This window comes from Podarcis vaucheri (genome assembly GCF_965113315.1).
Source record: "Podarcis vaucheri genome assembly, chromosome: 8".
Lineage (NCBI taxonomy): Eukaryota > Metazoa > Chordata > Lepidosauria > Squamata > Lacertidae > Podarcis > Podarcis vaucheri.
Window position 1 is genome coordinate 66,269,527 of NC_138766.1, and position 288,358 is coordinate 66,557,884.

General features: G+C 42.4%; 2 protein-coding genes across 2 annotated transcripts; one reads left to right on the forward strand and one right to left on the reverse strand.

The window, feature by feature from the left end:
- Positions 1-9,504: 9,504 nt before the first annotated feature.
- On the forward strand, positions 9,505-150,756 carry CNBD1 (cyclic nucleotide binding domain containing 1). The gene is made up of 13 exons (XM_082233666.1): positions 9,505-9,597; positions 14,797-14,860; positions 18,720-18,833; positions 23,957-24,115; positions 81,743-81,888; positions 87,795-87,946; positions 90,982-91,116; positions 93,685-93,817; positions 119,149-119,258; positions 121,724-121,874; positions 136,078-136,145; positions 150,214-150,273; positions 150,554-150,756. Exons 1-13 carry the CDS (start codon positions 9,588-9,590, stop codon positions 150,686-150,688), a joined length of 1,437 nt encoding a protein of 478 aa, XP_082089792.1. The 5' UTR covers positions 9,505-9,587; the 3' UTR covers positions 150,689-150,756.
- Positions 104,061-109,460, reverse strand: LOC309539822 (integrase/recombinase xerD homolog). Its single transcript, XM_082236151.1, has 2 exons — positions 109,208-109,460; positions 104,061-106,828 (listed from the first exon to the last, which is right to left on the reverse strand). The coding sequence occupies exons 1-2, from the start codon at positions 109,443-109,445 to the stop codon at positions 105,858-105,860; spliced, it is 1,209 nt and encodes a 402-aa protein (XP_082092277.1). The 5' UTR covers positions 109,446-109,460; the 3' UTR covers positions 104,061-105,857.
- Positions 150,757-288,358: the final 137,602 nt, after the last annotated feature.

Genomic DNA, 288,358 nt, shown 5'->3' on the forward strand with positions numbered 1-288,358 from the left:
ACAATATTACACCATAATGTACCTCAAATTGGTTGTTAAGTTGCTAATGACTTCCCACAGGAATTATAGTTGAAAGTATAGCATGTATTCCATTTATGTCGCTAATATTCCAGTTCTTCAGTTGAAGCAATGCTGTCATTGCTAGTGAAGAAAAAGAGCTGCTTGGTGCATTAGTTGCCAGGTTGCCTGAAAAACAAGGGTGGTGAACCTGCGGCCCTCTGGATTTTGTTGGACTACAACTCCCATTATGCCTGACCACTGGCTGTGGTGGCAGGGGCTGGTGGGAGTTGGGATGCAACAAAATTTGAAGGGTCACCATTCCCTTACCCTTGCTTCAGAATATAGAAGGAGAAGCTGTTGCTGCTGCTGCACCTTCTGCTTCATCCTTTCCTGGGTACCATTACTCCTCTTCTCTTCCTTTCTCCCTTTCTGTTATAATGCACAACATATTACTTCAGCAAGAGTGGTAGGAGGGTGAGTACTTGGGAAGGAACGAAATGGGAGTTGCAGTAATTTCCTTTCCCATCGCACCAGTGAGTCGAGTCAAGTCATTTTATTACAGTCAATGACCAGTATCAAGACAAAGACACCAATTACAAAAATTAAAAACTCAAGACAAAATAAGATGATATGAAATCACATATACACAAAAAAGCAGTTCTAGATGGTCATCTATCTGTCAGAAAGGAAACTCTTCTGACCTAGGCATATCCATCATTGCACGAGTGATATGAATGAGGAATATACATTCTCCAGGAAGCAACGAGTCAGTCCTAAGCATTTCCTGCAGGAATCATTTAGCGTGAGTTATGCAGTTAAATAAGAACAAACAAACATCTGCACAGATAGACAGCCTTTGGGAGTGTGTCTTACAGTTGCTAGGCAACTTGTGAAATGTCTAGACAGGTTATTGGAGAATGGCTTGGAGTGGCTGTGAGAAGTAACAAAATGTGGTGTGGACCCAACAGGTCCCACCATCCTCACAGACATGCTTGGTGAGGGCATGAGAGAGGACCTTCTTGGTGGATGCTCCCAGATTATGGAACTCCCTACCCTGGGAGGCTAAACTGCCCCTTCCCCCCTCTACTTTCACTGGCAGGCATTGCACATCTATCTTCCTAGAAAACATTTCCATTTCCCCCTTAAAATAAAGCTTGGGAAAGCTTTTCTTCATTCATTCACAGCCATCTCCATGCATCACTGTTTGCAGCTGTCTTCATTTGATAACATAAAAAAACACAGGGGCGGGGAGAAACCCAAGCAATAAATTTAGCTTTTCTTCTAGTCATGCATTCTATCAAAACTCACCATCTAACTGCTTTTGCTTTCTCATCATTTTTCATTGTCCACCTGTCCTTCGGTAAAATGTCACAAACAGGAGAGGCAAACCAATAAACATAAGTCTACCCAAGGGTCCTCCTATGCCTTATAGTGAACCCGATGTCTCCAGTAGTGAACCATTGACTTAGTCAACTTGGCTGAGCCTGGCCAGGATAACAGGGCTGCCCTCACCAATGTCCGCCTGTAGGATTGGTGCTGTTCCTTAAAAGATAGAAGACGAGCAGAAACTAGGAGAGAGCTCAGTGAAACCTGCCTCTGGCCAAAGTCCGTTGCTGGAATCCATATTGCTGTTTAAAGGGGAAAAGGAACACCAACAGAATTATCCTTAACCTTTACTCTTTGAGAGATGGAAGCATCTGTCTATATTGATTTTCTCCAGTTCTTATTTTTCCAATGTGAAATCTAGTTCCCTGGATTTCTGCAGAAATTTGCAAAGGGTTTTGTTTTTTAAAAACACAATTCCTCACAAAAATTCTTCAGCAATTTTGTGCAAATCTTTCCTTTAAAAAATCATGCAGTTTTGACTAATTTATGCAGTTTAGCAAGTAAATGTCTTTTGTATGTTATTTTCACTAATATATTCCTTTTTTTACCCACATTCCCCCAAATATATGCACTTTTGCAATCTTGGTGTGGCTGGAGATATTAGTGGCAGTGGGGAGTAGGGCAGACTCAAATCTGATGTTCATCCCTGGTCCGGAAATATTGTACCTGAACTGACCTTTTGCGAAAGCAAGGCTTCCTGTTTCTTATGACCCACTTCCATTTCTTTCTACCTTACCTTTCAGTGAGGCATGATCCTCAGTTGGTATCTAAACAGCATTTTTATGCTCATCCTTAATTAAAGTTTTTGTTTTTGTTTTAACAAGGAAAGGGTAATATACACAGGATATAAACAGCTTGGGCGGATGGAAATCTAAGGCAGTTTAAATTCCCACCAATGACTGTACAGTTCAGAATTCCACAGAGCATACATTCTGAGAGGAAAAATGAATGTGAACTTTAAGGCAGAGCAGAGAATCTGCTCATTTCTTAAGTGGCATTACTAATTAACTCAAACCCCTCAGTGTGAGGAAGTGTGGCAGATGCTAGGTGCTATCGGAGAAAGGATCTTCCGGGTGGGATTTTAGAGAAAAAGAGTTGTTACGTTTTAATGTTTCTCAGTGCACACCTCCAAATGTTCTCAAAAGCTTTGAAAAAATTGTATTCAGGAAAATGTAAGTAGAGAAGGGAAATTGTGATCTTTATGCTTATAGCAACAAACTGCTCTCCCCCGCCTCTTTCTCTCGTTGAATTTTCATCCCCCCTCAAAGGAACGGGTAGAAAAACTGGGTGCCATATTCCTCTAAAACTATTCCCTTCAGGATTCTTTCAGGACTGGGCTTCTGAAAGGCTTCTGTTTTGGGAGGAGGTCTAACTATTAGACTCAGAAGAAAACTTGAGGGGCAGAACTGGAATCAGACTTTTTGTTATTTATTCTTTATGCTGCCATCTGGCTAGTAGGTTAGGCTGGTTTTACCAATCTCCCAGATTTCTGATGTGTGGGGGGAAGTCTCTACCTGAAAGAACAAAACAGCCAGCTTGCCAACTGCTTTTTGTGCAGATTTATGAACATACACAAGTTTGATTAGAATGGTTCAAGATGGAAGAGGTAGAAGACAGGATAGTGGAAGGGCAGGAATATTATCAACTACAGTGTTCTTTTTAAAAAGGATGTGTAAAATACATTAGTGTCACAATTACTTGCAAAAATATATGACTGACTACAAATACTGTATTTTCTAAGCATACTAATAATGCAGAACCTTGGATTAGTTTTATAGGTAGACTTTCCAATATTTCTTAACACTTTTTCTTACATCAATTCATTGATTAATACCTTAGCCAGGGACATGAAGCACTTCAATTTCTCTCTTCCCCCCCATTTTCTCAGATTCTATAGCCCAGTTTTCCCCAGCCACGTGTTATCCAGATGTTGATGGACTCCCATCAATCCCCAGCCAGCATGGTCAATGGTAAATGATGATGGGAACTGGAGTCCAACAGCACCCAGAGTCTAGCAATGTCAGGTGGGCACCAGATTGGCTACTCCTGAAATATGGTAATGCCACAAGCTATGGCATCCATAAACATTTTTCAAGAACTTGAATGGTCACCTCTTGGAGGTATTTAGAGAAGACATGTTTCCTCACCTCACAGTTGCCACATGATAAATTGGTTCTCTCAGAGTCCCTGTGTGTTGGTAGTTCTTCCACCTCAGAAATAGTCACAAATGGTTTGTGTGAAAGGCAGTAGTGGCTGTTGACATAAAATGGCCTCTCTCCTCTCTACCAACATTTTAGAGTGTTTTCTTTAGCACCCTGTAATTTTACAATATGTGCGCTGTTAAAACTTCAAGACTCCTGCTGTGACAAAGTGCTTAGAAGACCCGCCTCCTGATTTCATATCGGAGCTAAACCTACCGAAATGAACTGTGATGATACACTAATTAAAGGGTAGAGTCTTCAAGAGAAAAAAACAAAGGAGTTTCAGAGGGACAGTGAAGACAAATCATTTATATTTTCCCAGTAATGTAAGCGAATTACCAGATAAGAGACCAAAGACGGTCATTGTACACGCAGGTCCTGTAGGCATGGGGATTGAGTCGATGCTGTATTTCTACAGAACATGACTTTGTAAGATAGTATTAAAATGAACCGTACTCAGCAGTGATTTTGCTTTGTGCTGGCAGGAATGCTGCTACTGCCTTCTTGTTAAAAAAAAGAAAAGAAGAAAAGATAAGAGGAAAGACTCCCAAATTTACACGAAGAATAATGCAATAAAATGCATTGTTCAGCAATTTACAACAACAAGCAATGTGGCAGGATTTGCCTAGTCTTCAGTTATGCCCATAATTCTTTGTGGTAATGGGTGTTTCACATTTGCATGGTGAGAAGTATTGACATCTAAGCTGCCTTTTCTTTACATATGTTATCTAGCATTACAATGGGGACGGCTTACAACTTCTGCGCTGTGCTCACTCGTTGCCTGTTGTCAGAGCTGCCCTGGGTCCCAGCTCACAAAGGACCAACGCTGGTTCGTTGTTATATACAAAGGTCTTTATTGAAATTCAGTTCTGCTTACACAGCCGCAGCGTCCAGCTCTACGTCTTAAACTCTAGACCGCTGAAGCTCCGTCTGAGTCTCCTCCCCCCAGACACCAGTTTAAGACCCTAGCCTTGCTCCACCTCTTCCTCTGCTCTTTCCTCCTCTGGGTCCGCCTGTCAGCTGGGGTCTCGCCCTTCCTAGACTCTTCTGACGCTGAGTCCCCTGAGTCTTCCCCCTGCCTCCGGCGGGCTTTAGGACCTGGTTCCCAATCCGGGCTTTCTGCTGTCCCGCGCGCCTGTACATTTGAACTTGGCGCGCGCGCCCAGCCGGCAACCTTCCTCCTGACCGTTACACTGCTCCTGTCACTGCTTCCCCCACTCTCTGCTGGAGGTGTGGTTAGTCTCGACTCATCTTCTCTCCCTGCTGGAGGAGACGCTGGCCTTGACACCTGGGACTCCTCCCCTCCACTACGCTCTGGTGGGGAAGCTGGTCCTGATCTCCAGCTGCTGCTTTGGGAGTCCCCGCTGGCCCCCCTTGCCCTGACCATTGGCGCCTCCTTCTGGGAATCTTCTGATTCGCTGGAGAAGCTCATGGAATCTCTCGGGTCACTGCCATACTCCCCTACGCTGCCCTCAGATCCTTCCCCATCGCTCTCCATCTCCTCTCTCCCCTGTGCCTCTGCTCCCTGAGCCCCTGACACCTGTGAAAAGGGGGTCAGGCAAATGTGTATGCATGAATACTTTAGGGGTGGGATTGGTCACTTATACAGCTTCTCTGGTTAGATGAAACCGAAGGGGATAAAGAAGCAGATAGGCAATTCAGCTTTCAGGGCCAGAGACTGGTGGCTAAGGGGCAATGGGATTGCTAGACCCTGATAGGCTTGTCTGTACCTTTTAAAAATTACATAGGTGAGTTACTAGCCACCCAGAGTGGCTGAGGCAACCCAATCAGATGGATAGGGTACAAATAATAAATTTTATTGTTGTTGTTGTCATCATTCCAAACAATAAATTTTAACTTTATGTTCAACAAGCAAGCAAGCAAGCAAACAAATGGCTTGTTCCAAGGAATGAATACAGAAATCTTAAGGTGTATGCTTTCCATTTCTACCTACTTTGTAGATAAAGGTAAAGGGACCCCTGACCATTAGGTCCAGTCGTGACCGACTCTGGGGTTGCGGCACTCATCTCGCTTTATTGGCCGAGGGAACCGGATTACAGCTTCCGGGTCATGTGGCCAGCATGACTAAGCCGCTTCTGGCGAACCAGAGCAGCGCACGTAAACGCTGTTTACCTTCCCACCGGAGTGGTACCTATTTATCTACTTGCACTTTGATGTGCTTTCGAACTGCTAGGTTGGCAGGAGCAGGGACCGAGCAATGGGAGCTCACCCCGTCGTGGGGATTCGAACCGCCAACCTTCTGATCGGCAAGTCCTAGGCTCCATGGTTTAACCCACAGCACCACCAGTGTCCCCTACTTTGTATATAGGAAAAGGTAAAAGGACCCCTGACAATTAAGTCCAGTTGCAAATGACTCTGGGGTTGCAGTGCTCATCTTGCTTTATAGGCCGAGGGAGCTGGCATTCGTCTGCTGCCGCAGACAGTTTTTCTGGGTCATGCGACTAGCATGACTAAGCCATTTCTGGCGAAACCAGAGCAGTGCACAGAAATGCCATTTACCTTCCCGCCAGAGCGGTACCTATTTATCTATTTGCACTGCATGCTTTCGAACTGCTAGGTTGGCAGGAGCTGGGACCGAACAACGGGAGCTCACCCCGTCATGGGGATTCGAACCACGACCTTTGAATCCTGTGCTCATTTATTGGGAGTAAATCACATTGACTGAAGTCAGACTTATTTCTGACATATAGGATTGTCATGGCTGTGTACTTTTGTGTCTGTTATCACATTGGTCTATTGTACCAAGGCATCAAAGTCTATGTTTGGATTCCTGATTAGATTTCATTTCACCAGAGGATTGTTGTTCGTAGTTGTTTCCACTTTGCAGTTTAAGAAATGTGTACCATGATAGCTGGCTTAACTTTATGAGAAAAACCAGTTGGGATGGGAAGTATTAGCTGAGTGCAAGCCAGGAGTTGGCTGCCTATTTATGTGGGTTAAGTTAAAGGAAGATTTGGGAGGGGCAGGAAGGTCATTAAGATGAATATGGCTACTACATCATGCAGCAGATGTTGGGGCATCCCCAGTTGACTTGTAGCACAAACATCTGGAGGGTACCAGACTAGCGAAAGGTGGCTTAGATGTCTTCTTTTTCCAGAAGTACTTCACAGAATAAGATGGGTTGATGTCATCTTTATGATTGATGACTAGTATTTTTGTTTTAGGCAAAAAAAAAGGAAAGCTGTTTGTGTATGGGATGCACGTTGTTGAACTGAGATTGTGGTTTTTGAAGGGCTACTCATTGGTCATACTCATAGGAGATGTCCCTTCTTTCTTTGAAGATGGTGAGCAAGGGGTAATATCTGCCTCCCATTTCCAGAGGCACTTCCAGACAGTCATTATTTTGTAGGTCGGATTCAATTGCAAACTAGCAAATTGAAGTTGTACAATTAGAGTGGATTTGGTATTTTTACACAACAAACCTATTCCCCCCCCCATATACCCCCAACAGATGTTTTTCAGTAAGGAAAGTGACAGGGAAATGGTGGGATAAGCATTGCTTGATATCATGTAATCTCCCCATTAAAAAAATCAGAATAAACAACTGATTTTTGCATACCACACGTACCCCATTTCTTTTTTGGGAAACAAATCAGGATGAATAGTCAATAAACAGGTCGCCTAGGAATCTACAAAATTTGGGAGCTTCTTACATTTCTCTGAACTAGAAGGATAAAAATCTTACTTCATGCCTACTGGATATAAATGAAAATTGGCTGGGACTGTAGTGAGATGCAGGGCTACATCAGCTCCATATTGGTTAAAGCTGATGAAACAAGAAATCTGGAAATTTTATGAGAATGACGGGATAGCCTCATCTGCATTTTGGTGAATATTTATGCCCTCTTTTTGATAACATCTGGCCATTTTCTGAAGGTATCTGTCTGGGTGATTGCCCAGTGAGCACTACTGGAACATTTTCAAATAGTGCTATAATGTCGATCTCAGTCTTTTCCCAAGCTGAATTTGAAAGAAGCACAGCCTGTAATGATGGTATATGTATCATATCTGTCTTGTCACATAACTGGCAAGTGACAAATGATTTTATAGCCACTTCAGCTTGAGCAGCCATTCCCGGACACCAGTATAAATCTTGTAGGAGCAGTTATGTTCTGTAAGTCCCTTGCGTGCCAAGAACCAAATGCAGGAATTTTGTCTTCAGAGATATTTTAGCAAAAAGCAAAAGTGGCTTTCCTTCCATCACAAATCACTCTTTGAGGAGTTTTCTCTTTATAGTCCACAACAGAAGGTACCTGTAAGGGCCTATATGTTATAACATGGAACATAAGGCAGAGTTAACATAATATAAACCCAAGCAAGAAGGCTGCAGCAAGGGCAATCCATATTAAATCTATGAAATTTGTAAGGAGAACACAGCTCATATATGTCTTCCTAGAAAGCAGTAGATTTCCAGAAACAATGTCAGGGCAGGGTTCCAGAAGCTGGTAAACAGTTGGTATCAGGAACTTGAGGCTAATAGGCAACATCATGAAGTTGTATTAGAAGGGATTAAAAGGGGTTTGTACAAGGCAAGTAGCAATCATAAATAACTGAGTCAGACTATATAATGAGCAACTCCACATTAACTATCTGTTGCTGAGGTGCACCTCTTCAAATAGAAGGTGAAGGATGTTCAAATGCTATAATAGAACCATAGAACTGTAGAGTTGGAAGAGACCCTGAGGGTCATCTAGTCCAACCCCCAGCAATACAGGAATCTCAACTAAATCAAATCCCCCACCTCTATCCCTTGGTCTGGAACCTGAGACAGGATTGGAATTGGGGTCAGGAATACCTTGCCTCCATCCTTTAAAAGTGACTTGGAAACTGATCCCTTGGAGGCAGTATTTGAAAAGCCCAAATATTCCAAGGACTATAATCGTTCCATCTGTGGAAGATAGCCAACCGTTAGACCCAAACCTTGAACTCAGGAATGCAGGCTGCCTTCTTATTTACACATTTCACTGTGATCAGTCTGGATACAGGAGGCTAACCTTCCAGCGGGGGAGCAGTTTAGTTTTCCAGTACATTCATGTATTAGCATACCCAATATATATTAAAAAATTTGGACGGAGATTCCAACGTGAAGTCCTTGAATTCATAAGCAGAAGAGAAATGGTGAAATTTGGGTTGTTGTTGTTATTTGATTATGGTTTTATATTCTGATTTTATCCTATGAACTGCCCTGAGACCTGTGGGTATATGGCAGTATATAAATTCAGCAATCAATCAATAATTTGGACTCAAGAAACCATGGGCATTTCTAGTTCACCTGTGAAAATAACTGTACCCCTTTGGGCATTAATTTATACTCTTCTACTTCCTATCCCTATTAATCATCAGTTGTTGATAGACGGGATTGGTTCAGATGCATGCTGACTGGGTTTTGTTCATTTTATTGGATTCTGTATCCAGTTGTGCTCTGTAGATTACTGTGTCACCAACAGATATAGTTAGCAACAAAATCCTCTCCTCTTTTGTATTAATGGTGCATTTACATGACCAATTGCATAACCACTTAGATTATCTCTTGCATTTATTAATGTTGCTGTATATTACTTTGAGACATTGTAATTAAGCAGTATTAAAATGGTCAAAATAAGTAAATAAATAGACCACCTGGGTTATCATTTCATATATCTTATAAAGTGGACTCTGGTCCAGAAAAGCATTTGTCACAACCAATGTGTTACCCTTTAAGATGCAATGGGACTCTTAGTTGTGCATTAGCAAACTTGGAGACTGATCAGATCTCCAAAGAAGATGGATATGGGAATAGATGATTTCTTCACTGGCAATTCGCCAGCAATGGGACCAGCAATTGTCTTCAATATTCCAAATTGCCATGTTGGCCTTTTATCTTTATGACTTCATCAGAAAATATCCCAACCTTCTTAGAATTTGAACTAGGATTCTATTAGGACTCCTTCAGATAAAACAATGATAATGTAGGTCTCTATTTCCACAGAACCAAAAGGAATGCTAACAGGTAAGCATGTACGGTAAATCTTCAACAATTCTTTTGTTACTTAAACTTGAGTTTTATCCAGATGTAGATAAATGTCAGAGATAGTTATATTTTTAAATACATACTTTTTTAAAGGATATGTCCATTTAAATGGAGATATAATTTGAAACAAAGTAAGAACCAGAGCTAAATTGTTAAGTGTGTGGAATTCTTCCAGCTACCACACACTATTATTACATGTGGATTCTTGTAACAGATGCAGCAGATACAATGGCATCAGATGGTCTGAAAATTCCGTATGTGGTTGTGTGATCTTGACCACAGGAAATATGAGAGCAAAGACTAAAATAATTGTTCTGTAAACTAGACTAGACTTGTGGCCCATCAAAATGAATTCAGACCACCACTAGCACTTGGCAGGCTTAAAAATCCTGTTTTCTGGTCAAAAACTGGAGATTTATTGAGAACCTTGGTGAGCAAAAGTTCTGCTAGTCTGAAACAGAATGAAAGAGTGATTTTTAGCAAACAGTATGGATTGATATAAAGACCAAATACCAGCTTCTTTTCCTTTCAATGGTAGCAGGAGAATTTGGTTGGCATAATATTCCAGAGGTTCAGTCATAATTTTGACCTATCCCTGTGTGAAAGAATCAGAGTGAAACAAAGTCATAGTCTACAAAGAAATGTAGACTAAAAGAAAGTGCTCTACGTGGGTTTTCAATTGTTAAGCAATAATTGAGAAGATTTTGGGTGCTCCCAGGTGTGTGTGCATTGTGGGATCAGTGCTGCTTCTACAGCACTTGGGCACAGCTTCAGCCCAGTATACCACCCCCATCATTCAACCCAGACACTCAGGTCCAGCTCCGTGGGCCTTCTGGTGGTTCCCTCACTGCAAGAAGCAAAGCTACAGGGAACCAGGCAGAGGGTCTTCTCGGTAGTGGCGCCCGCCCTGTGGAACACCCTCCCACCAGATGTCAAGAAAATAAACAAATACCTGACGTTTAGAAGACATCTGAAGGCAGCCCTGTTTAGGGAAGTTTTTTTAATGCTTGAAGTTTTATTCTATTTAATATTTTGTTGGGAGCTGCCCAGAGTGGCTGGGGAAACCCAGCCAGATGGATGGGCTATAATTTATTTATTTATTTATTTATTTATTACATGCAGACTTTTTGCAGTGCCCACACAATATCATTGTCATAGAAATGCCAGCCCATACCCCCACTCCACCCCAATTTAATCTGGGTTTGCACTTTCCATGGAAAATCTGAAAAGTTAAAATAAAAACTGTGGTCAGTAACTTGTTTGTGATTTCCGAACAACCTAAGCCTCCATCTGGGAGCATTCCCATCAGGCTGTATCATGCAATGTCAAAGACTACAATATGGTCTCTGAGCCATATTTGCCTGCAGTTATGTGATGGGTGTATTGGTTGACCCAGCCCACACATGGATTCAACCATAGTGATCCATCAGGGATTTATACAGCATTATGATTCATGCTGCCACTTAAAGAGAATTGCTAATAAATTTCTGGGGCTATATTACTAGATCATTTCCTTGCTTATTTATACATTCTATGCCATCAATGTGTGTGGCGCCTTATATATATCTCTGAGCCCAGGAACCTTATAAATTTAATGAGCCATGTCATATTATATCATCTATGTATTTGTGCCCATGGGCACAAATTGGGACATATTATGTAGAGATGACCCTATGATCTTGCCCTTACATGGGAGAGGGTAGAACACATCATGTCTGTGGAGTCAAGATACAAAATCCTCTAGGGATCAGGTTGAAAATTCACTGATCTCAGTAAACATGAAAGCTGGACACATAATTATAAAATAAGATAAAAGTTGGCAATGACAGTTGCCAGGAACTACTCCTAGGAAATAATAATGAAATGCTTGTGCATGCAGTAAGGAACAATTGATCGGACAGCAGCATCTCCAAAGCAGGTGGCTAGAGGTTATAATGGATAAGATAAACTGAACATATGCCAATAGTGAAGTTGTAGCTCAAAGTATTAAAGCCAGTGGGAGCATTCCCCCCCCCCCAGCTTGGTGTCATCAGTAATCTTCACTGCCCAACATTAATTAAACTACTCCCACTACAGATCTTTAGGGACCTCCCCACTTCTTCTTTTTCTCTTTACTTTTATCCATTGTGAAAGTGGTCTACTAAATTGCATGTTCTGCTTTCTGTTTCCAAACTTGTTAACTTGTATATAAGCAGACCTCACCATTTATGCTGTGGCTTGTCAGTTTTCTTAGGTGTGTTTAGTGAGGGATTTTATCAAAGGTTTTTGAAAGTACATAACCTTCAACTGTACAAATATTCTATATCATACCTCTAGTGGAAATCGGCAAATTAGCTGCAAACATATCTGAAAGTTCAGGTCAGGTAGCCATTGATAATCAGCAGTTTGGACAGTACTGTGTTAAGTGGTTGTAGGCCTGAGCAGAAAGATGATACACCGCTTTGGAAGTGAGATGCAAAACCTCCAGCCCAAACCTATTTTTAGTATTTGACTTACATACTTATGTATTTCCTATAAGCTCTCTTCCCATTCTATCTGCCTGAGACCCACATTCAGAAAACATCTGAGACTTGCTGGAAGAAACTAGTGTTGCTAAAGTTTATGCATTTCCCATTCACTCTTTGGAAGTTACTCTTTGGAAGTTTTGGGGGGTGTTTCTTTTCTTCACTCTGATATAATTTCACTCAACCTTTACTTTTAGTCCTCGATGGTCATTTTTTTTGTCTCCTGCCACCCCTGGTTCCTCTTCTTGCTTCTCGTCTCTTTGTGGTTCCAGCTTCATTTCCCACAGTAGGTTCATCCCCTGCTCCAAAGATGTTATTTTGTACCATTTTCTTGCCCGTTGAAAATTCAGAGTTACTGGGTAAGTAATTTTGGCATTTTTCAATGCTTCAGTACAGGGTTTCACGCTCCTTCTCCACCTTATAGTTTCTAGGAATAAGTCATTGAACATTGAACTGGTACTGATTTGTACATCATCTGGTCGGTGATCTGTCTTGTTGCTCTCATAATTTCCCCCTCTTATAATAACTTGAAAATCTCATGAGTTATATTTCTTCTGTAGGTGACTGTGAATCCGTTCTATGGCCACTTCTTCCCATTGAGCTTCAGGAACTATCTCTTCCAAACACCTCATCATACTCTCACAAAGAGTTTTGGGGGTCTCACCTGATACTTCAACAAAGCCACGCAGGTGGACATTAACTCTGCGCTCCCGATCTTGGATATTGATCATTCTCTGATCCTATTGCTCAATTTTCACATTATGTTGCTTTATCTTTTCATCATTGTTTTCTACTTTCTCTTGGATTTGGTCCATCTTAGCTTCCACTCTATCTATTCTTACTTTGATCTCTGAAATTGCTTTGTCCATTTGAGTGGCAATGTCTGTCACTATCTGGTTTCTGAGATTCTTGTTACCTTTCTGCATCGTTTCTTGTGTTGTATCCAAGCTATCTACTGGTTCTTGATTCCTTTTTTCTTAGATTTCACCCCTAACTTCTCCACGCTCCTTCTCTGAGTTCCATTTCCATTTTTCCCATTTTTGTAAATTTAAAATGTATACCTAATTTTGGAGAGAGAGAAAGTCACAGTGTGCAAAGGGACTCATATATTTTTATATGTTCTCAGGACCACTCAGGATTGAGCCTTAATTGTGCCTGTTGGCAAACATCAGGAGAACTGCTCTTCTTTTTATATTCTTAAGTAGACCCAGTAGGCTCAGAGAAGAACCACATTTTTCTTTGTCAAGCATGAACTGAACAATTATCAAATTCACATTTATTCAGAAAGCTCTATGAAAACATTTTTAAAAAATCTCAGCTCAGATGCTGATAGCCTTCCATCTGTCACATGGAGCTGCTAAGAAGGATTAGGAAATAAAACTAATTTACTGGAATTAAAATGAATTTAATTCGTGCCTGGCAAGGAATTCTGAATGTGAACAGGAAACGTTGGTTTCAACGTCAGTAGAAAAAGCAGTAACTCTGAAATTGTAGATGCTATTGAACAAGGACTCTTAAAGGTATGGTTATGCTTCTTTTGTACTTCTTTCACCCGATGAAAATGCTTGTTTTCAATCGGGTACACCTTGAATGATACACATCTCTGGCAATTATTCTGTGTCATTTATAGTGATCCAGTTATTTTCAGCAATGATTTGGGGCTGCCAAACATGTTGCAAAAATTCAAAGGCTACGCTTGCCTTGCTTCATTAGATGCACGCTGCATGCCCAGAGCACCTGAGGCAATTAAGCATCTGTGCCCATTTATTCTTCCAGGCTTTCCAAAACTTTTCTTTGAACATTTTTACATTTCCCTCTCCTCCCAGTTCTGGTCTCAGAAGCATTCTGTCGTTAGTCCTCAAGTCCCTTAGCACAGAATAATGTTGCTCTGTTCACAGTGCGGAGGATTCCAAATGGTTCTTTGCAAATTGAGTGTAATACTGAAGGACAGGCTGCATTGGTTCCAAAAGACTTTTTTGTTCATCTGTGTGCTAAAGCCTCTGTTTGCAAATGGCACATTTTGTCAACAATGAAAACATTCACGGCGCAGAAGTACAGAGCTCCCAGATTACACGTCCATATCTACATGTGTGTATAATATTGTGAATTTCACTGGCCAGCATTTCACATGCTGATGCAATGAGATGATATTTTCAAACAATAAGATTTAGTATTTATATGGAGATTTAGAGTGCTGAAGGCATTTCACATCTCTAACAAGATCTGCAAAATAGGTCAGTAATGTTATTGCTGTATTGCAAAAGGAAAGACTATGGTGGAGAATGGGACAGGGCAAAGTCAAATGGATTTGGCTACAATTTTTAATCCAGTATAGGGAACACAGTCTGTTAGCCAGATGCTAGACTCAGGGCTGGCCCTACCATTAGGCAAAGTGAGGTGACTGCCTCAGGTCATAAATCCTGGGGGACAGCAGAAGGAACTCCTTGTCTGTTCTTCTTAAACTCATTGGCCATTCCTGTCTGTTGGAGGACCAAGCAGTTAATGCTACCCTATACTGCCCTGCTGCCCTAGGTCTACTCAAGCATGCTATCATGCCTCCAGTGTTTTGTACATTGTTTTGCACATTGTACATCTTTTGTACATTGTTCTGCATTTTATAAATGTTAAGCTATGTATACATTTTTCAAAATAAATATTTGTAACAATGTCGTAGGTCTTAAGAAAGTGAACTATGACCAGTTGGACGCGTTATTGAACATCAAGGGTCTTCAGAGATGGTAAGTTATCCGGTGAGTTTTGAGGAGGATGTTAACTGAAGCTCTTATTATGAAAGCAAAAATATAGTTTGATATGGAACGTCTGTATAAAAACAGAACTGTTAAAATGGGGTGGGAGAGAGATAATCGTGTATTTATAACTACATTCAGATATACATGAATTAATATAGCTTTTTCTTTTTACTTGGGTGATTTCCCCATCATACTGAGCACAATCTTGAAGCTATGTACTGTGGCCAGGCGGATGCTAGGGTCTTATCTGTATCTATGAACAGTGGCGTCGCAACGGTGGGGGGACGCGTGGTGCGCCCTGGGTTCCATGTCTGTGGGGGTGAGAAGAAGTCACCCCGTGGGGGCTCGTGGCGGCATGAGCAGCCATCGCGCCGCCACAGCTGCATATGGAGGATCCTCCATTTGCAGCTTCAGCTGTAAGTAGAAGATCCCGGCGTCGGCGGCAAACCACTAAGTACAGTGCATGTGTGGTGTCACACGCATGCACTGTACGTAGCAGTTTGCTGCTGGCGCCGCTCCAGCACCATACGGACAGTGCCGGGATCCTCTGCTTGCGGCTGCAGCCACGAACAGAGGACCCTCCTTTTGCGGCTGTAGTGGCAATGGAGGGATCCTGGCACTGTCCGTACGGCGCTGGAGCGGTGCCGGTGGCAAACCGCCGCACATGTGCCCTACGTAGCGATGCCCGCCCTGGGTGTCACGATGCCTTCCTTCGCCCCTGTCTATGAGGTCTTAGGCCTCAACTGCACTATACAGTCAAAGTAGTTTCATACCATTTTAAACAGTTATGGCTTCCCTTAAAGAATCCTGGGAAATGTCAATTATTAAGGGTGTTAAGAATTGTAGCCCCTCACAGAGCTACAGTCCCCACCCCCAGTGATTTAACAATCCATCCCTCTTCCCAGAGGACTCTGGGAATTGTGGCTCTGTTACATACACAGCATGCATCCATTTTAAATTTACAAAATGGCTAGAATGGAATATTGAAAGACAATATTCACTGGGGAAATGGCACCTTCCTCCACTGCTGTGATCTCAATCCAGTTTGGAGTTCTCTATGGCTGCTGTTTGTTAAAAAAAATTAAAGAACTCTCAATGTCTTCTCTAGTTTGGTCTTAGTCTGTTTTCTGGCCATTGGTTTAACAAGCAGCAGCGTCAACATGTGTTGAGTGTTTAAGTCAGCTGTAACTATGATGAGAGGCTTTCACAAATACGTCCGCTCTGTAATCATGTTAGTAAAAAAACTTGATTTCTGAGTTGACATGACCCTTTGATAAATCATTGCCTCAACAGAGCTACAAGGAATTACCTGTTGTGCAAATGTCTGTCTGTGGAGTTTGAATTTAAAAACTGACTTAAACATCACAGTGAGGTAGATGGGCTGAAGGATGTGAGCCTGAATAATTTATTGATGGCATAACCTTTGAATTCAGGACATTTCAGAACTGCATTTCTGCATAATTAAGGGCAATTTTCTTCAAGATAGAACATAATTAAAGAGGAAAATTCACTTGGGGTATATTTAGATGATGGTGACATTAGTTAGACGCATTTCAGACTGCACCTGCTGCCTTTTCTAATATGGAAGGCAGAGATTTACATTTTTCTCAGCCCCTAAGAGAAAGCTAAAACATTTAAAGGTGATAGAAGATATTGCCAACTTTTATTAATCCGAGAAACTGTACAAACAAAACGAAATGAACGAAAAATGTAAAGCCAGAACTCTTGCTTCAATTTCTCACGTCTGGCATGTTTCTGAAACATAACAACATTCTCTTTCTGTTTTGTATGGTAAGAGACATGTAACACCAAACCCAGATCATATATATAAATTAGACCAGGGATGGCGAATATTACTGAGACTGAGGGGCACTTTATCATGGGAATGTTCTCTCTCTGTGTGTGGCATTCCAGTTGCTGGAAGGGCAGAGGCAAAATTAGTCAAAATTGCTAACATAGGATTGCACTCTACCCACACGAAGCATTGGGAAAGGTTAATCGGTGTACCTACTTTACCTAAGTAGATCGGTGTAATCTACTTTAACCCCCTCAGTTTATGATTATGAAAAAGTACTCAAACTGACTAATCACTTGTTCCAAAGTGGAGGAGTGATTTGCAGGAGAATATGGCCCAATCTTTGTATGGGGTCTCAACGTTGAGCAGGTTGATGAATGGAGAAGCAGGGGGGCAGAGCCCTCCCAGTGTTACTAAATGAATTCACACACTCATAAAGTTTTGCTCTACTAATTTCTGAGCTAACCAAAAAGGCTCTGAACATTGCCCCAGCTGTTGTTAAATTTAGAACCACTAGATTGGGGAAATGACTAGTCATAATTCTTTTAGCTAATATGCTTCCATCACTCTGTTTTTTTGTTTTATTTAATACAGCTTCTCGTTTAAATGCTTCATTGTTTTTATTTTGACAGTGGTATTGCTTGGTATAAATTGTTTTATGTTTGTGATCTTTAAGATGTATCTAATTTGACAGGGGTATTGCCCTGGTTTTATGTTGATAGTTTTTAGGCTGTATCTAATCTTAGTTATTCTTGGTTGAGCGAAGCAAGGCCTTTCATTGAACTAGCCTGTCGTGATGCTGTTGTAATTGGATTGCAAACCAATAAGCAGTATGCACAACAGAATAGTTTAATAACTCCATTTAAATACAAGATATTGGAATGAAATGTGGCAATGCATTCAGGGTACAAATTCAAATGTCAGATTTCTTGCACACTCAATACCAGGTTGAGACTCATGCTCATTTTCAAAGTGAGGCAGGAGGAAAAATTGAAAGTGCAATGTGAGAGACTGAAGACCACAAGACAGCTGAATGAGACTCGCTGCTTATGCTCAGAACAACATGCTTTATTTTAAGCATGAACCTCAGCTCAACTTACACATCCATTTTCAAGGCTGACAAAAAAGGTGGAAAACACAATGCAGTGTGATGTGTCCCTTTGAAGATTGTGACACCGGAATGAAAGCTGGTGTGCATGTTCAAAGCAATTTTATTTTTCATAGAAGCCACACTCATTCTCAAGGAAGCTGAACACATGTGAAACACAGTGCAATGTAATTTGCTTGAAGACCGATACACTGGAGTGAAAAAATGGAATCTACATTCAGAACAGCATGGTGTAATTCAACCCCCTACATCCATTTTAAGAACAGTTTATGGAGAACTTTCCATATCAAAGAAAAACAAACCAAGAACCCTTTAGAACTTGGAACATATGCACCTATACATTTGGTTGCAGGAATCATAAGAGCAAAACAAGCAGACAACTGAAAGCAAATGTACAGTCCATAGCACACGGGTCCAAAAGAGATTGTAGCATGACATCTGAAGAACTGCCTTTCAAGTACTAGTCATTATTACACTATTATATGAAGCTTCATATAGATGGCTGGCCCTTTCATGAGGCAAATGGAGGCAATTGCTTCAGGTGGCAAGCATGGGGAGTGGAAATCTCCTTGTACTACCTGCCTTCACTAGCTGGTCCTGCTATTTCCCACCTGCTGCCCCCTAAAGTTTAGGCAGCATTTTTAGTCAAAGCAGCAAACCATGACAGTGGCTCAGACACTCTCATGAAGCCCACGGAACTCAGTGTGGCTTACTTCTGAGCAGGCAAGCATAGGATTGTGATTTTAGGCACTGCTGTATTTGCTTGTCATTGGTGTGGATGGCGGTTGACTCAATGACTAGCACAACCTTACACCACCTTCAGGTAGTAAGCAGGATGTTGGATTACGTCAGCTGAACCTTATACCAGCTGAAGTACAAGTAACAGCATTGCCTAGAACTTTACTACTGAACAAAATAACCACTGTTTCCCTATTTCTCTTTAGGGATAATCCTTATACCACTGAAGATGCTCATCGAAAGTTCTTGGAAACTTATCCCAAAATATTCATTAAAGAAAAGGCCATGTTGCCAGGGATTCCTGAAAAAAGAACAAAAGGGTAATTCATATTTTAAGCAATTCTGTATTTCATGTGAAAAAAAAGTGAAGGCTAGGTAAGCCGACGAGGATATGAGGTCAGTCATCGCCACCACATGCCACAGACTAGCTGTGGAACACAAAGATTAGTAGCTAGTGGTAAATTCATTTTCTGCTTGAGCAGAAACATCTGTTTGTTGCTTCAAAATGCATTTGTCCTGCCTTTCAGAAAGTGATTGGTTGCATGCACCCTGTTCATAGTCCAAGTGCGCTGCAATTTTCTGAAAAGGATAATGGTGGCAAATGTTTTTCTTCAGCGCTGGCTAAAATTCAATCCATGGATAGTGGTTGTTCTATAGCCATATGTACTTTTTGTTATCCAAATTAATGAAATCTTCCGTATTGCTGGCTTTTAGATTCTCCTGCAGTGCAACTGAGGGTAGGAGAAAACAAAAAGCTGAAGACAATATGCAATTTAGAAGGAGTCGATGTTCATGCCACTTCTAGAAGCTTATACAGGGTTTAGAGAGTGTCACTTTTTCCAACTAACTTTCTATGGGGGATGGGGGGGGAGGGGCATTGCCCAATGCAGAACATCTGCTCCACAAGCAACAGGTTCCAGGTTCAATCCCAGGCATCTCTAGGTACTGCTGGGAGTGCAGCCTGCCTGAAACCCCGGAGAGCCATTTCTAGTAGATGCCAGCAGTACAGAGCCAAATAGACCAATGGTCTGACTCAGTATAAAGCAGATTCCTGCGCTTCTAAATTTAATGTAAAGAAACATTCCATGTAAGGTTGGGGAAAACTTCTGAGGGAAAACAAAACACCTGAGGAATTTTGAGGGGACCCAAACATGTTTAAATCATGTAATTATTGAAGCTATTGCTGTACCTGGCCTGAAGTGAAAATGAGATGAGAATTTAGACATTCCTTCTCAAGTGAGGCAACTGAGCAATCTCAGGAGAACCCAGAAGAGTTCCTATGAGACTTCTTGCAGTGTGGTGTTGGGGATGCTGCAGCTGGGAATGAAGGATACAGAAAATGTGGACCAGAAATTGAGAGCAGAAATTGCTCAAGTTTTGGGCTTCTTTACTTTGGGGAGTTAATTCATGTTATTACATTTCATTAAATAGTTGTGTGATATTGAAGCATTAGACATGAATTAAACAACTGCACATCATAGTGAAGCGTTTCCAGGATTGCCAAGAGCTAATCTGCTCATTGAGACACTGCTTTCTTCCCCTTTCTTCTCATCACTTCTGGGCTCCTCTTTCTTTTGCCCCATTGAACCCACCAACAGCTTATCGTTTGCATCCAGCGACTGCCTACAGCAAGGATGGGGAACCTGTGCCCCTCCAGTTGCTGTTGGGCTAAATCTTCCACCATCCCTGACCATTAGGCATGCTGGTTGGAGCTAAGGGGAGGGAACCATAATATTTAGGGATTGACACATTTGGCTATCTCTGATCTAACTTCATGATAGAGCTAACTGAATATGCCAGGGAGTAAAGTTTGGCCCCTTTGCTTGCAGAAATTGTGCTCTGCCATGGTCCTCCCTGACTTTAGTCTACCCTGTGTAGCTACATCGTCAAGGAAATCTGCCTCCCATGTCCTTCTCCCATACTTCATCTCTATCCTGCTTATATCCTCTACATCAGGCATCCCCAACCTGCGACCCTCCAGATGTTTTGGCCTACAACTCCCATGATCCCTAGCTAACAGGACCAGTGGTCAGGGATGATGGGAATTGTAGTCCAACACATCTGGAGGGCCAAAGGTTGGGGATGCTTGCTCTACATTGACTGGTGGCAACCCATGTTATAAGCAGAGTGGAAAGCTGGTAGAGCTTGGGGGGAGTGATCATTCACACATGTCCTTTGTGATGTTAATGGATGGGAAGCCTGTGAGCCAGAAAGATTCAGAAGGAAAGAGGAAGAATGGGAAGCAGGATGTGGAAGATGTATTTTACATAATTTTGGTGTGTGCAGAGGTGGAACTTTAGCTTTGGCTGCATACTGCTAGTTTCCATTTAATCACTAAGCCTTGATAATATGAGGATTGCTGACTACTCTCTTTTACTTGGCAATTGTCTGGCTCATCTGGCAGAAGAACTTTGTCAAAACTAGGTGCTGATCTCAGGAAGTTATCTTTCACTTCCTTATAGACTCAGAACCCAGCTGTGATGGGTCATTAATAATAAAAATAAAAATAAAATAAGTGTCTGCTGCGTGCAATTGCAGGGGGAAAGCACCCATCCCTATGTGTGCGCATTCCTCACACATGACAATCTATACATGCCCTATGCTATAGAAGCTCTATTTGTCTAGGCAATTTTACAGTTGGCAGTCTTATAACACAAGATGAAATATGCCAGAAGGACAGCAAACTGCAACGAAAGAGCTCAGGTGCAACAGTGGTTAGGTTGCAGTTCAGATCTAATAGTGGTAAAATGCCTCCCAAAAGAGGTAGCTATGATAAATCTGGTGATGCCATTGTAAATTTCATTTTTACTTTCAGGTCCTTGGGGGGAAAATCAAGGAGGGTTATATATTTGCCACCACTCACATTGGTCAATGTTATTTAGCAAACAGGAATGCTTTGGAAGAAGATGATTACACAACAATATGACCTTTGTTTCCTGGGAATTTATCATTTAAAGTTTAATCTAGCCCAGTGTTTACAGAGATAGGATTTCTAGGTTACAGTGGACAGAAAGTCAATCTCTTTGCTTTCAGGAAAGCATTCAGTAAATTACGGCACTTAAAATTTTCTTCTCCTTATTTTTTAACAGAAAAGTAAGTTTTACAGATCAGCAAATTGCCCAATCTTTAAATGGGCGAAATATTTTAGCAGCTTAGACTTTCTTCCTTGCTGATGCACCAAAATTCTTATTTTAATAGATACTTTGAATTACTTTTAAGTACCGCTATGCACTCAGAGTAATTTTGCTTACAAGTGAGCTGAGGATCAATGCAATCAGCTAATAAGATTATGCACATATAACTGTAAAGCAATATGCTGTAAGGGAACAAGGCAGATGCATACAAGATTGAATTTATTGCCTGATTCACTGTTGCAGTAATGTTCTGTGGATTTTTAAAATTCTATTTTGCTGGAATTGTGTTTTTCTATATATATTTTTTGGGGGAGGAGAGAAATGAGACTACATGCACTGAAGGCAAACTGCAGCAGACCATCTGAGAAGAGTCATCTTAATAAACAAAATGTTATCGCATCACCAGTGCTACCCTTTTACAGAACTTTACAGTGAAGAAACAGTGCCCTAATGTAGTATTCTGCCCATCCTGGAATGCAGGAGTTTAGTTTGGTACCAAGTTGAGCAGCATGGTTTCTATCAAAGCAGAATGATGGGAAGGGGAGAGAAATACAGTGCTGACCCCAAAGGTTTGCCTCTGTAGTTAGTGCTCCTCTTCAGATTCAGTCAAATGAAACCTTGGTTATGTTGACCTACACACAGCAGTTGCCAATATGGTGCACATGGGCACCAGTGTGCCTCTTAGTACTTCCTATGACACACACAAAGACTCCGTAAATACCGCCTCAAAATTCTACAATGCTTGAGATACCTTTGAGTTGGCACACATGTCTTTTCCCTCTCACTATTATCCTTATCAGCTCTGTGAGGTAGGTTAGGCTGAGAGCTGCTGATTGGCCCAAGGTCCTCCAGCAAGTTTGATTAAACCTGGGCTACTCTTCCCATCATCAAGACCTGGGAAGGTGAGGTAGATAACTGCAAGGCTCACAAGCTGGGACTTGTGTTCTGTGATTTTATAGGCTGATGCCATTTTAATCCATACTAAAAGACCAAAGCAAAAGAGAAGCTCACTTTCAACTGGTGTATAATTATAATTAATGCTGTTCCAACATGTCCTTTTGACTTGAATTTGCTATTTGATTGTCTATGTGATATTGTATTCAAATGCTTTCTTTTTTAAAAAAATCCATCTGATAAATTTATCAGTGCTGCAATAGTAGCAAGAGTAATCTGCTAACTCAAAAGTCTACTGCAATAGCATAGCAGATACGAAGGAAACCTACACTTGAATTTTGTGAAATACGTAAATGTTTATGCTGGACCAAAGGAAGAGAAATTGGACTACTGTTAGATGAATTATAGAAAATTCTTAGAGATATAAACCTATAAGCCTGCCTTATATTGAGTCCATCTGCTGGTCCATCTAGCTCTGTTGTCTGCTCTGAGGTGCCATCTGCTTTTACATTCAAAGCAATATCATGGCACTTGAATTCTGGGAACTATAATTTGCTAAGGGTGCTGAGAGTTGTTATGAGAACCCTGTTCCCTTTACAGAACTATAATTCTCAGAGTTCCCTAGAAAGTGAGTGATTATTAAACTACTCTGATTTTTGTAGCATTGTGAGGGGAATGGGTGATCACCTGACAACTCTTAGCAACCTTAACAAATGACAGTTCCCAGGATCTGCTGAGGGATGGCACGACAGTTTGAAGTAGTGTGATACTGCTTTAAACATATAGTGAAGATGGAGTCAGACTAGCAGCAGATCTCCAAAAGGGCAGGGTTTCTCAGCTTTGCTACCTGAATTCATTTTCTTCTTCTTTTAATTGGAAATGCCAGGGAATGAATTTAGGACCTTGTGCACACAAAACACACACTCCACCACAGAGATATGGTTCATCCTCCAAAAGGCCAAGTTCCTGTTGGTGTTCCACCAGCCTGTGGGGAGTTGGAATGTGTGAAATGCCCCTGAAAAAAGGTTGCTAACCATGCCAACATTATTTTGGCTTCCCTCAAAATTCTTCAGATGATTTGCATAAGAAAGAAACACAACATTTGCTTCAGATTTTGCTTTGGGCAAAACCCAGTGATAATGGAGTGATGTGCAGAATGCCTGGAAAAGTTTTGTGTCTCTTACTTAAACTCTTCTGGCTTGCCTCAGAATCCCTCAGAAGTTTTGCCTGAGGAGGAACTCCCAATTTTGCTTTGAATGATTAGTAACATCTCTGTGGCAACCCTTGGTTCCTCACAAATGCTGTGGTATAAGCATGTGAACCTATTAACCTAATAGATCCTGCCCTATTTTCCTAGAAGTTACATGATGAGTTTGCTCTAAATCTAACATTCTGTTTCTCCTTTTTGTCCCTAGGTTACATTCCTGTGAGCTTGGCAAAGGCACTGTACCTAGCAAAGGTTCTCACAGCATATCCATCTATTTAGCTTTGATTAAAAAATGCCAGAAGGTACGTTCTGGTTCTCCAGAATTCGTAGAGAAGTTGAACATCCTAATAAAGATACTCAGGAAGATGTAAGTATTAAATTCATTCTTGGTCTTCTGCCCTTTCCAGCTCAGTTCTAAGGTCTTTCAAATATACATCATGAACTGGCCTGGAAAGTTAGCAATGAAACTTATATGGCAGGGATAGGGAAACTGTGGCCCACCAGATGTTGTTGGACTCCAATTCCCATCAGCCCTGGCCAGATTGCCAGTGGTCAGTTGTAGTCCAGAAACATCTGGAGGGCCAACCCTGTTGTAGGGGTATATTCTTGTGGATGCATCCTAATCACATTGCTTTGAATGAATTGCTTAGCCCATGCCATCTTCTAGATGGTTCGCCTTTAAATGGCGCTGTGCACTTTGAGGCAGGGATCTCAAGTGCTAAAGCTAGCAAATGCATTATCATTCCAGCAAAAGAGCTGTGTTTTGTTTTAGGTTAGATTTTAAGTATTAGTAGCTAACTCTAATCCTCTACCCAGGCAAAGTGCTTTTATACAAATTTCTACTTTGTCACCTTTGCTAATTTATGTCACTTTAAAGTTCCATGTACATTGAGGGCAATATGTTGTTATTTACAATCAGCCCTATGACTTGAGCAAGAGATGTTGAAAAATGCGTAGTTATAGTCTCAGCCGCAAGGCACTTGCTTGGGTGACACATATACTAAAATTGGAACGCTAGTGAGGAGATTAACTTGGTCCTGGTGCAAAGATGACACACAAATTCATGAAGCATCCTATATTTTTATACTGTCTGAGAAGAAAAGCAGTTACCCCAGTGTGTATGCCATGTTCCCATGAGCAATGTTGGTGTGAAGCAGAGCTATGTACCTCCCTTGTGGCTTTTTAGAAGGCTGATAGGGCAACCCTCACAGGAGAGGATCCAAAATTAGATCACCACTGTTTAATGAAGTTAAGCAGCCAAAGTGTGTGGAGACATCTGATCAGGATTGTGACACTGGATGATGGACAGTTACCCTTTCCCCCAAGATCATGGTCCCAAGGAAAGAGCACCCTGAAAGCTATTTGCCCTACAAGGGGGGGGGGGACCTGTAGATACAAGCATTGTCCTCCTTGTAGGGCAAATAGCAGTTTGGAGGGCGGTTTTAACCAGGAAAGTGACACAGGGGCATCAGGTGTTAAATCTCCCAAGTCCTGTTAGATCTCACCACTGCCACAGCTCCTTTTCCATTGTTAAAAAGTGGCAGGAGATTCAGTCACAGGTCTCAAGCCCCGAGAGACATTTTTTATTGTGCAAAGCCTTTGATGGGATGGCATGACTGCCAATAGGAAGTATCTGTGTGCTCTTGTTTGCTGGCTTTTTTGTGGCATTCATTGTCTCATTATAGCTGAGCAGTTTTCATGATTTTAGTTCAATGTTGTAGTAGGATGGTTTGAACAGTTTGCTTGCATTCTACTATGTTATGTGAGTTGCCTTTTGATATGTTGGGGTCTGAATGTGGGGTGGAAATATATAAGTAAAGAATAATGGTGAATACACAGTCATGATGGTTCCACCACTAGATCACACATCTATGCCGACTAGATGATCAACTTTGCCCTTAGATCTGATTCTGAATAGTACTATATCATGCCATAGCTCTGATGTCATTTCCTTTTATAGGTGTTTATTCTAACATTTGTCCTGTCCTGTATATGTTGTAGCATCACCAGGGCTGTCTTTAGCATATGCGGCACTGGGGTGGAAAGATCTGCCCACCCCCCACCCCCAGGTGCACAGGGGGGCAGATCCGGCCGACCACCTCAGCATCTCACTGGCTCGGTCGCCCCCAAACTCGTGGCGCAGAGCTGCCCGCAGCAGAAGAGCCCACTGCGGCACTCTGAGTGATGGGTGGGCTCTTCCCTGGACTCAACTCTCGGGCCCCAGACTCTCAGGCTGGCGCACCTGAGAGCCTGGCACCTGAGTGCCACGCACCCCTAGCGCCTATGGGTAAGACTAGTGAACATCACTACCTGTGATTCTTGAAGGTTTCTCTCTCTCAATATTCTCTCTCAACTGTAAATGACGGAGCAATCTCTATTTTCATGCTTGCAAGTCATGTTGTACTGTTTAATTTCCAAATGTTAATTAACCTGCCCTCCAGTAATGTCAGCTGCTGTTGCTGCCACCACTGCTGCAGCCAGCTTGTCTGTCTGCCTCGGTGCCAGCGGTGGGGGAATGCTGCATCAGTCTGTCAGCACTTGGGCACATATGTTGTCTCCATGCTGTGCATCAGGTTTAGGTGCCAAAATAAGGTGTTAACAGTTATTAGGTCTGAGTTTGAGATCGAGGGTTTGGGGGTGGGGGGCTTGCTGAATGGTGGCTATGATTATAGAGGCACATGACAAGCCAGAATGCATACTCCGCTTAATCTCAGAACTGTGCTACAGCTGTCAAAGGGAAGCCAGTTTGAGATTCCTATAATTCAGTTAAATGGGGATTCCTCCCCCCCAATGATAACATACCTAGCCTATTATATCTATTGGAATTGAAATTGGCATTCTCTTTACTTGCCCTTCCTTACCCTATTTCCCTGCTCACATTTTTTAAAATACTATTTTTCAGTAGGAAAACAATTTATTTTCTGCGCTCCTGAATTTATATTCTCATGAATTTAGATTCCGAATTTATATTATATCCTGAATTTAGATTCTGAATTTATATTCTCACAAGGTGCGGTGGAACCATAAAACCACAGATCTAAAACTCTGGGTTGGAACCAGACTTGTCTTTCCATGTGTTTCCATTTATGGAAGGAACCTTGATCCACTGGAGGAGACGTGAATAAGGCTCAGGCATAGGCAAACTTGGCCCTCCAGATGTTTTGGGACTACAACTCCCATCATCCCTGACCACTGGTCCTGTTAGCTAGGGATGATGGTAGTTGTAGTCCCATAACATCTGGAGGGCCAAGTTTGCCTATGCCTGATATAGCTGAGTGCCACCTTCTCCCTGCAGCAGTCATACTGTTGTGTGTGTGTGTGTGTGGGGGGGGTTCTTTGACCCTCTGAAGCAACCCTTGTGGGAGCAAAGGAGGCTAAAGGAATTGGCCAAATTTACTTCTCCTTTCCTATGGTGGAGAAACTTGTGGGTAGAGTTCACCACAGTCAGGATCCAACCCAATGGCTCAGAGACCGAGTACACATCATATGTTTAAAAGCATGTGTCCACTCCCTTTAATAATCCTTGAAAAGGTAGTTTACTCCCCACAGACCTACAGTTCTCAGCACCCTTAACATATTACAGTTCCCAGGAGTCTGGCAGAAGGTGCTTTAAAAAAGAAAGAAACAGATTTGGTCAAGTGAATTGCTTTTTTTAAAAAAAAATCCAGAAGTCGATTTGAATCCCCTCCCCCAACCATCTTCTCTACAGAGATGAACTCATAACTAGCTGTGAAGAAAATTCAGCTTGAGCTTTCAGCACATCTTGTGCTGCAAATTCCCTTGCCTCATCCATCTGCCAGAGAATTTCAGGCCCTCCAGAGAGTGATGCCTGGAACATGATTTCTTCCCTGCTCCCATCAATTAACAGGTTTCCCTCTGAGAGTATGGTGGAACTGAAGATAATTCTGCTTCTGTGCCATGTAGATGCAAAGTTTTTTCACACACACACACAAAAAAGACTTCAAGGAGTTTTTCCTTAAAAATAAGAATGCTGTAGCTTAAACTTGGATCAATTTTATTTTATTTTTTTTGCTGGAGTTATAGCATTTAAAGGAACAAGGTGTTCCACCAAGGAATCCTTTTTGTTTTAGGATTTTGGGATTGGGGTTTTTGAAAAATGCAGATAGCCCAAGGAATGGATGGTCTGTGGGTGGTATCCAATGACTTCCCCACCCTCACCCCAAATGCTCCCCATGCAGTGGCGTAGCGTGGGGGGTGCAGGGGGGGCTGGCCGCACTGGGCGCAACATTTGGGGGTTAGGGTTAGGGGCGCAAATCCACGGGTTAGGGGGCACAAATAACTTGCCTTGCCCCGGGTGCTGACAACCCACGCTACGCCACTGTCCCCATGCCCCCCATCTGCTCCAAATAATTGGGGGAAACCCCTGTGCAGAATTAGGTGGGGCACTGTTGAAGAGAAGGTGCTGCCCTTTGTCTTCCCCCCATCTGTTAATTCTCTCCCAGTTTATGCCTTAATCAGCAGGGGGGCTTAAAAACAAAATTCGTGTGAATTCACAAGTATTCTGGGTGTATTTTCTCACAACATGCATTTCTAACTATATATTTTTTTCACAGTTAGCATTTCTAGATACATTTTATCCCCAAATACACATTTTTATGTACATTTGGTATGTTTTTGAGCAGAGAGCTACATCACAAAATTTAGAGAAGGGCATATTCTGAAGGACAACCGTGTTCTGATTGGCACATCAAGTCAGGAGTAATAATAATAATAATAATAATAATAATAATAATAATAATAATAATATATTATTTATACCCCACCCATCTGGCTGGGTTTCCCCAGCCTCTCTGGGCAGCTTCCAACAAAATATTTAAATACAGTAGTCTCTGGGTCTTTTAGGTTTGTACTGGAGTTCACCAAAAAATGAATTCTTCAAGCATTATTTGATAGCCTTGAGAGGAATAGTGCAGGACCATGAACAGCATTCTGTGATTTCAAGGTTCTTGTATTTATTTATAAGACCTTTAACAACTTGGGTGCAGCCCTCAGGGACTGCCTGATTCTGTAGATCTGGGGCTTTTTTCAGCCAGAACCCACTGGAACTCAGTTCTGGCACCTCTCAGGTGGGCACCATTGCCATGATAAGAGAACAAGGGAGGAGTTCATGGAGAGTTCTGGCACTTCTTTGTCTAGAAAAATAACACTACTTATATCCCTGCTTAATCACTGAAGTTTTTTGGGGGAAGTCACTGTTAGTGGTCTTCCATGGCTCAGATGCATAGCTTGGAACCACAAGAAGCTATGCATTCGGAATTGTGGACCCAATCTTGTTGCCATACAATTGAGGTCCAGTAGGCCACCTCCCTGCAGAACCTCTGGTGCTTATTGAAGACTTCTTTAAAGCATTGCAACCAGATTATAGTTTTAATTCATTTTCAGTCTCACTGTATTGGGTTTCCTGTGCAGCACTTTAGAGACTACTGCGATTAAGCATATACAAACCTTTGAAATAAAGTAAGTAAATGATTTCACTGCATACCTGGAGAGAACTTTGGAAGCATCTCATATAGTTTTGGTCTCTGCTGAGCTCATTTATCTGGATTCTTTTTGGGTCATTGAAATGAATGGGAAGACAGTGGAAAACATTTCCTACATTGACACTTCTGGTTGCAGAATAGAACAAACACTAAGTTTTGTAATAGCAGAGACTGTGTGTGTGTGTGTGTGTGTGTGTACGTGTACAGTATTAGAGCAACACCAGTATGCAAACTATCTTACATACTAGTGCCAAACCAAGACAGCTTCCACCCAATTTATAGTAGAAATGGGAGTTGCGACAGAAAGCAGCAGAAGTAATGTAATTTTATGCATGCTTGCTTTACTTACTATCAGTGGCTTTCCACATTATTCTTTTCCTATTAAAATAAAAGCAACTCAAGAGTAACATGCCTCCAATTGGCAAGCAACTTTTGCGTCTCCAGTTGGCAAGAGCTTCTGAATAACAAAACAATGCTTTTTAAAAAGTGATTATTTCCAGCGGTAAGGTAGCAGACATGGATTGCTGGGTGAGGTGGAGTTGCTACACTAGTTTCCTGGGGGGCCATTTCCTTTCCCCTAAGCGTTTGTAACCCAGGACAACTTTGCTCTGCTCCCCCCAAAAGGAGGCCCTGTTTCTCACATTGTAATTCAGAGAGAACTGGCAGCCGAAGAACGTGGTCCTTGCATGAAAAAACACAAACAATGCTTTTTGTTTCATGACATTCCAGTGACTTTTGTTCCAGCCTTTCGTATGCAAAGAATTGACTTCAAAAGGAACCCATAATTACTATATTGTATGTCTTTAATCTACAGGATGAAAAAAAATAATACATGCCACCCACAAGATGCTGGCTAGGGGAAGCATTATTTTTTAATTCCTTTAGAATTTATTCCGTAATCAAAGGAGAGAGGTTTAAGAACAGCATGAGAAAGAGTCTTTCATATTTTATCCCTGCAACACTAACATTTTGTAGTCTATTATTCTGCAATGATAACAAGACCCTTTTGAATTGTTTAAAATTTAATTGGCCAAGTTATTAAGCTGTGAAAATCTTTCTCTCCATAGTGTGGGGCAAGTGAGAGTTGTAACTCTGGGTTCAGCCATTTGAAGCCAGCTGGAGAGGAAGATTAGTGCCATTAAAATAATCACTTTCTCACATTAAAAAAATCTTCTACGGGCCCTGTGTGTGTGTGTGAATAGAGCATAAGAAGAGTCCTGAGGAAACAGTCTAGGTGCCCATCAACATTAGTCCAGTTTCCTACAGTTATAGCTCCAACCTTAAGCTCAGAGTCAGAGGAGGAAAGGATGGACTTTGATAATCTTTGGTAACATGAAAGTCCTGAGCGAGGCCAAAATCTGGTGCCCTCAAATTGATCTTCTCAATTATGGATCTTCTCAGTTTTGCACACACACACACACCCCCGGCTCAACGTCCTATGCAGGAGACTGCCTTTATTCCCATTTTAAGGGATGGAGTAGGGAGTAAATAGAAACAGAGGAACATAGGAAGCTGCCTTATACCAAGTCAGGCCATTAGTCCATCTAGCACGGGTACTGGCTGCACTGACTGACAGCAGCTCTCCAGGATTTCAGACAAGGAGAAGAGTTTGGATTTGATATCATGCTTTATCACTACCCTAAGGAGTCTCAAAGCGGCTAACATTCTCCTTTCCCTTCCTCCCCCACAACAAACACTCTGTGAGGCGAGTGGGGCTGAGAGACTTCAAAGAAGTGTGACTGGCCCAAGGTCTCTCAGCAGCTGCATGTGGAGGAGCGGAGACGCGAACCCGGTTACCCAGATTACGAGTCCATTGCTCTTAACCACTACACCACACTGGCTCTCCCAGCCATACCTTAGAGATGCAAGGGGTTGGATCTGGGACCTTCTGCATGCAAAGCAGGGAGGTCTTTTAGGCAGCAGCTGTGTCAAAGTAGGGATGGGAGAGCAATTCCATTCCATTTGCATTCTGATGCAAAGTGACTCACTTCTCCCAAACAATACATGAACTGAAACACAGCTATCCTGTGAAATTCAGCTCCTCCAAATTTTGTGATGCAATTCTCCAACCCCCAAAACATGTACAGTGGTACCTCGGGTTACAGAGGCTTCAGGTTACAGACTCCACTAACCCAACCCAGAAATAGTACCTCTGGTTAAGAACTTTGCTTCTGGATGAGAACAATAATCGCGCAGCGGCAGCGGGAGGCCTCATTAGCTAAAGTGGTACCTCAGGTTAAGAACAGTTTCAGCTTAAGAATAGACCTCCAGAATGAATTAAGTTCTTAACCCGAGGTACCACTATACTGAATAAAAATCCACATGCTAGGATAAAATGCACACATTAGTGAATGCATATATCAGTGAAAGCAAGCATATAGAATTGCATCGTCTTAGGGGCAATTGCTTGAAAGAGTGTATATAAAAGATAAAATTTATTTTAAAAAATGCATATATTAGGGGAATTGTGCATTAAAATGCTGATGAATTTTTATGAGGACTTCTTTAAAAATTGTAAGCTCCTGCAGAAATGTGGAGAACTAAATTTAAGACTGGAGAGTTTTCAGGGGATACAATGGTTGTTGTAATAAGAATAATGAAGACTTTGGGTTGTATCTGTTATTCATCATACTCACTTATGGCTAACTTAAGTTCATTAATTTCAGTGGCTGAGTTGAACACAACCTTTAATAGCCAAAATTTGAATGTAACTTCAGCAGTGAAGTGGATAAAAGCTTTTCAGCTTAAAGCAAAACCATTCCTGACATTCAGGACTGCGCCACTGGTATCAATAACTATCAAAAATATATAAGAGCATTCACAGAGACAGACAAAAGTAGAATTGCAAAGATAAATCAAGATCTGACTTATCCAGAATGAATAATATCATGACAAACATAGTCAACTTCCAAAAATCATTCACCACAATTTGATATGCAGTGCCAATGAATCCATTCAGAGCAAAGTACGTACAGAATAATGCTTTGAGCTTCTACTGAAATAAGTCTCGTGTAGCAGAGTTTGAGCTTACAGTTTTCCATATAGAACTTTTACCTTGACTTTGGGGATTTGGATGATGATGTAACATTATTTCGACAGGGGCTTCTGAGAGGGGGAGGGAAAGTGATCTGTAGCTGCAGGCCACTAGAAGTAGCTCTGGCAGCAGTGGCAAGTTCCTTGAAACACATCTGCAACCTTCAAATCAACTTAAATCCTTCCCCCATTTTGCTGTCTGTGAATGTGGTGGTGAAAAGGAGGTTGTTTTATCTCAGCATCAACTTTAACAGATTAGCCCAGACATAATTCTAGTTAACACTAGATATTACAATATTGCAATACATAAGACTAAAGAAAACCCAGACCATAAGACTGAACCAATAAATAACGAAACCTAGATTATGTACTCAGTTTATTTAGTTAGTTCTTTAAGCAATTCGTATACTTCTTAGTCTCTAAGTGGTTTACAATACAAAGAAATAAAAATCAATTAAAACAACTAAATTAGCAATTAAATTGCCTATGGGAATAAAAAAAAGTACTCAGCAGCAGCTGGAAGTTCAGTAGGGAGCAAGGGTCTTGTTAATAAACCATTTCTGGAAAATCAAGACCGTTCTTTTAGTACTTCTCATAATATAAAATGCACAAGAATAGTTCTAGAGACTCTGAAATAATGTAAGCACCAACATTCCTATCAAATACAATTGAGAAGACCATAATCCTCTAGAATTGCCATGTAATCATGAAATTCCTAAACAGTGATTGACACTCTTTGCAGAAAGAGGCTTGGGATGGGAGATCCGGGTGTGAAGGCATCAGCAGTTTCTACGAAGGAAAAGGATAATGATGATGTCTCTAGAATTGCAACTATGAAGCTGTTGCCCTTGCTATGCAACTCCATCCTTTTCAAGCAGAAAGAAACCACACAGTACATTTTAAGCAGCCCTTATTATTGCTGCTTTTTTCATTTCATTTGCTTGCCTTTAATCACATTTCTCTTTCATCTTTCAAGCGGCGCACAGGACTGGCAGATTCTTATTAGTGATTTCACATGTTAACTGTTGTCAAGCGTGCAGCTTTTCTCTGAGAACTGGAGCAGATTATGCAGAGGGACTGCATCTAGCGGCCGGCACCTTGTAGGCACTGTGTCACATCCAGCCTGTGTGTGACCACCAGTTGACCCACCACTCAATCTTTCTTTTCTAGTTCATTTATTTAATGAACTGATGTGATTTCTTTTTTTATCCGCTGTTGCATTTAATACGGCTTTGCTTTTAGTGGCTTTTGTTGTAAACAGATTTTGAAATCTTTTAAATGTTTAATAGTAGAATATTTCTATTTAAAATTATCACCTCCATATCTCCTAAAGCTTACCTGCGGGGAGAAGCAGCACATTGGTATAGGGCAGGGGTCAGCAACCTTTTTCAGCAGGGGGCCAATCCACCGTCCCTCAGACCATGTGGTGGGCAGGACTATATTTTGAAAAAAATAAATGAACGAATTCCTATGCCCCACAAATAACCCAGAGATGCATTTTAAATAAAAAGACACATTCTACTCATGTAAAAACACGCTGATTCCCAGACCATCCACGGGCTGGATTGAGAAGGCGATTGGGCCGCATCCAGCCCCTGGGCCTTAGGTTGCCTACCCCTGGTATAGGGGGTTTAGATAGAGTCTGCTAGGCATACATTGGGAGAAGGAAGGCATTTCTGTTGTAGTTGGGCTGCTGTCAAGTCTTGCTGCAGGTTGAGGGTGGCCCATCCCATTTTGCTACCAGAGGCAAAATGAGAATTGCTGTCTCCTGGCCCTCCAAGTGTTGCTGACTAGCTTCCCCCCAGGAGCGCGGGGAAGTTGAGTAGCAATCGACAGATATGAATGCCCTGGCTCTTGCCAAACCTGGTTTAAAACTTGTTGGCCCCATGTTGGCTGAAATAAAGTCTGAGTGTAAGTCACTGATCAATACCTTCCTGATCTCTTCCTGTCTCTTGAATGTAAAAATCTTGCATTACAAACCCCAAATAAGTTTATAATCCAACTGGGATGTGTTCCAGCCCACAAGCATGTTTGAGAGCATTGGATGGGGTCATCCAACATGAAAAGAAAACCAAAGGAATTCCTCCTTTTAAGCTGATGCCTGCTGAACATATGCATCATCAAAAAATGGCTCCCCCCCCCTTTCAAATTTTTTTTTCCTCATATGCAGGCCTGGCATCAGGGTTAGGGGTCATTGGGCCCACACCCCTGTAGTGACCTACTGCTAACCCGTAGACTGCCCCTTCCCAAAGCCCATCCTTCTCTGCATACTTACTTCCTCTGCTGTCTAAACCTTTGACCATTTATGTTTGACTCTATTTGTGCATCTTATGAATAAGCTTTGTAGTCATTTGCATTTTTAGTGCTTCTTGAACAATAGTTTTCCATTGGAATGGTGCACTGAATCCATTTCTTGGCTCGGTAGTAGGTTAAGAAAATTGCATTCCATTTGATTTCTGATGAGGTGTGAACTTTGCTCTATCCTTAGGTGGTATCTCTTTATTTCCCCCTATTGATCAGTGCTATCTTCCCCAAATTGCTTTTGAACTCAGTGGTGTTTCATTATGTGTAAAGAAGCAGTTTTTATCAACATTTCCACGTCCATGTAAAAGACAAATATTCACTGTTCAGTTCATATAATCATTCTGTTCAGTTTGTCCTACAATTCTGTTGATGAGTCAATTTTGTTGTATTTATTTTTTTAAAAAATAATACTGCTAAAATAGCATGTTAAGTTATAATCAGACCCTTTTGATAACTTTGAAAAGCTCAGGGGCTGTTTGGTCATTTGAACCCCCCTCTTTACACTCTATCATGTGTCAATAACATTTTCCTCACCACCATCTCAACCAAAAACAACAACGTCAATAATAAATACACATATAATCATTTCGAAAGCTGCCTATATTTAATATCATAAGTACATGGGAAGTGTCTGCTGAATCAGGCCAACTGCCCATTATAGTACAGCATCTTGTTTCAACAGTGGCTAAGGAGATCCTTAAGGTCCACAACCTGAGCCCAATAGCTCCCTCCTTACTTATGTTCCTCAGCAACTGACATTGAGAGACCTGCTGCCTCAGACAGTGGAGGTAGAACATGGTCATCATGACGAGTAACCAATGACCAGTCAGAAGTAGCATGTTAAGATTTTACATGTCTAAAATTGAAAGACCAAAAAATTACTTGGTTGGCTTTTCTTGCAATGTGTCAAAAGGTAATCCAGCCAGGCTAGCTTCCTGATGCGGTAACAGCCTTGGGGTTGGGTCATTAATAGAACAAAGGAAAGGAAATGGGGCTTTGTGCAGGACAACAAATGGGTGGGGGCCCTCCTTCAGCTCTCAGATAGTAAGAAGGACAAAGCCTGGGTTTGAGGGCAGAGATTGTGGTTATGTGAGCTAGAATCTGGAGAAAAAACAGGCTCAGGTTGTATATAAGGTAAAGGTAACCATTAGGTCCAGTCGTGGCCGACTCTGGGGTTGCTTTATTGGCCGAGGGAGCCGGCGTACAGCTTCCAGGTCATGTGGCCAGCATGACTAAGCCACTTCTGGTGAACCAGAGCAGCACACAGAAATGCTGTTTACCTTCCCGCCAGAGCAGTACCTGTTTATCTACTTGCACTTTGACGTGCTTTCAAACTGCTAGGTTGGCAGGAGCAGGGACCGAGCAACGGGAGCTCACCCCGTTGTGGGGATTTGAACCGCTGACCTTCTGATCGGCAAGCCCTAGGCTCTGTTTTTTAACCCACAGCGCCGCCCACATCCCCAGGTTGTATATATGTGTAAATAAATGATATTTTGTAAAGACATCAGTCTCTGCTGTGCCTCATTCCCAAAAAGGAAACACAACCCTGGGTAAGCATGCCCAGAAGCCCTGGAATTTTGTACCACTTGGAGAGTGGGGTAGTGTGCAACAATATGTACAAAGGTTGCATTCAAATGTGACAATGCATGACTGATGTGGAGACAGTGGAGGAAGGTTAGATTTGTTGCTTGTGGAAATGCCAATTGTATTCTTCTCTTCATGCAGTGGTCTGGATTGGGTTGAATGGATAATGCATTCTGGCCCAGAGTCATGGGGAATAAACTGCAGAAGGGGCTTAATTTCCAAACTGCAGAACCACAAGATAACATAGCAATAGCAGCAGCCCCATGTCACCATGTTCTATAGCCTGCTTTGTACAGTGATTAATCCAGCCTTCCTGAAATTCTTAACAATTTTCAATGTTTATAAAAAGATAACCTTCCTTGATCTATACATAGGCAGCTTCCTATTTGTACTGTACCAGGATGGGGCTAGCTTCTAAGCATTTTGATTGTCACCTGTCAAAGTATAATTCTGGCACTTTGACAATGTTTCTGCATTACCTATCAGTGTGGGCTCTTGTAACTACTTACTTATGCAAATATACACTACTAAAAAGATAAATTTTGTTAGTCAAATTGTAGTTCCAGAATCAAATTAACATTTTAACCACCTTTTTATAGGCTGATGAATAACAAACAGTTTTAATCATGCAGCAAGTTGAAATTCATAACTACTGTTCTAATTAGTGAACATGTTTTCTTAATGTGGCTTGGTGTCTTAGGCGTCTTAGAAAAATCAAAGCAAATCTGTTTGATCACAGTCCTCTCTCTTGTTTGCTTTTCTCCATAGGCTGTAAGATTTAGTCAGTTGTCAAGTCAGAGTCACCATCATGCAAAACTTGCAGTCATGATGTCAATATTGTTTTCTTGGGAATCATTTCTCTTGGCCTGGTGTACAAGAAATAAAATAAACAAGTGGTAGCCCCCAGGAAAATGTGTGTGTGTGTTGGGGTTGCCATGTGTCCTCTTTTTCCAGGACACATCCTCTTTTTCAGGGATATGTAAAATGAGAGTCACCGTAGCGATGCATAGTTAAAAGTAGAAGTTGGCAAATGCGTCCTCTTTTTTGCTCTTCAAAATATGGCAACCCTAGTGTGTGTAGATGTTTCCATCCTCTGGATTTGCCCAGTGTGTGTAGATGTTTCTATCCTCTGGATTTGCCCAGGCAGGCACATTATGTGACCCATGATAGCAGCAAAATAACCAGACTGTACAATGGTGATGGGATAAAATCAGGCCAAATCTTTATTGACAGCAGCAGGCAGGGCAAGGGTTGGCATGGCATTGTGTCCCAGGAACATTTCATCATTCCACAAGCCTCATGTTGATGGAATGGATCCACTGGGTTTGGCTTGCTCCAAACCTGTATGATGGGAGTTGGCCAGTGTTGAACCTTGCCGTGGTGCAAACCAAGCAAGCAAGGTCTCACTGGGGGGGGGCAGGGAGCAGATTCCAACCAGGCAGATACTGAACCCACGCTTGGGTTTCCCTCAGGCCCCTTATGGAGGCCCCCTGTACTATGTTGATCCTGCCCAATGCCATTTTCGCCCACATACAAACCATGTTCCTCCACCTAACAAAGGAAAGTCATAATTTCACTTAGGTAAAGGCGAACCCCCCCCCAACCAAGTGCCAATTGGGTTAAGGGGGGGGGGATTCTTTTTGGCTGTCAACCAGCGACCCAAAATTGCTCAGTGTTAAGTTGTGGGTGAACATATCAGATGACACAGTGATTCTTCAGATAGCTCTTGTTTATTCACAGGCCAGAACAGAACTGAACTGAACTGAAGGGTTCAGCCAACCTGCTTATATAGAGCTCAACTACAAAGCAACAGTAACAACTTTCTGTAACTATCCAATCACTGAACGTCACTTTCAATTCCTTATTTGAATATTCAGACCTGAGTGAAAACTATCTACAGTATCCCCCTGCTGGCTCAGGGTGAGAACTTCAGTATACAACACTCAGTGAAGATTCTAACCCAAGGGTGGGTGTGCTGGAAGCTCGCAATGCAAAATGGCTGTGATCTCCATGTGAAGCAGATTTATATAGGCTTTCCCCTCCCCTCTGCAGCAAGGGCCCATGGGACAGCTTTTTCCCATGAGCCCATCACACAGAGAAGATACTGCCCAGTATTTTGGTACAATCTATGGGCCACAGTACCACTGGGCAAAGGCGTCCTGTGCTCATTTGGCACGAAACAGGGCTTACCCCAAGGGCTATTTCTCAGCCTTGGAAGGTATGGATTGTGGTGGCCTTCAGAGTTTTGCCTTCTCAGGTGGGGTGGCTGTTGAGAGCAGGAAAACCTTTCTGCCTGAGGAGGGCAGCTGGAAGCTCTCAAGGCTCTGGTTATCAGCTAGCTCAATCCATGCATTCAAACCATTGCTTTTTTGGGAAAGGTGGCTGCTGCAAGGGAAAACAGCCTCTTCATCTGAGAAGGGATGGTTAAAATGTGGTGATACTGAGCAATGGCAGCATGGCCGACCAGCTCCTTGCATTGATCTCTTTCTGCTATCTCACACTCTTTGTCTACACTGGAATGGAATTATTGTGCAGCTTTTGAGCACTGGATTGGAATCTTGCTCCCTGTTCACAGATCCCGTTTTCAAAATCCTTGCAGATTTTGTATACCATATTATGGTGTTTTTTAAAATATGTATTTTTGCCCAGGGGTTCCACTGTGAAGGAAAATCTTAATATTGAAATTATACCTCTAGCTAAAGAAACATTTCTTGCATTTGTATAGGACAGCTTTGAAGCACAGCACAACAGTGGGTCTGGCATTCCTTTTTTCTTCCATCTTCCGCCCTCAAGGCCATTTAAGCGCACACTCAAATCAGCATCTTTCTGATTAACCCAAGTTCTCAATATAGTATCTCTATATTTATCATCCCAGAATCACCATTAGTATTTTGATGGCAAGCTGAAATAAGTCATGATGGCACAGAACTATTATTAAGGTTTAATCTGATCCTTGAAACAGACCACAAGGAACATGCTGGCAGAATATGCAGCAATACTAATAATGAAAGAATACATGGTAGCATCCCCACTGAGGGATGGGTGGGGAAATGCTTATCTTCCTGCATAATTCTCCATATTTATTATCCATCTCCTCTTACATGAACCCGCCAATCCACTTGTGAGTCCTTCCACAACCTGAGGTTTGGTTGATGGGTGTGCCTAAAAGGTGGTTCTTCTGCACCTGAGGTTTGGAACTCTCTGCCCTGGGACCTCTGCATGTCTCCCTTCCTGATGACATTTTGTTGTCCTTTGGTATTCGGTATATTTGATCTCATTTTGCCTGGTTCCTTGGTTATGTTTTGTCAGCTGTTTTTTACTGGATTGGTTTTGGTTTCCCTTTTTTTATAAAATAAAAAATATGCACTCTTGTGCATCTTCAAACTGATGCTGAAATGTAGGATATAAAAATTTAACAACAATAACTATATACGGTAGTTTTTACTATGAGACAGAGTATTTCCAGTGCCTTTTTTGTTAAGTGATTGTTGTTAACTCTTTGCTAATATAAAGCATATATGAATGCAATACTCAAATCCCAATCTGCCTTCTTACATAGTAATGCTGTGGGACTCACCAGCATGCAGCTGAGCTTATAATGCGTAAAGCTTTTTCAAACCCCCTCTCCTCTTTTTGTCTCGACTTTGGAATAAAAGCTCGTTTAGGAACTGTACGTGAAGAAACTTGCATATTTGGGTAAAATGTTTGAATGTAATCCTGCATCAGATGTGAAATATAAGTGTGTTGCTTTAGAATACACATGAACGTGTGCTGGATCCTTTCAGTCAGATTAACCCTTAAGTCAGATCTGGTTCAGGGAAGCAGGCTTTGATGTCAATAAGGGCAGTTCGTATCTTAAAATTACAGAGTGTTTTAACAGTCAATTCCTCTTCCCAGGGAACTTTGGGAACTGTAGCTTTGTGAGGGGAATAAGAATCTCTTAACCCTCAGCACCCATAACATTCTACAGTTCCCAGAATCCTTGGTGTGTGTGTGTGTTTGTGTGTGTGCTTCAGATGTATGGTGTTGATGTACCCCAGAGACCGAGAACGCACAAGTGATTAACAACTTCTCTTTTCATGTTTCCAGGTCTTGTGTAAAGAGGGAAGCCACATATTACCCCTATAAGCCAAAGAAAAGCACACGCTGTTTTCACAATGGTAGTGCAGCAGTTTGGTCACAGACTTCTTTCTCTACACAAGACCTAGGACTTTGGCAAGAGCTTTCGGTGGGAAGCTGGGATATGAAAACAAGACATATGAAGAGAAGCCCTGTTCTGTGCCCAATAAGCAAGGGATGCCTTTGCCCAGCGGCACTGTAGCCTAAAGATTTCAGCAAAATACTGGGCAAGGTTTTGCCATGAACACATTTGCCATGAATGGTGACTATGGCTATTTTAGAAAACAATTGCATCCAGCCGTTCATTGCTGAGACCATATTCTCTGGGAAGTGAGGAATTCAGCTGTATGGCTCTCTGATCATCACATCTGCATGATTCCAAGCCTAAACTTTTGTCACAATTTCCCCATTCATTCACTGAAAAAAGAATATTGCAGATAGGGCTGCTGTTTATTAATTCACAAACAATAAAATAAAACATACATAATGTTATCTGAAAGCAGTGTGGCTCCAAAAAACATACATTAACATCTGCTGATCAATCTTGTTGCTCCATTAAGCAGGCTTAGCTTTGCCGCTGGCTAGTTACTGCGTGGCTGCATTGCTTTGCCATTAGAGGGATGGAAGTGGCTGACTTTTATGAATTCTAGTTCTTCTACAAACAAGAATAATGAAACTAAAAAACGAGCTCTTCCACAGTAGTGTTTCTGAAATAACAAATACTGTGGAGTGCTCATTATTATATATCAAGACGCACAATCATAGGCAGCTTCATATTTACATAATTCCAACAAATATTAAAATAGGGAGAAAGGTTTGGTGAAATATTGCACAGTACAAAATCCTTTGTGGCCTTGAGATATTGGGTAGAAATGATGAATCCTTTCAAAAACAAATGATACAGGCTGCAATCTGAGACATACATAATAACGAGTATACCCAAATGGGTAAAAGTGAGCTGGTTTGGATGAAATGGGAAACCATAGTTTATTGTAATGAGAATAAGCTGCTGTGAGGTGTGGGCTTATACACTCCCCTTCATCCTCTGGTACAGCTGTGAGAAGAATCTTGGAAGTCCTCTTTCTGTTTTAGATTATCTGTGATTGCAGCAGTTAAACTTCAATAATTTCGGGAGTAGGCTTGTTCCAACTAAATATTGTTCCAATTAACAACAGTTTAGTGTTCAGACAACACGCTAAACTGCAGTTAATTTAGAACTGAAGCCAAAGCTTCCAATGTCAGAAGATGCCTACTGTTCTAGGAAGGTAAAAGGGACGCAGGTGGTGCTGTGGTCTAAACCATTGAGCCTCTTGGGCTTGCCAATCAGAAGATCGACGGTTCAAATCCCCACAACAGGGTGAACTCCATTGCTCTGTCCCAGCTCCTGCCTAACCTAGCAGTTCAAAAGCACACCAGTGCAAGTAGATAAACAGGTACTGCTTTGGCAGGAAGGTAAACGGCCTTTCTGTGCGCTCTGGCTTCTGTCACATTGCACCAGAAGCAATTTAGTACCCATAGTCACCTTTGACTGGACTTAACTGTCCAGGGGTCCTTTACCTTCCACCCCTTTTTTACCGTTCTAGGAGACCTAGTGGCTCACAAAAGGCAAATAAATTGAACAATCAGGTTGAAACCTGGATTCTACCTGTACATTCAGGAGACAAGGCAGCAGCAATAGAGCATATCTTTTAATATTAAAATCATAGGACATATTTTGGACCAATACATTATTTTTCTTTACAACCAAACTGTTTTACCGTGTTATAGCCAGCTGATATAATGCGGTCTGTAGCCAGAAGCCTTACCATGCCATAGCTAAAATAGCTTTGTTGCCTTCTGCTCTCAATATAAAGGACCAATTCAATGTGTGAGTCTGCTTCTGCCCCTTGTGGAGACCTTGGATTCATATCATTCTACCTGTACTTCAGGTAGACACCCACCATCCTTTGTTAATTCTGGGAGCAGGATGAAAGCATCCCACTAGTACATTCACATGGAGCTCATTCTATACTTATAGTGATCTATCTATCTATTTTGTGTACTTTTTTTTAGACGTGATGACCCTCAAGATGGTGTATGACACAAACAATTTTAAAATCTCAAATAAAACAATTCATATCTAAAGCTGTGCCTTAAAAACCATTTGGCAAAAAGTATAACCAAATAACAGGAACAGAACCAAATAATAGGAACAGAACTAAATAATCTAGAACATGCCTAGTTCTGTAGAATTTTCACACCCCATTTGTCTGGCACTGTCCTCCAGGGACAGTCCTACCATTAGGTAGAGGGAGGCAGCCGCCTCAGATGGCAGGTGCTGAAAGGCAGTGATCTGTAGCATGGTGTTGGAAGGCAGTGTGTCTCACTTAACCTGCCCTGTGTTTCCTACCATTGTTGATTGAATTAATATTAAACTGCCGGTTTAGTTAGCTTTTGCACCCGGAATAGGATGTAGTGCCATCTTGTATTTTGACTCAGGCAGCCAAATGCCCGAGACTGGCTCTTTACCCCTTTCCCTAAAAGTCCTTCACTGTATTTCATTCTGCTCAAGGTTCAGGACCAATTAATTGTTTACTCCTGGTCAGAAATCCATAAATGCCTCATGGCCTGTAAGCACATGACGAAGCACCTGAAGAATACAGTGTGGAAGATGATGTGCAGTAGTTCCCCACCCACAAACATTCCATGCAGATAGAGGAAGAGGAGAGCAAAGATGACTCTCCATAAGAAACTCAGGTTCTACACTGGTCTTATCCTGGAAAGTATGTGCATATGAACTGCAAATGACTTGCTGTGTTTCCTTTCAACCTCAGGGACATGGAATCAACGGGTCACAAAGCATAAACAGAACTTTAGGTTCCGTTTGCATTTGTGTATGTGTGTGTTTCAAAGAAATAATTCTGAACAGTTCTTTGTTTTTTGAGTCCCTGTAGCTCCGTGATTGGTTTTTGTGCACTTCTTCACTAGATGTCACTAGAGCACATACACAAGAGGTGATGCACGACTAATGTGGCAGTTTGAATTCAGAGTGCTACATTCCGAGCAGAAATGCTTGAGATAAATAGGCTGCCATATTATTTAACACAGTCTGCAACAAAAGCCCCCTCTAGATTTTTCACTTACACCCTGATCCCTAACTTCACTTGAAAGTAAGTCTGCAAAGTTTTCAGGGAAACATTATTGCTATGCAGCTGTGCTTAAGACTGCAGACTCAGGTTGATCTAAATCTGATCACAAATAGGAAAAATTTCATAATCAACAATGAGACAAATATGCACCTTTTATACCAAGAAATTGCAGACAATGGGATAAATTACAGTAAGACTGCAGTCCTGGACCCACTTCCCAAGAAATAGGTCCCACTAAGGGCTTATCCACACTTTCCCTTGTTATGCTGCTTCCCCCCAGGGAAAATCTCTCTTTAGTGTTCTGTTGGAGCAAACAGCAATGGGGTTTTCTTTGGATTGCTGCTTGTTCCAGTTTAAAACTAAAGAGCAGGTCTTCCCTGAGAAAGCAGCAGGGCAGGGGGGAAACTCTTTGGACTCTTTGGACCAGTGCTTTTTAGGCATGGGGCAAGCAGAAGAGTTTACAAGCCCTAAACTTAATTTTAAACAGACATGTAAAATAAAAATAAAAATAAAAATAAATCTTTATTGCGGTCCAAAGACCCATTGAACAATTTCAGAACAAAATTCAGTTAAGACAGCCAACCACAAAAGAGAGAGAAACCGAGGCAGTCATTTTGTTTTGTCTCAAGCATGATGATCCTTGTTTCTTTTAACTTCCGAGAGAAACTTTGCCACGGCCAGTGTAATATCATTAGACCTGTCATCCAAAACATATTTAATATGGGAGGCTTCAGATTTTCCCAGCAGATATGCCAGTAGGGGTTTGATCAGTTGGTCCCTTTCTTGCGCATACTGCCCACAATGCAGTAAAATATGCTTCATGCAATCGACGTCCTGAGAACATAAAAAAATTTCCTTCCTGTAGCACCTTAAAGACCAACTAAGTTAGTTCTTGGTATAAGCTTTCGTGTGCATGCACACTTCTTCAGATACACTGAAACAGAAGTTGCCAGATCCTTCTATATATTGAGAAGGTGGGGAGGGGTATTACTCAGAAGGGTGGTGGGAATCGGAGATTGGCAGATAGCTGGGATGAGCCTGTTGATGACTCTTAACGACTGTAATAGGTCTTACAGGAAAAGGCAAGGGGTGAGAAGGTGAGAAATGGCTTAGTCATGTATAATGAGATAAGAATCCAATGTCTCTGTTCAGACCAGGTCTCTCCATTGTTTTAAGTTTGGTAATGAGTTGTAATTCAGCAGCTTCTCTTTCCAGTCTATTTCTGAAATTCCTTTGTAGTAAAACAGCTACTTTGAGATCTTGTATAGAATGTAAACGGACATAAATCTGACATCAAGAATCACAAAACAGAGAAACCAGTAGGAGAACACTTCAATCTCCCAGGACATTCTATACAAGAACTCAAAGTAGCTGTTTTACTACAAAGGAATTTCAGAAATAGACTGGAAAGAGAAGCTGCTGAATTACAACTCATTACCAAACTTAAAACAATGGAGAGACCTGGTCTGAACAGAGACATTGGATTCTTATCTCATTATACATGACTAAGCCATTTCTCACCTTCTCACCCCTTGCCTTTTCCTGTAAGACCTATTACAGTCGTTAAGAGTCATCAACAGGCTCATCCCAGCTATCTGCCAATCTCCGATTCCCACCACCCTTCTGAGTAATACCCCTCCCCACCTTCTCAATATATAGAAGGATCTGGCAACTTCTGTTTCAGTGTATCTGAAGAAGTGTGCATGCACACGAAAGCTTATACCAAGAACTAACTTAGTTGGTCTTTAAGGTGCTACAGGAAGGAAATTTTTTTATTTTGACTATGGCAGACCAACACGGCTACCCATCTGTAACTGAGAACATAAACAAAGCCTATTAAGGGATGTCTCTCAGTCTACCATTTAGCACTTCCAATGGAAAAACATTTAGTCTGGCTTTGGTAAATAAACGCCGATAGGTTGGTACAGACAGGTTCCTAAGATATGAAGGTATCTGAAAGTCGTACCCTGGATTCATGATCCAGCTATGGCTTCCCAATTTTTCAGTCATGTTATGTAAAGCATATATGATATGAAGAGAAACTGTGCCAGTTGGTGGTTCTGGTAAAATTGTGCAAAGACAGGATGGAGGGGGATAAGCAGGCCTTATGCTAGGATCCAACAGCTAAACCCCAATTTGGCTATTGCTGCCTCTGCCATCCTTTGAGATTATTTTCAGTTGCCAAATACCATCAGCAGTACCCACTGAACAAATTATATACATGGAACTTCAAGCATTTGCTTTGTAGCACTAACCTGCCCCCCTCTCCTGCCAAGAAAACCCCAGATAATTTAAGTTGTGATACAATTGTATCATCAAAGTATTGAAATGCTGCCCTTATCTACTTTTTTCTGGGCAGGGATCTACTTTCTGTTAGGTCTCAAAGATAATGTTAGCCTTTGAATGTATGCCAGAATGCACTGATGATGGGTGTGTGCCCAGGCTGACATTCAGGCGGGGAAGGAGACATGGAAGTGTCTGTTATAGAAACCACTTCCTCCCCAACCACATGTTCCCACAAGATTATCATGTTCTAACATATACCTCTGACCTGTGAAATGATTCATGAAAAGGATTACAGGAGGGCAAAGGCTGTTCTTTGTTGATGTTTACCATTTTCTTCATAGGAGAAACATGAGGCATTCAAACAGGAAGGCACCAAAGGAAGGCTTACATTGATTTAAGCGAGGAAATGCTGAGTAGGATTAATGGAGTTGCTTGTCTACATTTCTTTAAGGCCCTGAAAACAATTTCCTTTGGCTTCTTAGTTTGCCTGTTTTCCCTGATAAGTGACATTCTTCTACAGTATACAATATATAATTGTAGCATCGACCATTGAAATCCCATGGACATATTCTGGAATTAAATCTCACATTGACTCATATATAGCACACTGGTGAGAGACGGAAATTGCCTTAGTCTCCCATTCTCAGAAAAGAGACGGTGTGACTTTGTGTCACCTGGTCTTTTAACTGACTGAGGTCTTAGGTCTCACAGCATCTTTACTTGCACATGCTTTCTCAGGGCTCTAAACACCTTGTTTATTTCATTAGCAAATACTGCTTTTTATATCTGCAAATTTTAGTGTCACACAGGATGCTGCTGAAATTTGAGAGGTGGGATCATCTTAAAAGATGGTCCTGCCTGCGGGCAGGCCCTCAACCCAGTTCCCCCCACCCTGGCGTGGACGGAGTAATACCCTCACGCCTGGGTGGCACCATGATCACCCCAGGCCTACTGGCCAATCATTTTGAGTGAGGTGATCGTGGGGGGGGGGGATAAAAGTGACAAGTACCTGCTTCATGCTGCAAAACACCTGCCCAACCGCTCTTTAATTTAGGTGTCCTCTGGCTTTGCTTTGGACTTCGGTTGGTCGCCCGTCTTGGGACGGGGACTGGGTAGGAATTTTTCCATTTGGCAGATTGGCACTAGCCTTTTGGTTTTCGCCTACGTCTTAGCAATCCTCACAACTTTGTAAGGTTTGGTGGTTAGGCATTGGTTTATTGATGAGTGGGGGAGGGGAGGTCGGCCATCGCTTGCCCCTCCATTGTCCAAAGGTATTCTGTTAAAGGAATCTGGAGCCTGGATCCTGTCCAAAGTCCGGTTGAGGGGCTAGGGCCATGCCAGGCCTCTGGGAACACCGGGGGGGGGGGGAGATGCAGGTGGGTTCCCCCAAAGCAGCTCCCTCTTTTGGTGGTTTACCCTTACTGACTTCCTGCAAAGGGGGTAGGAGTCCGATATAGTCTTTTGCCAATGCCTAAGCCAATACCGCTCACATTTGCTGTAATCAATAAAGTTGTGGCCTAAATTTTGCCCATTAACCTTAAACCAAAATTCTGCTTTGGTGTGAATTTCTTTATTCTAACGGGGGGCTGGCTTAAGGGTCTTGACACACAATCCAAAGTCCACCACTGCATTGGCTCAGTTCAAACTTAACTGGTGGTCAGCCAACTTTCTTGGTAAAGACATCATCTGCCCCTCCTTTATGCCCTTAAAATAATGTGGCGCAGAAACCTCATGTGAAAATTGTGGCTGCATTTGGACAAAATGCTAAACTGTGATACAGCACCACACAAATGAGCTGCACAAGCACAGGAGACCCGCTCATCATGATAAATATAAATATATGAATTATACCACACCCTCCACACCCTGCCATCTATCTATCCTTTTAATTTTCTTTTCTAGAATGTGATGTACATCTCATTTTCTTTAAGACTTAACACTGCCATTTATTCTAAGAACATGCTGCTAATGAGTATTTAGCAAGTATATTTCTACTGCTCATTTGCTACACCACTGCTGTGTTTTATGGATCAGCACAGTTGGAAAGAACTTTGGTTACCTGGTGTTTACATTGATTGATTTCTTCCCGTTTTGTTTTCTATGCATCTAGGGTGCACATTTTAGAGGCTGATGGTTAAAAAATAGGAGCCATCACAGGGGTGACTTTGGGGAGTTTCAGCACACACACAGCCTCAGTTGATTGTCTGGTCCAATTTTCTTTAGCAAAGCTGCACCAATTTATATGAGAGGCTATGCTGTCACATTTTGAGGGATTTTTAAAATACTCCAGTTTCCATTGCTTTTCTGTTTGAAGCCACTATCTCATATTAGATGATTTTTTATTGATAATGGTAAGATATTCCACTGCAGCTTATTGATCTATTCTGTAAAGGCAGGAAACTCTGAAGTGGCATAAACTTTTCATATTAATGTTCATATTGATTTTGTTTGATTAATATTCTCTTCCTCTCCTTTTTCCTTCCTTCTCATCTCCACCAATTTCCTTACTTGTTGGAAAGTTTAACTGTGTTTGTAGAATATTAATGGGGCATAACCATCTGATTTCCATTTGCTTCATTCTCTTTTGTGGGGGTGGGTGGGTAGTATAGGAAAATATAACAATCTGAAACTTATATTCTCTCTCTTAAAAAAGTATGCTTTTCACCTTCATGCATTATTTTCTGAGAAGACTAATAATAATTTGCTCAGAGCTGCACACCATGTAGGAATCCACCTTCTTTTCTGCTATCTAATTTATCATCTTATGACAGTTATAGCACTTCTGTGACAGTGGTAGTTTGTAGGGGGACAATATTAAGACAAAGCACAGAAACAAATAAGTCAGAAAGGTAGTTTGCTTTCTCATTCGGCCCCAGAAAATGTATACAGATATTTGTATTTGGATTATAAGGGTGGGTGTTATTTACATTATCAAGTTTGTGAGAGAAATATGCATTTCAAATAGTGTGCTTTTCTTTACACTTCACACCTTTACTCAGAAGTAAGTACCACAGAGATATGTGGGTCTTACTCACATTTGAGTACTGATGGGATTACAACCTTAAATAGATCTCTAATGTAGCCTTGAAGTAGTAGTTTCTTTTCACCTGTTATCGAAAGGCTTAAATGGCTAATATGCTACAAAAGGAAAATGGGTTTGCTTTTAGCACCCAGTATAGGATATGTATTTCTTTTTAGAACCCAATTTGCAGGATATTCTCCTTCCCTTTTTCATCCCCCCTGTTCCTCTCTCTCTCACCCTCATCTCTGTCCACCCCTCTCTGTCCCTCTTCATTTCCCATGGCTCTTGGAATGTCAACAGGAGCCTTGGGAAAATTCTGTTTCCTAGTGCTTCAGAGTGACGGAAACAGAGGTCTCTCTTTTCTTCTCTGCCCCTATCATTGTCACCTTTGGATCAGCAGTAGCTGATGCTAAAGTGACAACTTATGATAGAACAAGAACCAAGTAAGTGGATTGGTAAGTGAGTGGGAGGGAGAGAGGAGTTATTTTCCAAGTATTCAGGGGTTCGTAATGTTTAACTTGGTGGTAGCTCACAGGGGAGAGATGGAAGTAGTGGCGTCCTTTGAGAGCCAGTGTGGTGTAGTGGTTAAGAGCGGTAGACTTGTAATCTGGTGAACCGGGTTCACTTCTCTGCTCCTCCACATGCAGCTGCTGGGTGACCTTGGGCTAGTCACACTTCTCTGAAGTCTCTCAGCCTCATTCACCTCACAGAGTGTTTGTTGTGGGGGAGGAAGGGAAAGGAGAATGTTAGCTGCTTTGAGACTCATTTGGGTAGTGATAAAGCGGGATATCAAATCCAAACCCTTCTTCTTCCTTCTTCTACTTGTATAGACAGGGTGAAATGGTGCTAAGGCCAGAGAAGCTCTGGGTTGATGGTAGTGGCTCTGTGGGCATACCTAGAGACCTGTCACTGTCAACCCAGAGCTCCCCTTGCCTCACTCCACCCCATCACTGCCACTAGGAGGACGCTTCTGGATCTGCCACCTGCACCCATGGCTTGCCTCATTTTTAAGGCAAGTATTATGACTCTCTTAGGTTCACACTCTACTTCCAGTTTCATACCCCTTGATTGCCATTGATTTTCAGGTGTCGCTATGGAGCTACCATGAGTGAACTGAATTCGCAGTATTGCAATATCCTGTCTCCCAAGGCAACATTTTGAAAAAGTATGTCACACATTTGCATGTTGGAAAAGAGTAGGCCTGCGAATTAGATTAATCTCCCATCTCCATTTTCTCCAGAGAACATTTCTCTGTTTCTCCTGCCTGATTATTTGATCGGCATCTATTTAAATTACAAGAAGAGCACATTGACGGATGGTAGTGACATTTCCACCCCTATCCCATAAAGACTGTGTAGCTATTGAGAGGATGCCAGTTGAGCTGGAAAGATTACTTTTAAAAATCATTTTGACTCTAAAACTAATGGGAAGCTTTCTTTGATAACTCTTTTATAGTTGGATGCAGCTGGGTGCCGACCATTCACAAAGGGAATCTAATTCTGCTTATCATTAAAGCTAACTTGATCAGACAACTTGTCTGCACAGCTGAAGCCTTCTTAATTTGACTCTGTAAATGCTGCAGTGAAACATACTTGGTTAATGAACTGTTTATATCCTTAATTTTGTTTCAAAAAGTTTTCTTTGTTATGTCATAAACTTTCGAACCTTTAAAACAAATACTTTAATTATGTCTATATATATTGAATCAAAACCCAGCAGATTAGACCTTTCAAGATGTTACTTTCAATGCAACTGTTACTGGCCTTACATTATGTATTCAAAGGTTTGGAGTGTTCTGAGAATATTTATGGGACGTTACAAAGAAATATGAACTGAGAAAGAAATGGAGCAATCTTTTAAACTTTAAAATGGAGGGGAAGAGGGACTTCCGGGGTTGACGCGATCTGGGAATGGCGGATTCCCTCCGAGCTCCGGAGGGAATCGGCTCAGCAGGGGATGGGTCTTTGCCGTGCCAGCGACACGGGGACCCTTAAAACTGCAGGCGCGGAGCCTGCGGACTGAAGACTCGGTGGGTGCCTTAAGCGCCCCCCCTGATTCGCGAAGAGCCTTTTTAAAGGCTGCGGAGGGGATACGGGGGGTGGCGTGGCACCGAGAGTCCATCGCTACCCCTGCTGAGCGAAGCCGCGAGCCATGACCGGAGAGCGCTGACTTCCTTCCTTGAAATTCGGCTGAGAAGAAGAACCCGTGAGTTAATTGAATTTGGACTTTAAGAATTTTACCCATTGAATTTGAGACGATCGGGGGATGTGTTAAAAGGAAGTCCGCACCCCCCCCTTGCAGACGATCCAGAGCAACGACAAAAGAACTAAGCTGGAGCGCCTACCCTGTAAAGGGTGAGTTTAAAAAGACAGTAACTTCCAAGATTTGGAAAAGAAATTTTTGAGCAGGAGAGAGGAGTGTTGGAAGGGGTATACTTTTGTTGTAAACAACCCCCCCTCCCGGGCCCGGGAGTGTCCTATTTTGGAGCTTGTATAAGAAGTGCAGAGTTTGACAGCTGTCAAAGCTGTCAAACGGACTGTTAATAGTAGAAAAATCGCTACTTAAGACCCCTCTGGATTAAAAGGAGTTACAATTGAACTAAAATTGTTGGAAACAAAGAAACAATAATAAGACAGAGGACTGTTGGAGAAAAGAACACTAAGTAACCAGATTCCCTCTAGGGGGAACTCTGTGGAATTACAATGGCTGTGGATGGAAAGATACTGGGAGAAATCGAAAGGATGTTTTATTTGGTAGGAATCTTACAGGAACAGACTACGGCTATGAGTGAACAATTGATGACCTTGACTTCTGAAACAAGTAGTTCTGCTGAATGTAATGAGAACCTGGCTGAGAAAGAATCCACAGCTGAACCGGAAATGATAACCAAAGAAGAGGACAAGACAAAACAAGAAAGAGAAGAATTGAAATGGGAAAACATTGTCCAGAAGCTGACACCTGTGGAATATAAACAAGGAGACTATTGGACTGAACCTACTATAAATCTACGAAAGATCCAGAAGATGAAAGTGGAGGCCCTGGGAATCTATGAAATTAAGGAATTTAAAATAAAGAAATATAATTGGGGCCTCCACATAGACTCTGACTTTGATTATGTTCAAAATTCATGCCTTGTGGAAATTCCTCAGCAGCCGCTTGCAAATATGGGAAGAGATTTTGGACTGACTGTGAAAGAACTCTTTCGAGACGTGACGACCGGCATAAAGGATTACCAACTAGGCCGGCGGAGAGGGACTGAAAGAGACTTGAGAGCCTCGGACGTGAGGAACCCGGGCTAAGAACTGTTATTTTGGACATGTTTTTGGAAGGGACGCAAACCGGGGAAGGGAGGGAGGGAAGAATCTAGTTTTAACAACACTCAAGACCATGGGATTTAGCTAACAAGATTATTACTTAAGACAAAATGGGAAATCGATGGAAGGGAACTGAGGTCCAACTTAGAAAAAATTTAATTTTGCTTCTTTTTATATAAAGGACTAATATTAAGATGGATAAGGAAATGCCAATTTGCTGATATAAATTTGGGAATAGGGATGCAAGGGAGGGGGTGGGGGGAAGTCAACGACCAGGGTTAGAAAATAACTTTTTTGGAAACTATATATGTTTGTTGTTTTATTTTTCTGTTTGTTTGCTTTTGTGTCTTTTGTGTTTTTGTCTCTGTCTATAAAAAATGTGAAAACCCAATAAAATTTTTTATAAAAATAAAATAAAATGGAGGGGAAGATTCCCCCAAAGTCCTTCTGGCTTCTAGTCATGGGAATTTATGCATAGATTATCTTCCATATTTTCAGGTACGTAGTGCACTTCATGATAGGCTGATTTAAATCAATACAATTTAAATAATGATTATAATTTTGATATTAATCATCAAGAAAAATACTTATTTGAATAATTGATATAAATCAACTTTAGTGCATTTCATCATCAAGAGTACATCATCTTTGGGTCCTATAGCAAATTAAAAATGTTGCTTTCAACTAAAGGGCTTTTGTCTACCTAAATTATACTTGGCATGGACCCAGAGAAATCACTAAAATGAATATAAGTAGGTCTGCTCTGAGTATGATTAGGTAGAATACAACTCAAAATATTTATACTACCTGGGACCATTTATCCAAAACTCTGGACATGCACCCCATTTAGCTTTCCTATTACACAATTGTAGCAGATTAGAAAATGGGCAAGGAGTGGGGCAGAGAATAATTGCAAAATCAATGGGTTCCTGATTGGCTCTCCATAGACATGTAAAGAGGTTTACATGTCTATGGTTTCCTTCTTCAAGGTGATCCAATACAGAGTCTACTAGACAGTGGCCCAAGTGTCTAGTTTTCTAGAAGTAATGCTATATGGTCAAAACAGTACTTCTCCAAGAGATACAATATAAATGTCCATGCTGTTTGGTATTCAAAATACACTGCTAAAGTACATGGTCACCCTTATCATATTTATAATGTTTGACCTCAGGAGTCAAACATTTTCTTAATTTTTAAATTTTATATAGTGGGGTATTTTTTTTGTTTGTTATTATTATGTTATGCATTTTTTTGTGTTTTTATACTGAAAACTGCCCTGTGATCCTTGGAGGAAGGGCGCTGAATAAATTAAATGAACGAACAAACGAATTGTTCTAATAATGAAAAAGCTTCTGGGTGTGATTAAGGAGGCAGAAAACCTATTTAGAACCTATTGATGTATGTAGAAACCTATTGATGTATGTAAGATCAGTTCTTCTCTGCACCCATGTAATACTTTCATGTATTAGAAAGTGCTGTGGAAGAACACTCTCACCCACCCCTCCTGTTTCTATCATACATCTTCATTAAACTTGTTGTCACGAGACAGAACATTATTTAATGAACTATATGCATCTCACTCTTTCTCTCAGTGTTTATAAGTAATTCCTTCGACACTGGATATTTGTGCTGGTAGCAGTTCCCTGCAGGATATTTTTATTACTTTTCATAAACTGTATATTTGTCTTGCAGTGTGATTGTTTCGCATTTTCTATCGAAGGCTTAGTGCAGTTCCTACCCCCACCAGTTACATTCTCTGTTTAGAAAGCATTTCCTCAACTTTCAGCTATTTTTTAATGGAGAAAAAAATCTGTTATGAGGAGATAATTAATCACAATATAATTTACCCATGTATCTCCCAAGCTGTTTCCTAGAGTCTGGTATTAAAGACAGAAAATGTTAGAAAAATGAAAACATCTCTAAGTACATATTAAAATTAAAAAAAACAATAAAATTTCTAAGCTGTCAACTGAACTTAAGTTAATAGAACATGACTGGTGAAATTCCCATAATATTCATGATTGAATCATGTAGGTGGGAATCTAACAAGGATGTAGAAGAGACAGACAATGTGGTCTGCCATATTGTTCATTTTCCAGCATCTCACAGTTGGAAATACTGTTGGCTCATGAGTTTCTTCCTTCTCCTTGCCTTCTCTTTCGCATCTGGATTCCTACCTCTCTTTATGGTTTTGCTTGGACTCTGATTTGCAATGATGCCTGAATCAGGTAAACTATGGTTTCCGCTAACCAGAATTCCAAACCATGTCTTAAACCATTGTTTTTCTGACTGCCTGATTAGCACTAACCACAGTTTGCCCAAAGACTGAGCAAACCATGGAAAAACGTGAGATCTTCTCATGAGCAGGGAGGACAGAGGAGAGATGGAGATGCACAGGAGCCGTCAAACATTCCTCCCCCCCCCCAATTGTGGGCTGTCATATCTCAACAAGACCAGTGTAGAGGGGCCCTGCAGTATCCTTGGTTTCCATTAAGGCATGCCATGAGACCACAAATTCCTTTTCTGTTTACGATGCACAATAACTCCAGTTTATCTTCTAGCTGTTGTTCTCACTAATGATTGCCTTTCAGCTCACAGCTATGTTATCAAAGTTTGTTAAATCATAGCTCTGTCTCATTCAGTGTTGACGTAATCCAGTAGATCATACATAAGAACACAGTAGGGAAAGTTAATGGCTAGTTCTAATTCAGGTACTATAGTATGTCTATAGTGTAGCATAGTATAGTATTATAGTGTAGCTTGTTTAGTTACTATAGTACATAATTCATTTTGTAACAAATTACAGATTTTTACATATTAAAATAGCACTACACTGCAAGCAGCCTATGTGGATCTGCGCTGCATCAGTTACACATCGGAAGTGTTCTTATTTGAAGCCAAGACATCTGAAATGTCCTGATTGTGGGGACAATTCCCATTGTCAACCAAATTCAGATACTCAGTCAGAACATGTTGGGGAGGAGTCCTGCTCCCAACATCCCCATCCCCCCCTCACTGATTTCATTCTCAATCCTTCATTGGTTGAGCAGGAAGGTCTGAATGTGGAATCTTCATTTGCTTGGCTAAAGTCACTTCCTTTCCTCAATGCAAGTGGATACCCAGATCAGTCCCAAAGCTAGAGAAGCAATGTATTAAACTTTCCCCTTATACTTAAGGTATGGGTCTTTTTTGGACCTCCTCCAATGTCCTTCCATGTTGGATTTGCAGGCATTTGTTAGAGCAAATACAATACCAGAGTGACTAACTATATACAGTGGTACCTCGGGTTACATAAGCTTCAGGTTACCTATGCTTCAGGTTACAGACTCCGCTAACCCAGAAATATTACCTCAGGTTAAGAACTTTGCTTCAGGATGAGAACAGAAATCGTGCAGCGGCAGCGCAGTGGCAGCAGGAGGCCCCATTAGCTAACATCGTGCTTCAGGTTAAGAACAGTTTCAGGTTAAGAACATACCTCCAGAACGAATTAAGTTCTTAACCCGAGGTACCACTGTACCTCATTTTCCAATAATTTATATGTGCACAACTCCAAGATGTATGTCTGCTTAATTTGAAAAAGCCATTCTGACCAAGCTTTTGGGCACCTTCTATTTTAAGAAAACCAGCAGAAATGGTTAATGCTTCATATTGTTGTTCTAGGGATATCTAGGGATTCCTATACTGCTGTCTTAGAAATATATCTTTTCCTACTTCATCTTATTTCCAAGTGAGGTTGCTTAGGACAGTGACAGTTGAGGTACTCTTTTTCTGAATTAAGATTTACCAGATCTGTCAGAATTTGATGCAAGGAACACTTTAACCTTATTGAGTTTCCAACAAATGCCCTTGGCAATTACAGATGGCTGGCATTGCAATGTCTCTTTTAATCTGCATTATTGTGTTTGTGGGGAAAAGGCAGAGGAAAGCATTCCTCTCCATATTTCCCCCTGTACCATTTATGAGAATGTCCAGAATACAGCTTCTTCAGTGAGATTAAAAACACTAGTCCCAACAGAAATGCAAGTTGGGGGTTGGACTCGATGGCCCTTGTGGTCTCTTCCAACTCTATGATTCTATGATTCTATGATTCCTGGCCAATAGCAACACTGTCATTTCTTGCAAGGTCGCTCCTTTTGCTTTGGTGAAAAAAAGCCCAAAATACTTTGCTTCACAGTTTGTAGATGGTAGTCACAATGTCTGCTCAGTTAGCATAGTTCTGCTATTTCATTGTGGTGCTCCATTTTGTGTGTGTGCGTGCGTGTGTGTGTATGTATATATATATATATAGAGAGAGAGAGAGAGAGAGTGTTTGCTGCCTGATTGGTTTGGTTTAATGTATTTTTGTTATTTTATTTTATTTTATGTTCTGTTATGGTCAAGGATAAACAAAGACTGTACTGAATTAGAATTGAACATACTTTACATTTCATTCCTGAGGAGAGGGACTGTTGTGGTTCGAGGACCCGACCCCGACGAAGTGAAATGAAGACACATGGACACGTGATATAAGGTTAATGGGCTAGAAAAGGCCACAACTTTATTGGTTACAGCAATTGAAAAGGTATTGGCTTAGGCATTGGATCGAAACAAGTGGGTTCTTTACCAGTAGGTGGAGCCTGTTGATGCTAATCCAACTATAGGCTCACCCCTGCTGTCACCGAGGGTCGTGCCATGGCCTCCCGCTAAGCAGGCATCGGACGGAATACACGACCCCCAGATTCCTTTAACGGAATACCCCTAAAAATTGAAGGCATAGGCGATGGCCACACCTAGCACTTCGACACACCACAACACATTATTCCAATGCCTAACCTACCCACCAATACCACAAAAGTTGTGACGATTGCTACGAGGTAGGCGAAAAAACCAAAAAGCCTAGTGCCAAATGGAAAAACTCCTACCAGGCCCCCCAGCCAACCAGCGCCAGCCAGGCGAGCGGGCGGCAGGGGGCCCCGCCCCCTGCTAGTTGGAGCTCAGGCCCCGACCACAACCCCTCCCCTCCCTTTCAGGGAGGAGAGTCTTTGCATTTTGGAACAATTGAAGTTTCAAAGTCAACCTCAAGGGCAGTCCCACATAGAGCACACTGCAGCAATCTAATCTGAAGCTGGCCACCTGACAGTGAGTGTTGAATTCAGGAGCAACCCCAAGCTGCAAACTCGCTCCTTTCGGGAGAGTGCAACCTTGTGCAGAACAACTCTTAGATATGAGAACACGGGACACATAATACTTCCTTTGTTCTCAGGCTTCAGCTTCCATTCATATGCCCACATCCAGGCCATCACTACATCCATGCACTGGTCCAACACCTTAACCACTTCTTCTGATTCAGATAGACAAGAGAGATAGAGCTTGGTGTCCTCTGCATATTGATGACACTTCACTCCAAAGCTCCTGCTGACAGCTCCCAGCAGTTTCATATTGATGTTAAATAGCACATCAGGCTGTAATCTTGTACACATTTACCTGGGAAGAAGCCCATTGAACTTAATAGGACATGCTTCTGGGTAGGAATGCATAAGATTACACTGTCAGGATTCCAGCCCTACTCCCTAATGTATGCACAAACTTAGTCTGATGTTTCTTATCTTCCTCAACTAAAATGAAATCTGTCACTTAATTTTCTAGCGTTTGAAAAGGTGATTTTGTGAGTCTGTGTAGTTTTCAAAGAAAGAGCCTGCTCCTAGATTGACATAGCACAGGCTTATCCAAATTTATCCCTCTTCTTTATCATTCAAACCCCCTGTGTTCTAATGGGTAAATCAATAATTGTATAGTGAATACTACAGTTCCTGTAATTTTTTTTACACAAACAATGGAAAACTGCCTCCACAGTTTCCCATTAAAATCTGTAAATGGGATAATTATAACAGAACTGCAAAGTACTTCTCATGCTGGGTAAAAAATGTTCATTCAAAAGTTTTAGATTATTTAAAATGACATGCAAAGCAACATTCATCCATATATTCTTGAATATTTATGGAAGCACAAGGGGGGGGGAATCAACCTCTCTAACACAATGAAGCATTTTTAAAAAATAATTATGATTAATTTCTATTGCCTGCTTTTGTTGATAAATGAATTTCTAGATATGGACCTTCTATCATAGTTTATCCTCCGGTTTGTAAATGGCCAAATTGCAGTCAATGCTAGGATGTTCTCAAGAGATAACAGAAAGTAATCATCATGTCAGGTCAAAACCAAAGTAGTAGGTTCTTTCAGCGCTAGAGTAGCCACAGTCAGTAGGTGTGTGTGGAGAAACCACAATGTTCCGAGGTTGAGTTTTATTGTAGGAATATTTTAATGATTTAAACACTGATCAGTATTGGATGTTTTTCAATGGGTGAATGGGGTGCTGCCCCACCAACCTCAGTCTGACCTGAGCCAGCCTTCACCTGCTTGCCTTCTTACATCAGGTCCAGGGTATGGCACGGGCTCTGTCCACCATTAGCTCTGGCTCCACCTACAGTTGACCTTCCCGACTTCTGCCATTCCAGTCCCAATATGCACCAACCACCACCGCTGATCAAATGTAAATAGTTAACTGTGAGAAGAAGAAAAACCTTGTGTTTCATACCTGGCTCAAACCAATACAAAGCAGACAAAGTCTGCTAGCTGTTGTCCTAGTGGCAGTTAAACCACCAGAGTTTCTCACTGTTGCTAAGATGATAACAGAAGTGTTCAAGCTGGGTTTCCATTTTTTATGTAAGAGCAGTAGCATCCCAAAGTGGTCAGTTTATGAATGGTTATTTGATGGACATTATATTCAAATAGATTGGTCCATAATTATAAGTCAGTGGGGGCTTGGAATTCCCACAGAAGCAAACTGAGCGACTAGAGGGTCCTAGCTGAAGGGAAAATAAATCTGGAAGTCTTTGATGGACTGTGAAGAGGTTTAGAGAGGGACTCCAGAAGAGGCTGTGAAGGAAGATGAGAAAGAGCGCACACCTGAAACAGCTGCAGAGGCTCAGCCGAGTCTATAGCTCACTGTGTTTCTCAAAAAACTGATGCAATTGTTTAAGGAAATTTAACAACAAAAGTATGATTGCTAAGCTGAAAGAGAAGGGAAAGTAACATGCATAACCACTAATTATCTCCAACAGCTGACTACAGGCAGGTTTGGCAGGAGAACACTTACCCCACCCATCTGGATGATTCAGAACTTTCCAGGACTGAACAGTTCCATCTGTCTTCTAATCAGATTCACTGACCAAATTGCTGACACAGACAACATCTACTAATCCCCATTACATAGCCAAAGTAAGCCTAGCTTTCCTTGAGGGTAAACCTGTGTTTGGGCTGTAATATATCAACATGCAGGTGATGGCTCACATGAGAATATCATTCCATACAATTATTTCCTTCCTTCTTTCTTTCATCTAAAAAACCTTCAACATTGAAAACTGGAAGTGGGAAGTAGGGTTATGACTCACTCTTCTTTCTTGCATGCTAGTCTTTTTGATGTAGGAATGTTTTTGAGGAGGTAGCATTAGAATAAGAACACAGAGCTGCCTTGTACTGTGTCAGACAGGTAGTCAATCAAGCTCAGTATTGTCCAGACTGATTGGCAAGAGCTCTCCATGTTTTCCAGTGGGGGCCTTTCCCAACTTTACCTGGTCTACCAGTGTGCTATGGCCCCTCACCTCATAAAGGCCTGCTTTGCTTCCTTGTGTTTGGCACAAACAACTGATAAAATGCAATACACCCCTCCCCATCATTCATTTGATTGGTAGAGCTGTGTTTTGAATTCTGTCTTCCTTTAAAGTATATGCTGCAGAAAATTTTGCTTCAGTTATCTCATCTTATTTACAGACAGGCAATGCCTGCTTTCTCAGACATAATGCCAACCATATTCAATGAGACTGCATAGGATTGAACTTTCTTGCTTGCAAGAACTCCTGCCATTTGTGTTCCTTTTTCTTTCTCCTTGCCATTATAGTGTCAGGGACTGGCCAGATGAGGAGGAATGGTGGAGACCACCAGTAAACTGTTGACAGCACCCCCCCAACACACAGGTGCAGCGCAGGGCAGACCAAGGAAATGAACACATGATATTGGCATTAGTGAAATTAGGCCCCAGCTTTACTGATTGCAGATGAGAGTAGGTTTGGCTTATGTACTGGGCATGTATCTGGCATCAGGGAGACCACATGTTGGCTGATAGGAGTCCAGTAAGTCACTCCCAACATGGACCAGGTGCCATGATCCCACACAGGCCACCTTGGGGAGAGGTGTTTTGGCCCAATGGTCCCCGTGTGGACTCCTGGACAGAGTCACCCCTCTTGAACCCCTTTAAAAGGGTACCTGCTTAACTAAGGATCCACCCTAGTGCCTTTATCTGCCATTCAAACTGGCCGCTGTCAGGGATGGCTCACTGCCAAACCACTCACACCTGCAAACATTCTGCAGCTCTGTCCTGCAACCAGAGTTTGTTGCCTGCAGCCAACAAGTACACTCCATCCAGTTCGAAAAGTGACTCATCAGAAAATTTTATGCTGGGATGTTGTGTCACCCTGCATTCACACTGTGCGGTTTCTGGGGCTCTTATTTTCTCTCTCCTTGTTTGGTGTTTGCTCAGTTTCCTATTGCTTTGTTCCACATCCCTGTTGAGATAATTAGGCTGCATTCCTAACCAGGTCTAGGTCTACTTATAAATAAGGATGGACAAATCTGTCAATTGTAGATTCTCTCCGTTTCTTACTTTCCATTTTCAAGTTCATTTTTCTACATTTCTACATCTCTCTGTGTGTGTGAAAATTTATAAGCATTTCAGTGTTAATTTTTCCCTAATATAATGCATTGTTGTGTGCTATTCTCACCAATATATGCATCTTTATGCATACCGTATTTTTCGTCACATAGGACGCTCCGTCCCATAGGATGCACCTAGTTTTTTTGGGGGGAAATAAAGGAATTCCCCCCTTTATTCCCCCCCCCAAACCAGGTCGGGGAAACCGAACCAGGTCGAGGAACAGCGGGATGGCGGCGCTGCGCCTCCCTGCTGTCCCCCGAGCTTGTGGGGCTGGCCGATGTCTGCCCGGTGCGAGGGGCGCTCTGCTTCAGTGCGTCCTGCCCGCCGGGCAGCAGGCTGATATCCACAGCATGGGGAGCCCTGCGGGGAACTTCTGCAGAACTCCCCACGCTGCGGATGTCTGCCTGGCGCGAGGGGCGCTCTGCTTCAGGGCGCCTCTTGCGCCTGGCGGCAGGCTATCCGCAGTGTGGAGAGCCCTGCGGGGAACTCCTGCAGGGCTCCCCACGCTGCGGATGTCTGCCCGGCGTGAGGGGCGCTCTGCTTCAGGGCGCCTCTTGCGCCTGGCGGCAGGCTATCCGCAGCGTGGAGAGCCCTGCGGGGAACTCCTGCAGGGCTCCCCACGCTGCGGATATCTGCCTGGCGCGAGGGGCGCTCTGCTTCAGGGCGCTTCTTGCGCCTGGCGGCAGGCTATCCGCAGCGTGGGGAGCCCTGCGGGGAACTCCCGCAGGGCTGCCTAGGCTGCGGATGCGTTCCCGAAGCGCTGGGCACTCTGCTTTCAGCGCACCCGGCGCTCCGGGAAGCAGGCTGCTATCCACAGCCTAGACAGCCCTGCGGGAAATCCCGCAGGGCTGCCTAGGCTGCGGAGGTCTTCCTGAAGCCTGGAGAGTGAGAGGGGTCGGTGCGCACTGACCCCTCTCACTCTCCAAGCTTCAGCGAAAGCCTGCATTTGCCCCATAGGACGCATCCAGATTTCCCCTTCATTTTTGGAGGGGAAAAAGTGAGTCCTATAGGGTGAAAAATACGGTACTTTACTCTATTAGATGCATTTTTGAATACATTTCTTGGCCAGAGAAGTGCAAATTTCAAATGATAGCTGTGTTTCAGTATGTGTATTTCTTCAGAAAATACAAATTAGGTAGGGTCTCCTTTAAATGTGACCTGAATCAAATTTCTCTACATTTAGATTTGATTAAATTCAATGGGGCTCCCACCTAAGTAAATGAGGTTAGGTTTGCAGCCTTAGGAAGTTTTCTTACCCTTTCCTGTTTTTTGGCTGTGTTCTTATTTTATTTATTTTAATATTTCTGATGGATGACCCTGTGTTAGATTCACTTAACGTGTGTGCATCATTTGCCATTTTGAAATCTGATGGCATTGCTTCTTTCCCCCCCAATTTCACCATTGTGCTCTGTAACTGTCAAAGGATGGCCTTCGAATGAATGAATCACAGCAAGATCCAGCATATTGCTGACAGTAACTTTCTGTCTTAATTCCAAAACTGTTCCGGATGATACAGTCTGATATTATCCAGTGCAATTTGTGAGACTGATTTACAGGGTGGAGAGGTCACAGCTATGCCACAGCAGTCAGGAAAAGCAGCTTAATCCTGGAGATATTTAATTGAACATATATGGAAGGATTAAAAATCCCATTTTTGTACTGTTAAAAAACAGCAACAAAGGAATCATCTATTGCAATATTTTTTAAAAAAGACTGAAATAGGATGAGTCTCAAATAGGATGATTAGGCAAGGAAACTATGTGGGGGAATAATATGTATATATATAATATATATATATATTAGTCCTGTATGTCCTCTTATGAAATCAAAGATTCTGTATAGTCTGTCTTAGATAACTGACTTTTGCAGTGTGAATAAAATGACAATTTGCAGGGTGCAAAGAAGTATATTTATACTTCTGCTAATTTTGCTCTATGTAGTTCCAGCTGCAGTATGACATAGATAATATGTCTGCATTGGGTCTACATTGTAAGTACAAGGCCAGAGGTACAGATGTTCAAGAACTCCTGCTTCTTGCCGCTATACTGGTCACTGTTACCTGTTTGAGTTAGTGGGTAAATATGGTGTATACATACTTGCATTTGGAAGGTAAAAGGTAAAATGTCAGTGCGGTGTGATGGAATTTCACTTCACCCAAATTCGGGAACGTGAGAGTGCTTTAATGACTGAAGCTCAGGATTTACACATAGCACACAGATGGAAAAGCAATTTTACCATAGTAAGTTCTTCCATCTTCCAGGCATCCAAATAATAAGACCTGTGGTTGCGTATTGAATTTCATCAAGTTCAACCACAGCAGTGTCGAAAGTCTGTTAGTGATGCAAATACCCAGCTTTCCTTGTTGGGTTGGGGTGCTACTCTCTGGAGTCTGTAAATCGAGATGAGCCCATCTTTATTGTTCCAGAACAACTTTCCTGGACCAAAGGTCACCCTAGCTCAGTATATCTTCACTAACAATGGCTGACGCCAGATGCTAGAGAGGGAGTGCATAAGACTCACAGTGCAATAATGGAATGATCTGTTCTCTCACATTTGCTCCAAGAACCCAGCAGCCAAAAATTTATGAGTGTGTGTCAATCAGGTGAGATGATCATAGTCAGCCTTTTTGGCCTTAACCTGGGAAAGTCTGAAACACTCAGGAAATGTTTTTTTTAAAAAAATTAAAAATTAGTGAGGCTTATGTTTTATTGACTGCATACCATATGGCGTCCTCACATTGTAAAAAAGTTGGCTGTCAGTACACAGGCGCACCTAAATGTTCTTTCTTTTTCTTCTTCTTCCCCTGGACATATGCTGTATCTCCCAAGGCATTCATGGTCTTAATTTAAATTCTCTTGTTTTGGCTCGTTCATACACTCCTATGGAAAGCCAAATGATGTCATTCCAGTTTTCATATACTTTCTGAAGTCTAGTTGGCATAGTGCAGCTTAGCACCACTTTATTATTAAACATTTTTTCTCCCTTCTATTAAATGATACACATGTATAACTCAAAATGCAATTTCTTTCCAGAACCAGACACAAGCATATTTTAATCATTACTCTATAGCATTCTCGTGTTCCAGGATTTGGGTGAATTAAAATTCCATCATACTGTACTGACATTTTACCTTAATAAAGTCATCAATTTTACGGTGTAGTGTGTTTTTATGTCATCATTGCAAACTGTATTCTGCTTTTCATTTTCAAACTATATCCTGTGAGATGAATCCTCACACTGCTTTGCCATAGTATGAGCCACAGGTACCTGTACGATGGACAAGGTACAAGCCAAGTGAGAAACTGAGCAGGCACTTCTATGTCATCAGGTTACGCAATACCAGAAGTTGTAATGTCAGAAGGGGCCAGGTTATACTAGAGTCTGTGACAAGGGCTAGGAAGCTACTCTTGGTAAGAATAATGATGGTGGATAAATTTCTTCAGTATACAATTTAATGCAAATCTACCAAATTCACAGTTCCAGAACCAATAGGTGAACCAAAATTCAACCCTCCATTGAAAGCCACACTTCTCTGAATTTTGCGATGCAGTTCGCCAACCAAAGAATGCATACAGAAATGTATGTTAGTAAAACACACAGAGAGACATGCATTCTATCAAAGGAAAATTGCTTCCAAAACGGCAGTATTTTGTAAAAATAAATGCATATATTAAAAGGTAAAGGGTAAAGGGACCCCTGACCATTAGGTCCAGTCGTGACCGACTCTGGGGTTGCGGTGCTCATTTCGCTCTACAGGCCAAGTGAGCCACCGTTTGTCTGCAGACAGCTTCCGGGTCATGTGGCCAGCATGACTAAGCCACTTCTGGCAAACCAGAGCAGCACACGGAAACGCTGTTTACCTTCCCACTGGAGCGGTACCTATTTATCTACTTGCAGTTTATGGTGTGCTTTCAAACTGCTAGGTTGGCAGGAGCAGGGACCGAGCAACGGGAGCTCACCCCGTCACAGGGATTCGAACTGCCAACCTTCTGATCAGCAAGTCCTAGACTCTGTGGTTTAAACCACAGCGCCACCCATGTCTCCCCAATGCATATATTAGAAATGTGCATAAAAGTGCATATGGATGTTCATGTGGAGTTAAAAACACACACACAATTAGATGTGGAAATGTAGTGAACTGAACTTCACACTGGAAAATAAGAAACAGAGAAATCATAATTGACAGATTCATCCACCCCCAATTAAGAACTAGAAAATGAGAGTAAGGGAGTGTTAAGAAAGCCTGGTGAAAAGGACGAAACAGCAATACGCGGAAGTAAGGCAAACAATAATTGTACTATCATGATTTTCTTTTTATAATAAAGTTAATTTTTGCTTACTTCCTGGAAGTGTCTGCATCCTTCACAATCACGGCACGTGCGGGTAGTAATAGCCGTGGGACAGCGTGTCCTTTTAAATCAGACACGGTGTCACGGAAGGGTCACACGAAATAGTTTCCTGGAAGGAAACTACAGTAGTAGGAATATATAGGCATTTATTTAGCAAACGTTTCCCCAGTGTCAATCAAATTATATGTGTTCTGCTACAGTTCCCTCTTCCTAAGCTAGTCATTACAGGCCACAGCTCACCCTCTGTGCCCCTTTCCCTCCAAATTCTCTCATTTGTCTATGTATTTTTGGAACTGTGGCTTGGAAATGAAGAATGCCTCCAGGACACGACTATGCTGAAGTTTATAGTACACAGCAAGTATTTCATTCTTGAGCTTTCGTGTGGCCTCAATTGAGGTTTTCAGAACAGATTGGCCTCATTTCCCTACCAATTTGCTTTTGAATTGGCTTGCTGCTTTACCAGAAGGCTTAAGCTAGGAGGAGGAGAACCAGTGAGTTAGCTGGGAAGAAGGAGCCACGTACAGTCCTGCTTTGAGCTGTTGCTGGAGAGAAGTAGGAGGCAAATGGGTGGATGCTGTGAGAATGGAAGGCTATAATGAGAAATCCCGAGAAAGAATGAGAAGAGAAAGAGCTTTCAAGCTTGTGCAGAGATAATTTACTCATCCCCATCTTGGAATCCCTGCCCTCATCCTCACTTGTCTACACCCATAAGTATCTATCTTTAATTCCTTCACTCCCACCAATTCCCTCAGAAGACTTTACAACCTGCTAGTAACATGCTTAGACTTGGATGTGAGATGGGCTCCCTCACCAGAGACAAGATAAATTTAAAGTGATTTATTGTGATGATTTTATACACATGGGGAGAACAGATACACATCGGCCAATAAAGCGAGATGAGCGCCGCAACCCCAGAGTCAGTCACAACTGGACCTAATGGTCAGGGGTCCCTTTACCTTTTCCTTTTATGGCAGTTTCCACAGACCCAAGAGCCATTGGTACTGACTCTAGCCACCATTTTTCCTAATATTCCTCCCCCGCACCAGCCAATTTCCTTCACATCTCCTCTTTCACTGACTATTGATCCCCTGCAACTGACTGTTAACTGTCCAGCTAACTAGAGCCTGCAGTCATTGTGAATGAAATCTGCCTGAGTCCCACCTACTAAGTCTCGAAGCAGTCACTCTCCTCCTTTGCAAGAACCTGTCACCTAGCAACCACTGCTAACAAGCTTGTAACCACCATGGATATAAGGCCTCATGGCAGTCACAGAGGTCACAGAATAGATATTCCGTTAAAACATTAACAGACATATGTACCGTATCCCTTTCTCCACAATCAGTTTCCTTTCCACTCCATTGTGTGGGTGTTGTGATAAGGATGCTACTGCTCTGTGAAAAAAATGATTCCACTTTTTGAGCCTCTCTGTTTCTCATTTTTTTAGTCTAAAAATTCAGTTCTCCCAAAATTCTGCAGCAACTTGTGAGCCCACTTAAAAAAATCCTGATGAAAATTCACCAGCATTTTTGTGCAATTTCCCCCTACTAAACACATTGTTGTGTGCTTTGCCTAATCTACACATTTATATAAAGAGTTATCTTGTAATATAATGCATTTTTGTATGTAATTTTCACTAGTACATGCACTTTTTATGCACATTTTACCTTAGCGTGTGCATTTTTGGCTAGAGAACTGAATTGCAACATTCAGAGATGCGTGGATTTTGAAGGATGGGTGTGCTGTGGTTTGTATATTGCTTTTGAAAGCATGGGTTATACTGTATTTAAATACAAATGTGTTCAACCTTATCCTCCATCCCAGATATGGGAGGGCATTAGAAACTTGAGAAAATTATGTCTTATCGCTCAGATTGCATGTCCCTTCTCTCAAGACCATCATGGCTTTTTAAAAAAATCAATATTATTTTTAAAATTAATATTAATACTGTGCACTGGTGGCAAATATTTTCCAAAATATTTTCTATCTCAGTCCAAAAATAATTTATTAGTTGGGCTAGTAGATGCCTATGCTCCCCACTGCCCCTTCCAGCTGTTTAACTGTCTCTTAGGTTACAGCGCTTGATACATTGATAATGGGGGAGTAAACCCCATTACACTCACTGTATACACACAGGACTGCACTACTCATGAAATACCAGTTTGAACCAATATTGCCTTCACTGAGCCTAAGGGTGGGCTCTGGGCTCTGCATTCAGAAATAATCAACACATTCTGTCAACTAAAAGATTGCTTTCCCCAGTATCAACCATCTTGGATTCCACAGTCTGCAGGTGAAGCCTTGTTGCTGGTGTCAGCACTGGGGGGATCTATGACAGGGCTTTTTCAGTGGTAGTTCCCCGTTTGTGGAATGCTGTTGATTTTCAGGAATAATTTGAATACATTTCTGTTCACACATGCATTTATTTGGTGGTTTTGGTGGTTCTTGGCAACCCTGATATCACCAAATGAATAATGTTTTTAACTTTAACTGTTTTTAGAATGCTTGAAAAATGTAGATGTGTTTGCTAACCTGGACTCATCTGGGAAAAGGGTGGAATATAAATTCAATAAAAAATAAAATAAAAAATAAGTTCCATTGAATTCAAAGGACTTAGGCATGTACAGGGCTGCCCTCTGAATTACTTCTTGTTTAATAAGTACACATGGGAACTACAGTGGTGCCCCGCAAGACGAATGCCTCGCAAGACGGAAAACTCGCTAGACGAAAGAGTTTTCCGTTTTGGAGGTGCTTCGCAAAACAAATCTCCTATGGGCTTGCTTCGCAAGACGAAAATGTCTTGCGAGTTCCTGCAGGTTTTTTTTCCCCTTCCCCCTTTTTCTAAGCCGCTAAGCCGCTTATCAGCTGATCCGATAAGACGATAAGCCGCTAAAAGCCGCTAATAGTGCTAATCCGCTAATCCATCAATGGGCTTACTTCGCAAGATGAAAAAACCGCTAGACGAAGAGAATCACAGAACGGATTCTTTTTGTCTTGCGAGGCACCACTGTATATGCAACTATATGCAGCCAGATGGATGGGGTATAAATAATAAAATTATTATCATTATGCATATTTAATCTTTTTAGGGTTAAAGAGCCCAGATATGGTCATTATGAGCTTCCCTTAAGCTGGGGAAAGTATTGCTGCACATTTAGATAATAAATAAAAGACTCCCTGTTGGAACCTTTTTCCTGTAGCGTTTGGGCCTCTGTTGTAAACTTGGATTATGTTTTAGATCTAAGCCATTATCCAAATCAATAACACATTACTTAGTCAGGTTTTGCTGCTAGCAAGTTCTTCTGCCCCCCCCTTTTTTGTTGGTATGTGGCCAGACTGTAGAATCTACACCCTCCTCAGTTTAAGTGGCATCTTTCGTGGGTTTGCTGTCTTCGTTTTGGAAGGTAGCAGTGATGTTCCTCGTAGGCCTTAGGGAGACAGCGTGTGGAAGTGTGCATGTCATTTCCATACAGACAATTTCTATATGAATTAGGAGTGTGGCGCATTGAAAAGTATGGTGTGAACAGAAAGGGAAAGCTTGAAAATGTGCCAGTATTTGATTTGCTTCTTTTATATCTCATATTTTATTTTATTGTATTAGAATTTGAATTCCATAGAATTATTTTCCTAAGTGTTTTCGCAGACATGCCAAGGACCACCTGAATGAAACTCATGGACCACTGATGGTCCCTGGACCATAGTTTGGGAACCACTATACTAAAGGGAATAGCAGACCTGTTGGAAGGAAGAACCTCTGGGAATCCATTGCCTAAACTTTAGATCAGAATGCTGGGTAGGAGGCATAATGCAGAGAATATAAGTTGGTGTAACTAGCCAGTCAATTACCTGAAAAGAGCCTGGGGAAAAGTGTGGTATTTAAGCTAGCTTTGATGGAAGATAGTGCATAGGAAATTGAAATGCTGGAATCATGGATGAATTAAGTGTTTAATACACATACACTCAAATGTTCTGTACAAATGATACTTACTAGATTGGCTAATATGCACGGCTCATGTTTGCTCTGGAAAAAGAAAAGAGATGAAAACATATATGGTGGTAATACATTTTACTGGGCCAAAGTATGATTATGTAAGAATTTGAAAGCTTTGATTCCCGTGGAATACTTACAGAGCAATCCAACTCATGTCTACTCATTTTGAGTTCAGTAGGTCTTGCAGCCCACATCAGGTAAAAGAAGCTACTTCTCAGCTATGGGAAGAGAACTATTAATTTAGTTGTGCATAAATTTAGAGGGCACAATTCACCCTGAAGTCCTCCTGTGCAGGTTTCACAGACATGAATAGAGGCTTCTGCATTCATTTCCAAAATGCTTCTCTTTGCAAACTTCCTGTATGCTTACAGCACAACGCTATACTCAGAAGTAAGCTCTTTTGAGTGCAGTAGGACTTACTTCCAGGTAAATGGATAAAAGACCTCAGCCTTAGTCACTAGAGATAAGCAGAGCTCATTGCAAATAATGGAAATGTGTATGGAAGTATATATGATTTTGTATAGGCTTTTCTTGCCCATTGTCTTATATATCTAATCCTCTTTCCCAAAACCATCATCTCCTCTATATGTTGAGACCCCACAGCTCTGCATTTCGGGGTGACTCTGTACATGTATGGAACAGGGTCCAACAGGTAGCATTTCTTTAAATACTACCTTGGAGGTTCTGAACTTTGCCTTATCAAGCAACTCCATTTTTTCTTTCAGGACCTCAATAATGTCTGTTGTGGTCTTGTGGGTTGTCAACATATACCACAGTCACTCACTCCTACTCTGCTTTTCTTATCAGGCCGTTCCCACTGCACATTATGTCCATATTCATTGAACACTAGACAGGCAAGTCACCACACCATCAGCGCACCCATAACACATCTATCTCTCCATGTTCCTTATGATTGCATTTCTATTACCAGAATCCCCATTGGCTATGCTGGAGGACAACACCATCTGGAGGGCCACAAGTTCCCCTCAAGGAAACTGTTTCAGTATGAAACCCTCCTGCCTCAAAACCTTCATTTTACATAACAACAAAGGAGCAACAATCGTAGGGCTTCAAATGGCTTCTCTACACACCTCTCTTCATCTCTCACTCTCTTTGGGCAAGCCACCTTATGGGAATGATTTTGATCCCTAAAATAGAAACTCATTTCACAGAGCACCCAGCCACAACTTCTGCCTAGTAAGCAGACAGCCATCATGTGAGTGCAAAATGCTGGATAGCCCCCAAGGCCCTTACAATCTAGCTTCATAATTATGATTGTCTTTAAAGATCTCTAAAATATGAGCTTGTTAGGCTGGTTTTTAGGCTTACCCTACTGGGGAATGGGACTTTTAAAGGCTTTTTTATGCTTAGTTCATTTTTTAGGCTTATCCTACTGGAGAATGGGACTTCAGTTCCTCAGAACCTTTGCCTTGTTGTCAGACTCTCCCAAAGTGCCTGTGGATAATTTATTTGGCTCTATATTATCTTCCTGCCCAACCTGCTTCATATGATTTGTGAGAGGCTACCATGCTACTCCCAGTCCCTTCATGGAAAGGTATATGTAATAAATTAAACACAGAATTCCTTACAGCTCATTTGAAGCCTTCAAACATTTTTTGAACCAGAGACTTCCCTGCTCGTTCAGTGCTTTCTGCACCAGCTCTGATCAACGATACATTTGTTCACGAGAATCTTAGCTTTCATGATCTTATATCCTAAAACAATAAGATATTGTAACTTCTGTTCATCTGCTCAAACAAAGCAAACACTAGCTTCAGATTTAAAATAGAAAACAACTAGGAGAAATGGGTTGGCTATTTATTTGTCATCTGAAGCAAAGAAAAAAAACATCAAGGAAGTTCTTTCAGGGCATTCTAAGATTTCTAGAATGGTGTGCAATTTTTTGTCCCAATGCAACACTAGAAAATGTGCCACAGAGGCTGACTCCAAAGCAAAAGAAGCTTTCCTGGTAGGGTAGAAGCACAATGCTAGATTCTCAGCAGAGGGTTCACTGCCATTTACTGGACAAGAGAGGGATTGGTAAGTGGCAGTGACCCCACTGCCAAGAAGCTAGTGTTGTGGCTCCATTCCAATAGGTAAGCCATTTCTGCTCCAGAGGATGGAGTAAGGTCGAGCATTTGCCAGATCACGAAAAGAAAAGTAGTGGGCCCACTGCCCTAACAGTGCTGCTATTTCCCTTTAGCAGAGTCTATTCAAGGAGATTAGATGCAAACTAAGAGCATTCTCAGTTAGTACACCCTGCCCCTTACAGGTTAAGGGACCCCATTGGGGGTGGGGAGACCAAGAGTTCAGAAAATCCTGGAGCCCAGCAGTCCAGCCAACAGATGCACAAAATATATAGACATCTGCCTTTGGGATGTTAGTTATCTAATGCTGCCTTGCAAAGCAAACAATGAAAAGTTTGTTGTGTTGGGGGGAGAAAACAGGAAACCTAAGTTGATAGAAGGAGTTCTGAAATGACATTGGAGCTGGAGCCATCTTTTCATATTTAAATTCTGCCAGCAAAAGGAGCAGAGGTGAGCCAGCAGGGGAAAGTTTACAGCCAGATGGGTTTCCCAGGTTTTATGAAACCATTCTCCAAATTATACACAAGACTGATGTTAAAAACATATGAGGAGAGAATTTCAAGCTCTGAGGGTTATAAAACTTTAAAGAGGAATATTTCTTATATGCCAAAAACATTAAAGTTAACCTAGAATCTACTGTGCATAAGGTCAGATGGAAATCTAGTCACAAATGTGACAGGGTGCTACAAGCATGACTAGAGTACCTTTGTAAATTAGTCCTAGTGCCTCCATTTACACTTATCATAATTGTACCTTTGCAACTTCTCACTGACGTGAAGCCTTGGTAGGCAGTTTACAGCAGCAGCGAGGCATTTCCAAATCATTATAATAGCATGCAGCGGTAATAATTTAGCTCATAAAACTGCAGATTAATAGAGCAAGTTTTTCCCCCTGATTAGAAATCTCTCGTTACCCTCGCTTAAAAACATACTAAACATTTAAATGTCAGCTAGTGGGAAATGATTTGCTTAGCTTCTTGGTTGTGAACTGTTTCTTTAGCAAGAGGTACATATTTGATATATGCACCAGAAATTGGTACATAAACTGAGCCCCAGTACAATGGCTATTTGAGCTCACTGGGTCAAAGCTGCTGTTACTGCCACTGAAGTGAATGAGGAATCCCATATATAGTGGAAGCTTATGTCTGCATAGCAATGCAGACTGTTCTTTGAATTAAGACAGGCTTCACCAGCCTGGAAGGGAGTTGTAATCCAAAGCATCTGGAAGAGGCACCAGGTTGGTGAAGAATGAAGACAGTACAGTAAAATGGCAGTATATTTTGTTCCCCTGGTCTCAGAATCAGATCTGCACCAAGCAACTTCCAATGAACCACCAAACCTGCTGAAATGCATTGTGCTTAATATTAGTTACATTGGCCCTGCCACCCATTTTGAATTAGTAACATAATTCATTCAGCCATACCTTTATAGTTTGCTTCCTTGAATATAAATCCAAGCTGATCATATATGTAGGTGTATTTATTTAGTAGAGAGAGAGAGAGAGAATGATTGTAGAGAGATTGCAGAGTTCAGCTCCCACCAGTTCCTCATTTCAGAGGAACCTAAACTGAGGTGCAAATCATACTTACTAATAGCAGGCCCTCTCAGAAGTTCAGAGAGGACTTGACCATGTCCAACCTTTGAGATCCCTACCTATAATAAAAATCACAAATGACAACAGAGGAAAACAGAAAAAGGTACTCCTTCAAATAAATGTTAATTTGTTTCTGTTTTTTAATTTAACAAAGACTTTTCTAGCTGATAGTGCATGTGCCACATTTTGGTCTGATGTTCATAAAGAATAACTTGCAAAATATATCAAACACTAAAAAATTCAGACATGTCTACATTTGAAGCCCCTTTTGAGCATGAGGCCTGGACTGAATGATGGCCCCAACCTCATACACACTCCCAGAATTGGCACTGACCAATAGGAAAGTCAGGTGCTGAGTTATGATGGCTATGTTATTGAGAAACAAGAAGGAGGTATCGGCATGCTCTGAGGGTTTGCAGAAGTAGAAAAATATTTGGGGGAAATTCCTAAATTCCACCATCAGGACTGAGCCTGCTTAGTGGTTTCAGCATGTTCTGTATCTAAGGGAGAGAAAACCAAGATGAGGTGGAATGAAATTAATACAAAGCAGGCTGGAGCAGGAGCTGTCTACACTGTAATATTTTGTTGCAGGTCCTCCCACTTGTCTATATTATTGGGTAACATGCCATCCTATACATGCAATCCTATGAATGCTTATTTGGGTTTAATTCTCCTTGGAGCATCCTTGCAGGCAAGCATTCATAGGATTGGGCTGCCTGAGTCTCTTTCCACAGCCAGGGGAAAAGCTTAAAATGTCATTACTGCATATTTATGAGTCAGGCCTAATACTGTTAGAACTGCCACTAATGTGTGAATAATGGTTGACAGTTTCCAAAGTATACTAGTCAAACACAATTTAGATCAGATGTTTAACATGGTTTTATGGCTCACCTCATATTCTATCACTGCAAAATTAGGCAGTGAGATTTTTACTAGATCTCCAACTATTTCAGCAGTACCTGTCGTAACACTTTGAGTCAAATGCAATCACATAATATTGCCCTGACAATGCATGCTGGGCTTTGTAAACCTTGTTCAAAGCTATTTGAATACATTACATTTGTTACAATAAAAAGGTTTAGTAACTATTAATATATATTTTCAACACGTTATATTGGCAAAAATGCTTATAAAATATGTCTGTTAGAATAAATGCAAACTAAAATGCTGACAAATTTCCAGATGGGCTTAAAAAAATTAAACTAGGTTTTACTCAGAGGGTAAATGCATTGAAATGAATGGACCTAAATTAGTATTTTTATTTTTATTAAATTCAGTGGGTCTATTGAAATTAGGATTAGCATTGGATAGAACCCAAGTTTGGGAACATAAAATTGGCAGATTTGCCCTGAATGAGTGGCTGGGCCAAAGTCATCCAATAAGCTTTAAGTCCTTATTGTATAACAGCTTTCAATCTTTCTTTAATATGTGTATGAATGATTTCCTACATCCCATACTGAAACGGAAGGCAAATACAATTTTATTTATCAAAAGTATTTTGTTTAGCCATGAAAATGCCTGATTTGGGTTCATGTAACTTGTATCATGAGAGATATGGTACAATCCCTTTGAGTTTGTATTATAGTGATTGTAATGTTTGTTAATTTTAATGCTGTTTTTATTGTGAGACAGTTTGAGTTCAACATCATTGTTGGAAAAGCAGAAAACAAATATCAAATCAAATCAAACCATGAAAATGTTGCTGTGCATGCAACTTATGTGCATAAAATTCAAGGTCATATTTAGGAAAAACAACCTTGCCTTGTTAATGTTATATTACTATCTGTTCCCTATTTGATACTATCTGCACTCCTCATCATTTAGCGTCCTTGAGCTATGCTCTTATCCCTTCTGTGTTGGTGTCATCCCTAACATTGATTGGAAAAGGGTGTTTTGCATATTGCAAATAATGCTGAAAAAGAGGTGACAAACTTATCTCATTCCTTTGTCTATAGTGTTTCCCCACTACTTTACAGTGTAGGCCTTTTTAGTTACAGGATATTGTGTTAATGTTTCAGCATTATAGTCTCCTTTGGGGGTTTCACCCTAACACAATTCTTCATGAAAGCAATAGTCCAGGCTAAACCATTTCCAATAAATAAAATATTGGACAGAGGCAAGAGAATTTCAAGAACTTGATATACGCAAGCTTTGTCTCAACAGTGATGTGTGACTATGCTAGGACCAGCAATTTTCTCTACTGTTACCATGGTGTGGAATTGTGCCTTCATTTATTCATATCTTATTTTATATATGGCTGGTTAGCTGCTCCACTCCTTTGTTGACAGCCCTGCTAAGTGTGGTTCCTAGTCAAAAGATAAAATGCCAAAAGGTTATGATGGCAAAATGCATTGCTATATTTCAGGGAAGAGAAAATTACTTACCTGTAATTGTTGCTTAGTTTTTTTAAAAATAGCAGGCTAGGAAGGCATTACTAAGTGCTTTTCCTGCAAAATTTGCAATCTGATGACACGGTGTCAAATGAAACAACACAATGGGCATTTTTTTGCCAAGCATTTGTCTTCTCTGCCCACATAATCTTTTAAACGCTAGCAGGTGAAAAATGGACTTTTCTGGACTCACAGGGGAGTAACAAAGTAGAAATGACCACAAGGGATTAAGAAATTGTTTAGGATGCGCAAGCCATGCTTGTGTTTTCTACTATGAACGTTCATGCTCACTAGGACCTACCAGTGCTGTTGACTATGTGATTCTATGTGTCAGAGGGTATTACATGTATTTGCACACTTTTCCATTTATAACACATACCAGCCTCCCTTTATTTCACAAGAGATAACATTTGGAAGTGTTTCTGTGTTTGAAACCTGGTTCCCAAAGCCTGGAGAAATTTCACTGAATTAGTTTGAAATCTCCTTTGGCCAGGCCAATTTTTGCCTTCGTCCAGTTGTCTGTCAAAGAGGAAAGTGTGTCTGTTATCCAAAGTTAGTCATATTCAGAGCAAACCTGTTGAAATCAATGGGCATAACTAGCTTAGGTACTGTACAACAGTTTTAGTGGGTCTACCTTAGACTGGACACACATGAGGTTCAGTTTAAAGACCAGCATCCTCAAACATGGGCCCATGACCCAGAAGCACCCATAAGAGATCAGAGCTCCCTGCTACTCTTCTTCACTGGTGACATGATCTGCTAGATGGAGAGGCAAGTGGCAACAGCAAGGGTCAACATTCACTGCTTGCTCACTTGCCCTTTCCTACCAGAAGCTGAGCCATTGACTGGTGCTCCTGATCACTACCATTGTTTTGCTTGGTTTCTCATCCACCAGCACTCTGGGTCAAGTAACAAACAGGAGGAGCTACCTTCACAGGTAATAGTTGCAAGAGCGCACTCCAGAAATGGTCCTATTGAAAATATCTTGTGGGAGGACTTCTCAGAAAACCCAAAGTGCTGGTACTGATAAACATCACCAAATTGAGACTTTGGGAGTTGCAGAGCAGGGCTGAATATTCCTGTTTTTGTGGAACTGTTCATCTATTGCAAAAGTATGGTGGATTTTTAGAACCTCTGGAGGGGTCCTTGTTGAAGTTACACCCTTTTACAAAAAAAAAAAGATTTGCTGCCACTTCAAGCAGCTGTGAAGCAGACCACCTGTGCTCCTTCTTAAAGCTGAAGAGAATAGCCCAGTGCGGATGACATGTGATGTAGTGTCATTCTGATGGGAATTGTTGGAAAGAAGATGGCTGCCCCCATTGGTCAAGGGGAAAAAATACATCCTTGTATCAGTACAGCAGTGGTTAGTCACACTTCCAAAATTTCGCTCTATACACATCATGCGTTTGAAGCGCATCATCCCCCAAAGATTCCTGGGAACTGTAGTTAACCCTTCACAGAGCTACAATTCCCAGCACTCTTAATAGTTCTCAGGATTCTTTGGGTGGGAGGGCGTGCTTCAGATGTTCTTTAAATGCATGGTGTATATGCAGTCAACAAGGAAACTGCATGCATACAGAAACAGTAGAAATGCCACACTGTATTAACCAAAAAGCTATCTAGGTCAGAATTGTGTTTCAAGCAGGTTGCAGCCAGATGCAGAGCTTTATTTATTGCAACATTATTATGCCCCCACCTTTCAGCTCCAAAGTCTTGCAACCATCAATTTTAAAACAACAACACAAAGAATCATGTCCCCCTTTGCCTCCAAAAATATTTAAAACAACAGCAATGAAGTAGCCAGCTGTCTCTTGTAATTTGTTGTGATGTCTTGCCATCAGGTGGGGTGGGGGATGTTTTCACTATGCTGAGCAGAGGGCACAGGGCATAGATTCCGTATTTCATCCTCCAGTATTTACTGATATACTCCTTCCAGAAATATGTATTGCAGATGGTCTGTTCCAAGAGCATAAGGGAAGCATATTATTATAGCTCACTTGATTCTGGTGTTGGTTTGTCTCAAGCTAGATCCTCTAAGGCTGCTGCCTGGTCTTTGAAGTGCTGCATAGTTGAACTTCCCTATAAGCAATTCCATTTCTTGCCATTTCACAGCCTTTCAGTCTATAGTCAGTGAGCAGCAGTTTAGCCTATGGCCTTCAGAGACTCCAGGGATGGACAGCACACACTCAGGGTACACATCCTATAATTGAAAAGCACTGCGGTGTTTCAAGGGCTTATCATTAAGGACGGCAAAAGTTGCCTTATTGGCAGCTGGGAACAGTACAAGCTGTTCCTCCGAATTCCTTGGGAAATGTCCAGTGTAGAGCCCTAAATACTATAATTTGGAGCATTAAATTGCTACATCTTACCTCTTGCTCATTTTGGTATTACTGCAGTTATTCTGCTTCGAGCTGCCTCTGTTAGCTGAGCTGGCAGAATTCTGCTGAAAAGTTGGTTCTACCCTCTGAAAACTCTTCAGACAGGACATCCATGGAAACCTTGACAGGGGTGAGGCAGTAGGTGGGCAGTGGGCAATAAATATGCCAAGAAAGCATTGTAAGAGGGATAAAAATGGACTAAATAAATTAAAGTCTGAATAGGGTGGTGGCATTGCTTCCAAACAGTCCTGCTGTGTCTATGAACACCAGAAGATCTTGCTGGGTCAGGGCAATGGTCTACCAATCTTGCTCTCACAACAGCCCACCAGCTGTCAATGGGGATCCCACAAGCAGGACCCCAGGGCAACAGCTCTCCCTATTGTGTCTCCCAGCAACTAGCATGTAGACATCTAAACCAATGAGCTTCTTGGGCTTGCCGCTCAGAAGGTTGGCAATTCGAATCCCCGTGATGGGGTGAGCTCCCATTGCTCTCTCCCAGCTCCTGCCAATCTAGCAGTTTGAAAGCACAACTAGTGGTGGGAAGGTAAATGATGTTTCCGTGTGCTCTGGCTTCCGTCACAGTGTTCCATTACACCAGAAGTGGTTTAGTCATGCTGGTCACATGGTCCGGAAAGCTGTCTTTGGACAAACCCTCGACCTGATAGTGAGATGAGTGCCGCAACCCCATAGTCACCTTTGACTGGACTTAACTGTCCAGGAGTCCTTTACTGTCTCCCTTTTGCCTTTTACCTTATTTAGAGGAATGCTGCCTCTGCAGTAAGTTGCCTCCAGTACACATATTGAAATTGTAAAACACACTGTCTCTTTGGAACAATTTATTTGCGATTTGTAATTTGTGTGACTTTTTGCGTGCTGAGGTCCCCCCAAAACCCCTACCCCAATAACTCAGACATCACACGTAATTTTTGTTTGAGGTTTTTGGCATAATTTTGGCCACAACTTTATTTTCAATACAAATTGAGAGTGGTTGCTTAGGCATTGGTTATGACTACCTGTCTCCCCCCCCCCCGCCTTGGGGGACAGCACTGACTCCCTAGTCAGTCCCGGAGGAAGCATGGTCAGAGTCAGATGGAGCTGCGTCACAGGCCCTCATCTACTCCGCGCATGTTCCTTGAAGCTTACCTGGCCCGCGCCCTGCCGTCAGGGTTTGGACGAAGGGGATGGTAAGCTTCAGAATTCCTTTAACGGAATACCCGTCAGCAGCAGCATTGGAGGGGCAGGCACAGCCAATCCATACCCCTCCACTAACCAATTTTAACCAATGCCTAACCGCCAACCTTACAAGTTGTGATGATTTGCTAAGCAGTAGGCAAAACCCAAAAGGCACACACTAATCAGCCAATTGGACAAATTCCTACTGGGCCCCCGCACCAATGCGAACGACCCCATGACAGGCAGAGCAAGGTCAAAGTGCAAGCCCAATCAAGGGAGGGCGGGCGGGAGATCCGATGTCCACAGCGAAAGAGAAAGAGAAAGCTGTGGACCCTGCTTATAAGAGGCTTTTAATCCCACCCCTAAATTGGCAACATCAAATTTACCCCAGTAACAACATCATCCAATCTGCTCCAGCCCATTGCCTTCAATGGCCCTAGACACTAACTGGGGGTTTTGTTCGGACCCATCCGCAACACGTGCTCTCTCTTTTATGAGAACACGCTTTGTCAGACAAAACAAGCCTTGGCAGTGAGTGCTCTCTTTCCCTCTCTTTGGGGAGAGTCCTTTTAAAGCAAGGGCTGGGGCTGGAAAGGAAGTGAGTGGTGCATAACACTCTTCCAGCCACCAAATACCCCTTCTGTTGGGTCTGTGATCAGGAAGCTGTTTAAGATGTTGCAGTTTGCTATCAGTGACTGGGTTATTTATCTGTATTCAGTGGTGGTGGCTGATGAGACTGGTAGGTCTGAAACCAGTCGTAGGTGGAGCCAGGTGGGGGCCGGCTGCGGACAGACTGAAATTGGTGGGGCCGTGCACCATTTGCTTCCACTGCCTCTGTCCCATTCCTATCTTGCCCTCTCCGGCCTTTCAGTAGCAGCTTTCAAGGCACCTAACTGCCCCAACTCCCTGCTTCCATGCTTTAATTTTTTTCTTCCTGCAGCCACAGTTTCTTTGTGATCTTCCAGGCTTAATCCGTGTGGTTAGATGCCCCCCCCATCACTATGACAGTATATCATTACAGTTAAAACCAGTTCATTAATAGATTGGCTGGTCTGCTTAATGGAATAAATCACCGGGCCACTGTGGCAGCCTCTTTGTGTACTATAACTCTGAGAAGGGGCAGGGATGATGAGGTATAAGGCTGTGCTTGACCGTGGCAGCAGCTGTGCTTCTCAGAAAGCAGTAACAGCACTGCAGAGCATAGCAGGGGTGGAGTGAAATCGGTTGTCATACTTACTTTCTGCCTCAGCCCAGAATTTGTCTGAACTCCCATTCTAGGAGGAATGGACAAATCTGTCCATTTTGGGTTCTCTTCATTTCTCATTTTTCTTATCTTAAGTTCCACATTTCCACATTGGTTTATGATTTATTTCTAAGTTCCTGTGACAATAACTAGAAACTTAGAACATGTAGAAAGTTGACATGTATTTTAATCTGGTTTTTAACATATATTACGATTTTAAAAGATGCTTTAAATAGTTGTTTTAACTGTTTTTTTATTGATAATGCTATTGTTATATTCTTTTTGTAAACCGCTTTGAGATTAATTTATTTTCACAATAAAGCAGCATATAGATTTTATGAGATTAATCAGATTTAAGTGCAAATTTCTCCCAATATGCACATTTTTGTATGCAGTTTTGCACAATGTAACATTTTTGCAATGACCGCTCCACGCTTAAAACGTGGAGCGCGCAGCCCCTGGATCTGGAGCGGCTCCATCAGCATAGGCTTGGCTTTGCCTTCCCTCAGGTGGGATACCTGGAGGTCTCCGCCTATCTTAGTCAGTTGTCCAATCCCACCTGGGGGAAGCGTTGCCAAGGAGACCAGGCCAGGTAGGGGAGGGATTACCTGCCCACACAATAGAGGGAGGATCTTACCTGGGAATCCTCACTTGGCTCCAGAGCTTCTCCCACCCTACCCACCCTCAGTTAATGTCTTATTTTGCAGGTTAACTTTCCTTCACAAGTTTTGCAGGTTAACTTTTCTTCACAGGTATGTGGGCGCCGCTACGTTAAGGTCGCTGTTAAAGGGCCGGAAATGAATTTCCCTGCATTGGCAGGTTTCGCCTTTCCCGTAGCAAAACGTCACAACCTTGGTGGTATCAGGCCTTGGGCGGAATCCTTTAGTCCATCTTCCTCTTTGCGGTGGTGATACCAGGGTTCCCCGTTAAAGGGGTTTATGAAGGGAGGCTTTGGCCGTACGCTGAAAGGTCGTCATTGCTCTCCCCTGCGGCGGCGGCGTAACGGGGGCGGCTATCTCTGCTTGAACATATGTTCTCCAGAGCTGGCCCATCCCCCCCCACACCTGATGCTCCCTAGGTCCCCGGCTGGGGACTGGGGAGGGAGAACGCCCAATGCCTGAGCCAAGGTCTACCCACATTTTAAATTTAGTAAAGTTGTGGCCAATTTAATCCCATAGCACGTTGTCATGAGTTGTTATTTCACATGACGGGGGGGGGGGACCGCTCGGGATCTGGGGACTCCGCCTGTCCATGCAAAGTAATGTTTTTGTGCTGTTTTCACTAATATATGCATTTTCATGCACAAGTTACCCTAGTGGATGTTAGGTTTTACACATTTCTTGGTTGGACAACTGCAGTGTGAAATTCAGAGAAGTGTGAATTTCAAAAGATGGCTGATTTTCAGTTTGTGTGTTGCTTCAACTAGTATGAATTTTGTAGGTTCACCTTTAAATGTGAACTAAATTACTACTACTACTACTACTACTACTACTACTACTACATTATTTATATCCCCACCCACCCCATCCCTACCTCATAGCATACCTGAATAGGTTAATCCAAATGAATTTGTGAATCACAGCACCTATACCCTACCCCCCAGCACACCACCTTGGGCTTCTCACAGCCTTTTTAAAAGTTCACAAGTTCAGACATCTGTACCTGATGAAATTCTCCCTTCTAGGCAACTGATGGATGGCAACATATGCAAAACTGGTGATATTCTCTCTTCCATGTAACTCTGTTTTTGCAGCCCTATTCGAAGGTCTTCAGAAGAACATGAGATCGTACACAAGACAATGAAAATAATTACTGGCATTAGTGATCAACTTTCTGATGCAGAGCTGAAGCAGCTTAGTAAAACTGTCACAAGGGAATACTGGTTGAAAGGAAGCACAGGTAGGATAAACACAGCCACTTACTGTAAATCTTTTTAAAGTCTTCTATCCAAATAGCTTGCTCCTTTGAAGGTTGAGCTGGATGTACATTTTATTTGTATCAGTAAGTTTTTGGTATTGTGATTTCAGAGCGCTTTTCCTGTGAACAGCAATTATAGGAAGAGCCCCTGACTTTCACTTCAGACTTCTAGATATGCCAGGTTCCTTTAGTCTAATGTTCTCTTGTAACATTGACTTAAATGTCTGCAGCAGTCTTTAAGTCCTCCTTCCTCCCCCAAATCTGAAGAGAATTGTCATTATTCTATGAGAAGGATGCATGTAAAAAACTGCTTACACATGCGAAAAACAGCTTAAAGGAAAGTTCAGATATCATATATATTCCTTTGTGATTAGATTCTGTAATTTTCTTTTACTTATGAGGTAATCTCTCCCTCTCCCATTATTAAAACATTTTCTTTCATATAAATTAACCACCTTTCTCTCTTCCTTCAGATTCCACTCCAAAACATTCCTTTTCTATGTGGCCTTTAATGTATGCCCTTAACCCTCATTTCCAACTGTATGTGAGTATAGGCATTTGCCCCGATTCCTCCCTCCTTCCTGTCCTTAGTCTGTCCTTTTCTCCCTTTCTTGCTTTTTTCCTGTCCATTTGATCTTGTAAGCTCATGGGAGGCAGGAATCTACATGTTTCTTATGGAACTCTGTAAGGCACCAGGTGCACTGATGGCATGGTAAGATCCACAACAAAAACATTCCTCCTCACTGAGGTACCATCACATGAAATGCCACTGTTGATTTTGAGTCCTGTTATAAAGCTCATCTTTCAGATTTTGGGCCTCCTCCAGAAATGCTTTCCATTGTGCGTTCATTTTGATTTGTGCTGTCATACATGATTCAAATTTCAATACTGTTTGCTCCTGCAAAAGATCTGGGGCACTCACACGGCATTCCGGAGGGGCCCTTTGTTATTATCAGAACTATGACTTTTTGCTTCTGTAGATAAAGGAAGATGGTGAAGGATGGCCAAGTGGAGAGTCTTGACTTTAGAAGCTGAAATATATGGGCAGGGATAGCTGCATCAGGATTCATTCGGCACCTTCTTGTCCCACTGCTGTTCCCCCACACTTTGTGGTCCTCCTCCTCCTCCTCTTTCTATTGTTGCCTGTTCATCTGCCCTCTGCAAGGAAGTCAGCAAGGAAAAGAAGCAATAACCTCATATACATTTTCTCTGTCTCTTGGAGGTGGTCTCACTGGGTCCAGAGGAGGAGGCACATGGATGGTCAGAGGCAGGAGGAGGAGATGGGTCCTCTGAGGGAAGGGAGACCAGTGAAAGCAGCTTTGTAATTTACTCATTTAAACAATTTATATATTGCTTATCTGCAATTATCTCTAAGCTGTTTACAAAGCTATAATACTTTTATAAAGTTAAAATCAGTTAGAACTATAAAATCAAACTTTGATTAAAATGCCTGTTAGAATTTTTTTAAAGTCTTCAGTAGTGTGATGGCTTGTGAATGCTCTTTGCAATAAGTACCTCTGCTCACTCAGAGATATAGACAGTTCTTTATTTTACATATGTACAAGCAGCACATTACAATCATGCATCTGAATCCTCCAGTTCGGATTCTGGGAGTGGCCTACGCCGGCTTCTTCTCCAACAGAAAAAGCGGGGAAGTTTCATGTGATGCCTCTCCCCCCTCCTCTTTAACTCTCTCCTCTCCTTGGCAGACGGTGCCACTATCGGTGCCAGAGCTTCCTGTGTGGTGCTGGGGCTCTGCTTCAGCATCTGAGGGTCTTCCCGCCTCCTGGCTTTCCTCTCTTTCCTCCATCGCCAATTCCTGCTCTTCCCCGGCATTCTCTGGCAGTACCATGACAAGTGGGCACCAAGAAGTTCCTTCCCTTTCCCACCAAACAGGCACCATGTAGGTGGAGTCTAAAGTCAGGTTTAAATTCAGTCAACTATGTCCACTTTTGTATTTATGTGCTTAAATTTATTCACATTGTGCAACTTTTCAGCTTCTTCAATTTAATGCCAGTACTCCCAGCTCATTTATAATCCTCCCCCAGCCTATCAAGGTCATTCAGAATTTTTCACCTGTCCTCTGTGGTCTCCTACTGTGTCACTGGAGTCTTGTACGCCATCCTTGTTAAGTTCAGGTGTTTATCATTCAGCAAGGATTACACAACAATGCTTCCACTAGTATCATTTCAGTTTGAATCCACCCAAAAATGTTGATTCGTAATGGCAAAGATTGTGCTGATCCTTTACCTTTATCAGAAACAGGTCACCTAAAGGGAATATAGCAACTGAAGGACATGTTATTAATAGACTGAATTGTAAGCTAAGCAGGCAAAGACTACATTAGCATAAATTAAGCTGAGATAATAAAAAGGACAATTTTAAGGTCAAAGCTTGTGCCTGATTTGATAGTGATGAATACTGGCATCTTGCTTGCACGGGTGTAAGTTTGGGAAAACAAAATTACTCCATCCAAATCTCCTTTGGTATCTTGGCCACTGGGACAGTCCTGTTCTGTTGGATTAGGTGCTCTGTTGATTTAATATACTTTTAGTTAAAAACACAGTATGGCAATGCAGAAAGAGGTCTAAAATTGCTGAGCGCCAATGTGTGCATGAGATAAAAGCTAATCTTAATGACTCAGTCTGTCACATCGTGCCTTTAAAGAAAAAGCTGCTTTGCATCAATGTGCAATCTTTTCCAGTTCTTTGAACCTGGTTAAGCAATATTTTCAATCTCATCTGATTCGGCAAGCTAAAAATAAACACAAAATTGATTTTTGACTAAGTAAAACTGACTTGATAAAAATAATACACGCCAGACAAGTCTTTAATCTCGCAAGTACGTTGTACAGGCACAGCTTCAGGAAAGCCAAAACGCATGAAAAATTGGGGCTGTGTTGTTGTAATAATGTTGTGTAATAAGGGTCCTCTCCCTAATTTGATATCTTTTTGAAATGTCGAGAGCAATAGTTTTCTGATTTGTTTTGCAATTGGCAGAAAGAAGGTCTTGCATACATTAAACCAAAGACACTTTAATGTCATGACAGGGAGTTCAAAACTGGCTCTAAACCAGATCTCATTTCACAGATGGAAATCAGGAAAATGCTTTTCACACCCTTCCTCTCCCCCTATTGCACATTGCTTCATGGATGCTGTGCTAACAGTATATTTACTTAACTCTGCAGTTCTCCATTGCTCAAGAGAGGTTTATTCTTTATATTAAAGACATTATAGAAAAAACAGAATTGTCATACAGTCTGTTATCAGCCATTCAAATGAACCTTACAAATGTGAAATGGCAGACTACTTGGTACAGCAGTGTTCACAGGTGTGCTTTTAAATGCACACATATTAGCGTCAAGATATATTTGCCTCCCCTTCTTGAAAAGATTTCATTTTTACTGACTTTGGGACTAAAGGAAGTTGATCTCTGAAGAAGGACACCTCCTGCAACTTGCACTAATGCAATTTTAACAAGGTGTCCTCAAAGGGGAGAAAGCATGGGGAGTAATTTTCTTCAAACATGTCCCATTTTTTCTTGTAAGAAACTATAGTCAAACTATATGCTAAACCATCATACCAATTTTTTTTTTGGTATTTCACTGACTCTCAGTTTTATTTTCTCCAAAGCTCTCTAAAATACAAATATATAATGTGTTTGGCTTTTATTTCATGCAGGATTTCATGCCTATCCTGCACTGTTTTTTTAAATCAAGGGACATGTTTGTTTAAAGATAGCTTAGAAAAACACAAGTGTACTCTGATCTGCTATTAATACTTCACAGTGAACCTCACTGGTGCATGATGGACCAGATTGTGTGCTGCATGATGCCTTAGTATACATGTGTATGCATTTAAATGTACGCATACTAGAGACAAGATGGATTCACCTCCACTGAAAAGTCTAATTTCTAGGAAACCCTGGAGGCAGAGCTGAACCCAGAATAATGACAACTCTAGTGGCTCACAGCAACAGGATTTTAACAGGGCTACCTTGGAGGACAAAAAGTGGGAGGGGCAAAAGAAGGACATAGAGTCAGCTGAAAGAGGTAAATTTTAAAAAAGGAGCTGTCCGTGGTAAACAGGGAGAGTTCAAACATAGATATGACTCTATGAACCTAGAAAGAAAGAAAAAGACACGAGGCAAGTAGATGGAGATTCTGAGCCCCATATACATGACATCCCAATACAGCCTTGAGGACTTCATGTCTTTTCCATTTAATCATTCACACCTGACAAACTATGGTTTTAAGATTCAAGTGCAACTTGAAGCTCAGTATGAGGAGTAGTTGAGTTGAAAAGGACACACAGTGTTTGGGTGCTGAATGGAAGCCAATATACCTTCACATTTGCACATGAATGAGCAAGGGATTTGCCCAAGCCCACCCAACTTGTGGCCCTCCAGGCCAAACACAACCTACCAATCATGTATTGTAGCCTAACAGCCCAGACAGGAAGCCCTGAGAATCTGGCCGGCAAGTAGACTATGGCAAGTAGACTACAGTCAGCTTGGGTCACATGATGTGTCAGTTTAGGCTAGACCTTTCCATACTGTGGATCATGAGAGCCAGTGTGGTGTAGTGGTTAAGAGTGGTAGTCTTGTAATCTGGGGAACTGGGTTCGCGTCTCCGCTCCTCCACATACAGCTGATGGGTGACCTTGGGCCAGTCACACTTCTTTGAAGTCTCTCAGCCCCACTCACCTCACAGAGTGTTTGTTGTGGGGGAGGAAGGTAAAGGAGAATGTTAGCCACTTTGAGACTCCTGAAGGGGAGTGAAAGGCGGGATATCAAATCCAAAATCCAAAACTCTTGTTGTTTAGTCATTTAGTCGTGTCCAACTCTTCGTGACCCCATGGATCAGAGCACGCCAGGCACTCCTGTCTTCCACTGCCTCCCACAGTTTGTTCAAACTCATGCTGGTATCTTCGAGAACACTATCCAACCATCTCGTCCTCTGTCGTCCCCTTCTCCTTGTGCCCTCCATCTTTCCCAACATCAGTGTCTTTTCCAGGGAGTCTTCTCTTCTCATGAGGTGGCCAAAGTATTGGAGCCTCAGCTTCAGGATTTGCCCTTCCAGTGAGCACTCAGGGCTGATTTCCTTCAGAATGGATAGGTTTTATCTTCTTGCAGTCCATGGGACTCTCAAGAGTCTCCTCCAGCACCATAATTCAAAAGCATCAATTCTTCGGCGATCAGCCTGCTTTATGGTCCAGCTGTCACTTCCATACATCACTACTGGGAAAACCATAGCTTTAACTATCCGGACCTCATACGGACCTATACGGAGCTTTAACTATGACTGTGGGTCATATATATCCTTAATTTAGATCAGGAGTTGGGAATCTCAGGCCCTAGGCTGAATGTGGCCCTCAGGCTGTCTAGCACTCAGGGCTCTTTCCAGGCAGTGCCATCCTCTCCAACCACAGTGCTTATCAACTTTGTTTTATGCCCCCCATCTGATTTTGCCTGGCAAGACTGAATCCTTGATATTTAGCTGGATGGAGGATGGATGAGAGAGAGAGTGTTTGTGTGTAAATCTCTGACTGTACAAACATAAGCATAATGGCTATTGCTCCTCCCTCTTTTGTCTCTGGCTACACCCAGCACTGGCATGCAGCCTCTGAAAGGTTGCCCATGGGGAAGCGTAGCTCTTGGGTTGAAAAAGGTTCCCCACCACTGATTTAGATGGCGGCGTCCCCAAATGATGCACATTTATGTTCTACTTTTGGCAGCAGGAAGATGAGTTGTACAAAAATGTTTAAGTACGTTTGCTAAACTGCAAATGTGATGAGTTGTGTTTGTATCATGTTGTGGGTATGCCAGTTTGTCTGCTTTTCTATACTAACCTGAGAAAATATTATTATTTTTAAAAAATTCCATTCTAGTGGATGCAAGCCAAGAGTTCTACACAGTACTCAGAGGCTCCTTTCGACCACTGACAAAGTATTACAAAAGAACAATTGCAGGCGATTTTGTTTCAGCTACTGCTGAGAGTGGTGGCTCAGCGAAAGTACCTCAATCAACATCCGAAACGTTGGTGAGTTATAACGGGGCATTGCCAGTAAGCAAGTGAAAGCAGTGGCAACTGAGAGAGCCTGTTTGACACTCACACTTTTCTGGCACAATTGTCCAGAAATGGTAAATAAATGCAGAACATGTTAAAAAGTCTAAAATGACTTTGTAGCTTACTAGTGGATTTTTTAAAATGTATGTTTTAGCTCTCATACACATGTGTGACTCTGGTAAAATATGAGAACTGCAGGTCTTGGGTTTGTACCCAATGTAGCGCTAAGTAATATTCTATCCATGCAAGCATTCATGCTTAAATAATGAAAAAATTTTCCCACTCCTCCCCTTGTGGACTCCTCAAACCTGTTCTGAGTTTCTCCCCAACCCTCTGAATCAGATTTTCTCTAAAAGGTAAAAAAGAAGAAGAGAAGATTAGTTGAAGGAGCTGACAGCCACTGTAGTACTGTACTTACATTTGGGGTCATGCAGTGCTATGGCCCTAGCAGCATTCCTGGTGGAATTGCAACTCCCATCATCCCTGGTTATTGGCTGAGGGTGGTGGAAGTCAGAGTCTACCAATATCTGGAGGGCTGCAGGTTCCTGATCAATCTCTTTAAAAACAATTGAGGAGAGCATGAAAGCCATACAGGAAACTGAGGGTTGTTGTTGTTGTTTTTGCACAAGACTTTTTTTTTTTTTAGTCATCTGGTATAATGTAGAAAGCTGTGAGCCTCTCTCCTGTCTTCTTTTGTGAGGTGAATTGCTCTGATTGGCATGAAGAGGTTAGAGGAAGTTGTTTGATTTTTGTGTGGTTGGTGTTGTCACTTACAATCACAGACAATAAGCTTACATCAGCCAGCTGGAATAGATGCCACCAGGCTTACCTTTGAAGCATTTAAAGCTATTGTGTCTCATGCAGGGTCTCATCCAAACAAACAATGAACAAATTTCAAATGCCTCAGGGATCCAGGAGCAAATGGCACACAAAAAGCGGGTCTTTGAGAATTCTTCCAGCTAGCTCACCAAAATAAGATAGCTGACCTTGGGCAAGAATGACAAGGAGAAAAGATTAATTCTCCTTTTATTCTTTCTGTCTAAATTGGATCTTTCTTACAGATTGCCAGAGGTGCGCCAGAGCTGTTTTCTAAGAACAGAAAGAAAATCCCATTTTTAATGTGTTTCTCGGTGACAGCTTTTGCTGAAGTTTTTGTTACTGTAGGCAAAGTATAATATTAGTTATCCAATCCCTCCAAAGTATACTGCATTTAATTGTCCAAATGAGTCTTTTTCTGGGCAACAATTTTATGCAGCCATATGAGACTGACAGAGCATGTTGAGATAAAATTATCCTAGATAAGCAGAGGAAGCAACACACACACACACACACAGAGAGAGAGAGAGAGAGAGAGAGAGAGAGAGAGAGAGAGATATGAGTTTCCTGGCATTTGCCTCGGCTTTCCTGTCTGAGCATAAGCAGATTTTTCATAATTAGCAATGTTTCAGTAATTTCTACTTCCTAGAAATGTTTAAGGAAAAAGACCAAAATGCACTCTCATGCTCTCAAGTTTTGCTTTGTCATGCTGTTCACTACCACATAAAAGAGTGGATTTTGTTTGATTAAAAAAAAGGCAGGGTGGCGGCTTAGGCCAAGATGGCTTGTATACTGTGTCTCAGCCTGCAGCAGTCTTCCAAACAACTTATTCCTTCAAAATTCAGACTTCTGTAATGAAAATGCTGAAAGGTACTTAATAGTGGGTTGATAAAGGTCATCTTAGATATGAAAGGATACTTAACTGAGCCCTTTTTAGATAACAAACCAATTCCTTTCCTTACTGTTTTCAGTAGACTCTTAACTATCATTTAATCTTTTAAGTTGAGAGTGGCTAACCTGTGGCCTATCCAGATGTTGTTGAAATACATATTCCACTATCCCTTGCTGTTGGCCATGCTGGTTGAGAGTGATGGAAGTTGTAGCTTAACAACATCTGAAGCTCCACTTGTTATCCACTTCTGCTTTAGGTATTCTATAGTAACTCCCTCTCTGTTGTCTACCTGATCCGGAAGTGGGGATTCGGCAAATGATTTTTGTGTCCTAAGTATCATTCCTTCAATTCAATACAGTGCTAGAGTCCAATCGAAAGAACTTTTTTAAAAAGCCCTCTGGCAAGTGTTGGTTTCAATGTTGGCAGGGTCAGTGTGGTGCAAATGCAGCAGCAGAAACACCAGGTTGGTTCTGTTAGGCCATTTGCACCAAAGCAACCTTGCCACTCCTCATTTCTATCCCAGTATACTGCAGCAACTTATTCGAACATAACTCAGGTGAGTGCTGCACTGTCCACTGCTGAGTAGTACTGCCACAGATGACAAGGGGTGGGGTGGGGCAAAATGTCAGTGACAGCTTTCTCCACAGAAGCAGTGTGTCTATGGGACTCTCTCCTAGGGAAGATCAGGCAATTCCCTTCCCTAGCATAGTTCAGATGGAAAAGATGCTTTCATTTGGCCTGACCTTTGGAAGGGGATAGGAACATTCAGGCTTGATATATTTTTAAACTGTCATTTTTAATTATTGCTTTTGGATATGATCTTATCGGATTTTAGGTTGTTTGGGGAAGAAGGGTGGGATATATGAATTTAATTTATATTTAATACATTTAATAAATGAATGAATATCTAAGGCTTCAGTATAAATATTCTCAGGTTTGTTTATACGATGAAAGATGCAAAAAGATATTGTAGCAAATAATGCTCATAATGGTATCGGTAGGTGTGATAGATGAATGATCATAAAACATATTCCATTTTCTGCTTCATTATCTTCACATCTCTAAGCCAAGTAATAATGCCATTCTGTGTTTTGTGCAAAATATACCTGTCATCCCTAGACATTATTATAAACTGAATTTTCAGGGAGTGTATAATTTTATTTTGCTTGTAATATAAAGCAACATGAAGGAAAATGCACTGGTGATATTTTATGTTGTATGATTTACCCAATTAAAAGAAACACAAAGGGGTGCTAGAATTTACTCCACTTCTTTTCTTCTCTTAAAAATGTTTTTGAAGTTTGGTATAGGAAGTTGCTTTGGGACTTTGGAACCTCTCCCGCCAAAGATGCAGCACAATGTGCTCACGGTTGTTACAGAAGAAAACTGCGACTTTCTCAAAATCTCATCAACAGATTACTTAAGAGTAAAAGAGGTAAGCAATCTTTTAAAAAATCTTAAGTGCACCTGGCCAGAACAAAAAAATGGCCATGCTTTTTTAAAAAACCATATTGTGCGTCTATGTGTAGAAGCTTCTGTCTTCTATAAGCTACTTGTCTTGTTTCAATGAGTTGCAGTAGGAAGTTGCTTTGAAGCTACATCTCTGGATAAAAGCTTGATTAAAACCTAGCAAGATGGACACTTCAGCAGCCATTTGCTGGCCTGTTAGGCACTGGACAGGCTCTCTTAATTTTTTCAGTCCCGGGCAGGTAGCGAAATTGGTGGGCTGAATTTGTGCCTAATGGGGTGTCAGGACAGGAGGACAGGCAGCTGCCTGATATCAAGTGAGACCATTGGCCCATGTACCTCAGTATTGTCTACTCATCGACTGGTAGTAGCTCTCCAGGGTTTCAGACAGGGGAGAATCCCAGCCCTCCCTGGAGATGCCAGGACTGAACCTGGGACCTTCTTCATGCACAGCAGATGCTCTACCACTGAGCTTCTCCCAAAGGATTGGGGACTCCGACGTTATGCAGACTACATCAAAGTTCTGATCTTCAAAACATTGCTTTGAGCTCATTGTAATTGCCAACATAAAGTGCCTAAAAATTGGAAAATGACATGAGCCCTGCCTGTAGGCTTACAATCTGTAAGACATGACATAAATGGGGGAAAGCTGTGGGGAGGAGCAAGAGGACAACAAGCAAATTGTCACCTACACATAAGTGAGCCTCATTGAGTTCAATGGGTTTTAGTCTAGAGCCCACAGTGGGTTTGTTTTGAAACAATCAATCCCTCTTCCCAGGGAACTCAGGGAACTGTAGCTCTGGAGCTGTGCTAAGTCAATTGTTCCATGAGCGCAAGTGTTTCTGTTTGCAGAATCTCCTTCACCTGCACACTGTTCTGAGAGCTCTCCCTATCTCCCCGAGCAAATATGAGAAGGGTGTTGGGGGAGTAGAGGGGAGGGTGCTGGCTTCCACTTAAATAATGGCTTGGTGGACTCTACTCACTGGTGGAGGAAGGGGTGTGTGGTGGGTGCACCTCGCCCCGGGTGTCATCTCTGGGGGTGTGTGACATTGCTGCCCCACCCCCTGGGATGCTCGCCATGGGCGGTGCCCCCATGGACAGCTAGCCCCACCCCTGGGTGCACAACATGTGCACTGCTCTGGGTGCCAGAACAGCTAGCTCCGCCTCTGACCCCATTCCCTAGGTTTTATGGGGGACCACAGTTTGTTAATATTGGTCAGACCAATAGTATGCTTTACTAGGTCTTTGTTTAGCCCCATATACTAAAAATCCTTTTTAAAAAGTTACAAGACTGAAGTGTTAAACTCTATAATGCCCAATAGCTAAATGCTCTCTTAAGTATACTTGATGTGTGTATTGTGTGAGCAGGAAGCAAATCCTGTTAATCTCAGATTGGAACCACATCTCCTTGAAGGGTTCTTCTTGTTGATTCACAACTCAGATGCTTTTGATTTTGCTAAGCAGCAGCTTACACTTCAAACAATCAGTACCGCTTTGTGGACACCAGCAGGATTGACTTTGAGTCTAATTTATGCTACAGACACAGTGTATTTTAGAAAAACAATTGAATGTGTTCTTTTTTTAAAAAAACAACACCTCAACCTAAACATTTTCTTTTTTAAAAAAAAAATTAGAATAAGAAAAAAATACAATGGGGGGGTACACAAATTCCTGAGATGCAGACAAAGAATCAAATAAATCTACTTGCATCCTTTAGTGGTGAGTGTAAGTTATCCAATTGATCATTCTAATGGCTTGCTGGAATGTTGACTGGCTCATAGATAGCCAACATGTGGCATGCAGTCGTACCTTTGAAGAACATGCACCCACTGGCATGTGGAGAAATGTGCAAGATCTAGGCAAATTTGCATTGAAATGTATGTATCGGGTGGGGAACCCATGGCCCCCCAGATGTTGCTGAACTCCTACCATCCCTGACCCCTGGCCATGTTGGCTGGGGCTGCTGAGAGCTGGAGTCCAAGAACATCTGGAGGGCTATGGGTTCCTCATCCTTGCTTTGGGCGATCAGTGGGAAGTCCTTGATAGATAGTTGGTATGAGTGACAAGAAGGGAAAGTTTGTGCAAAGCTTTTTAAAAAAAGTTAAAATATTAATCTAATGGTGTATTCCTGCACTTGTGTATTAAATTATTGAGTACAGGACTATGGTAAAAATAAACATGGATTGCCATCATGTCAATATACAGTCCAGGAGCTCTGTTAACATTTAGGTTATCAGACATGGAATTGATATTTCTGAATATAATGTTACAGCCATTCAGTGTTCATATTGAACGAATCTATCTTCCATTCATTCCAATTTGTTTCCAATTTGTTAATAAATTAGGTTCAAAGTGTACTGGCTGTATTGTGCTAAAATCTCTACTATTCATGAGCTACGTATTTCTGAGTATCTTATTCCATTTCTGCAACTTTCCTTTCCCTGCTCTTTATTTGTTTCTTTCCTTTTTAAAATACACACACACATATATGGTATACCTTTTCATCGCTACTTCTAAGCATGAAACTGTCTTTCAGGAAGTAGCAAAGCGTGAAAAGCTTGCCAAAGAAGAATTAATCCATGCCTGTCCGTGTTATCGACACTGGCCTACGGTATTTATATTTCAGCTGGCTGCTCACTTAAAATGGAGGAAATTTCCAGCAGACCATGGTGAGTGTCATTTCACTTTAAACTCCAACAATCATCTTCATGATCTGGGTTTTTATAGTTTGGAAAATAGGAAAAATCTAGCCTGGCCCAGCTCAGATCAATAATACCTGTGGATGGGTGAGTGTGTAACTAGACACATGAACATAATTGATCAGTAGGGGAGGTCCTGGTGGTAGTGTTACTGGTGGATTGGTGCTGACCAATGACAGAGCTTTCTTGGTGTCCATTGCCCATTTGTGGAATGCTCTCTCTGGTGAGATGCACCCATCACCCTCTGAATTAACATCCAGGAGAAATTAAAAGAAAACCCTGTTCACCCAGGCATTTGATGGCTGAAAGATACTGTTCCTGGCAAACTTGAAATTATTAGCTATGGGATATTTGACTGTGTTGACATGTTTTTAGTTTTTCCCTTACTGTTTTGCCGACTTTTTGTTTTGCTGCACTGGGCTCATGTGTGAGGGAGGATGGGATAGAAAATTAAATAAATAAATAAATAAATAAATAAATAAATAAATAAATAAATAAATAAAGGTTTGCTGGCAAATATGTGACCATGCAGGCATCCTGTCTCTCTTCATGTTCCTGTAACATTTAGCTCCTGAGATATGTGACATGCTGTCATAGCATAATGCATTTTCACGGGGTGCGAGGGTTGTTCATGTGGGGTTGTGACAGGGAAACACGCAATGTGATTACACCATGCCGTTCATTTCAGGAAGCAAACATTCCGGAGAAGAGAGGGGAAATTGGACGCAGGCCTGTCATTCTTAGTGCTGTGCCATTTAGCTTTGCCCTTTTGGAGTGTGCGTGGGGGGTATGTGCAAATGCGGTGCATCATTTTCATACGATTAAGGGAGGATCCCGCAAAATATTTATTCATGTGGACTGTTTTATCCATTATCTATTTAAGTTATTAAAGAAACTAAATTACAAAACCTTTTTAATTAACCAGTGGATACTGGAATGAATTAGATGGATAAACTGCATTGGGAAAGAAAAGCAACGACTTTATCAAATTCTTTTGATTAATTAGTTGTTTAAAAATGCTTATTATCCATTTCTTTGCCATGAGTGGTGCACAGTTTGATTATCTGATTGTGCCACAGCATGTGTTTCAATACTTAGCTGTGTTAGCTGATAAAAGCAATTTTTAAAAATAAAAAAGCCAGCTAAATTCCATATATTATCTGCTACATAATCTCATTAGAAATCTCCCCCCTCTTCCTCCCCCTTTTTTTGTTCACATGATTTGTATAATTACTCTTTTGGCTGATCCTACTGAGATCATGGTTTCAGCTGCTTCCATTAACTGCTGGAACACAGATTTGTCAGACTAAGCAAATCACAGTTCAGACAGGTACTATAAATTGATGTATCTTGACTCTGCAGAATTTCATAATGGCTTACAATGACGTGCTACTATTTATGCAGTGTAGGTGGGGAGCCTCTGGGCTGACTCTGACATTACATTTCTTAGGGTTGCCATCTTTAAAACAATGAAAATCTGGACAGAAAAGTTGTTAACCTTTTTCATTGAGGGGAGGGGCAAGTTGTTGAGCAAAGAAATGGGATGTTTTTGAGCTATTGCCGAAGGAAATTGGCAAAAGCGACACTGCCTACACCAGCTGCCATATGTCTGGATTTACACGGAGAGCCATACAAAAACAATGAGAAGCAACAGAATATTGTACTTTGGTTCTCTTAAGAGTTGTATTGAAAAGCAGGTCCCCAAAGTAAAAGTAAAGCTAAAGGGACCCCTGACCATTAGGTCCAGTTGTGGCTGACTCTGGGGTTGCGGCACTCATCTCGCTTTATTGGCCGAGGGAGCCGGTGTACAGCTTCCGGGTCATGTGGCCAGCATGACTAAGCCGCTTCTGGCGAACCAGAGCAGCGCACGGAAACACTGTTTACCTTCCCGCCGGAGCAGTACCTATTTATCTTGTACATGAAGCTGAATCTCCAAACTAGAATTGCAAACCATCCATGGTCTGATCCTGGCTTACAAACCTGGTCTGGAGGTTATGCATAAACCATATAATGGTAAATTATGGTTTGTACCAAAGAGGAAATTACTAATTCAATCTGAAGAGGAAAGGCACCTCATAAGTCTGTGGTGTATTCCCAGTCCTTCAATCCTGTCATCTGGTCATAAACGCTGGCCTGATAAAGAAGTGTTGCAATATGTTCAGCTCAGGTGCTTTGCATTTTTACTAAGATGGTCTGAACAGCCATCGTGGTTTGCCACATGGATCTTTCAGACAGCTTCTTAAGCATTTGTTCCAATGAATTCACTGACGACAGGATTCCATCCCACCCCCCACCCCCTTTGAAATTTACAAGCTCATCTTGTGTTATTTAAGAACAGGTGTTTGTCGCATTGTCGTGGCTTAAATCCTTCCTTTTCTCACTCTTGCATGAGAACACTTTCACAGAGGCATCCATTACAGAGCATTATGTACCTTTAATTGGTAAAAATGCTTTGGGATGAAAGGTGCAGCGTAACTGTAAAATATTACTCTACCTCACTCTGCTTAATTGGGACAGCTGCTTAATTGTAAATCTCCCAGGAAGCCGGTTTAGCCTAATGATAGCTGCCTGTTTATGGTTGAGCCTTAAGGGGCCCGCATTAGCATAAATTGCGAATAACAGAGATTGATTTCATGCACACCCAGTAATTAAATGTTGCTGAACCAGGTGGACTTCTAAGATACTATATATTCTTTTAGGACAGAAGCTCTTTTTAAAAAAAAAGAAAAAAGAAAAACAGCTTTGAAAGATCCAGCCCATTCCAAGCCTAAATGGATGAGTTTACCCACTGCTATCTCATACCTGCCAATTGTCCTGGAAAAAAGGGATGTCCCATTTTTTTCTTCTGATAGGATGGTGGCTAAAATGGCCATAATGATTTCAGGCTGCACTCTCGCCGCAAAAAGTGTTTTTTCTAGGGTAGCAATCTTGCGTGGTTCCTCAAAATGTGTGTTTCGGGGGGCTGTGCATTTGGAGGTGGGGGGAGCTGCGAACGTGCACAGGTAATGTAACCCATACAGGAGTGCAGCCCTGGAAGGTGGCGTTCCAGTTTTGGGCTGCTACATATTGGAGGGTACGATATATATATATATTTGTGTGTGTGTGTGTGTGCGTGCCCCTCAATATGTTCTTCTTATTGCATATTCTTAATCAGGGGTAGGCAACCCGTGGGCTGGATGCGGCCCAATCTCCTTCTCAATCCGGCCCACGGACGGTCTGGGAATCAGCATCTTTTTACATGAGTAGAATATGTCCTTTTATTTAAAATGCATCTCTGGGTTATTTGTGGGGCATAGGAATTTGTTCATTTCCCCCCCCCCAAAAAAAAAATAGTCCGGCCCACCACGTGGTCTGAGGGACGATGGACCAGCCCACAGCTGAAAAAAGGTTGCTGACCCCTGTTCTTGAGGATTTGTGCTCATGATGCTCATGATGTGGTCACACAAGCCTGCAAAAGTTTTTGGGGCATTCACAGTTATACCACAAGTGGTATATACTTGTTTTGCTTTTGTTGTGCGATAGCCCATCTAGACAGCATTGAAGAAGCATCTTGGAACAAACTAAAGCAGAATGAATCCACTGCTAATGCACTATTACTATGTGAGGAAAAATGTTGCAGGATACACCTGCAATAAAACACCAGTTATGGAGAGGTCCTATCAGTACAGTAGTACCTCGGTTTACGAACTTAATCGGTTACAGAAGTCAGTTCTTAAACCGAAACCGTTCTTAAACCAAGGTGCGCTTTCTCTAATGAGGCCTCCCGCCGCCAGTGCCCTTCCACCATTCGGATTCCGTTCTTAGACTGAGGTAAAGTTCGCAAACCGGGACAGTACTTCTGGTTTTGCGGAGTTCGTAAACCGAAAAGTTCTTAAACAGGGCTGTTCTTAAACCAAGGTACCACAGTATGATGAATTACTTTAAACCTGTCCCCAGAATTCTGGTTACCGAGGGGAAGGAGAGGACCAATTTCTTGCATTTCATCTTAATAAAATTATGACTGGTGTGGAATGTCTTTACTATAAAAGTTTTTTAAATATAATTATACATTCTCATCACCTCTTGGGGAGTTTTCTCTCCCCCCCCTTTCCCTTTAATAGTCTATTAAGCCATTGTGTTCCATAAATGACTGCAGCGCATAATTCCCCACATATGCTTTAAAATAAAATCACTAGAAAATTTAGTATATGACATAGAAACAATATCTTCTTTATGTCTCATAAAAATTTGAATAATTTTCCTTGGAAACTTTTGTCATGTAGCTTCCCTCAAAATATAATGTTTTCATTAAGATAAGGCACAGCAGGTTTTTTTACTTGTTTTATATTATTTGACTGTTAACTCCATTTCAGGAAGTACAATAATATACAATAATGTGGTATATAAGGGGAACTGAATATAAATTCTCATGTGTGCAGGCAAATGTCTTCTTTTATTTTTTTATTTTATTTTAAACTCTCAGTGAAGAAAACTCAAGTAACTTCCAGGCTGGCTTCAATGTTGCTTAATAGCTGTCCAATCAAACTGAACCACTGAAGCCCAGCTTTTTAACATTCATGTGATTCTGTAGATTTTAACTGAACAAAATATTAGCAGAGGTGTGCTTATTACACCGCATAACCAAACATGACAACATCCATCTTCTCACCATTTATTGCAGAGTTTTTAATTCTGCCTTTGTGGAGTCCTTTCTAGGTTATTTGCCAAGTTGCTCCTGCATCTTGCTGATGACTTTGGGAAGCATTTCTAGGATACCTTGACCAGACCAGTATGGTTTTCCTTTTACTCTGCATGAACAACAAACACAGCCAAGATCACACTTCACCTGTAGCTGCGCTCCACAGTGTGACTGGTAGCCATTTGCAAGCTGTAATTCTGGAAAGCTTCTTCCATTACTAATCTTCTAACTGAAGAACCACTGCTTGGCTTGTGGCTTGTCCAAATCCTACCAGCCCCAGCCATCATGGCTAATGGCCAGGGATGACTGCAGTTGTAGTCCAACAACAACTGGAGGTCACCACTTTGGCTTCCTTCGCTCTAAATCAAGGTTTTCCCTCTCCCACTTGCCTCTAAAAGTATTTTTATCCATCTCCTGTAATTTCTTCCCCTGCTCTCCTTTCACTCTCCAGTTATACCTGAGCCCTGCCTTGCATCTGTCAATTTTTTTCATTTCTCTTCACTTATCTTTTTCATATTCCTTCCCTCCCTGTTATTGTCTCCATCCTCTTTTTATCTCAGCTTTTCATTTCCTTCAACACCTCCTTTAGAGGCTTTTCTTCCCTTTTACTCACCCCCATCTCTCAGCGTTCTTTGCCTCTTGGGCACTTTTACTCAGCATGCAGAAACAGTCACATACCTTCCAACATTTCTCTGATGAAAATGGGGATGTCTCATTCCATAATGATAATGTAAAAAACAACAACACTATACAGGATTGCCTTCAGATGGGTAGGGGTTGGATAATTCCATACCCTCCAACATTTATCCATTGGAAATAGGGACATCCTAAGGAAAAGGGGGACATTCAGAGATCAAATCAGAAACCAGGACTGCTTCTTTAAATCAGGAATGCCCTTGAAAAATAGGGATGCTTGGAAGGTCTGCATTCAGGTGCAGGCATTGGTCCACCAAAAAGGCTATGAATGGGTATGGAATAAGGCAGGCAACTGAGGAGACACTGAGATCCACCTGAAAGTGACCCAAGGATGGGTCCCAGCTCACTGTCTGAGAAACACTTGTATGACCAGGCCACCACCTTTTCTTCTGAGAACCTGCTTTTCACCCTTCAGTCTCTGACCCTTTTGGCTTAGCACATCTGTGTGGATGACAGCGATAATTCTGCTGTAGTAGACTTTATAGGTAAGGAATGTCATGGCCTTTCAGGCTGCCATTGGCTTAGCTGCTTTGATGTCAGAGGAGGAGCACAGCAGAATGGGCCTGGGTTAGGCACCCGAGTGCTTAAGGCTGACTTGAGAGATCTGATAATAAAAATTCCAAGATTCTTCATGAGCAATTTAACCAATTCATCCTTGCCAGACAGTATAAGCTTGGATTAGTGATACAGGTGTGTTGAGCAACAGAGTATATATATGGTTACTCATTAATTACTATAAAAGCACAGAAGGCAGATTAGGGGATTATGCTTTATCTGTCATAAATATTTTCAGCTGTAAAATCAGTTTACATGATAGCTTTGCGTATTTTTAGGCTGAGACACAAATATTGTCAGTCAAGGACTGACTTGACATTCCTGCAGGAAAACCAATAATTTGAGGTTAAGCTATGGCAGTTTTTAATAGAAAAATATTATTTAAAAAGCTTTGTTTACTGATTATAATCCAGAGGGAGTTAACCACTTCTCTCTTACCCTTGCTCTCAAAACATGCATTTCATTTTCAGCCTGAGTTAATCTGGTTTAATCTTCCAGCTAATACAGCTGGTTCTGCTGTCACCTGGTTGGTAAAAAGGTCGCATTTACTAGGAAGATTTGGGGAATTATATATTTCCATTGCTTTAGAACACAAGTTCAAAATAAAGGGCAGGAAACAGAGTGTACAAATAGAATTCATAAACTGCTTTAAAAACATTATTGGCTTTTGACTGCAGCAGAGGGCAGATAAAGAGCAAACTAGGTCTCAGCTGGTTGTCACAAAATTGGAGAAGGGGAATTGACCAATGTTCTAGTTTTGCTATCTCATTGTTCTAAGATTTCAAAATCTGCTGTCAGAAATGATGTAGTGTGTTGCTGCTTTTCTTAAAGGCCTTATAAATCAGATTAATGATAGCTTCCAAAAAGTAACCTCAGCTAAGTGGAACAAATTATGTTTATATCTTCATATATATAATTGTAGTGACCTTTGGGACGCGGGTGGCGCTGTGGGCTAAAGCCTCAACGCCTAGGGCTTGCCGATCGAAAGGTCGGCGGTTCGAATCCCCGCGGCGGGGTGCGCTCCCGCTGCTCGGTCCCAGCGCCTGCCCACCTAGCAGTTCGAAAGCACCCCCGGGGGCAAGTAGATAAATAGGTACCGCTTACCAGCGGGAAGGTAAACGGCGTTCCGTGTGCGGCTCTGGCTCGCCAGAGCAGCGTTGTCACGCTGGCCACGTGACCCGGAAGTGTCCCCGGACAGCGCTGGCCCCCGGCCAATAGATGTGAGATGGGCGCACAAACCCCAGAGTCTGTCAAGACTGGCCCGTTCGGGCAGGGGTACCTTTACCTTTACCTTTACCTTGGCTATTGGCCCAAAGGTGTGTGTGTGTGGGGGGGGGAGTAATACAAAAGTGTGCCAAGATTCTCCCTATCCCTTGAAAAATTAACTTTGGTGATTATTTCCTTAGTTTAAATAGTCATTGGAGACATCACATCAGAGCTATTAATTTAACATTTATTTAAAATAAGACATAGTGGTATTAAAAGAAACCACATCTCCCCTTGTGAGCAGCACTTTTAAAATTATCTTAATAGTATGATTTGGCTTGTTTTAAGTTCCAATCCTAATTGCTTACTTTTTCCTTATTGTGAATGGGTTGAAATGAACAGTGCCTCTTCTGACATGGGATTACTCTTAAATTATTACACATAGCAAGGCTAGCATTCATAATAACATAATATGTGATATTATAATCCATCCCCGTTTCATGTTTCATTTCAGGAGCTTGTCTCTGGTGAGTTGGCAACCTATGCAATATACAAAAATGGCATCCGTTATCATCCTTTTTATCATGAAGAGTTGAGCCCTTCTGCCCTGCCTCATTGGACTCTGTGGCTTTTCAGACCCCCCACCATGGAGTCTCCATCACTCCCATTGCTATAGGATGACATTTATTGAGATGCAGGTGGTGCTGCGGTCTAAACCACCGAGCCACTTGGGCTTGATGATCGTAAGGTCGGTGGTTTGACCCTGATCCTGCCCACCTAGCAGTTCGAAAGCACATCAAGTTCAAGTAGATAAATAGGTACCGCTCTGGTGGGAAGGTAAATGGCGTTTTCGTGCACTTAGCGGCTTAGTCATGCTGGCCACATGACCCGGAAGCTGTCTGTGGACAAACGCCAGCTCCCTCTGCCTATAGAGCGAGATGAGGGCCACAACCCCAGAGTCGTCTGTGACCAGACCTAACGGTCAGGGGTACCTCTACCTTTACCTAGGACGATATCTACTGCTGCACCACGGTTCTTGTCTTTCACAAAATGATTTCTGCAGAAGTATTATTGACTGTATTTTTCTCATTACTGAAGATCAGTTGCATCTGCTGGGTTCTAGTGAGCCTGTTTGTTTCCTTTTGTGGGCAGCCAGAGCTAATATTATCATGTTTGTGTTGCCTGTGACTGACCAGGAAACTTTGGGTCAGGCGGAGCACCGTGAAGCAAATGGAGGTGACATGTTGGGATTTCTTGAGAGGTTGTGACATATTGCAAACTGGATAGAAAGGAGGTGGGAAAGCTCTCTAGGTCCTCAGCTTCAACAACTCGCTGTTACAGTTCTGCCTGCGTTTTCCTCAGGGCACCTTTGGAGCAAGTAGTTTCTGGAGTACATGCCTTGAAGGTGACGTATTAAATCTAAATGCAGCTATATCAGTAAAGCTACTCTCTTTTTTTGTGACGCAACTAAATTTCCTTTATAGTGACATAATAAAAAGAGTAGGGGTGGGGAGAAAAACACTTGGAGGCAAGGACATCCGGCCTGATATGTTAGGCTCATATACTAATTAAATATTCTCCCAAATAACATTCAAATGTCACAAACTCATCTTTCCTCCCCACTAGTTTAACATGTAAAAAAGGCATTTAAACCGTTTTTAATCCAGCCTCTTATTTACATGATAAGCCACAACGATTCCTTTTAATAGGCATGGATTGCCTGCTTTGAAGCAGCTAGAATTCTTAATTCCACGAAATGGCAGTGCTGCCTCATCCCCCTTGGTATTCAAGAAGGTCATTCGTCTGCTCATAGATTTCTTTGATGCTGCTCATATATATGTATGAACGAGTGGTTTGAAGATACCGAAATTCAGTCTTGTGGGGGGTGGGGGGCAGCATAGTGCTCCGTCATCAGTTAAAATATTTGAAGTAAGATTAAGTTCTTCATAGTATGCCTTCTCCTGACCAATGCTGTCTGAGGGACATGTTTTCATGAAGCATTCCTTCCCCCCCGAATGAAATTGAGTGGGTGAGCAATGGACATATTTTGAAACTTCGCATTTTCACTGGTGTAACTGAATGTTTAAAAGACTTCAAACATATTCAAAGCATTTATTTATTTAGATGATTTATATTCCACCCTCTGCATAGGCCACAGGACGGTCTGCAATTAAAATGAATAGCTACAGTATATATCTTAAAACAGGCATGACCAAACTTGGCCCTCCAGCTGTTCTGGGACTACAACTCCCATCATCCCTAGCTAACAGGACCAGTGGTCAGGGATGATGGGAATTGTAGTCCCAAAACATCAGGAGGGCCAAGTTTAGCCATGCCTGTTGTTGTTGTTTTTTTAAAAAAACCAGCAACAACCACAATGCATTTAAAATATAAAACAACAAATTGAATGACAATAACTAGTGGTGATGGAATCAGACCTCTTCTCCTGAAAACACCCTCAAAAAGAAAAAGAAAAAAAGATGCACCTTGACCAGCTACCTGAAGCTATAAAGAAATGAGGCCGGATACACCTTAGTAGTAGAGAAAGAATCTACATGCAATGACCCACCACTGAAAAAGTAATTTCTTGGGCCCCCACCCCATGTATCTCATCCCATGTAGGAAACACCAGGAGGGCTTCATCTGCTGAACTTAGAAAAGGGACTGGTTAACATGGAGGAAAGGTGTTCTTGTTGTTTGTTGCAGGAGAAAAAAAAATAGGTATAAAATGAGTCCAATCCTGAACATTCATATTAAATTTCTATACTGTCCTTCATCTGAGGACCATACAATATAAAAAGGGCACATGACCTCTGGACGTGTAGCATCTACCTGGAATTTATTTGTTTGCTTATTTCATTTAATTACTGTTGTTCCTCCTAAAAATGCCTAAGGTATTACATGGCATAAAATAAATACAACCAATGATTAAAAGATCTACAAAATGGCAACATTAAAGAACAGTGGAACAAAGCAGCATTTGCGTGCTGAGGTCCCCCAAAACCATCCCTAACCCAATAACTCACACATCACACATAAATTTTTGTTTAAGGTTTTTGGCATAATTTTGGCCACAACTTTTATTATCATACAAATTTTTTGAGTGGTTGCGTAGGCATTGGTTTATGACTAGCTATCCCCCCCCGCCTTGGGGATAGTACTGACTCCCGGATTCCAGCGTAAGTCAGTATGGAGGAACAAGCAGGGCAACTGGAGCTGCGTTACAGACCCTTCAGTTCCTCCCTGCCTGCGCCTTGGGGTCTTACACGGCCCGCACCCGATTCCAGGGGTTTGGACAAGGGGATGGTAAGCCCCAGAATTCCTTTAACGGAATTCCCATGCCGCAGCAGCATTTGAGGGGTAGGCACAGCCAATCCATACCCCTCCACCAACCAATTTAACCAATGCCTAACCGCCAACCTTACAAGTTGTGACGATTTGCTACGTAGTAGGCAAAACCCAAAAGGCACACACTAATCAGCCAATTGGAAAAATTCCTACTAGGCCCCCGCACCAAGGCGGACGACCCCATGACAGGCAATAGCAAGGTCAAGCAGCAGCCCCATTCAAGGGAGGGCGGGCGGGTGATCCGGTGTCCACAGCGAAAGAGAAAGGAACAAGCTGTGGACCCAGTATAAATAACCTTTGACTCCACCCCTTAATTGGAAACATTACTTTTTCCCCAGTAACAGCAATCACCAATCAATTCAAACTCTTGCCCCAGCCTGGCTGCAGCTGAGGATGTTTTGTCAGGCCCCATCCGCAACACGTGCTCTCTTTTTAATGAGAACACGCTTTGCGTGCTGAGGTCCCCCAAAACCATCCCTAACCCAATAACTCACACATCACACATAAATTTTTGTTTAAGGTTTTTGGCATAATTTTGGCCACAACTTTTATTATCATACAAATTTTTTGAGTGGTTGCGTAGGCATTGGTTTATGACTAGCTATCCCCCCCCGCCTTGGGGATAGTACTGACTCCCGGATTCCAGCGTAAGTCAGTATGGAGGAACAAGCAGGGCAACTGGAGCTGCGTTACAGACCCTTCAGTTCCTCCCTGCCTGCGCCTTGGGGTCTTACACGGCCCGCACCCGATTCCAGGGGTTTGGACAAGGGGATGGTAAGCCCCAGAATTCCTTTAACGGAATTCCCATGCCGCAGCAGCATTTGAGGGGTAGGCACAGCCAATCCATACCCCTCCACCAACCAATTTAACCAATGCCTAACCGCCACCCGAGCCCTTACGCTCGCCGCCAACCACTCACAGACCAAACCACACCCTCAATCTGAACACTACATCCTCCAACCAGACCTCATTCCCCAATGTGGAAAGATGAACACCATCATCCCTGTACAGTGCTGCATCTTTGAAGGAAATAAGAGGGTGAGGAATGACCCATCCTCCCAAGCCCACCACCAAACTGCCCACCGCGGAATTAATCCGCTTCCTAGCTCGTTCGGCGGTCGCCGGGCTGGGACTGCCCCGCCAGATGCGACGTTGAAGCAGCTGCGACCAAATCAATTTAGTATTAGGGACCATTGCCGCCAAATCCTTAAGGTCCTGTAACATAGCCATACGTAAAACTAAGCAGGGAGTGGACACCAAATCATTTTCCCCCAGCTGTACCACAATCGCCGAAGGAGGGCCAAACCGAAGGACACGCCTATGCATCAGTGGTAAGAATTCCCTCCAACGCATCCCCCGTCTGGAAATCCAGGACACTTGCACTCGCTGTGGAAGGCCCAGGCCGGCTCCCAATCCCGACTGGCGAGCTCTGTCAGCGGCCCAATGCACAATACTGTGCCCTACTATCCAGATATGGATAGTGACCAGACCTAGGGTGAAAAACAAATATAAGTACACCAAAACACATTATCTGCGCACATAAGTCTTGAACGCATCCGACCTCCACCGCCCCATGTCTTTTATCCTATTCACCGACAAACCCCAATGGGCAGCTGTCGTTGCCGCCCCAATCCGGAAGGAATGAGGAGCAAACTCTGATGCCTCAAGGCCACATGCAGCAACTGCTTTATGCAACACCTTAGTGAATTGATGCCGCCCTAACGGGCGCCCATTCTCATGAATAAGCAGGGGCCCTTCACCCACAGGACGCAAGGCAAGGTACTTTCTAAGATCCCTTACTGGGCAAGGTCCACCAGCCCCTGACGCCGGGAGCCTAAGCATGGCTCCCCTACCCAACTGATCCGTCTTTGAATTTCTGATATTAACGTGCAATTCCGATGGAGATATGCTCACATCCTGCAACAACAAACCCCTGGATCTCCCATCTTGCATAGTCTCAAGGACCACCTCACCTACTCTCAGGGCCCCAAAGAAAGCTAGGGAGAAGGCTGCAGAAAATAAGCGAGCCTCAAATGAGGACCAACAGATGCTACGCAATTTAGTACGCATCTGGGCCAGCAACCCCAATGTGATAGGCCGTCTGGGGGTAGGTTTAGAGGGAGTGAGACGCCCCCAACCTTCCAAAGCTCTACGAACCACAAACTTCCCACAGGGATCCTTGTTGAAAAATGCCCTGCTAAAAAAGGAAATTGCTGCCGAATGAAGACGCAGCGTCCTGGCCGCCCTACGCATCTGGAATAGATGTGCTAAATACTTGAGTACCTGCGAGGAAGAATGGGGGGCAGTAACCTCCCCAATCGCCTGTCCATTAAACAATAAAAAATCTGCCCAGGCCTTTTTATAAGACCGCAAAGTGGAGGGGGCAACAGATGCAGCTACTCCCTGTAAAACTAAGTGCTGCCAAGGTTCCAGAGATGATCCGGGAAAATTTCCGGACGGTCTCGAGCCACTGGCGCCAGGGATCTGAATCGCTCCATCTGAAAACGGGACAGAGCATCGGCAATCTCGTTAGATATGCCCGGAACAAAACGGGCAGAAAATACAATATTAAAACGCAAACAATGTAAAACAAAAACCCGTAGTAAGGCCGATACCCTCGGAGAACGTGAAGACTGCTTGGCTAGTATCTTCACCACCGCTTGATTATCGGACCAAAAGCAAACTCGGTGGTCCTTGAATTGTTCAACCCACAAGTGCACGGCCACTACAATGGGAAAAAACTCAAGAAAAGTTAAATCCCGAGTTATAGCTTCCCCACGCCAAGCGGAAGGCCACCGCTCAGCACACCACCTGCCATCCCAGAACAACCCAAAACCAAGGGACCCCGCTGCATCCGAGTGCACCTGGAAGTCATTGTGGAGGTTTAAAACGTCCTGCCACAAAGACACACCGTTGAATTCCTGCAGGAATTCCAACCAAATACTGAGGTCAGCACGCACATGGCCAGACAGGCGCACCCTATGCTGCGGGGCCCTCAAACCTGAAGTGAGTCTAGCCAAGCGGGAGCAGAATGGTCGCCCAGGGGCAACCACCCTGCAGGCGAAATTCAAATGACCTAACAACGACTGCAGCTGACGGAGAGTGACCTTCTTCAAGGGAATTAACTCCTCAATGACCCGTCTCAAGGCAATTATCTTATCCGCTGGCAAACTGGAGGTCTGGGCCACGGTATCCAACAAGATACCTAAGTAAGTAAGCTGCGTGGAGGGACCCTCGGTCTTCTCCGCTGCCAACGGGACCCCCAGCTCTTCCGTTAAGGAAGCAAATGCCTGCAACAAAACAACGCAGTCCCCTGTATCACTCGCTGAGGCCACCAAAAAATCATCAAGATAATGAGTGACCCCCTCCAGGCCGGTTTTATTACGCAAGGCCCATTCAAGAAAGGAACTGAAACACTCAAAAGCTGCACAGGCCACAGAGCAGCCCATAGGCATGGCCTTATCAAAGTAAAATTCTCCCTCAAACTGAAAACCTAGCAACCAGAAATCGTCCGGATGGATCGGAAGTAGCCGAAATGCCGATTCAATATCGCATTTTGCTAGAAGGGCACCAGGCCCAAACTTCCGTATCATCTTGATCGCATGATCAAGAGAAGCATAACGTACTGAACAAAGCTCCGGGGGAATCACGTCATTTACTGACGTGCCTCTAGGGTGAGAAAGATTATGAATGAGGCGAAATTCCCCCGGGGCTTTCTTGGGAACTATACCCAAGGGTGACACATGTAAATTGGGAAAAGGGGGGGCCAAAAAAGGACCGGCCATACGATGTAAAGCCAGTTCTTTTTTGATCTTCTTCCGCGCCACCTCTGGCATGTCTTTAACAGATTTCTGGTTAACCAATTTCCCAGCTACCGGGGTCGATGCCACCGGAATCCTGAACCCTAAAGAGAAACCCTCACACAAATAGGACGCCGCTACCTTATCAGGATATGATTCTAACAAGGACAACAACGGCTGCAGCCTCACCGGGGTGTAGGCTAAGGAGGACAGGGTGCTATTTTCCGGCTCCAGTGACCGGCGCTTGGGGGGCGGCTTTTGGGGGCTGCTGAGAGCCCCCACCCTTGCGAAAGGGTCGCCGTGCCCCTGTACACACAGATGCTGAGTGGCTCCCAGAGCACTTCTCACAAAGGTGTGAGTACCTGCAGGGTTGCCGCTGGCAGACACCCTTGTTGAAATCCCAACAATATAAACGGCGACCCGCCCTTTGAGGGAGGGCCTTAAACCTCTGCTGATCAGGGGCCTTCTTATCGATGCGAGGAGCAACGTAAGTGGTCCAGACATCTAAGTCTTTTCGATCCCAGCGGGCCGTGGGGATCTTGGCTGCTCGACGCCTGAAATTCTGATCATAAGCCAATGCAGCGGTCTCTCCGGCCATCGTGAAGGCCGAGCGAACTATGGACAGGTAAACCCATAAGTGCAAAGACCTCCTAGGATAGGCAGCGGAAACTACACCGGCAAAAACCTGAAAACTGTCCAACCAACGTTCAAAAGTCCTGTCCGCTTTGGCTACAGTCACCCGTTTTCTTGAGGCAGCATAACCCTTCTCCAAAGGCTCCTGGCCATCAAGCGGAGGGGCTAGGCTAAAAATATCCACATAACGACCGTTCAGAATCCTGGACCGCAATTTGGTAGGCAAATGGGCACCAGGAATAAGGTCCCTAGCTGAATTGGTGGAGACTTTAACGTCAGGCACCAAGACCCCATCCTGACAGTCTTGTACCGCCCCATACTTAGCGCGATGTGAATTCGCCCTCCGCTCCCAAACCCACCTAGGGAGCCCTGAGGTCTCACCAAAGCCCCAGTAAAGCTTCAGGGAAGCTTCCTCGTCACTGCTAGAGCTCTGGGAAGAAGTACCTGTAGAAGATGACGAAGTGTCCCTCCGCCTCCTCTTGGCGCGCCTCCTGGAGCTCCGTTTGTGACGGCGGTGCCCACCAGACGAAGCCTTTGGCGGTGGAGGAAGGCTGTCCTCAACCGAAGACTCCGAAATATCGCCCTGCTGGACAGTTCCTGGAACAGACTGAAAGGAGACAACCTGTGAATGACCCGGAGTTGAACAGCCAGCTCCCAACGACTGCGCAGGAGGCACCCGCATAGCTCGATCCCGAGCTGATGCCCTCCTCCTGGCCCCACCCCTGGCCTGACTCCGACCCCTAGGCGCAGCAACCTGCGACACAGGTGAGGTTGGGGACTGGGCCAGCCGCATGTCAGGTAAGTGAAACCCAGCTGATAATGGTTCTCTCTCTTCTTCACTAGATGATGACGCCGACGAAGGAGCAGCCACCAAAGAGGCTGGACGTGCAGCGGAAGTCGATGGCGTTGAGCACCGTTGCATCACGCCTTCCATCTCAGCTGTAACCCGTGCCAGTGCCACTGGGTCACCCTCCAAACCTGAAACCATGGATTGGAGGCGTTGCAACGACTGGGAGGGCTCAGGTGAACGTAAGGCCTGGGATGGGCCTTTAATACGACGCTTTGTGGAAGAGGCAGGTCCAGGCCTCTTAGCCACCTTCTTTGGAGCCATCCCTACTATTGCAAGAAAACAGAAAAAAGTATTTAAAAACAATAAATAAAATATAATTGAAATTAACAAAACAAAACAAACAAAAGAGAAATTAATTAGAAATTAAAATACAAATAAATAAAATTGAACAATTAAGAACAACCGTAAACTCACCCCTGGGTTACAATGACCTGTCAATCAAACAGGTGGCTAAATAATCACCAAAGATAAAGCAGGCAGCTAACTAACCTGCAATTGTCCCAACAGCCACTAGAGGCCACCACTTCAGCCTTTCGAATGTGTGCCTGCACTTACCCAGCACAGCCACTAGGGGCTCTCACTTGCAGCAGGCAACCCCGCAGTTACGCGGCCTGGCCACTAGAGGCCACCACGCAAGAAGACCAGCAAAATGGCGCTCCCGCCAAAACGCTGCGCGATGGCAGCGCCTCCAGCCACCCTCCCCCCAAAGCCAAGGCCCAGAATTGGCAGGGGGCTAAAACTAAAGCCGGGAGCGCTAAAGCGCAAACCGGCTTAACAATGGGCCTGCGCGCCGCGCCTCCTGCCCGCCGACGATCGCAGCAGCGGCGGCAGCCTCGCGGGCCCGCAGGCGCCAGGCAGAGCGCCGGAACAACGTCCCAGCACGCCGCGGAGCCAGGTAGGCCCCACCGTCACCCCCCCGGCCACCCTCCCGCTCGCGGGGAAGGGGTCCCGGCAGGCCGCGCCGCCGCCGCGCCGCCGCCGCACCGCGTCCCGAGACTGCCCTTCAGCCGGGACCGCTGGAGGTGGGCAAGCGGACCCGCCGAGGCCAAGCGCCTCGGCTCCTCGAGCGGGGAGCGACCCAAGAGAGCCCCACGACCCCAACTGGCCTCACACAGACCTGGAAGAGCGGGAGGAGGGGGAAACGGCCAGCTAGGCCAGACAAGGCCCACCCCGAGGGCAGGGAGGAGGGCAATACCCAGGCCCAAACTATAAGCTCGGCCGAGGATCGGGCCGTAAGCTACCCGGGACCCAGGGCGCCCCCCCCCCCGGGCTGCCTACAGCCCTAACGAATCAAGAATTATGGAGTTGGAAGGGATCTAAAATTCAGAAGGAAAACAAAAGCCAACTAAAAGGGAACAACTGATATAAATAATGAGGAGAAGGAAGAACAATAAGCAGGAAGAGAAGGATAAAAGTAAAATTAAGAACAAGGGAATTGTTATAAAAACCAATCTCTCGCTGAATTCGCTCCGGTATTGATCCGGTGTCCACAGCGAAAGAGAAAGGAACAAGCTGTGGACCCAGTATAAATAACCTTTGACTCCACCCCTTAATTGGAAACATTACTTTTTCCCCAGTAACAGCAATCACCAATCAATTCAAACTCTTGCCCCAGCCTGGCTGCAGCTGAGGATGTTTTGTCAGGCCCCATCCGCAACACGTGCTCTCTTTTTAATGAGAACACGCTTTGCTGCATGTGTCATCTCCCTGCCTGTGTCTATAGCTACAAAGTATTTGGATTTTTGAACACAACCGCAAATGATACAAATTGCAGTGGGTGATAGCAGAAAACTACTCCAAAGCAATTATAAAAAGGTAAAGGATGAGTCTGGAGTTCCGGCGCTCATCTCGCTTTAGAGGCCAAGGGAGCCGGTGTTTGTCCGCAGACAGCTTTTCTGGGTCATGTGACCAGCATGAATAGGCCTCTTCTGGCGCAACGGAACACCAAAACCAGAGCAGCGCACGGAAATGCCGTTTACCTTCCCGCTGGAGCAGTACCCATATATCTACTTGCACTGGCGTGCTTTCGAACTGCTAGGTTGGCAGGAGCAGGGACCAAGCAAAGGGAGCTCATCCCGTTGCAGGGATTCGAACCACCGACCTTCTGATAGGCAAGCCCAAGAGGCTAAGTGGTTTAGACCACAGCACCACCCACGTCCCTATCCAAAGCAATTATAGGTAATCTTAAATTATATAGATAAAGATATGAACCACATTGAGAAAGGAAAAAGGTCAAATTATACAACAGGAGCCAATTTACTTTTATTTAGAAAGTATCTTCTGGTGGTAATTCCTTCCCTCTCACCCAGCAGTGGTAGCCAGCTGTAAAACTCACTTATTCAGAATACATTGGCCACCACTATTCAGAATACATTGGCTTTTTAAAAATAAGATAGATGCGCAAACCTCTGAACTCAGCCAGTTTGGTGTTCCCCAGTCCCCCCCGCCCCGATCTCAACCCTGGTTTAGATCTCAGTCTCTACAAAATGGGCAGAGGTGCCAGCAACAGTGAAATCCTTCTTAAGTTGAAAAGTTTTAGGAAGTTGAAAGTTCCACCTTTGAGAAAGCCATGGGCCTGTGAATTTAGAAAATGTCAGTGCGTTCAGAAAAATAACAGATAAAATTATGGTGCCGCCACTGTAATTGAGAGCAGATCACAGGGACTCCAAGAGAGAGATGTGGGAACATTGCAGTCCGTGTCCTACTTTCGTGGGTGTGTACATGGCGTGGCACACTCTTGCTGACAGTGACTTCATTGTGCAGATATAGAGATGGTGCTACTCTGATAGACTTAGGGGAACACTGGCAGAGTCTAGGTCTGTTTGTGTGCTCATGGCTTACAACACTTCTTTCACACCTTATTACTTTCCTTAGAAATATGTGCCTGTGCCCTTGTTTTGAGCACTTTCAGTAGACACCGAGATTACATTTCCTTCTCTGTTAAATCCCAGAAGATGTTTGGCATTCCAGCCAAAGTAAAGAAACGAAGGGAGTTCTTCAGTTTGCTCGGCGTGAGGCCTCTTGTTCCACACACTAACAGGGGACAGGGGACAATTGGCTGTGGAAAATAACCCTTTGTTCCAGATTTCTGGACTCTAACTCACACCCATAGGCCAGCATAATGACTGAACTGGTTTCACCTGGGAGGGACAGTCTTAGGAGTGGAAAGAAAAGCTAGAAGGTTTATGGAAGATTTTCATTTCACTTGGAGCTGATTTGGATGGTAGGAAACTGAATGGTGCTGTACATTAAGTACCCTGTTTGTTTCTGCACACCCAGTAACACCAGCTAAACCTATACATTTGTGAATAAACACATTGGGCGGAATTCACCAATGAACGCCATCAGTGGAAGCCTCACATAAGGGTTTCCACTCGTGCAATGGGGTTTCCCCCATCTCCCCCCCCCGCACCCCCTACAATTGGCTTGCAGGGGAAGGAGAACTTCAAAACAGCACATGGGGAGGCTTATAATTGCAAGTAGATGTGCTTGTGTAGAGAGAATGCTTGGTTGCCTTTGAAAAGATGTGGGGAATCCCAAAGACAGGGTGCCAAAATACATTTAAAGACTCTTGAGAGTCCCATGGACGGCAAGAAGATCAAACCTATCCATTCTTAAGGAAATCAGTCCTGAGTGCTCACTGGAAGGACAGATCGTGAAGCTGGGGCTCCAATACTTTGGCCACCTCATGAGAAGAGAAGACTCCCTGGAAAAGACCCTGATGTTGGGAACGATGGAGGGCACAAGAAGAAGGGGACGACAGAGATCCTTGGACAGTGTTCTCAAAGCTACCAGCATGAGTTTGAACAAACTGCAGGAAGCAGTGGAAGACAGGAGTGCCTGGCGTGCTCTGGTCCATGGGGTCACGAAGAGTTGGACACGACTAAATGACTAAACAACAACAACAACAACAATGTTCATTGGGCTAAGTGACGACTACCAGTTAATAATTAGTGGTCACAATTCAACCAAGTTGTGCAGGACATTTCTAGGTACGTCTGCTTTGAAGTGAATTCTATGATGTCAAAAGAGACCTGGTGTGTTTATGATTGCAGCCTTCAGCCACCCTCTCAGCTGTAGTGGTGGTATAGCTGCCAAGCCACAGTATTGTGTGTCACATCATTGGCACTGGAGCAAGAATTCCTAGCAAAATAGTACTTATATAGGTACGTCAAGGGAAAGCTTTTCAAACAATTTCATTATGTGGAAATGATTGTTCTCTACTTCTTCATCTTGCTTTGGAGCTTCTGGCAGAACTCACGTTGTTTTGTGAAGGAGCTGTAAAATACTAGTTTATTTTAAACCACCAACGGCTTTTAAAGGGCTCAGCAAGAGTTCAGACAAAAATGGAGGGGGGGGAATTCCACCACTCTGGTTAAAGAAAGGAATGTGCTTATGTGCTTGTGAATGTATAGATAAATCACCGGAGAAGCCCTATCCGTTGTGCTCAAAATTAGATTAGAAATTAATAATGGTTGGTCCTAGGCTTTGGCCATTAATATAAATGAACAGCAGAAATCCTCCCACTTGGGACAGGGGGAAAGGGAGCTGGGAAAGTGTATTGCTATGATTTTCCACTGCTCCCTTTCCTTCCAAGGCAGGTTGTGCAGGAGAACTTCCCAGTAGCTCTAACTGCAAATGTATACAGAGACTGTGTGTGTGCATTTTCTGAATGATGTTGAAGTTAAGCCCCACTTTTGTCCAGGACTGCAAACTTCCCTGCCAGTCATTGCCAACGAGGTCAAATCTGGCATCTTTGAGTCTGAATTCTAATTCCATTCATTCCTTCATTCATTATTATGCTCATAAGATACACCATGAAATAAATGCTTTGGGCCTAGTACAGAAAAATAAAGCATAACGATAAAACAAAGGTACAGTAAAAATCTGCAATAAGTTTAAAAACCCAGCAAGCATAAAAGCCAAGTATAAAAAAAACCAGCACATAAAAGACAATAAAAAGCAAACGAGTGGCAATTGCTGTCAGACATGGAATTTAAAAACCACCCACTGATGGGCATTTGTTATGATTCAGCAGTAAAACACAGGTTTTCTCAGGGAAAGTTTTGGGGCAGGAAAAAAACAACAACCCACTTCGACATGGAGCTTTAAAGTCCAGACCTGTGCCTAGAAACATGGCACAAAAAAGAAATCTGGATGAACCCTTAGATTGGTACTGAAGACACAACCATATGGGCACCAGGCGAGCATTCCTAGGGAGAGCATTCCATAGCATAACACAAGTTAAAGAACATTAAAGGATGTCCATACCACCCAATTATTGCATGCTCTATTTTCTTAACTACCCTGCCCTGATTTCTGTTCTGCTTTTGATGGGATTTTGCACCCATGGCGGTACCTTCAGCAATGAGACATCTGCTGCTGCAAAGGTACAAGGCCCACACGTTATGCTGATTAGAGTCTACAGAAACTGAAGAACAAGGAAGAAAAGAACCAAGGGTTTTAACAAAGTGAGCCCATCACCGCTGCAGAAACAGGCTACAGGAATGCCTACAAAAATTAACTTTCTTGCCCTTTCCCTCCCTTATTCAAGGTGTTAATTATGCAGCTGTGAATGGGGTTGCTATTATTAATGAAAATGTTCCATGTATTTAGCTGTTCGAAACCAGGTTCTTCTTCCTGGCTACATGGCATTTCAGGACTGTGCAACAAAAAGTTATAGAGTCTATGGGGGGAAGAAATAGATTTTATGACAAGTTTTATTTAAACCTGCAGATAAGCTGTCTGTTCGAATTCCTCTCACCAGGAGCAGTGGTGCAGCTCATTACTTCTTCTGGTGGGAAAACCCATTGACTTATATAGCCCCACATTTTCCTTCACCTTTGTTTAAGAGCATCAGGCATTTGTCTTAAGGCAGCAGCTCCTTTTGCTCGCGAATGTCTCTGGTAGCATGCCAGAGTTGTAAGTCATGGTGCACTGGCCACAAGGTTTGGTTTACACCATCCAGCACTTCAGAAAACACTTTAGAGGCTTCCTGTTTCAGCTTTGGGTCTGAGACAGAGGCCACGATGGGGAGAGGGTGTGAGGCTTCACTCCCGCCCCCCTGCACTCACTATTGGAAATTTTTATCTAAATGGCTATAACTTTTTGATAAAAGTGGAAGAGATTTTGCAAGCATGGTTCACCCCTCCAGAGTGGATGGAGCTTGCCAAAATTGCAGGCAAACCAGTCCAGGTCTTTTCTTCCTTTTCGTTTCTTTTTGTCCTAGTCACCTTGTTTTTTTCTCTTTTTTAAGAAAATGTCTATACCTTTTTAACTTTTTTAGGTAGAATTGGGTGACGCTTGCAGGCAAGCTCATCCATTCTGAAGAGATGAGTCCTGCCAAATTTGAGAAAGAGATCTGCAGTGATTTTCCTGCAAGGACAGCTGCTAACAGTTTCAGAATGGAACTCACTTAATCTCCACATGTGTTTGGTGGGCAATTGATTTGAAAATTGCAGATATGAAGATAAAGCTGCTCAGCAGTTGTTGTTGTTGTTTACAAGGCACACATTTAATTTGGGGGTAGATAATTTACCTTCCCAAAAGGCACTGGGTTTGGAAAGCCTGGTAAAAGAACCTCTTCTGTTTGCAAGCTTGACCTCTCAGTTACAATGGAGCTTTGTCTTTTTCATGTCTGCATCCTGGTATTTACCTCTGCCTTCTAGCCCAGTTTACCCTTTATGTGTTTCACTTTTAGAAGATACTTGGCTGGAGCTCTTTTTTTATATCTGAGTCTCTAAGGTGCCACAAGGGAAGGAGGGATCCCCACTTCAATTCAGGGTACCTTGTACAGATCCCACTTCATCTTGCTCAAGCCCAGAATCTCTCTAAAGCACCCCAGTTTAGAATGTATCCCAAAACACTGCACATTTCTAGTTTCAAATTCAGGATGACATCAGTGTTATTCTGGAGTCAGCTTTATTCCTGGATATGTTAAACATTATTTATGGCTTGACAGAAGGAACAGAAATTTTGTTTCAGATCATGCAGTACTTGGGAGGGTAAGGACCACTTTGTGTATTATCCTGAAGCAGAGATAAAGAAAGTGTAAATGACACGCATTCTTTTTCACGCTGGGCATCTTATATTCCTGAATTGTGTTTTATGGTGTTATTTTACAGAGAGAGTTGGGGTGCATTACATAAAAATTGTTATGTAATGCACCCCAAGAACCCCCATACCAAGAACTAACTTAGTTGGTCTTTAAGGTGCTACTGGAAGGAATTTTTTTATTATAAAAATTGTTATTACTTTTTTTTAATGGCATTCTTTCTTTTTAAGAAGTCCGTTTGAATCTTAGAGTCACCTTGGACTTCATGGCACAGCCAGTATTTTTGTTATAAGTTATCCATAAATCTGGGTTAAATGATGAGTGGTGCTCAGTTCACAGCCACTTTGCATCAATAGGCTGTCACAAAGGAGCATATAATGGCAGCATTACACTTTGAAAGCATCTGCGTTTATTATTGCTATTTTTTTCCAGCCATGGAAAAATGTTAGGTGCCAACTCAAGCTGAGCATTCCAGCTGGTGTCGAGCAGCCAGATTCATAGCTTCGTTGACTTCAATAGAGATTTGCTCTTGTATGCCCACATCAAATAAAAGTCTGCAGTGACTTTGCACTACTCCAATTCCATGGAGTCTGCCTTCTTTCCAGCTGTTCGGTCTCCCTACCTTATGTGGTCTCCTGCCCTTGGTTTCCATTTGTACTGAACTAGTGACAATGTCGTGTTTGTGTCGCTGCTTTCATTGTAGCAAAATGTCAGGGTTCTTTTACAAGAGCCAATGTCAATAGTTCTTTTCCTGGAGGCCAAATATGCTCAGTTTCTAATTGCAAAAGCCTGGCTTTCCCTTCTTCCCTTCCCTTGCCCTTTCCCCCCTGATATTCAGGGTAGGTACAGAACGAAAACAAGTTTGAAATGTTCACTTTTAAAAAAATTAAGGATGCAATCATTTTGTTGATGCGAGAATGTACAGTTGTGCAACAGAACTTCTCCCTTATATGTCCTACCCACCCCAAATCTGCCCTGGAGGATTTGGGTGAAGGAAGGGGCAAGTTCTGTTGTGCAAGTGTAAATATAGTGGAATGGATTATAACAGTAGAGTAGGAACTTACAGCCACTGCTTGAACCTGGAATTACTCTATTGACATCTAGCACATCATTTCTTTCAAAGTGGAATGATTCAGGAGCCTGTGTGCATATAGGTATGTGAGTGCATGCTACTTGTTCAGACACTGAGGTCCAGCTCCGAGGGCCTTCTGGCGGTTCCCTCACTGAGAGAAGTGAGGTTACAGGGAACCAGGCAGAGGGCCTTCTTGGTAATGGCACCCACTCTGTGGAACTCCCTCCCATCAGATGTCAAGGAAATAAATAACTATCTGACTTTTAGAAGACATCTGAAGGCAGCCCTGTTTAGGGAAGTTTTTAATGTTTGCTGTTTTATCTTGTTTTTAATATTCTGCTGGGAGCTGCCTGGAGTGACTGGGGAAACCCAGCGAGATGGGTGGGGTATAAATAATAAATTATTATAATATTATTATCATTACTGGATAGAACAGGCAAATTTGAAACAGTAGTCTTCAGGTTGGAACATAATAAAATTTGATTAAATAAAGAAGACTAGGGAGCATACATGAGACACTTATTTTGTGTTTTATGTATTGTTGGCCATCCCTGCCTAATTTAAGGCTCCACCCCGAAAGGCAGCATAAAACATGCTTTAATAAATAAATGAACCAAATATATTTAGGACCCATTCACGTGCAACCCTATGCATTTACTTGGGAGTAATCCCCAATGAACATAGGAGGACTTACATCCAGGTGAAAACATATATAGGCTTGTCCTGCTAATCTGGAATGACTTCCATCCTGGGCTCTATTCACTCATACAGATTTGAAACTGGACATGAATGCAGAATGTGTAGAAAACGTTTTCTTTATCTTTCTTTTATCGCTGTGTAAATATATTAAAGGGAAAACTTCAAATGTGTTAAGTAATCTTGAGTGTGCCCTCCTTCACAGAAAGTGTTTAATTTCAAGAAAAACAGAATAATATGCAAACGGATTTAATCCATAGCAGAGAAATAATAGCGGGGGTGGGTGGTGCTAATTAACACTGGAGAACCTTTCTGCATCGCTCACCCTTGATTCACCTTGGAAACAGAGACATTCAAGGTATACGAGGTCAGCATTCACTCCTTAGGGCAAAATATCATATAAAGTTTGCTTCAAAAACAGCATCATTTGGCATAATTCAAAATATAATTTAGCAAAAATTATTGTTGGTGGAGAAAACCATATATATATATATATATATATATATATATATATGCTTTCGTAGATTTTCACGGGTACAGGAATGCAGCTCTGTTCCAGTAACAAGAAGCCGAAAGCACCAGCCTGAAGATGACGAGTGAGACCTCGTCGAAACGTCGCACAGACACCCCGACTCTTACACGGGAAGACACCCGAAGACACCAAAACCTGCATATATATATATATATATATATCATTGCTATTTTTCTTGCAGTGCTTATGAAAGCAGGAGAATTAAGTGAATATGTTGGATTCATTAAGTCTGGAAGTTGCAATGCTTACCGAATCATCCCGGCCCTGGTGAAGCGACCTTTGGGGAAAATGGTGAGGAATTACATTTTCATCCATAATATCAGTTCTGGAAATCCTTTTGTTTTGTTTTCTGTTGGATTACTTACTCAGCGAGCCAAAGTCATCTTGCTGTCTGACACAAAGTTTCACCTAGCCACCCTCAATTTCACATACAGAAGCTGACTGGACTGGCAGCTGAATCTTAACCTCAACAATGGTTCACCATCGTCAGTGGCACTTGAGGGCAGTAGGCTCACTTACATAGGCACCCAGACAAACTACAGCAGCTCCACCCTTCTCCTTTCTCTGCTAAGGTTTGATGCAGTACACTCACACTATGATGCTTTCAATGCATATGAGGCTGTTTCCATTTTTTCCAGGCATTTTAAATTCTTATTTTTTATAAGTAAGATTTATTTATGTATAAATAAATAAATAAATCTTACTGCTTTTTCCTGCAGTCTCATACAGTTTGTCACTGGTGGTTCTATCTCAGGGGTCAGCAAACTTTTTTAGCAGGGGGACGGTCCACTGTCCCTCAGACCTTGTGGGGGGCCGGACTATTTTTTTTTTGGGGGGGGGATGAATGAATTCCTATGCTCCACAAATAACCCAGAGATGCATTTTAAATAAAAGGACACATTCTACTCATGTAAAAACATGCTGATTCCCGGACCATCTACGGGCCGGATTTAGAAGGCGATTGGGCCAGATCTGGCCCCCGGGCCTTAGTTTGCCTGCCCATGTTCTATCTTTTCTCTCTCTCCCCCCCCCCCTTGTGATTGTTTTTATTTGGTTTGCTTGATTTATTATTATTTTTTAAAATATGACTTTTAAGGCACATTGCTCAGGGAATGTCAGTTATCGGGTGGAATCATGCAGCAAATAAAAAATAGCCTAGCTTCTAAACATTCACAATTTCTTAAGAACATATTTTGTGTTTTTAAATCTCTGCTGGGTCCCTGTCACCAAAGTGTACTTGCCCCAAACCTGGATCTAAACATTCAGGGAATTTTCCTTTTATTCTTTAACCAAATTATACCAAAACCCAACAGTGTTGGGTATGACCCATTGAAGCTCTGTGATTTCAGGGGAGAGAGCTAAGCATGTGCTTACAGTGGTGCCTCGCAAGATGAAAATAATCCGTTCCGCGAGTCTCTTCGTCTAGCGGTTTTTTCGTCTTGTGAAGCAACCCTATTAGCGGCTTAGCGGATTAGCACTATTAGCGGTTTAGCGGTTTAGCGGCTATTAAAGGCTTAGCGGCTTAGTGGCTAAAAGGCTATTAGCAGCTTAGCGGCTTAGAAAAAGGGGGGGAGCGAAAAAAATCGCAAGACTCGCAAGATGTTTTCATCTTGCGAAGCAAACCCATAGGGAAATTCATCTTGCGAAGCGCATCGAAAAACGAAAAACCCTTTCGTCTAGCAGGTTTTTCGTCTTACGAGGCATTCGTCTTGCGGGGCACCACTGTAATTCTTATGCTGGAGTCCCTGGCACTTATAAATGCTTAATTGTGACAGCACTTTTTGTGCATTTTTGTGCATATTTTGCATTCTATATCTGTAGCTTTCTGTCCAGGTATAAAAAAATGTCATATTTGTGGTGCCAATAAAACAAAATGCTACCACCCCCAAACTTGGTGACTATAATTTGTACAGGAAATGAGTCACCTGGGGAGAGAATATTCTCACAGGAATATAGTTAAATGTTTCAAATGATAATGAAATTGAAGATCAAATGAGTCAGGGCAACAGGTCTTTCCCAAAAGATTTTTGGGGATCCGGTGATAACCATGGCTATGTTTACATTGCTAAAATGTAATTTTTCTCGATCCAGAATCGTTCATGCTCATCCTCAACGTGCTTCTTTCAGTCTACATTGATTCTAAATCCTGCTGTTCACAAGTGTGAATGCGGTCACTTGACAAGCTTTGGAAAACCTCCCCTTGATTAAGTTACCTATACCTTTTCTTCCCTGTACATGCCCCAGCTGATGGAAGAAGAAAGTAGGAAGTGGTGATTGAAGTCTTAGTAGACCCCACCCCCAATGTCCTTGGGTAGATGTGGATACAAACACCATATTGCTGGGACTGCCCACATCTGTTTTCAGAAGGAGATACTATGGGGTGTTGCAGAATTAATCTGCAATGAGCAATTACTTTCAGAGTGAAGCCAATTTCTCAAGAAGGGTTTTCCAAGGAGGAACTAAGTACAATAGATCTAAATGGTGTGGGGAGTACTAAGGCTCCATTGATTCTAGCATAAGATGTGCACGCACAGCCTAAAGCACATTGCAAATGTTATAAAAGGCCCCCATGTGTTCCTAAAAGGTTCAGACAACCTTACACTTCCATTAGCTTATCAGCCAGAATTTTGCACCATACCAAGGGCCATCAGCCCATACAGTTTTTGCGATTTATCATATAAATTGTATGCTGTGCATCTTCTAGTCCTAAATATGCGCTGAAGAAACCAACAGTATGGGTTCATGTTTCAAAACAGATGAAGCAGATGAAACAAGTCCTCATTGGCCAACTGCACCCAAAAGACTCCTTTGGAGAAGTAAGCGTTCTCCATCAGACCCCATCTACATATACTCTGAAAGCAGGAACACCTGTTGAACTAGGAATTATTGATGCTGCAGACATACATGGTAAATCCTAATGCATTGCTTTCCTTTCTTTTAGTATAATTGCTTTAAGTTCTCATCTCGTTTTGTTTGCACAGAGCTTGCAGGTAGATTAGATGATGTAAGCTATTTTTTGAGCATGCATTCTGTTTGTTTGTGGGAGCCAATAGATGAAGTTGCATCATGTAAGTTGTATCCCACTTTCCAGTATATCCCACTAGAAAACAGCAACAGTCTGGGAGCGCCCTAAGCATCATCAATGTGCCTTTTTCCTACTGTCTTCTTTGTGTTTTATGTTTTATCTAGTTAGGAATAAGAACATTTTCCATGTTCCACTCCTTTATTGTTTTTCTGGTTCATTGTACCCTGCCCCCATGCACTCCTTTTAAATTTTGGTTTAATGAGGATCATTTCTGAAATTAATTTCAGAACTGGAGTATGCACGCTTTGATAAAGTTTTCAGTTACTTTACATTCTTTCCCCTGCCCTACATATGTCCATTGAAAGAACCCTGCCCCCCAAAAGTAATAATAATAAGTTATTAATCACTGTCTCACCAAAATTATTTGTGTGTGGTGTTTTACCAGTGTTAAACACCCTGCAACAGGATCTTGATGCATCCTGACAAAAAAGCTTTGATTTTTTTATTTATTTTTTTGATGAGAGAGGTTTCCCACTGCGCAGAAATGTTTATGAATGATTAGCCAATAATTGCATCACATTTGTTACTTTGCAGCGTTTTATCAGTCGTCTCATGAACACTGGTGATGTAGAAGGGGTTGGATGGTGTAGGGGAAACGTGGAAGACCACTGTAATTTCGAGGAGTTAGATGACATGTCTCTTTCCCTTTTACATCCCCAGTTTAAGGTTCGCTGATTCATGATAGTGTAATTTGTTTTTCACGCATCTGTGTCAGGAGTTTCCTGGGTCTCCTGTGTTTTAAATGCTGTTTGGCTAGTGGGGAGGATACCCAGTTGCAGTGTTGGAGACTCTCAGCTGCTCCGCATTAGTTGCACCAGGTGTCCCGGGCTGATCATGGGTGATGCCTGCTAACCAGGTGCAAACAATGAAATCAAAGTTGGCCATTAAAGCTGTGGGCTGAAGAGGCTCGGAGAGCTTCTTCACAGATCAAGGTATCAGATGCTGTGAGACTGTCAGCCGGGGTCTCTCTCTCGCTGCTCTACCTGGAGCTCCAGGCAGCTGAAGAGGAGATTGTGTGTGACTCCTGTCTGGTATGTTATAATTTGTGTTTTGTATGCCTGCTGCTATCTGTTAACCTTACACAAATAAAGCATTGTTTTTTCTTCATCCACTGGTGTGCTTATTGGCTCCAGATCCAGAAAGAACCCTGCCCTTGGCAGAACAGATGGGATGTAAAGGAACTGATAGCTGTAGCAAACTATGGCTCACTGCACTTTGTGTATAAAATTCAAGATGATGATGAGTTCCTAATGTATCAGTTTGTCTATGGAAATGAGGCTAGATAATTCACAATTCCAAAATCTAGACAGAAATTCAGAGGAGGAGAATTTGAGAAGCATCCCTAGATCTAAAAGATGCTGGAAATATGCAGATGCAATGACATGTGCTTAGAGTTAATTCTGGTTTATGGTGAAAACAATGTAACTTTGTCTTCGCTGAGTTTCTGCTTATTTAGTCCTGGATGACTGTGACTCCTGCAGGAACAGTAAAAATCATAAAGTCTTTGTGATGGACTTCTTGCCACAGGTGTCCTAGGGAAAGGTGTGTAATTTGACTACACTCACAGGAAGCTTACATGAAAATGGTCGTAATGAATTGTTGCAGCTCTGGATGCTCCCAGGCATTTGTTGAAACTTGAGAAGTCCCCATGCCTAGGAGAACACAGGGAGCCGATGTAAGAGTGAGATATTAGTTCTATGCAGAGGCATACTTTCTAACAATTTAAAACTCACATAGCATCACAATATGTACCGTATAACACGACCCCTATTTTGGAAGACTCAAAATTTAGAAAATGGGGGGAGGATTGCCCACAGTTGAGTTTCTGGGAGGGTGGGCAGAGTTGTTGAGCTTTTTTTAGGGGGTGCTGCCAAAAATTATTTACCCACCAGACTGACAACTGACGATACCGCTCACACGCATCTGATAGCAGCTGATCCTCTGTCCCATCGCCAATAAACACAGCAAGTCACGCGCCCAATTGCCACAGCGACAGCCGATCAACAAGAGCTCTTGCAGCAGCCACCAATAATAATCTCCAACTCACGGCAGCAACCAATCCCGCGGCTCCACAATGCACTACCCATGTATTAGACGACCCCAAATTTTGAACATGATTTTTGAATTGAAAAAACCTAGTCTTATACACGGAAAAGTACGGTACATTGTGTGTGTTTAAACCATAGCATTTTTATAACATTTTTTTTTCTTGGTTAATCTCGGTGTAAAAATAAAAAGGAATTATATTTTGTAGCACTACTAAACCATTGGTGCATCTAGCATGGTACTAGGAGGAAACCCATAGCTCATTGGTAGAACAGCACATCCTTTGCATGCAGAAGATACTAGGTTCAATCCCTGGGATTTCCAGTTAGGAATGGGAAACACAATTGCCTTAAACCCTGGATAGTAAAGGTAAAGGGACCCCTGACCATTAGGTCCAGTCGCTGACGACTCTGGGGTTGTGGCACTCATCTTGCTTTATTGGCCGAGGGAGCTGGCGTACAGCTTCCGGGTCATGTGGCCAGCATGACTAAGCCGCTTCTGGCGAACCAGAGCAGTGCACGGTAACACCGTTTACCTCCCCCCTGCAGCGGTACCTATTTATCTACTTGCACTTTGACGTGCTTTTGAACTGCTAGGTTGGCAGGAGCTGTGAGCTCACCCCATCGCGCCACCTGTGTCCCTAAACCCTGGACAGTTGTTGCCAATACTGAGTTAGATAGACCAGGGTTTGGATGTGGTAAAAAGCAGCTTCATACTGTCAGCTCTGGCTGTCCCTCTCTAAGGACTCAAACCCCAAAGGCCTCTCCCAGAACCTCTGCCTGAGAACCTTCTGACTGGAGGGGCCTGGGAATTGAACCCTGAGCTCTCTCTGTGTGAAATGTGTGCTGTGCCACTGAGCTGTAGTGGTGTAAGCCCCTTTGGGATTTTGAGCTTGCTAATCAGAGAACCCCTGCTTTTATTAGTTCCCCAATCCATAGCCACATGAAAGAAGAAATTGCTCTGCCGTACATAGACTCTGCCGTACATACATATACACAGCCAGAACATCATTAGATTAGTCTCTGTGTTAGAAAATGCAGCTCGTGGGGCAGCCTAAGATAGGACCAAAACAGTTACTTAGGAAAGGCAGCGCTGGTAGTGATGTCCTTTCAGGTAGTTATTTCATAAAGCTCTTAACCAGCTGTGCCTTGGGCCTGGCAATAATAACATCTTATAACATTTGAGTTGTTAACCTTTCGTGCCCTGGCTAAAATCCAATACCGATGATTGCATTCTTCCTCTCTCAATTCCATTTGCAGATTGAATTGGAAGCTGTTTTCCTTGGTTATTTTCTTAAACTGTTGTTGTAAACTGCTCTAGTCCCAAGGCTGCTGTGTCGGTAAAGTTGTGTCAATAAATCCCTGACTTCTCCCACGAGGCAGGCCGAAGGCTACTTTCTAAACCATACAGGAATATGTGAAAATCTTAGTTCGAAATATATTTTTTAAAAGAAAAGAAAAGAAAAGAGCTTGTTGGAATGTAAATCACCTTTTTGTTGTTTGGATTTTGTTTTAATACTAAACCTTTACTTTCAAAATCCTGTACATTTAAACAAAAATGCTGATGAGACTTATCAGTATTTTGCAGAAGCAGAAATGCCCCTGGAGGTGCCTGGTTTCGTGGTATTTATTGAAGCAAAGTCAAATAAAAAGGATGTCATAAAGATTGTTTATTTAAACATTGTCAAGGGTGAATGGAGTTTGCTTAAGATTTGCGAAAAGCTTTGGGTGTCTTTGTAGCTTTTACCTGAAGCAAGTGCCCCCTTTTGATTTTTCATTTCTTTCAATTGAAGTCTAATGGCACCATGTGCTCTAATGTAACATAAAAGAGAAGGCAGAGTAAAGAGAGACCAAGAGGTTAGGAGCCATCAGTCCTTGTGCAGAATAATAATAATCATCATAAAAAGAAATGTGCTCAGATTTCCTCTCAGCTAGGCAGGATCTGAAAAATGCCACCGATTTCAAAAGCACAGAAAGAACATTAGGGCTTTGAAAGGGTGGCAGCGGTTGTTTCCCGCCCCTCAGACAAAGAAATGGAAAGTAATGAATATTGCCGGTTGTAGCAGAGGACATGGCTTCACTGACTTGAAGGGTTGCCTGGAATTTCTTTCTCCCTGTGACCTTGAATAACACAAACTGAACTTCCCTCTTCTATATAGTGAAGTATTGTGTATAAATAAATGAAGCAAACTACTGAAGGTGGTCCTTTACGTACAAAACAGTTGCCCTTATGACCACATGCTAAATAATGATGGCGGTTAAAGTGGTTTAAGAGGGAACTGATTTGTATATGACATTATCTTGAGTGTATAAACTCTGCTTGGCCAGAGGGGCTCATAGAATCATAGAACTGTAGAGTTGGAAGGGATCCCAAGGTTCATCTAGTCCAGTGGTTCTCAACCTGTGGGTCCCCCAGATGTTGCTGGACTACAACTCCCATCATTCCTAGCTAGCATGACTAGTGGTCAGGGATGATGGGAGCTGTAGTCCAACAACATCTGGGGACCCACAGGTTGAGAACAACTGATCTAGTCCAACCCCCTGCATTGCAGGGATCTCAGCTAAAGCATCCATGACAGATGGCCATCAAACCTCTGCTTACAAATCATCAAGGAAGGAGAGTCCACAACCTGTGCCGCATCATGTGATTGACTATATGGGGCCCCCTAGTATTTTATTCAAGTTGGCATCCCTGAGAAGAGGAATTGTCTACAGTGTTTGTGCATTTCCAAGACTCTACAATCATACCTTGGAAGTCGAACGGTATCCATTCCGGAAGTCCGTTTGACTTCCAAAATTTTCGAAAACCAAAGCACGGCTTCTGATTGGCTGCAGGAAGCTCCTGCAGCCGATTGGAAGCTGTGGAAGCACCGTTGGATGTTCGGCTTCCAAAAATAGTTCACAAAGTAGAACAGTCACTTCTGAGTTTGCGGCATTCAGGAGCCAAAACGTTTGAGAACTAAGCTGTTCAAAAACCAAGGTACAACTGTAAATGAGTTGCCTGAACTCCAGTGTGTGTGTGTGTGTGTGTGTGTGTGTGTAAAACAGCCTGCTATACAAAGGTAAGATTTGCATTTGTTGCTCTGCCCATTTTGCCTCTGGCCCTGCTCATTACTGTCATGTGGCCCCCAGATGGTTGCTTGAAGGAAATATGGCCCCCAGACTCAAAAAAAGATTCCCCATACTTGTCCTAACTGCTCTCGTTACCAGTACCTAGCCACTTGTTGCCTCAGCTGGTACATGCAATTAGCTGGAGGAGGAGGAGGAGGATGATGATTGCTTCAGACATCTCCTTGCCTAGTACCCTGCTAGAACAGGACACACGGTTTTGCACTTCTCTGGATAATGGCAAATATCTTATATCATCTACTATAGTAAATAACTGCAGCTAGTCATGGGTGTGTGTTGCTGTAGGATACATTTACATATAAGTCAAAACTACAAGCTTCTTATCCTGAACTTTACCGAAGTCACATCATTTTAAAAGACTGAACTGAATCCAGTTTGTGAATAAAAGTGTCCTTCTTCCACTTTCTCTTCCACGATTTTCAGACCAATGAATGACTGATTTACAATACGGTTGATTTGCTTAATTCTTGCGAGAGGTCCCTGGGAAGTCATAAGTAAGAAACTTTACATCATGCTGATGCTGAAGCTAAGGATAACTTCACGTTTCATAATTTTATTTCTGCACATACTACTGCTCTTTGGGGAGGAGATAAAGAGAGCAGATTTAAAGCCATAAAAGTAACAGGATAAATATTGTGGTGCTTTATATTTATATACACTGAAACACCTTATATCCCTCCTCTGGCTGTAATGCATTGCATAAAATGAATTGCTCACTTTCTCCTTATGAGAATAATAAATAATGATTCTTAAAAACCAAGAGTAATCCATATTCATTTTCTTTAATCTGTAGGCTTTAAAAAGAACATATATGGCACCTAGGTAAATGTTAAATAGCGGTGCAGGTTTTTTTTATGGGTGCTGATGATGGGACCAGTGTTGTGTTACTGCATTGATATTTGATGGAGTGCAAACTCATTTTAAAGAACTGTGCATGCACGCAACAGCCATGAGTGTTTCAGAAAATCAGCAGTTGCTCCAGTCAGCTATTTTTTGGTAGGGTGGGGAGAGTTACCGTCTTTTAAAATTATGTGTTCTATGTTGTAAACTTCCCTGTGGTCTCTTGATGAAAGGCAGTATGTAAATTTTAATTATTATTATTATTATTATTATTATTATTATTATTAATAAAAACAAATAAAGAATGAACAGAAGGGGACCAGATCAGATCTATCCTCTGAAACAGTTGATTTGTGCTTTCTTTAATATTTTGAAAGGGCAATGTATATGCACACCCTCAACAGTGGGATTGTAGCTGGACATCAGGTTCATTCATTGAACACCCTCCCATCAGATGTCAAAGAGATAAACAACTACCTGACATTCAGAAGACATCTTAATCTCAACAAGGCTAAGGGCCACATTTAAAAAACTAGACTCACTAGACCATCTGGCCACAGCTGTGCAAGTACAGTGGAGAACCCACAGCTGGCTGCTGATTAACGTATACCTACCTCCACAAAGAGAGAAAAGATTGATAAGAAATACTTGGGCTCAGTTAGAACAGTACCTTGACAAACTACTAAACCAATTTCCTGATGCCTCTGTAGTGGTGGCAGGTGACCTAAATGCCAGAACTGGACAATCTGATGAGGCTTTGTGTGCCCATTTCCACGAAACAGTCCCCATTATAGAGGAAACCCACCCAATACCAGCTAGAATCTCAAAGGATAAAGGCTGCAATTATGCCGGCTTATGCCTACTACACTTGGTCAATAAGTTGGACCTGGTTATATTAAATGGCCGCACAGAGGGGGAGAAGGTCGGAGAATTCACATTTATATCTAACAATGGCGCCTCCACAATTGATTATATAATCGTGTCGTATGATCTTCAAAACAAAGTTCTGGAATGCAAAGTGGAGGAGCGCTTAGACAGTGATCATCTGCCATTAAGTGCACTTGTAGCTGCGGGAAAGGATTTATCCTGCGCTGAAAAAATCGAGCATTCGAGCCCTACAGCTTTGGAGCTCAGATATTCGCGCATTAGATGGACAGATGAACTGCATAAGGAAATTTCAAGTAGGCTATGCTCAAAGGAATTCCTCATTAAGAGAGAAAACCTTATACCTTCCTCAAGCCATGAATTAAAGATAAATTTATTTCAGGAGTTAATTTTACTCCTTCAAGATCCCCTGAAGGAAAAAAGGAACAGGCCAAGTAGGCAATCCTCAGTATATAAAAACTCCAAACCCTGGTTCGATCAAGAATGTCAGGATATGAAGCTAAATTTACTGAAAAAATACAAGAATTATAGATCTGCCAATTTACCCCAACTCCCCACGGGCTGGTTTGAAGATAAACGGAATTATAAAATTTTGATCAAAAACAAAAAACTCCTGGCACAGAAAAGAGAATGGAAATGCCTAATAGATGCATCCAGAGAGAGAGATTCGGCCACCTTCTGGAGACTGGTAGCAAATGGAGTGCGACCTACTTCCTCAGAAGTGGAGTATACTATACCTGCAGGGACTTGGGAGGCATTTTTCCAATCTTCATATTCAGCTCTGCCTTTGACACAGCCACTAATACAGTGTGCGGCAGGTGATGAGTGGCCTCCGGTGTCGGTCGCGGAGATTAGGAGGCTTATTCAGGCACTCAAACACAGAAAAGCCCCGGGAGCAGATAACATCTCTCCTGAACTTCTCAAAGCCAATATTGACTGGTGGGCCCCAGTCCTTGCCACCCTTTTCACCAGCATAGATCAAACAGCAATAATACCAGAGGACTGGGGATTGGCAATCATCGTTCCCATATTCAAGAAAGGCTGTAAACTTGATCCAGCCAATTACAGACCAATCAGTCTCTTAAGCATCATCAGCAAACTTTATGCAACTCACTTACGTGAAAAGTTTGCGGACTGGCTGGAACAGGAGCACATCCTAAAGGAAGCCCAGGCTGGTTTCAGGGCACATAGATCAACTCTAGACCAAGGATTGGTATTGCAACATCTAGTGGAGAAATACACCTCAAAGAAAGGAGGCTCTCTCTATGTAGCCTTTATAGATTTCAAATCAGCCTTCGACTCGATACCCCGGCACAGACTTTGGGAAAAACTAAATGTCACAAACATCGATAGACGTCTTTTGCTTCTTATCCGTAGACTACATGAAAATACTCGGATCCGTGTTAGATGCGACCGTTATGGGAACCTATCAAAGGAAATCCAAAGTTCCCATGGTGTCAAGCAAGGCTGTGTTCTTGCCCCTATTCTTTTTAACTTCTATATAAACTCCTTAGTCGGGAAGATGGAGGAAGCAAGTACTCATTCCCCAAATCTAAATAATACAGCAATCCCGGTCCTTTTGTACGCGGATGATGCGGCACTTATTTCCTTCTCTTGTGTGGGCCTAAGAAAACTTTTACGAGCTCTTACAGAGTATTGCGAAGCTGAACACCTAATAATAAACTACACCAAATCAAAAATTATGGTGTTCTCCAAGAGAAAACTCCGACATAAATGGAAAATTAATAACCAACCTATTGAGCAAGTAACATCTTTTAGATATCTTGGAATAATTTTTGATGAGAAGGGATCTTGGTGCCATCAGATTAAGAATTCCATTGTAAATGCGCAAAGATCTTCCAGAGCTACCATAAGATTCTTTTACAGAAAAGGAGGTCAATATGTTCCTGCTGCCTCCCAGGTCTTTGTTGCAAAAATACTTCCACAATTGACGTATGGCACCCAGATATTTAATTGTCAAAAACTCAAGTCCCTGGAATCTGTACAAACTAAATTTTATCGTTCCCTACTAGGGTTACCTACCTGTGTCTCTAACACTGCCATTAGGCTGGAGGTTGGCCAACTCCCTATTAATGCCAGGATATGGATCCTGAAGATTCACTTCTGGCTAAAACTCATATTTTTCCCAGTGGGAGTGGCTCCATTGACTCTACTAGACCCGTTCCAGTCTAAATGGAGATTGTCGCTTTATGAAAAATTGAGGGGCCTGGGGCTTTCCTCACAAGAACTCATAGCCTCAGGCTTTGAAAAGGCTAAAATGATGGTGAGCCAGCGAATAGGAGATGTAGAGCTTCAGGACCATATGAGCAAGATAGATAAATATCCAGCTATCCAAGATTATGGAAAAGGGTTTAATCTAACCCCATATTTGCTGGACCTACAAATCGCAAAATATAGGCGGGCGTTTACCCTTACTAGATTTGATGTATTGCCATCTGCCTTACTAAAGGGCAGATACGAGGGCACACCCTATGCTGAACGAGTTTGCCCATGTGGTCTGAAGGAGGTGGAAACGGCTTCACATGTGCTGTTACACTGCGACCTTTACGGGGATATCAGGTTGCTGTTTATCTCCCCTATCGTTCAGAAATTTCCAGGTCGATCTGAATCTCAGCGGCTGAAAATCCTACTAGGAGACAAAAACCCAGAAGTAACACTGAAAGTGGCCAAGTTTTCTGCGGCCGCGATCAAGCGGAGGGCATTAGCTGTAAAAAAGTAAAAGATCTGACCCCTGGATAAGCCCCCCCCCTTTTTCAAGCCCATACATATACTGTAGTGCATATATGAGCATGTATATGTGTGTGTGTGTGGGTGTGTGAGTATATGTGTATTGTTTTTATGTATAATTTTACAACTTTTAACTGACACCATCATTCCCTTGTAAATTATTGCTGCCTTTTATGTTTTTTTCCCCTTTCTTCTGGTCTATGACCGTAATAAATTCATTCATTCATTCATTCATCTTAAGGCAGCCCTGTTCAGGGAAGTTTTTAATGTGTGACATCTTAGTGTATTTTTGGTCTTTATGGAAGCTGCCCAGAGTGGCTGGGGAAACCCAGCCAGATGGGCGGGGTACAAATAAATTATTATTATCATCATCAGGACTGATTACTATTTAAGGAACAGGAAATAGACAGTAGGAATAAATGGGCAGATCTCACAGTGGAGGGGAGAAAGAAGTGGGCTCCCCAGAGACCAGGGTTTTTGTGAGTGGTGAGGTGGCCTTATTTGTGGATTATTCAAAGTACTGGAAATCCAAAAGGACTATGAACAGTTCTCCAAAATGGGCGAATGGGCACAAAATGGTGAATGCCATGCAGCGCAAGAAAATATGAAGCGATGTTGATAAGCAAATGAATTTTAACTTCGCATGTCTGTTGAATGAATGTGCGAATGGTGGCAGTACAGAGGATGTGGGAGAGGAAAATGGGGATATTTTTGCAGGAGGTACATTTGCTCTAGTGAACTGCAATCCACTTTGCATTATTTGTTCTTTTTATATCCTGGATCTTCACTCTATTTACTGCTCATAATTCTGTTTCCTTTCAAGGACTGGCAGATGTGTTCTCTGTATTTTTAGACTTAAAAAAAGCAAAGCTTGAAATGAAGATAAATGTGCTAGATGCAGATAACAAGAGGGGTCTTCCCCCCATTTTGGTAGCAGTCTGCTTTTCCTAATCTCCTTAACTTCTCTGAATCTTTGGATGATTATGGGTCTTGATTTTATTATGCTTTATATGCAGATATCTTTTTTAGACCCAGTACAAAATTGGCTTTTCAGTTTACATTGCCCTTGTGTGCGTAATATGAAATGCTACTGGTCTGAGGTGGCAGCAAGTCTTATCTACTTGGGACTCAGTGTGAGTGTGAATATTGGTTTATTCTGCTGCATTTTTTAAGATTTATCAATAGATGAAAACTATTCTTATTCTTCTGTTGTTGTTGTTGTTTATTAGAAATTGAGTAAGGGCAAGCCACATTTTTTTGTCCTCTGGAGTACACTGTCTTTTAATCTAGCCTTAGGCACGTGTCATTGAAGAGGGGCGCTTTTTGTCTCAACATTATTGGGCAACAGAAGCCATTTCAACTATGGCCCATTAGAATTCTCCTTCTCTTCCTCCCCGCTTATTCTCTAAATCTCACTTTTCCTCTAATGAATTTGTAGTAGCGTACTTCAATCTAAATCTTTGAAGCAGCTTAGGCCAAGAGAGAGGCTGTATACCATACATTTAAGCTTTGTTTTCCACACCAGTTTATGGTGTGTGTGTGTGTGTGTGTGTGTGTGTAAAGTCCTTATGAAAATTCATTGGCATTTCACTACACATTTTTTCCTACTATGCATATTTATGCAAAGCAACACCTCCCTAATATAATGCATTTTGTAGATTATTTTCACTGATGTATGCATTTATAGGCACACTTAATATATGCATTTTTGTCCCCATTATTTGGCTGGAGAACTGCTTTACAAAATTCAGAGAATTGTGAATTTTGAATAATGTCTGCTTTGGTTTGTGTACTGTTTCCGAAAGTGCACATTCTGTAAGTTTGCATTTTAATGCAAAGTGAAATGAATTCCTTCCCCATAACTAACTCCGATTCCAGTCCCAGCCAAAATGGGAGATGATGAGAGTAGGGACCCAACAATACCAGGAGTGCCATAGTATCCCTATCCCTGATGTATGTGATGCAAGAAAGTAGCTTTACCTCTTAAATAAGTCTCTCTGGCAGCTTTAGCTGGTAGTTTTGAGAAATGCCCATTTGTAATGCATGAGTCATTCCTCCACCCACTTCCAAATTGACAAAATCATGTTGATCAGAGGAGAAAAGTGAAAAGAGCCGGAAGAAGAGGAACTCTCTCTCTCTCTCTTTCTACTTTTTTGTGTGTGGAGGGGTTGTGGTTTACATTTGGAGATCACACTGTCAAGAATCTATCCATTTTAAGCCTTGCTTCATTTGCCATGTGTTTCAAAGGAGGGGGCAGAGAAACTCACCAGCACATCAGCGCTGATTCTTCCAAGAAGTGTTCTCATCATGAGATTATATTTTTCTTCTCTCTTGATTTCACACACATTGTATTTTTAAAGCACGGCAGATTGCTTGGCTGATGAAAAAAAAAAAAATCTCTGGCAGGATGCAGCTGGTAATGCTAGCATTAGTGTATTGGAAAGTACAGCCAGAACATCCATGGTGATCCAATATGAGTCCCACCTCCTGCAACCAACACACTGCTCCCATTTCTCTGGCACAAGCCATCATTTAAGTAATCGACCAGTTATGGAACTGCTGCTGCTGCTGCTAGAATACAAAAATTAAACAGAGAGGGAAAGCAGGAAAACTGCCAGTGGTAATGGAATGTACAAGTATGTGTTAAAGGTGACATAACTGGGGGTTCTTATTACTTATTATCCTGGCATATAGGTTTATTTTTTAAAAAACACAACAACAATAGTGACCCAATCATTCCAATATCTAAATGAATTCCAGTTCTTATTCTAAAATCTAGTTTATTTGTTTTGAAATAAATAAATAAAATTTAAACAATACAATCCTATGCATGTCTACTTAGAATTCCTTCTTGTTTGATCAGGACAATGTGCACTGTACATTTAAAGGGTAAAGTGGGATCTGATCACCCAAAAGTAATTTCTGAACTGGTACAGTGATACCTTGGGTTAAGTACTTAATTCGTTCCGGAGGTCCGTACTTAACCTGAAACTCTTCTTAACCTGAAGCACCACTTTAGCTAATGGGGCCTCCCATTGCCGCCGTGCAATTTCTGTTCTCATCCTGAAGCAAAGATCTTAACCCGAGGTACTATTTCTGGGTTAGCGGAGTCTGTAACCTGAAGCGTATGTAACCCGAGGTACCACTGTACTTGCTTTTATACGCTTGCACTTCTTGTTTTCAAAGCCGCCGTGAGAATTCAGCAGCATTGTAGTGTTCATTCCTCCGAAAACAATTTTCCTGAATAGAGTACATTTTTATGTGTCAGCTTCAATAATAAAGGCATTGAATAGGCACACTTTCCCGTAACGTACACATCCTTTGCACACGTTTTTGGGTTGCAATGCAAAATTTGAAAAAGTTCACATTTTGAAGGATAGCTGCATTTCAGTTCATGCTTCAGGAATACGAATTAGGTAGCTTCAGATTAAAATGTGAATCAAATGGAATTTCTCCCCCATCCTTACTGGAGGCATTAGCTTATCCAATAAATAGATAGTGCTTCTTTCCTATATCCTGCCCCCCCCCCCAGATCCCCCCCAAGCCATCTATTTCTGAAACTTTGGCCCTGGTTTTCTAAAAATCCCAGCTGTAACTCAATTGTTCCCAACCAGCAGATTATCAGACATATTCAGTACCCAACAACTTCCTTTATATTTCTGACAGCCAGATGCTAAGCATGCTCCATAAATGGGAGTTTAAGTAATTAGCAATCTGGACCCCAAAGCCCATCCATATTATTATTTTGCTGACTTGTTAAACTGTAGCAGCTGTGTCCTTTGCCCATTATTCTTCCGGCCTTTGGCTGTAATTACTGCTTATCCCCCCCCTCCCTCCTTCTCTTCTTCATTGCTTATATAAATGCTAATTATTCTCTCTTCATTTTCTTAGGTTTGGACACTTAATAGTTTAATAGTTGTTGTTATCTGCTTTTCCTGTCCTGGATATAGAAATGCTATCTGTGGTATGCAAAGTCATATCTGACAGGACACTGCACATGGCCATATCAAAAGAAAGCAGCATTCTCTTAAAGCAGGGGTCAGCAAACTTTTTCAGCAGGGGGCCGGTCCACTGTCCCTCAGACCTTGTGGGGGGCCGGACTATATTTTTTTGGGGGGGGGAATGAATGAAATCATAGTTCTCTACGGCTGCAAGTCTAATATAATAGTAGAAAGCATTTGCTACACAAAGCAAGTACCTGTCAGCATACAAAACTAAGGGAAACCCCATTCCAAGGAAATGTAACAATAGTCTTTGTTGCCCTGGAATCTATTTACTTCAGGAATGATAATATTTGGGCTACACGTTATTCTGTTTCTTTCCTTGGCTTTCCTACAAAAGCTAACAGGGACTTTCCTTCCCCTTCATTACATTGCAGGTTTATCTCCAGAGATTCAGTTGCTCTTTGAACAGACAGTACGGCCATCGTTTGAAAATGTCACATTTGTAAGTAAAATATTTTGAAATTTTGCAAAGGGAGAAAGGAAAATTTGCAATAGGATGGAAAGAGCAGACAGTGGTACCTTGGGTTAAGAACTTAATTCGTTCCAGAGGTCCTTTCTTAACCTGAAACTGTTCTTAACCCGAGGTACCACTTTAGCTAATTGGGCCTCCCACTGCCACTGTGCTGCCACCACGCGATTTCTGTTCTCATCCTGAAGCAAAGTTCTTAACCAGAGGTACTATTTCTGGGTTAGTGGAGTCTGTAACCTGAAGCATCTGTAACCCGAGGTACTACTGTAGTAGGGCAACTGTTGCAGAGTTCGTGCTTTTGGGATTAAACCCTAAATTGTCCAGGAGATCATAGTATTTAGTATGATTATAGCTCAGTTCAGATTTTTTTTTAAATTGGTGCTCAGGCTTCTTGTGGTAGCTGAATGCAGAACTAGCAGGCTCTTCTTATGTTGCAAAACTTGCAGAAGTACAAAAGGGAAAATATTGGGGGGAAGCTCCTAATATAGCCCCACAATGATGAGCATGCTCAGATGCTATGGAATGCTGACTGACTTTTGCAGGTGGAATGAAACTGAGTATACTGGAAAAGCACATGGCAGGCTGCAACACTTAACAGGAATAATACTGTAGCATTTTTGTGCAGGTCACATTAGTTTGTTCTGTCTGAAACATGCAGGGGTGAGTGCCAATCCTTATGTGGCCAAAATGGTGACATTTGCTCACAGGAGAGGTATCAGCAGGCTTAGGGGAGGAAAGTCAGAAATTGCCCAATAAACACTGAGCATTTTAGCAGCCGTGAAATGTCGAGTTAGTTTGAAAAGTAAAGGAGGTGGGGGGAAATGGAGTGGGCTAGTTGGCTGAAAGTCTGAGAAGCATCAAAACCTGACTGATCAGCTGGCAGGCAGGCAGACTGACAGGAGAGGCTAGTTGAGATATAAGCCAAGGAGTGCTGAGAGTGGAATACTAAGTACTTGGCAAATTTTGTGTATAGTTCTGGTAACTGTATCTCAAAAGAGAAATTACAGAAATAGAAAAGGTGTGGAAGAGACCAGAATGACCACAGGTGTGGACCTAAAAAGAATAGATTACGCAACACCTTTTAGGGTTTGTTTAGACAAAGGGGTGAGTATGGAGATATGTGATAAAGGGTTAATAAAATGTGGATAGAGAGGCATGTTTCTTGTCTCTCTTCTCATAATGCTATAGCATGGGGTCATCCAATGAAGTCGAATGTGGGGAAGGTTCAGGACAGACCAAAGAAAGTTGTTCTTCATGCAATGCATAATGTGAAAGTGGTCATAGACTTAGATGGCTTTAAAAGAGAATGGACAAATTCATGGATGGGGAAGCCTCCAACAGCTACTAGTAATTCTGGCTAGATAATACCTTCTGGAGCAGAGGCTGTCTGACTCTGAATACCAGTTTCCAGGGAACAATAGCAGGAAGCTGGTGGGCTTCCCATAAGCATCTGGTTGGCCGCTGTGGGCTTAGGTGGTCCTGTGCCAGCAGGCATCTTACTGTTTTCTTAAGTAAGCAATTTTTCATATGAAAACTGACCTAAAATAAAGTCAACATAGCTTTGCCACAGAGACTGTCAATGTTTAAACTCCATTCTTATGAAGTTCCTGCAACTTCCATACCATCAAATATTCATATTTCCCTTAAATATTGCATAATTCGGTGTGGTTAAAATTTAATGTTTTATTAATTAAGCAAGCAACATCCATTCCCCCCCAATAAATACTTTTCAACCTCATCTGGATCATACAGAAGAATCTTACTATTCTAGTCTGTGTTTCATGCTCTGCTTTATTGTGTTTCAATTGCGTAAAAGAGTCTGTGAAGAATACTGTGAGGCTGGTGAACCAAATCTTCAACATACTGAAGAACTGTAAAGAACTCGGTGCATTTAGCAACTATGTGTAGGATGTGTTGCGGGTCTTGTCAAGCCATGAAGCTGAGTGGAGGATATCTTATTTAGTTTCATGTGAAATCTGCCTGTCCGGTGACACACTCTTAAAATTATGTAGACATTTGAATTGATTTAGCAAAACAAACATAATCATTCTCTTTAAAAGTGAGCTCAGGGTGGCTGAGTGCCTATCTATTTGGAAGGAGCAAATCTAGACGCTCCATCTGATGTAAGATGTTGTGGCTAAACCATTGTTGGGGACAGACAACCACCAACACATAATAACTCTGGTGCTTAAAGGATTGCACGGACTGCCCACATGTTAGCAAGCCAAGTTCAAGGTTCTTTAACCCTTAATAATTCAGCTCCAGTATACCTTAAAGCCCATACAATGCCTTATATCCCTGCCTCACCACTGAGATCTTTGTGAGAGTCTCTGTTAGTGGTCCCTATTGGCTCAGATGCATGATTCGTATCCAGCAGGAGCTGTGCATTCAGGTATTGTAGACTTAGTTCTTTGGAATTCCCACCCAGTTGAGATCAGACAGGCCTCCTCCCTGTTGAATTGCAGACACTTGACCAAAACCATCCTATTTCAGCAGATATTTTAGGTAAGTTATACTATGCCTGTTTATGAAACTGATTTTTTTGTTTGTTTGTTTTAACGCCATATTATTTTGATAGATTATTTTCATGACTGTTGCGTAAACTGCTTTGTGGGCATCTCTGGAGAAATGCAGTCTATAAATATTGGAAATGAGCAAATTAAATCAGCACAGCCAAATCTAAGTTAGTGATTCCCACATATTTGGAGCACTCTCTACTTATGTAGAAATCCAGAAACATTACAATCAGGTGTGGGAACATTTTTCAGCATGAAGAGCTGTCACATTGCAGTAGTGAATGAGGCCAGACCCACACATAACCATGCACCCTTAACATGCACACAGTCATGAACATGCAAAACTATTTCTCTTAGAGATAGTACACAGGTCCCTCAGACCTTGTGGGGGGCTGGACTATATTTTGAAGGGGGGGGGAGTGAATGAATTCCTACACCCCACAAATAACCCAGAGATGCATTTTAAATAAAAGCACACATTCTACTCATGTAAAAACACACTGATTCCTGGACTGTCCATGGGCTGGATTGAGAAGACAATTGGGGCACATCTGGCCCCTGGGCCTTAGGTTGCCTACCTCTGGTACACATGATGTAAATTCACAACAAGGATTGTTGGCATCCATCTGTCTCAAGAGACAATGGAGTGCTCCTCCAGGGGTGAAGTCAAACTGCTGCATTAGCAGCTCCAAAGTGACCTTCCTGGGGCACAAGCCTGGGCAGTGTGTGTGGAGGTCCTAGGCTGCCATAATAATAATAATAATAATAATAATAATAATAATAATAATAATAATAATTTATTTATACCCCGCCCATCTGGCTGGGCCTCCCCAGCCACTCTGGGCGGCTTCCATAAAAACCAAAAATACAGTAAAATATCACACGTTAAAAACTTCCCTGAACAGGGCTGCCTTAAGATGTCTTCTGAATGTCAGGTAGTTGTTTATCGCTTTGACATCTGCTGGAAGGGCGTTCCACAGAGCGGGCGCCACTACCGAAAAGGCCCTCTGCCTGGTTCCCTGTAGCTTTGCTTCTCGCAATCAGGGAACCGCCAGAAGGCCCTCAGCACTGGACCTAATGACAAGATCCCACTCTCAGCCTCACTGGTGTGCTCCAAAGGAAAGCAGAGCAATACATCTGGCACCAGGATTTGTGGAATGTGGTGTACAAAGTGCCATCCAAATGTCTTAGGAATTCCACTATGGATTTGTGTAGGGTTTATTCCTTAGCCTAATCTTCTCCCAAAGGTATTCCACAAGGCAGCGGAGGTTTAGGATCAGAGTTTTCCTTGTATTAGATAGGCTACCTTCCTAGCTTGATGAGCCCCATCTGCCCATCACTTCCCTCTAAAGCACGTGCAGAAACCACCTTCTTGACTGTTGGACCCACTATTGGTCCTGTCCATTCAATCCACTGGAGCCTGTATTGACATGCAGGGCAAGTCCTCAACTCACCAAGGGTTTGAAGCTCATCGACTACCTTCACCTGGTTTAGCCAGCCAGTCGAGGCCATTCCTGGGGTGTGATCACTGTCCCTTGCTGGACAGTGGAGTCACAGGTGAGAGCTGAGTGCAGGGTAGACAAACTATTCCAGGAGGAGCATGATGTGTCCCCCACCAGAGGTACTGCCCTTCCCCTATCACCCTATTCACCCCACAACAAGAATATAGCATTGCATATTACCCTAGAAACTTGATTTATTTGATAATGCTGCTTCTTGTACGTTACCTTCACCAGAAAATGTGCTTGCTCGTAATGTGTGCATTTTCCTCTACCCCTGGTTTGGTAGATATGGAAATATCATTCTAAAGGGCAGGTTATGGGGCAGGTTATCAGGTGTTTCCAAGGGCTAAATATGACAAAGGTTTCAAACAGAAGCTGCCTGCCTACGAAAGCAAGCTACCAAGGACAGTAATAGTGAATATGCATATTTATAAAAAATTCCACAACAGCAGTGAGTCAGTCAAACTGGTGAACTGGAACCTTTTTTCCAGCATAATGAGGATTTTCACAGAGTCTTGTTTCAAGTGGTAAACCACTGTTCCCAGCCTAACCTTGGTTTTAATTAGTATTTAGATGTGTTTCCACATTTCTTTAAGCCTTCTTTGTAATTAGCATCCTCAATAAAATAAGTAACACATACACATTTCACTATTAGCCTATTTTCTGGCTCTAATGTAAACACACACACAAGCACACAAATCTCCAGGACTAATAATTAGTATTATGAATTTCTTTTGCATGTTAATAGCAATATTTTCTGAAACTAGATAAAGATTGGTTTATAGTCATTTTGGCATTTGAAAATTCTCCTTAACAAGTTGAATGTATTATCTAGAACAATTACTTTTATTTGTAAGATGAGATTTGTACTGTTCAGCATTGCTGTAATGTATGAAGACACCTTTAAAATGGTTCCTTTTAAAATAATGTTATTCCTTTTATTTAATGTTATTCCTTTTAAAGTATATAGCAGGGTATTGGAAAACATCTCACAATGGTGCATTAAACTGAGTTTCAATAATACTAGCTTTTTTCTATCGAAAACTGTATCCTCTCTGTATGTGTACGATCATGAACATCATTTGATTGACAGCTCAACAATCCAATCCTAAACAAACAAACCCTACACAGAGTTTTGTGTGCTTACGCTGTTGGCATTAATTGGCTTAAGTGTACCTAAGCATGTGCTGGATTGTGGCCACTGTTTCAGTGGAAATTACTTCCAAATAAGTGGGTTAGCATCCAAGGTCAAGACACTTAAAGCTTAGAAAGATTAGGTTACTGGCAAAAAAAACTATGAGGGGGAAAAAAGCAACAAGAGGCTTTAGAAAGAAAGAAAAAACTCTCTCCAAACCAACACGCTTGCAAAACTTGTTGCCATGGTAGCAGAAAAGGAAGTTAATAGTCCAGTCCTAGAGTGCTTGAGCTGTGGATAAAATGATGTTGTCTGGCTCCCTTCTTGCTATCAAGATACAGTAGAAGATGCATTTAGCATAACCAGGGAAACACAAAACTTTCTCATCCAGTGAAAGCTTTATTTGTTTCCCCTACAGAAAATGCTATTATTCCTTCCCCGCCCCCGAAAAATAAATAAATCAACAAGCACTGTAACTTGAGTGACAGGCTCCTACATACCCTCCAAGTGTCCTGATTTTCCAGGGACAGTCCCAGAATTACAGAAGCCATCCTGGTTTCTGATTTGATCCCAGAATGTTCCGGTTTCCTTTTTTTCTCTCTCCACGTCTTGGAGAACAATTAAAAGTGGTGTGTGTGTGTGTAGGCATAGAGTCCTGTTTATAATGAAAATAAAATACCTGCACCAAATGAAGGAAATTGTGAAGCAGGCATACGAAGCCCTTCCTATAATTTTGAAGAAAATCCATTTTAAATTCTTTAATTGCACTGCTTCAGCAGCCAGCCATTTTTTAAGGAAACCCATGGAGTGTTTATTCCTTTATTGTAAATGGAGCCTGATACTGTCTACTCAGATGTAAATCCCAATATATTCAACAGAGCTTACTTTCAAGTAACTGGGTAAAGACAGTTCAGCCTTACAATGCAATCCTAAGCATTTGTACTCAGAACTAAGTTCCACTGTGTTGAATAGGATTTACTCTCTGGTATGTTCCTGATCATTCTCAGTTTCCGTTGCTGTTGTTGTTGTTATTGTTATATCTCGACTTCTTCCATGACAGGGACTTAAGACAGCTTACAGCTAAAATTTTATTTCATTCCATTTATCTGTTGAAGGTGTTTTTGTTTACAACAGTTGCACTTTTTTCCTTTTCTTTACAACAATCCTGTGACACAGGCAAAGAGCTTGTAATTGGCTCAAGGTGACAGATGCACATGTTCATATGATATATGTGTGTGGTGATATCAAATGCAGGAGACACTTCCTGATGTGTACTGGAATGCCCCTGCAGTTTCAACGGAACAACTGGGAACCTTAAAGAATATTCCGGATTGTTCTCTGGGACTTGTATTAGACATCTTTTTAATTTGAGGCCAAATGCAAGTCCTGCTGGGAATGACTCTACCTGGGAGCTCCCAACTGGACTCCTGTGTGGAGCCACAGTTGAAAACTGGTCAGACGGAACTGAGGAGAAAGATGCTCATTTCACCTTTGAAGGAAGGGAGATACAGGTCAACTTCAGGTTTGAGGAAGTTTGATGAAGTCTTACTGACTTCAGGCACCTACCTGCTTCTGTCCCAGCCATACCATCACCAGCATAGCAAGGCATTTAAGGTGATGGGGGACAGGTGGCTTGAAGGCCAATGTGTGAGTGATTGGAGGAGCAACGACTTATTGAACTGAAATTGAAATACTTTGTTGTCACTTGTACAACTTGTATACATTGAGATTACACGAGCACCCCCCAGTCAGCTCTCTTAGTCTTAATTCCCCTCATTTACTGACGCACACCCACCAAACCCAAAAGTCACTTGCCCTGTTGTTATATTTTCATTCAGCAGCTTAACAGCCCACGGATAGAAGCTGTTCTTTACCCTGTTGGTGTGACTAATCATGCTTCTATATCTTCTGCCTGAGAGTAGGAGATCAAGAAAGTGCCAGCCAAGGTGTGAATCATCCCTGAGAATTTTCCTCACTCTCCTGAGGCAACGTTCTTCCGCTATTTCATCCAGCGGATTCACGGGACAGCCCATAATATCTTGTGCTGTATTTACCACCCTCTGTAGACATTTCCTATCAGTTGATGTCAAACCAGCGTACCGAACTGTGATGCAGTATATATTATATACTGTATATTTAATTGCTTTGTTTAAAGATTTATTCACATTCCAAGATGGTGCAGAGCAACAACAACAACAACAACAATTGATTTAAAGAAATGTAAAACATTAAAATATCAATGGAAATCAACAGTAAACACAGCAGTGATCCAGGGCAAATTAAAATCCGATTGTCATTCCCTGGAATTAACATTCATTTATTTAAGGGCTTTGCTTTCCCTTCTCTGTCTTGGTTTAAAATCTAAGCCAGTAAGCAACCTTTGGGGCCACAGTGCTCATATTGTATTTGACTGTGAGCATTGCAACTTGTTGAGATTCATCCAGGAAAAATGAAAGTTGGCTACAGTATATCACTGATTACCTGTGGAAAGCTAGCATTCTAGCAGTTAACATTTGCACGACTAACATGCCCTCAGATTAACACAGTATCCCTGCTCCCACCCAAAAAGCTTAATAGGCTTCCTGTGATCTCATAACATCTATTTCAATCTTTTGGAATCCATCCTAAATAAGAATAATACATTTAATAAAAATCTCCCTGCTCACAATCACAGATGTTTCTGAAGAGCTAAGGAGTGGCCAGATCTAGGAATTCTTTTCCTATGACCATCCTTAGGTGGCTTTGGGTGCTGCATAATTTGTGTACATAGTAAATTAAGCTGCTTCTCTAAGGGACCAGTATCTCTGTAGCTGGGGAATCGTGATGTTTTGAAATCCAGATTTGAAATGAACAGGGAGGAAAATGATTACAAGTAATCTGCCAATAAATTAGCGTCATGAAATAATTTGGGGTTGGTTATATTTATATGGGCTGTAAATGTGACAAAATTCAGAATACAGAATATTATGGCACTTTACTGAAGCCTTTACAGAAAGGTACATATTGTTGCCTAAACATGACATACATCTAGTCTAATTTTATGGCACAGATAAGACATATTGCAGTTCTTTGTAAAATACAATCAATCTATTTGCTCATTTTTGCTATCCAATATAAATAAATCCTGCTCACAACATATAATTAGAATGTAATAATCAGGGGAAAATACAGATGAATGTAATAATTGCAGATTGTAGGTTTATGTACACACAAAATTGTAATGATTTAAAATGTACATAAACACATGGATTAATTCATAAATTGAGAAAAGTCACTTTTCCCTTAAGTCATTAAACCAAAAAGCCCTGAAAAAGTACTTTTGGGGGGAGTAAGAGCACAGCGAGAGAGCTCATGAGATTGCGGCACCCAAAATGGCCGCTGAGGTCTCACACAAAAATTAGATGTCCCTTTTTTTCCCCTGGGGTCCTTGGGAGGCATGTAGTTGGAAAATAAAACCCAGAAACTCTAGCTCACAAGAAGAATCACATTAGCATTCTTTGGATTGTGACAATTGTCTCTTTGAAAATAATTATTATTATATCCCTACTGCTTACCCTAAGGTCCCATGGTAGGGTAAGTAAAGGTAAAGAGACCCCTGACCATTAGGTCCAGTCATGGCCGACTCTGGGGTTGCGGCGCTCACCTCGCTTTATTGGCCAAGGGAGCCAGCGTACAGCTGTGGATAGCATGACATGTGGATAGCATGACAAAGCCGATTCTGGCGAACCAGAGCAGCACACGGAAACGCCATTTACCTTCCCGCCGGAGCGGTACCTATTTATCTACCTGCACTTTGAGGTGCTTTCGAACTGCTAGGTTGGCAGGAGCAGGGACCGAACAATGGGAGCTCACCCATCACAGGGATTTGAACCACCGACATTCTGATCGGCAAGCCCTAGACTCTGTGGTTTAACCCACAGCGCCACCCGCATGGTGGGTTACAACAATGTAAAATCTAACATTAAACACAGTTTAAAACAACTTGCCATCATAAAAACAGGTTGGGTCCTAAACATATTTATCTCAGGTGGCAAATGTGAAGGAATTTATCAGGTCACAATTGTTATTTAGATGGTTTAGGAAAAAACAACCCTTAATATAAAACATTGAGCTAACTTGTGTGGCTTTCTATTATTATTGTGTTGCATTTGTGTTGTATTGTTTTCCATCTTTTAGAATTCCACAGCTGATTTGGAATTGTTTCCAGCGATTGACAGTTCCTTTGTGACCACTAGGAACTTCTTAAATAGCGTTGTTAAATGACTTGAGATGACTGCTGATGGCACCGTAATTTTCTCGGGCTGGTGGCATTTTAATTTTCCCATTGGGGTTTTGATATATATATTCATTAACATCATTTTAATGTGGAATTATTATTTTTTAAACCCTTAGAATTAATATTCCCTACCTTGCACTCAATATTCCTCATTAGTTTTATGAATGCTGGAGGGAAAACTGTGTGCTTATTAATCTTGGATAATTTTTGGTTAAATAGCAATTTATGGGAAGAGCATAATATATTCCGAGTCATCCACCCTCATACTGGGTCATATATATATGAAGAGCAGAAATGGTGAACAGGTTATGCTAACTTTCTAATGAGAAAATATTGACTATCATTCTCTTAATGGTAACATGCTTTCTTTTAATTCATATGCAATTTCCCACAAATAATCCAATTCTGTACTCCTTGTGACACCCACAAGGTATACTAGACTAGTTTCTTGAGAATGTCTGAGCACCACTTTGAACAGCTTTGGGTAGTGTTCATGCAGTCTGGGTTGTTAATGTTTAATTGTGGTGCCAAGGGGATGGATAGTCCTTCTACACAACAGAAGGTCAGACTCAATAGTCCTTTGGTCCTTGCCAGCCCTTATGAATCTATGATTTCATGATCCAATGACTTTTTCTGATTTGTCTGTGCAAGCTTAGATAATGTAAAGGTAAAAAAAGGTAAAGGACCCCTGGACGGTTAAGTCCAGTCAAAGGTGTCTATGAGGTTGCAGCACTCTTCTCACTTTCAGGCTTAGGGAGCCGGCATTTATCCACAGACAGCTTTTCAGGTCATGTGGCCATCATGACTAAACCACCTCTGGTGCAACGGAACACCGTGATGGAAACCAGAGCACACAGAAATGCCATTTACCTTCCTACTGCAGCAGTACCTATTTATCTACTTGCACTGGTGTGCTTTTGAACTGCTAGGTTGGCAGGAGCTGGGACAGAGCAACGGGAACTCACCCCATTGCGGGGATTCAAACCGCCAACCTACTGATCAGCAATCCCAAGAGGGGCTCAGTGGTTTAGACCACAGCGCCACCCACAACCCTGAGGAGATTTCACCCCTCCCATATCCAACAATTTCCTGAGGAGTCTGCTGATTCTCCAGAGAGAAGGAGGCGGGTTCTGCTCTCTACTTATTCTGCTCCAGCACCGAGTCAGTCAGTCAGTGTCGGAGAGAGAGAGAGAGACACTAAGTGTTAGAGATCGTGTGTAGAGATAAGGTTGCTGCTAAGAGCAGCTGCAGACACTCAGTGCAGTGCAGCATTCATTTATGCTTAGACCTATTTAGCTCTGTATATAGTTGTATAATAGTTGTAGATAGAATAAAGAAGATATTCTACAGAGCTGCTCTCCGAGTTGTTTATATACTCTGCTAGAGTCTGCTGTACTCTTCTGTGCGACGACTGTCTTCTTGTGGGAGTGAATCCGGTGCTCACAACTCTAAGCTGTGAGTCCACAGCACTTTGACCTGTTCCTGTGCAGAAGGTGGTCTCTGGAAGTGCTACCCAACTCGCCTAGCCCAGTCGGGGCTGAAGTGGATGAGTCCAGTTGGTGGCACTGGCTCAAGGGCGATGCTGACAAACCCCTTAGATAATGAATGCCTTTCTAACTAGCATATACCGTGTTTTCCCGTGTATAAGACGAGGTTTTTTGCTGTAAAAAATTGGGGGACATCTTGTACACGGAACATGGGCATCTGGGGGAATTTTTTAAATATTTAAGCATATGTCTGGGATTTTGGCTTGGGCAGGCTGAGGTGGTCCCTCCTGCTGTCCCCCCTTTCTCCTCCCCTTCTGGGCTGCATGCTGGCGACTGGCTCACCTCCTGAAACCCCCGCTGGCTTGACCACCAGATCGAGAGCAGCTGCCACTGCCTCAGCTACCTCTCCTTGCCCTTCTTTCATTTTCCCACCTCTTCCCCTCTCAAACTCCCACCCTGCTCCCAGCCTGCTCACCACCTTCCTCAGCTTAGTTTGCTCGACAGCATGGCCCAGCGCAGAGTGGGTTCTGCCTTCCCCTGGCTCTCTTCCTTAGTATCCTGCTTGGCAGCCTGCTTCCCCTCACTTTCCCGCAGCAGCAGCTGCCACCAAGGGAGAACATGTGGTGCCTCAGTCGCTACCTTTGCTTCTGCACCACGCTACCTTTGCTTCTGCACTCATGCTGGAAACTTTGAGGGCGATCGCTCCCCAAAAGATCAACAACTTGCCACCACCAATCATCCAGATTTTCACTTCTATTTTAGGCTTTCATTTTCTTAATTTTGGGTTCAAAAAAATAGGGGTTGTCTTATACGTGGGGTTGTCTTATACATGGAAAAATACAGTACTTTTCTTGATACATAAAACAGAACTACAGTGGACACTCGGGTTGCGAATGTGATCTGTGCGGGATGCACATTCGCAACCCACAGCGGCGCATCTACGCATGCACGGATTGCGATTTGGCGCTTCTGCGCATGCACAAAGCGTGATTTAGGGCTTCTGCGCTTGCGCAACTGCCGAAACACGGAAGTAACCCGTTCTGGTACTTCCGGGTTTCGGCGGGTCTGTAACCTGAAAAAACGTAACCTGAAGCGTCTGTAACCCAAGGTTTACTGTATTGTTGACATTTGTCTGTGCTGCTGATGTGTCTTTTAAGGTGGTCAACATGGTGATCTCTAGATGTTGTGGGACTACAGTTCCCACCATCCCTGATCATACTGGCTGCAACTGATGGTAGTTGGAGTTCAGCAACATCTACAAGGTGCCATGTCAGCTATCCCTGTATTATAGCAAGGTGTGCTACCAGTCCCTCCAGCACCTAACGGCCATTTTGTTCTTCCCTTATCTTTGCATCCCCCCCCCTTCACGGTTGGCATGTTTATCCTCTCCAGTGCTTGAGCAGACGTTACTTTCATTTGAACACATATGAAACTATCTTAATTGGATGAGCTCAGATATGAATCAGATTGGCTCCCCCCAATTGGAGAACAGTTCATCTTACTCTGAGCTGATATGGTATGCTGCTGTGCTGCTCACACATAATTCCAGGTGTCCCCAGTTGTGCTTTCAAGTTCCTGGTGAAAAGCTTTGTGATCTCATAGAGATTTATGTTTCTGCATACATATTGCCTCTGTTCGATTAAGATGATTCTCTGTTGCAATCCTGCAGTTAAGTACTATTGGTAGGGTGGCAGTTAGAGATTCTCATTTCTAGGATGTCACACACCCTTGCCTTCCTTAGATGATGAGACCCTATTGCCCAATTTTCATTGAATTGGGTTTGCTAATATTATGTTTCAGGATATGTGTGTATGTGTGTGTGTGTGTGTGTGTGCACTATAACTTCAGTTTGGGGAACTGAGTTTCAATGTGTGGGAAACATCTGAATGTTTTGCACGAATGGTCTTAATTTGCATAATTGTGCTCCAAGTGAACTCATGGGATCTTCCTTTGTTTATTCTGGAATGCTGTCTTTTATTGAATTTAAACGGCTGCTTCTAAAGTGATTGACCCTGCAAGTTTCTGCTTTCTCCTACTTCCATCTCTCCTCACTTGTCACTTTCCGACTCCCAGCCATTATTAGTTCCGTAGCAACGGGGATCACATTGTGTGGCAGTCCGCAGGTTGTGTGCATTTTCTTGTTTCCGTTGTGGGTCAAGGCACTTATCCAGGAGCTGAGCACAGGAGGAGTAATAGCTGGATTTTTATGTAGGCTTCCCCCCAAGAAGCGTTTTGTGGAATAAAACTTATATCCCTTTTGGTTCCTGTAAATATCCCTTAAATAGGTATATTGCTTTATGCTGCGTACTAGCTCAAGAATTGGTCCCAGGTGTTTCCTTACAACAATGATATATACCTTACTTACTGCACCTTTAATCAGATCAGTTACAACAAGCTGCCCTTTTGTCCATTCATGGTAGTCAAAACTGAGAGTACTTTATTTGTTTTAAAAGCTCTTCCTAAAGTACAATCTGGTCTATAGAGTTTGAGGAGCGTTAGTAAGAAAAATGTTTAATTTAGGGCTACAATTAATGTATTCATTAGTTACATGCAGTTTTCATTTGTGTATCTTAGTACAGGGTCTTTGCCTTCTACAAATGAAAACCAACTTGGTATATGTGTGTGTGTGTGTGTGTGTGTGTATATATATATATATATATATATATGTTTTCGTAGATTTTCACGGGTACAGGAATGCAGGTTTTGGTGTCTTCGGGTGTCTTCCCGTGTAAGAGTCGGGAAGACACCCGAAGACACCAAAACCTGCATATATATATATATGTATATATGCATATCTGACTGAGTGAAAGAGACAGTTGTTCAAAAAAGCTGGGTGGTTCTGAGAGAAACATATGCCAGTGTTTTGATAGTAACCTCCTTATGCAGGGAACGCTATTCTTCTTATTTGAGAACAGTTATTGAATTCTAATGTGTCCTGCAGTGATAATATTCCATGACATGTTGTTTAGAAATGAGGTATTTTATGTAAAATCATATAAATTAAATCATGAAGTCTTGGAGGGATTATAAAATTAGGTAGTTCTTGAAGTTAGGCCACCAAAGGCTAGATAATTGAAAAAACATTGGGTTTAAACTATTCACCATTGTTCTCTCTTTCTTTGCAGGATGATCTCAAGTTTAAATATATTAGAAAAGAGACAGAAAAGGAATGGGAGCATACAAAGGTAATAAAATAATGGAGAACATTTTGAACAGGCTTGGGAAGGAAAACATTGCTTTGATTACTCCTAATAGGGCACTGGGTTTTTTTTAAGGTTAAATAATTTCCATCAGTTACAGTCCACTGTTTAAACAATATGAATCAATAAATGCTGTTTCTTGCTTACTGAAGTGAATGGAGTTACTGGAACCTTCCTGTGAGTAGCCTATATCATGATTGCTTACTAGATATTGAAGTACTGGTTGTTAGGTTTTAATATCCAATATTTTTCTCCCTATTATCAGGATATCATATTGAAGGATGCATTGTTCTATAATGGCATTTGTCCTGGTGTCGGAAAATGGCTCCACAAACATCTGATTTCCAACTGGGGTGAGAAAAAGAATCAAGAGGATGCCCACGTTTCTACCTATAGATGATTTCTGTAAAACAACATGGATATTCAGTGTAAACAAACAGTTTAGCCATTGCTTATTTCCTCCCTCCACTCTTCTGTTGTCCTTGTAGCTTTTTTCAAAATTACTTCTGTTTCCCATTCACTACTGTCAATAGCCCAGTGTGCTACTGTTATTCGTTTCTTTGTGGTATCCTTTCCTTTGTCCAGCTCCTCTTGATTCCTGTATTATAAAACCATTTAATGTTCCTATTTCAGTTCATTTTTAATAATAATAGTAGTAGGAAAGGTTATTCCATTTAGAATAATTTAGTTAGCCTGAAAAAGCCTATGGGAAATATCAGGGTCAACAGCTTTCTGGATCGGCGTTCTCCATATTTAATTAAACTGGGTTTTCTTATTTAAAACACACACACACACATGCAAGTAAAGAAAAAATGGACCAAGACCCTAAACATAAAAATATGTTGCTATGTAGTGAAATGAATTTGTTTTAGGTGTTAATTGATTTAATTAATTAAGAACATTAAGCAGCCTGCTGGATGAGGCCAACGGTCCATCTACTCCAGTATCCTGTTCTCACAGCAGATGACCAGATGCCTGTAGGAAACCCAGAGGCAAGATTTAAGCACTAGATCACTCTAACCCTCCAATGGTTTTCAGTAAGTGGCATTCTGAAGCCCTGATGCCTCCAACTGTGGAGGCAGATCATAGTCATCATGGCTAGTAGCTACTGATAGCCTTCTCCTCCATGAATTTATCCAATCCTTTAAAAAAGCCATCTAGGTTGGTGAACATGACTAAGTTACATCAATTAATTTCAACGGGCCTCTTAGTTGAGAAAAACTTAGTTGAATACTACCCATAGTAAAAGCACAAACAGATTTTTACAGAATGCTTGTAAATTATTTGGGTATGTATATATTATCTCACATCATTAACTGTTGGGAGTTGATGTGCGTCAACACGGTGCGATATTATTTCACACATGGTCTTAAATAGGTATTATGTATAAAATGAGATAGAAACACAAAGTAATACCAGGTCTGTGTTTCCCAGATGAGCCCCCCCCCATGTAATCCCTCAGATCCCTCTGTAATTCTGACTTAATTCCTTTCTGACCTCAAAGACTGTGGCTAGACACTTGTGGTATGAGCAAAACACTTCCACTGAGCTCTCATACATCTCATGTCCGTGGCAGAAGTCATACAGAGCTCCCATTTATGTGTTTGTCCTGGAAGTGGCCGCAAGCCAGGGAGATGCTTGGCACATCAAAAAAACAAGGTCCTCCTTACTCCATGTGACTTTGATTCTGGCCCAGAGGATCACCTGAAGGAGCACATTTTGACTCCTATGAACAGCGCACACATCCCTACCCCAAGTTTCTATGGAAACAGTAGTGCTTTTTGGACCCACTCTAATTTATGAGAAGCACCACAGAGTGAATGAGTGTACTGATTTATCCATTTAATTCTATATTATCCAGGGATGGGATTGTACAAAGAAAGAAGCTTGTTTTCATTTATTTATTTTTTAAAACAGAAAAGTGTGTTCTAGCCAGGCTTCTTCTTTTTCCCTCCTTCCATGCCCACCAAAAGCTTCAGGCCCTGCCCACCAGTGGCGGTGGTAGCTAAAGGTTGGGGAGGCAGTGCACATGTGTGATAGCCATGTGCCTGTGCTGTAGGCACCTCTGAAGCCTGGCCCTGTTGCAGGGCTGGGAAGGGCAAGGGGATAAAACACTGATGCTTTCCATTTCCATCTAATCAGCCTATTCTTAGGAACTGGGCACAGGGGATGTGGGAGGGAATAGTCGAATCATAGAGTTGGAAGGAACCATGAGGGTCATTGCAATATCTGGAAGAGGAAAGCAAAGGTGCCAGTACTGCATACTGTTGAGTAACACCAGGAAAAAAGTGCTGGTTCTAGCCACTAATCATGCTTCTGTTACATTTACACATTATAATTTGCACACTCCTATAACCTCTGTTCTAAAAGGGCTGCATTGGCTGCCATTTCATTTCTGGACCTAATTCAAGGTATTCACGTTCGTGTTCAAAGCCTTAAATTACTTGGGCCCCAAATATCTGAAAGACTGCCTCCTTCCAACAGACCCTTCTAGCCTCTTGGTAATTCCATCTCCCTTAGATGCTTGGCAGTTATGGTGGCCTGGGTGAGAGCATTCTCTGTGGCAGTCCCTAAGCTGTAGAATACCCTAGATTCTTTATGGCTTCTGGTGAATGCTGAAGATGCAGCTCTTTGTTTGCTCTTTGATATCTGAGATGTGTGTTTTCATGGCCTGCCCTATTCCTGGAATAGTAATTTGTTATATCCTGGGAGCTGCTGGTGAAGGGTGAGTACTACTACTACTAACTGGACACAGGAGTAACTCACACTCTTTTGAAGTACAAAGGATACAAATAACTAAGCAGAGGAATACTGGGAATCTTGCATTGTCTAGAAAATAGTTGCTGTGTGAAATCAGATGGATGATGTTGTTTTTATATTATGGCCCTAAGGTCCTGTCTAAACATTCAAATTTTGGGCATATGTTGTGGGTGCCCCTCTCTGAAACATAAAATAGTTTTTGATGTCGACATTCCATGTAGAGGTCCATACTAGATGTGATTTCCCCCAGTTTACATGATCTCCTTCTCTCTCTTTTTTTGAGAGAGAAAGGGAGTGAAGACTGATTGAAGTCAAATCTTGTCATGGAAACTGTCTCAACTCATCTCACATGATGCTCATAGTGGGGACAGGATGAGCAAATGGACAGGTAACTGTGAACCAGGCATAGACATTCTCCACAGCTGCAGATAAGGAGGAGCTGCAAGTGTCATGTGACTTGCAATGGTCTTATCTTTTAACTCTCTAGGAGGGATAGAGACTCAGTTTAAAAAGAAAGGAAGTCAGAGTCTGGGGCACCTACCCAGGGCACCACTGGATGCCCTTACAGGAACCGTGCTGCCCAGGGGCACCAGACTGGTGACCCCTTGTGAACATATGCACCCTCTTCTCAAGTCTGAAGGGCACGTGCTTATAAAATTCAGTGTTATGTTCCATTGACTCAATCACTTGGTCATTGTTTATTCAGCTTTCCCTATTAGCTTGAACATAAAATCAATGTAACAAGCAAAGATAAAACTGCCAGTATGACAAAAAATGGGAGGATTTCACGCCACAAACTGCACCCAATATTCTTTCCATTACAAGCAAGAAGAATGAGCGAGGTAAGCAAAAGTAGCAACAGAGTAGACAATCATTGCACATCTATTACCTAATAGGGGGGAAAAAATCATTTCCTTGGTATATGGAAAAGTGGTAAATAAGCTGTGCTTTAAAGGAGGAATGATCCTTACAAAACAAAACAAGAATGAATGCAGTTCACATTCAAGCATGCCACAAGTTGGATCTTCAACATGATTTTGGAAAGGGATAAAGACATTTCCTTCTGATGTTACCATCAAACCAGCTTGGATAATAACTAGCATATTTTCATTTTTGTTTGGATCCTGGTGTGTTAATAGAGGCATTTGAATAATACAGACAGAATCCAGAGAGAGCATCCTAATAAAAAATTAGTGAACAAAGTGGGGGGAAAATTATACAACTTAAACACACACACAAAAATGGGAGGGGGCTCTTTGACAGGCCTTGTCAAGACCAGGGTTAGATTCAACTTAACATTTACAAGAAAACTCCTTCATGACTAGATAGCCTATGAGAGTGGGTGCTGCTTCACTAAAGATCATACCCTCTTCCCTGGTTGCTTTGCAACACCTGCACCTGCCCCCTCTTGGCTTGTTGACTTAACTGACAACAGAGTTAACCCTTGAATTACAAACTGAATGATCTCTACTGCTGCACTTTCAGCATGTTGAAGGTGACTTAACTCTGGAGAAAAAAAAGAGAGACTTGGCTCAGGTAGCATTGAAATACAAAAGACCCCACTGAATGCAAAAAAGAAAAAAAGAAAGAAAAAGTGAAATCCCAGTAATGGGATGCAAGCTCATCCTGTGTCCATATTTCCAACCTTGATGAATTCTTTGCTATGTGGATTAGAACTTTTCCTCTTTAAACCCAATTGATTAGACATCATTATGCTTTACTTTAGCCACAGAAAGGCTTGAGGATTACTACACTCTTCCTCCATGCATAATTTTGAAAGTAAATCAATTGTGGGGACAACATATAATCTGACCAACTGTGGCTTGCTTTTCTACTATTACTTTGTAACCCTCCCCCCCAAAACCCCCAGCTTCTGGCAGAGTTGAGAGCTTTCTTTCTCTAATTGTACAGAAAGTAGAGCAAAGCTTTTTGCCTATTGGAGTGATGCTCCAAGTTTCCTTTCCATCACAGATTTTGGTGAATCTTGGTTTTGTATTTTCTTTCTTATCATCTTGGTTATTAACAGAGTCAACAGAGTTAACACAGAGGCACTATGATGAGTCCAGGCACAGACAAATTATTTGATCTGCTTTGTGACCATTCACAAATCCAGCTGTTTTTAAACGGTGGGAATTAAATTCTGAATATCTTGTTTCCATCCAATTGCTGGTCAGAAAGTCTTCACAACAGTAACTACTGGATCACTGTAACATTCTGCCCCCCCCAACTTACTTTAGCTAAAATAACAGCAGGCAGTCATCAGCATTTAATAAAAGTAGCCAGAGGACAATTTCTTTACTTGGAGCACAGTTTTAGCTTTATTTCAAAATCTCTATCACATCATTTATATAGAAATTAAATAACAAGGGGAGGAATAGGTAAAAGGGATATGTGCCTCACACTTTTATTGGCCTTAAAGTAGGGGTAGACAGTGTGGTACCTTCTTGATGTTGCTGGGTGGACTATAACTCCGTAGTCATCTACCACCAACAAAATTCTAGCTTCTCATGTTTCCCCAATGTTTTCCATGGAATGCTGCAGAAGCCAATGATGTGATTAGTGCATTGATTCTCCAGTGCAATTCAAATGATGGTGCCCATAGTCCCAGAGAGCTTTCCTTGCTTTCTGTCCATTATTCATTGCATGAGATGGCTACCCTATGTACTTAATTTCCATCAGTTTCCATAAGCTATTCAACAGAGAGGTCCGTATCTTTTCACACATTGCAGTGAAATATTTGAGACTAAATAAAACACAATCTCCCTTCAAGAGACAATGAAAGACCCTTAAGAGGGGTGCTGAAAATTATCAAAAGGAGGTGCTTTTCAATCAAAGTATAAATGAAATAAAAATCACCAGAGTGAATTCAGCTCATCCATATTAAAGGTCATATGTGTATGACACAAGTGACATAGGTTATCCAAGAAACTACTTCTTTGAATAATCAGACAATAAAAAATGACATGATTTTAATGCATAAAATGTTGAAAATGTAACCACTAAATAAAACAAGTGGTTCTGAAATTATCATTGTATGGGTCTTCTCAAAATGACATCTAATCTCGGAAGCTTTTATATAACAGAACCTTTTTTATTTGTACCATGTCATAATCTTTACAGGCTAGAGACTGCTATGCTGAAATTTATTGCTGATTTAAGACCATATTATGCTTTTATTTCATTTGTAAAGCAAAAAGTATGTTTAAAAAAATCTATAGTGCTGTAGTCATATCTTTCTGAATTCATATCTTGTTTGCACAATGGAACAGGATATCATATATTAATTTATGCTGTGAGACAGTGCTGTTAGGAAATGGCATAGATGTGAGTCATGTTAATGCAGAAGAAACTGTAATAGGGATGTAAATAAAATGCCTTGTAGCAAGGCCATGTATTACAGTTAAATTAATAGATATCAACCCCCATTAATTCCATTGTCGCAACAGAGATGCAACATAATATTGTTTTGTTACATGACAGATAATGTCTCAGAGTATAGAACATCAATTCTAAGACGTTCAAAACCATCAATATATACATAAGCCCATTGCTAAGTTCTCTCAGTTTGTCACACTGAAGTGTGACAAAGAAACAGAACCTAGGATAGTGTATATGAGATGAAAATGCTCTTTGTAATTTTCCTCTGTTCAGAACAGAAGAGAGACTGGGTGTCAAATCCTGGCATCCAGTGGAATGTGGGAATGTTTAAGGGGGCTTGTGCACTGTGGATTTTTGAGGGCATATTTACTGAGCTTTTTTGTGGTCACCATTGAAGATACTTGGGCTTCCGAGTGCCATGTCGGTGACTCCTGAACCATGTCATTGAGTTCCGTGGTATAAAATATAATTTATATTTTATATTTATATTTATTATATAAATATAAAAACCATGTCATTGAAAGAGGGAGCAAAACCACTCTGACACACACACACACAAGTTTTTTTTTAAAGTGCAACTAATTTTGTAAAGGATCAATGCATATGTGTAATATATGAGGGTTAGATTCAAGCCCTATGCTGTATTATATTTCTGCAGCATAGTTTTATATTCAGACTTACATATTTTTATATGTATACATTTTTGTATCTACCTATGTGCTTTAGATAACCTGGCTATTTATTTATTTATTTATTTATTTATTTATTTCATTTGTAGTCCACCCTTTAACCCAGGCTTCCTCAGCCTCGGCCCTCCAGATGTTTTGAGACTACAATTCCCATTATCCCTGACCACTGGTCCTGCTAGCTAGGGATCATGGGAGTTGTAGGCCAAAAACATCTGGAGGGCTGAGGTTGAGGAATCCTGCCTTAACCAAAAAGGATCTCAGAGAGGCTTATGAAAATCAGTATTAAGATGGTCCCTGATGACAGGAAAGAGCACAGAAAGAAAAAACAGCATAGTACATGTGCATCAGCTCAACCGGACGCCTTCATCTGCCCCAGCTGCAGCAAGGCATGTCTCTCCCATGTCAGTCTCTACAGCCACAGCAGGTGCTGTAACTCTCCAACAGTTTGACTTCACCCCCAAAGGTGTACTCCTCCATTGTCTCAATTGAAAAGGAATGCCTATATGCACATACTCTTTCTATAGTATTATATACAGTCATACTTGGAAGAGGAACAGAATCTGTTCTGGAAGTCTGTTCGACTTCCAAAATGTTTGAAAATCAAAGCATGGCTTCTGGTTGGTTGCAGAAAGCTCCTGCAGCCAATCAGAAATGGTGGAAGCCCCATTGGACATTTGGCTTCCAAAAAATAGTTCACAAACTTGAACAGTCACTTCTGGGTTTGCGCCATTCGGGAGCCAAAACATTCGACTGGCAAGGCATTCGGGATCCAAGGTAGGATTGTATATAATACAGCATATAATGTGTGAGAATTGTTCGTGTTTTTAGTAGAATGGAGATTAAAGAGTAAAATGGGAATTAGGAAAAAAATCTGTGCAGATAAACTCCACATGAAGGTTTCCAAAAAATCCCATATCTACTCCTATAATCTAACAAGCCACGTTTAAGGAAAGCAGAGTAGGGTGAAGAAGAGAAACCATGTGTTGATAGGCTGTGGGACCAACACTGAAGAAGTATAAGGCTCAGAAAGTCCAAGCCCAAGCTGAATCAAGATGGGGGCATGGCTAATCCACCTTTCTGAAGAAGTATCACCGCGAAAAGAAAAACCTGCTCATGATGCTTGCCTGAATAGCAGTGCCTTGCAGCACTTCTGGAAGATCCTCAAGAGAAGCTTTGAATTTCTTAGATCTCGGGTGGAAGAGAGTTCCCAAGCTGGTTATCAGGCACCAAGAATACCTCTCTGCACTTCTAACTTCTCCCTTGCTGTTTTAACTGACTTCACAGAGAGCACTTTTAGGGAGCTCCTCCAGAAGATAGTTGATATTATTATTATGTCTGTTCGCCCAGAAACTTACTGTGTCTCTGATTGTAAAGACATTGTGACAGCAGGTTTATTCCTTTAGCTGCTGATTGCAGATTTGACTCCTCCTAGTTTGCGACATATAGAGAATGCATAAAACAGACCTGAGCAAAAATTATGCATATCCCCAAAGAAGCAAAGCAATTGCTTCCTGAGGAATTTGACTGAATGCAATGCCGAGAAGGGCAAGATACAGTATAAATGAAAACTTCAGATCGAAAAAGTGTATATGACTGGATTATCCTCCATCAGATAACCCAAATCCTTCATAGTCACCATGATGCCAGTACAATGCATCTGGCCTAAGCTTCATTATAAACAACTGATATGATGTGAAATCCATCCTGCAAAATAGATTATATTGCATTCCCCTTAGATAAGCGCAGTGTAACATCAGAGGTAATGAGACACAGCAGGAGTTCCATTCTGTAATAGGTATGTCAATAGCTAGACCTATTGCCCAATTTCTACAAAGGCCTTGGTCCCAAAAGGAGATTTATTACAGATTTCTATAAATACCCACCAATTCCAAACCGTTAAATGACAGAGAAGTCCAAATAATATTATTCTGTGGTTTGTACAAATGTAAGGCTGCCCATAGGTGCTCACCTAATGGCAGCTATGTTTGTATAGAAACCAGGCGAAGAAGAAACAGAATTGAGAGACTGATAAAATACTTAGTATTAGAAAATATTGGCTTCATGTGTCTCACCACTCATCTGCAAAAGAAGTGTGATTCTTATGCATCACTAAATTGATTTTCAAGAGGTGTTTTGGGGAAATCTGAAATGTTTCATCAAATATTCCCCAAATCCTTTTGGAGGGGGGAGGGCAGGGAGGGGGAGACTCTACTGCTATTCACACAAGCCCAACTTGCTACTGCTTGAGTAACCTTTTGTTTAACCCAGGCTCTTTCCTCCTAGCGACAGTGACATCATCATGCAGCCAATCAGAGTTGGCCACATGACAAAGTCAAACACAAAGAAGGAAGGGGATCCAAAACAGCTGCAAACAGTTACACAGGACAGAAAACACAGCTTCAAGGACTGTTATGTTCCCAAAGCAGTTTGAATGTGTCTTTACCAAGGAAAAGGATACTTTTTCAAAGTAAGGAAAGTGATGAGGAAAACGTATCACAATTCTGTAACATATAGGTAGCCGTGTTGGTCTGCCATAGTCAAAATAAAAAAATTCCTTCCAGTAGCACCTTAAAGACCAACTAAGTTAGTTCTTGGTATGAGCTTTCGTGTGCATGCACACTTCTTCAGATACACTGAAACACTGAAACACTGTTTCAGTGTATCTGAAGAAGTGTGCATGCACACGAAAGCTCATACCAAGAACTAACTTAGTTGGTCTTTAAGGTGCTACTGGAAGGAATTTTTTTATTTTGCACAATTCTGTAACATGACATGGCCTCATTTCCTCACAAGCAAATCAAAGTGAATGCTCATGAGACAGCTGATATTATATAACCTCCGCGGAAACTTTGTGCAAACAAATCAAGATGAATGCTCAATAATAGGGCTGTCTGGATGCAACCTCAGCTCCAATGCTGGTTACAAAGGAGGAGGTTGTGCTAAATGTGTGTGAAAGAGCATAATCACATGAATGTTCTCTGAGAAGAAGGATTGATTGTAAAACCACTCTAAGAATCATATCTCTGTGACAGAATTAGGAGCCTCCTAACCACCCCAGTGCCCTTTAGAAACTATAGTTCCCAGGATGCTCTGGGGGAAGCCATGATCGTTTAAAGTGACATGATACTGCTTTAAATATATCCTACAGATGGGGGCTTTAGTCCCCTCCCCAAAACACACACAGAAACACACACACAGAGCCAGGCCTCCTCCTGGTCCTTACAGCTCTGGGAGCCACTGCAGCAATGCCCCAACCAATACAGTGGTGCCTTGGGTTACAGACGCTTCAGGTTACAGACTTCGCTGACCAGGAAATAGTACCTCGGGTTAAGAACTTTGCTTCAGGATGAGAACAGAAATCGTGCTCCAACGGTGTGGCGGCAGCGGGAGGCCCCATTAGTTAAAGTGGTACCTCAGGTTAAGAACAGTTTCAGGTTAAGAACGGACCTCCAGAACGAATTAAGTACTTAACCCGAGGTACCACTGTAATAGGAAGAAATGTATTGGGAGCTTTGAGGCTATGTAAACTGCTTGTGTGACTATCTCTGCCATCTTAAGTTTGTTTACTTTAGCCATAGAATAAGGAGTTTTTCAGATTCACTTCTCCAAAGGAATAGGCACTTCTACCAATAATCTTGAGTGATGATTTGGCATTCATGTAGACCTGAAATTTCTTGGATAGCTGCCTACCCATAAATGTGTGCTTTTTTTTTTTTTAAGGCTCACATTACTATCTCTTCATTTCCACAAATGCCCAGATGTCAATAAAAATGAGCTCCAGGGAGAAGGAGAAAGGGAAAACATTGTTTCAAACTGATAAGAATTTCATAAATTATGGAGGCATGAAAAAGCCTTGGACATAAATCCATAAGTTTTAGTCTTATCATAAAAACACCTTACTTTCCAGATTCACTGTGGATAGATCATAAGCTGTCTGCTTTCAGTTGTTCCGTTGCAAGCAAACATATCCATAATAACAAAGTAAAGTAACAGTTAAAAAGGATTTGGCACTTTTACCATCATCCCACAGTGCTTTAGGGCTTAAGAATAGTTGCTGTTTTCACTGATTCTCCTCATGCCTTGAAGGTCAATTGTGTCTTGGTACATAATACATCAACCTGAAGAAAACACTGTGTCTTCTAATTGCTTATTTTAAAGCCTACTGTGAAAAAACACAGGTTAAACATATTGTCACAGAAGAGGAAATTGATGTGTTGCTTGGCAAACAGGGACAGCTCCAGCTAAGGTGTAAAATCTCCTGTGGGGTTTAGTCCTCTCATATGTCTGATATCTCTCAGCTGCCAGCAAACGTCGGTGTGGGATGTAATGGAATATTGGAGGGTTTGGGAGTTAATTTCAACAAATGGCTGAGTGCGAGGAAAAGTTTTATGATGAAACTGGCGGGGATAAAAAGGCACTGGTAGGGTTCATTAGCCTTAAGGACCAGAAGTTATAATCACATTTCACCTCCAGGGAGACCCAACTGTTTCACTCCTCATTTGTAAAGGCGTTCTATTCTCACCACAGGCATTGACGGTAGGGAGAAAACAATACTGTACACATTTCTGTTGGTAGAAGAATAGCACTGAGGCTAAGAGTTTGAATTTGCAAATTCCTGCATGAAATAACCTGATCTGCACCTCTTGGAATAATGAGATGACCCCCCCACCCCCAATATTTCTCACATCCTTGAATGTTACAGTGCAGTTCATCACAATCTAAATGTATCAAAATATTTAGTTAGATGCATATTTTAAAATGAATAATCATAGCTGTCAACCTTCCCTTTTTTTGTGGGAAATTCCCTTATTCCAGCGCTGTTTCCCACTGCTTCCTGCTGCTATCCCGGATTGTTAGATATCCCGTAGACTGCCCCCAGGACAGGTGAGGCTGCTGATCCCTTATTTTCAAATCTGAAAGTTGACAGCTATGTGAATAATACACATTTGTCAACAAATAAAGGACTATTCTAACAGCATGATTCTAACAGGCTGCCTGAACTGTTTCCATCTCAGCTGGTGGGTATAACAACTGTAGCTAAGAACTGGTGCCTGAGTGTGTTTTCCCCTCCTTTCTCCCCATCCCTCTTTCCTTGCATGCCATGTCTTTTAGATAGTCTCTGCTCTCAGGTTTACAATCACGCTGTGGTTTGCAAGCATTTGCCTGAGCACATGAGGGTTAAAACTGTATAGACAAAGGTAGTGTGTGGGTGCAAGGCCTGCACCCAATTGTCTCCACATGTGGAGGCTCCTCTCAGACCTTGCATGTGATGTTCTGAAGGGGGCTTCTATGTGCATTTGGTTGAACATGCTTAGAACATGCTTTGTGTGATTAAGAACCATGCCTTACCCAAATGTTCCTCTACACAGTTTCAACCTTCCTTTGTTTAGCCAAATGCCTGATGTAGGCTCAGTGCTGTATTTATGTTGGTGCAGCTGGTTCTCTAGCAGAGGGCGCCGAGTCAAGGGGGCACAAAATTGAGAAAATCCAAAAATGAGAAGATCCGATTGGAGGTGCCAAATTTTGACCTTGCACAGGGTGCCATATTGTGAAAGATTACTAAATTATCTGCTTGGTAGGCTAAATTTGTCTGCAGATATATAACAGGGTGGACGCGGGTGGCGCTGTGGGTTAAACCACAGAGTCTAGGACTTGCCGATCAGAAGGTCGGCAGTTCGAATCTCCTCCCCCTCCCATTGCTCAGTCCCTGCTCCTGCCACCCTAGCAGTTCAAAAGCACGTTAAAGTGCAAGGAGATAAATAGGTACCACTTCGGCGGGAAGGTAAACGGCGTTTCCGTGTGCTGCTCTGGTTCGCCAGAAGCGGCTTAGTCATGCTGGCCACATGACCCGGAAGCTGTACGCTGGCTCCCTTGGCCAATAAAGTGAGATGAGTGCCACAACCCCAGAGTCAGTCATGACTGGACCTAATGGTCAGGGGTCCCTTTACCTTATATAACAGGGTGCACTTAACTCTCAGGATGACTGATTAAAATTGAACCTCATAAGCTAATCAGCCAAGCTGATTGATGTACTAGTTAAGCTGAATAGAGCTTGCAGCCCTAATTGCAATGATTGTGTACTATCCAACACTTGTGACTATATCCAAGGAAAACCAGGCCCCTACCACTAGGGAGAATGTAGCAGCTGTTCTAAGCAGCGGATGCCAAGGCCATCCACAATCTGTCCCCCATTTCCCCCCAACTCCCCTAAGCTAACCTCTTCTGCACCTCCTATCTTAGCACAATACCCTCTGGTACAGTGGAGGAACGTGTCTCATCAACAATGACAAAGTGAGACTCAGTTGCAGCATCTTGCCCTTCACCTCAGGCAGCAAAATATCTTGAACCAGCCCATATTAAGTGAGCACAACTCAGGGATAAGTGCCTTTGGTTATTTCCACGTTAGCCCAGAGTGGCATATGGCAGCTTGCCTCTAGGGTAATCTAGCAGAAGCACATTTTATTCCTCCAGTGAGTGCATCAATACTTGCTTATTGAGAGAGTGGGCATTTCTAAATATGTGCATGACTTGGTAACGATCCATTGCACATATACCAGCAAACAAAAGCAATCCACCCACATCCTATTAAAGTACATGGCAAAACTGAATCATCTATCAGACAGATCAATTAAGCATAAGACTGTCTGACAGAATAAGCTTCTTGGCCCGCTCCAAACTCTCATGATAGTAAGACAAGCACAAAATAGTGGGATCATTTCACTTCTGTTGCTTTAGTGTTCACTTAAAAAAAAGAAGATGATAAATACCTCCGAAATACCAGAGACGGAGAGAAAAATCCATCCTCAAATGCTAAAGAACAACCTGGTCAAATGGGTACTTTGAAACCTTTGCTGGCCATACATCAACCTAACAAGCTTGTTTTTGTAGCAAAAAGCCATGCATTTTTACCTTGAGGAGTTCCCCCTCCTGATAGAATTGAATTGCTCCATTTCAATTTCCTTTTTTAAACAACCCAAATGGCATGGATTGGCATGCAATGCAGACAGCCTCTCTGAAGGGAAAATAGCTTTCTGTTGCCAGGTCACAAGTCCCTATTCAGAAATCCAATGCTCTGCTTTAGACTCATTCAAAAACCTTGTTTACCAGCTTTGCCTTTCTTAAGTGCTTGAGTGCTACAACATTTACTGGCAATTTGGGTATGGAGAGTGTCTGTCTATCCATCCATCCATCCACATCCACATCCACATCGACACACACACACACACACACACACACACGTACACAAGTATTGCATTGCAAATATATTTGACATTTTTCTTGCACTAGATCTTGCAAAAATCACATTTTAGCTTGGGTCAAATCATGATCTCACATTCTTATTAACTAAAGCGCAGCTAATTTAGCCCACTTTTACTAAGCCTTAGCTCCTGCAAAGCAAAGTTACTACTCTTTGTATGGATGCTTACTAATATTTTCTCTTGAGCCCATTACATATCTGTTTTCTCCTCCTTTCAGTTACAGATAGGTAGCCGTGTTGGTCTGCCATAGTCAAAATAAAAAAATAGACCTATTACAGTCGTTAAGAGTCGTCAACAGGCTCATCTCAGCTATCTGCCAATCTCCCATTCCCACCACCCTTCTGAGTAATACCCTTCCCCACCTTCTCACTATATAGAAGGATCTGGCAACTTCTGTTTCAGTGTATCTGAAGAAGTGTGCATGCACACGAAAGCTCATACCAAGAACTAACTTTGTTGGTCTTTAAGGTGCTACAGGAAGGAATTTTTTTACTCCTCCTTTCAGTCTCAGATAACATTCATAAGAAGGGGGTAAAATTCTCCAATACCCAGAGCCAACATGGCCATGAGGCAGACTGGGGCAGCCACCTTGGGCAGTGGAAGCCCCAGAGGTGGTGCCCCTGCTGGTGCCCCGCTCACCCTGCCCCTGTCAAATTGATGCCGGCAGTGGTAGTGGCTTCCAGAGTGATCTCATCAAGATCTCATGTCTTGTGCTCTATGAGATCTTGCCGGAACTTGCTATCATCTCCATCACTTCATGGGCACAACACAAGTAAGGGAAGCTTTGCTGAGACAGGGTAGGCTGGCACCTTCCTGTTTCACCTCAGGCAGTGAAATGTGACATACCACCTCTGCCAATACCTTCTATGCTTTCACATCTGCAGGGGAAGCCCCATTATTGGTCCCACCAATAGGCATGGCCCATTGTGCAACTCAGGGCAGGGCCTTCTCTGGGGAGGCACCCTGCTTGTGGAATTCCCTCCCGTGGAACTGTACTTTGCTCCCTTGTTGGCATTTTTTCAGCATCACCTAATGATGGATCTTTGGGGTTTTCAGGGTTGAAGGTGATTCTGTGCCTTAAACCTGTCATTCTTTGTCTCCTCCTGTGTCACAGAAATTATGCGGTCAAACAATTTTAGGTATGCAGTTTTACTTATTTTAAATTTATTATTTTAATGCATTATTTGTTGCAAACCACTCTGGGTGCCCACATGAGGAAGGACAGTCTAGAAATAAAATGATGATGACGGTAACCGACGTCTTCATGCCTAACTTCCAGTTTAGCTAACAGAATGAACTGTGATTTAGGAAGGTCTTGCATCATTCATTTTTGGGGATGATGGATAATTCCAATGGAAATAGAAGCAGAAATTTTTGATGTTCACTTATGTTCCATGTCTCGACTGGGAAACAATCCAGTGAATATGATCAGTATTCACTATTGTTTTCCATCAACAAACAATAGGTAATTTTCATTTGTATCACATTTCTTTTGCATGGAAATGAATGACCTTTGCATTGAAATTAAGGGTGTGGAATAACATAACAGTAATGTAATTAATTATGTAAACTTCTGCCACAGTGGACAGTGAGACAAACAACATAGTTTTTGTTGGAAGCTGAACTGCAGCAGAATGGAAACAGTGCTGTATGCAAAAGTATGCTCTGGAACAGAAACAGATGCTTTCTTATGTCTTTCTTATGTCTTCTTATGTCTTCTGGGTTTTGGAAAGCTTGATTTACACATTGGAGGGAAGTCAGCAGGGTGTTTTTATTTGTTTATTCAAATATAAGCTGAAACTGGCCTGCGTAGGATAAGACCAGGTGCCAGGTGGAGAAAGGTTACTCAGTGCTTGCCCCTCCAATTACATGTCAGTTCAAAATCATCCACCCCAAACTGCCTTTACACCCCTGCTTTCCTATTTAGTGTAGTGATAAGGAACAATGACGCACATGGGGTCGTAACAACATGGGATGATTCAGTGAATGAAGAGGAAACTGAGCTAATGAATAAGCACTTTTAATTAAATGCAAATATCATGACACGAATGATGAGGAAATAGAGAGGAGAACAGAATGTACCATTTGAGACTTGGTGTCATGTTCTCTTCATTAAATGTTCTCAGTTGCTACAAAAGTTTTAGTTTAAACAGTTTCTCTGCGGACACTTAAACCCCAATGCACAAAGGCAAAAGACTCAATTTTGGGGATGTGCATTTAATATCAGCCTGTCGTTTCATATATTACAGTATGAGTTGGCCAGTTGCTGATATGATTACCTAAGGATGACATAATCTGCAGCTGACTTCAGACTAGGGGAACATAGGATCCTAAAATGTGCTTGGAGTTCAATCTGTTGCAAAGTGGCTCCAGTGAACAGATGATACACTTAAAACAAAAACAAGGGATCAAAAGGCTGGGTAACCTTGAAAGCTGACTCATTTATTCCAAACCAAGATATAAGTAGATGGAAATGCAAATACAATCCATTCACTGTCTTCTTTTCTAATAAAATACTTTGAATTAAGCTGACGAAGCTTTATCCAAATTACCATGAACCTCTATACATGAGGCCGTGTGCTATTTCAGGACTAAACTACATATTATGCTCTTTAGTTTGCATGATGGGGGGGATGTTTTTAACTCTGCCTCGTGCCATATTTTGTTACACAAAGACACAGGTTGCTTCCAGATGACTTGTTTGTTGAACATTTATCCCAATCTGAGTAAAGGGATGTTACATGACATTGCATCAAGCAATTGTTATCCCACACTTTCCAGTGCAATTTCCTTATATTTTTCTTGCCTACAAAAAAAGTCTTATATTTTTTTTAGAAGCAGTTTTGTGTGTGTCCACTTTAATTACACAACCTGAATTTGCTGGTATGCAATAGGAGCTTACCTGCAAAATAGTGGCGGCCTGGAAACACCCACAGAGAGGGTAATTTTAGTGAAAAAACAGCACAAGGGGGAAAGGTTGAGAACTCCTCCCCTCTGTGCTGGTCTTCTGATTATCATATGTAGTTTGGCATTCATAAGAAGGAGGTTTGGAGGGCTGTAAGTAGGGACTGGGAGAGAAATTTAATTTAGTTCACATTTAAAAGTGAACCTACTTGTTTTGCCCTTTCCAAAGCTATATGTGACTTGAGACACAGCAATCCCCAGAAATTCCCCATTTACTGAACCTTTCAATGCAGTTCTCCAGCCAAGTAATGGTTGGAAAAATGCATATATTAGGATAAAGTGTGAATGCAAATGCATACATTCATGAAAATGAAATGCAAAAATGCATTACGTTATAGAAAATTGCTTTGCAAAAACATGTGTGTTTGGCAAAATTACTTTCAAATGTGTACATTAGGGGAGATTGACAGCAAAATGCTGGTGAATTTCATGGTGACTTTTTAAAAACAAAATTTGTAAACTGATGTGGCAATGTGGAGAACTGAGCTTAAGAATGGAAAAATGAGAAACAGAGAGAACCGAAAGTGACAGATTTGCCCATCCTTAGCTTCACTGTGAAAATGAGCTCTTTCTTTCTGACCAAGATGAGTCCCAAGATCTTAAAAATCATCATTATCATATGCAGTTAACAATCAGCACATTGGTGTTCGATTGGCAAACAATCCCCTGCATTACACTGACATTTGGGGATTCAGAATACGGAGTGGCCAGGATCATCATGCAATAATATTGAATGCACTCATATATGAACTCTTAAAACTATTCCACCTCCTGCCCTCCCTGTTTATTCTTTTTGGGTGGTGGACAATTTGGCACATGTTCCCTTGTAGCAACTTTATGATATCTTGAGCTTCTGAAATTGGCTACTTCTGTTATTACCTCTGGCCACAATCCCATGCACTGTTGTGCACACTTAGGAGCAATGAAAATCAATGGGGCTTAAATGCTCATAACTCTCTCCTAGACGGTGGCCTCTGTGTGTTCGATTTTAAATATGCACATTGTTTCTCTAGAAATTCTGCAGTTAATGACCATATGCTGTTTTGGCTATTAGAACCCAATATTGATGGCATGCTACTCTCCATTTACTCAGAACCCAACTACTTCATGATCCCATTACATGGCCCCTCCCAGCCTAAGAGGAAAAGATAAACCTTCCTTTGTACTAAATTGCACAACCAAACCTAATGCATCCCATGTAAAACGATCTGCCATGTTATTGATAATCCACCTTTTTTTGTAGTCCCGCATCATCAGCAGAAAAACAGGAGATTCATGGAGAGCCTTATGGACCACCATACATAGCTGATAGACTGTGTTTGGCTTGGTGGGTCAAGAAAAAGTATAGATCTGTTCTATGTGGTACATACCAAGTATAGGTTTTGCCCTGCTTCTCATGAAGATCTAATTCAGTGCAGCTGAAAGGACACAGTGGAAGAGTTTAAGAGATTAAACAAGAAGGAAGGAAGTGAGTCACAGTAGAAGAAGGAGCAGGAGGAGAGAATTGCTGAGAGAGGGCAAATACAAACCCCAAAAGAGGCATCAAAAGAAGTTGCTGCAGGAGTGAAGGAACTTGGCAGCTTTGGCTGGGATTGAACAGTTCCAAACTGTACCAATCTGGATGCATCTGAAGATACTGTCATCCAATATGGTGGTGTGATATGGTTGCTCAATTGACCTAAGGGCTCCAAACTTTGCCAGTTTGGACTCCTCTGAAGATATTGTTGCCCAATTTGGTGTGATGGAGGAGGATGCTTAGGCCTATGTTTGAATGCTATCAGGTGCCATTTTGAATCAAGATGGCAGACCGAGCCATTCCAAACTGCACTGATTTGGACACCTCTGAAAATATCATCACCCAATTAGGCACAATGATTCTTTAGACAGAGGGGGCAATTTTACTCTCCATTTGAATACCGTTAGGTACTATTCTGAATCAAAATGGTGGGCTGAAACTTTCAAAAGTACACTGATTTTAACAAAATTCGGCCAGTTAAATTCTGGCTGTTGGCCAAGCCCCAAATTGCAAACCTAATCAGGACATTCTAGGCCAATCCAGGCTTCAACTGAGTCAGGTTGAAGCAGCACTGGAACACCTTTAGGTGGGGATGTCAGGGGGGAGAGCATTGGGGAGGGGGGAGGGGAGTGGCAGGCAGGGATATTTGCAAGAGGGCTTTCAAACAGCCCCACACTGTGCTTTGTTGCATGTGTCTTCCTTGCATTCAGTCAAACTGAGAAGACTGGAACCCTCCACTCCCCAGTTCTTTCTGTGGTCTTCTTCATCAGTGTGTTTCCTGTACACTGGGGAAGCAGACCCCGGAAGGATTGAAATGTGGGTGGCCAAGATCACAGGGGTCCAAAGATGGGAAAAGGAGGCCCAACCCTAGAATCAGTGGGGTGGAGAGGAGGAGAAAAGAACCAGCTATTGTCTCTGTGTTAGGGGAGTTGTGGCTATGGCTTCCTAAGTGATGCAGCTGAAGCAGCAGTGAGTGGGAGGTGGGGAGGCAGTGAGTGAGGTGGGTCCACAGTTTGTTACAAGCCCCAGCCCAGAGTTAGTTGGAAGCACAGTGCCATACCCTCCAAGTGTCCCTATTTTCCAGGGACGTCCCTGATTTAGAGAAGCAGTCCCGGTTTCTGATTTGATCCCAGAATGTCCCACATTTCCTTAGGATGTCCCTATTTTCATTTGAGAAATGTTGGAGGGTATGGGGTTATCCAACCCCTGAGCTGTCCGAAGGCAATCCTGCCATAGGGAAGTTTTTTAAATGTTTAGTGTTTTATTATATTTTTATATATGTTGGAAACTGCCTAAAGTGGCTTGGGCAACCTAGTAAGATGCGTGTGGTATAAATTCTCATTATGGAATGGGATGTTCCTATTTTCATCGGAGAAATGTTGGAGGGTATGCATTGCTAATATTGTCAGGATAGCGACACTTGTCTATTGTCCCTAGCCCTTGCTACTTAGAGCAATAACAATAGGTTTGAATATATAATAGCCCAGAAAATCACAATGCACAGGCAAAGGTTAGTTAAGGCAAATTGTTCCCAAAGTTGTCCCCAATCTCTCTGTGTGATCAACTGAACACAGTACTGTAAGCAGAAGGACTGAGATTTTCTCACCAAGATCTCTGACGCAAACGTTCTTGGCTTTCTAGTTTCCCTCCAACAGTGCTGTTTAAACACATGGAGCACAGATGTTCTGGCTTGTGTCAGGTCCGTGCTACTTAGCCGTTACTGTAACCTTTCTTCTTCTTCTTTTTTTTGTCTGCGTGTGATTGTGTGTTTTCTGACATCAAATTGCCAGCAAAGCCATAGATGAAGCATAGAGAATGGCATCAAATGATACATTTTCATTTCCTCTTGATAAGTACTTTCACATGTGCTAGCTAAAAGCATTTCACTGTCCGTGGTGTTTATTTCTCTGTTGCTTTGGAAGTGGCCGCGGTGTTTTTACTAGCTTTCATGGGAAAATCTTTTACCATTTAATTAATAGGCCCACAGCAGCCTGGAGGAGTCACAATCCATCTCTGTCAAGGCCTTGTGCCAAATCCATCCTCGTACGGTCCTTTCTAACCTGGATGAACTGCTCAAGAAAAGACTTCTTTTTATTGTTAACCGTAACATGACTTAGAGCACTGACTTCTGGCTGCTCCCAAGGGCCCAGCTACCCCTGACATTTGTACGGCCTATTCTACTTTTGCTGCTCATAGTGGAAGGAGAGTAGAGGCACCATTCTGCAGACAGTATTGTCTCTGCAAAAGCAACTGCTACCATCCATGCTTTCACCAGATTTGTTATTGCAGCATTTGCAAGCAACACCTTTTTAAATGATCACTTATTGGCTCATCCACTTATCAAGAGAACAAGGGAAAGGAGATCTGGAATATTGGTGGAGGAGCCTCTGAAATATTGTGATTACCAAATAAATAAATATTTTACCCCTGCTAAATATTGTTTATGTAAGAAAAGCCCTGCTGCATCAGACTAAAGGTCCAGACAATCCAACGTCCTATTCTTACAGTGGCCAACTAGATGCCTACAGGAAGCACACCAACCATAGCTGTCAACTTCCCCCCTTTTTTAAGGGAAATTCCCTTATTCCGAATAGGATTCCTCGCAAGAAAAGAGCAAAGTTGACAGCTATGACACCAACTGGCTCTGAGTGAAGGAGCATGCTTCACACTTGAGCTTCCCAGCAGGTGCTATTTAAAAGGAGAAAAGCCCTAAGAAGGTACACTAACTCCGGAAAGCGATTGGGGGGCTGACATTGCGCATGACATCATGACATCACGTCTGGGCATTGTGTGCAATGTCACAGTGTCATGAGTGATGCCTGGATATGACACTGTCATGCAGCTGCTTGGCTTCCATGTCTGGCAGCTCCTCTGCCTCCATGTTGCTGGCTTATGTGACAGCTTCATGTCTGGGCATCACGTATGATGTTGTGACATCAAACATGGCACCCAGGTGAATATCGAGGGGAAATCAGCCTCCCACTAACAAATATTGGGGGGCCCAAAGGGGTTCAGCCCCTAGGAGTCAGTGCCCCTGGCCCTGAGAAAGCACAGTAACAGAATCTCGTGACACCACCATTGACTTCCTTTTAGGCACCTTCATCCAAAGATCTGGCAAAATATTTCAAAACAATTAGTAAAATGCAACCCATTTGCTGCCTTAGTCCATCTCCATAGTGACAAGGCAGCAACTCCTTCCTTCTTCCCTTTCCCCCTCCTTCTTCCATCCTTTCCTGCTCCTTCCCCCCCCCTTTTCTTGCTCTATTCCTAGGCTCGTTTCTTTTAGTTTCTATACTGAAACTCCTCAGCCACTAGTTGAAAGGCTTTCCATTTATTCATCTCCATGGGTGAGGTCACACAGCAACTTAGAGGACTCCAAGGAGCATTTATGTCTGCAGGACTTTGCAGCGGAGCAGAGTCTTTGCTGTGAACTTTCCTCAGCTACAGGAACCAAGTGAATGCTATGGCAATGTGGCATAGTTTGGGCTCTCTAATTTATATCTTTCCTTATTGTCTGTTGGCTGGGATCACAATGAATCAAACATCAGAACAAGGCAACATTCCATGACAGACCTAGGTCATTAGGGGTCTTAAGAGAGACAAAACATTTTGCTGGTGTATTCGTTGTGGCAGTGCAGACCCAAAAACTGCTGTGATTCCCTTCCTTGTGCCCATCTGTAAGTGGCTCTACTCCTTACACGGCAACAGCATTTCCCATACCCAACATGTCTGCGAATGGAAATTCATATACTCACTTCTAAGTAGGCTAATTGGATCACAACTGCCCATTCCATGTACATCTATTGCCCATGCTTTACATGTTTGCTTCGGGTAGTACCAGGATGGCACTAGTATGGTACTCATTAGAAAACATGATTGCCACGTAAAGTGTCAACCAGCAGGTGCAGGACTTCAGGGCACAGTCTGGATTAATTGCACAAAGGTGACCTCTGGGAAAAAGCCAATCTGAATATTTTAATTTGGATTGAGAGTCACACATTTGGACAACAAACCATCCTTTTATGGATACTGTATACCACACCACCAGGACATTGTGTTCACAGTGTAAGTAGGCATAAGAACATTTATATTCATAATTATGTTTTATACATCCCTCAGAAATTGAATCTAACATATTGCCTGCCTCTAGTACTCTTCCACCATCAGGAGGAAAACACGGTAATCCTGCAAGCGCACCCTGGATGTTGACAAGCTTCCTAGAACAAAGGTTGCAGTCATAACGATGATTGATAGTAGAATTCAGTCGGACATCTGGCCAAGAGACTTGCTCCTTCCCAATTTGTAAAGTAACTTGGGCTGTGGAGATTTCATATCTATAGTGAGACACTTTTGATTTTTTTTTGGGGGGGGGCTTTTGTTTGTATAGTAGCATTAAAAGTGTTAATTTAACTTACATCGGTTCTCTCATGGAGTTAGTGTGGTAAAATGGGTAGAAAAAGTCAAAATGTAACTAGTACTCTCAAAAGTGAATGAGGTCAATTGTTCTGTGCCGGCTTCACCATACTACCAACTCTAGTTTTTGTTCAGCGTAAAATTTCAGCAGAAAGGGCTTGAAATGAAATGCAACGCTTCCAAGTGTCTGGGGTCTAAATGATCCCAGCAACATGAAAATAAAATGCTCAGATCAAAACATGACCTTCCTGTATGCATTGTTCTCATTCTCCTAAGAACCAAACATTTTCGGAACCATATGTGATGACACCTGATTTGGTCTGTGCATAAAAGACCATTTCTCACCGTTGCACATTCCCAGCATATATGATAGGTCTGTGTTGTGATATGATGGTGTGACTCTTTGAGCATTGATTTTTTGCCATCATTCTTCGAGTGCAGGAGTGGGGAACCTGTGGCCTTCTACGTGTTGGGCTAAATCTCACATAATTTGACCATTGCCTACACAGGCTGGAGCTGATGGGAGTTGGGGTTCAATAACATCTGGAGGGCCACACAGACCCCCACACCGTGTTCTAGTGGATTTTTTTAAAAAAATTACCTTTAAGTACCCTTGAAGCAAACATATAACTGTGTATGCTTACAATTCATAGTAGAATAAATGGATACCATTTAAGATTCAAAATTCTGAGTGACACAAATCCTTTAAAAAATGTGCATCTAATGCTGATGTTCTGCTTTTTTTCTTCTTCGTTGGCTGAGAAGGTAGGGTCTTGCCTTAACGATTATTACAGCTTGCATCGCTAGCAAATTGCAATCACGTGCAGAATGGTAGCACAGCAGAATGTTGACACTATACCTTTTAATTGATTGCTTGATTGATCCAAGTTTTATTTTGAAGCTTGTTTTGGTGTAGTGGCCCTGTGCCTTTGGAAGCTTGGAGGGGAAGGGAACAGAAATCAAGCCACGATGATTGATAAAGGCTATTCAGTAGGGGTGGGGTACATATGGGACTCTGGATGGATGTTGTGAGAACAGGATGGTGGACAAGATGGGCCACTTATGAGATCCATCAGAGCTATTGTTATGGTCTTTCCCCAGATTTTCTTTAGCATTGTGGAGACGAGGCTGATTAGTAAGTACTAGTTTTTTCTTCATTGATGAATAATTTGTGCATGCGTGCGTGCATGTGTATATGGCTCAAGCCCATTTACTGCAAATTATGAAGGCCATGGCATTTTGATCCTAAGCATTGGTCTCCTATGCTTCACAGGAGCCCAGTGCTGGCATAATTCAACATATGTAGAGGCATATGAGATGACAATGTCTAGTTAAAGTAAAAGCTGTTGATCAGCATTTAGAGTGTTTCTGATCTGGCTCACACTCACATCTAACCAGTCTTATAGTGGGTTTGTGCAGCTTAAGAGCTGAGTGACTCATTGGCTTAATGGTGCATGCATTTCATATGATATACTGACTGGATATATAATAAGTCAGAACATTAATTTGGTTTATTAGAGCTGTGACTTTTAAATAATATACAAACTGTGTGCCATACATTATACACTCAGATGAAATGGCTCTATTACTTCAAACAGGTTTAATTAGCTCTGTCAAAAGTCTGTAGCTTATACAATATAAACAGTGGTGACTATAATTCATCAAAGGTTTTGTTGTTGCTGTTGTTGTTCATACCAACTACACTTAATGTTTTTTTGATTGCAGGGGCATTAAAAATTGATTTTAAGGACCTTTTTCATTCCTCATTTCATTTGTTCTTTCTTTCACATGCTCACTATGTAACATATAGCAAAAATGTATTTTTTATTTTTCATATTGGAATGCCATGTTTCCAGGGGCTTTTTGCCTTTGAGTCACACAAATTCCTGTAGATCAAATGTCAATAGATCATCTTTTCTTTCCTTGAACCAAAGGGAATCTATGGGATATGAACAGTTCCAGTTCATCCTACTTCTGTTGCTTGCCCAGGATTGCAGTTCGTATTGGTTATTTGCAATTACAGTCCAGTGAATCTCAAGTGCCCAGATTTTGGATTATTTCAAGTCTTATTCAATGTGAGAATGGTATAGCCAGCATCACATTCCCACCAGAAATGGTATATCTAGTCCTTGGTGAGAGAAGACACTCCACCGGGAGGTTGGAGTTCCCACAGCCCTGGTTATTTTTCTTTATAACCACTTGAAGATAAGTTTTCAGGAACAGAATGGGCAAAAGGTGAAAAATTGAGAGAAATAGAAACCAGCTAATTTGCCCATCCCTATCCTAGAAGGCTGGTGTCAAAGCTTCAGCCATGTCTGCATAAGTGAAATCTCATCTGTTTCCTTGGGCTTACTTATGTTATTGGCAATTTTGTCACTGCTGCACCTGAGGAGCTCCCTCGGTGTTTTTAGAGGATATGCTGCTTTTTTCATTTGCAATGTCTCATTGGTTTAACTGTAATGTTTTACTGCACTGTAGCCTACCCTGGGATATATGATGAATGGAAGGCTAGAAATTCTCAAATGGATGAATAAAACCAACCCCTGATGGCTGGGGCTGATGGGAATTGTAGTCTAGATGACACCAGTTTGGAAAGTCTGGCTGTAAACATGTACAGTAAAGGGAATTATATCACATTACTTTGCTACATCTTTGAACTATGGCCCATTTCCTCTTCTTACTTTCCAGTTCCAAAATTTGGCCTCCACTACTACTTGAGTAACTACAGCTTGATTCCTCAGAGATTCCAGTACAATACAAATAAGTGTAAACCTTTGGTCCTCTTTTGAATTGAAACTTCGCTTAAGCCTTGGCCATGTCTGGATAATGTTTTTCTTCCTTCTTCTGTTTTTGTTTCTTCGCCTCTCCCCGCCCCCACCCACCCTGACCCGTCTGTTTCATGCACTTTTCTGCATTGGCTAAGAAACCACGAGAGAGGCAGTTCTCACTGTATTCCTGGTTCAGACCCAAGCCACAAGCTGATGGAAACCTCACAGGAAAGCCTAGTCTAGCAAAAAAAAAAAAAGGGGGGGGGGAACCTAGGCCTAATTGTGTGAAGTGTTTTCTTTCATCTGTCATTTCCAGGAAGAAGTGGGAGTGGAGAGTGCTCTCTGGACAGTGTGAGGTTCATCTACAGCGTTGCTGTGGCTCACATCTGGCTACTGCTGTGAGCTAAGCTCAAGGGTCAGATAACCCCAAGAGTAGATGAAGGCATTTTGCTGGAGATAAATCCCTGCTGAATTTGACAAGTGAAAAGCTCAGTCTTTTGAGCCCCTTTATATGTTCCTCCTGGACACATTTATTGCTCACAGGTGTCGTGGTGTTCTTATGTGAGCTAGAAGCTAATGAATTTCAGCTGCAGCTACTACTCTGATCAAGACAGGGCCCATATCATAAATTGGTTGCAATCTCAGGCGCTCATCATAGGTACATATGCATGCAGGGGCTGCTGACGTCTGACTCAGGAGAGGGAGACAATGGTTTGTGGTGGCCTGTACCAGTAAGGAGGCAAGAATCAGAGGCAGGAGAAGATTTGGAACAGGAGGGTGGAGCACAGGATGGGTTGGAAGAAGAGGCAGGTCAGGCAAATGAAGGACCAGGTACTTCCCCACCATCTCCTGCACCACTGTCCCCTAGAACCAGGAGGCAATTGAAAAGGGAGGAGCAGAGGAAGTTTCCATGCAGGTGCGGTCTCAGCTGCTTGTACACAGCCCATTGGGGAAAGGTACATAAACTGGTGGAAAGTGGAGTGGTCCCTGCAACTGTTCCACAGAGTGTGGGCCTAGGAATAGCTGGCTAGACATTAGAATGGTGTGTGCAGATATCCAGAGCTGTAGAAGCAACTGTAAGTGTTATCTTTGAGAAGAAATGCTTCACTATCTGCCGTATGCATTCCTTTGGCTGGAAAGTGCACAGGACAGATATGTAGAATCCTAACTGGAAGTAAATGTGATTTAATCAAAGGTTAAAATGACTCCAGTTATGATATGTGCAGTTGTATTAGTGACCTTTCACATTACACATGTCTTCCATGCATCTGGGAGCATGTGTACACCTGAGGACCAGGGCACATGAGCCCAATGGGCTTGCATAGAAGCTGTATGAGCCAAGTGTACAGTCTTCAAATTATTATTATTGGTATTCAAATGTTTTATAGCAAGGTGGGCAGGAAAACTGGGATTTACTGGTAGAAGGGTGATGATTACGTAGATGCCTATCCCACCATACTTTCCAAAGGAACCCAGGGTGGCAAACACCAATGTGGTCATGGAACACCATGAAATGAAATAGAGGCACTCAGATTTCTGTCTCAGTTATTCATAGAATCATAGAATTGTAGAGTTGGAAGGAACCACAAGAGTCATCTAGTCCAACCCCCTGCAATGCAGGGATCTTTCACCCAGAGTAGGGCTCAAACTCACAACCCTGAAATTAATGCTCTGTCAACTGAGCTATTCGATGGTGGCAACAAAATGACCCCACCCCAACCACCAAAAAACATAATTCTGAAATGAAGAAATATGGCAGGCAGGACGAAGTGGTGGAGTGGATTTTTGTGTTGCGAGCTCTGTTCTGGTACTCAGAGCAAATTCCTTCACAGGGCTTTGTATTCTTTAAATCTCAGTGATATGTTTTTGGCACCTAGACTCCAGTTAGTGGATCTTGGGTATCTAGTGAAGAAGAAGAAGAAGAAGAGTGTCTTGCTATCCTGAAGTCTGCCCACCATTGCTTTATAGAGTACATTAAAAGGATAATGAATCTTGCCTGCAGGCTTACAGTCTAAAAAGCAAAAAATAAATGAAAGAAGGGGAAAGGGGAGTGAAGGAGAGAGAGGCTAACAACATAAAAAACCTATGATAAAACAAGAAAAATCAATCAGGGAATGCAATTCTGAACAGGTGCATTTTCAACTCTCTTTTAAAATACACAAACATAAAGGCTAGTTTGGAAAGAGAATAAATGTCCAGAGGAAAGAAGGCTAGTTGCGGCTGGTGGGATGCAACAAAATCAAAGAGAAAGAGAAAAGGAACTGTCTTAAACATCCTGGGAAGCTTATTTCAGCTGCCATAAATAAGGACTATGAAGTGGGAAACCAGACTGCTGTTTATGGTTCAGCTATTGTGACCTTGGAAGGTCACAGCCCCTTCCTTTTGTCTGTCAGTGGGATGGGGTGGTAATATGATCACGTAATCTTTGTATGAGAAGAGCGCAAATGCATATTACCAAGAGAAACCCATGCATACACATATGTGAGATTGTGTATGCATGCATGTATACGCACAACAAAACTCTCAGAGTCATTTTGTCACCCAGGACATGAAATCCATTTTCAAAGAGGCTTTATCCCTTTAACGCTGGAGCTTAAAATGTAGAGTTTACTGTCTCCTTGTTCTGCTATATTGGAATTTTAAATGGGGGGAACTGATAAAGGTATAATTAAAATCTTGCAAGTTAAGTACATCTCATGAATTATTAAAACGAAGCACCGTCAAAGAACACCACACACACACACACAAACACACACGTCTCCTTGGATTTTGACAAGAATACCCTGCGCAAGGTCACACTGGCACTGAAAGGGTCTATCTGCATGCTGCAGATAGCATCCTGCAACTTACTGGAACAGCTTTAAAGTTCATGGGAGTGTGAGAGGGAAGGAAGAAATTGTTGCCTTGGGGTTTCCGTGAATGTCTGCTAATGCATTTTTCAAAGAGTTTCTTTTGCAGGGGGGGGGTGATGTGTTTCGCTTATGTGCTTTCAATACAAGACCCTGTATTTTGATCAAATGCACAGGGTGGCCACTTGCCACAGGATAAAGGCAAGAGAGTGCTGACACCTGAGCATATTCATTAACCTTTATGATTGCCTCCAAATCACCCTTCTGCAAAGATGGCTTGTTTACTCCTCATTATGGAAAGCGTGTTACGCAGGAATGTGCCTCATCAAAGTTCTACCAGGTCCAATGCTTATTTTCTTGAGAACCATAATGTTCCCTTTATTTCATCTGAGGGGGACACACTGGGAGATTTTCTAGGGAGGCAGAAGGCCAGGAGAACAGCATCCTCAGCTTTTATGGCCTGCTTATAGCTGAATGCTTCATTAGGAACAGCAGTGTCACTTGTTGCAGGACTGTCAGGCAGTGCTCCCAAATCGAGCAGTTGGCAAGTAGAGCTCGTAGTTTCATCAACTTGGTTGCCAATATAATTATCGGGAATGGAGAATGCATACTGAGAGATGAGATGACCGAAGATGGCAGAGTCATTCTTTCAGCAAATAAGAGAATGGAGAGAAAAGAAGAATGAACAGGACAGAGGATATTTTAAAGAGGGGAAAGCGTATTGTGTGAGCACAATTCCCCCCCCCAAAGAGTTTGTTTGCTTCAAATCCTTTCAACCACAAAGTGCTGAGTGATGGGAGCATGGAGTTCAGCTAAGAGGTTAGAGATGAGCCCATTGTCCTTTTCTAGGGAAGCTTGCCTTTCCGTCAAAAAACAGCATTTTCTGCCCACCACTATAATCCTGTGTGATAGGCCAGACTAGAGGCTAGAGGGATATGTGTTGCGTGTTAAGACCCCAAGACCTCCCTCAATAAATAAAGACACAATTGACACGGAATTTAGTTTAAGGTTATTGACATAATTTTGGCCACAACTTTATTAATTACAGATTGTGAGTGGTTTGCTTAGGCATTGGTTCCCAATTAGCTGCACCTGACCTTGGCAGGGCAGCACTGACGACTGGACTCCGGCAGAGGTCAGTAAGGGTAAACATCCTGGGGGAGCATTGGACCAAGCTCACCCCAAATGCTCCCAGGAGCTCTGGCATGGCACTAACCCCTGGAAGGGGATCGGACAAAAGCAAGGCGAGCCCCTGGATTCCTTTAACGGAATACCCTTTACGCATGGGAGGGTCAGGTGTGACAACCTCCCCTCCCCTCCCCCTTGAACCAATGCCTCACCGCCAAACCTTACAAAATTGTGACGATTTGCTACGCAGCAGGCAAAACCCAAGTGACAACAGCCAATCAGCCAAATGGGAAAATTCCTACCGGGCCCCTGTCCCAAAAATAGACGACCCATAACAGCATAGCAAGGTCATAATGAACCCTAAATATAGGGGAAAGGTGGGTGGGTGATCCGGTGCATGAGGTGAAAAAGAGGAAGTTCAACACAATGTGCAGCGGCATATAAAGGTCCCTCAGTTAGTGCATGAAACAATCCCATTGGCCAGATTTACCCCAGCAACCGAGTGACCACCAATCGAGTTGTTGTGGCTATCCAATCGCTCCTACCCACAACAGCAGTGAGGTCAGTCTTGGTGATCTCACCGCAACGCATGCTCTCTGGGAGGAGAACACGATATCTGATATTGTTTGCCACATATTGAGTGAATCACAATCGGCAGCAGCCAGTGTGATGGGGCATTGCTGTTCTCCTAACACTGGCATTGCTGCAGTTTATCTGGCTGGGGTTGAAGCAGGGTGTTGATGAAGCCAGAGCTATGGAGACACACTCATGGCACCAATCTCTTGCTGATGTGTCCTTGTAGCCAACCTCATTGCCGCCCTGCCCCAGTCCTGTTCATGTAAGCTGTAGTGACACCAGTATTGGGAAAATCTCTTGCACCTTGCCATCGTGACCACTACTGCTTAACTTCTCACAGACTTGCCCACCACACAGGATCATAGCATTGTAGAATCGGAAAGCAACCCTGAAAGTCATTGAGTCCAAAGCCCTGAAATGCAGGATTCTCAACTACCCTCTGGAGCAGCAGAAAACAAGAATGCTGCATCTTTCATGTGACAGCCGTTTAGATATTTGAAGATGGCCATCACATCACATCTCCTCTCAGTCTCCCCTTCTCAATACACCCAGCTCACTCAACTGTTCCTCAAAGGGCTTGGTTTCCAGACCCTTGATCATCTTGGTCGCCCTCCTCTAAACATGCTCCAGCTTGTCAATATCCTCCTTAAATTGTGGTGCCCAGAACTGGACACAGCAGTCCAGGTGTGGTCTGACCAAGGTACTGTTGCTTCGCTTGATTGGGACAGTAGATTCTTTTGCTGAAAAGGTTATTTGCCTCACTTTCCACTGTGGTGAAATTCTGTAACCTACACAAATTTTGTTGTCATGTTTTTCTGCTCCATTCATTTCAGTGTAAAGGAATGCAATGCAAATTTTGTGGTGTGTGTGTGTGTGTGATATAATCAATTATGTATTTTTTATGGACTGAAAGCAACCGAAGCAAATACCAGTTGTATTCACTGTATTGATTTCTGTTCCTAATCTGAAAAGAATAAGCAAACACTGGCAATTTCCCTCCCATTTCTGTTTTCCTTGGAATTCTCCGATACTGCTGCCTATAGCAGAGTTGGGCTGTGGCAGATAGCAGTTGAAACACAGTTCCTACTGTCTGGGACTCCAGTCCTGAGAAGCAACTAGTAAGGTAGCTGTAGACACTGCCATCTTTCTTCCTCTAGAATGCTGCTATGCCCGCATGTAGTGTTTGTTATGGATAGTGCCTAGAGACTAGTGATAATGTAGCTGGCAGTGGCCATAGCTGCCTCCCTTGGCACTTGTTTAAAAATGAAATAAAAAGGCGCTGGAATCACCTGTGGTTGACATTTGCCCAGCTTTGCAGTATGCTGATGTTGTGCATGAAAACCAATAGAATTATTGAGCACTTCAGAGGGAGTGTGTGAGACAGCTATATTGCAAGAACAGTTTGTGCCAGACACTCCAGATAAAGTGGTGGGACAACTAGTAGGATTTTAAGATATATAAATTACCAGCAGCCTCATGCCCAGCATTCCCTGGAAGTTCTAAGAAACTTCTGAAATCAGTGGCAAAAATCAGTATCGTTTGGAAAGTTTCAGTCCACCACCTTGATTCAAAATGGCGTTCAATTGTATCTAAGCACAGACAAAAGCCTGCTCATTGAATTCAGGAACCATCTCGCCAAATTTGATTGCAATAGATTAAACGGTGTTCAAATGCATAGAGAACAAATAGCTTTCAAAAATAAATAGTACATGTACCTCCCATGTGTATGAAACTGATTTTTAATAACATCTTTTTAGAGTTTATATGTGTATCTGGACAAATCGCAGTCGAACATCAGCAAACGGGAACAAACAGTTTTATGTGTCTGCTTGTCTCCATCACACTTTGCTGATCTTTGGCCACTGTGACACGTTTCCACCCCCACACCTTCCATTTTACAAGAGCAGCTGATGAAATGCATCTTGGCCAGTATGTGGGTGTGCTGTAAATTGCTGCTGGATCAATGACGAAGGTGGGTGAGGGATTGTGATTCATGTCTGTACCTGAGTCACCCCCCTCTCTCCTGAGGGCTCCTTCTGTCCTCGGAAGCTTAATTACTGCATGTTGTCAGGACTCTGCCTCAATCGAGCTGTAAAAGTCTGGATCATTATTTTTGCAAAAACAATGCATTAACAGCAGCACAATCCTATGCATGCCTACTCAGAAGTAAACCCTGCTGAGTCCAACAGAACTTACTCCTAAGTACAGTGCAGTCCAAACCTTGTCTAATCAGTTGTAGGTTTTATTTAACTCAGTGCAACTTACTCCCAGGTAAATGGGCTTAGAATTGCAGCTTCAAGCCTTTATGTCTCATAAACAGAAGACAAGGTTATAAACCTCTTACTGGACTGCACTAATCCAGACTGCAGGATCAGATGATTGAATACTTACCTGCCCCCTCCTTAAAAACAAAACAAAAAAAACTTTCCTACATATAGAGAAGCAGTATATTAAGCAGTTTATTAAGGATGAGGGTGCTTTCTTGTTATTCCACGGCCTTCTCTGTTGCTGATTATTTCTAGTTATAGCTATACACCATAATTTAGTTGGGGCTGGATGCATTTCAGTTACTGCTAGTTTATTAGTCGGTGATAACTTTGCTTATATTTGTTGTATTTTAGTATTTTATGATAGGCAACACCTTGAGAGAGTCTTTACTCTTAAAGGCAGGCTATAAAATATTTAAATCAGGAATAGAACACCTGTTAGCCTCTGGATGTTTGGAGTCCAGCTCCCATTAGCTCCTGCCAGCGCAATAGATGGTGAGGTCAGCAGCAGACATTGTGGTGGGGCTGCACTGCCTTCCTGATCTCCTTCTGCCCAAGGAGCTGCATACCAAGATGAAGAAGGGGAGGAGGTATGGTTGGTGTGATGCAAATGTGCTAGCAGAGACAATTCAGTGTTTCTGCCAGTGTGCTTGCACCATGCTGACCTCACCCCTCCGGCTTACCCCTTCCGCTCTCTGACCCAGTATGCAGCAGCGCCTCTGCTGGAGAGAGGTCGGGTAAGCCCTGCAGCTCCATCATGCTGTCTGCTACTGAGTGAGGGATGATGGAATCACAGTCCAGGAATGTCTGGAGAACGACAGCTTCTCCATTATTTTTAAATAAATAAGGCAGAGTTAGAACCCTCCACTTTTATGTCTAGGTTTTTTTTTCGTGCCTAAGGGTTTTATTTTGCAGGCAGTACAGAGAAAAAATATCAGTTGTGTGCGCTTCTACCTGCAAAGAACAACCCTTTTATCTGCTCGTTTTGAGGAAGAGGCCTACAGTACAGTTGGTCTGTGAGGCTTCACAGGACAGTTGATGCTCACTGATTCATTTTGCAGGTATCAAAGGCAGAAGGGAACACAAATGTCAATTTGCAAACAGTCAGCAACTCACGCACTGCACCCAAACAGCAGCATCACAGTTAAAATATGGCCCTCAGTTACTCAATGATAAGAAAAACCTTTGTATACTTTTGTTAATGTTTACTACCCACTTCTTGTTTGAAAACTGTGGTTTAAAACATGAGTGGCAAATACTAAAAAAAAAATAGAAATTTAAAACTCCCACAATGTGCTGTTAAGTGCTAGGTCAGCAGGACGGCCCTTTCCTTCCTGAGTAGTGCCATAGGAGGAACTCCTTCAGGAATGTGTGAAGAGACATGCGCCATCAGAATGGGCTAAGCAAAGACATTTAATTAAAAGGAGAAAATATTTTTCCCAAAATCATGAACCAGCTCAGTGGTTCAAGGCAGCTCAGTGATTTTTATTTTTTAAACGAGGTGCTGGCACAGTACTGATACACGGTATAATGCCTCACCCTTCCTCTCTTCCTGTGCCCTTCCTCTGTTGAATATGTGATGAACTTTTAATTAAAAAGCTGATAATAAAAAACATAATAAAAATAGGTTTAATCATTTTATAGATACCTTTCCCCCAGCATACTTCAGGGCTGAATTGAGTCTATTACATTTTATCCCATTAAAACCTTGCCTCCTCTTCAGGCTCCTCTACCACAGTAACTGAAGGCCTCTCAAAAGGTGCTGGTACTCTGTACTGTCAAGCAGAGCAAGGACTGGAGTCCAAGGCTGAAAAAATTGTTGGATCCATCTACCTTCTACTTCTTCATGCCTGGCTCCAGGAAGGCTGGATCCATGCAAGGCAGGATGCAACAGGGTCTAATTAACTCAAGGAGCCAACGAGAACAGGTGCAACACAGCAGAAATAGGGAGGGAGTGTGACACACACATGTGTGAAACAAGCTGTGCTCCAACCATAAAAAGGCAGCAGAAATCAAAAGATCTCTACTGCGCTTCCAGAAGATGTTCTGAATTTGGCAAGCGTCCAGGAAACAGGCAACATCAAAACCACTTTTCTACATTCCTTTGTCTCCCGAATCCAAGTCATAAATTGCAGAATCAAATGGGTTACCTTCTTGAAGATTGCAAATTGCAAAGGTGAATGTAATCTCACCTTCCCATGTGTGTGATCAGCCTCCTGGGGAAAGTTTTTTTGGTGGAACCTTCTAGAAAACTTTGTTGGCTTCATATATAAAGATGAGAGGGGCACCAAGTGGGATAAATAGCTAAAGAATAAAGTTGTACAGGCATATTCAACACCCTTTAAAGCCAGGGATGTGGCTCCCCAGAGGTTGTTGGTGAAGTGGTAGAGCAGGGGCAGACTTTGGTAATATGGTGCTCCGAGCGAGGACAAACATTGGCACCCCTCCCTAAATATCTCATCATCACCATGCTCTCCCAGCTTAGGGCCTGTGCGGGAGAAACTCCTGCACCTCCCTAAATCTGGTGCTGGGTAGAGCCTCTGATTTGCATACAGAAGGTGCCGTGTTCAACTTCCAACATCTCCAGATAGGGCCAGGAGAAGACCATGCCTGAAATCCTGCAGCATCTGGAGGGCCATAAGTTTCTCACCCTTGTTGTAAACAATGGGCTGTACCCAATGGTGGCTTTACACAAGTGGGAAGCATTTGCATACATGCAAAGCAGGGCACCCAATTTTCACCAGTCTTCTACTGCAGCCCTATGCACCATCTCCCATCTGTTTCAGAAGTTTCCCCAAGTTCAGGAGGTCCTTTTTGGGAGGTATGCTAAGCTGCAGGGGCTAGGGTAGATAATAAAAAACCAGATGCCCCACTTTTAGCAAACACTAGTACTTTCTTCTAGTGCAGATGTGAGGAATATTTAGTTCGCCATGTGTTGCTGCATTACAGCTCTCACAATCACTGGCCATTGGCCATCCTTCCTAATGCTGATGGGAGTTGTAGTTCAGAAACGTCTGGAGGCCAAAGATTCCCTAATCCTGCTCTGGTGAGATACGACTAACACCATGTTAGAGAGTATTTTTTATGAGGCATTGAAATCAAAGCATCATGTCATAACCTGAACTATGTGGGAATCGGATCCATCCATGGACAGCCATGTCTGGAAGAATATGCGATCAAAGATGAATAGAAAATGTTATGGCAGGGTGGGGAGTATTGATAAAAGCAAACAAACCCAGAACTAATGGGGAATGTTTGCACAGCCACCATATTGTCACCTGTTATTATCTTATAAGTGATAATTCCTGGGGAACCAGAGAAAGAATTGTGAGAGTTTACATCACCTAAATTAGGTTGCCACTATTCCTTAGATTTTGCCTGTTTGTTTATGCATTAGAAAAGAGACACCCTACTTTGTATTGTGTCTCATCATCATATCCTTTCCCCCACCGAAATGCTGCTTCCGTTTCTTGAAATTATGTTCTCTCTCTTTGATATCTCTTGTGAACTACATAAACTATGAAACATCTGGATTGGATAAACTAAACCTTTTCTGGGGTAAATATTTGCATATTCAGTGTTTGGTAACCTTTGACTAAGATGTAACACTTTCTCCACTTTTTCTTTCCATATACAAATTGTCCCATCTGTTTTGCATTTAACTCACATATCCAAAACTGAAACGCTCATTGTACTAAATCTTCCGAAATCATTTGCAAACAACAAACATCCATTGTTTCATCTTACATTTAGAAGAGTTTAAAAACATATAGTGTGCAGTCAAATTGAGAGCCAGTGTGGTGTAGTGGTTAAGAGCGGTAGTCACGTAATCTGGGGAACCGGGTTCGCGTCTCCGCTCCGCCACATGCAGCTGCTGGGTGACCTTGGGCCAGTCCCACTTCTTTGAAGTCTCTCAGCCCCACTCACCTCACAGAGTGTCTGTTGTGGGGGAGGAAGGGAAAGGAGAATGTTAGCCGCTTTGAGACTCCTGAAGGGGAGTGAAAGGCGGGATATCAAATCCAAACTCTTCAGTCAAATCCTATGAATGTTTACTGAGAGGTAATTCCACTGTGTTCAGTGGAGTTACTTTATATCCAGTGGATTTAGGATTGTAGATTAACCTGATGGAACAGACTAATCATCCATCTATAATGCATTTAAGAGAAATAGCTATGTCCCTGGAGGCTAGCTCAGAGGTGTGGTCTGGTTGGTGAAGTTGACTACAGTAGTACCTCGGGTTAAGAACTTAATTCATTCTGGAGGTCCGTTCTTAACCTGAAACTGTTCTTAACCTGAAGCACCACTTTAGCTAATGGAGCCTCCCGCTGCCGCCACTGCGCAATTTCTGTTCTCATCCTGAAGCAAAGTTCTTAACCCAAGGTACTATTTCTGGGTTAGCGGAGTCTGTAACCTGAAGCGTCTGCAACCTGAAATGTCTGTAACCCGAGGTACCACTGTACTACTTTATGCGGGCTCCCAAGTCTCATCAGAGGTAAAGTTTGTTAACCTTCAACTCAGCTTGTAGTGAAATTCTGCATAAACAATAAAGGCAACATACCATCTTGCTCAGGATTTCACACATTGACCAGTAAGATGCCTCCAGGGAGTCCCTGGGCATGGCAGAAAGGCATGGCTCTTTCCCATTGTAGGTCCCTAACATTCAATCTGCAGAAATATATATGCAAATTCCATTTTAGTTATCATGGCTTGATAGCCTTTGGAACATCTATGATCCATGAAATTATCCAGCCTGGAAGTGGCCTTCAGATGTTCTTAGTGGCCTTCAGATGTTCTTAAATTCCAGCTCCCATCAGCCCCAATCATCAGGGATGGTGGGAGTTGTGTTGCAAACACACCTGGAGGACCACACCACGCCAGAAGGTCTAACGCTTTTCAAAGTCATCTAAGTAGTGTCTACATCCTTTGGCTGTTGAGTTCCACATGTTAAATACTTTCCATCGTGATCATCTGTTCTTTACACTTTAGTCCATCCCACTGAATTCAGTGTACTTACTCCTAAGAAAATATGCATAAAAATTGAAGCCTTACTAGGTATTTTACTTTTTATTAGGTATTTTACTATTTATTTCTTCAGGACACCCAAACCTAATACTGAGGCAATAGGCACAACAATGAGACTAGAAGCAATGAGGATAGCAAGACACTGGAGGTGGGTGGATTCCCTCCCCTGCACAGCAACAGATATACACAACAAGAAAGTGCAAAATAGAGAGGAAGGAAGCACTTGCACTGTGATATCTTGCTGGGTGCCATTGCTTCAAATGTGTTTCTCTTCAAACACTATGAGGAAAGGTTGCAGCATTTGGACTTTTAGAGAAAAGATGAGTGAGAGGCGACATGATAGAAGTGTATTACATTATGCATGCCATGAAGAAAGTGGATAGAAGAAAGTTTCTCTCCTTATTTCATAACCCTAGAACTCATGGGGACATCCAATGAAACTGAATGTTGGAAGATTCAAGACAGGTAAAATAAAGTCCTTCTTCACACAGTGCATAGCTAAACCATGAGACTCGCCTACACAAGAGGCATTGATGGCCACCAACTTGGATAGTTTTATTGTTTCTGTTTTTTCAAAATAATTTTTATTTGTTTTTACAAATTTAAAATTATAGTAATACCACAACACATCCACAATCAGAACTTCCCACCTTCCCCTCCATGGGTTCTATTGTTAAACCTTTTCTACTGCATCTTTTTTTTTCAATTGTCAAGATTTTTTATCACTCCTTTATGTCCATAGTGTTAGTTTCTGTTTCCCTCACTAAGCAGCTGCTGGTAGTCAGAAGACTATGTTTTCATTCCACAGTTCAGATACTGTTGAATTCCCATGGGAAAGGGAGATGGGATGTGACGTATACTGGTTTCCTGTTTCCTTTGTTCTGTCATTCTTTGTCGGAGTTGCTCTCTGCTTCTCACAGAGACAAGATGTATATTTGTATGCTCTCAGCATAGCTTAGAAATAAAGCATAGCAATGTATCACCATACCTGCCTCATCCTTTCGTTTGCGGACACTGGATGTATACTCTGCTGGGCTCGATCCAAGATGAGCCGTATCAGCTCGATGGGCTGGAGCTGAGCTGAATGTCTAACACATAGCTCTCTTTACAAGTGTTATTGCAATCCTGCTAAGTGTTATCAACTGTTTAACAGTGGTCTCCAAGGTAAATTATAATTTTTTCCCATTCTGTATTAAAGCTTTGGTCTTCCTGGTTCCTGAGCTTTCCAGTCAGTTTTGCCATTTCGACATAATCCGACAATTTAATTTGGATGGTTTCAAATGAGAATTAGACAAATTCATGGAGGACCAAGCTATCCATGGCTACCAATCACAATGGCTACAGATGTTCTGCTGATAGTTGGAGGCAGTGTGATTCTGAATACCAGTTGCTGGAAACCACAGAAGGGGAGAGTGCTGTTGCTCCCAGGGTCTGCTTGCAGGCTTCCCATAGGCATTTTGGTGCCCACTGTGAAAACAGTATGCTACACTAGATGGGCCACTTACCTGACCCAGCAGGCTCATCTTATGTTCTCCTCAGCCTGTGGGGCACACAGTGGAATGTGTTGGTAGTTTGCTGAGATTGTAGAATGGCCAGTCCACTTGAGCCAGAAGGTAGAGGTTATATTTTTTGGAGTTCTCCCAGCATTTAAAACTCAGTGCATGAGATAGGCACAATAAGCACTGGAATCAACTAGAGCAGAGGTGGCCATTGAGGTGCCCTGCATCATCCCAGGCTACCTGGGACTGATGGGAGTTGTTGGATTTACGTTGCAGCTTTCTCCGCCGCAGGGTATGAGTGATTCTAGTTTGAGCACACCTTCTCAGTGAAATGGAAGCATATGTGTGGATTTTTGTTGATCAATACCGCTAGCAAGAGATTGACTTCCTAGTTGCAAGAGCTACATGGTGATCATTTAGGCAGTTTATTTGGTCATGGAAGTCTATGAATCAAAGGCTAACATAAGAGCTTAGCTCCAATGCTGTATGGCAGGCTTCCCTCTTAGCAGTTGCTCCTAAATTGTCTAGTGGAGGAGATTACTGACTGTATCCCTTCTGAAGCTCTGAAAATGGTTGCCACGGCAACAGGTAAATGGTTGGTGATTACACATTTGTTTACGTTCAATAAACACACTGGCCTGAATACAATTTGTACCTGTGCAACTTCCCCTGGTTATTCTTTTATATACACATAGAATAATAGAATCATGTGACATCAATGTGCAGACGGAACTGCCTCTGTCTAATGGCTCATATTGTTGTCTTCAACCTTGAATCAATCTGATACACGGACTAGAAAACAGTGAGGCAACTCCATAGCCTCCATGTTAGATGGATACTGTGCTTTTTTTCTGGGGGTACGCAGGAATACGCATATCCCTAAAGATTTTATGAATCTAACTTTGGCCTCATTCAGGGGCAGTATTTCAATATGAGTAGGAAAATGAGAGTAACCCTAAACATTTTTTGAGGGGAAAAAGCACTGGATAGATAGATGATAGATGATAGATAGATAATGATGATAGATAGATGATAGATGATAGATAGATAGATAGATAGATAGATAGATAGATAGATAGATGATAGAGATGGTAGACAGATAAATGATAGAGATAATAGGTGTGTGTGTGTGTGTGTGTGAGAGAGAGAGAGAGAGAGAGAGAGAGAGAGAGAGAAATAACACTTGACATTCTGACACAATGCTTTGATTTAGCATTATTGCCAACGCTCATCAGACAAAATCAAGTGCTCATGAACAGCAATAAACAATCCTAGCCTCAACCCATATATCTTGTGGTTTCTCAGCAGGAATGTTCTTGTATTCCAGAGAACCCCCAGGCTCAGTCTGAAAGATTCCCTGCTATTTTATTTCTGGTTATTTGTCTGAGCCAGTTGCTGCCAAAGAGGCTTCATTATGCCAAATTATATGGCGGGGTTTGGAGAAGTTAGAAAATGAAACTGATACAGTTTAAATATTTAATCTCCGTCGTTAAAGCTGAACCCCTTTACAATGACATGACTTGTTATTGCCCCTCTGTTGAATCATTGGGTTTTGTTTAATAAAATTTGCAATTTATTGCAATTAAAAAATAAATTAAAATGTAATACTTTTAAATACAATTGTAGCATATAGGAGGGCAGTATTTGAATATTATATTTGAATATTTTTAATTTATAGTACAAAGTTTAACATTTGAGGTAGGTCATAATCACACCTTTTTTAAAAAAAAAAAATCTAATCTCTTACTGTGCCAAAGTTCACTGGCCAGCCTTGTTTGAACATTGCCCAGACCTCTGTAAAGTCCATATGATTGGTCCCATTTAAGAAGTGCTTCCTTTGTGGCTCTGTATTTGTCTTCTTCGTTCCCTGGTTCTTAACCATGAGATTAGATGAGCCAGTTGAAAGCAATGGTGGATTTATGATCAGAGGGGTCCCTGTGCACAACCCTAAATAAGCATGACTATGCCCCCAAACATGACACAGCTAAGTGCATCAGAATGAGCTAGTTAATAATGTGGCTTATCTTATTATTCTTCTTATTCTTATTCTTACATTGTTAAATTGTACTTTTGTTTGTAATTCAGAGAAAATGGTTAGGATTCATTTTGGGCTGTCTTTCTAGAGGCATAACGACAACAGCAAACAAACAGATCATTTCTGTAAAGAATGAAAACATTTGTAAACAAAGGCTCAGCAAAAATAGTCCAGTGGGCTGAGCATAAGTGAATGAATCAAAGGTGTCACATTCTAACAAAGTCGCTGCATCTTTCATTTTAATAGCGTGAAGATGCATACCACTTTCACAGGGATTATGAGAGACTTATTGGAGATGGAAAGATAGGTTAAGAACATATTAGGAAGGATCAGAAAAAGATGTTATAATAATAATAATAATTTATTATTTATACCCCGCCCATCTGGCTGGGTTTCCCCAGCCACTCTGGGTGGCTTCCAACTGAATATTAAAAACAGTACAGCATCAAACATTAAAAACTTCCCTAAAGAGGGCTGCCTTCAGATGACTTTTAAAAGTAAAATAGTTGTTTATTGCTTTGACATCTGCTGGGAGGGCGTTCCACAGGGCAGGCGCCACTACCGAGAAGGCCCTCTGCCTGGTTCCCTGTAACCTTACTTCTCGCAATGAGGGAACCGCCAGAAGGCCCTCGGCGCTGGATCTCAGTGTCCGGGCTGAACGATGGGGATGGAGACGCTCCTTCAGGTATACAGGACCGAGGCCGTTTAGGGCTTTAAAGGTCAGCACCAACACTTTGAATTGTGCTCGGAATCGTACTGGGAGCCAATGCAGATCTCTCAGAACCGGTGTTATGTGGTCCCGGTGGCCACTCCCAGTCACCAGTCTAGCTGCCGCATTCTGGATTAATAGCAGTTTCCTGGTCACCTTTAAAGGTAGCCCCATGTAGAGCGCGTTGCAGTAGTCCAAGCGGGAGATAACTAGAGCAAGACAGTCCGCTCTGGCAAGACAGTCCGCGGGCAGGTAGGGTCTTAGCCTGCGTACCAGGTGGAGCTGGTAGACAGCTGCCCTGGACACAGAATTAACCTGTGCCTCCATGGACTGCTGTGAGTCCAAAATGACTCCCAGGCTGAGCACCTGGTCCTTCAGGGGCACAGTTACCCCATTCAGGACCAGGGAATCCCCCACACCCGCCCGCCCCCTGTCCCCCAAAAACATTACTTCTGTCTTGTCAGGATTCAACCTCAATCTGTTAGCCGCCATCCATCCTCCAACCGCCTCCAGACACTCACACAGCACCTTCACCGCCTTCACTGGTTCTGATTTAAAAGAGAGGTAGAGCTGGGTATCATCTGCATACTGATGAACACCCAGCCCAAACCCCCTGATGATCTCTCCCAGCGGCTTCATATAGATATTAAAAAGCATGGGGGAGAGGACGGAACCCTGAGGCACCCCACAAGTGAGAGCCCAGGGGTCTGAACACTCATCCCCCACCACCACTTTCTGGACACGGCCCAGGAGAAAGGAGCGGAACCACTGTATAACAGTGCCCCCAGCTCCCAGCCCCTCTAGACGGTCCAGAAGGATGTTATGGTCGATGGTGTCAAAGGCCGCTGAGTGATCCAGCAGAACTAGGAAACAGCTCTCACCTTTGTCCCTAGCCCGCCGGAGATCATCAACCAGCGCAACCAAGGCAGTTTCAGTCCCATGGTGAGGCCTGAATCCCGATTGGAAGGGATCCAAATGGTCCACATCCTCCAGGCGTGCTTGGAGTTGTCTGGCAACCACCCTCTCAATCACCTTGCCCAAGAATGGTAAATTTGAGACTGGGCAATAGTTGGCCAAATTGGCTGGGCCTAAAGATGTTTTTTTAAGAAGCGGTTTAATGGCCGCCTCTTTCAGCGGGTCTGGGAAGGCTCCCTCACAGAGGGAAGCATTCACCACTCCGCAGAGCCCATCGCCCAGCCCTTCCCAGCTCGCTTTTATCAGTCAGGATGGGCAAGGATCCAGGAGACAGGTGGTCGATTTCACTTGTCCAAGCAGCCTGTCCACATCCTCGGAGGTAACAGATTGGAATTGATCCCATGTAACAGGACTAGACAGAACTCTAGCACTCTCCCACCCTGGCCCTGCTCCCACGGCCCTGCTCCTGAGCGACTTTATCTGCAAAAAAACTTTGCAAAAGCATTGCAGGAGATCTTGGGGTCCCTACCAGGCCCCGGTGGTGCAGGTAGTTCCGATAGATTGAGAACCACCTGAAAAAGTCTCCTGCTGCTGTTTTCTGCAGGTGCAATGGAGGCGGTGAAGAAGGCCCTCTTCGCCGTCGCCATTGCCACTTGGTAGGCTCGACGTTGACCTCTAGCCCGCGTCCAGTCTGATTCAGAATGAGTTTTCCACCACCGGCGCTCTAGCCGTCTCAATGATTGTTTCATCACCCTCAGCTCCGAGGGAAACCACGGGGCTGTCCGGGCTCCATGCAATTGGAGAGGGCGCTTCGGAGCCAGACAGTCAATAGCCCTGGTTAACTCCGCATTCCAGCGGGCCACCAGGGAATCAGCTGAAAGGCCATCAACTTGGGATAAAACATCCCCTACCACTCTCTGGAAGCCAATTGGATCCATTAAGTGGCGGGGGCGGACCATCCGAATTGGTCCCACCTCCCTGCAGAGGGGAAGGGTCGCGGAGAAGTCCAGTTGCACCAGGAAGTGATCTGACCATGGCACTTCTTTTGTTTCGCTTTTAGTTAATGTCAGATCACCAACATCCATAGAGGTAAACACCAAGTCTAAGGCATGTCCACGGCTATGAGTTGGGCCAAACTTATTCAGGGACAGCCCCATGGAGGCCATGCTTTCCATGAAGTTCTGAGCGGCCCCTTGTAAGGTCGTGTCGGCATGGATGTTAAAATCCCCCAGGACAACCAAGCTAGGTGTCTCCAGGAGCATATCCGCCACGACCTGAAGCAGCTCGGGCAGGGAATCCTTGGTGCAGCGGGGAGGTCGGTACACCAAAAGGAATCCTGTACTGCCCCTATTGCCCAACTTCCAGAACATGCACTCAGAAAATTGGGTCTTCCCAATAGAACGCCTGGTGCAGACTAATGACTTCCTAAAAATCACTGCAACCCCCCCTCCCCGCCCACATGACCTGGGTTGCTGTGCGTAAGAGAAACCTGGTGGGCAAGCAGCGGCAAGGACAGGCCCAACTGCCTCATCCAACCACGTCTCTGTCACACATGCCAGGTCAAATCCTCCATCCACAATCAGGTCATGGATGGCAGTGGTTTTATTCATCATTGTGACCTGGCATTGCAAGAAGAAACACTTGTGTCACTGTTCCCAAGTGAAGAAACACTTGTGTCACTGTTCCCAAGTGATGTTCCCTTATAACACTGCAAGCAATAAATGATCGACTCCAAAATTAAATCATATGAAAATGGACACTGAGACTCGACACTGATGGGATTTTGGAGAGAGTTATGGGATGGTAACCTACACATGGTGGGGAGCCTTACTCATGTGGGCATCTATCCCACTTCCAATGGTACTGAGCATCCACAAATGGATGTCAAGTTCTTAAAGGCACGTTCAAATAAAGCCCAATACATGTTGGTTCAGGACACACTTAGTTCCTGGGATAGGTATATATGGTCTACGTACATGTGATTGTACAACCATATGCTCTATTTGAACATTACACAGAAGCATGGACATTGGTGATGTTATAAACAGGCAGGTTCTCTCTCTCTCTCTCTCTCTCTCTCTGTGTGTGTGTGTGTGTGTGTGTGTTGGCAGGGTAAGTATGCTTATGCTTCAGAACATATGTAGGGTTATGGATCTGCCTAAGCATGTCTTTCAGTCCAGTCCTATGGGACAGAGAATGTCCAAAATGTTATGATGGTTGATGTTCACATATGAATGTTGACAAGTTCCACAATGTTCCCAAGCTCAGTGATACACTGATGAGCAGTGACAGTCAGCTAAATGTGATTGGCAGCACTCACTGAAAAGTATTCATAACATTTATTTGGAACTCTCATCATCCAGATGTGAATCTGGAATTCACAGACTTTGCACTGATGCATCTATTTATATCTATCTATCGATCTATCATCTATCTATCATCTATCTGTCATCTATCATCTTTCTATCTATCATCTAGGGTGAAATATTTTTGATCAATAAATAGTAAAACCATAATAATTAATGTTGAAGCACTGAAAACTGCCTAATTCTGAAATCATAATATTTCACCAGGTGAATACACATTGCGACTTCCCCCTTTTGTGGAATGCTCTCTCCAGGGAAGCTTGCCTGGTCCCTTCATTATACAACTTTAGGTGCCAGGCAAAAGCATTCCTCTTCAACCAGGCCTTTGGCTGATTAACATTCCTTTTAAATGTGCTTGTGGTGACAGTTATGGGTTTGTTTTGTTCTTGTTTTTATTATGTATTTTGTTTTTTAATTTTTTCTGAAATCTTTGGATAAAGGGTGGTATACAAATTTAATGAATAAATAAAAATAATAATATTATTTGGAAGACAACACCTGTGTCCATTCACATCACGTACAATTTTTGTGGAATGGCAATATAAAAGTTTACGTTTTAGGTGAATGTCTGTTGCTTACTGGTAAAACACATGCATTATATGTAGGACAGGAGGCACTATGGGTGAGAAGTTCCTGTGACTGAGAAATTAGTCAGTTGCCTACCCTGGGTGGGGTTGCCCTCCATGTGAAGGGTCAGGTTCTCTGTTTGCAGGTGCTTCTGGATCCAGCTTTGTCACAGGAAACTCAGGTCGCTTCAGTGGCTAGATGCGCCTTTTACCAGCTGCGACAGCTCTGGACATTCCTGGACTAAGAGAGCCTGCCCACAGTAGTCACTGCACTAGTTACTTTACGACTGAATTATTGCAGTGTCCTTGTGCTTGAAGAAGTTATCATTGGGGCTGTTTTTAGCTATCAAGCAAATATGGCTTCAATCCTATGAATCTTTAAGTAAATCTTGCTGAACTCCATGGAACTTACTTCTGAGCAGGGATTTTGTATAGGATGGAACTGTGGGCTTCCAAATAGGCATGCTAAGGACTGACGTGAGAGTCTTTAAGGACTTTCTTCTCATTTTTTGTGAAGTCTTATAGGACATTTAATTGTAACCTTTCATATTATGGCTGTAAGCGCCTGAATCAATTAGATGTTATTTTTATAAGCCCCAGCCTACAAATTTGCATCTGCAGACATAAGCTGATTGCATCAAGCATTTGTTTGAAAATTCCTTACTCTCCAGTCCAGGGGTCAGCAAACTTTATCAGCAGGGGAAGCAGTGCATTGTCCCTCAGACCTTGGGGGGGGGGGTGGACTAAATTTTGAAAAATAATAATGAACGAATTCCTATGCCCCAACAAATAACTCAGAGGTGCATTTTAAATAAAAGCACACACTCTGCTCATGTAAAAACACCAGGCAGGCCCCACAAATAACCCAGAGATGCATTTTAAATAAAAGGACACATTCTACTCATGTAAAAACATGCTGATTCCTTGACCGTCTGCAGGCCAGATTTAGAAAGTGATTGGGCCGGATCCAGCCCCCAGGCCTTAGTTTGCCTACCCATGCTCCAGTCTTTTAGACAATGAATTTGTACTATAAATAACTTCAAATGCCCAAAATATTAATTCATCCTTGCATACAAGGACCACCTTGCATGAAATCACCAAAGGTGAAATTTTACTTATCACATTGTTCACATGATATAAATCAGCGTTGTGGACTCTTCAACCTCAGGGCCATATTCCCATTGGGGCAAATCTCTGAGGGCCACATGGTGGTGGGTGGGTGGAGCAATGAATGTTAAATTTACCTTTGTTCAACAGAGTTATATATATATATGTACACACACCACTCTTTAACCTGAATCAAGGCAAGAAGTATGCTTAACTCCTTTGAGGATCAGTGGCGTTTCAGGCTAGCTGCCGCCACCCTGGATGCTGTCCCAGTGTGGGAAGGCATACAGGTTTCACTTGGGTATGCTCATTGACTATTTAAAGAGGCTTGACCCCATCCTCTGTGTGTAATTCCTCACTGGAAAAAAGTATTGTCCCAGTTCAAGGCCACATTCTAGCCAGGCAAACACAAAAGGAGGGTGCAAATCAAGTCTGGTGAGGGGTGTGGCTTGGGATGTGGCCTGCGGGCCAAATAGAGAGGGCTAGAGGGCCACATTTGGTCCTTGGGTTGGTGGTTCCCCATCTCTGGTTTCAATTAAAGGCCAATTTCAGATGTCTAGGTAGTTTCCATAGGAAGCTGTCATCTGTGTCCAACAGATCTAGGAATGTGCTGCCTTGCAAAATGCAAGTGAAGCATTAAAAAGATTAGCATTCAGGGTGAGTGGTTTAGCAGAGTCATTTAATAATTGCTCTAGTGAGTGGACAAAAGTAGCTGACTGTCTTTCTACAAGTTCACTTCATAATCTGCCAAGCCAATAAGAGCTCTTGGTAAAGGACCTCACAATGTACTTAGGGCTGAGATATTGATCTAAGCATTGTCTATAAAGAAACCTGAATCCCAGATTTTTGAAAGTGGAGATTTTTATCCATCGCCCGAGATTGTTATTTTTTCTCTGCCCAGAAATTTAAAGAAACAGAGTTAATGGATAAAGTACCATTTCCCAGTCACAGGAATTGGATTGACTGGGACAGTGGCAATTAGGGGCAGAAGAAAGGCCTGGGTGGGGCAGGGGGGTGTCACGTGACAGAAATAATTGCCCCTGAGAGCAATCAAACAGCAAGCTAACGACAAAGTGGAAATGTAAACGGGACGCTGGCGTGCCTTAAACAGACATGCTTGCTAAGCCACTTAGCTGTGACAGTACAACCAAATTAAATATATAAATATGTATGAGACTGGATGATTGTTCTAAAGATCCATCAGAGTAGGGTTTGCTTTCAGAAAGGATTGGGGATACGCACACACATAATTATAATTATAATTATAATTAAACCGTTACAGCCTACTTCTCATCATTTGGCTGGCCACTTACATATTACCAAAAAAAGAGGATAAAAGAAGGTACACATTTGTACAGTAAGCCTGCAACTTATGCACATTCAGATTTACATGCTTGGCTGGCTAAATAAATAAATAGGGGGCAGAAAGGAGGTAGCCATTTGGGGGAAAGACTTTGGCAATCCCACCCACCATTGAACCCAATGTGTTTTGGCTATATGTGATTTTGGCTTTAGGTGCAATCCCTGGAACGTAACCCCCGCACAAGTTGCAGGCTTACTGTATATGATTTGCATGTGTCAGTTTATATGTAGGGATGCCAATTTAGAAATAATTTCTGTGATTTAAATAGAAATAGAATATGGGAAGCTTTTAATGTTTAATAGACTATTGTATTTTAATATTCTGTTGGAAACCGCCCAGAGTGGCTGGGGAAACCCAGCCAGATGGGCGGGGTATAAATAATAAATTATATTATTATTATTATTATTATTATAGTGGGAGGAAACTGTGACCAGTTGACCTATGTGCCTGTTCAGGCTTTGTTTGCATGCCAACTGTTGATGGCCAACTTCAAGGCTCCTGCTCAACTTCATCTAATTGTTTAAGCCAGACTTGAACCAGACTCCTTCAAATGGAGGACTATCTTCTTGCAGCTCTTTAGAAAGAGGACAGTAAAGGTTGGCAAGACAGTGCAGATGTGGCAGTGGGGCTCACCTGGCATTTCAAAGCTGAGCATCACAACCAGTTACTGAGAGGGAGATGGGGAAGTGTGAGGTGGCAGGGAGCTTAGTATGCCCATGGCAGCAGAGCCAATCTGATCCTCTCACTGATGCTTCCATGTCGTCCTGAGCTCCTCTCCATCTCTTCCCCTGATAACCAGAAGTGACTCTCAGCTTTGGGAAGCCAGAGGAGCAATGCTACCCTTCCCAAACCACAACCCTAACCACTACTGTACTGAAGTCCTACTATGTTTAATGAGTTTGTTCACAGGAAAGTGTACATGATTCAGCCTCTGTAAAAGTGACTTGAAAGGTATAGTTAGGTGGTTCAGATCTTCACAGTTTGATTTTTTACAATAAGCAGCTTAAATCTTATATATACACAAAGCAAATTTATTACCACAAGTCCAAAAAAAATGCCAACATAGTTGAATAGCAGAATTATAAAAGGCAAAACGTTTGTTTAAAGCAGGCTTCCTCAAACTCGGCCCACCATATGTTTTGGCCTACATCTCCCATGATCCCTATCTATCAGGACCAGTGGACAGGGATGAGGGGAATTGTAGTCTCAAAACATCTGGCGGGCCAAGTTTGAGGAAGCCTGATTTAAAGCAAAAAGACTTCTCAAATATTGCCATAATAATAATAATAATAATACCACCAGAAATCCTGCCAAACTAAAAGTACAATAAGGCAATCCAGGGTTGAATTTGAACATGCATGTATCGGCCAGAATTCCCTTGTTGCATCTTCTGGGAATTGGCAGGAGCAAGGAGCAAAATGCACTGCTATGTTTGCTTTTCACTGAACTCTGTGTTCCTACTGCTTTGTAGATCAGCCTACAAACTGTACACGAGATGGGACAAAGATAGACATTCGATAGTTTGTTTTGCTCTCGGAGTGCACACTGCCCGTTCTACATCAAAACAAATTTATTTACTTATTTATTTTGTTCATAAAAGATGTTGTTTGAAGTGCACTTTTTAAAAGAGAACAAAATTGGATTTAGATAGGGAGTGCTGAGAACATAGCAATGGAACAAATTGCTGTATTCAGGTAGGAGAAGGGATGTGGGTTTGCAGGAAGGCGGGGGAGAATATCCTTCTAACAAGAATAACACGTACAGAAAGGATTTCCAGTGGAACAGGAATGAGAGTGGTGGAGAAGGAGTGGAAAGCATTGTGAGATCTGGGAGAGAGAAAGAGTGAAAGGAAAACAATAGCTCAGCTGACAGCCTGTGGTTTTTTTTCCCTTTTTCAGAGCAAGATAGTATCTCCAATTTAGCTGTATGCCATCACCTGGAAACACTTGATTATAGTGTGAATGTGCCATTACTATCTGATGGCAGGAAAAGGCTCAAAGAAACTCAACAGCCCAAGGCTGGGTTAAGTGCAGAGTTGAGGAATGAGGTTAGGACAATTTAAACACCTAAAGGATGGAACTGCAAAATGAACCAGCAGCCAGCAGGTTGGCCTTCACTCTGTGTTGCAACAACCTGAGGTAGGAAAAAGGGATAGATTTGGGACTTCTACAAAATGGGCCATGTCACTTCATTGACAATGGAACATAAAGTAGTTAAATACTTATGGACATTGTTCTGAGGTATTTTTTGTTGCTTCGTTATAATAATAATAATTGGAAGTAGGAGTAGCAGCAGCAGCAGCAGTAGTGGTAATATCGGTCAGTTTTTAATGTGAAATTTGTGCTGTTGGGCTATGCAAAGTGCTTATGGAGTCCTGCTGAAATATGAAGATGGGATCAGATACTTTTAAATCATGTTTAAAAAGTCACATTGTGGTAAAAAAAGAGAGAGAGTTTATTTGTCATTTAATACCTCACCGATTCTATGGAATTAAGGTTATCATGCATGTCACTATGGACACAAAAGCAATCAATGAAAATGCCAGATACATTGATTCATTTGATGCCACTCAGTGGCGTACTTCCTACTTTTTCTGACATTTTAAGTGATCAGCATTTCTTTCTGCATTAACTATTTTATGTAATAGTGGGTATTTGTGTGTGTTTTTGGCCCTTGCCAAAGAAATGTGAGATTCCTCCATTGCATGGGGTTGGACTAGTACCTGGGGGGGGGGGCTTGTACTCTCTTATTCTATGAACCTATCTCCTTCTCACATAGTTGTGGTGAAGATGCAAAGGTCTGCTTAAATAATCTGATCAGTTTAGCCCAGTACAGCCTATTGCTGGGGTAATTAAGATTTTTGTGTGCTGGAGCCATGTTGAATCACTTCAACCCTCCAGGAGGCCATTTGCCAGTGGTGGGTTGTGACCAAGACTGGACATGAACACCCTACATCTCACACATAACCACCCACCCACCCACCCACCAAACATGCACATACACATTCTTCAGATTGGCAGGCGCTTTTTAGAATCTTGGGCAATAGCAATCCCCATTTTTCTTAGAGATCCTTTAATGTGCAGACCCCAAGCATCAAAGCTGGCCCTCAAATGCATGCAAAATATATGCCCTTCCATTTAGCTGTGGCCTCCACCCTTCTCTTTATTATAACTTCACAGTTTTAAATGAAAAGAGTCGAGGCAGTAGGAAAAAAGTATCCTACAAATAGGCAGCAGGGCTAGAACCCAGATCTCACACTCAATAAAGCAAGGCTGGAACCACTCACAGACGGCAGCAGGTTGAAGGAGATAATTACTGTAAAACAGTTCACACACTCTAAAGTGGTATGGATCTAATAATAAAAAATGGTGTTTGTAGCTGGAATAAGAGAAGTCCAATGCCTCTTATTACTACTGAGCAACCAGGAGAGGTCACAGTCTAGTCTTTAATTTATTAGATTTCGCTTGGTTTGCAGAGACTTTAATGGTTATTATTATTAAAGATATTCCCTTAGTACCCAACATTTCTTTCTGGTAAGTTTAGAGCATTATTAAATTGCCTGTTGCAGCAACCTATACAGAAGTTGATTGACCTTCTGGCTGCGGAAATGGAAGAAGTCTTTCTTTTTGTCCAGCAAGCATATATCGAGCATTCATGGTTTCAAAGAATATCACCTTAAAGCAAATCAGAATAAAGGGAAATAGTCATTCCAAAAAAGAATGATATAAATCCGGCTCCTTAGTACATTCCCAGGCTTCATGGTGAGAGCTGAACCGGGGCTTACATGGTTAGTTTGCTTCTTTATATTACAGTACTCTAGTGATATGCACTGAACACAGTGAGTGGCCATTGCTCATCTCCATCTGCACTGATGAACTAGAGAAATATTGCAACCTTCAACCCACATCTATGAATGTTCAGCTAAGTAGTTCTAGAAATAGCTGAGGAGCATCTTATATGTAAAATCCCCTATTAAAAAAAAAGGTGAATGGCCATACCAGAGGAAATGACCAACATGGTTGACATTGTCAAATACACCAACCTTATCAAGGCCATCAAAGATGCAGAGAAATAAGCTTAAACCCAGGAGACAGGAGAAAGAAAGAGAGAAATGAGTGGAAGAAACGAAATTATTGGGAATTATTGTGGTTGTATGCAAAGCAATGTGTATTAATGGCTCAAGTTTCACTAAATGCTTAGGTCTTTGAACACTTTTTAAAAACAAGTTCCTGGACCTGTTCAGTCAACTGTTATTAAGTTCACTATAACTCTAAAGATCAAGGAGACTATAAAATGGTCTGTAGAGCCTCAGAGTCTCACTCGCCATGTTTGAAATTGACACCATAGGATCACTCCTGGGTTACTGGCCTTCTGAAAATTCCTGAAAACTTCAGCACTGAGGAAGTTCTCTGGAACTAAGCCCAAGCTGACTGAAAGAGGGACTTTCAACCTAGCCTTTGCTGAGGAAAGAGGTCATACCACACGCTTGTGAACGACTTCTCAAAAGGAATATAATGACTTCAAAAATTATTTGATTTCTCCACCTTGATGTTTGCTGTACTGGAGAAATGTTCGCAAGGTTCATTTTGTGCTGTGGCTCTCAGCAAACTGCAGTAGCTCAGATATACCTGAGTATAAGGGGGAAGCATAAAAAAAGCAAAATGCTTTAAACGCTTTGTAGGAGGAGGAGAAAAAATTGCAGAGAAAAATATTACGGCTTCCATGGTAAGTGGAGATAGTGTTGTCATTTTAAAACCTGAAACGGATGAGATTTATACAAAAAGGAATGAAAACGTATGAAATATTATGAATAATCTGCATTCTTATCATGTATTTGTGAAGTGCTAAAATGTAGTGAGGGGAACATTGCAAATCTTGGACAAAATGGACTGTTTCAAGAAGTGGCAGAGAGACATTTCTAGATTTGTCTGGCAGGGCAAGAAGCCCAGAATAAAATTTAAAATATTAACTGATGCAAAGGACAGAGGTGGATTTGCCCTGCCAGACCTTAAACTTTATTATGAATCAGCAGCATTTTGCTGGCTGAAAGAATGGCTGCTTCTTGAGAAGACAGACATTTTGGATTTAGAAGGTTTCAGTAATGTTTTTGGGTGGCATGAATATTTGTGGTATGACAAGGTTAAAGCACATAAAGCATTTAAAAACCATATTGTCAGGAAAGCATTGTTACATGTCTGGATAAGATATAAGGACTTACTTGAAAATAAAACCCCAAGGTGGGTGTCACCGATGGAAGCAAAGGCTCAGAAAAAGCTCAATATGGAGGCCAAATGGCCGAAATATTGGGAAATTTAGGAACAAGAAGGAGACAAATTGAAACTGCAGAGTTTTGAGAAATTAAAAGATAAAGTGCGAGACTGGCTTCATTACTATCAGATAATGGAGGCATACAATTTGGACAAGAAAATTGGCTTCCAGGTGGAAAAATCAAAATTAGAAACAGAACTGTTAGAACCTAAAACTAAGATTTTGTCAAAGATTTATAACTTGCTGTTGAAATGGAATACTCAGGATGAAACGGTGAAATCTGCTATGATTAAATGGGCACAAGATGTTGGACATAACATTATGTTTGCTGACTGGGAACAGTTGTGGACCACAGGTATGAAATTTACGGCATGTAATGCCCTAAGAGAGAATATTATGAAAATGATATACAGGTGGTACATGACACCAGTCAAGCTTGCAAAAATCTATCATTTGCCCGATAATAAATGTTGGAAATGTAAAGAAAACGAAGGTACATTCTTTCACCTTTGGTGGACGTGCCCAAAGGTTAAGGCTTTCTGGGAGATGATTTATAATGAAATGAAAAAGGTATTTAAATATACCTTTCTGAAGAAACCAGAGGCCTTCCTGTTGGGCATAGTTGGCCAATTAGTGCCAAAGAAGGATAGAACTTTCTTTATGTATGCCACAACAGCAGCAAGAATACTTATCGCAAAGTATTGGAAGACACAAGATCTACCCACCTTGGAAGAATGGCAGATGAAGGTGATGGACTACATGGAACTGGCAGAAATGATTGGCAAAATCCGAGACCAGGGAGAAGAGTCGGTGGAAGAAGATTGGAAAAAGTTTAAAGACTATTTACAGAAATATTGTAAAATTAATGAATGTTAGAATGATGTTGGATAGAAACTAAGTGGCCTCTAGCTGTAATGTTATAAGGGAATATGAGAAAATGGACTATTAATAGGTAAAAATCTAATGTTACAATATTTTAAGACTGAAGACTAGGGTGAACAAAGAGGGGAGGGATTTGCTGAACTAACAAATTGAACTGGAATACAGAAAAGGGAGGCGTGAGGAGGTCCGGGAAACAAGCAAATGAAAGATAAGTGATTGAAAGACTGAATTGTTTTTAACTATTTTTATTTTGTATTTTTCTTTTTTTCTTTTTCTTTTGTAATATTTTGAAAACCTTAATAAATATCTTTTTTTAAAAAAAAATGTAGTGAGGGGAAATGGAGACGAGAACAGCTTTTCCCCCATACCTAATTTTTTTAGAATAACTTCATTGTCAGCCCTTCTCAACTCTATTCACAGAGACAAACACAGCACATTTAAGTTAATCTTATTGGTCCCTCAAGGCAAATCAATCCTTGACACTTCTTTCACTTATGGGAAGGGACTTGAATGTGCAAGACTGTGAAGCAGCATGTGTATCAGGAACAAGAGAGGTCCTAAGTGAATAGGAAAGTCACTATGCCCTGGCCATAGTGATGAATCTTCTAAGTGCAAGAGAAAGCCCACAGTGCAAGAGTGTGGTCCTCCTGGCCTCTATCTAGCTTTTGCAACTCTCCCCAGGCTGCAAAGACACCATGTCTCCCTGGACTGCACCAATCACACTGTCCTCAAGTGTTTTGTCCTGCCTGAAATGTGCTCTGGGTGTATTTGCAGGACTAGTCACCATCCTCTATCACAGGAGTTGGGGATCTGTGGCCCTCCAAATACTGTTTGGCTGCATCTCCCATCTTACCCAATCATTGGCCATGCTGGCTGGAGCTGATTGGAATCCAATAACATCTGTAAGGCTGCAGGTTCCCCATCCTTATTGTTCTGATATGGACAAAGAACATCCTGGTCCTCTAAGCCATGGGATAAGGAGCTCATGGAAGTGCAGGCTCCAAGTCCTATATATCTTAATGCAATGAATAGAACACCTTACCATTCTCGAGAACCCTACGTTCTCATATCAACTAGCACAGCAACATGCCCATCCAGAGTCAAGTACTCTTCATCCAGAGTCAAGCATCCTACCCTTTTGATCAGCATGAAATCCCTCTGTGCCAGTGTGGTGTAGTGGTTAAGAGCGTTAGTCACGTAATCTGGGAAACAGGGTTCGTGTCTCCGCTCCTCCACATGCAGCTGCTGGGTGACCTTGGGCCAGTCACACTTCTGTGAAGTCTCTCAGCCCCACTCACCTCACAGAGTGTTTGTTGTGGGGGAGGAAGGGAAAGGAGAATGTTAGCCGCTTTGAGACTCCTGAAGGGGAGTGAAAGGCGGGATATCAAATCCAAACTCTTCTTCTTCTTCTTTCAGTTGCCATCCCGATTTGTGCTTTTCGCAGGACCAGCCCACCCATGAGACAAGGTGAGGCAACCACATCAGGTTATTTGAATCCATTGCTTTGAGTCCTTCCCTCTGGAGCAGCAGAAAACAAGCTTGCTCCATCGTCCATGTGGCAGCCTTCAAATATTCGATGTTATATGGTTTTGTTTCATTTCTTTTCTATATTGTACAATATGTATATACTTGTGTGTGTGTGTGTGTGTTGTATTGTTGGTGTTTAAATATTGTTTATTATTAGGGGAGGCAGGATGCGGTTTCTTTTGATTTCAGTCTTTATGCTTCATTTGATTGGCAGTTGCAACTTGTAGTCCCTAAAGGTCAAGGACATGGTTTAATTGCTAGTCAATATATGAAAAGAATGGCAGCTTTATTTGTGCCTGTCTGAATAGCTCTCCAAGCCTTGTAAAAAATAATGTTGTTGAACTCCAGTCTTTCAAGTGTCACATTAATCCATTGCAAGTAACAATCTGATTAGTATCCCATTGTATTAATAATTAGCTGTTTGCCTTCCCAAGTAGCTATAATGAAAAACTGACTTTTGATTGCCTGAAGCATCTAATTCATCTGCTCCCTAAGCCAATCAGAGTGAAGCTAGTCAATAACGCTACAATGAAATACTTTCATTCCATTGTACCACCATCCATCAGATGAAATAATTAAAATGGTGTCAATCATTTGACACAAGTGAAAACAAACACTGAAATGAAACATTGTTGCAGGGTCAATGTATCAGCTTCCCATCGATGCTTTGTTTTGGTTGGGTTTTTTTGATAGATTCCTTGCTGTTTATGTAACAGCAGGAACCCATTAAGATGGGACAACATTCATTTTCATTGATGTTGTGTGCTATGTTGTATTATTCCTTGCGATTTTTCCAATACATATTTCTTAATAATCAGAGTAATGATTAAGAGCATATGAGGTGATTCATGACATGTTTGGTTCAGTCTGGCCGTAAAATACAGCCTCAAACAAGCTATTCTTTGTTTTTAATGAAGTTCCATGATCACCTGAAATTGGGGATGAGTGAATCTGCTAGTTTCAGTTTCTCATTTTTCCAGTATTAGGTTGGGTTCTCCACATTTCCATATCAGTTTGCAATTAAAAATAATTCTCCCAATAGACACATTTTTATGCAATTTTTCCTAACATGCATATTGTTGCAAAACAATATTCCCTTATTTTATACATTATTTTCATGAATATATGAATTTCTATGCAAAGTTTACCCTAATATATGTGTTTTTGTACGTATACAATGTATATATATTGTACAGCTGTATTTGGGTTTGCGTATTATTTTGGAAAATGCAAATTACCGGTAGGTAGATTTGCCTTTAAATGCAAAATGGATTCCAGTTCTCCTCCATCCCTACCTGAAATACATTCTGTAAATGCTAAACAGTATTTAAGTTCAAGGGGAAGAATTTTTTTAAACAAAATCCAACTGCAAGGACAGGATATACAGCCCCCACCCAATATAGTCAGGTAAAAAGAAAAGAAATGGTAACATGATATACTAGAGCAGTGTTTTTCAACCACTGTTCCACGGCACACTAGTGTGCCGCGAGATGTTGCCTGGTGTGCCATGGGAAAAATTGAAAAATGCAAAATATTTTTTTAAAAAAATGTCAAATTTTCACCCACTAGGCGGGCACCGGACTGTGTCCTGGGTATGGGGGGGGGTTGACCCCACCCTCAGCCAGCAGGGGCGCCGATTGGCGCTCCTCAGGGGGACACCCTCCACTTTTCTGATGTCCGGGCTGTGATTGGTCCAGACTCTAGCCTGGACCTATCACAGTAGGACATCATCTTCCGACTTCCTTCCCTCCCAAGCACAGTGTGCGCAGCAGTGGAGAGAAGAAGACGTCGTGACTCGAGTCACCAGGAGAACCAGAGCAGGAGGAGACGGACGGAGACCAGGACTCAGCGGGAGTCAGCACTGCAGAGAGACCGCATCCGGATCCAGACCAGGCCGCAGGTGCAGCGTGAGGTGAGGAGGTCATCTGGAACCAGTCAGTCACGGTCGGGTCTCGGAAGAGAGACGAGTGAGTCCAGCCCTGTGCAGCAGCAGCAGCAGCAGCAGCCCGGTAAGTTTATATATAGTCAATATAGGCACAGAGTTAATTTTTAAACATTTTCTAATGGTGGTGTGCCTCGTGATTTTTTTCATGAAACAAATGTGCCTTTGCCCAAAAAAGGTTGAAAAACACTTCACTAGAGTCCTATTAGCCACAAAAGGCTAAGGTTCCAACAGCTTGACATTCAGGCATCTATTTTTTCAGAAACCCCAAACTCCAATTGGGACCATCAGCAAAGCTAGTCTGTTTTACGGATATTCTGTTTTTCACACACAGAGAAGAGACTGTCGCGTCTTTTCCCTTGATCCAGTCTTTCCAATAAGTGTTTGGGTCCTCTGGTTTGCCCTGTCCTCGTGTTTTCTCTGCGTATGTGCTAATGCTTTTGTTAGTAAGCAGAAGCTAGTTATCCAGTTCAGCCTTCATTACTGTGCAGAATAGGAAGCTCCTGTTAGCATAAGCTTCCAGAATTGTTTTTCTGTAAGTCTAGCCTTGTCCTGACATCTTGACAATTCTGAAGGCTCTGGGAGTTTTGAAGGGTTGGGGGGGGGAGGCAGATTCGAGTGTCTAACTTGTGCTCATTCAACTGCATCCTTGCACGAAGTGCACATAGTCTGGATGGATCTCATCTAAGTTGAGGGTGACTTAGGAAATATGCAGACAATGTCGCTCGAGGCATCTCGAAATGGCCTAAATAGAAACCAGGCAACATGCAGTGCAACATTATCAACAACACAACAACAACAACTCAGAGCTAGCTCCTACCGTCTTCTGGGGGGGGGGGGTTTACTCCCAGAGAAATGTACATGGGATTGTAAATGAAGCTGACTACATTCCTTGATGCCAGTAGTGGATTATGTATTGGGACTGTATCACTTAGATGGCCTCCCTCTGGCTGGGAGTCTGCTGCACACTGAGAAGGCCAAGACAGAGTGGTGCAAACATACCAGCAGGAACACTGGATTGGCTCTGCTGATGTATTTGCACCAAGCTGACCTTGCCTCTGCCCCCACCTCCATCCTTTTATGCAGCAGCAAGTTGGCCAAAAAGGTTTAGAAATATATTCTTTTTTTTAAAAAAAAGAATTGTTTGGATGCCATGTGATTCTCATTGCCTAATTAATAAACATATCACTCCCTCTAATGATGAACTCAGTTCCACTGTTGTGGGGACAAAATGAGACCACGAGAAGGTCTCAATGTGCATGGGAAAATCCTGAGGTATGTAGCAGTACCAAAAATGAGTGGGAGAAACAAAGACAACAAATTTCTGCTCAAAGGCTTACAGCACCGTTGCGTAAACATGCAAACCTCCACCTGCTCCATTCCTGCAATGATCCATTTGGAACAGGGCTTGGGCAGCAGAGTTTTTAAAGCCATTTCTTGGGCCCCTGGCTATGTGCACTGGGAGGAGGCAACAGGAAATAGCAGGCAGGGATTTGGAATAAGTTTGATTCATTTTGCATTCCTTTGCAGACCTACTTCAGGAAACAATACAGGAGTGGAAATGGAGATTTCTTCTGAAGTGTGTGCATTTTGCTGAATTTTGCAGTGGAGCTCCCTAAGCAAAGAACATGGGGAAGTGTGCATAAAATTGTATAAGTGAAAATCGCTTACAGGAATGCATTAAAGTAGGGGAAATTGTCTGCAAAAATGTGGTGGTGAGAGGCAAAGGAACAACTAAGAACAGAGGGGGCAGGAACACAAGTGTGTGTGGAGGAGGAGGAAGATACAAACTGGGTGGTGTAGTGGATAGTGAATAAGCCAGAAATGGAGTGACCGGTGAGGGGATGCAAGAGGGAGATAGAGATGAGCGAGGCTGCGTACGGCATGAAACTCTTAAATTAATCCGAACAACATTTTCTTGCCGTTTCCACTTTTGTTTTGTCTCTTTCACTAGTTTGCCTCTAAATTTAAGCCCATTTTAACTTGCTCTTGTTTTATATGCTACTGATACACAGATGTTTTGACTGTCAATGAGAAAGCAAGCTATTCCGAAATAGATTGAGGATTAAAGAAGAGTCTGTGGGGAGTATGGCAAGTGACAACTACCATGTTTACAGTTTTGTGCTGGTTTTTTTTTTTAAGTTTTAATTGGGAACTGACTGAGGATGCAAGTGAAAAGTCTCGTTCTTTCTCCCTCCCTCCCTCAAACAAACACACACTCTTACACCTCAACGACTAAACATTTTGAAATCACTGCCACAGCAACCTGAATTGCAGGGTGTTACAATGCATGCTAATTGGGATAGTATTGCCATGTTGATCACAGGAGATGAATGACACAAGATAGGCATGGATGTTTCACAGGTCAGATTGTTTTCAGGTCATTTTCTTTCCTTTTTATCAGGAGATCTGGATATTTCTTGGTTGCCCTTTTTGTCACTATCAAAGCTTGCTGGTGCAGATATGATGCAATAGACAAAAGTGTGATATGGTCAGACACAGTGCCATATATATATATATATATATATATATATATATATGCTTTCGTAGATTTTCACGGGTACAGGAATGCAGGTTTTGGTGTCTTCGGGTGTCTTCCCGTGTAAGAGTCGGGGTGTCTGGGCGACGTTTCGACGAGGTCTCACTCGTCATCTTCAGGCTGGTGCTTTCGGCTTCTTGTTACTGGAACAGAGCAGAATCTGGTGTTTGAGTTCCTATAAATACTGTTGAGGGGTGTGGTGTATAGCCTCCAACGTTCTGGGCAGAGAGGAAGTTCCTAGATTAGTGTGCCTTTTCTTCTTTTGTTCCTTAATTACTTGAGGGATATCTTGAGTGATTTCATGAGTGATATTCTGAATACCCAGTGGCTATACACCACACCCCTCAACAGTATTTATAGGAACTCAAACACCAGATTCTGCTCTGTTCCAGTAACAAGAAGCCGAAAGCACCAGCCTGAAGATGACGAGTGAGACCTCGTCGAAACGTCGCCCAGACACCCCGACTCTTACACGGGAAGACACCCGAAGACACCAAAACCTGCATTCCTGTACCCGTGAAAATCTACGAAAGCAAATATCTCACCTCTACGGGGAGGAAACCTTCCAGCTGACAAGAACCTACGAGAAACTGGAAATCCGAAGAGCCACCATCTTATGTGATCTCCTGTTCCTACGCAACTGCCGAGACAACAACTTAACTCCCACATGCTTCCAACTTAAATTCCACTCTAAAACCCCAGCTACCGAAAGGATCCTGAAACGAACTGAACTATCCCTAATCAGAAACGAAATACATAAGAAAAGATACCTACTAAACCAAACCAACAAAGATCTGCTCACTCTTCACCTCAAACTATGTAACAAAATCCACCCTGCACTCTGGGACAAATGCAAACAACTAGCCGTCTGGAGAGCTGAAACTGAGACCTCACATAAGACAGACAGACACACCAACAAACTCTACAAACTAGAGAAACGCCAGAAGCCCAGCCACCCTCCACAACAACCCATGAAACAAACAGTACATAACATATCAGACAGGATCCTCACCCCAACTGAAACCAAAGTACTCTCCAAAGGTTTCAACTTTGCAGTCGCCCCGAGACGCATCCCCACGGAAAACATCATATGCGGAGTCGAAGCTAGCCTGACCAAAATCGACCCAGATGAAGCCAATAAAATCAGACTTGAAGTCACCAACATCCTCTGCTCCAGCAAACCACCCAAAAGCAATTTACACAAAGAAGAACAGAAAGCACTCACCAACCTAAGAAAAGACAACAACATAATCATTCTCCCAGCAGACAAAGGCAACGCCACTGTTGTGATGAACACATCGGACTACCAAGCAAAACTATCAAATCTACTCCAAGACCCTACCTACCAACCTATAAAGGACTCCCCTGTGGTGAGTGCCTGAGGGCCCTGCTCTTGCCACTTACCATCTGGCTTGGGGCGGGGCCTGGGGCCTCACAAGGACTGCTCTGCTGCCCAGGAAGACTCCCCTGTGGTGAGTGCCTGAGGGCCCTGCTCTTGCCACTTACCATCTGGCTTGGGGCGGGGCCTGGGGCCTCACAAGGACTGCTCTGCTGCCCAGGAAGACTCCCCTGTGGTGAGTGCCTGAGGGCCCTGCTCTTGCCACTTACCATCTGGCTTGGGGCGGGGCCTGGGGCCTCACAAGGACTGCTTTGCTGCCCAGGAAGACTCCCCTGTGGTGAGTGCCTGAGGGCCCTGCTCTTGCCGCTTACCATCTGGCTTGGGGCGGGGCTTGGGGCCTCACAAGGACTGCTCTGCTGCCCAGGAAGACTCCCCTGTGGTGAGTGCCTGAGGGCCCTGCTCTTGCCACTTACCATCTGGCTTGGGGCGGGGCCTGGGGCCTCACAAGGACTGCTCTGCTGCCCAGGAAGACTCCCCTGTGGTGAGTGCCTGAGGGCCCTGCTCTTGCCACTTACCATCTGGCTTGGGGCGGGGCCTGGGGCCTCACAAGGACTGCTCTGCTGCCCAGGAAGACTCCCCTGTGGTGAGTGCCTGAGGGCCCTGCTCTTGCCACTTACCATCTGGCTTGGGGCGGGGCCTGGGGCCTCACAAGGACTGCTCTGCTGCCCAGGAAGACTCCCCTGTGGTGAGTGCCTGAGGGCCCTGCTCTTGCCACTTACCATCTGGCTTGGGGCGGGGCCTGGGGCCTCACAAGGACTGCTCTGCTGCCCAGGAAGACTCCCCTGTGGTGAGTGCCTGAGGGCCCTGCTCCTTGCCACTTACCATCTGGCTTGGGGCGGGGCCTGGGGCCTCACAAGGACTGCTCTGCTGCCCAGGAAGACTCTCCTGCGTGAGTGCCTGAGGGCCCTGCTCCTTCTTGCCACTTACCACCTGGCCTAGGGAGGGCCTGACAGGCCTCACAAGGACTGCTCCTGCCACTTACTATCTGGCCCAGGGTGGGGCCTCACAAGGATGGTTGTTGCCATTGATGCTGCTACTGCCCAGGAGGACCCGGAGGAGTGCAGAGCCCTTTTTAACATGTTTTGTTTTGTTTTTGTTTTTAATATTTCCTTTCCTTTTCGATTCTATATATGGGGTGGGATGGATGTTTGGGTGGGCTGGGGAATTTGTTAGATTTTGATGAATTTGTAATTTTTGCAGTTTTTGTTTGTATTGTTGTATTGTTTTCCGGGTTGTTTTTGTTTTTTGTTTTTACTGTTTTAAGGTTTTATTGTTCTAGGCTGCGAAAGAATAATATTAATTGCCATCAATGGAGGCCACTATGAGGCCTGGGATTGCTACCGTGGAGGGGCGAGGGAGGTATGGCGGTGGGGGCAGATGTTACAGGCGAAGGGGATCGAGATATGGATACGCTCGTACCCTTTCCAATCTGCGCCCCATCCCGAGGGACGAGGGTAGGGTGAGCAAGGATTACTCACCTCCGTCACTGGTGCTGTGCAATGCCAGGTCTATAGGCAATAAAACCGCCACCCTGCGAGATTTCTTTATCTTGCAGGGGGTCGACCTGGCTTGTGTGACGGAGACCTGGGTGCGCAAAGGGGCAACAGTTACCTTACGAGAGATGGCGCCCCCGGGTTTCTCTGTCCTCCACCAGTCGCGGACTGTGGGCCGGGGGGGAGGGGTGGCATTATTAATCCGGGAAGATTGTCCTTTCAGGGCTCTACCATCGCCATCGATCCCCGGCATCGAATGTGTTGGCCTAGTGTGGGGCTCCGAGGAGAGCTTGGCTGTCTGGCTGGTGTACCGGCCACCTAGCGCACCAGCAGCCACCCTGTCAGGCCTGCTGGAGGCGGTGGCCGGCTGGGCCTTGGAGTTCCCTAACCTATTGGTATTGGGGGACTTCAACATCCATGCCGATGCCACTCCCTCCTCACAGGCTCTGGACCTGGTGTCTTCCATGGCGACACTAGGGCTCTCCCAGTTTGTTTCGGGCCCCACACATCAAGCAGGCCACACGCTGGATTTGATCTTTGGCGTCGGTATAGATGTGATCATGTCTCCTCCGACGAAGGTGCCATGGTCTGATCACTACGCTCTGAAAGCCAGGATTGACTTTCCACCCCCACCCTGCTTAGGTGGCGAGCCAATTTGGGCTCGCCCGCAGAGGCTGATGGACCCCGAGAGATTCCGCCAAGCCTTGCGGGACCTTGCTCCCCCTGGCGACTCATTGACTGAGCTTGTTGAGGGCTGGAATGCCCAGCTCCTGGCAGCCATCAATGAGATCGCACCTAAGCGCCCTCTGCGACCCCGCAGAAACCGGGCTCCCTGGTTTACCGAGGAGCTTCGGAAAATGAAGCGGGACCTCAGACGGCTAGAGCGAGTATGGCGGGGTGCCCGTGACGGAGCCTCAAGAACATCTTATAGGGCTTTTATGAAAACCTACGAGATGGCGGTGAAGGCTGCTAAGAAGTCATACTTCTCGGCCTCCATTGCATCCGCTAGCTCTCGCCCAGCGCAATTATTTAGTATTATTAGGTCTTTAACGTCCCTTGAGGGACAGCCAAATTTAAATAACAAATTGACACACGGCTGTGAGGCATTTGCGAGCTTTTTTGCGGAGAAGGTCTTGTCGCTCCGCCATGACCTCCCTGCCAATTTGGATACAATAAAGGAACTGGAGGCCCCTCGACTGTCCTCGGGTCCAGTATTGGACCACTTCGACCAGATATCCCCAGCCGATGTGGACAGACTCCTCCGAGCTGGAAAGCCCACCACCTGTCCTCTTGACCCGTGCCCGTCATGGCTGATTAGAGCGTGTCCAGACGAGGTGCGGGCCCCCCTGGGGAATATCATCAATTTGTCCCTTGGCACGGGGACATTCCCAGGGGAACTGAAGGAGGCAGTGGTGCGCCCGCTCTTAAAGAAAACATCATTAGATCCTTTAGATCTATCCAATTACCGCCCGGTTTCGAATCTTCCGTTCCTGGGTAAGGTGATTGAGAGAGCGGTTGCTGAACAGCTTGGTGGGTTTCTGGATGAAACATTGGCTCTGGATCCATTCCAGTCTGGCTTCCGCGCTGGTCATGGGACCGAGACGGCTCTGGTCGCCCTAACAGATGACCTTCGTAGACAGCTGGATCGAGGCGGGTCAGGGCTGCTGATTCTTCTAGATCTATCAGCAGCTTTCGACATGGTCGATCACGAACTTTTGGACCACCGCCTTACCGACGTGGGGATCCAGGGCACAGTCCTTCAATGGCTGCGCTCGTTTCTCTCTGGTCGGGGACAGAGGGTGGCGCTTGGGGGGGAATTGTCATCGCGCCACTCCTTGGTGTGTGGAGTACCTCAGGGCGCGATACTCTCCCCGATGCTTTTCAACATCTTTATGCGCCCCCTCGCCCAGCTTGTTCGGAGTTTTGGGCTGGGTTGCCATCAGTATGCTGATGACACCCAACTCTATCTGTTGATGGATGGCCATCCTGACTCGGCCCCAGACACACTGACCAAATGTTTGGAAGCTGTGGCTGGATGGTTACGTGGGAGCCGGTTGAAGCTAAATCCTTCGAAGACAGAGGTCCTGTGGCTGGGACGGGGCGATATGGGATTGGGGGGGCAACTCCCATCTCTTGCGGGGGCGCAATTAGTGCCAGCACCGTCCGTTAAGAGTTTGGGTGTAATCTTCGACACCTCCCTTTCCATGGAGGCGCAGATTGCAGCTATAACAAAGGCGGCATTTTTCCATCTCCGCCAAGCTAAGCAGTTGGCTCCTTACCTCTCTCGCCCTGACCTAGCCACTGTGATCCACGCGACGGTCACCTCCAGACTGGATTATTGTAACTCGCTCTACGTGGGGCTGCCCTTGAGACTGACCCAGAAACTCCAGCGGGTGCAGAATGCTGCAGCGAGACTCCTTACGAGGTCTTCGCTGCGAGATCACATTCACCCGGTGCTATACCAGCTGCACTGGCTCCCGGTGGAGTACAGGATCAGGTTTAAGGTGCTGGTTTTAACCTTTAAAGCCCTATATGGCCTAGGACCCTCGTACCTACGGGACCGCCTCTCCTGGTATGCCCCACAGAGAAACCTACGGTCTTCAAATAAAAACATCTTGAAGGTCCCAGGCCACAGAGAAGTTAGGCTGGCCTCAACTAGAGCCAGGGCTTTTTCGGCTGTGGCTCCGATCTGGTGGAACACTCTGTCACAAGAGACCAGGGCCCTGCGGGACTTGACATCCTTCCGCAGGGCCTGCAAGACAGAGCTGTTCCACCAGGCCTTTGGCCAGGGCACAGCCTGACTCCCTCCCTCGGCAATCTTCGCAGAGCTCTGGCCCAATGGTTGCTAGTGGCTTGAATTAATTAATTTTTATAATGAATGATTTTAGAATGTTGTTTATGTTGTACCTTTGTACTGTTTTATTGTTGTTAGCCGCCCTGAGCCCGGCTTCGGCTGGGGAGGGCGGGATATAAATAAAATTTATTATTATTATTATTATAAAAACAGATCCCACCACCTATCTGGAAAAAACCACCAAATCCAAAATAAAAGCCTCTCCTATCAGTGAAGAAATCCAGCTAAGAATCATCCCCAGAGAAAAATCATCCAGATGCCCCAAACTCTACGGTCTCCCCAAGATACACAAAGAAGGAACACCACTCAGACCAATAGTCAGCTCCATAGGCTCACCTCTACAAAATCTCGCTAAATTTCTCGCTAAGCAACTTCAGCCCTATGCAGAATCCATCGCTTCACACGTTACTAACTCCTTCCAGTTCATAGAAACAATAAAGAAGCAATACCTACATCCCGATGACCTACTTGTGAGCTTCGATGTTGTATCTCTCTTCACTCAAGTGCCCATTAATGAAGCCTTGACAGCCATTCAAAACAAATACAATCCCCCCAAATACATTCTGGACCTGACCAACCACTGCCTAACCAACACGTACTTCATCCACAATGGACAAAGATACAAACAGATAGAAGGAGCACCTATGGGATCACCCCTCTCACCGGTCATCGCAAATTTGTACATGGAACACTTTGAAACCAATGCTTTAGACAAGTCAGAACACAAACCCAAACTTTGGCTCAGATATGTTGACGACACCTTTGTAATTTGGCCACACGGGAAAGAAAAACTAGATAGCTTCCTCACACATCTCAACAGCCTACACCCCAAAATACAATTCACTATGGAAATAGAAGACAACAACCAACTCCCCTTTCTTGACGTCCTAATCTACAAAAAACCTGATGGCTCCCTAGGACACACTATCTACCGGAAAAAAACACACACCAACCGCTACTTACATGCACAATCACACCACCACCCTGCACAAATAAACTCCGTAGCCAAGACTCTCATCTCCAGAACCAAACGCCTGGCTGACAAAGACCACTTGACAACTGAGTTACAGAATCTCTCAAATGTGTTAATCGCCAATGGATACCAGAAAAACAAGGTTACGAAGCTAATCCAAAAAGAAACACCCCCCAAAAACCAAGACACAGAAGAAAACAATGGCATGGCCCTCCTTCCTTATATCAAGGGCACTACAGACAAAATTAACAAAATCCTCCATAAACACAATATCAAAACAGCCTTCTGCACCAACCAAAAAATAGCCAATATCCTCAGAAACCCAAAAGACAAAATCCAGCTCGAAAACCAAGGGGTCTATGAAATACCCTGCAAAGTCTGCCCAGCCACGTACATTGGACAAACAAACAGACGAATAAATGCACGTATCGCAGAACACAAGAATGCTGTCAAAAAAGAAGAAAAAACTTCCTCTCTTTTCCAACACATGAAAGAAACAGGACACGAAATTAATTTTGCAGATTCCAAATTGCTCTTTAACATGGAACATCACCACAAGAGAATAATCATGGAAGCCATCGAGATAGAGAAACACCCTCACAACATGAACAAGCGTGACGACACGTCCCGCCTGCCTGACATCTGGAAATTAGCCCTCCCCACAAAAACCGACACCAGAACCAGAGGCACACAGAACGCCGTCACCAATCAACCACACCAGACCCAAACCCAGACCCTCTCCACAGACATATTACAGACTCCATCCAGTAGCCAAACTATAGTGGCACCTCCGGATGCTGCACCCCCCTGCAATCCCTACACAGATCTGGCTGGCACAAGGCACAAAATTACAGCTCGCCCCTATACACGAAGCCAAGCCAGAGCACAACTAAATGCAGCACAGCCATCTTCTCAGAAAAACTCTTCACAAGCTCAAGAGGTCAAGACACGAAAGCTTTAGCAACTAATCTACACTTAATGACCCACCCAGTGGTATTCAGAATATCACTCATGAAATCACTCAAGATATCCCTCAAGTAATTAAGGAACAAAAGAAGAAAAGGCACACTAATCTAGGAACTTCCTCTCTGCCCAGAACGTTGGAGGCTATACACCACACCCCTCAACAGTATTTATAGGAACTCAAACACCAGATTCTGCTCTGTTCCAGTAACAAGAAGCCGAAAGCACCAGCCTGAAGATGACGAGTGAGACCTCGTCGAAACGTCGCCCAGACACCCCGACTCTTACACGGGAAGACACCCGAAGACACCAAAACCTGCATATATATATATATATATATGTATATGTATATGTATATGTATATGTATATGTATATGTATATATATATATATATATATATATATATATATATATATATATGACCCAAACCCAGACCCTCTCCACAGACATACTACAGACTCCATCCAGTAGCCAAACTATAGTGGCACCTCCGGATGCTGCACCCCCCTGCAATCCCTACACAGATCTGGCTGGCACAAGGCACAAAATTACAGCTCGCCCCTATACACGAAGCCAAGCCAGAGCACAACTAAATGCAGCACAGCCATCTTCTCAGAAAAACTCTTCACAAGCTCAAGAGGTCAAGACACGAAAGCTTTAGCAACTAATCTACACTTAATGACCCACCCAGTGGTATTCAGAATATCACTCATGAAATCACTCAAGATATCCCTCAAGTAATTAAGGAACAAAAGAAGAAAAGGCACACTAATCTAGGAACTTCCTCTCTGCCCAGAACGTTGGAGGCTATACACCACACCCCTCAACAGTATTTATAAGAACTCAAACACCAGACTCTGCTCTGTTCCAGTAACAAGAAGCCGAAAGCACCAGCCTGAAGATGACGAGTGAGACCTCGTCGAAACGTCGCACAGACACCCCGACTCTTACACGGGAAGACACCCGAAGACACCAAAACCTGCATTCCTGTACCCGTGAAAATCTACGAAAGCAAATATATATATATATATATAGCGCCCTCCAGCTATTCATCATTGGTGATAAACCAAAAATAGCTTTCCTCTGTAATTTTCTCACAACCTTTAGTAATGTAGTTCTCAATCAGTTCAGGATGTTGTCCATTATCTCCATGATCTGAGAATGCATCTGTGACTACATAATTCATGAATCAATTCCCAAGCTGCAAAGAAAGAAAAAAGCTCGACACAAAATAGGCAAAGCACTTGGATTTCATGCAGCAGAATTAGACAGTGGTTGGCTAATATTAAAGGTAACATACTAGCAAGGTGTGGCAGTAGTTGCTGTAAATGCAAGGGAAAGTGTTTGTGTAACCACCAGGGACTGGATATCAAAGGCAGCAAGAGTGCAGTCTAGGAAGTGTTCAGAGAATACTTGGCAATGGTGTTATTCTACATAGCTCCGTAAAGTAAGTATTGACACTTTCAGGATGGGTGCTGGAAATAAGGCTGAAACAAAGGGCAGAGCTGGCTAAAATAGCCAGCTGTCAGCTCCTCCATTCTTAACAGAAAGGGCCCATGAAATCCCTGCTCCATGGGAGAAGTCTCTCAAGGTTTTAGAGCAACATTCTGAAATAGAAAATTTCCAGTTTGGAGGTCTTCATACCCTTGATTGATTGATTGATTGATTGATTATATATACCAGTGATGGTGAACCTTTTAGAGACCGAGTGCCCAAACTGCAACCCAAATCCGACTTATTGCAAAGTGCCAACACGGCAATTTAACATGTATATCTGATTTTTTTTCTGTGTGTTTCACATTTCTCCTTTATGACTGCTGTTATAATAAATAATCCTTCATAAAAGTTATTGCATTACATTCTTCATTATATTATCTTTCCATTGATATATAATTTTATGGTATAACTCAGTGCTTTTTTTTAAAAAAAAAAACACATTTAGGGGTACTCTCATTTTGACTCCAGAAAATCACCACCTGGGAAAAATAAATACAGTTCAAATTGGGGGAAATAAATACAGTGAATTTCTTCTTCCATTAAATTCACAAAATATTTAGGGAACATGCGTTCCCCCCTGTGTCCCCTCAGAAAAAAAGCACTTGTATTACTCCAAAACAAAGTGGTGTTATGAGCCATCAAACCTCGGAAATACATTTTTTCCAGAAGGTTCTACAGTTTTGGCCACTAGTGTACACTGGAGGGCTGTACTAAGAGCCAACCTCTCCCAATTTTTAATATGAGATCATAATGATTGTGTGCACAAATATAAATAAATAAACCCAGCCAGATGGGCGGGGTATAAATAATATGTTGTTGTTGTTGTTTGCCATTACTTTGGCTGCCATTTGATCGCAGTCTCCACAGAATGAATTTCTCTGTTGGCTTCGACGGGAAAGCCCAGCAAACATGCAAACTCAGCAGCCGTCTTTATTTGCTTACTGACCTGGGAGTGAAGCCCTGCTGAACTCAAGGCGGCTTACTCCTGAGTAGGGAAAACAGACTGGCGGGAGGCCCTGACACATCAAAAGTCAATGCCTGCTTATCCCCTCACTCACTCGCCAGACCCTGATGCCGCAGGCTTTGGATGGCGCAAGCCCTCTTCTCCTCCTCCTCCCTCACCCCAGCACAGAAGCTACAGCCCTGCTAGGGCAATGGCACTCATGGCCACAGAGAGGGCTCTGAGTGCCCTCTCTGGCATGTGTGCCATAAGTTCGCCACCACTGGTATATACTCTATTCCTGAGTAGGAAAGAAGCTACTTTGAAATGACAATTCTATGCTGATGAAAAAACATTTATGCATCTTGGGATGAGCAAATGTTACAAAATTAGCCAGTCTTCATTTAGTGCCAACAGGTAGTTGTAGAGGAAGCAATACTGAGATTTACATTCAGTGCCATAATTAATTGAGCCTATTTTATTGGTAATCCTACAGTTATTAACCTTTACATGCTTTTTTCAGTGCTTCTGTAATAAATGTCACCCAGTCCAGCTCTCTTCCTATTTGGATTATTTAATAAAATTTGGGTTGTTGTGAAGTTCAAGCCCTTAGGTAAGTTTCAAAATAACATTCTCACTTAAACAACATAAAATCTATAAGCAAGGCTATACTCTGCCTCAGAACATGCTTGCATATTTGAGGCAAACATGTAATATACGTTCAGAAATCTGTATGCAGCTTGGTACATATCACACAGCCCAGTCCCAAATCTTTTTCAGACAAAATCATTTGGGGGTGGGGATAGTACAGTGAAACATGTTAAAAGCAATTACTTTTATAATAAGAGAAGCAATTTGTCCCCAAAAGGGGTTGAAGAAATTGCTCTAGCAATCAACACAGCTTAAGAAAAAAGCCAGTATTTTGCAACCAGACTAATTTTCATACAATTATGGGACTCTAAAGTCAATCAGGCTTTTTTGTCATTTTCAAAATCCTTGAATATAAATGTCCATAAATGTTTGCCACACAAAGTGAGAATTATGGTTCAGAAGTGTCAAAGCCAATAAAACACCATCTATTTGAAATATTCTGTATTCTAAATGAGAGTAATACTTCTGCTGACTGCTACATTGTGATGTAATTACACGATTTCCAAACACATTTGCAGAGCAATTCAAAACTGCCCCCAGATACACCTTGCAGGCACTGGGTGGGTTGAGCTAAGCCAAGGTACCCTTCTTAGCTCTCTAAACTGAGCCAGCCTCTCAGAACCCACAGAACATGCAGGTGAAAGATCTGCTGATGGTATCCCTGTTGGTGGAGGCCTGCTGAAAACCCCCCAATGGTGTGTTCTGGGGGTGATAAGGGGCTGGGCTGCACTGGATCCTGAGGCGGTCTCACCACTATCATGCAACAGCATTGGATTCAATCATTGCATGAGCCTGGAGTTAGCATGAGAACCATGAGCTGTAGATGTGGTGGTGGTTCCATTATTCTGCAAAGCCCTGGCAGCAGAGGAGGCACACATAGTGAGGAATCCTAGACTCACGTTCAGGATGACCATAGGATGCTGCAGAACTCCCTTATTAGGGAGTGAGGAGGTCCAATGGTCAGAAAAGGAGGCCCAGCCCTGGAGAGGTCCAGAATGTTTTACGATTCAGGACAGATAAAAAAAGAAAGTACTTCGTCATGCAGCCCATAGTTAAATTATGGAACTTGCTCCCACTGGGGGCTGTGATGGCCACCAATTTGAATGGCTTTAAAAGAAACTTAGATAACCATAAACATAGCCATGATGGCTATGTTCTGCAGGAATGCTTTTGAGTGCCACTTACTGGGATCTGCAGCAAGGGAAAGTACTCTTGCTTTTGGCTCCTCATAGGCATCTTGTTGATCACTGTGAGAAAACAATGGGTCTGATCCAGCAGGCTCTCCTTATGTTCTTATGAAAGCTTATTGCCGTGGGTCAAAAGCTCTATTGCCATCACTTCTCTGACAGTGGGAGAGGATGAAAATGGTTGTGTCAGGGATAGAACAGGAGAAGCCTTGGATCTGCACATCTCAAAGCCCTCCTGTTCCCTAGACACTTTCAAACCGGCGGCAAAATTATTCCATCCAAAGGCACAGAACTTTTTTCATTCCAGCGGACACATTCCTTTTCAGCCAACCCTCTAGTGCCTTTTTGCTTGGACTCTTCCTCCCAGCCTTGTCTGCGCAGTACAGTAGTGACCAGTGCAGGGCACAGGAGCTTAACTGGAGAAGAAGTTGGTCAGTAGACAGTTGTTCTTCACATGCCACAGAGCCAATATGGTGTTCCTGTCTGCGTATCTAAATAGCATTGTCCTTCCCACTGCCTCACCCATCTCTCTCCCCCCAAATCCAGTAAATGGCAGCACTTCCACTGCCAGGAGGTCAGGTGCATGGTGCCCCCCCCCCTCTACTGGCACATCCCTCCAAAATAAGAGCACAAGGAAAGTGCAAGACACTGATTGACACCTACACTCTTGTCACTCCTTTTATACTCGGTGACAACAAGTAAACAGGCAGTGAGAGCAAGGAGTATGGGGTAGTCAGAAGAAAGGTGGGGCAGGGCTTCTGCACCTTCAACAGTTATGTAGAAGAGGGCTTGAGAGCTTGTAGAAGAACAGTTATGTAGTTATGTAGAAGAAGGCTTGAGAGCAGTACATGTGAAAAGGATCTAGGAGTCTTGGTTGACCACAGACTTGAAATGAGCCAACAGTGTGACGCGGCAGCTAAAAAAGCCAATGCAATTCTGGGCTGCATCAATAGGAGTATAGCATCTAGATCAAGAGAAGTAATAGTGCCACTGTATTCTGCTTTGGTCAGACCTCACCTGGAGTACTGTGTCCAGTTCTGGGCACCACAGTTCAAGAAGGACACTGACAAACTGGAACGTGTCTAGAGGAGGGCAACCAAAATGGTCAAAGGCCTGGAAACAATGCCTTATGAGGAACGGCTAAGGGAGCTGGGCATGTTTAGCCTGGAGAAGAGGAGGTTAAGGGCTGATATGATAGCCATGTTCAAATATGTAAAAGGATGTCACATAGAGGAGGGAGAAAGGTTGTTTTCTGCTGCTCCAGAGAAGCGGACACGGAGCAATGGATCCAAACTACAAGAAAGAAGATTCCACCTAAACATTAGGAAGAACTTCCTGACAGTAAGAGCTGTTCGACAGTGGAATTTGCTGCCAAGGAGTGTGGTGGAGTCTCCTACTTTGGAGGTCTTTAAGCAGAGGCTTGACAACCATATGTCAGGAGTGCTCTGATGGTGTTTCCTGCTTGGCAAGGGGTTGGACACGATGGCCCTTGTGGTCTCTTCCAACTCTATGATTCTATGATTCTATTCTTTGATTCTATGAGGGCAGAAACAGGTTGCGGGGTGGCGTGGAGCCACTACACTAGTGTCCCAGCAAATGGGCCATTCTTGAGGAGGAGGGGCAAGATGGTGGGGAGGTTGTTGTAGTGCAAATGCACCAGCGGAGCCCACCCAGAGCTTTCACCAACCTGTTCGCACTGCGACAACCACCAAATCACTTCGCCCCCTCTCTCTAACCCCCAGTAAAGAACAATAACCCACCTGCTGGGAGTGGCTTCTGGGAGAGGGAATCCAGCAGCTGTTACTTATATAGTCAGCTAAACTTTCTGGATTCCCTTCTTCTAAATAACTCTTGAAGGTGTAGGAGCTCTGTCCTCTTTTTAATCGCTCTACGCTAATGGAGGAGGAGGCGCATCATGACTAGGAGGCCATCAATATCAGTTTTGACAGGTGAGTCCTGATGCCCGACCTACCTGTGGCCAAAACAGACTGAATGAGTTTCACTGCTCAAATAACATAGGTCTGAATTCACATTGTGGGACAATGTGGCCTAATCTTGATGAGCATCTTGTTAGGTGTGTTTTGCTTGCATTTCGTCCTTTAGAGGGGGAATGTTCCGAGTGTCCCACCTGCTATCTCTTTGGGCTACTGTATGTAGTATATAAGGTAGCATTTATGTTTCACATGCAGTGTAGTCATCCCACTGAAGAACCTGATAATAAAAAAACCAACACATGAATATTAAGTGGTTATGTAGCTGAAGGATTTGGTGTTGAAATATTTTGTAGCACCAATAATGATCATAATAAAAGGTACCATGATGAATCCTGCTGAAAATTCCTTCCAACGAAATTACCTTTAACTAATCTACCAGTCTACAATTGATCTTCTCTGTCGACAAGGCCTCAAGGGCTTTACTTGATAGGATTTTACTTCAAAGCAGGCGGCCTGAGATGCAGACAAAGAGAGCTTACACTCTTTTAGCTAGCTATGCAGGGTGGGTTTCAATTGCTCTGCTCTGTATTGAACTTAGTAAATTTCTGCTCTAGTTAATTCAGGCACAGCAGTCGTCATGCCATAGTCCTCAAAAGCACCAACCAATGTACTGTATCAAACAATACTGTAAGCCGTTTACTGGAGAGCCTCGTGAATTAAGCACTCTGCTAGTCAGATAGGTGTAAACACTGCTTGAAATGGCCCCATGAATTAGCCTGGACTAATTCCAAAATATTCCTCTTAAATGGAAAGAAGCTATTAGAAAGTGGTCTGAACGTATCTGAAGATCTTATTGGACTTGGCTTATGTCTTCAAGAAATCTCTCCAGCTTTTTTCAAAAAGTCTTAGATCTTCTCTTTTGTAATAAATGGCAATACCTTTTTGGGTTCAGAAAAAATATCAGCTAGGGATGGTGAGTGTGAGGAGTCTGCTGTATTTGTGGAGGCTTCCCACACATTTTGGAAGCCTGGAAAACTAGGGTCCCAAAATGCGTGGTAAGCTTCCATGGGCAGTGCCAGATTAAACCCTAGGGAGTCAAACTCTCGGAGGCTCCTTGCAATACTTGTGAATATTCTACTAGGATCTGGGGTCAGCTGGAGCTCACAACATACTAACTCCCAGAAAGCTTCCTATCGAGAGGTTTCTCGTGCACGCTCTAGTGGGATAGATTTGAATTATGAAAGCTTGATTGTAATTTTCTTTCAAGATCAAATCAATATTATTTTGATCTATTGTTGCAGGGTCCCTAAAAGGTGTGGGGCCTATAGGCCAGTGCCTACTCTGCCTATTTGGTAATCTGGCACTGTCCATAGGTACAGAAGTCTCCCTGCTTCACAGAATTAGTCTCCAGAGTTAGAGGCTGATGGGAACAACAATGGGGGAGAGGTAGTATACTAATCCCTCACAGATTTTTTAAACCAAATAGGTAACACTTGAAGAATGCTCAGGGTTTAGCCATTTCCATTTTATCCTGTGCATAATGGCCCAACTGGCCTCAGGCCCATCACAAGCACATGGAAATATTGACTGAGTAGAGTTTTTGCTTCCTGTCAGAGGTTTCACCTGAGTACAGCAGCATGTTTTTACAACCACAAAATGCACGTACAGTACATAAATAATTCTGGTGATGGCTACATATGTGTAAGGACTGCCAGGCTTCATTTATCCCATTTGTATGTGTTACTTGGGTCACTCCAGATGGGGAGATTTACAATACTCCCAATTCTACCTCAATATGATTTCATAGATTTGACAGAATCATCAAGTTTGAAGGGACCTTGAGGGTCATCTAGTGGAACCACAGCCGTCCCTGGGTGGGCTTGAACCACCAACTTTCTGGTTAACAGCCAGACACTTATCACATCATTATACTCAAGCTGTGTAATGTTGCAGAAATTAAGAAATCCTATCATTTATTGTTTTCTAGCATGAAATACTGGTATCCATTTAACATTTTGAAACAGTTGAAGTCAGTAGTCTTTGTTCAAACTATTTTTTTTATCAAGTTTCTCTTTGCTTGACCTAGCAAGCCTTTGGGGCATGAAGAAGAAGCTTATTTCAGACTGCATGTTTTCTTTTTATAGTTTACTCAGCCTTGATCTTCAGCCTTTCCAAGGCTAGTAACAACCTACATACTCCATGGATGCATATAGTTGAGTTTTATTACACAGAATACTGTCTATTTTTAAAGGAACGCCATCATTCTGCTGTCAGTATAAACAAAAAGACTGGGTGGTGTTGTTATAATTGGAATAGATGGCTTCTTAGTTGATCAATCATAAGCCAACAAGCTTCACAAAGATTTGTGCAGTGTCTAGATTTTTGCAGGTGGCTTTAGATAATAAATATTATTATTAAAGGATAGCTTATGTAAACAGCAGTTTCAACAGCATATACCTGTTAACTGTTTCTGCACTCCCCACTGGTGTGGTCACTAGCTTAAATAAGCTTTCTCCAACCTTAGGTCCCTAGATGTTGGACAACAACTCCCATCATCCCTGACTATTGGCTAATTTGTCAGAGGATAGTGGGATTTGTAGTCCAACAGCAGATGAGGACAAGGTTTAAGTATTCAGACTTAACCTCAGAATCCGAGCACTATATCTATTCAGAAGTAAGTCCTACTGAATTCTGAGGTAAGACTGTTTAGGACTGCAGCTTAGATGTCACCATTAGTCAAATTAGTGAAAGTCTGGTCTGTGGCCATCACCTATGATTGTGGAATGAAAGTATACCTTTGAGTACCAGATGCTAGGAACCAACAATATGGAGGGCTGTTTTCTTTATGTTTGCTTGCAAAGCCTACTGCTAGCAGTTGACTAGTCATTGTTGGCAACAGGCTGCAGACAATTAAAAGAGCAATTAAGGGCTTAGCCACACTTCCTCTTGTCCCACTGCTTTCCCCCAGAAGGAAAACATCTCTTTAGCACACAATGGTGTAGGGGGCAATTCTGGATTGATACTTGCTCTGATTTAGAGCTGGAGAGCAGGTTTTCCCTGGGAAAGTAGCAGAACAAGAGGAAAACTGCTTAGAGCTGTGCTTTTTAGGCACTGGTCAAGCGGAAGTGTAAATGAGCCATAAGGCTGATCTAGCTGGGCATTTCAGTGTGGCCCTCCCTCGTGTTAAGTTGTATTATTGCATCAGATCTTTCAACTATCTGGCTCTGGAGTGTGGCAAAGGAAGTTACAGGAAGCATGTGGAATTCCCGACTTACCAATCTTAAACTCCAGCAAGGTTTTAGACCTAGAAACTGGAACTCATCTGAAACAGAAGCAGCAGGACATATTTGGGGAACATTTTCCCTCCTTGCAAAGTGCATCCCTCTTTTCAAAAACCTTCAAGGAGGTCTTTTCCACTGATTCCAATCTCCCCAGCCTGACCTCCTCCCAAGTATGCTTTCATTTAGGTGGTAGTAATAGTCATCATTTTTTGCCTCTTGGAAACCCTTCCAGTCTGGAGGTTCAGTGCCTATATTTATTTATCAAGTGGAGAGCAACAGAAGACCAGCTGTAGGCCACACTTAACAAAATAAAAATACTTTTAAAATACATTTTTTAAAAAATTAAAACCATCCAACGAAAACCCCCAAGGTTTTCTTCATTAATTTGGGTAAATATAAGGTGATTATATTGCTATATTCATATCATTCTTCATATATATCTGCAGTAACTGTTTCTTCCATTGTCTCACTTCCTTTGTTTTCAGCTGCTTTGGTTTCCCAGGTTTCCTTTGCCGTCTCTCCCCCTGGAAAGGAAAGAAAAAACCACCCCACACACTATGTCAGTTTCTCCATTTCCTTCATTGTTTTCATTTTATGGATTAAGCACCCAAGGGATTCGTAGAGTATGATGATTCAAAGGGCATGTCATGGGTTGAAAAATAATTGAACAGGGGTTGTAACTAATTATTATTGTGTTCCCCCCTCCCGCCCACCATAAACCAAATAGGCAAACAGTTTAAGGGGGGGGGTGTCCATTAGAGTTACAATATAGTTTTCAGTTTCAAACTACTCCATCACAGGACACCTTGGAATAAACACCTCCATTCTGTAGGCCAATAGAGTTCAGATACCATATTTGCTTGACACAGACCCAGCTGAAATAGCTTTTCAGTTTCTGTTGGCAATAAAACAAAATTGCATCCTACAAAGAACAATATGCACGTAATTGGATCTGCAGATGTGTGAACCATTTGGAAAAAAATACTGTGTTGGCTTAGAACTAAGTTTTTCAGCCCCCCCCCCCATTTTTTTAAACACTGCTCTGGAATTGTTTCAGAGTTCTGAAATCATTAAGCGAAGCCTTTTGTTGCTCCTTTCCCTTCAACAAGTTGTCAGCCTTGTGGCTGGGGTTTTTTGCTCTTTCCTTATAAAGACACAATTTGAAAGCAGTCAAAGAGTTGCCATCATCATCAATGATAGGGGATTGTGACAAGGAGCAAGCCCAGCCACCTTAGTTTTCTGAGCCTTTTTAAGGTGTCCCCAAACCAGATGTTGCCCTCCTTCTACCCAAACAGGCAACCAACTTAACAACTGGAACAGTTGCTTCACTTTTGCTGCGTTCTCTGTTTTGATTAAAATATGGTGTGATTCCACCCCGTTCCTGCCTCCCCCCCCCCCCCCGCTGCACAGATTGTAATGTGTGGTGAAGATTGGCTTTTTGTAGGGTCCCCAGATGTAAAAAAAATGGGGGGGGGCTGAAATCAGATTCAACTAACTGGTTCAAACTAGCCAAAGCCCATGTAGGGACTTCTATCAGCACCTCAAGACTTCCTCCTCCTCTGCCTGTGCCACCTCCATTGGCTTGAGGTGGTTGGAAGAACTTCTAGAATGGTGTGGGGGAGATATGGTTCCATCACGCACACAGAAATGCTTGCACTGACTGAACATTTGTAACCGTGTGACCCTGAATTCTTCCTGGGGTCCCTGTACCATTAACGATGGCGTAGAAGAGGAAACTTCAGCAGGTAGGCAACTATGGAAAGTGCAGGAACCTTGCCCTCCCTTGCTTCTGGCCATCTGCATTCATGTGTATTAGCAATCCATAGCATATGACATTGGCCACGTTTCCATGTCACATGAGATCAAAGCAGAGGCTTCTGGAGAGGGAATCCACTTCATCTCTCCCCAGCTGATGTGTAGCCCCACTGCTCTGAGCTAAGACATAGTTTGGTTTAGCGTGTCATCTGAATTTGGGCTTACGTCTTAGCTCTCCAGATGAACTACAAGTTGTCCTATGTCTGTATGCACATGATCAGTTTACCAGGTGGAACATGAGTTTGAATCTTTGTCTGACAACAAAGATGTCACACCAGTGTAAGAATAATAGATTCGTAGAGTTGGAAGGGACTTCAAAGGTAACTTTGTCCAATCCTCTATCTATAGTTTGGCCTGATCTTGTCATCAAATGATAAAGTAGATAATTGAGCCTAAAAACAATTGTTTGCCAGGATATTAATCCACCAAGATGGAAATTCCACACCCTACATTTAAAGTGCTATGATACAACTTTAAACAGTCATGTGTTCCCCCAAAGAATCCTGTGAGCTGTAGTTTCTTGAGTGTGCTGACCTCATGGAGCTACAGTTCTAGGCCTTTTAACAAACCAAAGTAGTATAAGAGAGCTTTAAATGTATGGTGTGGATGTGAACTAGGTGGTGGGTGTGTATTACAGTCTGCTTCAGTATTCTGTGATCACACATGTACGCCACCAGATCTCCAACTATCCAAAATACAACTCGGCATTCAATTTGTTCAAAAAGGCAAATTTGGGTTGTGTCAAAGAAAAAAAAGAATACTGTTAGCATACTGATTTTAAGCAAGTGACACATGTGGAAAGATTAATAATGCCTAACATGATTAATGAAGTCCTATGAAAACCAACCTCTCATTTTTGTTTACATTCATTCACATCTGGTGTGAAGATTTCATCTTAAGGAGATGAAATAAAAGACTGATTCGCGCAACAGGGCTGCCATATCTTGGCTGCGCAATTATATCTCTCTCACTGCATGAAATGGCCCTCAGGGTGTGCCTTCCATGCATACAGCTTTCAGAAATGTTTGTTATCAATTTGAAGACAAATGTCGCTGTGGGAGGGGGGAATTGATTCATATGGCAGGCTAGTGTGTCCAAACTAGTTGACCGCATGAAACAATAGCCAAGGAGGAACAATTTTTGGGTGGTTTTCATTTTCTATGTGACTGCACAATGCAGGGACCATTCCCTGACCTAGGGATCAGTTTCCAAATGTCTGGCCCTGTTTTCAGATTTATAAACCTTATGGGATATCTAGGAGAACAAAACCCAGATGTCAAAAATTAATATTTCATGATTCAAGGGTAATCAGCATATATATTTTCTTTTGAGTCTTCCAAGTAGAGACAAAAAGACTATTACTTTTTCTCATATAGCATACAAATCTGAAGTTGGGTGTTCCATCAACACATTTTCATCGGTTCCCTAACAACTGAGAGATATGTGCTTTTAAGCAACCCCACTGCAATGTGTTACTGGATCAGAATGTAAATCGGTAAGAATGCTTTCTGTTTAACATAAACATATAAGAGAAAAAATAGTGTCTGTTCTTTATTTACAAAAGGCTACTCGGGTTTGAGAGAGGAAGAAGGAAGGAAGGAAGGAAGGAAGGAAGGAAGGAAGGAAGGAAGGAAGGAAGGAAGGAAGGAAGGATCCTAGTCAAGTTTCTATCTTCATTGAACAAAGGCATTATGGTAAAACCACCAGTAGTTGAGTAGGAGAGTTCAGTATGGCCCAGATCAAAACTTCTCTTACTAGATGGTGAGAAGGTGGATTCTAGATTCTGCCCTTACAGAAATTGGTAAATGCTTTCACGCAAGATGGGATGGCGAACCAGTGCCCTGTGACTCCAAAGGTGGCTTCCAAACCCTGCCTAACTGGCCAACCATCCTCCTTCCCTAGTTGGTGGTGGCTGCAGCATTGCCAGAGCCCAGCTGTGGCATTGCTGTTGGAGAAATATTCAGATCCGAGGTGGGGTAGCAAGGATAGTGCTAGTGGTGGCGGCAGCAGTCCTTGGGGGAAAGGAAATAACAGCATAACTGACGGGGGGTTGGGATGGTAGTGCTTGGATACTTCCATCATTCTAGGGTATTCTCATAAATTTTGTTGGAATACAATTGCACTTTCATTGTTTTGAGAAGCATCTGGGAATCTTCATGGGAGCATTTGCAGAGTGCTTAATGATCATTGGAGTGCGCAGACGATGGCTTGTCCTGACCCTCTTGAGACTTTTCTCAGGAAGACTTAATGGAATCTGGAAATCTTCCAGGAATGGTCTGCAAACATAATAAGTATGTTCTAGGTTTTGGAAGGGTTAACTGTGTGGTCCTGTTTCCAAACTTGGATGCATTAGGAATACTCCATTGATCCATGCTTTATTGTTTCCTAGAGCTTTATGTTTCCTTAGTTCATCCAGATCTTTCTCCCACCTAATGGTACATCATATCACTGATGCACATGCATGCATTGAGAAAATACTTGCATAAAAAGAAATATTGATGTGATTATGTATAATTGTATTAAGATTCTTTTGTATATGGTGTGTTACAATGCAATGTAACACAGGAGTATGTTGGTTAACACCGTCCAAAGATAATCTTTATGCATTCATATATATCTTCATATTAAGATATGATTTTTGCCCATGTGCATCATTTAACATGGGAGAAGGGGAAGAAGGGGTTCAAACGAATTTAAGGAATCAAACTGTGGCAAATTGCACATCTTCTGTTCCAGAATTTCAAATTGAAGTTCTTCTTGCAAAACTAGTGCTGAGGCAAAGGAACACATCAACAGTACTTCAGTGGGAATTTGAGAAGCTAAATATGGCAGAAAATGTTCCCACGCCCTTTCCAATATGAACCTTTTGTTTGCTTCTTGTGTGAAAGTTCTAGAAAAATCAGCATTGTTCCCAATCTTCCGAAGAGCCTTTGGTAGTATTGGTTGGTTAGTTTTGAAAAAAGTTTACAAAGTTGCTTCTTCTTTTTTAAAGACTCCTTGAGATACTACATTGCTTTGGGTTTATTTTCTTGGACTGAATCATTCCAAGGGGCCAGTGGAGTTTCATAGCTGTGTTGCATTGGCATCCCTGCTAGTCTTGATAGTATTGTTCCAATAAATGAGATACCTCTACCAGAGCTTCCATCATCAGTTCACAATGTGATGGCTAAATATATATATCACTTGCTTTGCCCATTGCTACAAAATGTGTTACCCTTGCTGCTTTCGTTATCTGAAGGACACATATTACTGCAGATCTAAATGCCCCCCAAACTCTAATGACACAATATTGCTATGGTTTACTGTTCATTGTTTTTGCTTTCTTTTCTCTTTATAAAATGCTCTATTGCTATGAACTTCCCTTTTTAAAAAAATCACATCTATGCCATCTGTTCCTTCAGTTTATTCTTGCGTTTTAAAATGTGTGCTTTAGCAAAGTCAACCAAGAGGTACATATATATTTTGTTTAATGCTGTGATGTTTAGGACAGCTCTCCACTGCACAATTGTAGCACCATATTCATCCTCCCCCCCCAAAAAAAAATATGTTCTTTGTGATAGAAAACCCTAGGACTTGTGCAGAACATTGCCTGTGTTGACAATTGTCTAGTTATGAAACTGCTCCTATTAATAGCAGCCCCATCTTCTTCAGAACAAAACAGAACATATAGATAAGGGTTACAAAGCCAAAACACTCCACAAATCTTTCTGTATGAGATTGTGAAGAGTTAAAGGCTGGGATGACAGTGTTTCTAATTTTGAAATATGCCCTTTGTATTAAAAAGCGAGTAACTTGAGGACTTGCCCTAAGTTCCCATACCCAGGTAGATAGTTCCAAAGGCCTAGAAGTTGTTGCCGAAGTTTTAGAGGCTTTGGAGTATAAAGTTGTTTCAGGCCCTAAAAAGGGGAACACGAGGAAATGATAACAGAAAAACACAGCTTGAAAATACTGATTAAAATGTGTTATCCCTAGAAAATAGGTTATCTTTGCCAGTTAATTACACTGCACTTATTAGCATGTGTCTATAAGTCGTTCTGGGAATTTTAATCTTCTCATTAGTATGCCTCAGTGTTTGTTCATCATGGGTCTCTAGGGGGCTCTGCTGTTGGTGGTCAGGTTCCTCTCAATGGCAGCTGACTGGAACTGGAATCATTACGTTTTGACACATCTGGGGAACTTCCAGAGATGGCTCATGAGTTATGATGGTTACGGCGTAGTATATTTCCAGACTCTTGCTTAGCTTTCCGGAATTTTATTGAAAGTTGTTGCTTGTACATCTATTACCTTCTGTGTAAACCACTTCAAGAGTCTTTAAATTATTATATTAAGCAAAGCAGTTTTCTGAACCAATAAATACTATTCAAGGAAGTTAGGTCAATTGTGGCATACACTCAATGGCCTTTTCTATGCTAGGACACGGGTGGCGCTGTGGTCTAAACCACTGAGCCTCTTGGGCTTGCCGATCAGAAGGTCAGCGGTCCAAATCCCCATGACAGGGTGAGCTTCCATTGCTTGGTCCCAGCTCCTGCCAACCTAGCAGTTTGAAAGCACACCCAAAGTGCAAATAGATAAATAGGTTCCAGCTCCAGCAGGAAGGTAAATGGTGTTTCCGTGCGCTGCTCTGGTTTCGGTGTTTCGTTGCGCTAGAAGCGGCTTAGTCATGCTGGCCACATGACCAGGAAAAACTGTCTGTGGACAAACGCCGGCTCCCTCAGCCTGTAAAGCGAGATGAATGCCACAACCCCAGAGTTGTCTGCTACTGGACTTAACTGTCAGGGGTCCATTACCTTTACCTTTTTATGCTAGTGCTGATGTACTGTAATCTGCTTCACAGAAATACTCACCAGGCATTCTGAAACATCAACTGCCATTTTTATTCCAGAGACCTGGGTTTTTGGTATTTTTTGATGTTGCTTTCCTAGCATCTTGCAATTTGTTTACATGTTAAACTAAGATTTTTTTTAGATTTGCTATTTAGATGTGTTTTAATTTTGCATATTTCAGCTATAATATAGTATGATATTTTTCAGTTCATGAAAAGATACAAGCCCATTAAATACAGAATTATGTATCCTTTCCTTTAGTCCGTGTGGACCACACCAGTGCAAAGTTTATTTTCTCAGAAAACTGTCCACGCTATTTTATTTTATTTATTTTATTTTATTAAATGCAGCAGCATCTTCCAAGCTTAGCCTCATGTCCTACTTTAAGTCAACCTGGCATTTTTTTGACATTTAAGCAATAAATTGCTCATTGTTTGGAAAGGCAACATTATTGAATTATCTTCAGCAATTGAAAAGAAAGAATATGTGCCCTGCAGGAAGTCCAGAATAAAGTGAAATCATATGAAGTCAAACAAACCTATTTTATAAACACCATATGTGTGGGCTTCTGGGGGGGGGGGAGTTAGGTTGATAGAAGAAGAACTTGCTATAATACAGATGACTGGAGAATTCTGGAAAAAAACTGGTAATGTGATGAATGGTTGAGTGCAAATTATTTTATTTTATTCCAAGAACAGACTCAAAAAACTAATTTCTCAACACTTGAAAGCTTGCCTTTTTGAAAAAAAACCAACTACTATTACTGAAGACCCTGGTTCATGTTACATGGCATGCTATCTCATGCTATTAAGGCACCAGAGTCATTCCCAGCATCAGAGCCACTACAAAAAGGCTCTTTCCCACGCTGTGATGGTAAGGTCAGGGTCAAATGAAAATCTGTTAAATGTCTGAGTGTGTTTCTGGTCTAGACTTCAGCATGTGAATGAGGAAAAGACATCTAACTCTTTCCTCCACACAATTTCCCCAGTGAAAATCAGCTCCCCACAAATAGCTATTTCAACAGGAAAGAAGCCACTTTTTACATCCAGTTATTTCTATTTGATTTTTTTTTGTTATGTATATTTCATTAAACTTTTCAAGAGATGTTAAACAAGTTTTTCCTGAGTTAGAGAAGAAAAAGAGAAATAACTTCATCATTTTCTTGGTATACCCACTTGACAATGAAACTGTCATCGGCTCCGGGCTGGTTGCTCAGGAAAGTATAAAGATAAGGAAAAGTTTCTTACCGTCCTTTTTTATTTCAATATTACAGAGACTAGCTGTAGAACCCAGCCTCTTGGATAATAATAATAATAATAATAATAATAATAATAATAATAATAATAAATTTTATTTATACCCCGCCCTCCCCAGCCGAAGCTGGGCTCAGGGCAGCTAACAACAATCAAAATAATCCAACATTCTAAGAACCTTTCATTATAAAAATTAATTAAAATCAAATTGATGGCAACCATTAAACAAAATTCTGTGCAGATTGGCAGCGGAGGGGGTCAGGCTGTGCCCTAACCAAAGGCCTGGTGGAACAGCTCTGTCTTACAGGCCCTGCGGAAAGATGTCAGGTCCCGCAGGGCCCTAGTCTCTTGTGACAGAGCGTTCCACCAGATTGGAGCCACGGCCGAGAAAGCCCTGGCTCTAGTTGAGGCCAGCCTAACCTCTCTATGGCCTGGGATCTTCAGGATGTTTTTATTTGCAGACCGTAAGTTCTTCTGTGGGACATACCAGTAGAGGCGGTCCCATAGGTACGAGGGTCCTAGGCCGTATAGGGCTTTAAAGGTTAAAACCAGGACCTTAAACCTGATCCTGTACTCCACCGGGAGCCAGTGCAGCTGGTATAGTACCGGTTGAATGTGATCTTGCAGCGAAGACCCCATAAGGAGTCTCGTTGCGGCATTCTGCACCCACTGGAGTTTCTGGGTCAGTCTCAAGGGCAGCCCCACGTAGAGCGAGTTACAATAATCCAGTCTGGAGGTGACCATCGCGTGGATCACAGTGGCTAGGTCAGGGCGAGAGAGATAAGGAGCCAACTGCTTAGCTTGGCGGAGATGAAAAAATGCCGCCTTTGTTATAGCTGTAATCTGCACCTCCATAGAGAGGGAGGTATCTAAGATTACACCCAAACTCTTAATGGACGATGCTGGCACTAATTGCACCCCCACAAGAGACGGGAGTTGCCCCCTCAATCCCATATCGTCCCGTCCCAGCCAGAGGACCTCTGTCTTTGAAGGATTTAACTTCAACCGGCTCCCACGTAACCATCCATCCACAGCTTCCAGACATCTGGTTAGTGTGTCTGGGGCCGAGTCAGGATGGCCATCCATCAACAGATAGAGTTGGGTGTCATTGGCATACTGATGGCAACCCAGCCCAAAACTCCGGACAAGCTGGGCGAGGGGGCGCATAAAGATGTTAAAAAGCATCAGGGAGAGAATCGCACCCTGAGGCACTGCACACACCAAGGAGTGGCGCGATGACAATTCTCCCCCAAGCGCCACCCTCTGTCCCCGACCAGAGAGAAACGAGTGCAGCCATTGAAGGACTGTGCCCTGGATCCCCACGTCGGCAAGGCAGTGGTCCAGGAGTTCGTGATCGACCATGTCGAAGGCTGATGATGTTAATTGGTCCCCCTTCTGTGGCCATGTTCCAGGCAAAACATGTGTGATATATATATTAAATCACTTCTAGATACTACTAGATACTAGATCTAGATACTAGATACTGTCTATCTGGATGCTTGACAATGTCTGTTCTTTGTAACGCTTCAGCTCATCAATTTGTTCTGCACTTTTTCTACTGTATATTATCTACGGAGTGAAACCTACAATATACAGAGAGAATATAGACAAACTTGAGATAACGAGTTAACATTGCACTTTGTACTGTTTATACTACACTACTCTTCAACTGTATATTTTCTGAGTTGGATGCATGATAACATGGAAAGTGACTTAACCTGAATACCTTGGTTCAACTGCCTTATGGATTACATCCCAAATACTTGGCTCTCCCATTCCTTTTGACACACACACACACATATTTTAAATACTTGCCTGGGCGTTTCAAATGGCTTGGTTAAACTACTGGGAAGGTATGAAAAATGCCTAACTGTGGTAAAGTTTGACTTCTAAGGAAATATAAGACTAGATTCTTATAATCTCTGTTCAAATTCTATTTTTTAACATGTGCTTTTTGCCCCAGCAACTTTGACGAGAAAAAGCAGCATAATGGCATGCTATGAACTTTAAAATGCTCATATTATTCTGAAAGTAAAATATGTAGCCATACTGCTCAATTTTCCTTAATGCTCTTACTTCAACATATTTTTGAAGATTGATGCCTCTATTGTGATTCCTATCTTGAGTAAATACAACCTTGTGTTCTTCAAAGCATGCTGTGCAAAATTCTCAACACTACTTGAGCTGCTAGCAGCTGTATGTTCTGAGGCAACAGAAGTACTTAATTTTGTGGAAAGGTCTGAATGTCGATCTTCAAAATATTGTATTGAAGGAAGCAAGGTGCTTGCTTGCTTGCATGTTTGCAGTGCAACTAGCTGGAAAGACTGACTACACTAGTGGTTGTAGATTTCATTCATTCTTTTTAAAATTCACCATCATCATTTGAAACTATGGTTTTAAACAGAAGCTAGGAACATTTTTTCCTCTTAAGATAAGAGATACATTTCCTTCAGGGGGCACAGCTGGTCATGAGTGGAGCCATATTCAATATATTCAAAAGTGGGTGCCCCAGGTGGGTGCTATGAAGTGTATGGAGTTTTAAAACTAAACTGAGGGCTATGCAAAATTAGGCTGAGGGCAGCATGCAGTCCTTATGCTTAAGGTTATGCACTCTGGGTTTCCAAATATCTAGAAGTTATGCATTGTTGGGGGGGCTCTCTATAATTTGTTTGTGTAACTCTGCAAAGTGCTAAGAGCATCTACAGCACTATGATAGAACATTCAAGCACCATTTTAGCATTCTTCAGGTAGCAGTTATGAAACAACAACCACTAGCTCTTAAAAATTCTACTACTTGGATACTTGATTGTGGAAGTACTCGTCCAGATTTTAAACTCAAACATACCCATGTGGTGCCCTCCAAAGTGTTTTTGGACTAACATCACCCGTGGACAACATGGTCATTGGTCAGGAGTGATTGGAGTTACAAGTCCAAGAACATCTGGAGATCATTGTGCTTGATAAAGGGAGGTCAGTTTTCATCAGCTAATGGAGTACGGACCTCTCAAATTTGTGCTTCACATCAAAAAGGGGGTGATAGAGATTTTCAATTATCTGAAGGGCTGTCCCACAGAAACTGGAGTAGGTTTGTCCTCTGTTGCTGCAGAAGGAAGGTTTAGAACAGGGACAGAGTTGGGTCTTTCAAATTTCAGCGTCGCTCTGTGTGAGGCCAAAATTTGTCACTCCCCTGCCTCTCACCTTCTGTTCTGCTCAGTTCACTACGTGATAGTTGTAATGCTCTGTGGCACCACCTGGACTTGGCGCACAGTGAGGCACAACCAGTTGTGCTGCCCTAACTCTGCCTCTGCCTAGAACCAGAGGGTGGAAATTGCAGCTAAATACTAGGAGAAACTTCCTAATGGTAAGAGCTGTTCAACAGGAGAATAGACTGCCTCTCAAGGTGGTGGTCTATCTTCCACTGTGAGTATTCAAGCAGGGGTTGGATGGCTATCTGTCAAGCATACTGTAAGTCATGCAAATGTTAACCAGCTCCTGTGCCTTGATATTTATAGAAAGAGAGACTATATCCATGGCTGTTTCTCTAAGCAAAGTAAATTCTAAGCTAGTATTTGTTTTCAGTAAGGAATCATATTGGGTTCAGGAAAAGACTTTTCTATATGACATGCATTAGGAAAATAAGGAGTTCATTAATCCAAAATAGAAGCACAGATTCCACATACAGCTATATGGGTACCCTAAACCATAAAGCACATTGACAAACACAGCAGGGCTATTCTTCCTTTAAAATAAGTGGAAATACTCTCCCCACGTCTCTGAAACATACTTTCCCACCCTACTCATTCTTAATATATTCTGTCTGACAAGGTTCACAAATCTGACAATACAGGTTATTATTTTCTCATTCTTCTACATACATTTTCTTTTTTGTGGGGTGGTGGTCCAAAGGAGACCTTGCAATATGAAGAGGGAAAAAAAGGCACAGAGGAGCTAGAAGACAGCTCAGGGTGATTCCTCCACATTTGCCTGCTACTTATAAATCCCTATTTAGATCAAATGAAGTGAGGTTGGCAGATCTCCTAATGAACTCTGCTTCACTGCAGCGAGTGCTCACTGAAGACAGCCAGGGCAGCCCTCCATCTTCAGGGTAACTGACATCAGCAATATGGCTAACAGCTAATATTTTCAATGATTAAAAAGAGAGGGGAGAAACTTTGATTTTTACAGCTTTCTTTCTTGCTTTCATTTTAGATTAATCATTCATATATATATATATATATATATATATATATATACACATAAACTTTATCTCGACTTGGTCATTATTTTTATTTTTCTCTCCTTTTCGCCTTGTTCTGTCTTTTTTTGCCCTGAAAATAGGAAATATATTTTGTGCCTGGAATTAGGCTGACATTTGAATAAGTCATTGTTTTCTAAAGTCATCTCCTCCTTTAAAACAAAATAAAATAAAATGGTACATTTTACATCTGACTGAGAGCTCATCGTTCTAGCAATGTGTCGTCACAAGTGACATGGATCCCTGTGAATGTTCTTAATGAGTAGCTATATTTGGCAGACTTCAAGATCCATTTTTGTTTTTCTTTTAAGCACTGCGAGTGTAGTATTTACTGAGACACAATCAGGAAGCAAACCTTTTCACAGCAAGCCGTATGTATCTCTCCATTAAACCCCTTTTGCTCACTGCACAAGTAAAGGCATGTCTTTGGGATGTCCTTCTAAGGAAGAGAGACTTCTAAGGAAGAGAGACAAGGTCCGGTCTCTGTTGGGCTTCAAGAAGTTAGCCAATGCTTTTATGTTCTTCCATGAAGACTTTGCTAATAACTTCTTCTTGACAGAGATCGTGCTTAAGTTGTTCTTTAATATTCAGGGACCCTGTAAGGATATAGAATGGTAGCTAGGTGATATTGTGCCCCTGGCAGAACCATTCAGATTGTGCCCCCTAGCCATAGACAATTTAACTCTTCTTTCCGCCTCTCCTCCAACCTCCCCCTCCACCCATTCAATTCCTCACACACTTCACCTTGTAATGAACTCTTTCACAGAAAATATTTATGGAGCTATTTTTTGCTGATTTTGCACTCCCTCCTCGCCTGTGCCCCTGGTGGGGGCCTTCCTCGCCACCCCCTAGCTACAGTCCTGTAAGGATAGTGGTGATAGAGGGGCTAAAATCCCTCCTGAAATTAGCCAGGTGGTGCTGAATCCACTAGCCACAATCAGGCAAAAGGGACTGCTATTGCAGTCAAACTAAGTTATAAAGAAGAGGGAGAGGATCAATCCATTTTTTAGGGTTTGACAGTTGACTGCACGGTCTAGCTTGCTGTGCCTTGGAAGCAAAGCTCAGCTGTGTTTTGATGATCCAAGCTGAGCTTCAGCAGGACAGAGCTGAGACTGACAGTGGCAAGGCCAAGTTCTGAACACTGAGCAATTCTATAATATTCATGAACTGTGTATTTTCAGTTCTCTTCTGGATTAAATTTTTAATTGACTCCTGGACTGCCTTGAGCCCATTCACCGTAAAAACACTTTCAGGGTTCCTGGTGATACTGTGTTAAAATACATGCTACTATTCTGTTTTGTGATAAATGGGCAGAGAGGTGGGATAGAAATGGTAGTAACAACAACAGCAACAGTATTTGAAATGCCATTTCTTTGCATGTCCCCTTATCTACCATATGCCACATATCATTGTATTGCTAAAGGCCCAAACTCTTAGTTAACCAGACGCTTAATGTTATTGTAGGATTTATGTATCATCTCTTCATAGAAAAAGATCATGAAGATCTGTTTAAAAATGAAAAGGGAACAAGTTTTATACTCCTGTGAGTATAAAACACCATATGGACTTTTTGAATAGGAAAGGTCTGCTAATGAAGCCTTTCTCAAACAAAGCCATCTGTCGATAGACATGACATGACAGTTCATAAAACAGCACAACTTTCTGAACAGGAATTGACTTATTGTGTTTATGCTAGTTGGGAAGCAAATAAAGATTGGGTCAGTGGTACAGGAGTATTTTGTCAACTTTAGCAGAATAAAATAGGGAAATTCTCACCAAATGATTGGGCACATTAATTGTGTAGTGTGGCTCAGATAGCATGGACCCAGCTAGTGAGTTTGAAATTTTCAAATATGCAAATTGGGGAGGTGGCTGTGAGAGAGGATTAGTAAACCAGTTACTCATGTCACAATGACCATAGGCCTGCATTGAAAGAACATTTTTCTTGTTGTTGCTTCCATGGACTGAAGCATTTGGGAGTCTTTTCTCTCAAGTGAAGGGCACCAAGTTCACCAGTACAATCTATTACCCTTCCTTTCACTCTCAGCTTTCTTCTGACTCTCTTGGGAAAACAGTTGCAGTAGAGAATGTAGACAGTCTCTAAAACGTATCCACAAACATGTAAGAAATGATTCTGCTGCTTAAATGCCACTAAATCAAAATAATATTCAGACCTTGATTTAGAATGGAAATGAGCTTTGATGAGAGACTATGAACTTAACACCATTTTTTTCTGATGACCTTAACATGTTACTCTCTGTTTTGAGACAGCAACTTGTAAGACATCTTCTTGAGCCAGTATATTGATACCATTGGTGGAGCAACAATGATTATTAGCATCTCACAGCACAGTGATCTGACTTTGAGAGCAAGAAATGTTCTGCATTGCATTTTTGTTCCTTTGCTCTACAGCAGCTTAGATTATCCTAGTGGTTCCACACCCAAGGGAAAGCTGTGGTGCAGCCACACCAAAAAAGGGACTCATTCTGTGGTGATGCCCTGATGCACTTTGCCTTGTATGTCTCTGATAATTCTCCTCACTAGTGGATGAAAAACTCAAACTTGGATATCTGATTCTGCTAAATTCTTTAAGGCACAAATCTGTGTGATACATAGGCAAAGCAAGGGTTGAAGGCACAGCAGGTGAATTGCATGGCTATGCACAAGCTGAGACGTTGACCCAACACACACCCATGCAAACAACAGGTGTCCCTGCTATGGACAAGCAAATGGACACTTCTGCAAGTGGACTGGGCTTCTGAGGGTTGAATGTGACAATGCTGGCCTTTCCATGTCCTGGACAATGAAGGTGCTGGCTCCATATCCAACTTACCCTCAAGTGTCCCTTTCCCTCCCCTGGAGGAGGCTCCCAACTTACAGGAGGGGCTGGTATTAGTAGTGGCCCTTTAGGAGGTGTCTGATATCACAGGGTGGGATACCTTTCTGACAAACCATTTGAACATTCCCCAGGATCCAGCTCCTGCTTTTCTTGATCACTGGCTTCTCCTGCAGCTCAGACATTTCTCAAGCCCCAGTTGTATCTCCCTTGCCCCGTTTCCCATGGCCATCTGGCTCCAACTCTTTGAACTCTTCCCCCACTTCCTCAGGAGCCACACATCCTTTCCAATACAGTGGTACCTTAGGTTAAGAACTTAATTCGTTCTGGAGGTCTGTACTTAACCTGAAACTGTTCTTAACCTGAAGCACCACTTTAGCTAATGGGGCCACCTGCTGCTGCTGCTGCGCCGCTGCTGCATGATTTCTGTTCTCATCCTGAAGCAAAGTTCTTAACCCGAGGTAATATTTCTGGTTTAGTGGAGTCTGTAACCTGAAGCGTATGTAACCTGAAGCATATGTAACCCGAGATACCACTGTATATCTCTGTGGGGCTCATGTCACTAGTAGGAAACCTGACCTGATTTTTAATCCCAGGGCAGCCTTGACTTCAAATACTTTCACTTTTGTATTTGGAACACTGTTCGCATGATACTGACTTTGGAAATATTATAAATTTCACTCTTTTTCAAAATAATTGTATTAAAGATAACTGTATCTTTATAATACAAATGGAAAATAAAATAAAATATACATTTCATACTTGCCTTTTGGAATTCACTGCCCTCAGATATGGTGAGGGTCACTGGGTTATTTAACTGGCTTTAAAAATGCAAATGATTGTAATTAAAAGTTCAAAGATGCAGCACATTAATTTAGCTTGCTAAGATCAATAAGATTTGTGGGTGAAAACTAGGTAATGGTTCCAAATTGTATAGAGCAACATCAGGCATCCAGTTTTTGAAACATAATCTTCTTGTACGTCTATCCCATGCATGTATACATTCTAAACCGCTGCCTATGGAAAGTCCATAAGGGGGACTTGCACTCAGGTCCTGCTTCCAGACTTTCCATGGGCATCTGAATGGCCACCAAGAGAATAGGAAGTTGGACCAGATGGGCTGATCCAGCAGGGCTCTTCTTATTTTCTTACAATCTCTGTGCCTACTCAGAACTAAGCCCTACTGAGTCCAATGAGTCTTACTCCCTAGTAAAGTGTGTTTGGAATGGCAGTCTTAGATTTATTCCATAGCAGCTGTTTTTGAACTTTCAGTCTGCATTAAGAATCAGAGGTACTCTGTTATACAAGCTGTAAGTTCATTTGTTTGTTTAGTTACACACTAAAAAAGAAAAATGGCTTGCTACCTTTTCAGACATTAAATAATGCTCTTATCTACTTAGTGTCTCAATAAAAAAAAATCTTTTTGATGGCTTTGCGGATAAACCCCATGTGCTTTGATTCAAGCCACTGAATAATCAATTGTTTCAATGGGTATTCTGCTCTCATTGTTGTTGTTTTTCCCATTGAAGAGGGGGAGTCCCTTGATTAGTCTTATTTTTCATTCAGAAAGCATAAAAATGGGCTTCAGTATGGTTCTCTGAGCTCATTTGTTTCTGTTTGCAGAAAGATACTTGACACAACATAAGAAAGAAGAAAAATGGAAATGCAAGTTTTTTTCTGGCTCTTAAAAATGTCAGCAGTGGCCAGAAATGAGCATATAAATTCAGTCTAGGGGTCAAAATTCAATTGTTTAAAGTTGTGTCATTGTGCTTTAAATGTATGGTGTGAATGTGGTCACTCTCTTAGTTTAACAAACTGGGAGGTGGCTCCTACATTGCACTTTATCCTGCTGTTCTGGTAGCTACAGTCCCTGCCCCCTGTAGATGAGGGAAGTAACATAAAATTATTGGGTTGTTCTGTTAGCTTCAGTCCCCTTGATAGGTTAGGGATATTTGATGGATTTTTGTCTTTCTAGGATAAGAAAAGCCTCTGCTTTTTCTCATTCATGAGTGTCTTGTTGCCACAGGTTTTAATTAGAGAAGCTCTGCCATTTCTAGTTGTTGTTGTTGTTGTTGTTTTAAGAGGACATTGTAGGGAGAGACAGTTAATGAAAAATGCCCCACCATTTTCCAGAACTGATGAGCATTACATTTGTGCTTCCCCACGGAAATGCTGATATTTAGAGAGCTTTCAGTGTAATAAGTGGAGGAAGTTGGAAAATCCCTTAGTGGAACGCTCAAACCTATAAAACCAAAAAATAAATCCTTTTAAAAAATAGATTTTCCTCTGTCTGATCTCATGAGGGAGAGGTTACAGCTAGCCAAAAATGTAGTTTCTCGTCTCAAGAGGGAGCCAGTCATTGGAAGAGCATTAAAAGCAAAAATGACAGAGACCCTTCTGCACATTTCAGAGGAAGTTTGAAAACTGAGTCTTAGAGTAGATGCTATTCTGTTTCTCATCAAAGTTTGTTTTATACTCCTCAGTACTTCCAAATAACTGTTACATTTTCTTTGTTTCATGTATGTTCCACATTTCCTTCAATGAAGATACATTTTATAATGCCATTTGAAGCACTGTCTTGTTTTTAGGTATGTAAGGAGGCAAAGATTTCAATCCTGTCCCATGTTTGTCGCAATCAGTGCCATTTCCATTCCACTACAGTTCAGTTTCTGCTAAAACCTACATTGTCCATCTCTCTATCAGCTATGGTGGAAACTAATTTAATTAACTGTGAAATTTAAATAATTTAATAGCTTCAATACATTTCATTAGAAGTGAAATGTCAAAAACAATGTGTAAAATAATATAATTATTTATATCACACTTCCATACCAAAAAAAAAAAAGCAGCCAATATTGCTCATATTCACATGTATGGTTTCTGTCTCATTAGGTAAGTGGGGTCTGATATGTGATAGAGATATGTGTCCCATGAAAATGTGGCAATATTTGAGTGTCTCTGCTTTCTTGGTTTTGGAGTCATCCCAAAATTTGCCCTTTGTTGTTAGTCTTTGGAACGTAGGATCTCAGCCCATTGGTCCATCTCACTCAGTATTGCTGATACTGAATGCCAATGGCTTTCCAGGGTTTCAGGCAGGAGTCCTTCCTAACCCTATCTGGAGTTTAATGCTGGGGCACCCACATCTACGAATTGGCTCATTCTGGAAGAATCGAGTCAGTGTTGGAGTGCTGAATTAAGGCAAGGGAGATCCAATCAGCCATAAAGCTCATTGGGTGACCATGGGCCTGTCACTCTTCACCTAACCCACTTCACTTGGATGTACAAAATAATGTATTCCACCTTGGGCTTTTTTTGGAAGAAAGTCCAGATTTTAAAATATAATAAAGGGAAGGGCCAAAAGCTACATAAAAACTACAACTGCTGTGGCAATCAGAATGAATGAGAAAGAATGTATCCCAAAGGGGACCACACTGGTAGCCTTTTGCCAATAAGCTGCCAAGATGACGCTCTGGTATGGGAGAGGGATGGAGAGGAACACATACACGTCTCTGAAATTTAGGTCTCTCATAGGCAGCTGTAAAATCTCCACTTCCACCATTTTTTTGGAAGAGCCATGCGAAAGGGGAAAAAAATGAATTCATAGCAAACACTGAGGATGCAAATCATATGAATAATACATTGTAACAACACCGGTCTGATCAACAGCCATCTAGCCCTTGCCAACTGGCAGTGGACCCACACCCTCTCACCACTTATCTTCTCCAACACAACACATTCATTCTTTATTTTCCCATGCTTTCGGATTTGAAATTAAAAGTATGAATCATAACTCATACCTCAAAGCTACCAAATGATTTTCCGTTCCTGAATATTCTCTAAAACCATGGCAAGGTAAAACTAATTCACAGAAGGGCTTGCAGCACTTTGAATAAACAGCAGACTTTCTTAATACTGCAGAAAGTTCTGGCTGCCTTCCTATAGGTTGAAAGTGGCACTTTTCACAGGAAAAGTGGTAGAAAATTCAGATTAAAGAACTTCCAGAAATTATTGCCATCTATTTAAATTGCTTGGACTTTTAAATTATTATTTAAAGGCTTTTTAAAAAAATGTGGCTGCATAACATGAACACTACCCCAAATAATAATAATAATAATAATAATAATAATAATAATAATAATAATATTTATTTATACCCTGTCCTCCCCAGCCAAGACCGGGCTCAGGGCAGCTAACAACCTATAATAAAAACAAGTTGATTAAAATACAATTTAAAAAACAAGATTAAAATACAACATTAAAACATTAAGATGCAGCCTCTTCACAGGAGGAGAAAGGAAAAAGAAACAGGGGGAGGGAATCAAACTGATTCTAAGTCAAAAGCCAGGCGGAACAACTCTGTCTTACAGGCCCTGTGGAAAGGAATCAGATCCCGCAGGGCCCTGGTCTCATGAGACAGAGCGTTCCACCAGGCTGGACCAGTGTTGAGAAGGCCCTGGCTCTGGTTGAGGCTAATCTAACTTCCTTAGGGCCTGGGACCTCTAGGGTGTTGCTATTTATGGACCTTAAGGTCCTCTGTGGGGCATACCAGGACAGGCGGTCCTGTAGGTATGAGGGTCCTAGGCCGTGAAGGGCTTTAAAGGTCAAAACCAGCACCTTCTTGAAGCTCCGTACCATACTCGCTCTAGCCATCTGAGATCCCGCTTCATTTTCCGGAGCTCCTCGGTAAACCAAGGGGCCCGGTTTCGACGGGGTCGCAGAGGGCGCTTAGGCCTCTGCTTTTTGGACTCCATACATTCATGCACTGCTTTTTGGACTCTAAACATTCCCTTCAACTTTATGTTTCTAGTTCAGTTTGCTGAGTGTTGTTCACATGGAAATCTAGTTGAAATGATGAGATTATGCAGGAAGATCCCTCGGTGGATTGTGCAATGCTCCTGCTTTCTATTACCGATGAGTTACCATCACCACAAGCTGCCGAGATTTATGTCACAGCTTTTAATAGCACTGCATATGCATGATGGAGGAAGAGTGCATGGAATCCTCTGCCTCAAGAGGCACACTCCCTTTCCCTTTATTTCTTTTATGTATCCTCTTTGCAACTCATTCTCTGAGTCAAAACAGCACCTCCCAAGCACAAGGAGAATGTCTGGCAGGCTTAGGCAAACTCTTAAGGTTTTGGAGAAGTACTTTCCAAAAGACATTAAAATGGGAATCCCTCTAAACAACTCAATTAAGGCTGAGCATGCTCAGTTCACTACTGCTTGGTGATTTATGGTAGGCAGGTGCAACTCTGGCCATCAGTAAAACACAGCACCAATTTTTTTAAAAATGCAGTCCTACATATAACTACATCACATTTGTTTGTTTTTGTTTGTTTGTTTGTTTTGCAGTGTTTCATCAATGCACACAAGTGGATATTTGCATTGGTAAAATTCCACATGCACACACACAGAGAGAGAATCTTGTTGCAATCATAGATTACATCTAGATTGCTTTTTGCAACACTCTGTTAATCCAAAGGAGGAGAATTTCAGAAGCATTTCTATAAAAGAGTTACTTAAACCAAATGTGTGAGGCATGCTAGGGAAATTACAGAAAATGGAGATTTTGCAACAATGATAATGCATAAAGGTAAAATGGGATAATGATTTTGTGCCCGTCAAGAAACGGCATTGTGATTCGACAGAAAAAGAATTTCTGTTTGGAAGGAAACACTGGAGTGCCTTCACAGCAGCTCAGCAGCTATCCATATATCTAAATATCATGCACAGTTGTTGTTGCTGTTGTTGTTGTTTAAAAAAAAAACCCTCATTGACTTCAAAGCTTAATAAATTGGGTCTCTGCTTTTCACTTATGTAATCTTGCCAATGAATTAGGTTGGCTTGCAAATAGGGAGGGAAACATGTAATTTACATTTACACCAGGGAATCAATGTGATATATGGAATGTTCATAAATCATCAGTATTAAAATCGTTATTGAATTTAAATATTAATCAGATGGGAGGAATTGATGGGCTGGAACCAAAGCTGCTTACAACTAGAACACATTATGGAGCTGAGCCATTAGCTAGAAATAAGAAATCTAATTTTCTTACGACTTAACATAGCTACAAATTAGAAATGCGCTGTAGCAGCTTTGATCAGTAAAAGTGGATGTTCGCATTTTCATTTCTCTGTCTTCTGTCTCCCTTAACTTCATCAATTGGCTGATGGCCATCTTTTTGGTGATGTGCATATATCAAGAGTGCTGCAGAAGCCCAGGACGGCAATGCACAGAGCCATCTCTTCCCTTCTAAATGACCAGGGAAAGCTCTCTATACAGAAGATCTTGGTGTACACCAAAGCTGTGGACTGGGGCTACGGACAGATGAAAATGGGCATAATCTTCTTTCATTGCCATCTATATACTTCTGTTGGATAACCATGAAATGAATAGACTATGCAAGACTATTGCAACCACATACACTTCCCATTAATTTCAATAGGACTTGCATAAGACACAAAGAGTACTCCTTCAGAGTGACAGGACAAATATTATTTTGTGGGCCACCTTGCCTTGTTTATAAATAAGGTTATATCAGGTGAGCTTTGGGGATTTTTTCTTCACCCACAATTTTACATTTCAACCCACAAAGCCAGAAATATCAATTGAACTGCTATGACCAGCATTACACTGAGAATTAGATTTAACACCACAGACCTATAAATGTTAGACAGTTTTCAGTTTAATAACATGTAACCTTTTTCTTTCTCTCTTTCATCTTCTAATCATGGTCCACTGGGTCCCCTTTTGTCATTTGTTATTTGAAGGTCTCGCCTCTCCGCAGAATTCCTCAAATGCTGTAAGAGGAAGCCAGATCTGCCCATCTGTGCTTTCAGCACTTTGGGGGAGATTTTGCACTTTATCTCTGAAAAATCAGATTTCATATCTGAAAATGATGAGGTTTGAAATGAGCACAAATGTGTAACAGCAAGCAGTAAAATACTCAAAGGTTATTGGCCTCCATCTATCTCAAGAGCCAATGGAAGAGTATGCCGTCAGGGGTGATGTCAAACCATTGGAGTGAAGCAGAAGTATGCTGAGTCCTGGGGAGCACTGGGTAAGTTCTGTCCTGTTGGAGTTAGAAAAGCTAACTAATCTTTGGATCTATTGGGTTTTTATACTTTTTTTTTGCCAAGCTATGCCAGTGGAGAGGGGGCTGTGGACTGAGTGAATCCTACAATTGCCATAACTCCTTCCAGAATAGTGAGAAATGCTTAAAACTGGCCATCCAGTTTGCTTAACCAAAGGGTGAAAGACTTCTGAACCTAGGCATCCCTGTCTGCTATCTGCCTTCAAATCACCTTACCATTTTGTGGATGGGTCCTACCGAAGAGCTGAGTATCCTGTACTTAGCAACTAAATTGCACATGTTAACCTTTTAGGTCAGCCTGTGAACTCTGGATATGCCCAAATGCCTTTCAGCAAGGGGCTGTAATCTGGCTTGGTCCATGTTCACCAAATGTTAGAGAATGGTCTGAATCAGAGGAGTGGGGAATGCAATCTCAGACAGAACAGCTCCTCTTTGAAGAGGAGCTGGAAGGGTAAGTTTTAGCCTGCCCCCCCCCCCGCCCTGTCTCCAGCGATTCAGAAGCAGGAAGAGACACAGACACAGAGCAGCTTAGAAAGGAGTTACCTAGCTATAAGATAATGGGAAGAGAACCAGGAAGGAGGGAACAATTAGCAGAGACGTCATTGGACAGTGTGGAAGACCTTCCTGCCCAAAGACTAAGACGTCCATCCATATTAGAGAACAAAGAATGCAGAGAGGAGGAAGAACTTCCCATTGCTTGGCGATTCCCACCTCCCACCAGTTGGAATAAATAAAGAGACAGGACACCAAAATTTTAGGTTAATGGGCAAAAAATGGCCACAACTTTATTGGTTACAGGTAAGAGCGGTATTGGCTTTAGGCATTGGTCCTATCAGACTATCCGGCATGAGAACCGGAAAGGGTTAACACCAGCAGGGGGAGCCCCTGAGATGCACATCCCTAGGCACTCCCCGAGGGGTCACCGCTCGGGGGGGGGGCGCTTTAGGCCCTAGCCTCCATAGGTTTCAGACGAGGCGACGCCCCCCGGAATCCTTTATCGGACTACCATTAAATATTTGGGGGAGGTGATGGCGCTCCTCCCCCTGACTCATCTGCATAATAATATCCCTACCAATGCCTAATCGCCACACGAGCCAAGGAAAGGGGCGATCTTAAGTGGCCCAAGCCCCGCCCCTGCAGCCAGCTGATTGGCTGGCCTTGGGGCTGACGTGGCCCTAGGATTCCCCAGGTCGTGTGGGGCCGAGGCCAGCCCCGTGCGGATATTGGTGGGCGTGAGCCCGCAACCCCACCTCCTTATGTCAGGAGTGGCTTTGGCACCTAGGATGTTGTGGGCAACGGAATGGGGAGGGTTCAGAGTAGCTAACTGCTCTCCTTGTGGAGAGATGTGGATTTTTTTCTTGCAACCAGATGACTGAATAAAAACGACTATAAATATAAACTGCTCGTTAATTCTTGTCTTTGAAGTTACCAAAGGGAGGGAAGGACTCTCCACTCCTGACACCAAAGCTCATCATGGGGGCTCTCATGTCAGATTAGAGTTATGTCACTTTTATGCCATGAACTACAGAGATAAATCATATCATAAATTCAGATTCACACACACCTCCTCACAGTGGTGTGAAAGATTCACACACACCTCCTATGCGGTGTGGGAAAAGGTACTTACTTTTGCCTGTCCTGAATCTTCCAATGCTCAGCCTCATTGGAACACCCCACCTCAGGATTTCAGTATCAGTTCCTATCTCCTGCTAAAGATAACAGCAATTAGTCTCAATCCACAATACCTCATAACTGAAAATAATTCATTCAAACGAGATGAAAACAGATTGGCTTGCTTATACATTGTTTGGAAAGTGTGCAGCTGGAGGGGGTGGTTCTGTTTGGCACAGCTGCTCCTCACCCACTGGGATAGACATAAAAAGAGAAAGAGACCACTTCTCATAGAGCAAGGATGACGGAACGAGAGGCAGGGCTATACTTACAGATTAAAGCAGGGATAGGAAACCCGTGACCTTCAGGTGATGCTGTGCATCAACTTCCATCACTCTTAGCCGGTCTGTCCAGTGGTCAAGAGAGATGGGAGCTGGAGTCTAAAAACATCTGGAAGGTCACAGATTCCCCATCCCCGGGCTAAATGTTGCTTTACGCATTACAAACACCATACTGAGCCAGTTTCTATCTGGTGGCTGCTCTAACTGACCCATAATTATATTTTCTATCTCTGACTTCTATCTTCCTTCCTTCCAGCAACTCAACATTGGAACATAAGAAGGTATCTGAGATCCTCTTTTCATGTTTCATCAGGTAGTGTAAATATTGAATACAATGTTAAAGAAAAAGGTTGCACATAAATGCAAACTATACTTAGGTTATTGATAGCATCTTCTTCCATTTTTTTCTAGCATATTTATCTTTTTACCTTACCTTTTCATATCTTGTATATTTGGGTGTGGGTGGGTGTGAAGGCCCATAGAAGCCTTCATTTATGATTTTCAGTGTCAATGATCAATCACAGATCCTCAGAAGATCCTATTCTGTTGGGGAAACAGATAAGATTGACTGGCTTCACTGCAGCATTGTTGCCCATAGTTTATTTTTAATACAGGACAATTTTGAGAATGGTTTTATTCTTCACAATTTGAAACAGGCAGCCTTAGATAAAGATAGAAAACTGTGGCAACATTTCTTTTTGTAAATTATCTTCAAAATACTGTGTGCAGTATTCTCAGAACAATCACACCCCTTCATAGTAACTGAAAAGTGAATGAAACACAGGAGGCATTGACGAAAATGTTTTCAGCCTTTCTCCATGCCTTCTTGAAATCTCTTTCTTTTCACAGCTCCACTTTCAAAGTATCAGAAAGACTTTGTGGATACACTATAGGTATATTCATGCAAACCCCATCCACGATGTCCGCATGTCCATTAAGTCCATCCACAACCTTACTGCAACCCCTGTTGCATGGGGAACATCTGTACCCCATTAAGTTCATGCAATCCGGGACCCTCATAAAGAGGGTCCCTGCAGGTAGCAGTATCACTGTGTATAAGAGGGTTCTACTCATGTTCAAGCAAATGCAAGTAAAACTCCCTTCTGCAAACTCCCTTGCAAGATGTGCAAGGCTAGGAATTGAGATGACAGATATTGCAATATTTTGGGTAGGGCTTGCATGTGATCCCATGACCCCACCCGCACTTTGAGCAATTGTTGTGTTTAAGTTAATGCTGTCCTGAACATAAATTCTGCTACCTGCTAAATGACAGTATAGGAACTGTACTGGACACAGTGGTTTTCTTACAGTGGAGTTTTTTGCTATATTGCATGATAGGATTAGGAAACCAAAGGCATATTCAGCTCTTTGGATAGCATCTGGTGTGATAGTTCTGCATTCCTGGGCAAATCTATTCCTGGTTAATTTTCTGGCAGGGATAATGAGCAATATGAATGTTGAGCGGAGCACCTATCAGCTGTGGGGCAGAGTATTTTTAGCAATGGTTCCTAATAGGCATGGAGATCAACAGAACAAAAGAAGAGAAGAGTATCAAGAAATGGAGAGAGGCAGACAAGCCTGAATGGATAGAAGAAATATAGGTGTGTTCTCCCCGAATCTCTTTTTCTGAATACACTGTGGGATGCATTCTTTAAACTTCAAATTCCTGTGCATTCTATTTATCAATCAGACTAGAATGAGGTTCGTTTTACTTCCCAGTGGAAGAAAACATGGGCTGGAAGCTTCAGGTTTAAAGTCAGTTGAGCAAAGAAGCATGCTTTGCTTAAAAAGTAAGACTGTCATGCAGGGAAAGCAAAAAAAATCTTATTACAAAAAAGTGTCAGTCAAAATGGGGGAGTGAGGAGAAGAGGTTGCTACATACCCAGGCTTGATTTGAATTAAGGTCCTGTCTTTAGCAGGTCAGCTATAGATCTTACCGACATATCCTGAACCAAACAGGCCACTGTGGGGTGTGTGGCTTTGCACCCACCCGCATCTGTCGTTGCGGTGTGGCGTAAGTACAAAAGGAGAGAGAGAGAATAGAGTCATTTGTGCTTGCCCCTATCCCACCTCAGGCTTACCATGGGAAGTCGGAGATAAGATCTGCTGGAGCTGTTTGTGGAACTCAAACAATACTGGTTTTCCAGAAGAACAGCCGCACAGAGAGGGGGAACTCTCACTGTCTAATAACAAGAAGCGTTCATGGTCACCAGCGAAAATATACCTGGTGGCCAGCCACATTCTCTGTTGTATGCACACAGTGCACACTTGTATTCATCATCCACGTACAGACCACAGACACAAATTATCTTCCTGTTTCTCTCACACATGTCATAGATTCACAACCATGTACAGTGGTACCTCGGGTTACATACGCTTCAGGTTACATACGCTTCAGGTTACAGACTCCGCTAACCCAGAAATAATACCTCGGGTTAAGAACTTTGCTTCAGGATGAGAACAGAAATCGTGTTCCGGTGGCACGGCAGCAGCAGCAGCAGGAGGCCCCATTAGCTAAAGTGATGCTTCAGGTTAAGAACAGTTTCAGGTTAAGTACGGACCTCCGGAACGAATTAAGTACTTAACCCAAGATACCACTGCATATATGTTTCATCTACCCAGGTGCATCTCTCCCTTTTTCACACACTGCAGATGCATACATAGCTCTCCCCCTCACTCACACACAAGCAAACAAACACACAAACAGCCCCCCACCCCACACATCTCTCTGTCCATGTGAACCTCTCCCACCACCACAGACCTGACATACGAACCTCCTTTTTCTCTCACATGTGCATAGATATAATATAGAACTCTCCCTTCTTCCATCAAATACATCTCTTCAGGATTTATCAATAGTTTGGGAGGGTAAAAGGGTAAAGGTAAAGGTACCCCTGCCCGAACGGGCCAGTCTTGACAGACTCTGGGGTTTGTGCGCCCATCTCACATCTATTGGCCGGGGGCCAGCGCTGTCCGAAGACACTTCCGGGTCACGTGGCCAGCGTGACAACGCTGCTCTGGCGAGCCAGAGCCGCACACGGAACGCCGTTTACCTTCCCGCTGGTAAGCGGTACTTATTTATCTACTTGCCCCCGGGGGTGCTTTCGAACTGCTAGGTTGGCAGGCGCTGGGACCGAGCAGCGGGAGCGCACCCCGCCGCGGGGATTCGAACTGCCGACCTTTTGATCGGCAAGCCCTAGGTTTGGGAGGGTAGAGAGACCTTTTTCTTGTTGCCTCTGATCTCCTCAGCTGCTCCATGAAAAATGAGAATTATCAGTTGTTGGATCAGTAGGCCATTTATCAGTTTTAGGGTCGTAACATAGGCCCCATCTCATCCCCCACCCCAAACAATGATAAAGAGGGTTTTTTTATCACCTATTGTTAAATGGGGAAAACATTAAAAGCTTTTTAAAAAATGCCCAATGAGAGAAAGTATTTAATGACTAGATCAGTGTACCATAGACATAGATGAGATACAGCATAGGGCATCCTGTCTTGTTTTTCTTGTTTTATTTTATTGATTATTTGCAATCAGCAAGACAACACAGTGTAGGTGAAAGCTTGCTGAATAGAGAATGGTTATTTATCATGTTAGTAAATAATGCTTTAATTTACTTTTTCCAGGTTTGCTTTTTATTTATAAGAGTCTGAAGATGTCTGCATTGCAGCATAATTGGTTCTGGCCTCTAGCCATCTGACAGAGTTAATTATTGATTGTCTGTACATTGCTCCTGTGAGAGAATCCAATGTCTAAACAAATTAGTTTGAGGCAACTGTCTCATACAATAGTCAGAATAAATCCTTTATACTTTCCTACACAGAAGGATTTGAAGCTATTGATTGGAACCAAAGTATAGTACCTGTTGGTTTATGTATAAGAAGAAGAAGAAAGAGTTTGACTTTTCTAAAGCAGCTGCTCTTTTCCCTCAGGGTAGAAGAAAGACTTGTGACAATATGCCCCATGCCAGTACTGTCCCATCTAAGCCAGGGGTGGGTTGCTTGTGGTCTTTCAGATGTTGATGAACTCAAACTTCCATCAGTCCCAACTGACAGAGTCAAAGATGATGAAAATCAGAGTCCAGCAACATCTGGAGGGCCACCTCTGATCTAAACAATGAGGTGGGAGTACACACACGCACGCACACACACACACAATTCACTTCTGCTATGTAGGCAAAGCAGCTAGAAAATGTCTGAGGACTAGTCTATTTTAGCTATTTCCTGACTTGTGCATAGCATCAAAATGTGGCAGGGGATTGTGAAAAGCCAATCAATACAAGAAAGCTGGCAGTGAGGCATGGGGTTGCAATTCCAGCTGTGATAAAGTCACTTGCAACAACCACATCTTCAGAAAATAAATACCCAGATGGACCAGCTAGGAGGATAGACATAGGACTCAAAGCACCAAAACAGTGAAGAAGCACAGAAAGCTGCCTTACTCTAAATGAGATCATTGGTTCATCTTGCTCAGTGCTGCCTACACTTGCCCCACCTCAAGATGATGATGTGGAAAAATTGAAGCTGGGACCTTTAGTGCACAAAGCAAGGTAGTTTTAAACCACAACAGGAAGTAACTCTGCAGCATTTCCTGTTGCTTCTGTTTGTGCACTATCTTCGTTGATTGGAGCAACATTGAGGTAGCACCCACCCTAGGGACATTGGTTCACTCTTTGGAGTGTTCCCTTAGTCACTGTTTTGTTTTGTAGGCCCTTCTGTCCATGCCGTGCCACACAGGGTTAACCATGTCCCCCTGGGCAGAAAACAAGAGACTGAAGTTGTTAGTGACCCACTATCCATCTCCGAGGGTCAATGTGCATCACTGACAGCCTTCTAGGAGAAAAAAGAGAGGTGATTCTTTTTCCAATGAGCTGAGGCAGTTTGCCAGGATTGCAGGCACTTTATCTTCTTTTGCTACTTTTACTCTTTGAGGATTAGATCTGTAACTGTTACAGAACTGTCACTGCATGTTAGCCCGCCAATAACGAAACGTAGTTTAGGTTGGAATTGGAATCCCAGCTGAAACGAACTAAATGGAGAACTGTCACAAAACTGCCAGGCATTCTGTCCAAAGAATGTGGTGTGTGCCACTATGTGATGTGTGCCACTATGTGATGTGTGCCACTCCCCGTAATCCAGTGTTATCTGCAACCAGGTATTCTGAAAACCTTGCAAACACCCTTCTCCTTGATTACTCCTGCTCCCAGCTTGCATTCTCTCCTCCTGCTGTTTCTAGCAACTGATATTCAGAAGCATTGCTGCCTCCAACCATGGAAGCAGAGGGTAGCCATCATGGCTAGTAGCCATTGATAGTATATAGGAGCAGGATGATTCCTATGGAGAAGGGCCATAGCTCCATGGGAGAATGTCTACTTTGCATGCTGAAGGTCCCTGGTATCTCCAGGGTGGGCTGAAAGAATCCTCTGCCTGAAACCCTGGACAGCAACTGCCATTCAATGCAGACAATATTGAGTTAGATGGACTAATAGTCAATGGCTACTAGCCACAATGGCTATGTTTTGCTTCAACCGTCAGAGGCATTATGCCTCTGAATACCAGTTGCTGTGAATCACAGGTTCATATTGGAGGCTTCCCACAAGCTTCTGGTCAGCCACTGTGAGAACAGGATGCTGGACTAGATGGGCCTTTGGCCTGATCCAGCATGTTCTTATGACTGACTTGGGATAAGGATGTTTATTATGTTCCTACATTCCCTTTGAAGCCAGGTGTCTTGATAAGTACATATGGATAATGTCAGGGAACTGACATCAGAGCGAGAGGCAAAGGGGAGGCTCACAGATTATGCTGATGAAGGACCCAGCAGCAGGGGGAGAAACAGCTCAGTGGAGGGGGAAGCTAATCAGCGCAACACCAGGGAGAAAGGGGGGCAGATGGGGGAATTGGAGGGAGGGCTCCAGGACTCTTCACTGGACATCAGTGAGGAGAGCCCAGGTCCTCCACTGCCCACGCCCTCCCTGCGCAGAAGACTCCCGCGCAGTGAGAGGAGGAGGAGACTGGGTGTCAAACAACTTTAATGTTGGAAGAGGTTCAAGAAACGCCCACTGACGGATTCTGCCAGCGATTGAGGCAGCCGCAATGAGCAAGGGCTGTGCAGTCAGAAAGGTTCAACAAGGCAAATTAGCCTAGAGAGGCACCAGTTTACGCACGAGTAACTCATAGCCATTACAGATACATTAGCCAAGTGGCATTTGGGTCCCACTTTTGCTGAGCATGAGTAATTATCTCCACCTTATTTTTGGGAGCAAAGGAGTAGAGAGCAGCCTTCACTAGAACTTCTGCTTATAAATGCATTTCACTTAAGACAAAATCAAGCTTAAGGGCCATATTTATTTTGTACGAGAAATATAGCAACAAATATTTCAGGCTGTGAAATTCAAGGCAGAGATAGAAGAAGCTTTAACTAGGTGTCAGGTGGAACACTCTGGCAAATATCCAAGTCTAAATAAAAATTCTCCAACACACAAAACCACAAAAGTACCCTTTGAGGGCTCATTCTTTCGCCTTTTCCCTTTCTTTCCCCACTTTGTACGGCCAATTAAAATATGTCTTATAAAGGGCTAGTCTCTGCGGCTGTCTCTCCACTGCCTTTCTTCAAACCCAGAGGACTGGAAAACAGTTAAAAGATTCCTTGAGGAGCTGAGGTTCTACTTTTCCTTCCTTCTGCTCCATTCATTGTCAGCCTGATAACTGTGCCTTCGTAAATAACAGAGGTGCAGTGTATAATATCAGCAGCTCTTTCAAGTTCTCCATTACCTGTCAACTGCACTTGATACCAAGATATTACTGAGGTTTAGGAGCTAGCCGCCCCTTAAGACCCAAGAATGGAATGAGGTATGTGTTTTGAGAGGAGCTGTTATTTTTCACTGAGCGACAAGGAGAATTTTCAAGCTGAGGAAAGATCAGAAAGTTCTTGATTAAAAGAGCTTGCACTTCAAGGTGGATGAGTGGGTGGAAGGATGAGAGGAAGGCGGAGGGGTGGGGGACAAACAAAGAACCACAGAATGATACAGATTGCTTTGGAATTGCCATGGCCCGCGTGCACACACACACAAAAATTAAACCCATTCCCAGACTTGTCAGTCCAGTACTTTTGGGTATCAGCAACTTTATTGTGAGGTCAGAAACAGGGATACTAGTATGCTGTAAGAAAGAGTGTGTTTTGTTTGGGAATGGGAAACACTTTCATGTGTCCACTTCACCTTGGACATGTGGAGGGGTGTGTAAACGAGAGGGCGAGGGAGAGAGATTCATAAGTTTTGTTGAGAGAATGAACAAGATAAGGTCAGTAAGGCACCAAAGAGTTCTGCAGATAGATAATTGCAATGTTCTGTGTGGGGCCTGTACAAAGTGTTGAAGTATGGGGTGCTAAAGTTCAAGGATTCAGCCAGCTAGTCAGCCATGTCCTCCCCCAGGATAGTCCAATTTATTGCCCCAGTCATTCGGCTTTCTGTCCCTTCTCCCCCCAAAAGCCAGCATTCTGTGGTGTCAATACATTTAAAGCACTCTTTTAAATGCTGTTTCTCTCTTTGATACCAGGTCAGTTCCCTACCACAGGATATTTGACATGATTAAACCCAGCATGCATACCTCAATGTTAGATTCATCCACCTATTTGTTTATAAGCTCCCAACTGGTGCAGAGTTACTGCAGAGACCTTAAAGCAACAGGGATTTTGTGTGGTGAAAGATGAAGGGCTAAGAACTGCAACCTGGATCAAATAAGATTGGCAAAATTTCACTAAGGACTGATTAAAACTCCAGTGCCTGAAACTGAGCCATGAATTTCAAGACAAGCTATTAGGCAAATGATATCCATTATACAGACAGACACACTCAATCTCCAGGGAAGTATTTTCAGTTGTACTCCATCTTGCTCTTTTAATTTGTATTTTTTTAACTGTCTAAGCTCAGTGATTGTCCAGCCCAAACCTCTTTCTAGCTCCCTTCCTTTCTTATATAAATTTACTAGTATCCCTCTCACCTTCTTTCTGGTATTTGTGCTGCAAATAAAAGAAACTGATTTACAAAACACCCACAAGAGCTTTGATAAGATTGGCTCTGCTCATTGTTTAAAATGATGAGGATGACCCTATCATTGTTATCATCATCATCTTGTGATGACACTCACTGGTACAGAGTATTACCACCTCATTTTTTCCTGTAATTGGTAGCCTTTATTAGTTGTTTTTCCCCCATAAGTGACTCAAAGTAGTTAAATAAAAATATTAAAAACAAGAGTAAAAAAGCCAACCTAAAATGCTAACCAATAATACATAGGAAAGGACAGATTCAACTCAACCCACCACCACTAAAAGGATGAGCAGAAGAGACTAACCCCAGCCTCCATTGCCTCACACACTTTCCATGAATTGTAGGTATACTTTTTACAGTGGGGAATTGGCTCTACTCATGTAGGCTTCCCACATGATTCAGAACCTAGAAAAACCAGGACCTAAAACACATGGAAAGCCTACCTGGATAGAAAAGGTTCCCGTCGCTGAAGATAGCCCTCCGATTTGTGGAAGGAGACCTGGAGAGTGTCAGGGGGGCAGAGGTAACACACTCTAGAACAGGGGTCTGCAACCCGTGGCTCCGGAGCCACATGTGGCTCTTTTACACCTTTGCCGCAGCTCCGGGGCGGATACTAGCGAGGGGAGGAGGCGCATTGTGCGCCCTGACACTCCTCACTGTGGCGGGCGCTGTACTGGCTGTGACGTCGCATGGGGCAGTGCGTGCGTTAGTCACGCACCGTCCCGACGTCACCTTCCCGCCCGCTGTCAGATCGCGGCTCCGGAGATATATTTGTTTTAAATGTCACAATGGTTTTGCGGCTCCCAGTTTTTCCCCCCTTCAGAAACGGGTCCAAGTGGCTCTTTTTGTCTTAAAGGTTGCAGACCCTTGCTCTAGAACAACTGAATGGGGCCATGAAAAATGCTTCACACTGCATCCACATCATGGCTGCACTATCTATGTTCACCACCTATCACATGTTCTGTCTCCAGATCAAAATGAGAAAACACATGGTGCCTGTGAACAGTTTAGCTCATGGAACTGCTGCCATATGGATGCAATTTCAAGCAGATTTCTCATTGCACATTGTTCATACAATCATAAAACCCAGAGAGTTGGCAAGGTGCCAAGGGATCATCAGGTCTGTTATTACATATCCTATGTTAGATATGTGTATGTATAATTTGCCACATTATCGTCTTGTAAAAGCTATTGATACAAAGAATCATTTCTGCAAAGCATGAATGACTAAGAAAGAACTCAATGTTTACTGTGCATCTTTATGCTCATAATCTGACCACATGGTGCTCCATACCTATAACTGGGAAACTAATGTGTTTGCTGTCCTTCTCCTCCTCCTCAACAACATTTATTTGTGTGCCACCTTTAAATAGTTGAACCATGCTCAAGGTAGCTCACACGGACCAGTGCAATGGGCTTCCCGCCCTACTAAGATACAAGATGGAGGCTTCAGCATGCTTGGGAGAACCCCAAGATTACATAGACAGACAAAAAGAATTTGTGCAAGAATATATATATATAAGGGGGCAAAGGATGAAAACTAAAAAGCTTAGTGAGGGCTGAGCATGCTTAGTGCCCACAGAATGCTGCATGCCTGTTGCTGTGGATGGAAATGGAGTGTCCTCAAAGAAGCCACAGTTGGCTGGAACAGTGATCAGGAACACTCTACTTGTTTATCACTATGTATTTAGCAGCAGGACACATTGAGATAAATATACACTGGGGTACAGTTTAAGTCCATACAACATTCCATGGCACCTTGTGGTGATCAGCAATGGCATGAGCATCTATATATAAATTGTAAGCCTATCACTTATCACTGGCCTTCAAAGAGATAATGGATGTGTGGGTAGACTTCAGCTCTTTCGAGTCTTTCCTCTGATATCCCGAAGGATTCACAAAGATGGAAGAAATACCACAGGTCATCTGCTCCAATCCCCTTCCATATGGCCGGATACCTTACAGCAAATAAAAAGCCATTTCTGTGCAGCCTTTTCATGAAAATCTCCAAGGGAAGAGTTTTCACAACCTCCCTAGGCAAGTTGTTCCAAATCTGAACTGCTCTTAAACATCTGGGAATTTATTTCCTGTAATTTAACCTAGTTTTGTCTTCCGACTGGCAATAAAGCAGAATACTATGGAAATTATGCTGTAAATAGACAAGAGAGAGAGAAAGAGAGAAAACAGTGGAAGCTGTGAGAAGGAGCAGAGACAGTGGGGTTTTGCCAACTAAGTTTTATCCAGAGTAGACCCATTAAAATTAATTGACCTAAGTGAGCCTTTCCAGTTAATTTCAATGTGTTTAATCTGAATGTGACTGGCATTGGATACAAACCAGTGTACTCTGTTCCCACTCTAATCCAAACCAGATCATAGCTATTCTTCAGAAGTAGAGCTGAGCCAAAAATTTCTCCAAAAAGGGTTTTTCTGATTTCTTTCTTTTAAAAAAATATATAAATCCTTTTCAAACTTTTCCTTCACTTGTTGGAAAATTTCAGTTCTTCTCTGGAAATATGTTTACAAACACCATTTTCCTCTCAGTTACCCCTGATTGCTCAAACTTCTGTCCTTATTTTAAACCACCACTTTCCTCCTCTCACTGTCCCTCTCTTCTTTGGGGGTTTCATTTTTGCTCAGTTCTGCAAAGGCATTTATAAAACCATCCTCAATTATATGCTTCACAAATAACCCAAACCACTGCCAGATCAGTGCCAATTATAAAATGCATATTGTAATCCGGGTTGTTTTTATCAGCCAGAACTCACCAGAACTCAGTTCCAGCACCTCTCAGGTGGCCACCATTGCCATTATAAGAGAACAAGGGAGGTGTTCATGGTGAGTTCTGGAATCTATTTTTTTCTAGAAAAGTAACGCTGATTGTAATGGTATTAGCTGCAACACAAATGTCATGCTGGTTATACCCTATAGTATTTTTAAAGCCCCTTCTTTTCAGTTTGTAAATAAAACAATTCTCCCCAGAAATATGATGCAAATTAAATGTGATTACAGGTTTTCCTTGAACCTTCCTTCTTTCCTTTTCCAGTAAATCTGTGTTCTGATTATTTTCTGTTCTGATATCGTTTTGCATTTTCTTCAAGCTAATTTTTCCTGTTTTTCTGCTTGTGCTTCAGATTGCACATACAAACACACAGATACACACATATCTAGATCACCTTTAAGCTACAATGCTGTTGTCTGCTATGCATGTCATATTATTATTATCATTATCATTAATTTATTTGTACCCCACCCATCTGGCTGGGTTTCCCCAGCCACTCTGGGCAGCTTCCAACAAAGATTAAAAATACATTAAAATGTCACACATTTAAAACTTCCCTGAACAAGGAATGTGCTATTCATTCCTGGTTGCCAAAACATTAATGAGGATGTGAAATATGGCTCAGGCAAGCAAACACTGATTCAATCAGCACCCTACTGGTCATCTCCACCTTGCTTGATACTTTGCTCTTCATCATTACATTTTGTTTATGACAATCTCCCACTTTTCAATCAGCATGGCAATGCTCTACGATCCACAGCAATTAGGATGAGCTTTGCATGAAAGTCTTCAATTATTTTCCCTTTCAAATGCTTTATGTAGATCTGAATGCATTAATAACCTTGCTTTCCCTTCCATCTATTAATCTTGTAAGTCTATGATGAGGGGGAGCGGAGGAGCAATCAAGTCCATCTGACAAGTTTGTGTCATTTATGAGCAAATAACTGATGGGCTTTCAGGTGCTAAGATCAGCAGGTGGGTCCCTCTTGCTGGTTCTGCTGCCCTTGGAAATTTGGAGGGCTGGTGGCCTGGAAGAGAGCATTTTCTGTGGTAGCCTCAAAGCTGTGAAATTCTCTCTGCAGGTTCCTGGAGTGTCCAACTTGGTTATTATATAGCTTTCATCGTGTGTGTGTGTGTGTGTGTGTGTGTGTGTGTGTGTATCACAGGCATCGAGGAGAGGCTAATTTAAAGGTAAAGATAAAGGTACCCCTGACCATTAGGTCCAGTCGTCACCAACTCTGGGGTTGTGCGCTCATCTCACTCTATAGGCTGAGGGAGCCGGTGTTTGTCCACAGACAACTTCCGGGTCATGTGACCAGCATGACAAAGCCACTTCTGGCGAACCAGAGCAGCACACGGAAACACCGTTTACCTTCCCACTGAAGCGGTACCTATTTATCTACTTGCACTTTTGATGTGCTTTCGAACTGCTCGGTTGGCAGGAGCAGGGACCGAGCAATGGGAGCTCACCCCGTCACAGGGATTTGAACCGCCGACCTCCTGATCGGCAAGTCCTAGGCTCTGTGGTTTAACCCACAGCATCACCTGTGTCCCTAGAGGCCAATTTAGAGCAGTTCAATTGGTTCCCCCACACAAGGTGCAATCCTAATAATTGCTGGACTTTGGGAAGAAAGTAGGAGGCATCTGACAGGGTCCTAGAGTCTTCTTGCCTCCTTCTCAAAGCCTAGTGAGCACTTTTCCAGCTTTAGGAACAAGGTGGGAGGAATATTGTGTCAGGATTTATGATCTCCCTCTCACACCAAGACACGACAGGTTGGTGGTTTTATAACTTTCAGAGGTATTTACACAGTAGTTCAGTCAGAGCACACAGCTCAATCTTCCTCACTAGATGGGTCAGTTGAGCCCACTGGGGGGGGTGTCCTCTTTTCCAACAGGATATATGCCATCGGCCGCTCCTCTTTTTGTGGGATTGACCCCAAGCCTGAACTCTGCCCAACATCCTAGTACAAGGAGACTCAGGAGCAGATTGTCCAGTTTGCCCCTCCTTCCCTAAGAGTGTGTCTGAGAGCTGTGGCCCCTCTGCCTGCCTCACGCTGTCCTGAAAATTTACGACTTGCATTCCAGGAAGGGAGGGGCTCGCTTCACTCTCTGCATGTGAAGAAAGCAAGCCTCCTTCTCTTTCTGTCTGCCACCCCTCTTGGTCCTCAGAGCCCTTGCTCTTACTCTGGGAAGGAGCATTCCTGACATCTAGGGCCCTGCCAGAGCCTCGCACCTCCTTCCCCTAGCCCAGCATCTTGCTTTAGGAAGGTGGCTTTGGGTTAGGGGGAAGGTGTCAAATTTTGACCTTGCACTAGGCGCCATATTACCAAGATCCACTCCTACATCCAGTTGGCTATTGTGGGAACAGAATGCTTGCTGAGATGGGATCTTGATTTATTCTTAGGTTCACTTACCTCCACTCACCTTCACCCCAAACACTGTTTCTGTTGCTTTGTGTGGCCTGACCGAGTTTGTGCCACAATTGGAATACAAATCATGCCTCAATAAAGGCTTAGATTTCTTATCCTTCCACCACTGCTTTCTAGCAAACTAACTGGGAGCACAAAAGGGAGGAGTGGGAGAAGCTCTTTGTAATACAGTTGTAATAAAACAATCTTTTTTTTTTTAAGAAGTTTCTCTACTGACTCAATTAAGTTGTGAAAATGACATGTTAGAAGAAAGCGGGCTGTATTACAGTCTCTTTAGAAAGAACTTTTTCTTTTATTTTCCCCCACAATCCAGGTTCAATTATTTCCCCCATTCACAAATCGTCACAGCTCAGGGGAAATGGTTTGGAGATATCCAATCAGTACTGTATTGCTTGATCATACCCATATCTTTTATATCTGCAGGGCATAAACAACAAGAGGGTAGGGAAGTGACAGATTGCCTCCCTTCAATATCGGACCTACAACATCAGAAGCCAATTTCTCCCTTTCCCCAAAGAATCCCATTCATAAGGAGGGAAACTGCCCTTACTCAGATCATTTCCTCCAGTGCATGTGAAGAAGTGTAATCGATTCAAGTGCTACTTACGAGATAATTATTTTTAGTTGGTAACTTGTCTGTAATGAATATGCATACATAATTTGTTATTTCAGCTCCTCTTCCTTGTTTCTTTCATAGTAATATATATATTTATTACTTTCTTTTTAGAATATCTATAGATCTAAATATATTTATAAAATATGTTTACAAAAATATTTTATTGAATTAAATCAAACAAATCAATAAAAGAAAGTAATAGAAGCACAAAGAAAGCAGTGCAGTATGCATAGAAAAGACTTAATATTAGGTTGGTAGACCATTAGGAATGCCGTATTTCATGTTATATTGTGGAGGGGGAGTTCTGTATTTGTTGTATATAACATAAATCCCGCCAAACGGCAACAGAGAATTTATGAGTTATTTTTTCAGCTAAGGCTAAATACCACATATTTTTATACTGAAGTGAAAAATAAGTAAAATAATTTATTTCAAGGTGTTTTCTTTCTTGCCCTCTTTTCTTTTTCATGTTTATCTTTATACTTTGCTCAGTTATCATTAGGTATATAATAATCTAACAGATGGATCAATGATACCTATTTATATTACCCTGTTTACTTAATATTATCTCTTCCCCCCTTTTTATTTTGGGCTTTTTTTATTAGCGAGACAACTATATTTTACTTATCTAACGATTCAGAAGTGTGTATCTGAACAATAAAAAAGGAAGGGGGGGAATAATTGAAAGGTAGCTTATTCCATAGTACATGTGCTATTCTTTAAGGTGCCAAAGATTTGTGGCTGTGTTTGCCGCAGCAGACTAATATGACTGCCCTTTTGGCAGCCAACTGACCTGGCTTCCCAATGCTGTGCAATGTGGCTGGTTACTGAGAGGGGCAACATCCTGGTACGGTATTGGAACAGTAGTGGAGCCAATGGAAAGTTAACTCAGATAGCTCCATTTGTGTTGCCTTTTATGCTCATTTGTCATGGAGATGATAGAAAGGTACTGAGGCTCATAACAATTCATCATACCTTTGAAAGTTCCTGAGATTAGGACTTCAGATCTAAAGGAACAGGTATGCCATAACTCAGGTGTTCGGGATAGTTTTACTTAAAGGGTGACAAATGTTAATTTCCATTTTCTGTACCTCTTGTGGTGGCATTTCCCCCTCGATACCATTTTATAAAAGACACTCTTTGTCCTTCATACTGGCATTTATTTATGTAGGGTTTTCTCAGAATAGTCTACATTATATTTAGCATGCATGCCCCACTAGGATGGAACATGTCAAATGCTGTATGTAGTTATATGGATGGTATGCCCAAAGTAGTTTGCTATAATTATTTTGTAAGTTTGAAAATAATATGTGAAATGCATCCTTTCATTCAGGGTTAGTCACCATGCAACCCAGTAGCAGCCAAGCACACATCCCAGTATTGTGATCTTGAGCACCCCATACTGATTTTCTGTATTTTATTATAATGCTTTATATATTGTTGTTATATGTTATGTTATTGCTAGCTTTATTGTAAGAAATAAACCACAGTGACACCACTGCCAGGATGCTAGGATCGCTGCTTCATTTCCCCAGGTGTGATGCTTCTGGTCTCCTTATATCTTATACCTTGTTTATGCCCATTGTTTTTTTCAGGATTTCAGAGAAGAATCTTTCCCAACTCTATACCTGGAGATGGAAGGATATGAACTTGGGACACTTTGTATGCAAAGCACATGCCCTGCCAATGAGCTACTGCTTTCTCCAGCGACAGGCATAACCCATTTGGGACATTTTTCATACACTTGCAATTTACCTGCTCAATAGCTGTTCTTCCGTTCACACTTAATCATTGCTTTAGTATTTGTGGAGAAGTTTCCACAGCGGCATAATTTCTGAGAGAGACAGAAGCATTTCATCAAGTGGAACATGTCTTTTGGATGTGATCTTCTGGTCAACAATGTCCACAATCTGATCATCAGGATCTAGTAAGAGGTGAGATAATAGCAAATCCAAAGCCTTGTCTACTGATACTGCTGTCCAAGAACTACTTCATTCATCCATCTGTTTTGCTTTGGTCTCCCCATGACAAGACCTTCAGCCAAATAGTTCACTGGGGGGGGGGGAGAGAGAGAGCTCTGAGTATCACCATTATTTTCTTTCATAAAGAGTCTCAGCAGGAAGCAAACACAATAGAAGGCATTCTTTGAACATTTGCTGTTTTAAAGCTGTAATACTGTACAAAGTATAGACATTGAAGGATTTGATTTTAAAATCTTACTGGTTTCCTTTGTATAAAATCAGCACTGTGGACAAGATGAGCACCAGTGCTCAAATCACTTTTCTTAACTGAATGTAGGGAAGGGTGAATACTGAAGACTTTCTCTTGCTACATCCTCTAATTAGACTGCCTTTTTCAGGGGTCAAAAACAAGACTCCCATAAGTGCCTTTTAGTTTACTGTAGTGACCAAGGGGTACCCTCCATTTCCTAAAATTAAGCTTGACAGAAGTTTTATGTTCTAGCAAATAGAATACATGGTGAGGTGTGCTTGTTTGCAGTGTGTGTGCACAACAGTTTATCTGGTTTACCAGTGTGTCCACAGGTCCAAAAAGGATGGGGAGCCTGGGCTGATTAATTTACTTCAGACTTTTTTAAAACAATAAAAAATATCCTGGGAATTTTTGGATCAACTCTAGGATACAGTTTTATTCTCTTCTTGGATGCACCAATTCACAGTGATATGCATTTGGGTGTAATTATGGATGCCTTGAAGTCCAAATTACCACAATAGATCCATTATGTTCTTATTACATTTCGTTTACTGGCTATTATTGATTTCTGTTACTCATAAAATTTATCCCGACAGAGTATTCTGAAATGTTGTGTAGCCTCTGTTTTCTTTTTAAGAGCATGATTAGTTTTATGAGAAGACTGTTGACAGAGGCATCCTGCTTCCCTCTGTCAACAACATGTCCAGTTCCTCCACAATTACTGGGGTTAAGAATTATAAAATGCATGCTTACACAGCCATATACTTGTATAATAAACTCACCCACTTTCTAAGGTTATTTTCAGCATAACTCGTGCTGCTCCTTGGCAAATGCGCAGATGTCAAATCGCTCCTTGCTTTCTTATCTCTTTCCACTGTGGTGGCACCTCATTAGGAACAATCCCTTCTCCTGAAATCATCATTTGACATCATGGTTTCAATGGAGGCTTATTATTATTATTATAGACACTATCTCATGTTCTTTGATAGCCTGCCTTTATTCTCCCTCTGTTACCTTCCTCATTAACTTGGAAAAGATGGAGGATTCTCCAACCCTTCCCTCAGATACAGATGATTAAAAAGTTGTCATCAAAGCAGGAAACCAAGACTGGAACCAATTGCCCATAATTTATCCTAGCTCACTGTGTGCCCTTCCTCAAAGATAATAACCACTTCCAGTAATTTCTTCCAGAAACCTATGTAACAGATCCCTACACCTACAGTCTTCTGGATTGATTAATTTTGTCCAATATGTCCCATATAATTTTCTGAGCAATTCCTCGTCCCCGGGACACCCTGGATCCAAATAGGAATTCAGTAACTTAGACTGACTATATATGCTGCTCAGAACCACTGGCAAGTAAGGAGAGATTTGTGACAAAGAATAAAGGAAGCTGCCTTTTACCAAGACAGACAATTGGTACGTCAAGCTTAGTATTTTCAACACTGACTGACAGCAGTTCTCCAGGGTGCAGGCAGAAGCCTTTCCACAGAACTACCTGGGGAAGCTGAGGATTGAACCTGGAAATAATAAGCACATGTTTTAATGTTCATGCATTCTTTGTATGCAGGTCTGTTTTAGTGGGTCCGTGGCTGTGCAATAAATGATAATGATGTAAGGAAATATCTAGCTCAGTTGGTACAACATGAAATTCAGGGTCATGGGTTCAAGCCCCAAATTATACAACAGATTCCTACATTGCAGGGGTTGGATTGGATGACACTCATGGTCCCTTTCAATTCTACAATTCTGTCCCAGATATGTCACACGTAGCTCTGTTTCCATTCCACTGCAATTCAGCTTCTGACAAAACGGACATAGTCTCTCTGGTTGCTGTAGTGGAATATTATGTAATTTTGTAATTATTGACATTACAATTGCATTATTCCACATCGTACATTTCAATGCAAATGAAATGTTATGTAAATGGTCATGGGGCAGGAGGGACGTAATCAAATACATATCATTTGCAGACTAAAAACAACAGCAGCAAATATAAATCATACCCACTGGAATGATTTACATTCCGGACATGGGATGAATAAGTGAACATTTGCACTCCTGTTGCTGTCGGAATTCTCTGACATTCCTAGATCAGAGTAGCTTTTTCTGAACTATAGTATCTCTTTTCTCCCCTTACCAGAGGCAGCTTTCTAATGCTAAAACTAGTTCAGGAACCTGTTGGTAGTGAAACACTAAAACAGTGTTTACTTTTGAATTTATATACAGTTCAGTCTTTAGGGTGAATACTAATATATCTCAGGTTTTCTGTTTGCAAGCCAGACCAATGGGGAAATCTCCAGCAGAAACCTGCTTCTTAAAATGTTCATCCAAAAATTCAGACCACTGCATAAAAGGCCTGTATGTTGTGAGGCAAAACTGACTGGAAGATGAAGCCCAACAGCTTTTCTTTTCTTTTCATTTTATGTTCATTTCTTTGTATGAAGCAGCATTGGAGATCCAAGCATTTGTCAGTTGCAAACCTCTATTAAATAACGTTCTTTCTTCAAGTCTAGGGTATATGACCAGGGAAGGCTGTATGTCAATTTGTGAACATAGTTTTGGAACCTCATTCTTCATGCCACCGCCAGTGGAGGGTTAATAGCCTGCTTTTTCACACACAAAATATACAAAAGGAAAAGCCAAAAATGTATTTTGAAGCAAACAGCACAGGGGAAATTTCTCTCACTGCAACAAGAAGCTATGAGAGTGGTACCAAGAAGCTATATAACAGCATATTCAAATCACAGGAGGAAAAGAAATGTCAACACAAAGTAAATTACAAAAGCAGCTAAAACCAATAATCCAGAGGTTCTGTACAAATCCTTCCAGGAAAAACGTGGGAGAGGTAAGCAATTCTCTGACGCCACCTTTGCTGCTCTGGAGAAGCAGAAAGCATCCATAACTCTTTATTTCAAAAACAAATCATTTTAAAAGGGCATGAATGAGTGGGAGGAAGACAGGGAATCAAAAAGAAATACTAGATAAATTTGCTTCAAAAACAGTAAATCTCTACACAAAGACTCTAATCCAAAGTTTGATAGCCACTTGTACACCCCCACTTAATTCAATGGTTTAGATCCTAACTAAAACCATCCGCAGGTGGGTGCATCCTCTCAGCAGTGTCCCGTGCATGGAATGCTCCACCTGCAAAAGTGGGGAGGTGATATTCATCAATCTCTTCTCCAGCCCACATGATTCTCTCACTAGCAAAATGGGTGAGTGTGTTATTGTTTATCAGTCTCCTCTTAGTCCCCTAGCCCATTTGCCAATTTTAAAAAGAAAACATCTGCTCTGGGCAGTTGGGGGATCTTGCAAAGCAGCATGGCAGGTGAGGCCTGAGGCTGCAGGGGGCTGCAAATTGAAGAGGAGAAAAACAAGAAATTCCACCCTATACTTCAGCAAGAGTTCCCACTGGTTGCCAGCACCCTCAAAGAACACAAGGATGTCTTCCATTTCTGCTTGCTGGAAATGCTTGCTTCTCTCTCCATGCAGTGTTCTGGGTTTCTCCTGACCCTCCAGAGCAGATTTGGGAGAGGCTCAGGGACACACAGAAGGAAGAGAAAGATGGAAAGCCCCATGGTGTTAGTGTGAGTCCTTACATAGGATTCTGCCGGTGCACTGGGTTACTTGAACCTGGCTATTAGGATCCAACCCAATGTGAAGTATGCTAATCACACGTTAATTTTGATAGGCCTCAACCACAGCTCTCTGGATTGGGTGAAATGCTGCAATCTCACATAAGGATCCTGTATGTTCCACTAAAAAAATGTGTCTTTAGCTGACAGTGATATATTCCCCAAGTGCTACCCTGCTTTTCTACAGACGTGTTTGAAGTGCAACACAAAATATGAAAATAACTAATAATCATAAAAAACCTATCAATAATCAAATTATGCAGCAATGCTTTAAAAAGCAGGAAAGAAAAGAAAAAGCAGAAGAATTATACATAAAATTCCTATTGGGGTGAGTTTTAAAAGCTGACTAAAAATGTGAAAAAAGGGAATCTATAAGATCATACCAGGTAAGGAGTTCCATAGCAGTGGTGCTACCACTGAGAAAGCCCTGTGAATTATTAAGCAAATTCATTGATGGATAGGTCTCATGCTATTAGACATGATAGCTAAATACCTCGGGTTAAGAACTTAATTCATTCTGGAGGTCCGTTCTTAACCTGAAACTGTTCTTAACCTGAGGTACCACTTTAGCTAACGGGGCATCCTGCTGCCGCTGCGCTGCCGCCGCACGTTTTCTGTTCTCATCCTGAAGCAACATTCTTAACCAGAGGTACTATTTCTGGGTTAGCGGAGTCTGTAACCTGAAGCGTCTGTAACCTGAGGTACCACTGTATTGCTGTGGACTAACCCATGGAAGAAGGATGTTTCCTAGTTCATACCTTGCTTTGGAGTGAGGGTGGGGTCCACAGAACTATCTGGCTAGTGAGTACTAGAAAGAGAAAAGTGGAGCCAATGAGTCTTTGGCCTCACCCAGCAGTCATCTCATTGCAAACTGAAGCTGTAAAATCTAGTTTTCAAATTATAAAAATAGTCCTGCTGGATCTCACCCAATCCATCCTTCTCTTTCCAATATTGGCTATCCAGCTGGTAATGTAGAGCCCAAAAGCATTATAATTGAAATGTCAATTATTTATTTCATTACTCTCTCTCTTTTAACCACCTGAGGGCACCATTTAGATGTTCTGTCTCAGTCACCAATATGTCTCCATCCATCTCTGGGTGCATGCATAGCATTCCACAGTATTTATTTATTTACAGTTATCCATAAAAATATGGCATTAGTGCTGCAGTGATGGCTGAATCCCTCTTTTTTTTTATTCATTAGAAATCAATGGTTTCCTTTTACATTACTGCAGCATTTATCTACAATATTCTCTTTGTACGCTGAAACCCAAGTTGCTATAGAGCCTCCCTTGGCTAAATAAACCTTTTTAACCATAAATCATCCCTTCTGCTAAAAGGGCCTGCATTTACCATTAACTTACTTGACGTCTAATTACCCTTTCAAGGAACTCCAGTCTCAAGGGAGACTGATAGATGCTATTCCTTTAGATCACACTATTGCAGAATTCACTTTTAAGGGATAATGCAAGCAATCAAGTAGCTTTCTGCAAAGAACCATGCTCAATATTTGAGCTTTGTGTTTCTAAGTGCATAGTTCTTTTGCTACAGGGATGTTGGGCTTATGTTCTCTCTGAGGGCTTCCCCATAGATATCTAGTTGCCCATGGTAGGAACAGAATTCTGGATTAGACAACAACATTTGTACCCTGCTCATCTGTCTGGGTTGCCCCATCCACTCTGGGTGGCTTCCAACATATATAAAAACATAATAAAGCATTTTAAAAACTTGCCTTCAGATCTATTCTCAAAAGTTATATAGCTACTTATCTCCTTAACACTGAATGAGAGAGCACCACTACTGAGAAGGCCCTCTGCAATTCGTAGTGAGAGACTCTTCAAATAGAAGACTGTCCTTTGCAAGCATTTATAATAGACGACTGTAAAGTAGACCATCCTAACAACGAGCCTTGTGACAGTCTATGTACACAGCTACAGAGAAAAACATTTCTAAAGAGTGAAGTCCAATGAAATTCAAAAAACAGCCAATATTTCTGTGCCAAGCAAAGTGTATACCAGAAAAGAACAGGGCAGCCTATTCACACAACCACATTCTAGGAATCTGCTAGTATTTCTCTCATTGCTCATGAGTTAAGACAAAGTTATTTCTATTTACTTTTTAAAATCCCCCTCTCTCTTTATATAGAAGTCATTGAAAATGTTTTCATGTTCAGTATCACAAATGTATAATCCTGATACAAAAGCAATGGGAAATGTGAAAACAGCTAAAGAAGGAAGATGTACCCAGACAGAAATTATATACCAAGTGGCATGGGCTGTTCTCCTTACCTACAACCTCTTTTTTTAATGGATCTCCCCCCCCCCAGCTCTGTCAGGATTTGTAAGACTAGGTAGCAAAGTTCCCAGATGTGGAGGAAGAGGCCAAGGTCTGTACTGCGGGGGGGGGAGGTACTCTATTCAGGGATAATTTACGCCAATAGATAAAAGCATAACATGAAGGCGTAGGACATGCACAATCCTGCTCCTCTCCATCCATGCATTCATAGAATGTGTGCAGAGTAGGGCTGGCTCTACCATTACGCAAAGTGGTTTAGGTTGCAGTGGCTGCCATCTTGTATGTGTGGTGTGTGTGTGTGTGTGTGTGTGTGTGTGTGTGTGTGTGGTTGTCACTGATTTTCATTGTCTGTGTCTTTGGCAGATCAGGGAACATTCCCCATTGTTCCAAACAGAGTTTGATGCTATTGATTGATTGGTTTTATTTCATAAAATTTATATACTGTTTGATTCTGGGTTGTTTTTTTGTTTTTTTTAAACCAGCCTCAAAGCAGTTTACAGCAAGCCTAGTGGAGCAGAGGCACAACAACATCTTCCCAGCAGTGCCATTGCTATATACCAGGAGGAACTTAGTGGATGCACTGAAAGACCCAAGCCAGTGCTTCCACCAACATATCCCCATGGCCCTGGTCTCAGTGCCTCCTCACTCATTCCCCTGTTGCAGAAGGCTAGTGCTGCAATTCTACCTCACCAGGTGAGCCACTCCTCCCATCAGGTGATCTGCTCCTGAGCATAAAGGCAATGTGAGCTTAAGTTTATTTCTCTTTTCCAAAATGCAGGGGCTTTACTAGCAAAAAGGGGCTTGGTATTGTAACAGCCCCAGAGTTCAATTATTCGTTCAAATGTATTTTTGCCCTGCTTTTCTGCAGAAACAGTAAACGTGTGTGTGAAAAATGCAGATTAAAGACACTGTCATTATAAATTAACTAATGAGTGTCTACAGGTAAGATCCACGGGACACAATGGGCCTTACTGCTGCGCAAACATTTATAGGACTGCATTGATACAGAGAATTCCTTCTTGGGTTTTACAAGACCTTTTGTAATGTAATGAATTCCTCCCGTCTGGTATCCTTGCATCACCTTTCTCCTTTTATTCCATAAGCACAATAATGGCTCTCTTCCAGTATTTGGGAGCATCACTTTCATTAGCTTATTTGCTTTCCAGGTTCTTTAGAGCTCCATATGGATGATTACCATCTAGCTCAAGTGATTTACTGCATTTCCTTCTCTTGAACTCTGTTCGTGGCTCTTCCTTAGATGCCGTGTTTTCATTTCTCTGCCAGCAGCATTTCTCAATATCCATTAAAATAACCACCAGAAATTTCCTTTTATTCTTAGTAGAGGGAAACCTCTCTAGGAATTCATACTGTTATTCTGCAGTTAGCACTTACAATTTTCTCCTTAACAATATTCATGATGTGCAGATGCAGATTCATGAGTTCATTGCAACACCTGAGGCTCTGTGGTAATTGGAATGGCTTTAGGATCTGGGGTGTCTGCCTTGTACTTGTATCACACCTCAGACACTAACCATATTCTGATGCTGAATTGAGTAATCACACATGGGGCTGCTGCAGAGCTAAGTGTAGCATCATCGCCCCTTGTTATCTTGCTGCCCTCCAACTTGTGTGAAGCAGAGAGCCTCCTCTGCTTGGGGAAATTCCCTGGGCTTAAAATCAGGGCTGCGTGCAGTTGCTAATGAGGATTAGGATGAGGTTGTGGTAGAAAAGCAATATCTACATTTTCTGTTACATACTTGTTTGCTTGCACACCAGAGTCCTCTATGAGTGTTACAGCTCTGAAGAGCTTTCCATCTGTTCGGTATATGATTTCTACTTCGGTGGGGAGTTTCCCTTCGACAAAGGGTAGGATCATGGCAATGAAAATAATGAATAGAGTTGGGGCAATAACACAACCCTGTTTAACACCTGATCCCACATAGTTTCCACAATCAGTTCTGTCACCCTTTTAAAAGAGATTGATAATTTTGGCATCCCTGAAGTCTGCTGGGATCCCTCCTCTTTCCCAGATTTTTTTGATGAGCTTGTGAAGTTGTTGTGTAAGTTTTTCATGTGGAAGGACGTGTGGATCCAGAATTGGCCTCCATGGTCACTTACGGACTCATTATTAAAACCGTGTTTATGGAAGACAATCCTACTCAGCTACAAGTGATCACCAAAGAAAGAAGAAGGCAGCTTTGAAGGAGCAACATGGAAAATGGGGTAAGCTATAGAACTGTGTTCTCGAAGCTACAAACATGAGTCTGACCAAACTGTGAGAGGCAGTGGAAGACAGGAGTGCCTGGCGTGCTCTGGTCCGTGGGGTCACGAAGAGTCGGACATGACTAAACAACTAAACAACAACAACATAGAACTGTGCTCCTTAGCCCCACCTCTTATCCTCATGTGACATCCCCAGGTTCTATTGTACCTTCTGCAACATGGAGTTTCTTGCACTTGTGTGTCCTCTCCACACAATTAAGAACCCTGACTTTCCACAGTGCTCTACCCTTTTCTATTCATTTTTCCTCTTGTTGGCTGTCATGCCTGAACAGGCCTGTGGTCTTAGGATAAAGTAGCTAGGTATACCTTCAAAAAGGGAGACACGTCATGGAAACATATTGATCTGTCTTATATTGAGTTAGACCAGTGGTCTCTGTGCAAGGTGAAGTGTGCAGCACTGGGGGTTGGGGAAGGGCATCTGGGGAAGTGAGTTGCATCTAGCCATATCACCATTTTCTTTTAGGAAACAGACAAAGAAGCCCCCTCTTCCAGCAGACTTTAGGATGAGGTTTTCCATGACTGAAATACTTAATGAATTATTTAATGCTGCTGCATTAGTTATGAGATATATTGATATGTATTTTTAACATTTACATTGTATGGTTAATATGTATGACTGTTATGATGTTTTAGTATGATGCAAACCACTCTGTGATGTTTGGGAAAAGGTCAATATAGACATTGCCTGCAATGACAAGCAGTGGCTCTCCAGTCTTCCAGACAGGCGTTTTCTCCATTCCTATTTGGAGATGCCAAGGCTGGAAGCTGGGACCTCTTGTATGCAGAGCATATGCAAGATTCTCATATGGCTGAGCTATAGCCTTTCCCCCAAACTGTATTTTCTCTGCCTACTTGTAAGTTCCTTCATGTTCCAGCTGCAATGGTAGAGATACCACTGCAAAAGAAACCCTTGTTCAAATGAATTCTCATTTAAACAAAACTGTCATGGTTTATTTGGTAGAATTTGTTCCTCAGTTAAGATTCTGAATGCACAAATTTGTCAACATGAGAAGAATCAAGAGAGGTTTGATGTGTTGGAATAACAACAGCAACAGTATTTCAAATGCTCTCCAAAAAGACCTCGGTTTGGCTCTGTTTCTTCTGTTTTAAGGAGAGCAATCCATTGTTTGTGCAAAGTTAATAAACGAGTTTATTTGTTGCTGATTAATCAAGTAGTATTTCCAGCATGAATGGAGAGTAGTGAATTTTCCAAGTTTAACTACAAATCAGGCAAGCTCATGTCATAACTAATTAGCTGCTATTAAATGCTGGACTAACTGTAAAACCTGGAACGTAGAAGATTTCCTACTGAGGTTCGCTGGTGGTTCTGATACAAGTGAAAATACAACTTTGCCCTTTCCTAGAGACACCAGCATGAAAGCATAGTGTCATGGTGACAATATTGTGAACACACTGAGCTGGATCCAAATGTTCTCTTCCTCCAAAGGAGAAAACTTTTTTGTTACAGGGGAATCTCCTCCCATTGAGGAAAGGGAACCTTTGGATCTAATGGTAGATTAGCTGCCATAATCATTGGCTGGGACCCTATTACAAATGGTGGAAGAGAAGAAATGCACGGACACTTCCCAACATTGGTACAAAGTAGAGATGTGGGAAGTTCTGAATCCACACTTTTCAAAACAATATACAGATTTAAACAAGTATCGTTTGAAATTTGCACTTCTCTGAATTTTGCAATGCAGACTTCATGCCGAGTAATGTGTACAAAAATGCATATACTAGGCTAAATTGTGTGTGGAAACTCATATATTGGTGAAAAATAACATATTAGGGGAAAATGTTTTTTTAAAATCTGTCTATTGGGGGAAATTGCATACAAAATATGTATATTAGGAGAAATTTGCACTAACATTCTGCTGAAGATATTTTTAAACAAACAAACAAATGAACCTAAGGTTAGAAAAATCTTAAGTGCATGTTTCTGCATTTCCACATCATTTTGCAAAGCAAGGAAACATAGAGCAAAGTGATGTGCATGGCAGATACTAGGTTCCTTATCTGTTCATGCAGGGGGCAAACATATGCAATCATTCCACCTCATTGCTTATAGAAGAAAAGTTCACGAAACCTGGCATGTATCAATCTTTTAGTTCTTCGTAACAATTAAACTTCCAAAGAAAGAGGTTTGTGTTGCTGATGTTTTTTAAAACACCAGTTTTTGTCCTTGTCCATAGGTCTGTAGCAATCTGACCCTCTACAGAAAATGAAATTTCTCTTTAATACTGAACCACCAACCCCCCCATCCCCCCCATGTGCATTAGTCTGCCTGGAAACTAGATGGGATGTTGTACATTTCAGGGCCTTTGTATGTATCTCACTCTGAAGACAGTACTTCAAAAAAAATGTATTAAAATATGCGTATAAAAAACATCCCACGCAACCTCAACAAGATTATTCTTGCCCAATTGCTGTAGGCTTTACTCTACTATTACTGCTATTTTCTAGACATTTTCTATACTTTATTCTTCCCTGTTATCACTATCAGCCTCCCATTTCAAATGATGCTCACAACTCTCTTCTCCTTCTGTGGCCTTTTTCAGCTATGCCTCCCCCGCACCATCCCATTCTTCTCTGTGTTTTGGCTTCCAGGCTGTATTTCTGATGCTTCCCTTTACCTTTTTAGCCTCCTTGACTGACAGCTTACTCAGTATCTTTTGGCAGTCTCTTTCCTTTTGTAATAGCTCCATGTACCCTCAGCAAATGTGAATTATGTCCCTCTTCCTTTCTTGCTTGTAGGACATTATCATCCTTCCTGTTGCATTAATGCTTTCTTCTCTTCTTTTCTCTTCTCTTCTTTATTATTCACCACCCATCCACTTTAACTGTTTTACTTTTCCAAACTAACTCTTTATGTGGTCTCTTTCACAATGTTCATTTTTGCAAGTTTGAAGCAGGGTTGCAACTTACTATGAATTTATCAGTTGGATTAGAATTTACCCTCCAGCTGTTGCTGGATTCCTAGCTCCCATTAGCCTCAGCCTGCATGGTAAATGGACAGGGGTAATAGGAACTGTGGTTCAATATCTTGAAAGCGCCATATTGACCACACAAGGATAGGAATGGGTGAACTTTCAGTTTCTCCTTTTCCCAAACTTAAGGTCAGTCCTCTACAGTCTGCCATTTTTGGAAAAAGTCATCATGAAAATTCATCAGAATTTTCATGTCACTTTCTCCTAATTGACATTTGTGTATATGATTTTGCCCAATACGTACATTTTTAAAAAGCAATTCCCCATGCTATAATGCAGTTTTGTACATTACATTCACAAATCCACACCTTTTGGACACACTGTACCCTACTATATGCATTTTTGTACACATTACTTTTCTGAATAAATGCATTGCAAAATTCAGAGAAATGAGAACTTTGAAGGATGACAAGTGTTTTTGTTTGCATGTGGCTTCAAGATGTGCGCATTAGGTAGGCTTGCCATTAAATGAGAACTGAATCAAATTTCTACCCCATCCCTGCCCCTGGATAGTGTTTTAGCTGACAAACAAAAGCAGCCTCATCTGGGCAAAACATTTAATAAAACTGCTGATGGCAGACCATATCTTTGAAGAAACATTTACCCTTCTCTCACACATAGGAAGGGATGCAACTGTTAAGAAAGCCCTTCTCACAACCTATGCATACAACATCCACAAACCAAGGAGTATTTTTTTTCCTTCTTCCAAACCATTATTTCTTCATATTTATTTACTTAAAGAATCTATAAACCACCACATTTGAAAACATTATGGTGATGTAGAAAAAAGTTTCCAAAGCGTGGGTGCTACTACACTAAATGCTCTAACTGGGTGCTCATTAAACAAACTGTAACACCCACAAGAGGGTCTTACGTAAGGATTCAAGAAGGATGATTTTGGGAAAGGTGGTCTCTCCTTAGGCTGTTTGGGACTTTATATATGTGCAGTAAAACCTAAAACCTCAGTAGCTAACTTAACAGGAGGTGTCTTGGGCAATTTGTGGGTCATTCAGATCCAAAGGCTTCTTACTCACCTGACATGTTCTAAAATGGGCATGACTTTTGCCAGCTTGGACTGGCATAGGAAATTACCTCCTACTGCAATCAATGAATGGGGGAAAACCTACTACGTTAGCTTGATCACAGCAAAACACCAGGTACATAATGTGGGGTTGCTCTGCCAAAGAATGGTAGATTGCTCCGTAGGTTCTAGAATCATAGAATCATAGAGTTGGAATAGACCACAAGGGCCATCGAGTCCAACCCCCTGCCAAGCAGGAAACACCATCAGAGCACTCCTGACATATGGTTGTCAAGTCTCTGCTTAAAGACCTCCAAAGAAGGAGACTCCACCACACTCCTTGGCAGCAAATTCCACTGTCGAACAGCTCTTAATGTCAGGAAGTTCTTCCTAATGTTTAGGTGGAATCTTCTTTCTTGTAGTTTGGATCCATTGCTCCTTGTCTGCTTCTCTGGAGCAGCAGAAAACAACCTTTCTCCCTCCTCTATATGACATCCTTTTATATATTTGAACATGGCTATCATATCACCCCTTAACCTCCTCTATTTATACTTGTGACTGCTCTGGTCTATAAACATACTTTCTTTTTGACTAAGCTCTACTGACCTTCACAAATATACTGACAGGTCAGGAATGCTGCCCACAACTGACATCTGCATAGCATCTTTACCTTGGAAAGGTCAACCTGAAACCAGTGTTGATGATCTGAGGGCGAGTGCAATGGAGCTTGTGTTTGTTATTGGGGATTAAGGCAGCTTCCATTCTCATACTCCATTGAATAATTGGTTTGTTTACACTTAGGGTAGAATTCCCAACATTACAGAGTATTCAGTGTAGAAATGGGTAAAAGTAAGGTGCCGAAATCCCAACGGAGCAGAAAAGACTATTTGTGTATGCAGCCACAGCTGCTCAAATGTTAATGGCCCAGAGATGGAAAGAAGACAAAGTCCCTACCAGAGAAGAATGGTAGAATAAGTTGCCGGATTGTGCCAAAATGGCAAAAAAATGACTGAAAGAATCAGAAATCAGGAAGACCAAAATTTTAATAAGGAATGGGGGGAATTTAAAATTCATCTTAAAAACCATTGTAAACAGCTAAAATCATTATTAGGATTGGAATATCACTTGTAGTTTAATGATGAATTTTGCATATAATGGAGATGTAAAAGATTTGGATTATTATAAAAGATGCAGCAGGAAATGGTTAACAAAAGGCCTCACAAAGGGGAGGAGAGAAGTTCAGGAGATTCTTTGGAATCTTGTTTTATGTTGGTTGTTGGATAACTGATTGTAAAACATTTAACTGAAAAGCTAATTTTTTATCTTAAAAATAGAAATGGGTAAAAGTAATGCTTTCTGTTGAGACCTCATTAAGAAGTTCAGGTCTTAATCATAGCACAGTATATCAACAAATGTAATTTTTCCTGCCCCGAATGTTGACTTTCCCTTCTGGGTAAAATCTTTCATTTTCTAGACTTGAAACATGCCAACCTTATCACAGTATTATCAGTAAAAGCAGTCCTGCATGAGGCAATCACAGTTCTTGGGCTGCAGAAACTGTCTTTTCTCTGAATGGAGGAGTCGAGAGGAGAGACTAGGGCAGGAATGGTGTATGTTACATTCCTTATCTTGTCTTGTCTTCTTCTTGTTTTGACAGCAAGGATTCACACTCCCTCCAGCTCTAATTGCAGCACTTTTCATTATTTTGAATGAAACTGGTGGGTTTAAAACTCTAGTAACGAATACAGGTTCAATCAAAGCTTTGCTCAAATTCTGACACTCATGGTATAGTTGTTGCCCCCCCCCCAATTTGAAGATAATTCCAATCATATTCTCAAAAGAACACAGAGACCTAGGTGCCAGTACCCAGCATGGTAAAGCAAATTGCAGTACCATGCTAACGTCAACACCCCTTTTTTAAAACAATTTTGTCACTGTTTTGCTCGGTGCTCTGAACAGAAGCATAAAGGTAAAGGGACCCCTGACCATTAGGTCCAGTCGTGGCCGACTCTGGGGTTGTGGCGTTCATCTTGCTTTATTGGCCGAGGGAGCCGGCGTACAGCTTCCGGGTCATGTGGCCAGCATGACTAAGCTGCTTCTGGCGAGCCAGAGCAGCACACAGAAACACCATTTACCTTCCCGCTGGAGCGGTACCTATCTATCTACTCGCACTTTGACGTGCTTTCAAACTGCTAGGTTGGCAGGAGCAGGGACTGAGCAACGGGAGCTCACCCTGTCACGGGGATTCGAACCGCTGACCTTCTGATCGGCAACTATGCTGAAATAAATTGCACAGAAATGAATGGGGTGCAGTAACATAATAGCAACATATTTTATGTAATTAGGTAGTTGAGAATATAAGTTCTGTAATTTTTCCACAGCAGACGGTGAGACAGAGCACATGGTTTCGGGTGGGAGACTAATTCCAGTGGAACGGAAGCAGTGCTGCAGACTGCAAATACAGGTAGAGTAGAAGACAATACCATCTTACATCCATTGTCAGCATGCTGGCTCTGCTGATAGGAGCTGGGAACAATGTCTGGATGACCACAGGATCTCCATTCCTTGCTTACCATATCAAGCTGCAACATGGGGCAGGTTAGCCTGTATGACTGGTGTGGGGGGGGGAGGTGAATGTTCTGACAAAATTCTGATTTTGTTCCATAGCGCTGCTTCTTATTAGAGCTGAAAAACCGCTAAGGCCAAACTCTGTTTATTTGGATTCTTTATCTCTTATTGCCACAAATGACTGGTTTGGCTCACAAAAATAATAATCCATCTTTCACTGGCAGCCCTGCTGCTCGAATGGTGTATGTGATAAGAGGCAAATCAGAATAGCTAGTCACCCAGGCAGTCAATCAAGGGTACAATGAAGACTGGCACTGGAGTAATCTCATGGATATATTATCCATCTTCACATCAGTGTGAGGTTCGCATAAATGCACCTTGATAGCTGCCTATTCACTCATTTCAGCCTTGCTGACTTCAACAGCCCAATAGCGCTGCATGATTGGCTGATTTAGACCCCCTTCCGCAACTTCAAGAGTTTTCCTTTCAGACTTGTGTTTTCTTATGATCTGCTTTAAAGAACGTCTCGTGGTTCACAAGAGCATGGTGACCCCACTTGTCAAATAAATGGTAGTATTTTTCCTCTCTTAACAGCTTGCAGACAGGATTCGTTCGCTATCCTCGATTTTCCTTTCACAACCATGCTCCTTACATCCAGTCCAGCCTATAGCCCCACTTCCCAAACCCCACTGGTGAAAACATAAACATCCATCTTTTAACAACTATGTCATGGGAGCATGCCAACATTCTTTGTATCAAGACCATACATTACAGTGGCAATTTCATGGTCCACTTAGTTATTGCCTTGAAAATATGCAACAGAATAATATAAGACTGAGGAAATCAAGAGAAATGCATTAGAGTGTATTATTGCTATAGCTTGTAGCAATAACTGAGCTTTTTCAGTTGGAACACAAGCAATGCAGGGTCAGCTTTGAGCACTCTGGTACTCTAGACAAAGTATTTAAATACTCCCACAATGGCCTCAACTGACTGGGCCTAGTTGTGCCTCTTTGTCCTCCTGTCTTAAATTCTAACTTGTCAACCTCTACTGGGTGCTGTTCTCTTGCTCTGCAACTCAGTTTCTTCTCTATAAGGACCCATTCACACAACTACCTCAGCTCATGGTAATGACAGGTTAGTCACACTGGTGTCAAGCTGCACTTTGCTAGGGTCCATTGGTGGGAACTAGGCCAGAGGGAGAGGGTGGGTAGCTGCTGCTAGTGGCAGCTGTTGCTGAAACTCCTTCTCACCACCATAGTCACACACCCTTCCCCAAACATTGCTCCTCTGCCTTTTCATTGTAGCCGGCTGGTCTGGTGCTCAAGTCTCTCTTTACTCTCTAGGTAAAGGTAAAGGTAAAGGACCCCTGGATGGTTAAGTCCAGTCAAAGGCAACTATCTCGCTTTCAGGCCAAGGGAGCTGGCGTTTGTCCACATACAGCTTTCCAGGTCATGTGGCCAGCATGACTAAACCGCTTCTGGTGCAACGGAACATCATGACAGAAACCAGAGCACATGGAAACACTGTTTACCTTCCCGCCGCAGCGGTACCTATTTATCTACTTGCACTGGCATGCTTTCAAACTGCTAGGTTGGCAGGAGCTGGGACAGAACAATGGGAGCTCACCCCTGTTGCACCATTGATTCGAACCACGACCTTCTGATCGGCAAGCCCAAGAGATTCGGTGCTTTAGACCACAATGCCACATCTCTCTACCCTTTCCTGGCAAGGGCACTTCCAGGTGAAGCAGGAAGCCTGCAAGGAGGAAGAGAAACCCACTATAAGTTCCCTTTACATTGGACTCATAAAAACATAGACAGCCCTAGCTCTACATTCAACTGAAGAGCCAACATCCCATTCTAGGACTCTCATGGCCACAGTATGTGACTTATCAGACTTGGAGAGAATCCTCTGGGGCAGTCCTTACCACCTGCATACTTCAGGAGCCACTGGCTGACGAATTATATACTTCTCACAGGGGGACAGAGTTAATCGCAGATCGAGACCAGCAAGACTTCAGAAAGCCTCAGCATGCTGCTCAGACAACAGCTCTCTTTGTGTGAGTTCAGGCACCTGACAGAGTGATCTGTCTAGAGTCCATAAAGACCTTGTCTTGCCTTTTGTGAACCTGCATAACCTATCTCGACTCTGTTTTCATGGGTGTGACTTTTACTCTTCTAGATGTGATCCTGACCCTCCAACAAATGTCACTGCCTCCATCCAGCCTTCCTTCTGATCCTTCAGCCATGCTAGGGCAGGACTGCCACACACACGTAGGAAGAACCAGTGAATGGAATGAACCAGTCCAGTTTGATTAAGTTCACTGAATTAGTTCAAACATCTCTGAACTGCAACTAAAAGTGGTTCCCGTAATTGTTAGGCGACCTGGTCATGAATTATGTTTACCTTTGAACAATTTCTAGTTTATCTTCAAGTTCATCACTGCTGGGGGAAATAAACAATCCGTATTCTACTCTGTGTGCTTTGGGTTTTTTTTAGCTTTCTTAAGTATATTTTATGCTTCAGCACAGCCACTTGTAGCATTCTGAACTTTGAAAAGAAATACGCCAGATATCCTTTGGATAAAATGAGCTGAACTCTAAACTGAATACGACCTGTACGAGGTCTCTTTGTAAGGGGACATGTTGAATTTAAACTAGAACTAGTTCCTTTTTAAAATGAACTTCCAAGCTGTGGGAAAAACAGGTGTAATATTGCCAATTGGCCCACTAAAGCTCCCCAGACAAGTCCTCTTGGGGTGGGGATGAAGTAGAATGGCAATCAGAAAAAGACATGCAGTCTTGAAATGGTGCAAACTCCACCCACTTTTGGCTCTGACTTGCAGCCCCCCCCAAACCGGAAATCTTTTACCCATATAAATCAAATTCATGCCCAATTTCTCAATGCATTCAGAGTCCTGTGGTTGGCAGAAAATTAAACCCTCCACAATTTCCCCAAAGTTTGCTATTTTCTGCCTCTAGTTAATGCTATTGTGCTGTTCATTACCATACCAAAAGCTAACCTTCACATATGATAGCAGTATATGAGTTAAGAGATATGAAAAGTAGTTTTAGCATTTTGGGACCATTATGTGTTACACTGAGTGAAAATAGTCTTGACCAATCTTTGTGTATATTGGAGGACTGGCTTCAGCAAATTTTCATCTCTTACGTTAATGGTGCAAATGATCTGATTATATTGGATAAGAAGGATATTAAACTCAAAGGCAGATTCGAAATCCTAGAACTGAAATTAGTTGGAGCAGAAATAGCATTTATTCTCTCTGAGAATCATGAATAATATCTGTAATGTGTGACATTTCAGTGGAAATGTTTCCAAGGCTTACACAATTTATCTCCAGTCTTCATGGAATGTATTCTGAGTAATCAATGCATTCACACAGCTCAGGCATGAGAAGACATCCCATTCATTTCATTGCAGCTTCACACACACATGGCACCCCCAATATTTTGTTGAACTCCCACCACACCCAGCTAGAATGCTCAATGGTCAGGCATGATAGGAGCTGGAGCCCAACTATATCTGGAGGGCATCTCATTGGCTACCCCTGAACGAAAACATTCCATCCTGGGCAGCTCCATGGAAGCAACAGTGTGGAGGACATGAAGTATGAGCTGATGCCAACATGTTGATAGGTTTTGCTGCTCTATAAAGCCACCTATATCATACAAATAACTGCAAGGAAGTAGCGCCTGTCAAAGCAGACACAGAAGTTCATATGTTACTTCCTCCAGGTGGATTCATCCACAGAGCCACTTGATATTGAGGGCTTTGAAACATTTGAACCAGCACATGGTGTGTGACAATGTGCTCCCTCCATTGAAGCACACAGAGGTTAGAAGCTTCCTAGAGGGTTCTGGATCACATCAGGGTTCTGGATCAAACAAAGGCTTTTAACCACTTTCAGCCTTCAGACCTTTGTACCAAACATGGAAAGATTGGAGGAAGGTGGAGTGTATTTGATCCCCTACATTAATCTAGCCCTCTCATGATCAGGTTGGACTCCTGAATGGCATTAGAATTTCAGTAAGTTCACAATTCACTTTCATTGATAATCATTATATAGTATGTACTATCATCTCCCAGTCGGGCTTCCACTGTCAGATAATGTCCTATGTTGATAGGAGATAATGCTTCATTATCAAATGACTGATTGTATCCATTCAGACATTTATGCTATCAAGAGATGTGCTGTGAATAACTTTGTGAACAGGCTCATGTATATAATGGGACTGTCATCTACCACCATCAATCCTGGAATAGCTCATATATGGTAAAAGCAGGGAAGCTCTTCCTAAGTGAATTGTAGCCCAGCCCACAATGAAATGGAAGTATTGGGCATGAAGAACTGTGTGTATATCAGCTTACATCAAAGTACTTTGGTTTAAGTTAAGGTTACCAGACGTCCCCGTTTCCTGGGGACAGTCCCAGGATTTACAAATCAGTCCCCTGACAAAATCCATCTATTTAGTAGGAAGTTGAAAAGTGTCCCCGGATTCATTGGAAAAAAGTCTGGTAACCTTAGTTTAAATGGGATGTGGATTCATCTGAAAGTGTGCCTTAGGCTGGGTTGGGTTGAGCATGCACATAAAATTCAGGCTGTGACAATGACCATTTAGTGGTGTTTAAACTATGAAACTCGCTCCCACCGGAAGCAGTGATAAGTATTTTTAATTAATTAATCAATGTATTGATACATTTAGGCAGTACATTAGGTACTCACTTACCTGTCAATTGAACTTACTACCGCACAGACATGTGCAGAATTACACTGTAAATATTACAGAGCCCTGTCACAAGATATACCCTGCAAAATAAAGAAATAATTATATTCTATTCAACCATTACTTACAGGAGGCTAAAACAGTTGTAGGGCTTTTTCTATGAACACAGTTTTCACTTTCATATTTCTTTAGGAAAGATATCTGAATCATTTATTAATCTTTCTTTCTTTCTTTCTTTCTTTCTTTCTTTCTTTCTTTCTTTCTTTCTTTCTTTCTTTCCTTTGCTATAGGGGATTCAAGGATGGCCTGGATGAGTCTTAGCTGAAGTGTATGGAAGGACTGAATCCTTTACAGTCCTTTGCAGACTTTTTCTTATTATTTTTCACATAATGAAACTTTCAAAAGGAAACAGGCAATGAAGAAATGTTATTGTGGGCAAGACTTAATCATTTTCCAATGAGTATTCCTGAGCACTTCCTGAAAGCAACTCCACCCTGCTATCTTGGTCTCATGCAACACACACACACACACACACACACACACACACACACACACGGCTGGCTTAAGCATATGCAGCGCTGGGGTGCCTTAGATCTGCCCGGTGCCCCCCCCAGTTGCCCAGTCCCAGGTGCACAGGAGGGTGGAGCCAGCCAGCTGCCTCAGCGTCTCACTGGCTCGGTTGCCCCCAAACTTGCGGCACAGAGCCATCCGCAGCAGAAGAGCCCACTGTGGCACTCCGACCGACAGACGGGCTCTTCCCCGGACTCAACATTTGGGACCTGGACTCTTGGCCTGGCGCCCTGCACTCCTAGCGCCTATGGGTAAGATGACACCCCACCCCACCCTCCATGAAGTGTAACTTTAGAAGCAGCTGATGGAACCACATGCAAAGCACTTCTTTGCAGGCATGGATATGTATGCAACAAGCTGCTTTTG

What these genes read in the sequence shown, in the direction of transcription:
- LOC309539822 (XM_082236151.1), bottom strand. Translation starts at nt 109,445, where the DNA reads ATGCGGGTGCCTCCTGCGCAGTCGTTGGGAGCTGGCTGTTCAACTCCG. An exon ending in CACTTCGTCATCTTCTACAG is followed by an intron (nt 106,829 to 109,207) that starts GTACTTCTTCCC and finishes TCCCGTTTTCAG; the next exon opens with ATGGAGCGATTCAGATCCCT.
- CNBD1 (XM_082233666.1), top strand. An exon ending in ATTACTTAAGAGTAAAAGAG is followed by an intron (nt 91,117 to 93,684) that starts GTAAGCAATCTT and finishes ACTGTCTTTCAG; the next exon opens with GAAGTAGCAAAGCGTGAAAA. An exon ending in TGATGCTGCAGACATACATG is followed by an intron (nt 121,875 to 136,077) that starts GTAAATCCTAAT and finishes ATTACATTGCAG; the next exon opens with GTTTATCTCCAGAGATTCAG.